The sequence below is a fragment of the Cotesia glomerata genome, linkage group LG7 (genome assembly GCF_020080835.1).
Source record: "Cotesia glomerata isolate CgM1 linkage group LG7, MPM_Cglom_v2.3, whole genome shotgun sequence".
Classification (NCBI taxonomy): domain Eukaryota; kingdom Metazoa; phylum Arthropoda; class Insecta; order Hymenoptera; family Braconidae; genus Cotesia; species Cotesia glomerata.
The window spans coordinates 26198110-26437632 of NC_058164.1; the positions used below are offsets into that span (position 1 = coordinate 26198110).

Below are 239523 nucleotides of genomic sequence, written 5' to 3' on the forward strand. Positions count from 1 at the left end.
AAATAATTATTCTGATAAATAAAAAATATTCTATCACTAAAAATAACTTTAATATTCATAATTACAGTTGCCTACCTTGAAAAATAATTCATTCTAATTATATATACGTTGAATAATTTTTTTCCTTACCCCACAAAACTTTAAACTATGTACTTAGTAAATTATTATAATTAGTATAATTATCTTGTCAAGAATTTCGTACATGATTAGGTAGCTGCTAGATAATTTACTAGTAAGTTGTAGAATATTGTATATAGAGCGTCGGCTTAGTTTTTTTTTCCGCATTATTTTCTCTGTTAGCTCATTATTGCAATAAATTATCATAGAGTTTAATTTTTTAATTTTTTTTTTATTAAAATTCTAAAATAGCTTTAGATATTATTTTTGCAAAATAGTATAACTTAAAATAAGTGTTTGTTAAAAAATTAAAAAAACTAAAAACACGCTTTTTATAGAAAACCAAACTAAAAAATATAAAATAAATTTAAATTAAGAATAGTGTTAAAAATTTCAATAAATATAAATTAATAATAGTGTAAATAAAAAAAATGTATTTTATTTTAAAAAAAGCGTGAGGTGCATGGTGTCAATAGTTATAAATATTTTATTGACAGATATGAGTAGAGTGATTATCATTTTGATAATATCTTAAAAAGCACCCCACGCTTTTTTTAAAATAAAATACATTTTTTTTATTTACACTATTATTAATTTATATTTATTGAAATTTTTAACACTATTCTTAATTTAAATTTATTTTCTATTTTTTAGTTTGGTTTTCTATAAAAAGCGTGTTTTTAGTTTTTTTAAACTATTATTTATTTTTTACTTTTTAGTTTGGTTTATTTATAAAAGCGTGATTTTTTAGTTTTTTTAAACTATTATTTGTTGATTATCAAAAATATTCAGGCGCGCAAATTACCCACGGAGAGTTACATACTGACATACTGACATACTGACATACAAGTGGAGGTAATAAAAAAAAAATAATTATTTATAAATCCACTCTTATAATTTAGATGAAAAATATGAAAATATACACAATAAGACAAACTATTCGTAACGTGATTGGTCAAATATATCATAAGTATGAAAATATAGATAATTCCATACTAAATTCACACGCGCGCTTGCGCGCGCAACGTATACTAGTCCCATAATAAAATTGAGTGATCCTAATATAAAATCCTAATATAAAATTGAGATGAAATGTATGTGGCATCAAACTATTCGTAACGTGATTGGTCGAATATATCATAAGCATGAAAATATATGCAAACGCTATAGTCAGGCGCGCGCTTGCGCGCGCAAATTCAAATTCTAGTCCCATAATAAAATTGAGATGAAATGTATGTGAAACCAATTTATTCGTGATGTGATTGGTTGAAAATATTTATTCTCATTCTGATTGGTTGAAAGTGAATATAATATACATAAACTACACATAAATATATCATGACCATAAATATGAGGCGCGCGCTTGCGCGCGCAAATTTGAATTCTAGTATTATAAATACGGGGAATCAGAGTTCGATTTCGGAGAGCGAGCCTGAGAAACGGCTACCAGAACCAAGGAAGGCCGCAGGCGCGCAGATTACCCACGGAGAGTTACATACTGACATACTGACAAACTGACAAACAAACTGACATACAAGTGAAGCTAATATAAAGCGTGTAAAAAATTAGGTTATTTTTTAGTTTTTTGTTCAATAAATTTTGAAATAAGTCCTGTAAAATAATTATTTTTAAAATGAGCAACAAAGTATTGTATTTTGCGTATGGAAGTAATTTGTTGACATCAAGGATTAGAATAAACAACCCTAGTGCTATGTTGTACGGTATTGGCCGATTAGAAGTAAGTTTTTTATTTTTTTTAAATAAAAATAACAGTTTTTACAATTAAATTATTTTTTAAAAAATGCAATTTTTTTAAATTTCTACCTCAATTTTTTTTTACTATAATTTATCTGTTAAAAAAATTTTTTATCAAAAATATATCAGTAAATTTTATTTAAAAATTATGATAATTAATTTGGGATATATTTAATAATTTTAAGAATTTTTTTAACAAATAAATTATGGCAAAGAAAAAGTAGAAAAAAAATTAAAAAATGCAATTTTTTTAATTTTTACATCAATTTTTTTTTGCTATAATTTATTTGTTAAAAAAATTTTTTATCAAAAATATATCAGTAAATTTTATTTAAAAATTATGATAATTAATTTGGAATATATTTAATAATTTTTTTAACAAATAAATTATGGCAAAAAAAAAGTAGAAAAAAAATTAAAAAATGCAATTTTTTAAAAATAATTTTGTTGGAAAATATTTGTTAAAAATAATTGAGTAATTGCTAAATTTAAGTTCATTAAAAAATTTGACAAAAAATAAAAAATTTTAATAAAAATTAGTCAATTTTTAAAAATTTTAATAATTAATTATGAAAATAAATTTAATAATTTTTTTAATAAATAAATTATGAAAAAAAAAATAATTGACATGTAGAAATTTAAAAAAATAAAAAATGGAATTTTTTAAAAATAATTTTGTTGGAAAATATTAAAAAATAATTGAGTGATTGCTAAATTTAATGTCAATAAAAAATTTGATAAAAAATAAAAAATTTAAATAAAAATAAATCTGTAAATTTTAAAAAATTTTCATAATTTAATTATGAAAAAATTTTATTTATAAAATTTCTAAGCTACAAATTACAAGTGCTAATTTTTAAAATAAAAAATTTCAATTAAAAAAATCATCTGATATTTTTTAATTGTAATACTAAAGTTAAAAAAATATTTTTAACAAATATAATACTAAAAGTAAAAAAATATTTTCTAAAAATAGCATTTACAGTTTTTTACAAATGAAATTTTTTTTTCTTAGTTTTTTGCAATAATTTTTTTAATAAAAAAAATTCTAAAAATTTTCAAATATCTTCTAACTTAATTTTCATTTTTTAATTACCAATTTTCAGGATTACCGGCTAGATTTTATCGGCTGGTCAAACCTTTGGAACGGAGCTCCAGCTACAATCGTAGAAACTCCCGGCTTCCACGTCTGGGGAGCTATTTGGGAGCTAGATGTTGCTGATATTAAGAACTTGGATCAGCAGGAGACTGGTTACAACGCCTTACAAGTTGACATCGTTACTCACAGCGGTGCCAAGTATAATTGTCGAGTTTATCAGCAGATCAAGGTGCCTGATGCTTATGTTAAGCTCAGGAAACTTCCTAATCCCAGGAGACCTTCTGAGATTTATTTGTGAGTTAATAATACTAAAGTTAGCCGACGTTTTTAATTATTCAATTTTTTTTTTTTAATAATTAAATTAAAAAAAAAAAATTTTTTTTTAATTTCACTTACAGTTTTTCTAGTTTTTTACTAGTGAAATTTTTTAAAAATTTTTTTGTAATAATTTTTTCAATAAAAAAAAAATTTGAAAATTTTTATTGTGAGTTAATATTTAGTATTTTATTGATTTTTTATAAAAATTAATTCATTAATAAATTTATTTATTTTTTTTTTTAGGAAAATTATTGTAAAGGGAGCATTAGATCGTGAAATTCCAATAGAATATATTAATATGCTCCGAAAAGTAAGACACAATGGATTTATGGATGCTTACAGCGATATTGGGTACATTATTATTTTTTTTTTTTAATATACTAAAATTAATAACAGACATTTATAAATTATTAATAAAAAAATTTTATATTTAAAATTAAAAAAAAAGTGCAATTTTTCTGAAAAAATTTTAATAAAAAAATTTCATATTTTGAAAATAAAAAAAAAATTTTTTTTTTTATAATTTGTAATAAAAATAATTGAAAAATATTAAATGTCTGCTGATTTAAATATTTTAATAAATTCTTAAGTATTATATTATATTAATTATTTCTTTTTTTGTAGCCAAGAAGTTTCTGGAACTAATCTGTCATACAAAGCTCCAAAGATCCAATAAATTTAAAAATAATTAATGTTAATATACATTAAAAAGGTGATAAAAATATATATCAATATTTTATTATCGCTTATCTTGAAATAATTTTAAGTATTTTAATATTAAGTATGGTTGATGATTATTAAATAAAATTTTATCTTTGTAATTAAGATTTTTAGCGTATTTTTATCAAGATAAAAAATCAGAATTTCAAAATAAACTTTGTTATGAAATTAAAAATAAATTAAACTTAATGCTGAAAAATTAGATTTTTTTATACATATTTACAAATGATACTTAAAAATAAAGAAATATCTGATAATTTTTTTTAGACACATAATTAAGACATGAGCTTGTATCTTGTGGACTATTGACATTTTTAAAGATATAAGCTCATCTTGATGTTACACTCATCAAGACCTTTCATTTGAGTACCCACATCAATTTTTTATATATTTATGTATATTATATATATTATATATATGTATATATCAAAAATGCATGTGGGTACTCAAATGAAAGCTCTTGATGAATGTAACATTAGGATAAGCTTATATCTTAAAAAATGTCAATAATTAAGAAATGACCTTGTATCTTGTGAACTATTGACATTTTTAAAGATATAAGCTCATTCTGATGTTACATTTATCAACACCTTTCATTTGAGTACCCACATCAATTTTTCATATATATATATTATATATATAAGTATATATGAAAAATATATCAAAAATGCATGTGGGTACTCAAATAAAAGCTCTTGATGAATGTAACATTAGGATAAGCTTATATCTTAAAAAATGTCAATAATTAAGAAATGACCTTGTATCTTGTGAACTATTGACATTTTTAAAGATATAAGCTCATTCTGATGTTACACTCATCAAGACCTTTCATTTAAGTACCCACATCAATTTTTCATATTTATATATATTATATATATATGTATATATGAAAAATATATCAAAAATGCATGTGGGTACTCAAATGAAAGCTCTTGATGAGTGTAACATCAGGATGAGCTTATATCTTAAAAAATTTCAACAATTAGAAAATGACCTTGTATCTTGTGAACTATTGACATTTTTAAAGATATAAGCTCATTTCAATGTTACACTCATCGAGACCTTTCATTTGAGTACCTACATCAATTTTTCATATATTTATATATATTATATATATAGATATATGTATATATGAAAAATATATAAAAATGAATGTGGGTACTCAAATGAAAGCTCTTGATGAGTGTAACATTAGGATAAGCTTATATCTTAAAAAATGTCAATAATTAAGAAATGACCTTGTATCTTGAGAACTATTGACATTTTTAAAGATATAAGCTCATTTTGATGTTACACTCGTCAATAGCTTTTATTTGAGTACCCACATCAATTTTTTATATATATTATATATATATGTATATATGAAAAATATATCAAAAATGCATGTGGGTACTCAAATGAAAGCTCTTGATGAGTGTAACATCAGGATGAGCTTATATCTTAAAAATTGTCAATATTTAAGAAAGTACATTGCAATTTAACAAATATCCTATGAACTATTGATATTTTTAAAGATATAAGCTCATTCCAATGTTACACTCATCAAGACCTTTCATTTGAGTACCCACATCAATTTTTCATATCTTTTATATATTTATATGTATATTACATATATGTATATATGAAAAATATATCAAAAATGCATGTGGGTATTCAAATGAAAGCTCTTAATTAATGTAACATCAGGATGAGCTTATACCTTTAAAATTGTCAATAGTTAAGAAAGTACAGTGCAATTTAACAAAAGTTATTTAATAAAGCAAAATTTTATTAATCCATAGTTCACAAGTTACGGCAGTCACGTAGTGACTGCTTTATTTTAATTAGATAATTAAGTTTATTAATTAAATAATTTAATTTCAAATTTAATTATATTTTTAAAAAATAATTTTATTTTTTAAATAAAAATTATCAAGAGTTTAATATTTACAAACTACTTTCAACTTTAACACTAGCGGGTTTAATAGCCACTTTAAATGAAACTTTTCCATCACAATTTTGCTCATAGTAATACTTAAACCCTAAAATTTCTCTCTTTTTAATGTGTCTCTGAGCTCCTGGTGATTTAAGAGCTAAATCTGCAGCAGCTTCTGCTGAGAGTTGGTCTAAAATAGATTTTTTGATCTTCAAGAGATCTACTTGCATTCCATTAACCTGAAATTAATTAATTTACATTATTAATTATTTATTAAATTAATTATTAAATTATTTAATAAATTTTTTATTAAATTAATTATCAAATAATTTAATAAATTAATTATTAAATAATTTAATAAATTAGTTATTAAATAATTTATTAAATTAATTATTAAATTATTTAATAAATTTTTTATTAAATTAATTATCAAATAATTTAATAAATTAATTATTAAATAATTTAATAAATTAGTTATTAAATAATTTAATAAATTAATTATTAAATAATTTATTAAATTAATTATTAAATAATTTAATAAATTAGTTATTAAATAATTTAATAAATTAATTATTAAATAATTTATTAAATTAATTATTAAATAATTTATTAAATTAATTATTAAATAATTTAATAAATTAGTTATTAAATTATTTAATTCATTTATTATTAAGTAATTTAATAAATTATTTAATGAATTTTTTATTAAATTAATTATTAAATAATCTAATAAATTAGTTATTAAATTATTTATTGAATTATTTAATAATAGTTTAAATAAAAACTTACAACAACATCAAGATCCAGCTCAAAGTCGCTATCAACAACCGGCCATTTTTGCTGAAGCACATCTTTGTCCTTCATAAAAAAATCTTCTGCTAAGAAATATTTAGCTGAGCAAAATCCGCTCCACAATTCTGAAGCAAACCTTGGAGCGATGGGCGCCAGCATTATTATTTGCGTACCCAGAGTTTTTTCGTACTCTGGACTGTGAGTCAGACAGTTGAGAGAGACTTTCCTTATGCTGTTGGTCAGTCCTTGCATCTTTGAAATAGCGACACTCAGTTGCTGGGATCCTATAATGTTAAACGTCACGCCTTTTACGTAATAGTTCCTGCTATTGCAGAGGTACGCGTCGTCTTTTAGAAATTCTTCTGTCGTTGGAGTATTTGCGACTTCTTCCAGCGATATATTCTCACGACGCTTTAAGAATTGTCGAATCGTTAGCCATAGTCTCTGCTGCCAGTTAAAAATTCCTTGGAACGCTGAGGAGAGATAAAATTAATTTTTAATAAAATTTTAAAATATTAATTTTAATAATAAATTTAATTAAGAAATAAAAAAAAAAATTATTTTAAATAAATAATTAATAAAAAAATTTATTTTTTTTCGACCCCAATAAATTCAATAAAAAATAAAATATAATAATATAAAATTTTGCTTTATTAAATAATGACTTTTGTTAAATTGCACTGTAATTTTTTAATTATTGACATTTTTTAAGATATAAGCTCATCCTGATGTTGCCCTCATCAAGACCTTTCATTAAAGTACCCACATGCATTTTTGATATATTTTTCATATATACATATATATGAAATATATAAATATATGAAATATATGAAAAATTGATGTGGGTACTCAAATGAAAGCTCTTGATAAGTGTAACCTTAGGATGAGCTTATATCTTAAAAAATTTCAATAGTTCACAAGATACAAGGTCATTTCTAAATTATTGACATTTTTAACGATATAAGCTCATCCCGATGTTATACTTATCAAGAGCTTTTATTTGAGTACCCACATGCATTTTTTATATATTTTTCATATATACATATATATAATATATATAAAATATATAAATATATGAAAAATTGATGTTGGTACTCAAATGAAAGGTCTCAATGAGTGTAACATCAAGATGAGCTTATATCTTTAAAAATTTCAATAGTTTACAAGATTCAAGGTTCTTCCTTAATTATTGATATATTTAAAAATGTAAGCTCATTTCGATGTTACACTCACCGAGACCTTTAATTTAAGTACCCACATGCGTTTTTCATATATTTTTCATATATAAATATATATAATATATATAAATATATAAAATATATGAAAAATTGATGTGGGTACTCAAATGAAAGCTTTTGATGAGTGTAACATCGGGATGAGCTTATATCATTAAAAATGTCAAAAGTTCACAAGATATTCGTTAAAATGTCCTGTACTTTCTTACCTATTAACGATTTTAATGATATAAGCTCATCTTGATGTTACACTCATCAAGACCTTTCATTTGAGTACCCACATCAATTTTTCATATATTTTATATATACATATGTATATTTATATATATATATATATATATATATATATCTATATGTATTTATGAAAAATATATGAAAAATTGATGTGGGTACTCAAATAAAAGGTCTCGATGAGAGTAACATCAGGACGAGCTTATATCTTTAAAAATATCAATATTTCACAAGATACAAGGTAATTTCATAATTATGTATCGAGAGAGAGCATTATTAAGCTGCGAAGCAATCTAATTTATAGATAAATAAAAATATTTACTTGCATCCGACCAATTTCTACTAGAAGTAGGAGCAACATCCGCGAGCATAATCAGCCTGGTAGTATCAGCGCCATACTCCCTAAACATCTCCATAGGATCAACCCCATTGTGTTTAGACTTGGACATCTTCTCCCAAGTAACCACAATAGGTAACTTTGTTTCTTTTTCAACAAAATTCTTGCCCACCTTCTCAACCTGATCGCTCTTGAGATACTTTCCGCTGCCTTTAACCCTGAAACTCTTCCCCATGACCATCCCCTGGACCAGCAGCTGCTTGAACGGCTCCCTCGTCGGCAACAGACCTTCTGAGTGCAAAAAATGATTAACGAATCTCGCGTAGTACAAATGCAGCGCTGCGTGTTCTTTTCCGCCGATGTATAAGTCCACTGGCAAAAACTTTTTAGCTTTTTCTTTTGAAAACATCTCGGAGGTATTTTTTACATCAATGTATCTCATAAAATACCAAGAACTATCAACAAAAGTGTCCATAGTATCGGCTTCTCTGAACGCTTCAGCTCCGCATTTTGGACAGGAAGTCTTCAGCCAGTCAACAGCTTGCCGCAAATTGGGGATCCCCTTGTCTGAGGTCAGTTTCTTTGGTAAAGTCACTGGAAGTTGATCTCGTGGAACTGGAACAGTTCCACAGGATTTGCAGTGGATTATTGGGATTGGCGTGCCCCAGTATCTTTGTCGCGAGATCAACCAGTCTCTTAATGTTGGACTGACCTCATAGCCTCCTATTTTCCATTCTCGAGCTTGTTTCATTGATTTTTGACGCTTTTGTTGGAACTCTTCGGGGGGTAGTTCTTCTAATTTAGTAAAATCGATGCCGTTGTCGACGCAAAATGCTGCATCTTCTTCGGAACAACCTGGAGAAATAATATAATTAAAATATTGGTACAAATTTCAGAATTTTTTTTTTAAGGTAAAATTTTATTAAATAATGACTTTTGTTAAATTGCACTGTCATTTCTTAACTATTGACGTTTTTAAAAATATAAGCTCATCTTGATGTTACACTCATCAAGAGCTTTAATTTGAGTACCCACATGCATTTTTGATATATTTTTCATATATACATATATATAATATATATTTGAAAGATATAAGCTCATCTCGATGCTACACTCATCAAGAGCTTTCATTTGAGTACCCACATCAATTTTTTATATATTTGTCATATATACATATATGTAATATATATAAATATATAAAATATATGAAAAATTGATGTGGGTACTCAAATGAAAGGTCTTGATGAGTGTAACATCGGGATGAGCTTACATCTTTAAAAATATCAATAGTTCACAAGATATTTATTAAATTGTACTGTACTTTCTTCAATATTGACAATTTTGAAGATATAATCTCATTCCGATGTTACACTTATCAAGAGCTTTCATTTGAGTACCCACATCAATTTTTCATATATTTGTCATATATACATATATATAATATATATAAATATATAAAATATATGAAAAATTGATGTGGGTACTCAAATGAAAGGTCTTGATGAGTGTAACATTAATATGAGCTTATATCTTAAAAAATTTCAATAGTTCACAAGATATTTATTAAAATGTACTATATCTTTTTAACTATTGACCTTTTTAAAAATATAAGCTCATCTTGACGTTACACTCATCAAGAGCTTTCATTTGACTACCCACATAAATTTTCCATATATTTTTCATATATACATATATATAATATATAAATATATAAAATATATGAAAAATTGATGTGGGTACTCGAATGAAAGCTCTCGATAAATGTAACATCAGGATGAGCTTAGATCCTTAAAAATGTCAATAGTTCTCAAGATACAAGCTAATTCCTTAATTATGTATCTAGAGACCATTTCCTAATACCTATCATGCAAACTTCGCTTACTCTCTCAATAATATAAATTAAAGTTTTTAAAGTATTATAATAAATTACCTGGAATTCCTAATCGATTATCCCTAAGCTGCGAAAATTCAAAATTCTTCGTAAAATAAACCGGAAGTTCCTGCTTATTAAACGGATTAACAACAGTAGCGTCTAAAAACACAGTTTCTAAATCTTGATCATCAAAATTTTTGATCTTAGCTTTCGCCAAAAAATTATCTTTAGACACTGCAACAAATTTAGCGTGCTCAATAAACTCCGGCCGGTCTGTCCAGACATTAAAACTCTCAGGCTTGCCGCCAGGTAGATCAGTGACCAGCTTAAAGTCCAAGGAAGTCCCAGTGCACTCTCCAATCCAGTGTTTTTGAATTTTGATAATATCCCGCCACTCCTTAAGCATCGGATCATCAAGCCCGCTCATCAAAGACTTGGCAAAGGCTGTGGTGCGAATGAACCACTGCTTTAGAAGCTTCTTCTGAACCTTAGCTCCGGATCTCCAGGAGTTTCCACTCTGGTCTACCTGCTCATCAGCGAGCACAGTCTCGTCAACAGGGTCCCAGTTTACAAAGGACTGCTTCTGGTAAGCCAAGCCCCGGTCGAATAGTTTGAGGAACAACTCCTGGGTCCAGCGGTAGTACTCCGGGTGGCAGGTCGCCAGCTCGCAGTCCCAGTCAAAGTCGCAGCCCAGAGTCTTCAGCTGGGCCTTCATGTTGGAGATGTTGCTCTCGGTCCACTCTTGCGGGTCAATCTTTCGCTCTAGAGCCGCGTTCTCTGCTGGGAGGCCAAACGCGTCCCAGCCCATCGGGTGGATCACGTCCCGGCCTTTTAAACGGTGGAATCTAGATACTGCGTCGGAGATCGCGTACACTCGCACGTGGCCCATGTGCAAGCAGCCAGACGGGTAGGGAAACATTGATAAGACATAATATTTTTCTCCAGTGCTGGGTTCTGATTTTTCGGATAAGATTTTGTCTTTCCAGTGGGCTTCTATTTTGTGACGGATTTCATTTGTCATGTTTGAATCCTGGAATTTTCCTTTTATTTATTAAAATTGTAAATTTTTTTTTAGTTAATTAATTATGACAAAAAAAATTAAAATTAAGTTAGCCGACATTTAAAAAAATTTTTTTTTATTGAAAAAATGATTACAAAAAAATAAAAAAAAATTCACTTGTAAAAACTTTAAAAATTGTAAGCGCAATTTTTTAATTTTTTTTGTCATGTTAGACTCCTGGAATTTTATGACATCTAAGTTAGCTGTCACTTGAAAATTTTTTAATTTTATTTAACAAAAAGATTTATTCCAAAAAATTATTTTTAAAAAATTGCATTTTTTTTTTATTTTCTAAATGTCAATTTTTTTTTGTCATAATTTATTTGTTATAAAATTTTTAAAATTATTAAATAAGTGCTACATTAATTTTCATGGAATTTTTATTTTATTTATTAAAATTATATTGACAATTGTAAATTTTTTTTAATTAATTATAATTAAAAAAAATGAAAATTAAGTTAGCTGACATTTAAAAATTTTTAGAATTTTTTTTATTGAGAAAATGATTTTAAAAAAATTAAAAAAAAATTTAATTTGGAAAAAACTTTAAAAACTGTAAGTGCAATTTTTAAAAAATGTTTTTTTGTTTTAATTTAATTATTAAAAAAAATCAAAAAATTAAAAACGTCGGCTTATTAGTGTTACAAATTTTTTTAATGTATATTATGGTAAAAGACCCAGTTATTGACACTTGCAATTTTATTTTAATTAAAAAAAATTAAATGCTCTTAAAAAACTAATTATTTTAAAATTTATAATTCAAAAATTATATTTGTTAATTTATTAGAGTTGATTTGTTTTTTTTTTTAATTAAAATAAAATTGCAAGTGTCAATAACTGGATCTTATATTTTAGAATAAAAAAATTTTTGTGAAATTTAATTTATCTATAATTTTTTAATTGTTTTTAACAAAAAAATATTTTTCCAAAAATTCATTTTTAAAAAATTGAATTTTTCATTTTTTAAAATTGTTTTTTGCTATAATTTATTTGTTAAATAAATTTTTAAAATGATTATATATTTGCTAAATTAGTTTTCATACAAAATTAACTTATGATTGTTAATATTAATTTTAATTATAAATTCTAAAGTTGTCATGTAACATGATGCAAGTGCAAAAAATTTATGACATTAAATAAATCTTAAATTACATTATTATATTTTAAAACATTTTACTCACCCAGAGACCAAGACTTGCTGACGCATGACGAACATTGTTAATAAAAGGTTGATTTAATTTTTTAGATAGTTTTAAATTTGTTAATCTGTACTTCATCTTTGTTTACTTTTAAGACATGCTCGCCATGTGTTTTTTAGATAAAAAATGTTTGTGGCGGTCCGGTCGGGGTGACGTCCTAAAAGCCTACACGCAAAGTAGACCTTATGAAAAATAGGTGTTACTGTAAATACCCCCTATTGCAATGATCCGAAATTTGAAAGCAACAACAGTGGAAACGACACACATTACATACAGGTTCTAGTAAAATGATACGACATGACAAATTGCCCCATTGAGATTGAGACGAAATTATAACTAGAGTAGCGTACCAACCCACAATTCTTCAGACATTAGCGTGCGTCGATAATGCAGAGATACAAAGATAATTCAAAAACTTTTGAAGACTGAAAATTCAACGCATACATCCGGTTTTAAATAATTTTATTAATTAATAAATATTATTTTTTAATTAATGTAATTACTTAAGTACTAATAAATAAATTTTCGAAGTAAAAAAAAAACTGTGTCAATTGATTCATGACTTTGAAATATTGTACTTAAATTCCCTGTCGTTTTTAATGATTAAACAGAGATTATTAATAAAAAAAAAAAATGTACACGACATAATATTATTCTGTATAAAAAAAAAATTTTTTACTGAAGTAATTCTTCGTCAGAAAAGAAAAAAAAATCGATTATAAATTAATTAGAGCCGCTAATTTAAGTTTATAGTTTGCTAGGAAGAAGAAGTAGGTCTAAATAAGTCATAAATTCGTATTTTATTTAATTTTTTAATTTTATTATCAATATTAATTGTTTCTGATGTTTTATAATTTTAGTTACACATGCAACTCTGTTACCTTTCTTTCATTTTATCGACCAGATAGCATTTTTTATATCAAAAATGAAAATTTAAAGCTTTCCAACGCCAGGAATGACACGATTGAAGGAGCTTGATGTATATCATGTCAATTATATGATAATATTTTAAATAATGCCTAGAAGTTACTAATGCCAAACTTTAACATAAAGCAGTAGAAGAGATGCAAAGTTTATCGAGTGTTCATTTCTCAAACGATAAGGACGTCATCAATTTCTAACTCCTCAAAAACCTGGTGTTGATCATATTGACGAAAAATGTTAAAACCGTCTGTGAAGAAAAAAATTAAAAATTAAAAAAAAAAATAAAAATTATTCTCGATTCGTCATTAATTAATTTGTGAAATTTTGTAGGCAAATTAGACAAAATATTTTTCAATTAAGTCATTCTTGTTACCTTGTCTGTATATTATTATTATGTAAATAAAATTTTGCGAATACAAATCATTAAATATGATTGAACTTTTTCGCGTTGAAAAATGGTACATTTTTTTAAATATTTAATATTTTATATAAGTCAAGTCTATCTGTATATATATATATACATTTATATATCATTTATATATATATATATATATATACATATATATTATCATATAATTGACATGATGATATACATCAAGCTCCTTCAATCGTGTCATTCCTGGCGTTGGAAAGCTTTAAATTTTCATTTTTGATATAAAAAATGCTATCTGGTCGATAAAATGAAAGAAAGGTAACAGAGTTGCATGTGTAACTAAAATTATAAAACATCAGAAACAATTAATATTGATAATAAAATTAAAAAATTAAATAAAATACGAATTTATGACTTATTTAGACCTACTTCTTCTTCCTAGCAAACTATAAACTTAAATTAGCGGCTCTAATTAATTTATAATCGATTTTTTTTCTTTTCTGACGAAGAATTACTTCAGTAAAAAATTTTTTTTTTATACAGAATAATATTATGTCGTGTACATTTTTTTTTTTTATTAATAATCTTTGTTTAATCATTAAAAACGACAGGGAATTTAAGTACAATATTTCAAAGTCATGAATCAATTGACACAGTTTTTTTTTTACTTCGAAAATTTATTTATTAGTACTTAAGTAATTATATTAATTAAAAAATAATATTTATTAATTAATAAAATTATTTAAAACCGGATGTATGCGTTGAATTTTCAGTCTTCAAACGTTTTTGAATTATCTTTGTATCTCTGCATTATCGACGCACGCTAATGTCTGAAGAATTGTGGGTTGGTACGCTACTCTAGTTATAATTTCGTCTCAATCTCAATGGGGCAATTTGTCATGTCGTATCATTTTACTAGAACCTGTATGTAATGTGTGTCGTTTCCACTGTTGTTGCTTTCAAATTTCGGATCATTGCAATAGGGGGTATTTACAGTAACACCTATTTTTCATAAGGTCTACTTTGCGTGTAGGCTTTTAGGACGTCACCCTCCGGTCGCCTCTCTCACGCCACAGCGGCCTTACACTGAACTAAATATACCTCAACACCACCAACGACGAGAGAGAAAACTACAGACCTTCCCGCCTACAAATTATTATTATTATTCTAATTACCAACCGACATTACGCGCTACAGCTGTAGCTCACTAAAAGTTTATTTATTTAAATTTAATTGTTTAAACTAAGTGTTCGTTTATAATAAAGTTTATTAGATCACGAATTTACTGATCACCTATTTATTAAACTAGAATTTAAGGGACGGCCTCTTTTACCCAGATTCCGATTACACAGATGGCGCTATTACCCAGATCCCTTTGACACATAAATCCCGATTACGCAGATTGTGATTAAACAGATTTTCTATTACACAGATTACTTATTACTCAGATAACCGATTACACAGAAAATCTTTAACGCAGATCCCGATGACGCAGATAATTTAAATTTTTAAATGATAAATGCCATAATAAAGCCAAGCACTAAAAGTGCCTGAAATTTTTAAATTGCCGCCATCAAAACATGCCGGATGAGCATGTAATCTAGCTATTGGTTGAATTTAAGGTTAAAGGTGTGCACGGAGCGCTTTATTGAAGTATCTACAGTATATCCCATAATAAAATTGAGATGAAATATATGTGAAACCAATTTATTCGTGTTGTGATTGATTGAAAATATTTATTCTCATTCTGATTGGTTGAAAGTGAATATAATATACATAAACTACACATAAATATATCATGACCATAAATATGAAGCGCGCGCTTGCGCGCGCAAATTTGAATTCTAGTCCCATAATAAAATTGAGAATGAAATGTATGTGAAACCACTCTATTCGTGATGTGATTGGTTGAAAATATTTATTCTCATTCTGATTGGTTGAAAGTGAATATAATATACATAAACTACACATAAATATATCATGACAATAAATATGAGGCGCGCGCTTGCGCGCGCAAATTAAATTCTAGTCCACTCTTATAATTTAGATGAAAAATATGAAAATATATCATGTAAGCAAACTATTCGTAACGTGATTGGTCAAATATGGTCAAATATATCATAATCATGAAAATATAGATAATATCATACTAACAATCACACGCGCGCTTGCGCGCGCAACGTATACTAGTCCCATAATAAAATTGAGATGAAATATATGTGAAACCAATTTATTCGTGATGTGATTGGTTGAAAATATTTATTCTCATTCTGATTGGTTAAAAGTGAATATAATATACATAAACGACACATAAATATATCATGACCAAAAATATGAGGCGCGCGCTTGCGCGCGCAAATTTGAATTCTAGTATGTGTAAAATCCCGCGTTGGTTGAATTTTTTATTAGATACTTGATATAATGAATCAACAAATGAATCAACAAAATTACAGGTTAAAGATTAGAGCTATATAGGTAAGTAAACATATTTATTATTTATATTAAAAGTTCGAGTTTGAAGTTTAAATATAATTAGTTCAATTACCCCCAAGCGGGGATGAATCGGGGATGAATTTGACGCGTTTGCATAAATTAATCATTTAAGAATCAATGTTGTTTATTGACTAATTTATGGATCGATCATTAGAGAAGACATAATAAATTACCATTGCAAGAAAAAAAAAATATTATTTAGTTTTAATTTGAATAATAAAAAATTGATGAAAATTTTTGGGTTCAATTGACCCCCTTCTCCCCTACTTTGAATTAAAAATTTTATAGATTATAATCTTTATATATTGAGAAATATATAAAATCAATAGTAATTGATAAATTTAAAAACTATTAAAAATAATACAAATATTTATTAAAAAAAAGTAAAGTTATACATATATTAATATATATTATATATTAAAAGATATATTGAAATATATAAAGAAAATGTACATAAGTGAACATATGTAAAAATTAAAATAGGACCAAATATAAGAACGAATCAGGGTAAATTTTTTCGATTTGAAAATCCCTCGTATAGTAATTGGATCGATTTATGTATTATTTTGAGCTCTCCGAGCTTGGAGAGATAGCTTTTCTATGCTTCTTCGAGCTCAAAAGTCTAAAAATTATACTATCTCATCAAAAACGATCCGAAAAGAAATGTTATGTGAACTTATACAAAATTATGTAAAGTTATGTGAAGTTATGTGGAAAAAACACTTGAACGAATTGATTGAAATTATGTGAAATTATGTGAAATTATGTGAAGTTATCTCTTGAATGAATCGACTGAAATTATGTGAAATTATGTGAAATTATGTGAAATTATGTGGTTATGTGCAGAATACACTTTTCGGTTTTCTTTCGTTCATGATATCTCTTAAACGAACTGGCTGAAATTATGTGAAATTATGTAAAATTATGTGCAGGAAACACTTTTCAGTTTTGTTTCGTTCATGATTTCTCTTGAACGAATCGACTGAAATTATGTGAAATTATGTGAAATTATGTGAAATTATGTGAAGTTATGTGCAGAAAACACTTTTCGGTTTTCTTTCGTTTATGATATCTCTTGAACGAATTGACTGCACTGATAGAAGGATTTATTTGTATTAAATAATATTTGTTAATAGCTAACAAATCATTTATTAGAGACCATTTTTTAATGTTAAATAAATATTTCTTAGTATTCAAAATGATTTGTTTGTATTCAATAAATCTGATATTCATTTATTAAGTATTAATAAATCTTTTTAAATACTAAGAAATATTTGTTAAGGCCTAACAAATGGCTTCTAATAAATGATTTGTTAAATATTAACAAATCTTTTTAACTATAAACAAATCTATTAGTGTAAAGTTATGTGAAATTAAATCCTATGTCAAAAGTATAGAAAGACTATCTCTTTGAGCTTGGAGAGCTCAAAATAAGACATAAGCTGTTTTTTTGAGCTCGAAGAGCAATTATTAGTGCAATTTTAAGCGCCTAGGTATGTAAGTGGCGGGAAGTTGCAGGGATGGCCTTCAGGGTCAACCGTTTGTCTAATTTTTTTTTTTCTTGGAATGGTAATTTATTATGTCTTCTCTAATTATCGATCCATAAATTAGTCAATAAACAACATTGATTCTTAAATGATTAATTTATGCAAACGCGTCAAATTCATCCCCGTTTCATCCCCGCTTGGGGGTAATTGAACTAATTATATTTAAACTTCAAACTCGAACTTTTAATATAAATAATAAATATGTTTACTTACCTATATAGCTCTAATCTTTAACCTGTAATTTTGTTGATTCATTTGTTGATTCATTATATCAAGTATCTAATAAAAAATTCAACCAACGCGGGATTTTACACATATACACTGTAGATACTTCAATAAAGCGCTCCGTGCACACCTTGAACCTTAAATTCAACCAATAGCTAGATTACATGCTCATCCGGCATGTTTTGATGGCGGCAATTTAAAAATTTCAGGCACTTTTAGTGCTTGGCTTTATTATGGCATTTATCATTTAAAAATTTAAATTATCTGCGTCATCGGGATCTGCGTTAAAGATTTTCTGTCTAATCGGTTATCTGAGTAATAAGTAATCTGTGTAATAGAAAATCTGTTTAATCACAATCTGCGTAATCGGGATCCGAACAAAAACAGTTTCACTGTAAAAAAGTCGCGCCAGGTCCACGTTCATAAGACTATTAGGAAAAAAAAAATTTTTTTTTTCTTTACAAAAACATACAAAATAAAAAAATTAAAAAATCCAAGTAACCGATATGATTGTTTATGATTTTCAGAAATTAAAAAAAATTTTATTGTAAATTTAAAAATTAAAAAAAAAATTTTAGAACGTATTTAGTGTGCGTGGTTGCAAAATATTTTACTTTTGATGAAATTCGTAAAATCTATTTACTAGGACTTTAAAAAAATTGAAATACACAATGACGCACACCAAGTACGTTCTAAAATTTTTTTTTTTATTTTTAAATTTACAATAAAATTTTTTAATTTCCGAAAATCATAAACAATCATATCGGTTACTTGGATTTTTAATTTTTTATTTTGTATGTTTTGTAAAGAAAAAAAATTTTTTTCCTAATAGTCTTATGAACGTGGACTTGGCGCGACTTTTTACAGTGAAACTGTTTTTGTTCGGATTTTAGTATTTTTGTAATTATAATGAAAATTTACAATTGATAACAACTTAAATCTCGTGTTGACTGCATTTTTTACTGCAATCTATCCCCTTGAAGCTACAGTTTATGTAGATGTAATTCCAGTGCACCCTGGCGGCCGTAAATGTAAGCTGTGAATTACTTTTTTTAACTGTAGTTGCTTATCTATAGGAGGATTACTACACATTTTTATTTTATCTAGTCTGTGGCACTGACCTTTCTCCATCAAAAAAAAGTCAGGATCGAAATTTGTGAGCGAGCTATAGTATGTGCTGATAAAATTTAATAATTTCAAGTAAATAAATTGTTATAAGTAAATATAATTAATTAATACGGTGAAATAAATTATGAATTACTGTTATGATAAACAAATTGGGTAAAAAAAGTACCGTAGAATTAAATAAAATTTCGCAGCCTCAAAAAACCGTTCTGCTTACAGTAAACATAGTCGGTAGTCTGGCGCTCCGTTTACAACGGATTTGAACGGAACTTGGCGCCAGATTCTACCGAATCTGTGAATATGTGTCAAAGGGATCTGGGTAATAGCGCCATCTGTGTAATCGGAATCTGGGTAAAAGAGGCCGTCCCTAGTGTAATGCCATCAGCTGAATCCGAAAGGTGACGCTACAATCAACGAAGCGCGAATTCAAAATAATTTAATAAAAAAAAATATATATATATATATATATAGAATAAAATATTTCCATTTTTAGTTTGAAATCTCACAAGAAGATTTTTGTAACTCGTAAATTTTAGTTGAACATTCTTCCGAACCAAATGATAATAAATAGACTCGGGTAAAACTTCTTAGAAACAATAAAAAAAAAACATATATACTTGAATAAGACCAACATGTGTTGTCTAACAATTAGACCTTTGTGAAAACACATAAAAGGAAAACACGTGTTGAAGTTTTCAAGGGTTCTCTTGGTTATTTAGACATCTTACTCGAATATTTTCTAGAAAGTCGTAAAATATAAACATAAAAGAAATAGAAAAACTGAAAATTGTAAAACTCAACCAACAGTCACATTGACTGTTACATAAATAGCTAACAAACCTTTATAATTTTAATAACTTTAATATTTTGATCTAAGAATTGTATTTTATATTAATTAATTAATGTATTTACAACAGTAGATTCACATTGTAATATATGTATCGACATGGGTTTTCTCTGTGGTTTCCCCGTGTCACTGTTCCAAGAGCCTAAGAAGGGTGAAGAACAGGGCAAATGCGATACAGAATGCACAAGACGGGACCACAGCCGCAACGTTTAGAAATTCATTAACCAATAGTACATTTTATTATCGTAATAACACTTTGAAACGTTAATAAATGATGTTCGAAAACAATAATGAAATAGCAATAGTATAGGAAATAATTAACTTACGAATGTCCAATAATGTCAACAATATTATAGTATTGAAATATTATATGTAATAATGATACTGTAATAATAAGAATAATATTAATTTTAAACTAAAATGTAAAATTAACAACAATAATTGAAATATAATGATAAGGATAGTGCTAGTAATTGTGATAATTACAGTGACAAAACAATTATAATGAAATACCAAGGACTTAGTAAATAATTAATTAATAAGATATGAAAACTAAAAATATAAGAACCTTAGAGTAATAAGAAAATCCTTAGTTAAAACTATATAAGTCTCAGTTTGGCATACTATATATATATTTATATGAATAAGTATTAGTGTACATCTTGGATAAGTATTATTGTATGTATAGGCGCAACGTTAAGGACAAGCACAACTGTATTAGTTTAAGTATGTAAGTGTGAAGTATGGAGGGAGACGTGAGGTCGGAGATTTTTGGACCGACATTTTGTAACTCACTTCTCCTCGGGAATTCGAAACGATAAAATGCTAGAGCTTAACTTTGTAAATTTTCAAAATATCTATATTAATATTTGATTTAGTATATTATTAAAATAAAAGAATCGAAATAATCTCTAATTGATCAACAAACAAACCCTCAGAAACGTTTTATGTCATTTAAATATATTTAAATTTCCTTTCCCGCACTAAAACCGAGTATTTTAATACTCCCGGGCAGAAAAGAACTACAGTAAGTAAAACCTTAAATAAAATAAAAATAATATCCACTAGATGGAAGCATAACACTAGATAGATTTTAGGAATTTCATAAAAAGTGAAATATTTCGTAACCACGCACACTAAATACGTTCCAAAATTGTTTCTTTTAATTTTTAAATTTACAAAAAAATTTTTTTTAATTTCCGAAAATCATATACAACCGTATCGGTTACTTGAATTTTTAAATTTTTCATTTATTTATATTTTTTTGTAAAGAAATAAAATTTTTTTTATGAACGTGGACTTGGCGCGATTTTTTTACAGTGAAACTGTTTTTTTTGTTCGGATACAATTTAACCGGTTGTTTGTTATTATTATTGTTTACTTTTTATTGCCATGTGACTCCGCCATCTTGAAATACCTACAGTACATTTATATTTATATATAGTTTACGTAAAACGCAATGTGAGTAAAAAGTTTTTTTATTAATTTTCCCAAGTTTAAAAACAAACGTAAGTAATAATATATTTAATTAAAAAGTCATCAAATAACAAATTATGTTTAAATTTATAAAAGTCTGAAAATTTTTATCAATAATCAAAAAAAAAATTCTTTATCTATAAATTTTGTAAAAAAAACTATGACATGGAATTTTTTCAAAACTAATTTATTTGCTAAATAAAATTATATTTAAAAAATAATTTCGTAGAAAAAAAATTTCTAAATCTGTAAATTTTTCACTATAAAAAAATCTATTAATTTATGGTAGTCAAATTAGCAGACATTAAACAATTTTTTATTAATTTAATGAAAGCTAAAAAATTGCATCTATTGTTTTTTAAATTTTCTACATGTGGAATTTTTAAAAAATTGTTTTTATTAAGAAAATTTTATGATACTGAAATTGAAAGACATCTGGTAATTTTATAATATATTTAACTAATAAATAATAGCAAGAAAAATTTAGTTAAAAAATTTCATTTTTAAAATTTATAAATGCAATTTTTTTTTAATATTTTTCTTGACCTAGTTTTTTTTTTTTTAACAAAAATCAAAAATAATTGTCAAGTGTCTTTAAATTTTTAATATTAAATATTTATTTTCCAGATCTGAATAATTTTTACCAAAAAATGTCTGTCAGAACCTGAAGCAAAAAATAAATATAAATTTTTAATTGTAAAAAAATAGAAATAAATTTCGTTAAAAATGTACAAAAGCGCAAAAATAATCCGGAAAGAATTCCTGGACTACTTCAGCACAGAACTAGAGCACAAAATAATTCCATCCAGCTCAGTGATCCCATGGTGCGACTCATCAGTAGCGTTTATAAACGCAGGAATGAACCAGTTCAAAGGAATCTTCCTTGAAAAGGAACAGGCTCCATTTCCAAGAGTAGCAAATTGTCAGAAGTGTATCAGAGTAGGAGGCAAGCACAACGACTTAAAAGACGTAGGACTGGACACTTACCACCACACGTTCTTCGAGATGCTGGGTAACTGGTCCTTCGGGTCCTACGGCAAGGAAGAAGCCTGCAAGTACGCGTGGAGAGCCTTAACCGAACTCTACGGGATCAACAAGAGCAATCTCTCCGTTACTTACTTCGCAGGTGACCAGGAACTGCAGATGGCGCCTGATTTAGAGACCAGAGACATCTGGCGGAACATCGGGGTTCCTGATGACAAAATCAGGGCTTGTGGTGCCAAGGACAATCTCTGGGAGATGAATTTAACCGGACCTTGTGGTCCTTGTACTGAAATTCACTTTGGTTCCACCGGTTCCGGGAACAATCTCACGGAACTGTGGAACATTGTGTTCATAGATCATCAAAGGCTGTCAGATGGCGCTGTTGTTCCTCTAGGGAGGCAGTTTGTGGACACTGGAATGGGATTAGAGCGCTTGGTTGCTCTTTTGCAGAACAAAAGCTCAAATTATGACACTGACCTGTTCCAGCCACTGTTCCAAGCTATTCACAAGAGTTCCGGAGCTCCGGAGTATTCTGGAACTTTTGGAGATCATAATGAAGCTAGCTTGGATACTTGCTACAGGATTCTGGCTGACCATGCTCGCATGGTCACTGTTGCGCTTGCAGATGGAATTATTCCTGATAAGAATCAGAAGCTTAGGAGAGTTCTTAGGAGAGCTACGACGCTTGCTATTGACGCTTTTAGGAATGAGGATTTGCTGACAGAGCTGACTAATCATGTTGCTGAGAGTCTAGGGGATGTTTATCCGGAAATTGGTGATAATTTAAAAAAGGTAATAGGATAATTTTGCACTGTAATTTTTTAAATATTGACGTTTTTAAAGATATAAGCTCATCCTGATGTTATGCTCATCAAGAGCTTTCATTTGAGTACCCACATGCATTTTTGATATATTTTTAATATATACATATATATAATATATATTTTTAAGATATAAGCTCATCTTGATGTTATACTTATTAAGAGCTTTCATTTGAGTACCCACATGCATTTTTGATATATTTTTCATATATACATATATATGATATATATAAATATATAAAATATATGAAAAATTGATGTGGGTACTCAAATGAAAGGTCTTGATGAGTGTAATGTCAGGATGAGCTTATATCTTAAAAAATGTCAATAGTTCAAAAGATATTTGTTAAAATGCTCTGTACTTTCTTAAATATTGACGTTTTCAAAGATATAAGCTCATCTTGATGTTATACTCATGAAGAGCTTTAATTTGAATATCCACATGGATTTTTGATATATTTTTCATATATACATATATATGATATATATAAATATATAAAATATATGAAAAATTGATGTGGGTACTCAAATGAAAGGTCTTGATGAGTGTAATGTCAGAGTGAGCTTATATCTTTAAAAATGTCAATAGTTCTCAAGATACAAGGTCATTTCTTAATTATGTATTTAGAGATAGAGAATTTTTGAATGTTGACACAAAATTTTTTATATTCTCTTAATAATATAGATTATTATTAATATTATATGATTTTTCTTTAATAAAAAATCATGAAAAAATTGTCAATTATAGAATATTTAATTTTAATAACTAAATTATTTTTATTTTTGTAATTAAAAATTTATAAAATTTTTACTTATGCTTTTTTTTATTTCAGATCCAAGTAATAACTAATTATGAAAAAGAGCTTCTAATATCACAGCGAAAATCTACAGGAGAAGCTTGGCAAACTCTTCTAAAAATTAACCCAAGACTAGCAACAATAAGCGATCCCTATTCTCCAGGAATAATTAAAGCATATACACTATTGATGAAATTAAAAAGTAGGACCGGTAATTTTGTAGCGCTGAGTGGAAAAGAAGCTTTCAAGATTTATGACTCTCATGGTCTGGATTTGGAAGCACTAAAAGAGCTCGCGGAGGTTGAGGGAATCGAGGTTGATGAAGAGGGATTTTTTGAGGAGATGGAGATGGTCAGGATAAAGTCTAGAGTTGGTAAAAAGACTAATAGAAGAGTTGTTGCTAAAAAAACTCTAGAACAATTAAAAGTTTTGCCTCAAACTGATGATTCGTTTAAATATCAGTATAATTTTGAGGATAAATATACGTTTAATCCTTTGGAGTGTTCAATTATTGGTGTTGTTATTGATGGTAAGTTTTTTAAAATTATTTATAATTATTAAAAGAATAAGCAAGATTTTGTAGCCAGTGTTTAATTAAGAAATGACCTTGTATCTCGTGAAATATTGACATTTTTAAAGATATAAGCTCATCCCGATGTTACACTCATCAAGACCTTTCATTTGAGTACCCACATCCATTTTTGATATATTTTTCATATATTTGTATATATATAATATATACAAATATATAAAATATATGAAAAATTGATGTGGGTACTCAAATGAAAGGTTTTAATGAGTGTAACATCGGGATGAGCTTATAACTTAAAAAATGTCAATAATTAAGAAATGGCCGTGTATCTTGTGAACTATTGACATTTTTTAAGATATAAGCTCATCTTGATGTTACACTCATCAAGACCTTTCATTTGAGTACCTACATCAATTTATCATATATTTTATATATTTATATATATTATATATATGTATATATGAAAAATATATAAAAAATGCATGTGGGTACTCAAATGAAAGCTCTTGATGAGTGTAACATCGAAATGAGCTTATATCTTTGAAAAGGTCAATAATTAAAAAGATACAGTGCGTTTTAACAAATATCTTGTGAAATATTGAAATTTTTAAAGATATAAGCTCATATTAATGTTACACTCATCAAGACCTTTCATTTGAGTACCCACATCAATTTTTAATATATTTTATATATTTATATATATTACATATATGTATATATGAAAAATATATAAAAATTGCATGTGGGTACTCAAATGAAAGCTCTTGATGAGTATAACATCGGAATGAGCTTATATCTTTAAAAATGTTAATAGTTCACAAGAACACAAGGTCATTTTAACAAATATCTTGTGAAATATTGACATTTTTAAAGATATAAGCTCATCCCGACATTATACTCATCAAGACCTTTCATTTGAGTACCCACATCAATTTTTCATATATTTTTCATATTTATATATATTATATATGTATATATGAAAAATATGTCAAAAATGCATGTGGGTACTCAAATGAAAGCTCTTTACGAGTGTAACATCGAGATACGCTTATATCTTTAAAAATGCTAATAATTAAAAAGATACAATACAATTTAACAAAATTCATTATTTAATAAAGCAAAATTTTATGATTCACGAAAATCATTTTCAGGTGAATTAGAGACTAAATCCATAAAATTGAATGAAAATCAATTAAATAATTCAGAAATTGCATTAATATTAGACCAAACTCCATTTTACGCTAGTGAAGGTGGTCAATTATCAGACCTAGGAACTATAAAATTAAAAAATGGTATTTTTAAAGTAGCAGTTGTTGAAAAGTCCGAAGGTTACGTGCTACACTACGGAACTTTTGATTCTGCTGTGGAAGTTGAGATTAATAATGAAAAAGTAACTGCTATGATTGACAGCGAGCGTCGTATTAATTTGATGATGCACCACACGGCTACGCACTTGTTGAACGCTGGGCTCAGGAAGATATTTCCTGCTGTGGCTCAGCGAATCAGCGTCGTGACTCCGCTAGACTTGATTTTCAGGTTCAGCACATTTGGAAAAAAATTCTCGCCTCAGCACTGCCAGGAGCTGGACTCGCTGGTGAATAAGTCTATTAATCAAAATATAGATGTCAAAACCGAGGAGATAAGTTCTTTGGAGTTGATGAATCAGAAAAATTTGACTTTAATTCCTGGAGAAGTTTATCCGGATACTGGATTAAGAGTTGTTGATATTGATAGTGAATTAAAGTCGAGGTAAATTTTAGTATTTTTTTGAATAATTATAAGTTATATTAGAATATTTTTGGATTAATTTTATAAAAAAAAATTTTTTTCAAGTATTTTTTATTAAGATTTCAAATTAAATTAAATTAATAATAATAAATTTTTGAAGGTAAATTAAGAAATGACCTTGTATCTCGTGAACTGTTGACATTTTTAAATATATAAGCTCATCCCGATGTTACACTCATCAAGACCTTTCATTTGAGTACCCACATGCATTTTTGATATATTTTATATATTTATATATATATAATATAAATGTATATATAAAAAATGCATGTAGGTACTCAAATGAAAGCTTTTGATGAGTATAACATCAAGATGAGCTTATATCTTTAAAAACGTCAATATTTAAGAAAGTACAGTGCAATTTAACAAATATCTCGTGAGCTATTGACATTTTTAAAGATATAAGCTCATCTCGATATTATACTCATCAAGACCTTTCATTTAAGTACCCACATCAATTTTTCATATATTTATATATATTATATATATGTATATATGAAAAATATATAAAAAATGCATGTGAGTACTCAAATGAAAGCTCTTGACGAGTATAACATCGAGATGAGCTTATATCTTAAAAAATGGCCATAGTTAAGAAACTACATAGGAATTTAACAGATATCTTGTGAACTATTCATATTTTTAAAGATATAAGCTCACTCTGACATTATACTCATCAAGACCTTTCATTTGAGTACCCACATCAATTTTTCATATATTTTTCATATTTATATATATATATATATATATATATATATGAAAAATATGTCAAAAATACATGTGGGTACTCAAATGAAAGCTCTTGTTGAATGTAACATCAGGATGAGCTTATATCTTTAAAAGCGTCATTATTTAAGAATGTACAGTGTAATTTAACAAATATCTTGTGAACTATTGACATTTTTAAAGATATAAGCTCATCCTGATGTTACACTCATTGAAACCTTTCATTTGCGTACCCACATCCATTTTTCATATATATATATATATATATATATATTAAAAATATGTCAAAAATACATGTGGGTACTCAAATGAAAGCTCTTGAAGAGCGTAACATCAGGATGAGCTTATATCTTTAAAAATATCATTATTTAAGAAAGTACAGTGTAATTTAACAAATATTTTGTGAACTATTGACATTTTTAAAGATATAAGCTCAGCCTGATGTTACACTCATTGAAACCTTTCATTTGAGTACCCACATCATTTTTTCATATTTATATATATTATATATATGTATATATGAAAAATATATCAAAAATACGTGTGGGTACTCAAATGAAAGCTCTTGAAGAGCGTAACATTAGGATGAGCTTATATCTTTAAAAATGTCAATATTTAAGAAAGTACAGTGCAATTTAACAGAAGTCATTATTTAATAAACCAAAAATTGCTAGGAATTATTTTAAAAATTTTTATAAAAATAATAATGATTTATTTTATAACAGAGAAGCTTGCTGCGGAACTCACGTCCACAATACAGGTGTCTTAAAAAATTTCTGCATCACCGAAGTCCATCCTAAATCATCCAGCGAGTACCTAATAAAAGCCGTAGCTGGTCCCAAAGCCAAAGACGCAAAAACCAAAACAAACTTAAACTACCTGGTCGACGTGAAAGGCAAAGACGATAAAAAAGAAATAGTCGTCGACTTTATGAAGTCTGAAGTCGAAAGAGCAGTAGAAAAAAGCGACTGCTTCATAGTTCACTGCATGAAGTCCAACGACATTGAACCCGAAAGTGTTCCTCTTCAATTGGCCTACAATTATTGTGACCACTTGCCGATGTTTTTGATTGTAATGTCTAAAAAGAAAATCCGAGCTCGCTGTTTTGTACCGAAGGTACTTAAAATTAATAAAATTAATTTAACTATTTTTTTTAATTTAATTTTAAAAAATTTTTTAGGAGTTCCAGTCGACTTATTTTAACGCTAAGCTTTGGATGGAGTCGATAAATAAAGTCCTGCCTGTAGAATTAGGCACTTTTGGAGACGAAGATCCACTTAGTACTTCTCACATTAAAATTGTAAGAACTTCTAAAGACAAAATAGAAAGTCTAGTCGAAGAAGCTGCCGCTGAAGCGGAAAAATTCGCAGCTGTGTATTTTAAAAAATTAAAAATCAAGAAGAATAATTAATAATTAATTTAAAATTAACTAAAGATTTATTTTAATTTTTTATTCTGCTGTGGAAAGTTTTCAGCGCGTTCCACTGGGCAGTGTGCAGGAGTATGTGGCTCCGTTTGCTTCTCATAAATTCCACGGCTTCACTTGGAGTCCATCCGTGTCTCTGGTAATTTTTTTTAGTAATTATTTATCACAATTTTTAATTATTTTAATTAGATAATTATTAAATAATTTTTTTTTTCAATAAAATTATTAAATAATTTTTTTTTCAATAAAATTATTAAATAATTTTTTTTTCAATAAAATTATTAAATAATTTTAATAATAAAATTATTAAATAATTTTTTTTTCAATAAAATTATTAAATAATTTTAATAATAAAATTATTAAATAATTTTAATAATAAAATTATTAAATAATTTTAATAATATAATTATTAAATAATTATTTTGATAATACAATTATTAATAAATTGTATTAAGTTAATTAATAATTTTAATAATAATAATATTAAATAATTTTTTTTAATAATAAAATTATTAAATAATTTTTTTAATAAAATTATTAAATAATTTTTTTAATAAAATTATTGAATAATTTTTTTCAAAAAATTATTAAATAATTTTAACAATAAAATTATAAAATTATTTTATTCATTAAATTGTTGAATAATTTAATTAAAATTACCTTCATTAAATAACACCCGACAAGTGTCGCGCTGCGTGTTCGTCCAGCTTTACAATGAACGTAGACTGTTCCAGGATTTTTTTCATCGACTCTAAATTTGTTTATAAAATTAACTCCTTTTTCTAATTTATCTTGACAAGGTGTTTCGAAAATATCTGTTGTTGATAGTTGGAGAAATTGAACTCCGTTTTTTGACCATTCCTGTTTTAAAAATTCAATTTTTTTTTAAAGAAAAAAAATGATTGAAAAATTTGTTTTATAAATAAAATTGCAATATTTTTTAATGATGATTAATTTATGCTTACCTCAGCGGAATTTGAAAAAAGTTTTAGTTCATAGTCTTCATTCATTGATACTACAGCCACGACCTTTTCTTCATCAACTAGCTGTAAAAATTATATTTTAATTTTTAATAACTATTTTTATTCTTTTTATTTTTTTGACCAGATTTTTGAAACAATTTATAGTTAATAATGTCAAATTTTAAATACTCATCATAATTAGAATTGTAAATCATAATTAAGAAATGACCTTGTATCTTGTAAAATATTGACATTTTTAAAGATATAAGCTCATCCTAATGTTATACTCGTCAAGACCTTTCATTTGAGTACCCAGATCAATTTTTCATATATTTACATATATTATATATATGTAAATATGAAAAATATATGAAAAATGCATGTGGGTACTCAAATGAAAGCTCTTGATGAGTGTAACATCGGAATGAGCTTATATATTTAAAAATCTCAATATTTAAGAAAGTACAGAGTATTTTAACAAATATCTTGTGAACTATTGATATTTTTTAAGATATAAGCTCATCCTGATGTTACATTCATCAAGAGCTTTCATTTGAGTACTCACATGCATTTTCATATATTTTTCATATATACATATATATAATATATATAAATATATGAAAAATGCATGTGGGTACTCAAATGAAAGCTCTTGTTGAGTGTAACATCAGGATGAGCTTATATCTTTATAAATGTTAATATTTAAAAAAGTACAGTGCAATTTAACAAATATCTTGTGAACTAATGATATTTTTTAAGATATAAGCTCACCCTGAGATTACACTCATCAAGAGCTTTCATTTGAGTACCCACATCAATTTTTCATATGTTTTATATATTTATATATATCATATATATAAATATATGAAAAATATATGAAAATGCATGTGGATACTCAAATGAAAGCTCTTGACAAGTGTAACATTAAGATGAGTTTATATCATTAAAAATGTCAATAGTTAAGAAGATACACTGGAATTTAACAAATATCTTGTGAACTATTGACATTTTTAAAGATATAAGCTCACCCTGACATTACACTCATTAAGACCTTTCATTTGAGTACCCACATCAATTTTTCATATATTTTATATATTTATATATATTAGATATATGTATATATGAAAAATATATCAAAAATTAATGTGGGTACTTATATGAAAGCTCTTGATGAGCATAACATCAGGATGAGCTTATATCTTTAAAAATTTCAATATTTAAGAAAGTACAAAAAATTAACCTGCTTAGTCATATGTCGAAAAGGCAAAGCCCCAAGAATGACAGTATCATCAATTCTATTCCACCACCTTCTAGAGCTAATTTTCTCCATGAACACATTATAGACTAACGTCGGATAAAAAGTGACCCTTGCGAACATGGCTGGAACTAAATTTAAAAAAATAAATTAAATAAATTATAACTGTCCACTAAGAACAGTAAACTCAAACTGGAGTCTCAAAGTAGGACTAAAAAGAAAGTCAGCGTATTAGGAACAGTAGAGGGGGTCGAGTTACCAAAAGGGAAAGGCACCAACTTGCTGAGTTAACATATATTCAAAATACAAACATAAAAATAATTATTAATTTAAATAATATCATCATCAAGACAAACAGGGCCTAGCTCCCCATTGCGGAACGTCTTGATAAAATGCTCCGCCGCGAAGATGTAGTCAGGCCTGACGATCCTCTGCCCATCAAAGTTCCTGATTTTGTGGTCAGCGTATAATTAAGAAGTGACCTTGTATCTTGTGAAATATTGACATTTTTAAAGATATAAGCTCATTCCGATGTTACACTCATCAAGAGCTTTCATTTGAGTACCGACATCAATGTTTCATATATTTTATATATTTATATATATTATATATATGTATATATGAAAAATATATCAAAAATGCCTGTGGGTACTCAAATGAAAGCTCTCGATGAGTGTAACGTCAAAATGAGCTTATATCTTTAAAAACGTCAATAGTTAAAAAAGTACAGTGCAATTTATCAAATATCTTGTGAACTTATGACATTTTTAAAGATATAAACTCACCCCGAGATTACACTCATCAAGACCTTTCATTTGAGTACCCACATCAATTTTTCATATATTTTATATATTTATATATATTATATATATGTATATATTTATATATATATATATGTATATATGAAAAATATATAAAAAATGCATGTGGGTACTCAAATGAAAGCTCTCGATGAGTGTAACATCAAAATGAGCTTATATCTTTGAAAAGGTCAATAATTAAAAAGATACAGTGCGTTTTAACAAATATCTTGTGAAATATTGAAATTTTTTAAGATATAAGCTCATATTAATGTTACACTCATCAAGACCTTTCATTTGAGTACCCACATCAATGTTTCATCTATTTTATATATTTATATATATTATATATATGTATATATGAAAAATATATCAAAAATGCATGTGGGTACTCAAATGAAAGCTCTCGATGAGTGTAACATCAAAATGAGCTTATATCTTTAAAAACGTCAATAGTTAAGAAAGTACAGTGCAATTTAACAAAAGTAATTATTTAATTAAACAAAACTTTAATTAGTTATATTTCACAAGTCACGGCAGTCACATAGTGACTGCAAAGTTGCTAGTATATATTTAAAATACAAACATAAGAAAATTATTATAAATCTAAATAATATCGTCGTCAAGACAAACATGGCCCAGTTCCCCATTGCGGAATGTCTTGATAAAATGCTCCGCCGCGAAGATGTAGTCAGGCCTGACGATCCTCTGGCCATCAAAGTTCCTGATCCTCTTGGTCCTGTTCAAGTTCATCGCAATCTCCGTTAAGACTTCGAGGATATTATCATTAGGCTGGGAGAGCTTCAGCTGATTAACATACTCGAATTTTTTCTGCTTGTTCAACCAGAAGAGGAGGAAGTCCGCGATTATTTCCTGGCCTACTAAGTGGTCCTGGAGACAGCCGACCAGAGCTAGTTTTAATCCCGATAAAACATCCCTGACATAAGGCGTGAGGATCCCCGGAGTGTCTAGAACAAACACCGGCGGCTTCTCGGAGATTTTAATCCTAGTTAACACCGACCTTGTGATTCCCGGGACCGCGCCAACTGCAGTAGCATTTTTTTTATGCAAATATTTGTTCCTCAGCCGGTTTATCAGCGAGGACTTGCCCACATTAGGGACTCCGATAATCATCGCGGAGAAATCCGGACTTACTGCTCTGTTATAGCGAGGAGAGTTTTCAATTAATTTAATAGCCAGAGGGAGGATCGACTGCATCCCCTGGCACTTCTGGTCCTTGAAGTTGGTGAAGATCACGTGCTCGAACCCCTCCGAAGCTAAATTTTTGCGGTACTCCTCCGCTCTGGTCAGGTCTGCCAGGTCCTTCTTGTTTAGGACTAAAATATGCGGCTTGAGCCCGCTCACTGTGGTTCTAAAGTCTCGGCAACGGCCGGAAATTGGTACTCGCGCGTCGTGGACTTCTATTATGCAGTCGACGTTCTTTAAGTTTTGCTGCATCTGACGCAGACCCTTCCTCATGTGCCCCGGGAACCAATGCACCGAGTCCTTGGTTACTATTCGAAATTTATCTCGTAAGTTTGATACTACTTTACCTCCTAAGCTCGCCATTTTTGGTCCTTCCTTTTGGTTTTTCTGCTGCTGGGTTATGATTACTCTAGAAAATAAATAATTCCTTTTATTTTTAATTATAATACCAAAGTTAGTCGACGTTGTTAATTTAATTGATTTTGTTTTAACAATTAAATTAGAAAAAAAACATTTTTTTTTAAATTGCACTAAGTTTTTAAATGATATTGAAGTTAGCAGTTATTAGAGAATTTTTTAATTTTTTTTAAAAAATAAATTGTTTTTATAAAATTGCATTTTTCATTTTTTTTTAATTTCTACATCAATTTTTTTATAATTTTTTTTACTATAATTTATTTGTTAAAAAATCGTTTTTCTGCTGATGAGTTATGGTTACTCTGAAAAATAATTTATATGAATAAATTCAGTAGATATTAAATAATTTTTAGAATTTTTTTAACAAATAAATTATGGCAAAAAATAATAGAAATAATAATTGACAAAAATTGAAAATTCAATTTTTTGAAACAAATTTTTTTGTTAAAAAAAATTAAAAAATTCTCTGACTGCTAATTTTAATATCGTTCTTTTTATTTTTATTTATGATATTTAATTATAATACTAAAGTTAGCCGACGTAAGTAATTTTTTGATTTTTTTTAATTAAATTAGAACAAAAAAATATTTTTTAAAAATTGCACTTAGTTTTTTACAAGTGAATTTTTTTTTGTAAATTTTTTCAATAAAATAAAATTCTAAAAATTTTTAAATGTCGGCTCACTTAATTTTCAGCATTTAATTTAGCTGTCACTTGACTATTTTATAATTTTATTTAACAATAAAATTATTTCTAAGAAATTTTATGGCACGCCGTTTTACTATTAAATAGAAGGAAAAAAATGATCTTAAAATTAACAACTAAAAGGAAAAATGCACATTTTATGTTAAAACATAATCAAATATAATAGATTAATTTTATGTTTATGCTTATATTTTTTAAGGAATAATTATTATGTCGAGACATAACAATATATCAAATAATTAAATTTCTGAGTTGAGCTGATGACAAAAAGAATATTTTTATTAAGTGTCATGATAATTAAAAATAAGAGTTTAATAATTATATGAGGACATAATTTTAACTAACAATTTTTTTTATGTAGTGACATAAATTAAATTGGCTCCTGTAGATTTATATTTTTGGAGTAATTATTTTTAACATTTTAATTTAAAATTTAATACAAATAAGACTTAAAATTATTTACATAATAGTAATTCAGAATTATAATTATGTACATAATAGTAATTCTGAATTACTATTATGTACATAATAAAAATGTTACAATTAAAATTATGTACATAATGGAAACGTTTGAATTAACATTATGTATTGAGATAATATCAATTGCTTAATATTATTATGTTACAAGATCATTTTTATTTATCATTATTATTTTATTTACTTTTAGGATGAAAAATTTAAATTAAATTTATGTTACTAGATAATTAAAATTCGTTATCGGTATAATTAATTATGGTGGGACATAATAAAAATTGTCTGAATTTTAGTTATGTTGTGTCATAAATTTTTTTGAAGTATTCATTATCATTTCACTTTTTACTAAATTCTATGAATTTTTATCATGATCAACCATAATAAAAATTTTGCAAAGATTTTTAAACTGTTTTAAATAAAATTAATCCATTTTTTTATGCAGATACATCATTTTAATATTTTTTATTATGTTATTTAAAATGAAAAAAATTTATTTTATCTTTAAACATAATTGAATTGTATTCATTATAATTATGTCACAAGATAATAAAAATGTTTTTATTATTTCAAAAGGATAATTCCTAAACATTATAATTATGTCATAACATAATTATATTTCGTGTATTTTTGTATCTCTCCCTATGCATAAGCATTTAATTTTATGTCGGTACATAAAATAATTATATTTTTATTATGTCAGTACATAAAAAAAATTCACTCAAAAAATTTTTTTTCAAATTAAAAATAAATTTCTTTTTTTATGTTCTACAAAAATATTACCTGATTAAATAGTAAAACGGCGTGCCATAAAATTTCATTTTTTATTTTTTTTAACATAATTTAATTGTTATAAAATTATTAAATAAATGTAAAAACAATTTTTAATACAAACTAAAAAGAAATCAACTAGAATTTTTATAAAATTGTTAAATATTCATTTTTTTTAAATTAAATTATAAATTGTCAAATGTCAGCTGATTTTAGTATCAGTGAAGATTTTATATTTCATAAATTTTTATTTAATTTAAAAACTATTTTTTATAAATTAGTAAATTAAAAAAAAATTATTTTTATTTTATTTAAATTGTTTTAAAATATATTTGATAATTTTCGTAACAAATAAATTATTATAAAAAAAGAGACATTGGAAATTTTATAAGATTAAAAATACAATTTTTTAAAAATAATTTTTTGGAGTAAAATTGAAAAATAATCAAGTTAATGTCATAAATATAATTATTCATTGTCTTTTTTTAACAATTTTAAATTATCAAATATCAGCTGATTTCAATATCAATAAATTATTTTTAACTAAACATACAAAAATAATAAAAATTATTCTACTATAAATCCAAAATTAACCTGTCACATTTATGACACTGAAGTTAGCAGACGTCTAAAAATTTTTATTTTTTTTATTAATTAAATTACAACTAAAAAGATATTTTTTAAAAATTGCACTTATAGTTTTTCAAGTTTTTTACATGTGAATTTTTTTTTTAATTGTTTAATTGAAATTTTTTCAATAAAAAATTCTTAAAATTTTGAAATGTCGGCTAACTTCATTTTTATTCACATTTTTATTAAAACATTTTTATAAATTAAATTAAAAAAAAATTTTTTTTTTTATTTAATTAAAAAAACTGATATTATTTAAATAAAACAAAAAAACACTTGTTATTTTGATTTTAAGCAATGTAATTATTAAATTATTATTATTAATTATTTACTTTATTTACCTTGATATATAAAAATTATGAAAATTTTTATTATTGTTGACAAATAACCTCAAATTTCACATCACATGTTTTTGCACACTGTTGATATTGCAGGGATTATCATGACATTAAAGTTAGCAGTCACTTGACAATTTTTAAATATTTTTTTAATAAATAAATTTGCTCCAAAAAATTGGATTTTTTATTTTTTTAATTTTCTGTCAATCTTAATTTAATTGTTAAAAAAATTCTTAAAATTATTAAATATGCTAAATTAATTTTCATGGGATTATCTGAAATATTTATGGTATTTGATAAAAAGTTCCTCAAATGATTTATTGTATTTATTGTCACTAAAATATAATTACTCACTTGCAAAATAATTTAACACTTCGAAATTTATGTAAAATAAAAAAAAACACTTTTTTTTTTACAGCAAAATCTCTTAAATAATTATTAAAATTGAAAATCTAAATCTTGCGAGCTACTGATATAAAAATGGCGGCGCTCAGCGCTCCAATCGGAATCGATCGGACATCTCCGTCTTTTCTGCAGCGACCGTCTTTAACAAAAGTGTGTAATAAAATTAATTTATAAATTTTTGCAATAAGAAAAAGATCTTTAGTAGAATAATTATTTAAATAATTAAAAAAAATAATATTTAAATAAATTAATAATCATAAATCATTTTTTCGAGTCATTTTGACAAGATAAACTGAAAAAATAATAATTAGTAACTTAGAGGTTATGTTTCACATGTGTTGACAAATATAAAAATAATTATTTCAAAATTTCAATAAAATTTTTTGAGATTTCTTTTTAATTAAAAAATTTTAATTTCCAGATTTAAAATGGGTAAGCGCAACAACATGGTGCCCAATGGGCATTTCCATAAAGCGTGGGAGCAGAATGTCAGAACCTGGTTCAACCAACCTGCCAGAAAATTGAGACGGAAAAATAACAGGATTAAAGAAGCCAGAGCTGTCGCTCCACGGTATTGATAATTTTTTTATTAAATTTAAATTAATTGACATTTAATCAATTTTTTTATTCAAAAAACTATTTTTAAAAAAATTAGACTTCAATTTTTTTTTTATTAAAAAAAAAAATTTTTTTACTTGTAATTATTATTGATTAAATAAAAATTGCTGATTTTAATTATTATTATTACGAAAAAAATTTTTTAAAAATCTCAATTTTTTTTTTCAAAAAAAAATTTTCTGTCAATTTTTTTTTAATCAATTTTTTTATTCAAAAAACTATTTTTAAAAAAATTAGACTTCAATTTTTTTTTTATTAAAAAACAAAACTTTTTTACTTGTAATTATTATTGATTAAATAAAAATTGCTAATTTTAATTATTATTATTATTAAAAAAATTTTTTAAAAATTTTCTGTCAATTTTTTTTTAATAAATTTTTTTTTTTTAAAAAAAATTTTTTTTTTAATTTTTTAAGTCAATTTTTTTTTAATAAATTTTTTTTTTTCAAAAAAAAATTTTTTAAAAATTTTCTAAGTCAATTTTTTTTTTCAAAACGAAATTTTCTGTCCATTTTTTTTTATTCAAAAAAAATTTTTTTTTAAATTTTCTAAGTCAATTTTTTTTTAATCAATTTTTTTATTCAAAAAACTATTTTTAAAAAAATTAGACTTCAATTTTTTTTTTATTAAAAAAAAAAATTTTTTTTACTTGTAATTATTATTGATTAAATAAAAATTGCTAATTTTAATTATTATTATTATTAAAAAAATTTTTTAAAAATCTCAATTTTTTTTTTCAAAAAAAAATTTTTAAGTTTTTAAGTCTTTTAAGTTTTTAAGTTTTTTAAGTCAAATTTTTTAATCAATTTTTTATTCAAAAACTATTTTTAAAAAATTAGACTTCAATTTTTTTTTTTATTAAAAAACAAAACTTTTTTACTTGTAATTATTATTGATTAAATAAAAATTGCTAATTTTTATTATTATTATTATTATTAAAAAAATTTTTTAAAAATTTTCTGTCAATTTTTTTTTAATAAATTTTTTTTTCAAAAAAAAATTTTTTAAAAATTTTCTAAGTCAATTTTTTTTTTCAAAACGAAATTTTCTGTCCATTTTTTTTTATTAAATTTTTTTATTCAAAAAAAATTTTTTTTTAAATTTTCTAAGTCAATTTTTTTTTAATCAATTTTTTTATTCAAAAAAATATTTTTAAAAAAATTAGAATTCAAGTTTTTTTTTATTTAAAAAAAATTTTTTACTTGTAATTATTATTGATTAAATAAAAATTGCTAATTTTAATTATTATTATTATTATTAAAAATTTTTTTAAAATTTTCTGTCAATTTTTTAATAAATTTTTTTTTTTCAAAAAAAAATTTTTTAAAAATTTTCCAAAAAATTATATAAGTACTAGAAAAATTTCCCTTAAAAATAAAAATGAATAATAAAAATTTTTTTTTCAGTCCTGTCAAGCACTTAAAACCAATTGTAAGATGCCCGACTGTCAGGTACCACACTAAAGTACGTCAAGGTCGAGGATTTACATTGGAGGAGCTGAAGGCTGCTGGTATAAACTGCCGAGAAGCACCAACGATTGGAATAGCTGTTGATTATCGCAGGCGTAATAAATCAATTGAATCTCTTCAAATTAATGTTGCTAGATTGAAGGAATATCGCTCCAAGTTGATTCTCTTCCCTAAGAATTCTAAGAAGGTAAATTAATTTTATTTTCTTTCATACAAAATATTAATTTAATATTTTTATAAATTTTTATTTGATATATAATTAATTAATTAAATATTTATTTATTTAAAAAATTATTAATGTGATATATATTTAAATAAATAAAAAATATTGTACTAATGTATGATTAATTAATTAACAACCGAAGAAGGGAGACTCAACTGAAGAAGAGTGCAAGGTAGCCACGCAGCTGCGTGGCGAAATAATGCCAATTCGTCAGAAGGCGTCTCTTAAATCCAAGGCCCGTGTAATCACCGAAGAAGAGAAAAAGATCTCGGCTTACGTGACGCTTCGTAAAGCTCGCGCTGATGCTAGGTTGGTCGGAATCAGGGCCAAGAGAGTTAAAGACGCCGCTGAGAACCCTGATGATGTCACCAAGGTTCCTGTTGGAGACAAGAAGACTAAGAAATGAACAACAGTTTCTTTGAATTTTGTAAATTAATATTTATTAATAAAATCAATCAAATACAAATTTATATTTGGATTTATTAGAAAAAAAATCTATATTATTAAGATAATTAAGAAAAATGTAAATAATTAAGAAATTACCTTTTATTTTGAGAACTATTGACATTTTTAAAGATATAAGCTCATCCCGATGTTACACTTATCAAGACCTTTCATTTGGGTACCCACATCGATTTTTCATATATTTTATATATTCATGTATATTATATATATATGTATATATGAAAAATATATCAAAAATGCATATGGGTACTCTAATGAAAGCTCTTGATGAGTGCAACATCAGGATGAGCTTATATCTTAAAAAATGTCAATATTTAAGAAATTACAAGGCATTTTAACAAATATTATGTGAACTATTGACATTTTTAAAGATATAAGCTCATCTTAACATTACACTCATCGAGACCTTTCATTTGAGTACCCACATCAATTTTTCATATATTTTATATATTTATGTATATTATATATATGTATATATAAAAAATATATAAAATATGCATGTGGGTACTCAAATGAAAGCTCTTGATGAGTGTAACATCAAGATGAGCGTATATCTTAAAAAATGTCAATATTTAAGAAAGTACAGGGCATTTTAACAAATATCTTGTCAACTATTGACATTTTGGAAGATATAAGCTCATCCCGACATTACACTCATCAAGAGCTTTCGTTTGAGTACCCACATCGATTTTTCATATATTTTATATATTTATGTATATTATATATATGTATATATAAAAAATATATAAAATATGCATGTGGGTACTCAAATGAAAGCTCTTGATGAGTGTAACATCAAGATGAGCGTATATCTTAAAAAATGTCAATATTTAAGAAAGTACAGGGCATTTTAACAAATATCTTGTGAACTATTGACATTTTTAAAGATATAAGCTCATCTCGACATTACACTCATCAAGAGCTTTCGTTTAAGTACCGACATCCATTTTTCATATATTTTATATATTTATAAATATTATATATGTTTATATGAAAAATATATCAAAAATGCATGTGGGTAATCAAATGAAAGCTCTTGATGGCTGTAGCATTGTGACGAGCTTATATCTTTAAAAATGTCAATATTTAACAAAGTACAGTGCAATTTAATAAAAGTCCTTATTTAATAAAGCAAAATTTTATTTATTTATAGTGTACAAGTCACTGCAGTCACGTAGTGACTGCAAGTTTGTTAATTATTTTTAAATTTTTACTAAAAATTATTTAAAGTAATATGAATAAAAAAAAAAATATTTTTTTCTACACATTTCTTCTTTGAATAAAAAATATTTATTTATTATATAGAAAAAAAAAATAAATTGATCGGATAATATAAAAGTCGAAGCTTCGATAAATAAATTTATTTATTGTTATTCATGGGCTTAGTAGGGGAACCGATTATCAGTATCCCGAAAAAATAACAAGAATATTATTCAGTATTTATATATTCAAGCGACTGGTGGTTTTATTTGAGTGAGCACTCAAATCAGCGTTAGGTATTTGCGAAGCGTTTTTAAGGATCCAAGGGCTCCGGAGAAAAGATTTAAGTAAATGTAAAACAGTGGGAAGGAGATATATATTTATATTCAAATTTTATTTATAAATTTATAAGCGGATATTTTAATTATCGGATTGAAAGTTTTTTTATCTTTTTCTATTTCCCCTTTGTTAATAAAAATTGAAGTATCAAATGGATAAATTCAACCGCAATTTAAGCGAAACAATTAAATTTGCAAATCCGCGTTGACTGCACAAATGAACAGGCGAGAAATCTCTTAATGAATCATGAATATAAAACGTATTGCAAGTTTAGAATAGAAGTAAAATGAAATACGGCAGCTCCTCGTCTGTGGTATAGAATGTCGATTCAATTGCAATCGTACTCGTTGTATTTCTTCACTCTTTAACTGCCAGCCGGAGTTGAGCGAGAGGTACTTTGTTAAGACTTTGTTCTGCCTATCTGACTTCCACAACTTTGTTCGCTTCTGGTAGAACACTCGGTGAGAGTGTAAAGGAATAAGAAATGAAAGTTGACTAAGTAGAGGACGAAAGGCGCCTATAAGGACAAGGAAGAAGAATATAAAAGACTCTAGTGTTGTCTGATCCAGCCACGTGCGAGCCAATATGTTGATTTCATCAAAATTAGCAATATTTGGCTCAAAATCACTTAATATACCCGATTATAATTTTTTGTATTAAAATTAGTTCTAAAAAATTTCGACAGGTGGCGTATTGTAGCTAAATTTTCTCAATACCAGAGTATTAATTTTTAAAATATAAATAATTCAAATTAAAATTGTTTTTTATTTATTAGAGGCCAAAAGGCCTCAATAAGAATGTAAAGGAAAATTATAAGAGTGCTAATATGTCGATTTCATCAAAATTAACAATATTGGGCTTAAAATTAATTAATATACCCAAAAATAATTTTTTAATTAAAATTAGTTCCAAAAAATCCCAACAGGTGGCGCATGGTCGCTAAATCTTCTCAATACCAGAGAGTTAATTTTTAAAGTATAAATAATATGAATTAAAACTGATTATTTTTTATTAGAGGCCGAAAGGCCTCAATAAGAACATGAAAGAAGGATATAAAAGAATCAATATGTTAATTGCTTCAAAATTAACAACATTGGATCCAAAACTATTCAATAGACCCAAATAAAATTTTATTAAAATCAGTTCAAAAAAATTCCGACAGGTGGCGCATGGTCGCCAAATCTTCTCAATACCAGAGAATTAATTTTTAAAATATCAATAGTTCAAATTAAAATTTTTTTTTTTTATTAGAGCCCGGAAGGCCTCAATAAGAACAATAAAGAAAAATATAATATAGTCAATATGTTTATTTCATTAAAATTAGCAATATTTCGCTCAAAGTCACTTAATGTACTCAAATATAATTTTTTTTAGTAAAATTAGTTCTGAAAAATTCCTACAGGTGGCGCATGGTCGCTAAACCCTCTCAATACTAGAGAGTTAATTTTTAAAATACTAATAATTTAAACTAAAATTGTTTTGCTATTTATTAGAGGCCAAAAGGCCTCAATAAAAATATGAAAGAAAAATAAAAAAGAATCAATATATTGATTTCATCAAAATTAATAACATTGGGCTTAAAATTACTTAATAAACCCAAAAATAATTTTTTTTATTAAAATTAATTCTAAAAAATTCCAACAGGTGGCGCATGGTCGCTAAATCTTCTTAATACCAGAGAGTTAATTTTTAAAATATAAATAATTCAAACTAAAATTTTTTTTTTCTTATTAAAGGACGAAAGGCTCCAAAAAGAACAAGAAAGAAGAATATAAGAGAGGTAATATGTTGATTTCATCAAAATTAACAACATAGAGCTTAAAATCACTTAAAATACCCAAATATAATTTTTTACTAAACTTAGTTATAAAAAATTCCAACAGGTGGCGCATGGTCGCTAAATTTTGTCAATACCAGAGAGTTAATTTTCAAACTATAAATAAATCAAACTAAAATAGTTTTTTTATTAGTTTAATGAGCTACTCAACAAATTTTTGTTCAATCTAACGAAGCCTGTAATAAAAATAAATTTTTTCTTACCTACTAAAGCACTTTGAAGATTGATATCGATCATAAATTACCTTGGATAATTTAATCGTAAAAATAGAAAAAAAGGAGTTTAACACTCTTGAAGTAGGGATAAGAAAATCCTCGAGTTGATCCAACTGATCCATTAGAATAGTCGATCCGATAATCCTCGAGGATTGATCCGCCATAAAAAGACGCACTGCATAAAAGCTGATTAATTTAAAAAAATTATCCTTGAATTGGAAGTAAATTAAACAAATAAACTGCGTCAATATTTGTTTATATAATTTCCTGTGTTAGTTTGTACGAGATTTAATTAATTGCCGATGCTCCGGGGGATTGTTATCCAATCACGACTCTTCTACTTAATAGACCAATAAATTATTGGCGTATTAAAATTAACAGTTGACGCCTTCGGGTGATTTAAATGAGCAATTCAATGTAATCAGAAATGAGCAATTGTTTTAATGTTAATTATCGGCAAATAGATAACGTGTTCAATAGAGGTTACGGTTCGCTCATTTGCGTCTGCCATAAACATGTAGATGTCTCTCTCCTTCGTTCTGATTGGTTTGCATTGAAGCGTCCATCTTAGTAAATATTATTGTTGAGGTTAATTTATAAGCTAAAAATATAATTAAAAATTATTTATTTAAAAAAAAAGAAATAGTTATTTGGAAAATTTACCGTCTTGCGTCTATGTATACAGCAGACGCTAAACGGGAATGCAATTACGGTTCAAATACTAACAATGGTATGACCATCGGAGTGTAAATCATAACAGAAGGGCCAGGTGTACTTAGAGAAATGGCGAATGTATACTTTAATTATAATATTACCGGAGAAGCGAGGACCTTTGGCCCTGTCTGTTGGGTTTCCATCCTGGAATTTAATTATTTCAGTTACGCCGTGAGTTGTTGTTGTTATCTCACTCACAACTAATATTTCGAGGGTGAGCCGAGCTAGCTTCCGCCAGCCACATCCACATCCAGAAGAGAGGAGATAATTTACTATCTAGTAAACAGGTTTTATCTAAATCATAACAGTATGTACTAGAGCAGACTTTAGTTTTATTTAATCAATTTGAATAAACAATCCAGGAGGTCTATATGGAATCGACGCGGGAGGTGTTACGTACACTGTTAAAAATTTTTATAAAATTACAAAACGAATGTAAAATTACCAATCAGTGTATAGCAATGCGAAATAAAATACAATTCATGTAATTTTCCAACACCTGTCAGGAAATCTACCAAGATGTATTGTAATTTTATAATCTTCTTGTATAAACCTAATACGCATTGTATTATTACAGAACCGTTAGTCAATTTTTAAGGGAAAGCTTTTTGACAGACAGACTCACGGATCTGATTCATCAGAATTCGCTGTAATTCACGGTAATTCAGAGGACACACGCAAAGATCTGATTCATCGGAATTCACCGTAATTCACGGCTATTCAGAGGACATATGCAAGATCTGATTCATCAGAATTCGCTGTAATTCACGGTAATTCAGAGGACACAGGAAAAGATCTGATTCATCAGAATTCGTTGTAATTCAGGGTAATTCAGAGGACACATGCGAAGATCTAATTCATACTAATTCGCCGTAATTCACGCTAATTCAGGCACACACGCTTGAAGATCTAATTCATACGAATTCGCCGTAATTCACGTTAATTCAGGCACACACGCTAAAAGATCTTATTCATACTAAGATCTGATTCATCAGAATTCATTGTAATTCACGATAATTCAGAGGACACACGCAAAGATCTAATTCATCAGAATTCGCCGTAATTCACGGTAATTCAGAGGATATACGCTAAAAGATCTAATTCATACCAATTCGCCGTAATTCACGCTAATTCAGGCACACATGCTTAAAGATCTAATTCACGGTAATTCAGAGGACACACGCAAAGATCTGATTCATCAGAATTCATTGTAATTCACGATAATTCAGAGGACACATGCAAAGATCTAATTCATCAGAATTCGCCGTAATTCACGGTAATTCAGAGGATATACGCTAAAAGATCTAATTCATACCAATTCGCCGTAATTCACGCTAATTCAGGCACACTTGCTTAAAGATCTAATTCATACTAATTTGCCGTTATTCACGTTAATTCAGGCACGCACACTACAAAATCTAATTCATACTAAATTGCCGTAATTCACGCTAATTCAGGCACACACGCTTAAAGATCTAATTCATACTAAGATCTGATTTATCAGAATTTACTGTAATTCACGGTGATTCAGAGGACACACGCAAAGATCTGATTCATCCGAATTTGCCGTAATTCACGGTAATTCAGAGGATACACGCAAAAATCTGATTCATCAGAATTCGCTGTAATTCACGGTAATTCAGAGGACACATGCAAAGATCTAATTCACGGTAATTCAGAGGACACACGCAAAGATCTGATTCATCAGAATTCGTTGTAATTCACGGTATTTCAGAGGACACACGGAAAGATCTTTTTTTATCAGAATTTGTTGTAATTCATGGTATTTCAGAGGACGCACGGAAAGATCTGATTCATCAGAATTTGTTGTTATTCATGGTAATTCAGAGGACACACGCAAAGATCTGATTCATCAGAATTTAAATAGTTCAAATAGTTTGAATTATAGTACTATTCGATTCGAACCTCGAATCGAATAGTACTATATGATTCGATTCTCTTCGAACAATATTTGCACACCCCTAGTTTGAATTCTAAGCTACTTACATTGCATTAATCGTTATTTATTTTAATAAAAATCAAAAGAAACTTTTTACTAAAAATATCTTGGAACCTTTGGCGGTCAGTTAGGATTAGGAGTAACCCGTGATTCAATAAAACCTCTCTGAGGATCAATAGGAATGGGTATAATTATCGAATTGGATATATAAAACCTCGAAGTGATGGAAGAGGTATGAAAGATAAATTAGTTCATGTGAGTGTTCTCGAACTATTATAGACGGAGTAGATGGTCGTTTTAATTAAATCCATGCTCGACTGCCGATGGCCGAGGCTTGAAGAGCTGTAGCACCCCCGGCGGAGTTTGTCATCTACCCTAAAACGGATTAACGCGACGTTGAGTAATCCCCTCACCCAGGAGTAAAGTAACTGTCCCACAGAAGGCGCGATCTAACGAAATTATCTATTCGTTACTTAACTTAACTACGGTGTAATGAAAAATAAAGGAAATTACTAAAAGCTCTTATGAATATAAAAAAAACTCTTTAATAGTAGCTCCACTTACTGTTTCTTTTTTCCTCTTCTGTACTCTTTCTTCTTTTTTTCCAATCCATCCCTTAAAGTTCTTGTTAAACTAATTAGTTACCGAGTTTTAATTGAATCTTTTTAATTGCGGACACCAGGGCGGGATGTTTAGATGAGACAAACTTTTGGTTCCACACGGTTCACCTATTTTCAAGTTGATTTATATAAATCCGAGAGATACCTTTTTCACTGGGAAATATTTTGCTCACCCTGTTAAGAATTTCTATTGTAATTTTACCAGATATGTATTGGAAGTTAATAGGCAACACATTTATTTTAAATTACAATCGGGTATAGTAATATTACAAAACATACATAGCGAGGTTACTTATTTTACAAGGTATTGTAATTTTACAAATATTTTTAGATTAGCTAAGTTTGTAAAATTACAATATCTTCCTTGAATTTTACTTTAATTGAAATAATAAAAAAGAAAAATTTGATTTAATATTTATTGTTATTTTATTTTTATGAAGCGCTGACTAGATTTTGCATCTCACCTAGACCTAATTTTTACAACTCTGATGATATAAAGTGAAAATAATATTTACCCTAACTAAGAATCGAACGCGAGCCGCGCGCTTGTCAGACCGATACCTAACGCCCTACGCCGTACGACCGACAGTTGATTCAACATCTTATTATTCTTATAAGCTAATCCTATGTGGTGATTGCGCTTTACGGCTTATTATTTATTCTTTACAATATTTGTGTTATTTTATGCTGTTTATTGATGGAAAATAACTAACTTTTACATTATTTATAATTCATTGAATATTATAAAAATTAAAGTCTAACATATACTCATTCAAATATATTGATTTCAAAATGATCGTTTGAGCGTGATATTAAAATTTATAAAAGATAAATGATGCCTCGAATTTATTATTACAAATAAACAACCATAGACTAAAAATTAGTAAAAATAAATATGAAGGACATTGTTGTTTTTTGATACGTCAGTTTCATTTTTGTAAAACTTAAAAGTATTGTTTTTAAAATTGGAAAACAGTGAAGTAGAATTACAATTCGTGTAATATAATTAAAATCGTCCGATAACATTACATTGTACTTTGTAATTTTACAATGAAAATTGTAAAGATAAAATAGTATATTACAACCCAAGGCCAGAAAGTTAGATTTCCTGGCGTATGGGATATGATGGCCGAGGCGTAGCCGAGGCCATCATACCACAAACGTCAGGGTATCCAACATTCTGGTCATGGGTTGTATACTATTTTTCTTGCTCTCCAGCCGAAAGTACGCAACCCCGTGGAAGGGGTTTTGCAAAACCGAGGCGAAGCCGAGGTTTTGCCGGGCGTGAGGGGGGCGCCGTGCGACTTTTGCAAAGCCGAGGCTTTGCTGGTCGGGGCGGGTATAAAAAAAAAAAAAATAAAAGTTAATAAATTAAAAAAAAATGTTATTTTAAACTTTACTAACAAATGCTCTGATTAAGAGTGATTTCATGCACAGAATTTGTCACAAATATTTAAATTCATTCTAATTACAGAATTTATTTATTTAAGTTGATTAAAAATTAGTTTTTAATTAGAATTCGACGGCTAAGAAAGATTGAAATTAAATTATTACAAGTTTGTAGAGTACATGGATCGTTTTATAAACATTGCTTCACTAATTATCAAAATATAAAAAAAAGCAAATAAAATTTACAAAACTATTATGTTTTATTTTTTAAACTTTTTAAATAAATCATTTGTGCAGTATTATTATTAAATAGTTCATTAACAATGATCTAGTTAAAAATTATTTTTATTTTTTTGACATTTTTTGGTTAGTTTATGCGCTGACATGTTACATACAGACGATTTTGTGACTGTTATATATACAGTTGAAACTCGCTGTATAGGCCGGTCGCGCCACGAAAATGTGAAAGAAAGCGAGGTTCTGTGCTGCCGAGCCAGAAAATATGCGTAGCACGCATGCGTTAGAGCAGGCCATAAAAGTTGCTCTTCTTGGAGTAAATTGCTGCCAGGAAGAGCGTACTTTCGGCTAGGAGAGCAAGAAAAATAAGTTTTCTGCCCTCCGGCCGGAAAGTGGCAACTTTCTGGCCGCTGCGCTAAACAAAGTTGCCACATTCCAGCTACGTCGAGCAAAAAAATAGTATACACTCCACGGGAAGTAAATAAGAAAGCCTCAGATCACATGTTTGTCAACCTCGGCTTCGCCTCGGCCGACAATTACATGTGATCTGAGACATTTCTTACTTTACTTCCCTAGGTGTGTAATATACTATTTCTGCCCTCCGGCCGGAAAGTGGCAACTTTCTGGCCGCTGCGCTAAACAAAGTTGCCACATTCCGGCTACGTCGAGCAGAAAAATAGTATACACACCTTGGCCAGTAAAAAGTAAAGCCTCAGATCACACACAGAAAGAATGATTCACTTGAACCAAGAAAATATTTTTCTTGCTAATTATTTTCTTGGGCGAAAAAAAATTTTTTGACACAAGAAATTTCACTTATCCCAACAAAATTAATTCTCTTGCTTAAAGAAATACGTATCTTGATCCAAGTCAAATTAGTCAAATCAAGAAAGTTTTCTTGTTTTGAGAAAATTTTTTCTTGCTCCAAAAATTAAATGTCTTGATAATAAATTTTCATTAATATTTTTATTGACGTACATGTCAAATGGGAAGATCAAATAATATTGAACCATTTTCTTTCATTCAATATGTATAATTGCGTGCTAAAATAATCTAAAGTGGGTATCAAATATTCAAGAGAAAAATTTTCTCAAGGTGAGAATATTTTTTTCTCAGCTGAAGTAGGAGGCGCTGCTTCCCTGAAGTATCTAAAAATCTGAATCGAATATAAAAATTTATTGTATCAAGTATAAATGATAATTTGAATTAAGAAAAATTACTTCCACCAAGAATAGAATTTCAAGAAAAATTTTTACTTCGGCCAAGACAACTTCGGTCTTCCTTTGGGCACCCGAAAATTTACTTGAGCCAAGAATTTTATTCTCCAGTCAAGAAATCTTTTTTTCTGTGTATGTTTGTTGACCTCGGCTTCGCCTCGGCCAACAATTACATGTGATCTGAGACATTTCTTATTTTACTTCCCTAGGTGTGTAATATACTATTTAAATTTTTCACGAGATTATTGTAATATAAATTACAATATTTTTTTATGATTTTACATACAATGCCGAATCAGATGACAAATAATGTTTGCAAAATTAAAAAACTTTTTCTTAAAAATTGACCAACGGTTCTGTAATATTACAATGCGTGTTAGGTTTATACATGAAGACTGTAAAATTACAATCTTAGTAGATTTCCTAAAAGGTGTTGAAAAATTGTATTTTATTTCGCATTGCTATACACTGATTTGAAATTTTACAAAAATTTATAACAGTGCACTTATCTCCAGCGTAAGAGATCTATCTCCGGCTCTAGAATTTCCGGGTTAAGTTGAAAGCTAATAGCACATTTTTACCCCGTCAAGCTTCAGTTAAGTTTTAGAGTTGTTAATTCCTTTCCAATCGCAGAAAAAAAAAAATCCCTTCTCTTCTCTTGCTGATGCGAGTTCATTTGCTGGCGCCCATTAAGGAGCTTTAAATGAGCCGCTCAACGGAGAACACGTCTCTTAAGCCATCTGTCTTTTGGGAAAGTGAAATCATTTATATCGGCATGAGTAACTGCAACATTTCGCAAAGTGTTTTAGATTTTAACCTCCAAAACTTAGCGAAGCTTCATTTTGGTTCCCTCCAGCAAGACATCAACCACATAGGCTCCTTGTAGCCTGCTTGTAGTTACGCTCGTTACGATGATAACGGTGCTCTAGGTAAAATCTATTTTATATATACCCTGAAAAGACGGAGACAAGAGGCTGGATAAGTCGGGAAGAGGTGATACCAGTTGTTCCGAAGGGTGAGGATAAGATAAAGCCTCCGACGAGTGAACTCCCAAACCCGGTTGAATATTCTGATGCACGTGGCCGATCAATAAATTGACGCAATTCCTAGAAAGCCGGTTCCAGTCCCACTGGAGATCCATTACGATTCTACTATTCAACACCCAACCCGAATGATTATCATGCCCATGCATATTCCTCTTTATTGTATATTTATCATCAGTATTCCGCTGGCTCATCCTAGACGACGTTATAACAACCGGCTAAGGGTATTTTCATTTTAACAGGAATTCACTTATTCCCATATTTCTTACTGGAGAAATCCGTCTTATATTTGGTAAAATTTTGCTTTGTTAAATAATGACTTGTAAAATTGCACTGTACTTTCTTAACTATTGACGTTTTTAACGATATAAGCTCATCCTGATATTATACTCATCAAGAGCTTTCATTTGAGTACCCACATTCATTTTTGATATATTTTTCATATATAAATATATATAATATATATTTTAAAGATATAAGCTCGTCTCGATGCTATACTCATCAAGAGCTTTCATTTGAATACCCATATGAATTTTTGATATATTTTTCATATATACATATATATAATATATATAAATATATAAAATGTATGAAAAATTGATGTGGGTACTCAAATAAAAGGTCTTGATGAGTATAACATCAAGATGAGCTTATATTTTTAAAAATGTCAATACTTCACAAGATATTTGTTAAATTGTACTGTACTTTTTTAACTATTAAGATTTTTAAAGATATAAGCTCATCCTGATGTTAGACCCATCAAGAGCTTTCATTTGAATACCCACATGCATTTTTAATATATATTTCATAAATACATATATATATAAATATATAAAATATCTGAAAAATTGATGTGGGTACTCAAATGAGAGATCTTGATGAGTTTAATGTCAGGGTGAGCTTATATCTTTAAAAATGTCAATAGTTCACAAGATATTTGTTAAAATGCTCTGTACTTCCTTAAATATTGACGTTTTCAAGGATATAAGCTTATTTCGACATTACACTCATCGAGAGCTTTCATTTGAGTACCCACATGCATTTTTGATATATTTTTCATATATACATATATATATAATATATATAAATATACAAAATGTATGAAAAATTGATGTGGGTATTCAAATAAAAGGTCTCGATGAGTATAATATTAAGATGAGCTTATATCTCCAAAAATGTCAATATTTTACAAGATATTTGTTAACATACTCTGTACTTTCTTGAATATTGACGTTTTCAAAGATATAAGCTCATCTTGAGCTTATAATCATCAAGAGCTTTCATTTGAGTACCCACATGCACTTTTGATATATTTTTCATAAATACATATAATATATATAAATATATAAAATATATAAAAAATTGATGTGGGTACTCAAATGAAAGGTCTCGATGAGTATAACATCAGGATGAGCTTATATCCTCAAAAATCTCAAAATTTTTCAAGATAAATTAAAACAAATTTTCAAAAATTCACCCACTTACAAATTTTAAAAACTTCTTCACTAATAACCTTGAAGCAAGCCTTGGCAAGGCAACACCATCTGAATTCCAGATAATTTATAATCTAGGTCCGTAACACCTCCCGCATCGCTCCGGTTGTTGGTTTAGTTGGCTCGTGCCAGAAAAAACCCAAGAAATCGCTTCCTTTGGAGATTCTAGACGGTGAGGATGTCCTCCTGGATTTAGGTACCTCTGGATAAGTCCAGTGTTAGATCTCCGGAAGGAAGGATCAAAGATGAATGCGAGGCGGCAAACCAGCTGTGGGCTACAAAGCTCAGACAGGGACGGAAAGAGAAGAAGTAGAGTGCCAAAGGACGAAGGTATATACATTTGTTGATGTTAGGTCCATGAAAGAGTGTACTCTTTGTGAGGACGCGTTACTGGTGCAATCTTAAATCGGTTCTAAGGCATTTCAACAGGAGCTTTGTTCCGATGACGCGTTTATATACCACTCAGTTTGTTGGTCTCCAAAAGTTGTTTATTTTCTTTGCAATCTCACTTCAGCTTCAGCCCCCAGAATAACTTGCTAAGAATTTCGTTTTAAAGTGACCAAGATACAGCTTCTTCTAACTTTTTCCACCAAACCAAAAGTGGATTTAAATTTCGGCAGGTGCTTTCAAATTTAAATTGATTTTACGTGGTCACTAACGATTACATTGGTTTATCATCCACCCAAACTCAATGTCCCAAGTGTCAAGAGTATTTTCCAACACTAAAAACAAACTTAACCACAATTCTAGTTAGAATCGATTCTAGTAAAACTTCCACGTACCTATATATACTCCAAACTGCCCACCTATGATTGGCGTTTTATTTATCAATCTCCTACTGAACAGTTTTTACTGCTAATCGATCCAAAAAGTGTATAAATTTCTAGGTTGATACTTTTCATTGTATAAAAGCAATGGAATAATGGGCCATTTCTTACCAGAGTAAGAATCTGGAGCTTTACAGTATCGTATAAGATAGAGGTCTATACACTGGTTAATTAAACCTGAGTACTTGCCGGCTGAATGCCTCGAATAAGAAGCTAGGTGATTTCATGGTAATATATCTCGAAAGGTTATGCCTGCCATTACGCCTTATAAGAGATCCGGTCTTGAATTTTATCCTTTTTCCCCCTTTTCACCCCCTCCTCAGACTGTATCGTTTCTCGCACTTACTATTCCCCATTACTGCCGTCTATTTCCGTTTACCAGCAGGTCTCACCTGAGGTTTGTCGACCATAAACCGAGTTTTAGTACCTTACCCGCGATTTCACCCCTTACTGTCTTTTTCGTCGAGCAACAAAGATAATAAAAGCTTCAAAACAAATCAATGACGGAAAAATTCCTAGTGGAGACATATATTATTTTTAATATGAATTTATTTGGTCTAACATGGCTCAATGTAGCTAATTTTGGTCGAAAAATATCGCAGAATGCGGAAAAAGTCATTTATAGTCGAATCTGTCCGAAGGTTACATGACGCCTCTGTTAGAGGCGCGCAGATGCTCTTCTGGAGAGTTTTGGCGCAATTTTTGAATGTATATGATTGCTATCGTGCATTTGGAATGGAAGAAATGATAGCGGGGCACCTTTAGAGAGAGTTTATAGCATAAATAGTATAAATAGGCTAAATCAGGTTTAATTTAGACAAAATATCTTAAATAATTAAATTACCAACACATAAGTATATTACCGTGTTTTGTCTCTTTATAGTGGATTTTTTGGTGTGTTAATTCGATAATAGATCAACATAAGCTTGTTACCGTATTCCTTAGTAACAATTTGGTAAATACCTTGTGCTAGCATGGATCAAGATACTTTAGAAAGATTTTAGATCAAGAATTGGTCCAGACTGTAGTCAGAATTTGACCAGAAATTTGGGGCCATCTATTGCTAAAGTTTGGAACTTTGAATCTTATAGAGTATCTCATTCTGTTAAAAAATATTTTACTATTTCTTGCGATAATTCAACTTTTTACATGTCGTAGCAAGCTAAATTAATTTTTTAAACTTGCTGACTAGACTGCAATGCTATACTTTTCACATTAAAGTCGAAAGGAGAGAAATAGGTGCGAGCTCGTCGTTTTTTGCGTTTCCCGCGCAAATCTATGTCAGGACTCTGGGCCAAGAATCTGGTCAAATTTTGGGCACAGACTGTCCCAAGTCTGCCGCCAGTCTAGATAAAGAATCTTGATCAAGTGTTTTGGTCGAGAATTGTCCAATTCTTTACGAAGTGCTTCTCCAAGTATTTTGTCCAATTCTATTGCTACTAGGGCTACAATTGTACCCCTTTATCATTGATTTTGTGTGTTATTTAGTCTCGGGGATAGTTTATTATTAATTACTATTCATTTATCTGGTAAGGATTTTTTACAAAATTTATCTCGATAATACAATGCAAAGAGATAATAAGTAGAAAAAGTAATAAATTTTTAGAGAAAGAAATACAAAATTATAAATAATTATCAGAAAAACTAATATCCAATCAAGTACTCGCATTTTCCATTACATTTTTTAAGCATATTAACCATTAAGGTTTCTTATCCAGTAACTTAACTTTTTTTAACAATTTTTTATTACAATCTATAGTTGTCATATCAGTAGGGAGTTTGATATAATATTCAATTGCTACATAATAAGCATTCTGTGTACTAATAGTTTTGTTAATTTTTGGAAGTACTAGCAACTTAGATCTTGTATTTGTAAGTTTTTCATTCAGACTTTTACATTCTTGATATGTATTTTGTCTGCATTTTATTTGGGGATATTTCTTTTTGGATATTTTGTCGAAGATATTTTGAAGGAGATATTTTGTCGGGAATAGGACATCAAAAATTGTGTACAAATCTATCAGATGTTATCAAACAAACGTGAAGATAACCCACACATACATACACAAGAATAAATTAAATTGAAGGATTTATTTTATCTAAAGTACAGAGAAACGTATTTCCGAGTACTTGGACTCCTAAATCGATATTCGACAAAGTAGAGAATTGTTTGGGTTTGAGTCAAAGTCGATTGAGTTTAAATCCGGGTGTACATGGTTCAGTGTATTGCTGGCAGCTGGTTCGCACGAGACACGCAAAGTCGATAATGTATGTCCTTTTGTAATCAAATGAAATAGTAAAACGTAAAACCCATCGCCCTCGAGTATTTTATACTTTTATACTCTCATTCTCTGGAGCTTGATTTGAGCAACGGATGATTTGATGGTGATCAACGGACAATCGATCCAGGTCTTGATCTCCAAGATGAAAGCAAGATTAAAAAGATAAACATTGAATCCCTCTGGCTCCTCTCTTCCATTTCGGTAAGTAAATTTCAGATGAATCTCATTGATGAGATCGACTTGAATTCATTCACTTAATAATCTTCTAATGTAATCTTTTTTTGCAGCGGCGGAAAAGGTTGCTGAATTTTAGTGGGCCCTGTCGAGTTTTGGTTGACAGTTGTCTGGCATATTCAGTACGTCTGGTTCAAATCCGGGAAACGAGTGTTGACAGGGTGTCTCGAAAGGGAAAAAGCAGATTACAAGAACTTGAACGAGTTTAACGACGGCAGCACCCGAGGATGATGACAACTATGCGGGTAATATGAGTACACAAAATGTATGCTTGTCACAACCTTTAGCTTTAGCTTTAGCTTTAACTTCTCTGGATGCTTGCTGCTTTATGTCTGTATTAACATCAAAAGCTTCCTCTTGTTTTCGAATAAACATCTATTGCTTTTAGTGGTGGAATGTCAGGAATTATAAAGCTATTGTTAAGATCCATGGGTTGTTTTTTGTCACAAAAAAATGTAAATAATCTAACATAATTTGGATTTTTCATTAATTATTTTTTATACGAATGCTGATACCGAAAGTTAGGTAAATAATTTTAAGGAAAGAAACTCATGTTAGTTAAAATGAGTTTACATTTTTATTTATTTCAACCAGAAACAAAATAAATCAAGTACAAAGTTTAGATTTTTAACTTTCCGCTAAGAAAATCGAAGATTTTCAAAAATCGGGAAGTTATTGTTTTCAGCCCGTTTTGCAAAAATCGAGTTTTCATCAGATCTCGACGTTTGAAGGTCACAGGAAGCTTACCTGACTATCCCCTCGAGGTTGTCACGGTGTGTGTGTGTGTGTGTGTGTGTGTGTGTGTGTGTGTGTGTGTGTGTGTGTGTGTGTGTGTGTGTGTGTGTGTGTGAAAGTATGTGAAGCGCTTATAACTTTTGAACGGCTTGACCGATTTCATCGCGGTTGGTGCCATTCAAAAAGGCTTGACCAAACTTAGATTTTGAAAACTATTTGGATCGATTTAGATCTATAGATTTTGAGAAATCTTCAAAAAACTGAAAAAAAACATTTTTTCAAATGTGGTTTTTTTGGAATAACTTTTAAACAGCTTGATGGTTCAATTCCAAAAACTAATCAGCTCTTGACCTCAAAAAACTACGTCGATCGCCACCAGTCCGGTCAAAATCGGTTGATTCGTTCGAGAGATATCGTGAACGAAAGAAAACCGAAAAAAGTGTTTTTTCGGAATAACTCCAAAATTCCTAGCGCGATCAATTAAAAATTTGAGATTCTTTGTGAGGCTTGAAAAACTGCGTTGAATCCTACCAACCGCGTGAAAATCGGTTTATTCATTCAAAAGTTATTGCGGTTTAAAAATTCAAAAAATAGTGTCTTATCAAATCTCTATCAGACTTTTGAATTCGAAGAGCTCAAAAGCATAGGAAAGCAATCTCTTTGAGCTCGGAGAGCTCAAAATAACCCATAAATTGTATTTTTGAGCTCAAAGAGCTCAAAAACGCCATTGGTGCAATTTTAAGCGCCTAAGTATGGAATTAGCGGGAAGTTGCAGGGATGGCCTTCAGGGTCAACCGTTTTCCTAATTTTTTTTATTTAATTTAATATTATTTTAAAAGAAAAAAAAATAATAAATTGTCTTTTGGTTATAACTTTTTGTTTATTTTAATAAATATCACTAAAATAAGTATTTTTATTTAAATAAAATAATCATGTGGAACATTTGAGGTTATATAAATAAATTATAATGTATTAATTACTATAAGCTACATCTTAGTGTGTGATTATATCTATTATTTTCAATTTTTGTTAATAGAAACAAACTTCTTAAACTTCATTAAAATAAACACTTTTTTTTAAACAATATTATTATAACAATACTTTGATATGATAAACAAACATGAGTAACTTCACTGCAACTACTAGTGTAGCGCTTTGCCAAGTAAACCGAACAAAGACAAGTCAATACACAAACTAAGTGTTGCTATTGACTATTTAACCTAAAATTAATCTTGATTTTTAAGTAACACACTAATAGTGTTACAAAAGACTAAATAACACATTTTTTATGTTAAAAAATGAGTAGCACAAAAAAAGTGTCAATTTAACACAAATAATTTTTAACACCCTGATTTCTGTTGCAGCTCGGCGATACCCCGAATCAGGAGCTACGAATCATAACCAGTGTCTTCAATAGCGTGCAGTATCGACGTAAGTACTATTTAATCTCATTACAATTAACAATTTTTATCGAATAAGCCCATTCATTATAACTTGAAGATTACCCAGTAAATAAACGCAAAGTTACAATAAATTTACTGGGGAGTAAATCTCGAGCGGTCTATACACAAACTAAGTGTTGTTATTGCCAATTTAACCTAAAATTAATCTTGATTTTTAAGTAACACACAAATAGTGTTACAAAAGACTAAATAATACATTTTTTCTGTTAAAAAATGAGTAACAGAAAAAAGCCTTGAAAATTAACCAAAGAAGAAAAGTTGTAGAGTAGGATTGGCGGCATTGAATAACAAAGAGTTGGGTAAAAACACTCGAAATAAGAAGAAAGCCGAGAGGTTAACAAGCGCACTCTTGGGGTATCGGGAAGCCAAAAGGTATAAAGGAAAAATGCTCAGACTTAGTCTATTTCCCAGGGAGAAAATGCTTTGTATTTTTAAATTAAGTTACAATAGCTGAGATCTCTCCGTTTCTGGTTACAAGGCACCTTTATTTTCTTTTTTTTTTCACCTCCATTAGACGCATGTGTGTCTGATGGAGTTTTTAACTTCTCGATAGAATTAATTTTAGAGTTTATAAATATCTAACTCAGCGTAAAAGCTCAAAATAATTCATACCCGAGAGAAAAGTAAGGGAGGAATTTGCGAAAAACAATCATCGGGTGTTTGTGTATTTTTTATGAGACGCGAAGAAACTATTCACGAAGTGAGAAATAAAGTACGTCTTTGCTCATTTCCAAGGGAGAAAATTCTTTGTATTTTTAAATTAAGTTAGCCACGGAAAGCCGGTGAACAAAACTTCCTCCAAACTCGTTGCTTCGTCTCGTGTCTTTCTTACTTTCTTTCTTGCTTCTATTCTTTCTCCTCATTCGAGCCATCATCCCTTCAGTAGCGCTTCAAGCTTTCTTTCCTATTCTACGTTTTCTGCACCTCGACAATTTTTTACTTTTATTTTCTTCCCTTTACTTTCTTCTCACACTTATAGACACACACAAACATAAATAAATATATTTTTTTTCAACACAGCGAAGAAAAAAATTCTCGGCGACAAAACTAGCGCAGCTACTCAATCATTTAGGGAAATGCCAGGGATTCCCATGAAAGCCGCAAGCAAGGGTCTCCCTGGAATTTATAGTTTACCTCCAAAAAAGTTATCGCAGAAAGCTATAGCGTCTATAGGCAAAAATTGATGATATTTGTTATTCAAATTCAAACTATCACTTTATCAACTAATTCCTTGCACTGTTAAAAATTTTTGTAAAATTATAATAATATTACAAGACAAATAATAAGTAAAATTACAAATCAGTGGATAGCAATAAGAAATAAAATACAATTCGTGTAATTTTCCAACACCTTTTAGGAAATCTACTAAGATTGTATTTTTACAATCTTCATGTATAAACTTAACACGCATTGTAATATTACAGAACCGTTGGTCAATTTTTAAGAAAAAGCTTTTTAATTTTGCAAACATTATTTGTCATCTGATTCTGCATTGAATGTAAAATCACAAAAAAATATTGTAATTCATATTACAATAATCTCGTGAAAAATTTAAAAAGCTTTTTTTTATTTTTACAATTTTCATTGTAAAATTACAGTGCAATGTAATGTTACCAGATAATTTTAATTATATTACACGAATTGTAATTCTACTTCACTGTTTTCCAATTTTAAAAACAATACTTTTCAGTTTTACAAAAATAAGACTGATGTATCAAAAAACAACAATGTCCTTCATATTTATTTTTACTAATTTTTAGTCTATGGTTGTTTATTTGTAATAATAAATTCGAGGCATCATTTATCTTTTATAAATTTTAATATTACGCTCAAACGATCATTTCGAAATCAATATATTTGAATGAGTATATGTTAGACTTTAATTTTTATAATATTCAATGAATTATAAATAATGTAAAAGTTAGTTATTTTCCATCAATAAACAGCATTAAATAACACAAATAATGTAAATAATAAATAATAAGCCGTAAAGCTCAATTACCGTATAGGATTACACTGTTGAAAATTTTAGTAAAATTACAATCATATTACAAGACCAATAATAAGTAAAATTACAAATCAGTGGATAGCAATAAGAAATAAAATACAATTCATGTAATTTTCCAACACCTTTTAGGAAATCTACTAAGATTGTATTTTTACAATCTTCATGTATAAACTTAACACGCATTGTAATATTACAGAACCGTTGGTCAATTTTTAAGAAAAAGCTTTTTAATTTTGCAAACATTATTTGTCATCTGATTCTGCATTGAATGTAAAATCACAAAAAAATATTGTAATTCATATTACAATAATCTCGTGAAAAATTTAAAAAGCTTTTTTTTATTTTTACAATTTTCATTGTAAAATTACAGTGCAATGTAATGTTACCAGATAATTTTAATTATATTACACGAATTGTAATTCTACTTCACTGTTTTCCAATTTTAAAAACAATACTTTTCAGTTTTACAAAAATGAGATTGATGTATTAAAAAACAACAATGTCCTTCATATTTATTTTTACTAATTTTTAGTCTATGGTTGTTTATTTGTAATAATAAATTCAAGGCATTATTTATCTTTTATAAATTTTAATATTACACTCAAACGATCAATTCGAAATCAATATCTTGAATGAGTATATGTTAGACTTTAATTTTTATAATATTCAATGAATTATAAATAATGTAAAAGTTAGTTATTTTCCATCAATAAACAGCATTAAATAACACAAATAATGTAAATAATAAATAATAAGCCGTAAAGCTCAATTACCGTATAGGATTACACTGTTGAAAATTTTAGTAAAATTACAATCATATTACAAGACCAATAATAAGTAAAATTACAAATCAGTGGATAGCAATAAGAAATAAAATACAATTCATGTAATTTTCCAACACCTTTTAGGAAATCTACTAAGATTGTAATTTTACAATCTTCGTGTATAAACCTAACACGCATTGTAATATTACAGAACCGTTGGTCAATTTTTAAGAAAAAGGTTTTTAATTTTGCAAACATTATTTGTGATCTGATTCGGCATTGCATGTAAAATCACAAAAAAATATTGTAATTTATATTACAATAATCTCGTAAAAAATTTAAAAAGCTTTTTTTTTATTTTTACAATTTTCATTGTAAAATTACAGTGCAATGTAATGTTACCAGACAATTTTAATTATATTACACGAATTGTAATTCTACTTCACTGTTTTCCAATTTTAAAAACAATACTTTTCAGTTTTACAAAAATGAGATTGATGTATAAAAAAACAACAATGTCCTTCATATTTATTTTTACTAATTTTTAGTCTATGGTTGTTTATTTGTGATAATAAATTCGAGGCATCATTTATCTTTTATAAATTTTAATATTACGCTCAAACGATCATTTCGAAATCAATATATTTGAATGAGTATATGTTAGACTTTAATTTTTATAATATTCAATGAATTATAAATAATGTAAAAGTTAGTTATTTTCCATCAATAAACAGCATTAAATAACACAAATAATGTAAATAATAAATAATTAGCCGTATAGCTCAATCACCACATAGGATTAGCTTATAAGAATAATAAGATATTAAATCACCTATCGGTCGTACGGCGTAGGGCGTTAGGTATCAGTCTGACAAGCGCGCGGCTCGCGTTCGATTCTTAGTTAGGGTAAATATTATTTTCACTTTATATCATCAGAGTTGTAAAAATTAGGTCTAGGTGAGATGCAAATTCTAGTCAGCGCTTTATAAAAATAAAATGACAATTATTAAATCAAATCTTTTTTATTATTTCAATTAAAGTAAAATTCAAGGAAAATATTGTAATTTTACAAACTTAGCTAATCTAAAAATATTTGTAACATTACAAAACCTTGTAAAATTAGTAACCTCACATCTATATATGTTTTGTAATATTGCTATACCCGATTGTAATTTTAAATAAATGTTTTGCCTATTAGCTTCCAATACATATCTTGTAAAATTACAATAGAAATTTTTAACAGTGTAGGTGAAAATTGATGATATTTGTTATTCAAATTGTCCTGAATTAATTCCTCGAATTGACAGTCTCTATTTAAAACAAATAATATTGTTCGAACAATAAGAACAGTAATTAACGCGTTAGCGCATCTGATCTTTAAAATCATTAAACGAGCTGCTCTCACGGAAGGTAACGTCCGCAACTACTTATCCGGCTCTTCCCAACACGAACCACACTGAGATGCTTATCAGTTCTCCCTCCAGACTACACATCCTACTCTACGCTAGTGTACTCTATACTCCTATGTAGGATATAATATATGTTTAAAGTCGATTCACCCGGAATTAATTAAGACCCTTCTCTCAGCCATCGATTACTATCGGCTTTTCACATTCCCGATAACCCAACAGTCATTACTTATCTCTATGATACCACAAAAACAATATTTGTAATAGAATAATCGTAATTTAATTGTCAAAATCATTATTTATTAATTATCCTGTAAAAAAGATACAATATATCCGCAGGAAAATTTTATATTACGTAAAATAATTTTTTTGGTAGCTCTTGATATTATTTTATGGTCAGAAGTGATCAGATCAGACCATATTTAACTAGGTCAAATCATATATGGCCATATGTGACCATATATGACTAGGTTAAATCATCTATGACCATATATGAAGCTTAATATATGTTCTAATATTGTATGATAGTCATATATGACCAGATCAGGCAATATATGGCCATACAAGACCATATATGACTAGGTTAAATGATATATGACTATATATGAAGCTTGATATATGTCCTGATATTACATGATAGTCATATATGACCAGATCAGGCCATATATAACCAGATAAGGCCATATTTGACTAGGTCAAATTATATATGGCCATATATGACTAGGTTGAATCATATATGACCATATATGAAGCTTGATATATTTCCTAATATTAAATGATATTCATATATAACCAAATCAGGCCATATATAACCGGATAAGGCCATATATGACCAGATCAGACCATATTTGACTAGGTCAGGTCATATATGGCTGACTATGACCATATATGACTAAGTTAAATTTTATATGACCATATATGAAGCTTGATATGTGTCATAATATTACATAATAGTCATATATGACCAGATCAGGCCATATATGATCAGATCAGGTCAAATATTTCCATATCAAGACATAAATAAGGCTTAATAAATATCTTAATGTCACTTCAAGGTCATATATGACTATATTAGATGACATGTGATCAAATCAGATCATATATGGCCTGATCTGGCTATATCTGGCCATATTTAAACTTGATATAAATCTTAATAATACATGATAGCCATATATGACCAGATCAGAGCACATATGACCAGATCAGGTCATATATGATCTGATCAGATCACATATGACCATAAAAGACCATATTAAATAATGCAAGAAGCTTTATATAAATTCTAATATTGTTTGTTGTTTATATATGACTAGATTAAATCATATATGATCAGATTAGACTATATATACTATGATCTTCATCATTTAGAAGTTGAAACTGGCTCTCGATGTAAAAGTGTCAATCGATATTCAATCACAAGATCTTTGAAATTACTCCGATAAAAATAGGTTCCACCAGCGGAAGAGAAAATGAAATAGAGCTACTAAAAAAGTATTGTCTCGTGTCCAAGGGCTGAGATTTGTGAGGTTCCAATACTACGTCTCCATTATTTTTCCGTTGGTCGTCCAATGCACAACGATGCCCTAGAGCTTCTTTGGCGTTAAATTAAAGACACTTATTCTTTAAGCCGATATATATTAAATTCGATACAAAGTTCTCGGCAATATACCAGCAATACCCATAGTTACACTCTTACTCGTACTCGTATATCACTATAGTTAAATCAATATAACCTCAGCTGATCCAACGGAAGAAGACATATCTTGTAATCATTGCTCGTAACATTCCAGAGCTGTAAATATTTATGCTCGATAAAATGGGGCCCATAACCTCAAGGACAATCAAATATTTAATAACTCTAGAGAACAATCTTGGGTAATCTAAATTCCGTATTTTGAATTGTTGGTTGTTTTCATTAAGCTTTACATTTCATATGTATTTCTTAAAGATAATAAGACATCTTAACTCAATAGACAGAGTTTCAGTAACTTGGGCTGCAAATTTATTCTATTGAATATTCATCGGTGCAGTTATCATAATCAATGCATTGTGTGAGTAACTAAATGGTGTAACGTGCTTTCAAAGTGATCAAACTTCTAAACCAGTTAAAAAAATTTTAATTTACTTGTGAAAAACGTTTGACGATAAATTCATCTGGTCATAAATTGCCTGATCTGGTCACATATGATTTAATCTAGTCAAATATAAACATTAAACAATATTAGAATTTATATAAAGCTTCATATATGATCATATCTGATCTGATATGGCCATATATGGTCAGATTTGGTCATATATGACCCAATCTAGCCATATATCACTATCCAGTAATAATCAAATAAATATAAATCTTCTTATATGGACATATCTGATCAGATATCGCCATATATGGTCAGATCTGATCACATATTGCCATATATGACCCAATCGGGTCATATATGACTATCCAGTAATATTAGGATAAATATAAAGCTTCTTATATGGTCATATCTGATCAAATCTGGTTACATATGTCAATATATGGTCAGATCTGATCTTATATGGCCATATATGGTCAGATTTGGTCACCTATGACCATATATCACCTACTCTGGTCATATATGACTATCCAGCAATATTAGGATGAATATAAAGCTTCTTATATGGTCAGATTTGGTCACATATGACAATATATGGTCACATATGGCCATATATGACCCAGATCTGGTCACATATGGCAATATATGGTCCGATGTGGTCACATATGACCCAATCAAGCCATATATGACTATCCAGTAGTAATAAAATAAATATAAAGCTTCTTCTATGGAAATATCTGATCATATATGGTAATATATGGTCTGATTTGGTCACATATGGCCATATATAACCCAATTGGGTCATATATGATTATCCAGTAATATTAGGATAAATATAAAGCTTCTTATATGGTCATATCTGATCAGGTCTTGTTACATATGGCCATATATGGTCAGATTTGGTCACCTACGACCATATATCACCCACTCTGGTCACCTATGACTATCCAATAATATTAGGATGAATATAAAGCTTCTTATATGGTCAGATCTGGTCACATATGACAATTTATGGTCACATATGGCCATATATGACCCAGATCTAGTTACATATGGCAATATATGATCATATCTGGTCACATATGACCCAATCGGGTCATATATGACTATCCAATAATATTGGGATGAATATAAAGATTCTTATATGGTCAGATCTGGTTACATATGGCCACATATGGTCACCATATATGACCCGATCTGGTCATTAAGACTATCCAGTTATATTAGGATACACATAAAGCTTTTTATATGGCCATATATGATCCGATCTGGTCATATATTGTCTGATCTGAGAATATATGACTATCATATACTATTAGGACATTTATCAGAAAATTATTTTATAATAAATTCCAAATGATAATGATGATGATGGTGATTGTAATGTAAGTTGAGAGTCTAAGACCAATTGAGGCATGAATAATGTTACTTCAGAAGTATTGTCCGAAGTGAGACGAATCTTGAAGCCCGACTGGATTCAGTTGCCTAATCGGTTTTCATTTCCGGTGTAGTTTGCTGTGCTTCCAATTGGTTGCTTTCAAAGACCTGTTAATTTGATCGGACACCCGAGATGGTGCCAGCACCCAGCCAGTTATGTATAAATATAAATATATATATATTTATGCTCGATATGTTTGTTGAAAAGCGGATAATTGAGATTTCGTGTCAGTTGATATCTTGCTCTAGTCGTTAATAATCGATAAATGTTTTCCAACCACTTAATAAGCTCACTACTTTTAACAATCTAATGGCCAGTAATTTGAGGACCCTCCACCACCACCACCACCACTACCAATCAATTCGATTTATTTTCTTGGGGTTCCATTAACTTATCGGCGTCGTTTATACTCACTTTCTCTCCATTAAACAACCGTTTTTTCGCTTCTTTCAAAGGGATCGAGCTTTTTGCCCCATTCCGATCAGCTCTTTATTCCTCCATTTGGCGCGAGATTCAAATCTCCTCGATTGACTGAAGAGCACTTTGGAGAAGCTGCCCGATGAGAGGAAAAAATGAATCCTCCATTTTTCATTCTTCTTCATTATACTTGAAAGGACAATCAAGACATCGAATGATCCTTTGTCAGATGGATTTTCAGGTAACGACTTGACTTTTTTTTTTTTCCAACAATTTCTTTATCTCAACGCACTAGATCTTCCAGGTTGATAAACTTTTAACTGAAAAGTTTACGGAGCAAGTTCCGGAAATGTTAAATAGAAAATCAACTTTTTTCGGCTCTTTAATAACAACCTGGTTTTTGATTTAAAATAGACTAGTTATCTTACCCGAGAGAAACCGAGTACCATAATATTGATCTTCACCGACGCTCTTTAAATCTTTGGCAAGTTAACATCCCTTGTTTTATCAGCTGCTTGCGTATGGAGATTCACAATTAACGATTAAAATGCATTTAACTTCTGACTAACATTACAGTGTTTTACATTGAAGGCTTTTTTGCTGATTTTCTTCATTTGTTAATATCGTTTCAAAATATTACTATTGTAATAAAAAATACGAAAGTTTTAACATAACTTCTATAAAAATAAATTAAGATTAATCTGATTTAAGTAGCTTTTTAATAAAAATACAACAACTAATAAAATAATTATTGTATTTTTTATTTAATAATGAATTTTGGTAAATTGCACTGTACTTTCTTAAATATTGACATTTTTAAAGATATAAGCTCATCCCGATGTTACACTCATCAAGACCTTTCATTTGAGTACCCACATCAATTTTTGATATATTTTTCATATATACATATATATAATATATATAAATATATGAAAAATTGATGTGGGTACTCAAATGAAAGGTCTTGATGAGTGTAACATCGGGATGAGCTTATATCTTTAAAAATGCCAATAGTTCACAGAATACAAGGTCATTACTTAATTATGTATCTTATTTATTATTAAATTGTACTGTATTTTCTGAAATATTGCCATTTTTAAACATATAATCTCATTTTAATGTTACACTTATTAGGAGCTTTCATTTGAGTACCCACATGTATTTTCATATATACATATATATAATATATATAAAATATATGAAAAATTGATGTGGGTACTTAAATGAAAGGTCTTGAAGAGTGTAACAATAGGATGAGTTTATATCTTTAAAAATGTCAATAGTTCACAAGATACAGGGTCATTTCTTAATTACGTTAAATTGCTCTGTACTTTTTTAGCTATTACCATTTTTTAAGATATAAGCTCACTCTGATGTTACACTCATCAAGAGCTTTTATTTGAATACCCACATCAATTTTTTATATATTTTTCATATATATAAATATATAAAATATATGAAAAATTGATGTGGGTACTTAAATGAAAGTTCTTGAAGAGTGTAACAACAGGATGAGTTTATATCTTTAAAAATGTCAATAGTTCACAAGATACAGGGTCATTTCTTAATTACGTTAAATTGCTCTGTACTTTTTTAGCTATCAACATTTTTAAAGATATAAGCTCATTTCAATGTTACACTTATCAAGAGCTTTTATTTAAGTACCCACATGTATTTTCATATATTTTTCATATATAAAAATATATAAAATATATATAAATATATATAAAATATATGAAAAATTGATGTGGGTACTCAAATGAAAGGTCTTGAAGAGTGTAACATCAGGATGAGTTTATATCTTTAAAAATGTCAATAGTTCACAAGATACAGGGTCATTTCTTAATTACGTTAAATTGCTCTGTACTTTTTTAGCTATCAACATTTTTAAAGATATAAGCTCATTTCAATGTTACACTTATCAAGAGCTTTTATTTGAATACCCACATGTATTTTCATATATTTTTCATATATATAAATATATAAAATATATATAAATATATAAAGTATATGAAAAATTGATGTGGGTACTCAAATGAAAGGTCTTGAAGAGTGTAACATCGGGATGAGTTTATATCTTTAAAAATGTCAATAGTTTACGAGATACAGGGTCATTTTTTCAAAACTTCTCCACTAATAACCTTGAAGCAAGCCTCGGCAAGGCAGCACAAACCTAAACCACCTGAATTCCAAATAATTTATAACCCAGGTTCGTAACACCTCCCGCGTCGATACCTTGTAGGTCCTCCCCACGCAAGAACGCAGGTTCTTATACAATATCATCAGAATTCCGAGCATAAGTCTCCGGAGAGTTATTCTAATCTTTGGTTTGAAATGTCGTCAAATAAAACGTATTCAGAATATAAAAACCGTTAATTATCTCAGTATAATTAGATGCAGACACGCTCACTTAAAATAATAACCAAGTTCGGTCGATATTAATGAGATAAAGAAAACGAGTGTCTCGGATGTCTACATTGGAAATAAGAAATGTCATTAAGCGACTGTGGCCCCATGTGTCGAATCTTTTTTTTCTTTTATTTCCCACCCAGTCCCCAGAGTCGGTTTTTCCTCCGGCGTATCTTTATTTCTCATTCCCTTGGCTTCTTTTCTTCTTGTCTGATTATTCCTGGTAGCTCGGCGTGTCATCTCGACACCTCTTTACTTTCCCGGTGGTAGTTATCTGCATTGGAAGTGTAAGGCCGGCGGAAAATAAAAGTTTTCTCTTAAAAAAAAAAAAAACGTAACTAAAGCATTGCTGATATTTTTCACCTTTTTACAGCTTTCCAGCTCGTCAACGGCTACTGCAATAATTGTAGCGCTACGATTGGTTATTCCAGTCTTGCCAATCTTTAAGAAGTATGCATAAAAAAACACACGGGGACTTAGCAAGTTAAAACATTGCATTTACCAACAGAAAATGTTCTCGATGTCGAATCAATGCCTTCTAAGATAATTCCTTTTTTTTTCGTTTACTTTTGTCTTATTTTGAATCTCAATAAAGATCGAGAGGAAAGAGATCGTTTTATCGGTAAGTCGGTTCTTCAGTGCTTATACTATCGTCCCTATGAATATAGGCAGGAGGGTTCCCTTAAACGAGGGTCGCAAACTGATGCCATCAATTGGTAGGGAAAAGGATAAACGTTCCAGATACTTTTAGTTTACTTTTTTTTTTTTTTTTTCTTTTTTCCGACCCATCTTACTCGCAAAACTTGTTCCACTCTAACTTGATAACGATAACGGAAAAGATGTCCAGTTTGTTGCGATATACGTTATTGTAATACGCTATGAATAGTAATGATTATTTCAGTCAAATAGCTTCCTAAATACCCCCATTGTTTCCAATGATACATCATATATTTTACTACGTTGTTTACAATAAATCTAAATGTCCAGATAATTTGGATTGTATCGAAGATTGTAAGCAGATTTGTGCTAAAAATAAGACAGTTTTTTTGTTATTTTACGAAAAATTTACTTCATTTTGTCCAAATGTGCAGATATTAATCATTTTTTAACAAATTTAAGCTAATTATATATAATTTGACCATAAAAGCCATATTAGGTCACATAAAGTCATAAAAGCTAAGTTAGGTCATATAAAGCCATAAAATTAATCATTTTTGAATAAATTTAAGCTATATTATACCTAATTTGACCATATTAAGTAATATAAAGTCATAAAAGCCATGTTAGGTCATATAAAGTCATAAAATTAATCATTTTTGAAGAAATTTAAGCTACATTAGACCTAATTTGACCATACAAAGCCATATTAGGTCATTTAAAGTCATAAAAGCTGTGTTAGGTCATATAAAGCCATAAAATTAATCATTTTTTAACAAATTTAAGCTACATTATACCTAATTTGACCATATTAAGTAATATAAAGTCATAAAAGCCATGTTAGGTCATATAAAGTCATAAAATTAATCATTTTGAAGAAATTTAAGCTACATTAGACCTAATTTGACCATACAAAGCCATATTAGGTCATTTAAAGTCATAAAAGCTGTGTTAGGTCATATAAAGCCATAAAATTAATCATTTTTTAACAAATTTAAGCTACATTATACCTAATTTGAGCATATTAAGTAATATGAAGTCATAAAAGCCATGATAGGTCATATAAAGCTATAAAATTAATCATTTTTGAAGAAATTTAAGCTACATTAGACCTAATTTGACCATACAAAGCCATATTAGGTCATTTAAGGTCATAAAAGCCAGGTTAGGTCATAAAAAGCCATTTAATGCATGTTTTAAGCATATAAAGTGATAATAAAACATATCAAGTCATATATGGCCATATCGAGCCTGATTTGATCATATAAAATTATATTATGCCATATAAAGCCAAATAGGTGTTTATATGCGCAAATTTAGCTTAATATAGCTAATTTTAAGTTCAAGCCATATGAAAACACATCAAAAATCAGATTTGGTCCATCAAAAATGGACATATCAGACTATACTAAGCTAGATATTGTCAGATAAAGCCAGATATTCATTGATAAGGTCTAATTAACCTACATTTTGCCTGATAATGACAATTTTTAATATCTAGCCGTATAAAAAATCATATATGAGACCATATTAGATCAGAAGTTAACATGCTAAGTCATATAAGGACATATAAAGCTGAATACGTAGTGATTTAAGCAGTTTTGATATTTGGCTAGATAATAAATTAGATATGGAGGTAGTAGACCATATTTGGTCAGATACTGTCATATAAAGTCATATAAGGTCATATAAAGCCGCAAAAAGCCAGATTATCATGAAAAAAGAAGCTTAATAATAATCAGCGCCTGAATTATTATTCATAATTTTGAATCTAACAGCATTTAGTCTTAACAAAAGCGTCAATTCCTTTGCATCTCCTTTGGACACTTTTTGGACAAAAAGCCGTATAAGTTTAGAATGTATATAACTCGCCACGCAAAAGGGAGTCTTAAAACGAAAGCTCGAAAGATATTCCGATAAAATATCCAATTTAAAGTTTCATCGTAATTTAACGATTCTTGAAAGTAAATTAATAACATTATCTACCGAGGCTTCCAGGCATCTTTCCAGCGAGTGGTCTTTTCAATGTTTAACAAATGAATTAGCCAAGAAAATAAATAACTCGTTCTTGTTACCCCAAATGAACGTTTGGATACTTATTGCCGGTTACTTATCGTATGATGTTGTGTATTTTCATGTAAATGCTGCTGGTCTACTAATGAGGCGTGAAAAGCGAGTACTTTGGCGGTATAGAGGAAGAAGAGCAGAAGAAGAAGAGAGCCACTGTGATGTTAAACGGGTGAAAAAAAAAAGAATAGGGTAGATGAAAAAGGTAACATTAAGAGACGCTGAGCTGGCGACACGGGAATCTCAGGACTATGAGGGAGAAAAAATCTGGCGACAGTTGCCGAGGGTAGAGGGTGGAAAAAAAACTCACGAGCTCACCTAAAAGGTCGTTAAGGTTAATGTGCCAGAGGGTGTACCTCACTTACCGGTTGTTTTCCATCTTATTCCCTCAATATTTATTTTAAAATCCGGCTCCTCGTCTCCAGTTCCCTCTTGAAGCTCCTGTCATTCTCGGTTTTCCGTTACGTCCGACGTACACCCCTTCTTCTTTACCTCTATCCGCCTTTATATTCCTTGAGAGACACTTTTCCAAGCTTGTCATCGTATTTGTCATATTATACCCGAGTCGTTTTACCAGTAAGTCAAGAGGATGAATCTTAAAGCGTGACCAAGATGATAGATTTTCCGTTGTCAATGTGCCTTTCAATTTTCCTAAATAAAACATCTTTGTTTCCTGTCAGTGTAATCAATAGCCAGCCCGTAAGCTTCAATTCACCCACCTACTATTAATTTATCCTCTTTACTTACCACCACCTAGATACTGGATGTTGTCGTTGAGTGAATCAGGTTTCAGGACTTGAATACCGGAGCTTGCTATAAATATAAATTAGTGAGAACCAGGCTTAATTTAGCCCAGCTTTGGAACCTATAACTACCGCAAGGCGGACTGTTGGGCGCCACTGGACAAACGAACCGAGGATACGAGGTGGGGGTGAGGCAAACCGAGCGAGAGACCGCGGCCGATTAATTTCACCCGGTGAGATACCCATCCGTGGTATCATAATTAAAATTTGTTGTCCAATCACTATTATTGTTATTATTGTTTACTTAACACTCTTAGTTTGGTGTTTACTTTTCTGAAATTTCGGGATACCCCAAGGGTGTTGAAAATTCAATAAAAGATTAGCTAGCCGTCACTAAAACTTTTTTTATGTCATTTTTACGTCCTTATATGACGATATCTGCCCTGATAAATCCTTATCTGATTTTTTATGTGGACAAATATTAAGAATTGGCCATATTGAGCCAGATATAGGCATGGCAGTAAAAATTTAAACTTTATATGATTTTGTATGACATTATCTGATTTGATATGTCCATATCTGATTTTTTATGCAACCAGATATTAAGAATTAGCCATATTAAACCAGATATAGGCTTGGCGGTAAATTTTACACTTTTACTGTCGTTATATGACAATATCTGATTTGATATGTTCATATCTGATTTTTTATATGGCCAAATATTAAGAATTAGCCATATTGAGCCAGATATAGGCATGGCAGTAAATTTTAAACTTGATATGATCTTATATGACAATATCTGATCTGATATGTCCATATCTGATTTTTTATGCGGTCAGATATTAAAATTGGTCATATTAAGCTAGATATGATGCATGAAAGTAAATTTTAGACATTATATGCTCTTATATGACAATATCTGACCTGATATGATCTGATATGCTCATAACAGATACTTTATACGGCCAGATATTAAGAATTAGCCATATTAAGCCAGATATAGGCATGACAGTAAATTTTAAACTTTATATGATCTTATATGACAATATCTGACCTGATATGTTCATATCTGATTTTTTATGCGGTAAGATATTAAAATTGGTCATATTAAGCTAGATATGATGCATGGCAGTAAATTTTACACTTTTTATGTCTTTATACGACAATATCTGACCTAATATGATTTGATATGTCCTTATCTGATTTTTTTATAGGGTCAGACATGGAAATTAGCCATAGTGAGTCAAATATAAGCATGGCAATAAATTTTAGATTTTATATGTCCTTATATGACAATATCTGACCTGATATGATCTGATATGTCCATATCTGATTTTTTAAATGGCCAGATATTAAAATTGGTCATATTTAACCAGATATAGCAAAATATGGCAGTAAATTTGAGACTTTATGAGACAATATGGTTTAATATGTTAATATCTGATCTGATATGGTCGCATATGCCCATAGATTTTTTATATGGCTTAATATACAAAATCAGACTTTATCAGAAATTATCTGGCTTTTTGTGACTTTATATGACAGTATCTGGTTTAATATGCTCTAATATTTTGCATTAAAATCAATCTATCAATATTTTGGTCTTTAAAATTGGATTTTTTATTTAAAGTGCCAATTAAATGGCACAATAATCCAGAAAAAAAAATAAAAATGAAATAATTGAGTCTCGGCAGAACGTCGAAAAAAAGTCCTCAACAAAACTAAAAAGATGAATTATTTCTCGGAATAAAATAACACTTAGTGTTTGACGTATGTGCCTGCTAGAAAATAGTATCAGCCGGAGTCTCTTTATCACTCGTAAGTGGTAGTGATAACAAGTAGAGAAGTCGCTTACAGACCAACTCCACCAGAAATATACGACTTGGATTTGTAATTTCTATCCTAGTCCTCTATTCTCGGGATTATTTTTCTGCAATACGCCGAAACTAAATAATAACTATAATAATAACCATAAAACAATAAAAAATACATACCTTAAAGCATAATATAAACCACGTAACGGTTAATTTATTCAATAGGTCTTATTATATCCCCATAAATATTCTTTAAGGTGGCTTCCTGTCCGGACGATAGAAAAGATAGAATCTCCTTACTCTGGGATCTCTTACCGGCTCACCGATTAGATTTTCCGCATGAACAAATAGAAGACATGATGGCAAACTGGAAGCTGGTTTGTCGCGTGGAATAAAAGAGTAAACCGTTTTAGAGCATATATACAATGACTGCTCGCTCGCGTGACTCAGGCCATCACAGATCGGATGCCACGATCTGAGCTATCGACCAGCTGACCGCTAAGTACACAAACCGCGAGTTATTCATCCCTGTCGTGTCGGACTTTGCCCCACTGGCGTCCTCTAACGGCCGAGTGACTTGTTACTTCTTTGATATAATATCTCCCATTATGTGTCTCAAGAAAGCAAAAGAGGGGATGGACTTCCTTCGTGGATTTAACTGTCAAACTCGCGTTATGAAATTAGCGCTTAGCTTGCGTGCTACTCAGTTCATTTATAAAAATAATATCTCCTTGCTAATTTATATTCCGTCACTAATGTGATACCTGCAATTAGAGCACATTAATGCACGTTATTTTTAATTTACAAATCCATTATTCATTTTACGCTAATCCGGAATCTTTTATCGGATTCACTGAATCGCTAATGATCACATTACTCTACTCATACTCAGGAGTCCTGAGTCAGGAGCCCTCAGATTTACCGACAGAAGATAAAATCCACGGTTCGTGTTTTGGTCAAAGGATTTCTTGTTAAGGGATTACTATTGACACTGTTATCGTTATGTTTTGCGATGTAAGCTGAGTTACCATGTAGTATTTAGACAGATGATATATCATGAGCTTCATTACCCATCTTTCGAGACATAATCTTCTCGTATGTTCAACTATAAAGGATATAAAGGTCCTTTTAGCACAATAACATCTCCAATCTTTATTTTGCCTTTCTACACTTTGTTTAATTACTCAGAGCGTTTTGATATTTTGTTTCAGAACTTGTCAAGAACTTTTTTGATGTGACCTAATAAGAATATATGAGGGCTCGAATATTTTATCCTGGCTTAAGGTATCCAAATCAAGTTAAATATGATTGAAATTTGGCTAATATGAACATTACAGCCTTTATGGCTTCGTCTGACCTAATCTGACCTAATATGGCTTAAAATGACCAAATATGGCTTGAATTGACTTTATATAGCTTATATCTGACCTAATATGGCATTATTTGGTTTGAAATGACCTAATTTAGCTTGATATGGCAAAAATCTGATCTTATATGCCTTAAATTAACCTGATATGGCATTATTTAGTTTGATTTGACTCGATATGACCTGATATGGCTTATATCTGACCTAATATGCCATGATCTGATTTTATTCGACTTGATATGACCTTATTTGACTTGATATGGCAAAAACCTAATTTTATATGGCTTAAATTGACCTAATATTGCTTCATCTGATTTGATATGGCTAATATCTGTCCTAATATAGCATGATCTGGTTTTATTTGGCTTCATATGGCTTGATATGACCCGATATGTCTTATATTTGACCTAATATGGCTTTATATGACTTGATTTGACTTAATATGGCAGAAACCTAATTTTATATAGCTTAAATTGACTTAATATGGCTACATCTGACTCTGTATGACCTGATATGGCTTATATCTGACCTAATATGGCATTATCTGGTTTGATTTAACTTTATATGACCTGATTTGATAGAAACCTAATTTGATATGGTTTAAATTGACCTAATATAACTTCATCTGACTTGATATGACCTGAAATGGCTTCATCTGACTCGATATGACCTAATATAGCTTATATTTGACCTAATATGGCTTAATCTGACTTTATATGACCTGATTTGACTTGATATGGCAGAAACCTAAATTGATATGGCTTAAATTGACCTAATATGGCTTCATCTGACTTGATATGGCTGATATCTGACCTAATATGGCATGATTTGGTTTTTTTTTACTTCATATGACTTGATATGACCTGATATGGCTTATATCTGACCTAATATGGCTTTATATGACCTGATTTGACTTAATATGGCAGAAACCTAATTTGATATGGCTAAATTGACCTAATATGTCTTTATTTGACTTGATATGGCTTATATATGACCTAATATGGCTTTATCTGACTTGATATGGCTAGATGAGGCTTATATATGACCTAATATGGCATTTTTTGGTCTAATATGACTTGATTCGACCTAAAATGGCCATATTAAGCTTAATATGGCTAATTTTGATATCGAGTCATATAATAAATTAATATAAGACTTATTAATAGATCAGATGATAAATTTTTTTATGATAAAACTTATTAAGCTGTCTTAAAAAATTTATCTAGGTGATAATTAGTTGAGAAAATAATTCATAGGATCGGAAAAAGGGGATTCCCAGTAGAAAAAGAAGATCTCAGCGGCGAAAAGTTTAGCAATCAAGTTAGATTAATTGTGTTCCTTGATTTACAGTTTGAAAAGGAATAAGAAAATGTATAAGAAAGTTATTATAAAGTTATCGAAGACTATTCTTTTTATAATTTTCTCATTTAAATAACTTTTGAGTAGGAATAAAAGAAATGGCGATAAATGTCTCTCAAAGGTTGCTCGGCTTTTGCTAGTTGAAAGCGTAAGATTCTCAATTGGCAAGGATGAGAGAGCACCGTAAAAACTCGCAGCTCCATTTTCGCTAGCTTCTCCGCTGGAGAGAAGATAAGGATGAAGAGGAGTACGCAAACAATAGCGCTCGTAGAAACCGTCAGTATATAAAATAAAGTATTTCGGAAGACAACCAGACGTACTCTTGTATTATATTTAAACTCGTGTGTTCCTTTTCTCATCCTACCTTTTGAAATTCAATATCAAGAAAACACACGTTCATTCATATATTATGATATTTTTATAAAATTGCAATATTCTTACGCGTTTGTGCTTAACATCCTCGATATTGGATAGAAAGATTCCACGATTCTAAGAAAGTACAGTTGTCACTTTAAATGACGACTTCTACGTCCTTTCATCTCATCTTGTTCTTCTCGTGCTCTGCTCAATATTTATTTTATTATTTTCAAAACTCTTCTAATCTTATAACTCAATATTTTATTGTATTGTTATATAATAATAATTATTTACAATGTAAAAAATTTCATTTTTGAGGTTAAAAATGAATATGAATGATCCTTTATTAAAAAGTTGATGTGACATTTTCATTGTTGTCGCTTTTCGTTGCTATGGTGACCACTTTGGCAATGGTTATTATAACAACGGTTACTATAGCAACGGTTACTATGACAATGATAACTATAGCAACGGTAACTATGGCAACGATTACCATAGCAACCGTTACTATGGCAATGATAACCATAGCAACAGTTACTATGGCAACGATTACCATAGCAACGGTTACTATGGCAATGATAAACATAGCAACGGTAACTATGGCAACGATTACCATAGCAACGTTTAGACCTAACGTTTAGCAAACAACGCCACCGTCCATCTTACGGTAAAGAGCCGTAAACATAGAGCTCATAGAGCTCAAAAGCATAGAAAAGGTATCTTTTTGAGCTTGGAGAGCTTAAAACAACACACAGATTGTACTTTTGAGCTCGAAGAGCTTAAAAAAGCGGCCAGGTATTAACGGAATTAGCGGGAAGTTGCAGGGATGGCCTTTAGGGTCAACCGTTTTCCTAATTTTTTTTTGTCATATGCGCACGCAATCTAAAAGAATCTAGCTTGATCAAGTGGCGCCACAGTTTTCACGTGACAAATAAGAAAAATTTGTTTGTCTTTGTACGATTGTATCGTAATGAATTTTAATAAAAATTCAATTTAAAAAAAAAAAATACGTAAACTAGGCTACTGATATGAAATACGGACCCAGTTCATCGCATTCTAAAACTAATAAAGAAAGTCCGGTCTTGAAATATCAATTTGTTCGGGAGTAATCGTTGGTACATCCAAAATGGGGTGACATCCGGACGTCCACGTAAAATTTTTTTCAAAACGTTTTTTTTTTCAAAATAGCTATATGAAATGATTTTAGAAAGTAAAAGATGGTTTAATTTAAGTGTTTTCTCGGTGTAAATCTACTTATATTATTGTATAAGTGTAATATGGTTGTGATAGAGACATTTAAAGATCACAAAATTGCTTGACCTTGACGAGTCGAGTATAAAGCACAACCTCACGTACTTCGCGCTATGAGGCGTGCAATTTTCTACAATTTGCGTCATGAGGACAAAGACAATAGTTAGATTTTTCTGAAACCTACTAAAAAGTATCTGCTACTAATAACCAGTAAAGTGGCTCCCAAGACACTAAAATAGCCCACTAATTTTTTTCATAAATTCAGAAGACCACCCTGCAAAATTATTAATAAAGACGCACTTTTGCAACAATGGCAGACTATTGCGTACTCGTGTATTAAAATAAACAAAACTCTCGAGGCATGTACTTGCTGCTATTAGCTTTGCGATGTACTTTACCAGCGGAAAATCCAGTATACGGTCTCTGTAACACATTTCAAGCGTAAGCTTCAAAAGCACTGCACTAAAATCAACGAACGAAAGGCGAAAGGGCTTTGCCCTTCTCTTTCACCAGAATTTTCGTTGCTGCTTTACATTATCACTCGATCAATGCACAGGCTCATTCGGAAGTCCTCCAACTTTGGTCCCGAGTATTCATTTGATAACTTTGCAATAGTTATCAAATAAAAATTAAAAAGCGAATAAATGGCGCCCAACCAGTGGGCTCCTCATCCCGGATTATCAGTGTCAGAAATATTGAATTGACCCGAAGCTAAGAAAGTGGTCTTGGGAGCAGAACCTCAACCTATTTATCATCCGATATCCCTATTCGTGAAGAAGGGTAGCGTTATATGGTAGAAATAAAAGTATTGGTTCGGCAAAAGCTGGATTGGATGGGCCTACGCTACCGAATACTTGCCTTAGGCTCTTCTGTCATCATTAGAATCTCCTCTGAAAATGGTCTTTGTGCCTCGTCAACAGAATATCCGTTCTTTCTTTCGGCAACTCCAATACTATCGACTTTTATCAATAAAACGGCGCCCATATATATAGATATATACCTTACAATTGGCTTTGTTAAAGATCCAACTAAATTATTCATTAAACTGTAAAAATTGTTTTCAATAAACTAAATAAAAATAATGATTATTATCGTTATTGTTGAGAGCGTCGTTATTGATACCTCCAAGCAATTTTAAATAATTTTATATATATATTAATTTTTTCCAGATGAATTACAATGAGAAAACTTTCAAATAATAATTGTTCCGCGTCTGAAATGTTTCCTTTGATACGTTGAAATCTATATTATGAAGAGAATAAGCAAAATTTTGCTATATTAAATTTAGTATCGTTGGAAAAGTTTTGACCTGGAGTTGTGCCTTTTCATGGCTTCATATAAATTTCACCAATAGTTAATTTATGATGATTATTTAAGCTGCATTCGAAAATTATCTCTAGATACATGATTAAGAAATGACCTAGTATCTTGTGAACTATTGACATTTTTAAAGATATAAGCTTATTTTGATGTTATACTCATCATGACCTTTCATATGAGTACCCACATCAATTTTTCATATATTTATATATATTATATATATGTATATATGAAAAATATATAAAAATGCATGTGGGTACTCAAATAAAAGCTCTTGATGAGTGTAACATCAGGATGAGCTTATATTGTTAAAAACGTCAATATTTAAGAAAGTACAGTGCAATTTAACAATATATACACTGTTGAAAATTTTTGTAAAATTACAATCATATTACAAAACAAATAATAAGTAAAATTACAAATCAGTGTATAACAATGCGAAATAAAATACAATTCATGTAATTTTTCAACACCTTTTAGGAAATCTACTAAAATTGTAATTTTACAATTTTCATGTATAAACCTAACACGCATTGTAATATTACAGAACCGTTGGTCAATTTTTAAGAAAAGGCTTCTTAATTTTGCAAATATTATTTGTCATCTGATTCGGCATTATTGTAAGTAAAATCACAAAAAAATATTGTAATTTATATTGCAATAATCTCGTAAAAAATTTAAAAAGCTTTTTTTTATTTTTACAATTTTTATTGTAAAATTACACAGTGCAATGTAATGTTACCAGACAATTTTAATTATATTACACAAATTGTAATTCTACTTCACTGTTTTCCAATTTTAAAAACAATACTTTTAAGTTTTACAAAAATGAGACTGATGTATCGAAAAACAACAATTTCCTTCATATTTATTTCTACTAATTTTTAGTCTATGGTTGTTTATTTGTAATAATAAATTCGAGGCATCATTTATCTTTTATAAATTTTAATATTACGCTGAAACGATCATTTCGAAATCAATATATTTGAATGAGTATATGTTAGACTTTAATTTTTATAATATTCAATGAATTATAAATAATGTAAAAGTTATTTTCCATCTATGAATAGCATTAAATAACACAAATAATGTAAATAATAAATAATAAGCCGTAAAGCTCAATCACCACATAGGATTAGCTTATAAGAATAATAAGATGTTAAATCACCTATCGGTCGTACGGCGTAGGGCGTTAGGTATCGGTCTGGCAAGCGCGCGGCTCGCGTTCGATTCTTAGTTAGGGTAAATATTATTTACACTTTATATCATCAGAGTTGTAAAAATTAGGTCTAGGTGAGATGCAAAATCTAGTCAGCGCTTCATAAAAATAAGATGACAATTAATAAATCAAATCTTTTTTATTATTTCGATTAAAGTAAAATTCAAGGAAAGTATTGTAATTTTACAAACTCAGCTAATCTAAAAATATTTATAAGATTACAAAACCTTGTAAAATTAGTAACCTCTAGCTATATATGTTTTGTAATATTACTATACCCGATTGTAATTTTAAATAAATGTTTTGCCTATTAGCTTCGAATACATATCTTGTAAAAGTACAATCGATATTTTCAAGAGTAAAAAACAACTATGTCCTTCATATTTATTTTTACTAATTTTTAGTCTATGGTTGTTTATTTGTAATAATAAATTCGAGGCATCATTTATCTTTTATAAATTTTAATATTACGCTCAAACGATCATTTCGAAATCAATATATTTGAATGAGTATATGTTAGACTTTAATTTTTATAATATTCAATGAATTATAAATAATGTAAAAGTTAGTTATTTTCCATCAATGAATAGCATTAAATAACACAAATAATGTAAATAATAAATAATAAGCCGTAAAGCTCAATCACCACATAGGATAAGCTTATAAGAATAATAAGATGTTAAATCACCTATCGGTCGTACGGCGTAGGGCGTTAGGTATCGGTCTGGCAAGCGCGCGGCTCGCGTTCGATTCTTAGTTAGGGTAAATATTATTTTCACTTTATATCATCAGAGTTGTAAAAATTAGGTCTAGGTGAGATGCAAAATCTAGTCAGCGTTTCATAAAAATAAAATGATAATTATTAAATCAAATCTTTTTTATTATTTCAATTAAAGTAACATTCAAGGAAAGTATTGTAATTTTACAAACTTAGCTAAAAATATTTGTAAAATTACAAAACCTTGTAAAATTAGTAACCTCGCTATATATGATTTGTAATATTACTATACCCGATTGTAATTTTAAATAAATGTTTTGCCGATTAGCTTTCAATACATTTCTCGTAAAATTACAATAGAAATTTTTAACAGTGTATTTTATATATATGAAAAATTGATGTGGGTACTCAAATGAAAGCTCTTGATAAGTGTAACATCAGGATCAGCTTATATCTTTAAAAACGTCAATATTTAAGAAAGTACATTGCAATTTATTTATTTTATTTATTATTTATTTATTTATTATTGGCCAGGATACAGTAGTATATACATACAGAGTATGCACCTATAGAAGTGATATAAGTAACACCTGTGCACAGGCCTGGAAATTTAACAAAAATCATTATTTAATAAAGCAAAATTGTATTTATTTACAGTTTCACAAATCACGGCAGTCACATAGTGACTGCAAGATTGCTAGTAATTATAATTGCGATAAATGAAATTGAATTGAGAGGAGCATTAAATTAAGTGTATTGTGTATAAAAGATGGCTGGAAAAACCCAGAGAGCTTTTATGGAAGTATTTGAGGGGTCAGTAAGCCCTCAATGTATTTGGCTGAGCCTGCAGAACTAGAGCAGCAAACCGAACAATCCGATTTTTCTTCAGCCTCTGAACCAGCGAACTAGTGGACGAACCGAAGCATAGAGGGGAAATCCTGGAAGCTGCATTGATACCAACTGCCCGAAACGGGGACAAAAATAAAATAGCACGCAGCCAACGCAATTTCTGACTCTCTCTCGGTTCGCTTTTCTGAAAAAGAGAAGATCCGGGCGTATAAATTGTAATCCCCCGACGATTGGATTCCCGGGCGCGTATGTGAACAGTAAAAAGCTATGATAAATAATCGCAAGTCAAGGGAAGGAGGAGAAAGAGGAGAAGGGGATTTATAAATAACCAGAAATTAAAGCGACCGGGATTTAGATTACTTTGTTAAAAATGACGGCATTCATTTTGGGGAAAGGTTAGACGGAGCTTTGAATAGAATTCAATGAAATCCTGATGAGAACGCATCTGTTCTGGGACAAGAAAGGAGCGTATGCTCTCATAAGAGACTTTGGGACAATCCCTTTCCCTGACGTTTAAACGCCTGGAGACCGAACAAGTGACGCGATGGAGAAAGAGACGCTTTGGTAATAGTTATAGTAATAGTTATCGCTAAGTTCGAGTCTGTTAGCGGGACTACTACTACTGCTACTGCTACTCCTGTTACTAGTCGAGCTAAGGTGGTAAAGAGAAAGAGGAAGGGGGGTACATATATATATAGATGCACGAAGACTCATTATGCAGGCAGACAACGCGACACTATCAAAGGCAAACCATACACTTGTCCTCATTTTGAAATGAAGACCTAGGTCACTTCGTTGGAAAGACCCTCGGAATTTCAAACTATTTAAGCTTGGAAAGGAAAGCTTTGTGACGGAACAATCCTATGGAATATTGAGTTCAGATGAGATGGAATAATATTTTTTGAAGGAATTAATAGAAAAATAAACGGGCTTTAGCCCGTTAAAGTCTTGGGCGCCACTTTACTGTTTATTAGTAGCAGATACTTCTTAAAGGTTATGTTGGTTCTACCGGAAAGTAAAATAAAATAAAATTCAATAAGGAATAGAATTATTATTGGACATATCAATGGAATATTTTTATGTTTTATATTTTTAAAAACTAGATTTTAGTTTATTCAATGATTAATTTGTTTTGATTTTGTTCATTGTTTTCGGTTATCTAACTTTAAAATATATATAGAATAATAGCTAATAGTAAAAAATAATTACGAATGTCAGAGTAAATTTTTATAAATAATATTTAACTAATTGGATAAAATGAAATTATAATGATAATTGTATAAAATTGTTAGAATAACCTGTAATTGAGCAACAACTGATCACCAAAATGTGTAATTTTTTATACAGCTGATCTTGAGCGATTGCAGCGCCGCCTCAAGGAAAGGTCAACAATACCGTTATATTAATATTACTATCAAATCCGGTTAATTTTCTAGTAGTACATTAAAAACATTTTGTTTGACTGTTATTTTTAACCTTATAAATAAGGTTGAAAATTTCTATTGTAATTTTCCAAGAAATGTATTGAAAGCTAATAGGCAAAAAATTTATTTAAAATTACAATCGGGTATAGTAATATTACAAATCATATATAGCGAGGTTACTAATTTTACAAGGTTTTGTAATTTTATAAATATTTTTAGATTAGCTAAGTTTGTAAAATTACAATACTTTCCTTGAATGTTACTTTAATTGAAATAATAAAAAAGATTTGATTTAATAATTGTCATCTTATTTTTATGAAGCGCTGACTAGATTTTGCATCTCACCTAGACCTAATTTTTACAACTCTGATGATATAAAGTGTAAATAATATTTACCCTAACTAAGAATCGAACGCGAGCCGCGCGCTTGCTAGACCGATACCTAACGCCCTACGCCGTACGACCGATAAGTGATTTAACATCTTATTATTCTTATAAGCTAATCCTATGTGGTGATTGAGCTTTACGGTTTATTATTTATTATTTACATTATTTGTGTTATTTAATGCTGTTTATTGATGGAAAATAACTAACTTTTACATTATTTATAATTAATTGAATATTATAAAAATTAAAGTCTTACATATACTCATTAAAATATATTGATTTCGAAATGATCGTTTGAGCGTAATATTAAAATTTATAAAAGATAAATAACGTCTCGAATTTATTATTACGAATAAACAAGCATAGACTAAAAATTAGTAAAAATAAATATGAAAGAAATTGTTGTTTTTTCACTGTTAAAAATTTCTATTGTAATTTTACAAGATATGTATTGGAAGCTAATAGGCAAAACATTTATTTAAAATTACAAAAGGGTATAGTAATATTACAAAACATATATAGCGAGGTTACTAATTTTACAAGGTTTTGCAATTTTACAAATATTTTTAGCTAAGTTTGTAAAATTACAATACTTTCCTTGAATTTTACTTTAATTGAAATAATAAAAAAGATTTGATTTAATAATTATCATTTTATTTTTATGAAGCGCTGACTAGATTTTGCATCTCACCTAGACTTAATTTTTACAACTCTGATGATATAAAGTGTAAATAATATTTACCCTAACTAAGAATCGAACGCGAGCCGCGCGCTTGCCAGACCGATACCTAACGCCCTACGCCGTACGACCGATAAGTGATTTAACATCTTATTATTCTTATAAGCTAATCCTATGTGGTGATTGAGCTTTACGGTTTATTATTTATTATTTACATTATTTGTGTTATTTAATGCTGTTTATTGATGGAAAATAACTAACTTTTACATTATTTATAATTCATTGAATATTATAAAAATTAAAGTCTTACATATACTCATTAAAATATATTGATTTCGAAATGGTCGTTTGAGCGTAATATTAAAATTTATAAAAGATAAATGATGCCTCGAATTTATTATTACAAATAAACAAGCATAGACTAAAAATTAGTAAAAATAAATATGAAGGACATTGTTGTTTTTTGATACATCAGTTTCATTTTTGTAAAACTTAAAAGTATTGTTTTTAAAATTGGAAAACAGTGAAGTAGAATTACAATTTGTGTAATATAATTAAAATTGTCTGGTAACATTACATTGCACTGTGTAATTTTACAATAAAAATTGTAAAAATAAAAAAAAGATTTTTAAATTTTTTACGAGATTATTGCAATATAAATTACAATATTTTTTTGTGATTTTACATAAAATGCCGAATCAGATGACAAATAATATTTGCAAAATTAAGAAGCTTTTTCTTAAAAATTGACCAACGGTTCTGTAATATTACAATGCGTGTTAGGTTTATACATGAAAATTGTAAAATTACAATCTTAGTAGATTTCCTAGAAGGTGTTGAAAAATGACATGAATTTTATTTTATTTCGCATTGCTATACACTGATTTGTAATTTTATTTATTATTTGTCTTGTAATATGATTGTAATTTTACAAAAATTTTTAACAGTGTACTTAATGGAATAAAATTCAATATTAGATAAAGCACTCCCACTCCAACCTCATTACGTCATCCCTAGAACGAGGACTTCTATGACCTTTATGACTCGTATAACTTGCAGAAATCCTTTAGTGATCGACATACTTAACTCCGGGATCCTTCCGGAATTGGATCAGGGGCTTAGGATCCAAAGTTCTGATCAATGGTATTAATTCTACCAGAGAGTTTAAATAACTTTATCGTAATCAGCCCGAGCGATTGTTATATTACGGGCTCTGTTACAGTTTTTGTCGTTTTCCGGGTACACAGTTATGACCGGGAGGCTGCCTGGCGCCCAGTCTCCAGACGGAAAGACGCCAGACGGCGGAATAGTGGCGCCAGGATTCTCCTCGAATCCTGAATTGACCCACGTGCCAGTGGTTGTCATCTTCTACATCACAGATATAATATTGCGGGGGTGTTCAATCAGCGGAAGATGGATTGAAAAGAAGGGACAAATGATCCGCTAGGCTAGAGCCTAGATTTGCATCCTGCAAATGGGAAACTTGGTAAGGGGAGCTGCGACAAATGAAAGCACATGCGAACAAATTGGTGGTGGAAAAAGCTGGTGTGAGATAAAAAACCAGCCCGTACATACACCGGGGATGTAGAGAAAAGATACCACGTGTAACTGTGGGGCTCATCCTGATTGTCTGCCTGCATTTATATGTTCTAACGGTATATATGCTGCTAAAATGCCCCGTGGATAAAGTCACCTCTATAGGAAACTCTCTCTATGCTAGCTAGTATCCACCTCCAACACATTTTCACTCATATACGTTTTTTTTTTTTTTTTTTTTTTTTTTTTTTTATCTCGATCTACAATTTATGTTTTCTCTGCTAGCTTAATACCAAGGACAAAAAATAAACGGTTAGAATAATATTAATGCGAATATTTATATAAATATAAAGCGGTATTTGGTTGTTAAACTCCACGAGGACTTAATAGCTATTTAGCAGAGAAACTTTTGAGGGTCTTTATACGCATTAGTCTGCTCTTACAGTTAGAAGTTACTATTTTTATTAAATATTCACTAATTTACGAGAATTTTATTTCCGGGATAATTTTACGCTCTACTAACTTTATTCTGCCAGGTGAATGAATTATTTTTTTGTAGTCGTTATTTATTTAAGAAGTGAAAAAGGATTTTTAATTAGCTAGTTTAAGATTTAAAATAGTCAATTTTTGTATTTTGCCGTATTAAAATACAGAAAAAGCATATATGATCATATAAGGCCATATAGCAAGCCATATATGACTATCTTAAGTCATATATATGATCATATATGACCATACCAAGTTTAAAATCGGCATGTAATGCCGATAATATAACCATTTTGATCCCATAATGCCATTATTGCCATATATGATCACATCAGGTCATATAACAAGCCATTTATCATTATATAAGCCATATATATGGTCATGTATGACCATACCAAATTTAAAATCGGCATATAATGCCGATAATATGATCATTTTGATCCTATAATGCCATTATTGCCATATATGATCATTTCAGGCCTTATAAAAAGCCATATATGATCACATCAGGCCATATAACAAGCCATATATGATTATATCAGTTATATATATGGCCATATATGACTATACCAAGTTTAAAATCGGCATGTAATGCCGATAATATAACCATTTTAATCCCATAATGCCATTATTGCCATATATGATCATATCAGGCCATATAACAAGCAATATATTATTATATAAGCCATATGTATGGTCATATATGGCCATACCAAGTTTAAAATCGGCATGTAATGCCGATAATATAACCATTTTTATCCCATAATTCCATTATTGCCATATATGATCACATCAGGCCATATAACAAGCCATTTATCATTATATAAGCTATATATATGGTCATGTATGACCATATCAAGTTTCAAATCGGCATATAATGCCGATAATATGATCATTTTGATCCTATAATGCCATTATTGCCATATATGATCATTTCAGGCCATATAAAAGCCATATATGATCACATTAGGCCATATAACAAGCCATATATGATTATATCAGCCATATACATGGCCATATATGACTATACCAAGTTTAAAATCGGCATGTAATGCCGATAATATAACCATTTTGATCCCATAATGCCATTATTGCCATATGTGATCACATCAGGCCATATAACAAGCCATTTATCATTATATAAGCCATATATATGGTCATGTATGACCATACCAAATTTAAAATCGGTATATAATGCCGATAATATGATCATTTTGATCCTATAATGCAATTATTGCCATATATGATTATTTCAGGCCATATATGATCACATCAGGCCATATAACAAGCCATATATTATTATATAAGCCATATGTATGGTCATATAAGACCATACCAAGTTTAAATCGGCATATAATGACAAATATATGGCCATTTTGATCCCATAATACCATTATTGACATATATGATCATATCAGGCCATATATGATAATTTAAAGCCATATATATGGTCATATGTGACTATACCAAGTTTAATATTGGCATATAATGTTGCATATATAGCCATTTTGATCACATAACGCCATTATTGCCATATATAATCATATACGGCTATATTAAAACCATATATGATCACATTGGGTCTAATATCGGAATATCAAGCTAAATATGTGAATATTTGGTTCAATATCGCAAATTTTCATGCCAATTAGGCCATATAAAAATTATATATTGGCATATATATGATAATAGATCGAATTAAAACTAAATATGGCAATATTTGATCACATATATTGCCATATTAAAGCCATATATGATCATATCAGGTTTAATATTGGAATATCAAATTAAATATAAACTGACATGACAATATCTGGTTCAATATGGCAAATTTGTATAGCATACCATATAAAAAATTATATATGGCCATATATAATAATGTTAGGGCCATATTAAAGCTAAATATTGTTTTATTTAATAACATAAGGCCATATATTGCCATATATAATCACATAAAGCCATATTTTGCCATATATGATCATATCAGAGCTTCTATCGAAATATCAAGCTAAATATGAATTGAAATACCGATTTCTGGTTCAATATGGCAAATTTAATGCCATATAAAAATCATATATGGCAAAATATTAAAAAATTTTTTTTAATAAAAGTTAAAATTTACAATAAAAATTGTGTCGCAGTTTGCTTTTTAATATTAAATATTCAACCCATTTAAAAACGTGTAAATGCAATTAGACTCTCTGGAAATCAAAGAAACTAACTATCGATTCGGAAACCCGAGTTAAATAATTCGACATGAAAATAGTGAATTGTTAATCGACTACGTAACTAAAATTTTCCATATTGGAATAGTTTATTATGCTTCCGGCGCTAAATTATTACTTGAAATCGAAATGAGTTTTGTATCGCTAGTTTATAATTTATCAATAAAATAAGCCCTAGACTTTTCTATTTTTACCATCGAAACTCGAAAATTTTAACAATAGAGAATCGATAATTGACGAAGGCATTAAAAATCCATTTTCACTCTAGCATATTGATAATATTATTTTTTATTTTACCTAATAGTCTCATTAAATAACAAAAATATTTAAGTAAAAAAAAAAAAAAAAAAAAAAAATAAAAAATCAAATCCGTTTTATAAAATAGCTCCGTCCACTCACAAAGCTATGCAAATAAATTTGTCCGCTCGAGGCTATACATCACTTTATGAGAATTTTCTAATAATAATGTCCGGCATGATTTAAATATTAAACAGAATGCCGGACAAATTATTTGATGGGATACGGAGGAAAAAAATAAAAATAATAAGAATTTTTCCGGAGATTTATCAATGAAATACTGATATTATATATTTATATATTTATTTATATATATAGGTATTTTAGATCCGATTAGATGCGCGCAAGCGGTTGAAGGTATTACTCGAAAAGCAACCTCAGTTCTGGAGTTTAGTATTTCAAGTTCCCGAGTTGAGTAGATCGGGCAAACCTTCCTAAGTGGATTCTACGGTTCTGTATTCTCCTAGTTGACGAGTTTGATTTTCCGATACCCCCTCCCCTCGAGGAATTTTTATCAATACAGCCTAGCTTTTAAATATAACCCGGAAAAATCTACTTACTTATAAAAGGCCTCATTAAATAATATTTTTATCCGTCTTACAACTTACAATTTTTTCTTTTTATCGTTACTTTTTTTCCGACGTAACTGCACGAATGTCGACAATAAGACGGCGTATGAGCTATATACTCACCCAATGCGTTGGTATAACCCAGCAGTTAAAATATTACGAGGTTCTCTAATCTTTAACGGATAACGCCCTCCATTATTCCGGCAACAGATCCGATATCTAGGGATTATATGTTTTTTACTTTATTTTTTATATTTTCAACTGTCGTCTTAATGGTCTGTCTTTAACCTCGGAGACTCTTTCACGTTAAGAAGTGATAAGATTTTTTAATGCTTTCATTAAAAAAACGCCGGACCATTTACTGCGAATCAATCTACCCTTGAATGGCTGTAAGATCATTTTACTTTAGACGTAAAGAATTATTCCCTATAAAATGTTATTGAAAAAAAAAAATTATTTTTTTTTTTTTAAATATATAAACTTCGTAAGAAGTTACTTCTAGCGAGAAGAAAAAACTACTACACGCCATCTATCGGGTAAACCAAAAACTAATTCTTAATAATAAGTTATTTTTGATAAAAAATATAATTTTTGTGAAGAAACATTCCCTATAAAACGTTATTAAAAAAAAAATTTTTTTTTTAAGAAATATATAAGCTTTGTATGAAGTTTCTGCTAGCGAGAAAAAAAATCAACTATACGCCATCTATCGGGTAAACCAAAAACTAATTTTTAATTATAAGTGACTTTTAATAAAATTATAACTTTTGTGAAGAAACAATCAATTTTATTATTAAACTAAACAATTATTAGAATCAAATATATAAATTTCGTAAGAAGTTTCTACTAGTGATAAGAAAAATTAATTATTCGCCATCTATCGGCTAAACCAAGAACTAATTTTTAATAATAAGTGACTTTTAATTAAATACATCAATTTTATAAAATTACACTTCATTTTTTATTATAATGAAAATTGTATGAGTTAAATATATAACTTTCGTTTTAATTTTCTACAGGCGAAAAGAAATAACAACTTTACGTCATCTAGCGGTGAAACGATAAATTATTATTAATGAAATTTATAAATTTTGTGATGAATTATTCAATTTTTTTTCAATTAAACAAAAGAATTTTCAGGATTAAATATATACAAATTATGAAAAGTTTCTGCAAGCGAGAAGAAAAATCTAAATTACGCCACCTACTGGTAAAACAAAGAATTATAGTTTAAAAGTAAAGGTATTTTTTTTCTAAAATATGAAAATTTTGTTATTAAATATATGAATTTGGTGTGAAGTTTCTAAAAGCGAGAAGAAAAACGACTATGCGCTACCTAGTGGCAAAACCAAAAACGAATTTTTATTAATAAGTGATTTTTAATTTAATATATTAATTTTATAAAATAACGCTTTATATTTGATTGTAATAACAATTGTGATGATAAAATATTAAACTTTAGTTCTAATTTTCTATAAGCGAGAAGAAATAACAACTCTACGCCATCTAGCGGAAAAACAAAGAATTATTTCTAATAAAATATATAAATTTTGTGATGATATATTCAATTTTTAACTTCCCGCTACGAAAATCGAAGATTTTCAAAAATCGAGTTTTCATCAGATCTCGACGTTTGAAGGTCACAGGAAGCTTTCCTGACTATCCCCGCGAGGTTGTCACGGCGTCTTTATGTGTGTGTGTGTGTGTGTGTGTGAAAGTATGTGAACCGCTTATAACTTTTGAACGGCTTGACCGATTTCATCGCGGTTGGTGCCATTCGAAAGGGCTTGACCGAACTTAGATTTTGAAAACTATTTGGACCGATTCAGATCAATAGATTTTGAGAAATCTTCAAAAAACTGAAAAAAAAATTTTTTTCAAATGTGGTTTTTCTGGAATAACTTTTAAACGGCTTAATAGTTCAATTTCAAAAACTAATCAGCTTTTAACCTTAAAAAACCACGTCGATCGCCACCAGTCCGGTCAAAATCGGTTGATTCGTTCGAGAGATATCGTGAACGAAAGAAAACCGAAAAAAGTGCTTTTTCGGAATAACCCCAAAATTCCTAGCGCGATCAATTCAAAATTTAAGATTCTTTGTGAGGCTTGAAAAACTGCGTCGAATGCTTCTAACCGCGTAAAAATCGGTTTATTCATTCAAAAGTTATTGTGGTTTAAAAATTCAAAAAATAGTGTCTTATCAAATCTCTATCAGACTTTTGAGCTCGAAGAGCTTTAAAGGATAGGAAAGCAATCTCTTTGAGCTCGAAGAGCTCAAAATAACCCATAAATTGTATTTTTGAGCTCGAAGAGCTCAAAAACGTCATTGGTGCAATTTTAAGCGCCTAAGTATGAAATTAGCGGGAAGTTGCAGGGATGGCCTTCAGGGTCAACTGTTTTCCTAATTTTTTTTAGATCGATTTATGTATTATCTTGAGCTCTCCGAGCTTGGAGAGATAGCTTTTCTATGTTTCTTCGAGCTCAAAAGTCTAAAAATTATACTATCTCATCAAAAACGATCCGAAAAGAAATGTTATGTGAACTTATGCAAAATTATGTAAAGTTATGTGAAGTTATGTGGGAAAAACACTTGAACGAATTGATTGAAATTATGTGAAATTATGTGAAATTATGTGAAGTTATCTCTTGAATGAATCGACTGAAATTATGTGAAATTATGTGAAATTATGTGGTTATGTGCAGAATACACTTTTCGGTTTTCTTTCGTTCATGATATCTCTTAAACGAACTGGCTGAAATTATGTGAAATTATGTGCAGGAAACACTTTTCGGTTTTCTTTCGTTCATGATTTCTCTTGAACGAATCGACTGCACTGATAGAAGGATTTATTTGTATTAAATAATATTTGTTAATAGCTAACAAATCATTTATTAGAGACCATTTTTTAATGTTAAATAAATATTTCTTAGTATTTAAAATGATTTGTTTGTATTCAATAAATCTGATATTCATTTATTAAGTATTAATAAATCTTTTTAAATACTAAGAAATATTTGTTGAGGCCTAACAAATGGCTTCTAATAAATGATTTGTTAAATATTAACAAATCTTTTTAACTATAAAAAAATCTATTAGTGTAAAGTTATGTGAAATTAAATTCTATGTCAAAAGTATAGAAAGACTATCTCTTTGAGCTTGGAGAGCTCAAAATAAGACATAAGTTGTTTTTTTGAGCTCGAAGAGCAATTATTAGTGCAATTTTAAGCGCCTAGGTATGTAAGTGGCGGGAAGTTGCAGGGATAGCCTTCAGGGTCAACCGTTTGTCTAATTTTTTTAATTAAATAAAATACTTATTAAAATCAAATTTATGAATTTCATAAATAGTTTCTACAAGCGAGAAGAAAAAACAAAACTTCGCCACCAAGCGTTAAAATTAAAAACTATTATTTGAAAGTAGATGTATTTTCTACTAAAATATAAAAACTTTATAATTAAATATAAATGAATTTGGTCCCAAATCTCTACAAGCAAGAAAAAAAAATGACTATTCACCACCTAGCGGCAAAACCAAGGACTAATATTAAATAATAAGTGATTTTTAATTAAATATATAAATTTTGTAATGAAATATTTAATGTTTTTTATTAGAAAAGAAAAAAAAAAAACAATAATCCAGATCAAATATATAAATTTCGTTCAAAGTTTCTACTAGTGAGAAAAAAATGACGATATTGCGCCACCTAGCGGTGAAACGAAGAATTATAGTCTAAAAATAGACGTTTTTTTTTACTAAAGTCTAAAAATTTTGTAATTAAATATAGAAATTTGGTATTAAGTCTCTACAAGCGAGAAAAAAACGACCATGCGCCACCTAGCGTTAAAACCAAGAACTAAAAATCAAATTTTTAACCAAATTAATGAATTCTTTAGCCTCAAGCCTCTCTGAAGTAACAAAGTAGCGTCGGCATGAAGTAAAATGGCGGAAGGGCTGTTGAACAAAATGGCATCGATAAAACTAGTTTAAAATCTAACCCTTAATCTACATGAATAAGTAGTACTACAAGAGTACAGAGGATGAGTAGGAACCTGTCACTTGAGTCAAGGAGACCGCAAAGTCCTCTCTTAGCTCTTCTGGTTCCCGTGGCTCACTCTTTGACCCTCTTCCTTCCTTTCTGACCCACAGGAGCCCCCGGAGCTCTCTCGTTCCTGTTATACCGTCGACGGCTCTTCTTCAACCCCTTTTAAGCGTTACCATCACCGCACCATGAGCTTTAAAGCTTCGTAAGCATATATTCGCCGGTGTAGAGAGAATCCCTCGCCCCTCTTACCCTTAGCCTCTTCTTCTTTGCTCCTTATTCTCTTTTGCCACTCAGCGTACTCGTGTCTTGCCTCACTCACCCTTATTTACTTACCTTGTAATCTCCGCTTTAACGCATATACCGCAAGGCTACATCCCCCACCCTAGCTTTCTCTTCTCTCCCGTTTTTATACTTTTTACTTTTCCGTATAATAAAAACCGCTGAAATATTTACGTTTCGCAGTAGTTGAATTATTTCAGGTCTTACCTTTGATACGAAAACGGAATTTAGATATTTTTATTTTAACTTATTTTTTATTTTTTTTTTTTTTTTTGGTTATTTTAACCGTAAAAATTAGTAGCAAAGAAGGTACTTCTGAAGATATGCATCGAGATTTGTATGCTCGTAATCCTGTAATTCGACGGAGAATTCGAGTAGGCTATCGTGCCATTTTCCCCTATAATTTCACCGAGGAATTATCCTTTAAGCTCCTGCCCCAACTGAACCAGACAAATTACATACTGTTGCTTGTTACAGAAGGGGAAATTAATCAACGTATTACTGACGAGTTTACCTGATTTTTATCTTTATATTTGTTTTGCCCGACTATTTACTCGTAATTTTATTATTTTAGATAAAAGGAGTTGTTACCGTAAAGTAGTTTATTTTATTCTCTAATAATTAACTGCATAATAAATTTCAAAATCAAAAAAAGACCTTGTATCTTGGAAAATATTGACATTTTTAAAGATATAAGCTCATCCTGATGTTACACTAACCAAGACCTTTCATTTGAGTACCCACATCAATTTTTCATATATTTTATATATTTATATATATTATATAGAGGTATATATGAGAAATATATCAAAAATACTTGTGGGTACTCAAATGAAAGCTCTTGATGAGTGTAACTTTGAAATGAGCTTATATCTTAAAAAATGACAATATTTAAGAAACCACAGGGTATTTTAACAAATATCTTGTGAACTATTGACATTTTTAAAGATATAAGCTCATCTTGATGTTATATTAGTCAAGACCTTTCATTTGAATACCCACATCAATTTTTCATATATTTTATATATTTATATATATTATATATTCTTATATATAAAAAATATATAAAAAATACATGTTGGTACTTAAATGAAAGCTCTTAACGAGTGTAACATCAAGATGAGCTTATATCTTTAAAAACGTCAATATTTAGGAAAGTTCAGAGCTTTTTAATAAATATCTTGTAAACCATTGACATTTTTAAAGATATAAGCTCATTACGAGATTACACTCATTAAAACCTTTCATTTAAGTACCCACATCAATGTTTCATATATTTCATATATTTATATATATTATATATATGTATATATGAAAAATATATGAAAAATGCATGTGGGTACTCAAATGAAAGCTCTTGATGAGTGTAACTTTGAAATGAGCTTATATCTTGAAAAATGGCAATATTTAAGAAAGTACAGTGCAATTTAACAAATATCTTGTGAACTATTGACATTTTTAAAGATATAAGCTCATCATGATGTTACACTAATTAAGACCTTTCATTTGAGTGCCCACATCAATTTTTCATATATTTCATATATTTATATATATGTATATATGAAAAATATACCAAAAATGCATATGGGTACTTAAATGAAAGCTCTTGATTAGTGTCACTTCATGATGAGTTTATATCTTTAAAAATATCAATACTTAAAAGAGTACAGGGCATTTTAATAAATATCTTGTGAACTATTGACATTTTTAAAGATATAAGCTCATTCCGAGATTACACTCATCAAGACGTTTCATTTAAGTACCCACATCAATTTTTCATATATTTTATATATTCATATATATCATATATATGTATATATGAAAAATATATCAAAAATGCAAGTTGGTACTCAAATGAAAGCTCTTGACGAGTATAACATCGGGATTAGCTTATATATTTAAAAAAGTCACTATTTAAGAAAGTACAGTGCAATTTAACAAAATCCTTATTTCCTAAAAAAGGTTAAGTAAATAAAAAAAAGAGCAATTACAATATAATATATTTATTGTTATCAATATTCGTTAACCACAATCATTACATTTTAAATGTGTTATTTTATTTAATAATATACAATTTGTTTTTTATTTGTTACTATACATTTCATCTAAATAAATATTTTAATTTTAATTCGCCTATCGGTAAATTATATACAAAAGCGTGGGATCTCTCCCTGCTAAACTACATTACCAATTAAATATTAATCATTTGGTTGGTCTAGTTTACATTTTTTTAAAAAACATTTGCCCGGCATTTTACCCAGCCCCCCAAAAACTTCAAAACTTCATTGTCTCAATAGATTGATTAAATTACACGGCTACAAAATAATTGACGGAACCTGTTAGTGTGTAAAATAACCATTTTGCATAAACATCCGTTGTTAGTAAAAAAAAAAAAAAAAAAAAAAAACGTCATTTTATTTTAACGGGGTTCGAAACACGTAAAGCTCTGTTGATTATTGATTTGTGTTATTTAGTTTTGATAATAATATTATTAGTTATTTAGCGATACGTTCGGGCGAACGCGCACTAAAGCATTGCAACATTGCTTTTAGAATTAGTTTTTTTTTTTTGATATCTTTTTTTATTTATTACAAAGAATTCCGGCTTATCGTTCCGTCGGTCCACGTGTTTGCTGCAAAGAAAAATTCATCTTTTCAAATTTAAATCGAATTTATTCCTTATGATTACAGTGACATCTAGGCTATTAAGATAAATTATTAAGGTTATGTTACCTCTGTAGTGCGTGGTTGGAACCATTGACGGACATTTAGCGTCCGGCGCCTAAAAAACGGAAAATTTGGTTAAATTTATATTATTAAATTTGGTATCAGCGGAAAAGTCTTGACTTAAATTTGTGCTTTTTCAAGGTTTCTTATCATTCTCCGTAATAGTCAATTTATTATGATGTTTAGGCTGCTTTCGAAATTTATCTCTAGATACATAATTAAGAAATGACCTTGTATCTTGTGAACCATTGACATTTTTAAAAATATAAGCTCATCCTGATGTTACACACATTAAGAGCTTTCATTTGAGTACTCACATGCATTTTTGATATATTTTTCATATATACATATATATTTTAAAGATATAAGCTCATCTTGATGTTATACTTATCAAGAGCTTTCATTTGAGTACCCACATGCATTTTTGATATATTTTTGATATATACATATATATAATATATATAAATATATAAAATATACGAAAAATTGATGTGGATACTCAAATGAAAGGTCTTGAAGAGTGTAATCTTAGAATGAGCTTATATCTTTAAAAATGTTAATGTACCTTCTTAAATATTGACGTTTTCAAAGCTATAAGCTCATTCCAATGTTACACTCATCTAAGAGCTTTCATTTGAGTACCCACATGCATTTGTGATATATTCTTCATATATACATATATAAAATATATGAAAAATTGATGTGGGTACTTAAATGAAAGATTTCGATTAGTGTAATGTCAGAGTGCGCTTATATCGTTAAAATTGTCAAAAGTTCATGAGATATTTGTTAAATTGAACAGTACTTTCTTAAATATAGATATTTTTCAAGATATAAGCTCATCCTGACATTACACTTATCAAGAGCTTTCATTTGAGTACCCACATGCATTTTTGATATATTTTTCATATATACATATATATAATATATATATAAATATATAAAATATATAAAAAATTGATGTTGGTACTTAAATGAAAGGTCTTGATGAGTGTAATGTCAGAGTGCGCTTATATCGTTAAAATTGTCAAAAGTTCATGAGATATTTGTTAAATTGAACAGTACTTTCTTAAATATTGACATTTTTAAAAATATAAGTTCATCCTGATGTTACACTCATCAAGAGCTTTCATTCAAGTACCCACATACATTTTTGATATATTTTTCATATATACATATATATAATATATATAAATATATGAAATATATGAAAAATTGATGTGGGTACTCAAATGAAAGCTCTTGATGAGCGTAACATCGGAACGAGCTTATATCTTAAAAATATATATTATATATACGTATATATGAAAAATATATAAAAATGCATGTGGGTACTCGAATGAAAACTCTTGACGAGTGTAACGTCGAGACGAGCTTATATCTTTAAAAACATCAATATTCAAGAAGTACAATGCAATTTAAAAGTCATTATTTAACAAAGCAAAATTTTGGATTCATTTTAAATTAAAACCGCTAGAATAAAAATTTTCTGCTATTTTCGACCATTTTAATAAAAACTGACTTCAAACTTCAGAATTGCATAAACTGTCGGTATTTTATTGACACTTTAACACGGAGTATTTATACCCAACCTATTTTCAAATTTGATCAATAAGATTTGTTTACTAATTCAATTAATATTCTTCAAACTTTGATTAAAAGTTTATTCTCAGCCGGTAAGAATGCACACGTGCACTCTAATTAACTTAAAATGGCCGCTGGCCTCCATTTCGTGTCAAATTTAATGAACGATATAATTATTTACATCTTGCTTAGTCATTTTTTACAAATACTTATTGAATATTTTATGAACACTCCGTTATTGTCGATAATTTATATTAAGAATGAAATTTAACAGAATGAAGAGATGTTTCCGTTCAAATATAACCTCAAATTTTCAATTTAACAATATGACTCTTCAATGTGACGAAATTATTTTACAATTACATGAACTAATTTTAAAATGTCACTTGAATAGATCCGTAGGAACTAATTTTAGAATTCAATAATCAGTCGTCATAAATACAATTGCTTATGAATTAATTATCGTGACAATCTAATGATAGCTGTTTATATTGTTAAATATATCACGGTGTAAATATTCCAGTTTGATATACAAAACAAAAATATCCGCGGGATAATATTTAACTGAGTTTTAATCAATAAAATTGTGGATTATTTTTATTTCTATAAAGAAGTTTCGAAAGATTTTTTACTTTTAAATAATTTGTGTTTCAATGAAAATTTAACCTAAAATATCCAAAGATATTTCTTTCAATATTCAAGATACGAGACTCATCAATTATTTTGTTCATAAATAAATATTCGATTTTCATGATTTAGTAAAACGCTCACGTTGATAAGTCGTGCCCATTTTAAGATGACTATAACAACTTGGTATCATCTTTGAGCATTATTCTTTCAAGAATATAGGTTACATTCATGCAGAATTGAAGATTTAATGGATGATACATTTAATCTATATTTGTAAAAAGTTAAAATTATTTTTAATGAGTTTTAATGAGTCATTGCAAAGGTCTTGACTTTAATATCATCCTCACCGATAGTTAATTTATTATGTTAAGTATTTAGAATACATTTGAAAATTCTCGATCTCTAGATACATAATTAAGAAATAACCTTGTATCTTGTGAAATACTGACATTTTTAAAGATATAAGCTCATCCTGATGTTACACTCATCGAGAGCTTTCATTTGAGTACCCACATGCATTTTTGATATATTTTTCATATGTACATATATATAATATCTATAAATATATGAAAAATTGATGTGGGTACTCAAATGAAAGCTCTTGATGAGTGTAACATCGGGATGAGCTTATATCTTTGGAAAATATATTATATATATGTATATATGAAAAATATATGAAAAATTAATGTGGGTACTCAAATGAAAGCTCTTAATGAGTGTATTATCGAGATGAGCTTATATCTATAAAAATGTCAATAATTAAGAAATAACATTATATCTTGTGGAATACTGAGATTTTTTAAGATATAAGCTCATTCTGACATTACACTCATTAAGACCTTTCATTTGAGTACCCACATCAATTTTTCATATATTTCATATATTTATATATATATATATATATATATATATATATATATATATATATATATATATATATATATATATATATATATATATATATGATATGTATGTATATATGAAAAATATATCAAAAATGCATGTAGGTACTCAAATAAAAGCTTTTGATGAGTGTAACATCAGGATGAGCTTATATCTTTAAAATCGTCAATATTTAAGAAAGTACAGGGCAATTCAATAAATATCTTGTAAACTTTTGACATTTTTAAAGATATAAGCTCATCGCGACATTACACTCATCAAGACCTTTCATTTGAGTACCCACATCAATTTTTCATATATTTTCTATATTATATATATGTATATATGAAAAATATATCAAAAATTCATGTAGGTACTCAAATGAAAGCTCTTGACGAGTGTAACAACGGAACGAGCTTATAACTTTAAAATATATGTTATATATATGTATATATGAAAAATATATGAAAAATTGATGTGGGTACTCAAATGAAAGCTCTTGATGAGTGTTACATCAGAATGAGCTTATATCGTTAAAAATATCAATATTTAAGAACATACAGTGCAATTCACCAAAATTCATTATTTAATAAAGGAAAATTTTATTTATGTATTTTACTGATTTTTTAAAATAGATCTAAAAAAAAAATCTCACCTTCCGAAAATCAATATTCGTCCTGATAGTCCTGTGATGAAGCAGCTGAATGGGCCTGCGGTTGTTTCCAAGAGGAGCTTTAGGGGTTTCTTTGGTGCCCTGCATTAGTCTTCTTAATGCGTAGAGCTGTAATAATAAAGGATAAGACAGGAATGAATTAACAAAGCAAGAATAACGCACGTGCAATAAGCGTTTACCGGTTTGAAAAATGCCCGGTAGTTGGTAAATTATGGGTTGAAATAGTAAAACAAAAAGCAAACAGCACTAGTGTTGGGAAACTGTTGAATAAAATATGAGCAATGGCTGTTGTTCAGCTCCTACCTCTTGAGCACTCATATATATGGGTTTGTTGACGATCACCCAGACCGTCGTCTCCCAGCAGCCTGGGTGCGTGGTGCTTCCCTCGTAGGTCATGTATCCGTCTGTGGCCGGCATCAGTTCTTTCAGGGAAAGATGACCCACGGGAGCTTTTTGGGCTGCAATCAGAAAAAACAACCATATTAGTGGAGAATCCAACAGTTTCGTTTGAAGATTTTTACCGCGGCAAACAATTAGTTAAAGGTACACACAAGATAAGAAAGTTTAACCGACATAATTCGAGTAGTAAACATCACGGTTGGGAATGTAAAGGGGCTGTAAAACGTAAGCGCGTACCTTATAACCAACGTAAACATTTGCAGGTAAGGGTTTTCAAGTTAAGGCACTAGACTACACTCCGGAATCTTGTGTTGCTCTTCTTGTATAGTATAGTATAGTATGCTCGACATTAAATATAGACTGAGATGTCTAACTAAAGCGGGTTCCCCCACTCTGCGGTCTAGTCTATAGTCTATAGTCTGTAGTCTATAGTTGGCTCGATCTAACCTAATATAACTAGTCAGGAAAGTTAACCACTTTTACGAGTAGAGCTATCCAAGATACATAACAAACTACTCATTTTTATCACACACCATTAATTATCACTTTCTTTTAGAATCACTCGTGATGATTTACGGGCAAAGTTTGGGTATTGATTGTCGAAGGTTCTAGAAAAGTTAGAATTCAAAATCAAGGGGCTTTTTTTGTAGGAAATTGGACTCTATATCAAAGGTATTGATCAATGTATCCAGAAAAAAAATTTGGTAAGATAACCTAAGATATGTTATCACAAATGAATTGGATAACAAATTATATGTTAACATTACAAAATTTAGGTTATAAGTTGTTGATCTTATTATATTGTGTTTATTGTATATGCTAAGGCAATTAGCGAAAAATTTTAAATAGTTTTTAACAAAAATATCTTGCAGAAACTAATTTAATAAATTTTAACATAATATTCACTTCCCATAAGCAGATATATGATACTATGAGATACATTACATGTTTTTGGTGTATTTATTTGACTACATAAACTTAAAATTTTAGAATAGTGACTTTCGCGGAAAAAAAATATCGTTAGAACAAGGATACGTATCGTTATTCTGACTATACGCCGTATAGTCATTTTTAACTTCCCGCTAAGAAAATCGAAGATTTTCAAAAATCGGGAAGTTATTGTTTTCACCCCGTTTTGCAAAAATCGAGTTTTCATCAGATCTCGACGTTTGAAGATCACAGGAAGCTTCCTTGACTATCCCCGCGAGGTTGTCACGGTGTCTGTATGTATATGTGTGTGTGTGTGTGAAAGTATGTGAACCGCTTATAACTTTTGAACGGCTTGACCGATTTCATCGCGGTTGGTGCCATTCGAAAGGGCTTAACCAAACTTAGATTTTGAAAACTATTTGGACCGATTTAGATCAATAGATTTTGAGAAATCTTCAAAAAACTGAAAAAAAAATTTTTTTCAAATGTGGTTTTTTTGGAATAACTTTTAAACGGCTTGATGGTTCAATTCAAAAAACTAATCAGCTCTTGACCTCAAAAAACTACGTCGATCGCCACCAGTCCGGTCAAAATCGGTTGATTCGTTCGAGAGATATCATGAACGAAAGAAAACCGAAAAAAGTGTTTTTTCGGAATAACTCCAAAATTCCTAGCGCGATCAATTCAAAATTTAAGATTCTTTGTGAGGCTTCAAAAACTGCGTCGAATGCTGCCAACCGCGTGAAAATCGGTTTATTCATTCAAAAGTTATTGCGGTTTAAAAATTCAAAAAATAGTGTCTTATCAAATCTCTATCAGACTTTTGAGCTCGAAGAGCTCAAAAGCATAGTAAAGCAATCTCTTTGAGCTCGGAGAGCTCAAAATAACCCATAAATTGTATTTTTAAGCTCGAAGAGCTCAAAAACGTCATTGGTGCAATTTTAAGCGCCTAAGTATGAAATTAGCGGGAAGTTGCAGGGATGGCCTTCAGGGTCAACCGTTTTTCTAATTTTTTTTAGAGATATACGCTGTATAGCTAATTCAGCTATACAGCAGATCATCAAAATGACGATCCATATCATTATTTTAGCGTTACATTTAGTTAATTCAACTATACAGATCCTCACGTTAACAAAACAATTTTCTGTTTTGACGAAACTACATATATTTACAAGAGCTATTCTCTGTATGCTTAAGTCAAACAAATGAATCCTTAAATCAGAAATCCGGATCGTTATTTTAAGGAAACGTCATTTGAAGATACGTTGGATAGTCATTTTAACAATATTTTTTTTTCCGTGTTGGATTTAAGACAATTGCACGGATTTATTAATTTGTTATATAAAATATCAATAATGGCTAACAATAAGCCTAATTTAAAACAAGAAAACTACTGAAAAGTATAACAAATTTTTCTTGTGCAAAATTATTCTATTAATATAACAAATAGAATTTTTTGGACTAACAAAGACAATTTGTTGAAGTGATAAAGAGAATTTGTTGGAATAACAAAATAAATTTGTTACAGTAAATTTTATAAGAATACATTTAAAAATATGCTATAGCTGACTTAGAAAATATTTTGGCAACAAATTAGTTTTGTTATTGCAACAAAATCATTTATTACAGTAACAAAATTATCTTGATTCAGAAAAAAGATTTGAAATGATTACCTTCATGTTAATTGTATATCTATATAGTATTCAAATCCGATGCATTTAAATTAAATCATTTTAAATTAGATTTCTTAATCAGGGCACTTTCTAACAGCAACAAAATCATTTTGTTACAACAAAATAATTTTGTTAGAGCAACAAATTGATTCTGTGATTCAACAAATTGGTTTGTTAGTACATCGAGAAACATTTTGTTAATGCAACTAATAAATTTATTACTATAACTAATTACACTAATTAGTTACCACACATATTTTTCATTTATCCCGTCTTTGTGTTATTTCAACAAAATGGTTTTTATGCTTGCCTGTATGCTACGAAACCTAAATTTAGGAAGCGTACATTCCCTATTTGCGTTATCAAAAATAGGGAGCAGGATTGCAACATTAAAGCGAGGCGGAAATGACAAATAATAACAGCGTCGACGAATATCAACTGACTGGTATGTGGTAGAGGGGATAGAGGTAAAGCGGGGGGAGGGGTGGGGGTTGTACTGAATACAGCCGGGAGATGGAGATGCTCGTATGATTAATGAGACGCATTAACTTTCTTCCACCCGAGGGCGCCAGAGAGCATGAATTACTGAGAGACACACAAATGCCGTCACTCACAAATTCTTTCCCCCATTACCCCGGACTGTAATTTACTTTTTTCATTTCTTTTAATAGAACTGGCATTTGTCGGCCTTTAAAGGAGCTCCACCACAGAGTATAGGAGCTCTTAGCGGAATTGACCGCCCCCAGTCTTCGTATCGCCCTAACACCAACCCTGAGTGATAATCATCCTGATAGACAGCCGACACTTCTTCCTTTCATCGCTGAATGTCAGACTAACCTTTACCGAAGAACATCACCATCATCATCATATTTTCCACAATCGCTTCTGGTGATGTTCCTTGACTCTAATTCAGAGTAGGAGTGTTTTGTGATTAAATTTTCACACTGTTAAAAATTTCTATTGTAATTTTACAAGAAAAGTATTGGAAGCTAATAGGCAAAACATTTATTTAAAATTACAATCGGGTATAGCAATATTACAAAACATATATAGCTAGAGGTTACTAATTTTACAAGGTTTTGTAATTTTATAAATATTTTTAGCTAAGTTTGTAAAATTACAATACTTTCCTTGAATTTTACTTTAATTGATATAATAAAAAAGATTTGATTTAATAATTGTCATTTTATTTTTATGAAGCGCTGACTAGATTTTGCATCTCACCTAGACCTAATTTTTACAACTCTGATGATATAAAGTGAAAATAATATTTACCCTAACTAAGAATCGAACGCGAGCCGCGCGCTTGCAAGACCGATACCTAACGCCCTACGCCGTACGACCGATAGGCGATTTAACATCTTATTATTCTTATAAGCTTATCCTATGTGGTGATTGAGCTTTATGGCTTATCATTTATTATTTACATTATTTGTGTTATTTAATGCTGTTTATTGATGGAAAATAACTAACTTTTACATTATTTATAATTCATTAAATATTATAAAAATTAAGGTCTTACACATACTCATTCAAATATATTGATTTCGAAATGATCGTTTGAGCGTAATATTAAAATTTATAAAAGATAAATGATGCCTCGAATTTATTATTACGAATAAACAAGCATAGACTAAAAATTAGTAAAAATAAATATGAAGGACATTGTTGTTTTTTTATACATCAGTCTCATTTTTGTAAACTTTAAAAGTATTGTTTTTAAAATTGGAAAATAGTGAAGTAGAATTACAATTCGTGTAATATAATTAAAATTGTCTGATAACATTACATTGCACTTTGTAATTTTACAATGAAAATTGTAAAGATAAAAAAAAGCTTTTCAAATTTTTTATGAGATTATTGTAATATAAATTATAATATTTTTTTGTGATTTTACTTACAATTATGCCGAATCAGATGACAAATAATGTTTGCAAAATTAAAAAGCTTTTTCTTAAAAATTGACCAACGGTTCTGTAATATTACAATGCGTGTTAGGTTTATACATGAAGATTGTAAAATTACAATCTTAGTAGATTTCCTAAAAGGTATTGGAAAATTACATGAATTGTATTTTATTTCTCATTGCTATACACTAATTTTCAATATTACTTATTATTCGTCTTGTAATATGATTGTAATTATACTAAAATTTTCAACAGTGTAGTTATACAGCAGAACATTATTTTGGTGTGTCGAAATATTTCATCTATTATCAGAACAGGGGGCTTGGGGTGGTGCATTAGAGGACCACGCATAGACCACGTATAAGTAAATTCTGGTGGCAGATCCATAGTTCACTTAGAGATGGGGTTTGGTGTCGATACTCGGGAAACGCCGGGCCGTTGGGTAAAGGGTAATAAATTCAAATTGTCCTAGGTGGGAACCTTTTCAATTTGGGCCCTCGGTGGACGTTGTTGTTATGTGTTCACACTATCCGTTGTGTATGCTTATGCAACAATGGAATACTTAGATTCGTGTCACACCCTCTTGCCACGACAGTTTTCATTGTCTTGTGATTTATGACGGTGTCAGGAGTCTCAACTCTCCGAGGCGTTTTTTTCCACGGGTAAGTAAAACACCGGAAGGTAGTATTGATTTAAATTCATGGTATGAGCTTAGAAAAAAACACCTCCCGGCAAGAAGTCACTGTAATTTAATTTAGAAAGGTATATCCCTGCTGGGGGAGGTGTAACGACAGATTTCAATAAAAAAAATTTACCCGACATTTTGTCAAACAGATTCGTTAACCAAGAAACTCACTTTTTCATATACACTGTTCAGAATACCTCCATACAAAATCAGCATTCATCGTATACAGGTAAGCGGGGGAGAATCCCAGTTCATCTTTTTACATTTTTTCAAACGTATTTTCCAGCGGTATTTTATTTATTATTCGCTGGCTGGAGCAACACGCGACATGTTATCTGGCCCGTGAACTTGGTATTCATCAGATGTGCCAACGCTCTTAGAGCCCGGAGATCCTCAGGCTTTTGGAAACCCGTTACTAATTGCGCTCAGAGTTATTATTTTTTTTACATTTACTCTTTTCAACGGTTACCAGGTTCTTTCATACCTTATATACTCTAGTTTTCATTTTCGGGGAAATTATACATGAATTAGTGTAGTGTTAGTGTCACTCCTCATCCTTCCCGGTGGCCTACTTTCACAACCGCTCGAGATTTACTCCCCAGTAAATTTATTGTCGTTTCTTTGTGTTTATTTACTGGGTAATCTTCAAGTTATAATGAATGGGCTTAGTCGATAAAAATTGTAAATTGTAATGAGATTAAATAGTACTTACATCGATACTGCACGCTATTGAAGACACTGGTTATGATTCGTAGCTCCTGGTTCGGGGTATCGCCGAGCTGCAACAGAAATCAGGGTGTTAAAAATTATTTGTGTTAAATTGACACTTTTTTTGTGCTACTCATTTTTTAACATAAAAAATGTGTTATTTAGTCTATTGTAACACTATTTGTGTGTTACTTAAAAATCAAGATTAATTCTAGGTTAAATTGTCAATAGCAACACATAGTTTGTGTATTGACTTGTCTTTGTTCGGTTTACTTGGCAAAGCGCGACACTATTAGTTGCAGTGAGGTTACTCATGTTTGTTTATCATATCAAAGTATTGTTATAATATTGTTTAAAAAAAGTGCTTATTTTAATGAAGTTTAAGAAGTTTGTTTCTATTAACAAAAATTTAAAATAATAGATATAAACACACACTAAGTTGTAGCTTATAGTAATTAATACATTATAATTTATTTATATAACCTCAAATGTTCCACATGATTATTTTATTCAAATAAAAATATTTATTTTAGTGATATTTATTAAAATAAACAAAAAGTTATAACCAAAAGACAATTTATTATTTTTTTTTCTTTTAAAATAATATTAAATTAAATAAAAAAAAATCTAAACTTTGTACTTGATTTATTATGTTTCTGGTTGAAATAAATAAAAATGTAAACTAATTTTAACTAACTTGAGTTTCTTTGCTTAAAATTATTTACCTAACTTTCGTTATCAGAAATCGTATCAAAAATAACTAGCAAGCTTGCAGTCACTATGTGACTGCAATGACTTGTGACCTATAAATAAATAAAATTTTGCTTTATTAAATAATGAATTTTGTTAAATTGCACTGTATTTTTTTAAATATTGACATTTTCAAAGATATAAGCTCATTTCGATGTTATACTCATCAAGAGCTTTCATTTAAGTACCCACATGCATTTTTGATATATTTTTCATATATATATATATATATATATATATATATATTTTACAGATATAAGCTCATCCCGATGTTACACTTTTCAAGAGCTTTCATTTGAGTACCCACATGCATTTTTGATATATTTTATATATACATATATATCATATATATAATATATATAAATATATGAAAAATTGATGTGGGTACTTAAATGAAAGGTCTTGATGAGTGTAACATCAGGATGAGCTTATATCTTTAAAAATGTCAATAATTCACGAGATACAGGGTCATTTCTTAATTATGTATCTAGAGATACATAAAAACCCATTTTATCATATAAATACACTGGCCACAAAATTTTGCTTATTTTTTTAATAAATAAAGACAGTGAAAAAATTCAAATTTTATTTATTTAAAATAATAACCTTGTAAAATTAATGTAATATATAAGATGCTCTTGACTTGTTAAGCACAGCTTAACGACTTAGTAACTGGGAAAGGCAATCAGAACAACTGCGGGGTCTTCGGGCATCAAAATGTCTGACCCGGTTTCAGTTTCCGAGTTTTAGCATTTGATCGATCTATCTTGTGTTAGCGGGAAAAGTTTCGTGAATGACAGGATCTCGGGAGCTTTCGCTCATTTAGTTTTGCCTGGGCCTTGGTTTGGTAGCTTTCCAACAAGAGTGAGAAAGTAAACGCAACTGTGGAATGGGGCCGAATCTCAAGAGTGTAATTCGTCTGAATTACAGTAGTCAGAGCAGCTTTGTAGAGCTCCTTTACGATTCATCCATTCATCGGAGATCGAGCACCTGTTAAGGACTCCCGGAGTGGAGAAGCCGCTGCTATGCTGCACCATAGAGAAAACCAGAAGGTGAGAAAAGACGCCGGGAAAAAAAGTAAGAAAAATAAAAGTTTAAGATGAGAAGTATAGTTAGAAAAGAAAAGTTTAACATTGCGAAAATTTATTAAAAGAAAAATAACTTTTTATTTTTCAATGGATTTATTACTTTTTGAATACACACCGCATCTACTATTTAAATAAACGAGCTAAATATTTCTTTTAAGTGGCGACGTCGTACTAAACTATTAAATCCAGCATCCAGTTAAAATTATACTCCCGTCTCATCATTAAAATCCCCGGGGGCTCTCTGCTTTAATTTATATTTACCGAGACGATCATCTACCAGAGTTTATTTATTAATTTTAAACCGAGAAATTAATTTCAAATAACTCTTGATTAAGGTGTCATTATCCAACCACCACTTTAGTTTCAATATCTCGTTATTTACCAATTTACAGCTCTTCATTTCACGGTGTCCTGCTACTCTAAGGACGATCTCACGTTTTGAGGATTTAAATTTAGGTCGTTACGGATCTTCAAGTAAGTCTTTTGACAGTTAATGATTAATGAGGGTATTAAGATATCATTTGTTATTCATTTTTGCATTTATTTTTACAAAAACACTGCCTAAGCCCTCTAGAAGCGCTATTTTCTGACAAGTAACTAAAGTTAGTTCAGGGCACTCCCGTCAGGTGGCGCTGAGCGCAAGTTCCCAAAATTGGGGATAATCCAGGTATACATCATTTGTTATTAATTTTTACATTTAATTTTACAGAAACACATCCTAAGGCCTTTAAAGGCGTCACTGTAACTACCTAGTAACTAAAGTTAATTCAGGACACTAACGGCAGGTGGCGCTGCGTGCAAATTCCTAAGAATGGGTATAATTTGGGTACTAAGGTATTATTTGTTATTAATTTTTGCATTAAATTATCCAGAAACACTACCTAAGCCTGCTATAGGCGCTATTTTCTGCCGAGTAACTAAAGTTAGTTTAGGACACGCTCAGAAGGTGGCGCTGAGCGTAACTTTCTAAGAGTGGAGATAATTTGGGCATTAAAATATCATTTATAATTAATTTTTGCATTAACTTTTACAGAAACACAGCCTAAGCCTTCCGAAGGTGCTATTTTAACTGCTTAGTAACTAAAGTTAGTTCAGGACGCTCCCGTTAAGTGGCGCTGCGCAAAAGTTCCCAACAGTGGATATAATTTGGGTATTAAGATATTATTTGTTATTAATTTTCGCATTAAATTTAACAGAAACCCAGCCTAAGCTCTCTAAAGGCGCTACTTTAACTGCCTAGTAACTAAAGTTAGTTCAGGACGCTCCCGGCATGTGGCGCTGTGCGCAAATTCTTGAGAATGGGGATAAGCTGGGTATTAGATATTAATTTTTGCATTAAATTTTCCAAAAACCCTCTAAAGGCGCTACTTTCTGCCGAGTAACTAAAGTTAGTTCAGGACGCTCGCGGCAGGTGGCGCCGAGCGCAAATTTCCAAGAGTGGCGTAGAACAAACTAGAAATGGTACGTGAAAATAAAACAATCCATCGAAAGTCGGTAGAATTTGCATAGTTAGAAAAGTTAAGCTTTAGTGTGTGGATGAGAGTCTTCTCCTCGGTTTAATCAAACCCTGGAAGCTCCTAAATTGACAATTACATCAGTAATTAAGGTGTACTGTATCCGTGCGTTGTCTAGGTAAATTCAGTAATCTTAATGCGATGATACGTCATATATAGGATCTTTTAGCGAGTATAACTCTACAAAAGTTATTCAAACTTTGTGGTAGCTGAAGCGGGTAATATTTGATAGTCTTATTTATTTTATTTACTTTATTTACTTTATTTAAAGCAATATTTTTCCCTCTCTAGAGTGTAAAGTTTCAAAGGATATATTAACGTGAGTATAATGACTCTAAGAACGACAATGCCGATGACTATCATCCGAAAGCAATTATTTATCAAGGGTAAAGATGATGAAAGCTCAATAGAGAAACATGCGGTGAAGCTGGAGCTAAAGCTAAAGCTGGGTTGCATCTCCGTAACCATTTCCATGGTGAAGAGCAAGGGGATAAGGATACAAGAGGAAAAGCACTGCGTGGTTTTGCTGGGAATAAATTCTCAAGTTTCCGAAGAGCTCCCTCGTGTTCGTTGGCTTTTCACCTCCCAACACCCAAATTCTCCCTATCCTCATCCTGAACCAAGCTCTTTCTCCTGCTCTCTTTATATCTTTATCACAATCTATGTCTATCTCTAAGCATCTTCCTCTTGAAAACTGGTTATAACTTTAGAGTCAGAAAGGCTGATGTGTGTATGAGTCTACAAGTCTACCAGTCTAAGTAAAAGTGTATGAGTAACAACACCAAGATACTGATCCTATAACGCTAGAAATAGAGCTCAAAAGTTGATAGAAAGTGTAAGAGGACACGTTAAACAGAGACAAGTGATATATGCTTACTTTTACTAACCATATTTCTCTATCTCTGTTACCCAACACACACACACACACACACACACCCAGTGCACTTTTGAATATTCTTCAAGCTGTTTAGAGTTTTAGTTTAAAGAAGCTGTCAAGCCAAAGAGGATGAAACTTACTCACTTGTGTCAACCAAATGCTACTCACTTCTTACAACTACCTAGCAATTGCTAATGATAGTGCTTTTTCTTAAAACCAACTGCTTAAAGTCGTTCTTTTGCTTTTGCTTTGTAAAAGGGGAAGAAAATAATAAACTTTTACAAACCTGGACCATCAGCGAAATGGCAACTAGTCCTTGGCTTTTGTGCTGCGCTTCACTCATATTGTGATACAACTCCGCATTGAATCCGAAGACCTGGATCTGCAAGCATACAACAATAGATAATTAAATTACTGTATGCTGAATAGAATTTTCAGAAGGATCAACCGAAAATACTGTGAATTACTGGCACTTTGAGGGTATCTTTAACAGAACCTAGAATTTGGTACTAAAGCAACGACATCTACTGAAGCCGGATGGATTGTAATTTTACCAGATATGTATTGGAAGCTAATAGGAAAAACATTTATTTAAAATTACAATCGGGTAGAGTAATATTACAAAACATATATAGCGAGGTTACTAATTTTACAAGGTTTTGTAATTTTATAAATATTTTTAGATTAGCTAAATTTGTAAAATTACAATACTTTCCTTGAATTTTACTTTAATTGAAATAATAAAAAAGATTTGATTTAATAATTGTCATTTTATTTTTATGAAGCGCTTACTAGATTTTGCATCTCACCTAGACCTAATTTTTACAACTCTGATGATATAAAGTGAAAATAATATTTACCCTAACTAAGAATCGAACGCGAGCCGCGCGCTTGCCACACCGATACCTAACGCCCTACGCCGTACGACCGATAGGTGATTTAACATCTTATTATTCTTATAAGCTAATCCTATGTGGTGATTGAGCTTTTCGGCTTATTATTTATTATTTACATTATTTGTGTTATTTTATGCTGTTTATTGATGGAAAATAACTAACTTTTACATTATTTATAATTCATTGAATATTATAAAAATTAAATTCTAACATATACTCATTCAAATATATTGATTTCGAAATGATCGTTTGAGCGTAATATTAAAATTTATAAAAGATAAATGATGCCTCGAATTTATTATTACAAATAAACAAGCATAGACTAAAAATTAGTAAAAATAAATATGAAGGACATTGTTGTTTTTTATACATCAGTCTCATTTTTGTAAAACTGAAAAGTATTGTTTTTAAAATTGGAAAATAGTGAAGTAGAATTACAATTCGTGTAATATAATTAAAATTGTCTAGTAAAAATTACATTGCACTTTGTAATTTTACAATGAAAATTGTAAAGATAAAAAAAAGCTTTCTAAATTTTTTATGAGATTATTGTAATATAAATTACAATATTTTTTTGTTATTTTACATAAAATGCCGAATCAGATGACAAATAATGTTTGCAAAATTAAAAAGTATTTTCTTAAAAATTGACCAACGGTTCTGTAATATTACAATGCATGTTAGGTTTATACATGAAGATTGTAAAATTACAATCTTAGTAGATTTCCTAAAAGGTGTTAAAAAATTAGATGAATTGTATTTTATTTCGCATTGCTATACACTGATTAGTTAGTTAGTTGTTGAAACACCAAATCTAGCTATTTCTGTGCAGTGATTGAAGTCTTGGTGATTAGGATTGATCCAACGAGGCGAGAATTTAATAACTACCAAAAATAGGGGTGATAAAGATAAATATTTGATTCTCTAGTTCTGAATTGTAGTTCTATCGGCCCAACGGAATATCTGATCAAAGGGATGCTATCCGCTTTTGTCAGTAGATGTGTAAGCAGAGCGGAGCCCAAGGGCGGCGTCACCCCTCAGATAACACAAAGATTCCCTTGGGCAGACGAAACGTCGATTGTAGTGACGCCTTTTCGCGTTTTCTCGCTGTCAGAATAAGGGATGAAAAAATTTATAAAGAAAATGAAGAACTAAAATCCCGAGAGGAATCTATTCTTTTACTAAAGAATTCCACTATTTGTTTAACGGGCCCAAGGAAATTATTATTGGAACATTTTCAAGCTCGTTTGGCATGTTAATAATCTATAATGACACTTTTAGGATACCTATTTTCTATTACAGGGTATTTTCATTAAATTCCAACGTTCTGATAACAATAACTATGTAATAAAGTTGCTAAATAATCTGTTGGAGGGCAGAAATTTTAAAAACCCAGGATTGAAAGCCTGATTCTGGCGAATTGTCCGGTACAGGAACGTGAGGAATATTCATCAGAATTTTATTCACCCATCTCACGTGCGATCACTGTTAAAAATTTTTGTAAGATTACAATCATATTACAAAACAAATAATAAGTAAAATTACAAATCAGTGTATAGCAATGCGAAATAAAATACAATTCATGTAATTTTCCAACACCTGTCAGGAAATCTACTAAGATTGTAATTTTACAATCTTTAGGTATAAACCTAATACGCATTGTAATATTACAGAACCGTTGGTCAATTTTTAAGAAAAAGCTTTTTAATTTTGCAAACATCCCGAGTCAGAATAATGAACCTACATAAGCCTACATGAACCTACATGAGCCTACAGGACAATTTTTAATTGTTTTGATCGATATTTTTATCTTTAATTGTTTTGATTGATCAATATAACCTCGCAAAATATACTTATAGCAATATTAAATAGTACAATACAAATAAATTTAAATAGTAACTAAAAATTTATTGATAAAAAAACTTAAAAATTCAATTTATAAATTGAATAATATCGATCAAAACAATTGAAAATTATTCTGTAGGCTCATATAGGTTCATTATTCTGACTCGGGATTATTTGTCATCTGATTCGATATAATTGTATGTAAAATCACAAAAAAATATTGTAATTTATACAATATATTTTCTGTAGACTAGTTTTTATAATACTATAAATCTGAATTTTTTATTGGATGTCCAGTCTATTGCACGAATTAACTATTAAATTTCTCAATCCTTTCCTACCAATATCCTGTTATGTGAATGTGAAACGCTTCACGTAATAATTACCGTAACTCCTATTCTTTCCCGCTTCACAGCATCATTTATATTTGTAAAAAATTATAGTATTATAAAAACCAGTCTACAGAAAATATATTGTATAAAAATATCGATGGCGTTAAAGATGTATTGACAGGAGTCAATTAAATAGAATTAAAGTTCGTAGTTCGTCATTAAGAGGTGACTGAATGGTAATTCTGGACAGTGTCTCGGATAGCTTAAGGGAAGAGCAGTTGGCGCGATACTAAAAGATCCAGGTTCGATTCCTGGTCTGGGCCGTCCGAATTATTTTTTCAGTCAAATTTACCTTTAATGACAAATTTATATACGAATTTTAAAATCGTTTATGCCTGTAGGGAATACAGGCGAACGATATTATAAATTATTAGATAAATAATTAGTTAAAAAAAATTCGTGCAATAGACTGGACAGCCGATAAAAAATTCATATTTATAGTATTGTAATTTATATTACAATAATCTCATAAAAAATTTAAAAAGCTTTTTTTTATCTTTACAATTTTCATTGTAAAATTACAAAGCGCAATGTAATGTTATCAGACAATTTTAATTATATCACACGAATTGTAATTCTACTTCACTATTTTCCAATTTTAAAAACAATACTTTTCAGTTTTACAAAAATGAGACTGATGTATTAAAAAACAACAATGTCCTTCATATTTATTTTTATTAATTTTTAGTCTATGGTTGTTTATTTGTAATAATAAATTCGAGGCATCATTTATCCTTTATAAATTTTAATATTACGCTCAAACGATCATTGCGAAATCAATATATTTGAATGAGTATATGTAAGACTTTAATTTTTATAATATTCAATGAATTATAAATAATGTAAAAGTTAGTTATTTTCCATCAATAAACAGCATAAAATAACACAAATAATGTAAATAATAAATAATAAGCCGTAAAGCTCAATCACCACATAGGATTAGCTTATAAGAATAATAAGATGTTAAATCACCTATCGGTCGTACGGCGTAGGGCGTTAGGTATCGGTCTGGCAAACGCGCGGCTCGCGTTCGATTCTTAGTTAGGGTAAATATTATTTTCACTTTATATCATCAGAGTTGTAAAAATTAGGTCTAGGTAAGATGCAAAATCTAGTCAGCGCTTTATAAAAATAAAATGACAATTATTAAATCAAATCTTTTTTATTATTTCAATTAAAGTAAAATTCAAGGAAAGTATTGTAATTTTACAAACTTAGCTAATCTAAAAATATTTATAAAATGACAAAACCTTGTAAAATTAGTAACCTCTAGCTATATATGTTTTGTAATATTACTCTACCCGATTGTAATTTTAAATAAATGTTTTGCCTATTAGCTTCCAACACATATCTTGTAAAATTACAATAGAAATTTTTAACAGTGTATTGTTCGCTATTGTGGTTGTCTTTTTCTTCAAATTAATCGGTGAGATGAATTAATGGCAAATGAAAATGACAATGATTACATTGTGGGGTGATATACTTGGAAAAGCCACTAACAAATCCTGAGAATAGTTTCGAAACATGAGCGCGTAACCAAGTTTAAACTATACTATTCTCCGCCGGCGGGGTAAGTTTTGGTTTAAAGTTTCACCTATATTTACATTATTCCGTATTTACAGATAGCTTTCACCAAGCAACTCAACACGCTCCGGAGTTTATACATTTCTGCTAAATAAATATATTATTTATAACAAATTATAACGTAACAATGATAAGTTTGTTTTAATGGCAGTTTCCGACAAAAAAAAAAAACAAAACATAATTCAGAAAATTAAGGTAATACCCCAGCATTAATCTTTGGGCAGTAAAATGTCATCTAATCTCTCGGATCGGTGTAATGCCACCCAGTATCATCGAGTCAAGAATAATTGGCACGTCAGAAGCTGCATCCGTGGCATATGGGCATGCCATCACGATTTCTGGCACAATACTCTATTCTCCCATGATAGATATACGAGCTTCATCAAGCCCCTTTCCATCCTAGCAGTCCTACCTTCGTTGGTAACTGCCAACTATATTAACCCACCCTAGCTAGCCAGTGGTTGGGGCTGAGTTCGAATCACCTACTCTCAAAAGGGGCGGCTGCGATTTCTCGAATATATTGTCCAGCCAGCCCAGACCACATCAATTGAAGGAGGAAATCATAGAGGAGCTTTGGCTTACAACTTATAACTAGCATTAGTAACCAAGCAACTAGCATTGATGTCTGATTTCTGATTTCTGAATAAAAAATTCAACTTTGGGTGTTTTGTCTCTAAAAGAGATGCAGAGAGCGAAGTGGGGTGAAGAGCCCTTGAGAACGACAGACAATCGCAGCGCTACGAGGGTCGTTCAACTATAAACGACCACTACAATTACCGGCTTGCAGGCACTACACACGCGCGCGCCTAACTGGAATAATTAAGTAAATTTGCGTTTAGCCGTTATTTTTTTAATTGATGTCCAGTTTGGAAGCGCCAATTCAAGATATCCTCTATTTCACAGGAATACAAGCGATTTTGATTGCTATTCCGGAGATTATTGATACCCAAAGTTGTCCGAGTGAATTCGAAGGATTGGATGAATCTGAACTATCTTGGAATTGTTTCCAACTGAACGGGGAATAAGTTTAAGTATTTAAACGCAATTATGCTGATGGATTAAGACGATCAAAGACGGAGCGGCACAAGGAGAATTGAAATGCTCCCTCGGGCAAATTGCTCCAATTACACCTGTCAATTTGTACATCTCTCGAACATACTACATCCTACATGCTAGATACTACATGTAGATCCTGGATGGTACGTCCTACATCCTCCACTCGTATCACGGGGCTGTTTGGCCATTAGTGCCCGACCACGACACACTACAGACAGCCTGATAGGAGGCAAATACCAACCCAAGGACACATTACTCTCAATAGTCCCGATAGCAACCAGCAACAAGCAACAGAGACACTTGCGGTCATCCTGGATCCCTTTTGCCGGCCATCAACTTTTGATGAGCAGCTCCCTATTGCGGTCCGATGATAATGAAGACTGGAAAATATCTTCGGGACAGTTCTAGTGGAAGATTAATCGGATAATCGAGCCCTTTTGGCTTAGTTCAATACTACTCTGGTGTATCGCTGAGATCCCAATCAGCCGGAGAGAGAAACCCCTAGGACTGCTCCTGCTCCTGCTCCTGCTACTCCTCCTACATTTAGTGGTACTCGATGCTCGGTCTCTGGCATCAAAGCAAACCGTCCTTCAAGTACATCGATAATGAATTAGATTCGCCTGAGTGTCTCTGAGCGTAGGTACACTCACATATACCTGATCCTCTTGTGTGATTCTCGTCATAAGCTCATCCTACCTTTTACAATACCATTTCGAATTCCAAATACTGATTTTGATTAACTTCCAAATCAATCTGCGATTAAATAACTATTTCGTTGCTCAGAACTATATCAATTGTTCGAGATATATTCGGTTTAATAAATTCACCCGTCAAAGTGCACTCGACATTATTGGGTGCTCTGTATCAGTAAAAATTAGTACTGTTCAAACATTTGGATTTCATTTTATATCTATTGTCAATTTGGGTAGAGTTTGTCCATCTAAACCCGTCTGATTTGTTATCGATTTCTTCTAGTCGTCGGCAATTTAATTCAACAATTCGTTTAACAAACTGCAGAAATTTAATGAAGCAAAAAATTTTTGGAAAATTACAATCATATTACAAAACAAATAATAAGTTAAATTATAAATCAGTGTATGGAAATGCGAAATAAAATACAATTCATGTAATTTTCCAACACCTTTTAGGAAATCTACTAAGATTGTAATTTTACAATCTTAATGTATAAACCTAACACGCATTGTAATATTACAGAACCGTTGGTCAATTTTTAAGAAAAATCTGTTTAATTTTGCAAACATTATTTGTCATCTGATTCGGCATAATTGTATGTAAAATCACAAAAAAATATTGTAATTTATATTACAATAATCTCGTGAAAAATTTAAAAAGCTTTTTTTTTTATTTTTACAATTTTCATTGTAAAATTACCCAGTGCAATGTAATGTTACCAGACAATTTTAATAATATTACACGAATTGTAATTCTACTTCACTGTTTTCCAATTTTAAAAACAATACTTTTAAGTTTTACGAAAATGAGACTGATGTATCAAAAAACAACAATGTCCTTCATATTTATTTTTACTAATTTTTAGTCTATGGTTGTTTATTTGTAATAATAAATTCGAGGCATTATTTATCTTTTATAAATTTTAATATTACGCTCAAACGATCATTTTGAAATCAATATATTTGTATGTGTATATGTTAGATTTTAATTTTTATAATATTCAATGAATTATAAATAATGTAAAAGTTAGTTATTTTCCATCAATAAACAGCCTAAAATAACACAAATAATATAAATAATAAATAATAAGCCATAAAGCTCAATCACCACATAGGATTAGCTTATAAGAATAATAAGATGTTAAATCACTTATCGGTCGTACGGCGTAGGGCGTTAGGTATCGGTCTGACAAGCGCGCGGCTCGCGTTCGATTCTTAGTTAGGGTAAATATTATTTTCACTTTAAATCATCAGAGTTGTAAAAATTAGGTCTAGGTAAGATGCAAAATCTAGTCAGCGCTTTATAAAAATAAAATGACAATTATTAAATGAAATCTTTCTTTTTTATTATTTCAATTCAAGGAAAGTATTGTAATTTTACAAACTTAGCTAAAAATGTTTGTAAAATTACAAAACCTTGTGAAATTAGTATCCTTGCTATATATGTTTTGTAATATTACTATACCCGATTGTTATTGTAAATAAATGTTTTGCCTATTAGCTTTCAATAAATTTCTTGTAAATTTACACTAGATATTTTTAAATGAATTGGACTTACCTCGGCTGGAAAAGCGTAGTTGTTAACCTGGTGCTCCGAGCCCTGGTCGTTGGTCATCCCGTAGTGGATGTAGATTTCTTCAAACTGGTAGTGATACGCCAGAGGTCCTCCGGTTATGTTCACCCTGGTTTTAGCGTCCTTGTCCGCTTTGAACACCAAGAATTGTCCGGTATTGTGGAGATGCCCCGCGACCTGAAACAAAAGTATCAAAAATGGTTAGACGAGGAAGCTTTGTAAGTGAAAAATGTGACAAGGTTTATCAAAATTCAAGTTAATCATTGAGTGGATGTTTTTTGTGGGTAAAGAGCAGAATAAAGTGGTTTTTCGCCTGACAAAAACGAAGCTCTCGGGACTGCTACGGTAATTGATTAGGGATTTAATTGGACAGAATGGCGTAGGTACTGGTGGTAGTGGTGGTAGTGCCGGGCTAGCGAGGCGATGAAAACGAGGCGACTGGTGAGAGAAGTCCATTTTCTTGTACGTCTCGCGAATGTGAATTATGACGTCATCAGTTAGAAATAATGAGGTAACCTCACTGGATTGGACTGGGAAGTAGACACGTCAGCGGATTTTCAACAAGAGCCAGCCTATTTTACCACAATTAGTTTTTGTTTTTCTCACTTATTTATTTTTAATCCTAGATCCTGAATTTATCTCTTCAAGTTTGGAGCACGCCCGTTCGAAGATCTAACCATTGTTCGGAGGAATAAAGACGAAGCGCCGAAGATAAATAAAACACGGGCCTTGTCAAAAAAGGTGGCGGGTCAGACGCGGAAAGACGTAGTCAGCGTAACTGGAGACTCTCTATTGTTTAATTTAAGTGCCAAAGTTTTAACAACTGCGAGAGAAAAGAGGGCCGACAAATTTGGCCCTCGCGATTACCCCCCCCCCCCCCCGATTACGTCAGCCGGGATGTGGTTGAACTTCTGCGGGCTGACGGGGCACTTCCGAATACCGTCTTCCTGTTTCTCCTCTTTTTCTGAAACACTCGTTTTTTCTTCAGCTGCGATTCTTTTTTTTTTACAGAAATGAATAGGACAATAGAGAAGCGCGAACGTTTAAGAATGGAAAACCCGGATGAGGATGGAAAAATTTAAAAGCTCAGGCATCAAGAGTTTCAAACAGTGCGTGGCGGTTGGTTGAGCATCTGCGAGAACAGAATGTGTTCTTTTGTTGGGGGCATTGTTACCCTGGTGTCTTTCACCGCTCCGGGACATCCGGGTGATTTTAAACGGGTCATGTGTCACACTTCCCCTCAAGCTTCCAGTATCATCCCGTAGTTCTGTGTTTTTAATCGAGACGTCTACATATGGCTACCAGAAGGGTGTTTGGTAAGATTTTATAATTCTTGATCCTCCGACAAAATATCTTAAATAATTAAATTTTTTAATAAAACAATAAATTTGAAACAAAATTTTGTGGCCAGTGTATTTATATGATAAAATGGGATTTTATGGTTAAATTTGGTAACGATGGAAATGTCTTGACATAGAGTTGTGCCTTTTCAAGGTTTCATATCATTCTCACCGATAGTCAATTTATGATAATTATTAAGGCTGCATTCGAAAATTATCGCTAGATACATAATAAAGAAACGACCTTGTATCTTGAGAAATATTGACATTTTTATGGATATAAGCTCATCCTAAGATTACACTCTTCAAGACCTTTCATTTGAGTACCCACATCAATTTTTCATATATTTATATATATTACATATATGTATATATGAAAAATATATCGAAAATGCATGTGGGCATTCCAATGAAAGCTCTTGATGAGTGTAACATTAGGATGAGCTTATATCTTCAAAAACGTCAATATTTAAGAAAGTACAGTGCAATTTAATAATAAATAAGATACATACTTAATTAATGAGCTTGTATTTTGTGAACTATTGACATTTTTAAAGATATAAGCTCATTCTAAGATTACACTCTTCAAGACCTTTCATTTGAGTATCCACATCAATTTTTCATATATTTCATATATTTATATATATTATATATATGTATATATGTTAAATATATAAAAAATGCATGTGGGTACTCAAATGAAAGCTCTTGATGAGTGTAACATCAAGATGAGCTTATATCTTAAAAATATATATTATATATATATGTATATTATCAGCAATTATTTAGGTATAAACTAGAGTTTTTGCCAGTTGCATTGCGGAGAGGAGATGTAAGAAATGATATTCTTAGATTACCTAGATCAAATTGTTGTATGTATGAGCGTTCATTTCTTATTCATGGCATACGTGTCTGGAATTCTTTGCCAGCAAATATTACTACGATAACCAATTTTTGAAGAATTTCGCAATGCGTGCTTTAATTACTATACTGAGATTAGAAATTAACAAAATAATAAAACTGATAATATTGTATTGATTATTGCAGCATTTAGCTCTATACATAATTAGCTCTGAATTTAATTAGTTATCTATCATTGGCTATTAACTATTAACTATTGTCTGAAAAATATATAATATGTTTGCTATTATATTTTTCCCCACTTTATGCACTGTATTTAATGTACACTAAATGTTAAAATTATGTAAAATTGATGGTCTTGAGGGAGTCTTGACTCCAAGATCAAATAAAACTTATTTATCTATCTATCTATCTATCTATATATGAAAAATATATAAAAATGCATGTGTGTACTCAAATGAAAGCTCTGGATGAGTGTAACATCAAGATGAGCTTATATCTTTAAAAATGTCAATATTAAAGAAAGTAAAGTGTAATTTAACAAAAGTCATTATTTAATAATGCAAAATTTTATTTATTTATAGTTCACAAGTCACGGCAGTCACATAGTGACTGCAAAGTTGCGATTGATTTAATTATCAAAAATATAACAAAATTTAGTTGAGAAATACCATGGAATACCACAAAATTAATTTTTAATAAAAAATTTATTATCAATGATACTAAAAATTATAATATTTTTGAATATTGCAATAGTCAAAATATAAAATAAAATTGGATTCAATCAATTAGGTAATTGATGTAATTTAACATAAGTAGTTAATTAAATATATATCTCAATTATTTAAAAAAAAAATTATTTTTGCAACATTTCTTAAGAAACTAATCTGGAAAAAAGGACATAAGCTTATAATTGTTTCTTAATAATATCTTGTCTTAAAATTAACTTAGAAATTAAAAGATAAAGAAAGAGATCATGATAAGTTTGTACATCAGATTTAACTTAATCTATTTTTTTTTTTTTTTATTTAAAGTCTAGATTTAATATGGTTTATTCGCTTATTCTATATACATTAAGCCACACCGTCCATCTTACGGCAAGCATTTTTACAAATATAAATAATGCTGTGAAGCGGGAAAGAATAGGAGTTACGGTAATTATTACGTGAAGCGTTTCACATTCACGTAACAGGATATTGGTAGGAAAGGATTGAGAAAGTAATGTGGAGAGGATCATCTTAATGTGAATTTATAGAATATGCGAGAAAAAATTATTAGATAGCTCGGACTGGGATTCGAACCCAGAACCTTCCGAAGGCATGTCGGCTACTCTACCATTTGAGCTATCCGGTCTATACTAAATTTTTCTTTCGCTTATTCTATATACATTAAGCCACACCGTCCATCTTACGGTAAGTATTTTTATAAATATAAATAATGCTGTGAAGCGGGAAAAAATAGAAGTTACGGTAATTATTACGTGAAGCGTTCCACATTCACGTAACAGGATATTGGTAGGAAAGGATTGAGAAAGTAATGTGGAGGGGATCATCTTAATGTGAGTTAATAGAATATGCGAGAAAAAAAATTATTAGATAGCTCGGACTGGGATTCGAACCCAGAACCTTCCGAAGGCATGTCGGCTACTCTACCATTAATAAGTAATCATAAATTTGATTTTTGAAAAATCAAATGTTGGATTTTGTGTGATATTTTGTCAGGGATATTTTGTCGGAGTATAAAAGACGACTGATACCGTTCAGTAATCACCGCTATTTAGTTGATTAATTTCAGTATCGATTGCAGTGCTCTTGACCTCCCGGAAAAATGACCACAACCCTCCAGCCGTTAATTTACCCGACTCGGTAATAGGCTTGTCGAATTAACATACCCTCGTGAAATAGCTGATGACGCTGCTGAATTTTTAACAAAATCATTGGAGTGCTAGTCAAACAACCCCGGCTGTACTACTACCACCACGCTGACAGGTTATTAAGCTTGCATACACTGTGAGACTTTAGTTCTGAAAAAGCGGAGGGGGTAAATGTAGAGGAACAGAAGTTAAAACGAAATAAAAGTTTGATATCTGGGACGTGATCTTCTCAACTTTCTTAGTAAGATGTTTCGAATTAAAAAGTTTGTCCTGGGTTTTTCTAAAAACAAGATCTCGGCTGACATGAGCTCCCCGAAGACCTCCCAGTTCAGGGAAATTGTTTCAGCTAGGGCTACGGCTAAGGAGGGATAAATCGAAAAAAAATATGGGAGTGATAAATTACTTTGTGTTTGTCGACCTGGACGGGTCTCAAGTGAGGATCGAAGAGCAACTTGTCTGGCTCTATGTTGATGGGACTCTGTCGTCGGCCCTTGCTGCACAGAGACCACTGCGGATTTATTAAACCCCAGAACGCTGGACCTGCAACAGAATTTAACTGATTATTTTTCAATCCAAAGTAAGTTTTTTTTTTTATTTTTTATTTTTTTTTAATAGAAAATATTTCATATGTATGCGAATGCTCACAATGAACTTTGTAAGAGACCCGAAAGAAAATAGTAAAATTTTTACAATTTCAACTTTTCCAATTGACTTGAAAGAATTTTTCGACAGCTCTCGGACACCAGGGAGTAAATATTTAAGTTATTTTTTTCGGTTAAAACTTTTCTTATTTTTTTTTTTTTTTTTCACACCCAGCAAACATTTCTTATGTTTTCTTATTTTTATCTCAAGTCCTCATCATTCGCATTTTCTGGACTCGTGCTTGATAAATTTAACTTTATCTCGTCGGGTGAAATTGATACGAACTCAAGGTCTTAATGAGTTTTCTTTTATAAATTCAAAAATTTTCTTTTTAACGTTATTACCATCGTTATTTTTCCTTTAATAACTTTATATAAAAAATAAACAAGTAACTAGATAATTAAAAGTATTAAATTTATTCTGACACTTAAATTTATTTTTTTATAGAAAAACTTTGATAATCAAGACTTTTTATATTTATTACAAACAAATCGATATAATAATTTATATTATTTTTTCATCAATATCCATAACTACAAACTTTTCTCTCGAGTAATCAATAGTTTTACTATCGATAAGTCACACTAAAAAGAATTGAAAAAAGTTCTTTTTATTTTTCCACTGATAAATATGCTTCATTTTCTACTGGAGATTAAAATAAAAAACACTATAAAAGCAACCGTTTGCTCACGAATATATCATGTCGTTCTGTCGAACGGTATAATTTATATCGCAAGCGTACTGCCTTTTTTACTTCTCTTTTATTCCCGCTTTACAATAAAATACACCTTTCTAATGAAAGTCATCAGTGACATTAAATATTTCAATTCTTTATTTTATTTTTCGCTAAAAAAAAAACACTAAATTCTCACCAATTCCCCAAAAAATCGCAAAAAACGCTTCGGGCCTGACGGCCGGACTGCGCAAGCGCGTGGAGTGGGGAGTAGAGAGTGGGGACTAGCGGCCGGTAGTGGGGGAAGCTCTGCAGTCACTCTGCAGCGAGCCGTCGCCGGGTTAACATCGCGTAAAATTGTTTCTAACTACTTTTTAACACTTTTGGGTCACTTTTATGATAATTGAACACTTTTAAAGCCTAAATAGTCAATCAAAAATTTAAATAAGCTTCAATAAAATAAATTAGAGTCATGAAAGCTAAATGTACACGTATTGCAAAATTGACAAGGTAAATTTGACAAGGATTTATAGTTGGCATACACGGAAGTGTAATTAAAAATTAGCAAGCGATGAACGTAGAGCTGAACTCTCTATTGGTTTCCCGGTACAATGGATCTATAATAATATATGAACGTTTAATTACGTCCATTCTCCGGTAATAGTATTTCGTACCTAAATCCATAATCTCATTCTCATTTAGAGTACGACCTTAAATGTTTTTCTCGAGTAATCATAATCAGCATATGAATTATCTAGTTATAAAATTCCTCGTATATAAAATCAATTACATTACAATACGGATAATTTAATAATATATCACTAATAGACTAATTACATTATCATTGGGATGACAGGTTAACATTTTACGTTCTATTTGCATATAAGCATACCAAGCGGCGTTATATTTAATTATTAAATCAAATAATGGAAAATTGTAATTATTATTGACTTGATATCACTGTTAAAAATTTTAGTGAAATTACAGTATTACAAAATAAATAATAATTAAAATTACAAATCAGTGTATAGCAATGCGAAATAAAATACAATTCATGTAATTTTTCAACACCTTTTAGGAAATCTACTAAGATTGTAATTTTTCAATCTTCATGTATAAACCTAACACGCATTGTAATATTACAGAACCGTTTGTCAATTTTTAAGAAGAAGCTTTTTAATTTTGCAAACATTATTTGTCATCTGATTCGGCATTGTATGTAAAATCACAAAAAAATATTGTAATTTATATTACGATAATCTCGTAAAAAATTTAAAAAGCTTTTTTTTATTTTTACAATTTTCATTGTAAAATTACAGTGCAATGTAATATTATCAGACAATTTTAATTATATAAAACGAATTGTAATTCTACTTCACTGCTTTCCAATTTTAAAAACAATACTTTTAAGTTTTACAAAAATGAGACTGATGTATAAAGAAACAACAATGTCCTTCATATTTATTTTTACTAATTTTTAGTCTATGGTTGTTTATTTGTAATAATAAATTCGAGGCATCATTTGTCATTTATAAATTTTAATATTACGCTCAAACGATCATTTCGAAATCAATATATTTGAATGAGTATATGTTAGACTTTAATTTTTATAATATTCAATGAATTGTAAATAATGTAAAAGTTAGTTATTTTCCATCAATAAACAGCATAAAATAACACAAATAATGTAAATAATAAATAATAAGCCGTAAAGCTCAATCACCACATAGGATTAGCTTATAAGAATAATAAGATGTTAAATCACCTATCGGTCGTACGGCGTAGGGCGTTAGGTATCGGTCTGACAAGCGCGCGGCTCGCGTTCGATTCTTAGTTAGGGTAAATATTATTTTCACTTTAAATCATCAGAGTTGTAAAAATTAGGTCTAGGTGAGATGCAAAATCTAGTCAGCGCTTCATAAAAATAAAATGATAATTATTAAATCAAATCTTTTTTATTATTTCAATTCAAGTAAAATTCAAGGAAAGTATTGTAATTTTACAAACTTATCTAAAAATATTTGTAAAATTGCAAAACCTTGTAAAATTAGTAACCTCGTTATATATGTTCTGTAATATTACTATACCTGATTGTAATTTTAAATAAATGTTTTGCCTATTACCTTCAATACATTTCTTATAAAATTACAATAGAAATTTTTAATATTTCTGATATCAAGCAATTTAAACCCAATTCTTGAGCATCAATCTTGGCAGTTTTCTTGGACAGCTGAGTTTAATTATCGAGATGATCAGACATTCGACAGAGATTGTAATTTATAACGATGATAATAGACGTCTGCCGTCTCGGCAATCGTTCTACGATCCTTAGACGGTTATTGATGACATTAGAATAAAGATTCTCCCAGAAATTCGTCGTGAAGAGGGAAAAGGGGACACTCCAAGTCTAATTAAGATGTTTTTCAGCTACGCTTTACTCGACAGACATCTCGCGCGTTTCACCCGGCCTATCCTCCTGAATTCATATGCATACATGAATACATTTCAGTGTTTCTCCAATCAAGCCCGGACCGGATGTTTCAGAGTGGAGCACAGGACAGGACCGTATTCCGAATAACTATTGTCCAGAGCTCTATCATATCACCGCTCCCTTTTCATTTTATTTATTTTACAAACAATATCAACACATTCATGAAATCCACTCGCTTTGTCCGCTTTTTCTTTTATCTTTATTTGTTTATGGCCTTTTTTTTTGGCGCTTCTTTTATTGATACTCTCCAGCCACAATTATTTAAGTCAAAATCGGTATTGAAATTCGACAATATTTTATATTCTTTATTCCTTATATTGGTATCGCAATAACCTGATCGTGGAAAATTAGTTTCATCACCTGACCTCTATCCAACCGATAAACTTTTGTCCCAGCAAATAAAAGAGAAGAGTGAAGAGATATATATTTGGTTCACGGGTTGTCATTAACGAGCGCAAAGCCCTTGAAAAACTTTTCATTTTTATTTATTTACCCTTGTTATTATTCAACTTTCTTTTTTTTTCCGACGTTAAAATGAGGAAATTATTTTATCTAAATTTTTCTGAAGAAAAATATTTGTTTTTCTTGATTGTACAAATATTTGTCTGGTTTAACATTCACTTTTTATTTCCACTTTATCAAGACCTATTGATTTATAACTTTCAAGCAAAAATCGTATCGGTAATCAGTGATAATTATAGACTTTATTTGCTTTATTAAATAATGACTATTATTAAATTGCACTGTATTTTGTTAAGTATTGACGTTTTTAAAGATATAAGCTCATCCCGATGTTACACTCATCTAGAGCTTTCATTTGAGTACCCACATCAATTTTTCATAGATTTTTCATATATTAATATATATATATATAACATATATTTTGAAGATATAAGCTCATCCTGATGTTCCACTTATCTAGAGCTTTCATTTGACTACCCACATGCATTTTTGATATATTTTTCATATAAACATATATGTAATATATATATAAATATATAAAATATATGAAAAATTTATGTAGGTATTCAAATGAAAGGTATTGATGAGTCTAACATCAGGATGAGCTTACATCCCAAAAACGTCAATATTTAAGAAAATTAGTATGAAGTTAGTTCTGAAAAATTCCGACAGGTGGCGCATGGTCGATAATTTAGCTCCTAATCAGAGAGTTTAAATTGAGGAATTAAGTAATAAAATAAAAAATCATGTTTTTGACATAAATGACCATAAATAAAATTTTTATTAAATTTAGTTCTGAAAAATTCCGACAGGTGGCGTATGGTCGCTAATTTAACTCCTAGTAAGGGAGTTTAAATTGACGAATTAAGTAATAAAATAAAAAATTATATTTTTGACTGTTTTGAGGAGCTTAACTATCCAAGTGACCATAAATTAATTTTTTATTAAAGTTAGTTCTAAAAATGTCAATAGTTCACAAGATACAAGGTAATTTCTTAATTATCTATCTAGAGATATCTATCTATCTAGAGTATTTTTGAATGCATCTCTAGATCAAGAGTTTTCCAACAATACCAAATTTAACCTTAAAAATTAATTTTATTATATAAATTTTGCCACAAAATTTGCTTATTTTTTTAATGATGTAGATAATCCGCGGCATTGCTTTCCATTGAATGTTTTCAACTGAATTGAAAAGATCTGGTTTAAAAACTGAGTTAAGGATCGAAAAAAGTTCTATTGTTATCTCGTCAATCTGGGATTTCAAAATAATTAATAGTAATTCGCTAATGACCGGTGAATTTTATTCAGGTTTTAAAATTTATCGCGAAAATGATTGTAAGCTCCGAATGGATTTTCCGGGAGTGAATTTGTCGATTGTTCGGGGAAAAATATAATGCAACTCGCGAGTGTCCAAATCGAATTTCGAAATGCAATTCGTGTTGCGCGTTGCGGATCACCTTGTTATCGGGGCACGATAACGATAACCCTATCTCTCTTTCACTTTATCACCCAGTACCTAGTGTATATCGTGTATAGTTAGATATGTTTAATGTCTCTGTCCGTGTGTGTCTCGTGCCGCGGATTTACACGTCGAATCGCGATATGTTCTCTGTAAATTTGTTAATTAACTAAGGTAATTGCTCCTGTAGTCCCAATTACAAGTTAAATCCGTTATATCCAAATGTATGCATGTCATTTCGGTGTTTCGGGGCTCTTTAATTGAATTTTTGATACTAATAAGCTTTTTTTGGGTAGTGCTAATGGAAAAATTTTTGGATATGGGGTTTAGTGATATGCTAGTCCACGGAAACACTATTTATAGTAGAACATAGTCAGAAACATCGAAAACAATGTCCGAAATTATAATAGATACTGTTGAAATATTAAAACAATAGGAAATTTTAATAAAATAGAATTGGTAAATAGCAAACATGGTGCACTAATTATTTTTGATACGATTTCTGATACCGAAAGTTAGCTAAATGATTTTAAGGAAAGAAACTCAAGTTAGTTAAAATGAGTTTACATTTTTATTTATTTTAACCAGAAACAAAATAAATCAAGTACAAAGTTTAGATTTTTTTTTATTCAATTTAATATTATTTTAAAAGAAAAAAAAATAATAAATTGTCTTTTGGTTATAACTTTTTGTTTATTTTAATAAATATCACTAAAATAAATATTTTTATTTAAATAAAATAATCATGTGGAACATTTGAGGTTATATAAATAAATTATAATGTATTAATTACTATAAGCTACATCTTAGTGTGTGTTTATATCTATTATTTTCAATTTTTGTTAATAGAAACAAACTTCTTAAACTTCATTAAAATAAACACTTTTTTTAAACAATATTATTATAACAATACTTTGATATGATAAACAAACATGAGTAACTTCACTGCAACTACTAGTGTAGCGCTTTGCCAAGTAAACCGAACAAAGACTAGTCAATACACAAACTAAGTGTTGCTATTGACAATTTAACCTAAAATTAATCTTGATTTTTAAATAACACACAAATAGTGTTACAAAAGACTAAATAACACATTTTTTATGTTAAAAAATGAGTAGCACAAAAAAAGTGTCAATTTAACACAAATAATTTTTAACACCCTGATTTCTGTTGCAGCTCGGCGATACCCCGAACCAGGAGCTACGAATCATAACCAGTGTCTTCAATAGCGTGCAGTATCGATGTAAGTACTATTTAATCTCATTACAATTGACAATTTTTATCGAATAAGCCCATTCATTATAACTTGATGATTATCCAGTAAATAAACGCTAAGTTACAATAAATTTACTGGGGAGTAAATCTCGAGCGGTCTATACACAAACTAAGTGTTGTTATTGACAATTTAACCTAAAATTAATCTTGGTTTTTAAGTAACACACAAATAGTGTTACAAAAGACTAAATAATACATTTTTTATGTTAAAAAATGAGTAACACAATTAATCTTTAACATGGATCATATTTAACACACGGAATAAAGTAAACTGTAATATTCACTCGGATTCCGGCTAATTTTTATAGTTTCAAACAGTAAAGCCGACATCGGGGTGGCAAAAATATAAATATTACAGAACTTAATGTAGAAAGTATAAAAGCCACAATTTATAATTTAATATCCAAAATAAGTGTTTAATAGCTGTCACTATAGTAAATAACGACTTTTTCATCTTAAAAAATTACAGTTTCAAACAGTAAAAATTGCCATTTTAATATATAGTCCATATTATGAGGAGAAGGGGAACTCAGATAAAAGAGAAGGGGGTCCCACTCTGGGAGAATTTAACATTTGAAACAGTAAAAATTATACTTTTAAAATATACATTTTACCAGTCCAAGCAAGTCAATAATTACAGTTTGATTTTTAGCGTTGCGGTTAAAATTTACCATTTTACTTTGTAAATATTGACGTTGCTTGTATTAGAAATTTACCAACTTTATTTTTTACTTTTTACATATTATAAGATCATTTTTTAGGCACGAAATGATAAATATCAAAGTCTGAATTGTTAATTATTATACTTAAACATTTTAGACATTTACATAGCGAATATACATTACTGTTTGAAATAGTATTTTCTTCCATGTAAACAGTAAATTGTAACGTTTAAATGGTAAATATTATAAAGTAAATAGTAAAATTACGATTTTACTGTTTGAAATGGTAATTTTTAGCGGTTGATCATTACTTTTTATAAATTGACTGTTATTTATTACAGTTTACTTTTTACCGTGCACTAATTTTTGACAAATATTGTGTGTAACCTTTAAAAGAAATCAGAAGAATTCAGGTGTGATATGCGAAAATTTCAAGGAAAAAAACACTGAAATGAGCAAACCTGACATGAAACTAAAAAATGTATGAATCCCCGGAGATATTCAGACGCAAAAGGAATAAAAGATGAAAAGTATGTAAGCAAGTAAATCTTCATCTCATCGCCGGTTAGCGCTGAAATGATTTAACAAATTATTTAACTGTTGGTAGGATTCGTATGGTCAACATGAATTAAGCTTGGTACCCTGGCTATGTACAATGTACAGTATTATATAATTTATGCGTACTCACGTTGGAAAATGAAGGTAAAAGCATATCCAACCGTCATACCGGTAGCTCTTCAGTACTTGCTTTTACGGAAACATATTCTATGCATACATGCATGCTTAACACCTAAGAGAGCGACAACGGCCGGCGAGATGACTGGAAACGACTGGGACCATCGTCCACCAGCCAGGATGTTAAATTACAGCATTTAAATAATTTAATTTAATCTCTGCGCTGGTAAGAACCCTCCCTCTCCGCAATCCCTCTGTCTTAATCATTCTACCTGCGCCTTCTCGTGCTTAGTTACGTGCTACCGGATAACCTGCCTGGACACCGACGCCAGCCTCACGGAAAATATATTTTCCGCTGACTGAATTCGTCCACGATAGCCTGTTGCTTAATCACATTATCACTTTTATAACATCACTCTATTTAATTACTTTTATTTATTATTTAAATTTAAATTCCAATTTCGCAACCTAAAATCAATAGTCCTGCCATTAACCGATTAAATTTTAAATCAGACTACGGTAATTCCGATTAATTTTGTTTATTTTCAGTGTTTACTCGTCGAAATACGGCTTAGACTCTATTATTTTATTCATTTTTATGTTAATAATACAATTGGTCATATCAAGCTTCATTTCGTTAGAATTGAATATATTTAGGTTAATGTGCTTTGATATATATGACCAAATTACCTCATACTACCCTTACATAGTCGAAAAAGCCCATATATCAATTTTTTATTAAATTTAGTTCGGAAAAAATCCAACAGGTAGCGCATGGTCGCTAATTTAGCTCCTAATAAGAAAGTTTGAATTGAGGAATTAAGTAACAAAATAAAAAATCATGTTTTTGATCATTTCAAAGAGTTTTAACTGTCCAAATGACCATAAATTACTTTTTATTAAATTTAGTTCGGAAAAAATCCAACAGGTAGCGCATGGTCGCTAATTTAGCTCCTAATAAGAAAGTTTGAATTGAGGAATTAAGTAACAAAATAAAAAATCATGTTTTTGACTGTTTTGAGAAGCTTAACTATCAAAATAACTATAAATTAATTTTTTATTAAAGTTAGTTCCGAAAATTTTCAACAGGTGGCGCATGGTCGCTAATTTAGCTCCTAATAAGAGACTTAAAATTGAGAAATTAAGTAATGAGATAAAAATTCATGTTTTTGACTAGTTTAAAGAGCTTCACTATCGAAATGACTATAAATTAATTTTTTTATTAAAGTTAGGTCTAAAAAAATCCAACAGGTGGCGCATGGTTGCTAATTTAGCTCCTAATAAGAGACTTCAAATTGCGGAATTAAGTAATGAGATAAAAAATCATGTTATTGAGTGGATTTAGAAGCTTAACTATCCAAATAACAGTATATCAATTTTTTATTAAAGTTAGGTCTAAAAAAATCCAACAGGTGGCGCATGGTTGCTAATTTAGCTCCTAATAAGAGACTTCAAATTGCGGAATTAATTAACAAACTTAACTATTTAAATGACTAAAATAGTTTTCTATAATTGTTACTTCAAAGTTTTATAAAATAATCATATAATATATTAAATTTTATAAAGAAAAAAAATTAAATTTTTATAACGCTATTTTGACGCTTATTATGAAACTTTTGTAACAGGTTCATTTAAATTCGCTTTGAATAAAATGAACTAATGAAAATAATGAATGAACGAAGAAAAGTTTGTAATTATAAATTTCAACTGACAATAGTGATTCAACGAATTATTCAGATAAAAATAATACATCAGACAATTATCTATTCGTTGAATAAAATTCGCTTGTGTTGTTTGTTTGAATATAACTTTGTAGAGAGAGAGAGAGAGTGAATTATTACTTTTTGGTGTTATTTTTCAAAAGTTTGCCATTTAAATAATAAATAACTAATTTGTTTGGTGATGAAACAGGTAATAACAGGGATAGTGAAGACAAAATATCGGGGTCTTTAATCTGGATGAAAATAATCCGGTGACAAGGTGAGAAGACGGTTACGGTTAAGTAATTTATTTATAACATAAGCACTGAAGAGGAGTTAGTGAGTGAGAGTCGGGAGTATTGGGCGCCACGAGAGAGAATTAAGCGAACAAAAGTTTAGAATCAGCAGGCTCCAAGCATTTTACTCTCCGAGGTTCGAGGTACGCTCTTTTTAAGAGTTGCTTTTCCTATCCCGGGAATTAAGAAAACGGAATAAACATGCAAATGCAACCTGGTCCAGCCACCAGCCACTTTCCTTCTTTATCACTCGGTGAATACAAGTGTGCCAACTTTAAACCCGCCGGTGGGAATAAAAGCTCGGAAAAAATATAATAATAGTAATGAATAACATCTTTGATCCTTTATTTTTCTCTTTATTTTACATTAGTAGCCATACAAATACTGAATAATAAAAATTTAATTACTTTCATTTCCATGCCGACTTTTTAATACCAAGATATATATCTTCTTGTATTTGTAATTTCATTTTACGACTTTTATTGCTTAAGGTATCTTTTAACTCATGAATTCTCCCAAATATTCCATAAAAACCGAAATAGAAATTTTTTTTAATTAGTTTTAGGTTTTACCGCTAGGTGGAGCATGGCCGATTTTTCTTCTCGCTTGCAGAAACTTTAAACCAAGTTTTTTAATAAATAAAAAATTCTTTAATAATAAAAAATTGATATATTTAAAAATATTTTTCAATATTAAAATAGTTTTTAATTTATGTATTCCTTGATTTTACCGCTAGGTGGCGCATGGTCGATTTTTCTTCTCGCTTGCAGAAATTTTAAACCAAGCTCATAATTATAATTCAAACAATTTCTTTTCTTTTTATATCAAAATTAATATAATTCCTCAAAAGTAACCTATTATTTAAAAATTAGTTCCACATTTCACCACTAGATGGCGCATGAACGTTTTTTTTTTCTCACAAGTTGAAACTTACTAAAAAATTAATATATTCAAAAATATTTTTTGATACTAAAATAGTATTCAATTCAAGTATTTCTTGGTTTCACCGCTAGGTGGCGCATGATCGAATTTTCTTCTCACTTGTAGAAATTTTTAACTAAGTTCTTAAATATAATTCAAACAATTACCTTTCTATTTATATAAAAATTGTTATAATTCATCCAAATTAACCTATTTTAAAAATAGTTTCAGGTTCCACCGCTAGATGGCGCATGAACTTTATTTTTTCTCACAATTGAAAACTTACTAAAAAATTTCATATATTTAAAAAATATATTTTTATATTATGATAGTAGTCAATTTAAGTATTTCTTGGTTTAACCGCTAGGTGTCGCATGGTGAATTTTTCTTCTCGCTTGCAGAAACTTATTATGAAGGTATATTTAATCGAAACTTTTTTTTATTTAATTTCAGTATGGATTTTGTGATAAAAATTTAATATTTCATTACAATGAGGTAAGTTGAGTAGTTACAAAATTAATAAACACCGATAAAATTTTCAATATATATCCCAATATCTTAAAACTACGAGGGATCTAAAAATAAATTTTTAAGGCTTATTGGTTGTAAAACAACAGTAGACCATCTAGCATCTGCCTGGAATATGAAACTCTGGCCCTAAAAAGGCAACCACCTGACTAAAGCCAGCTCAAAATCAGTAATAACTTTAGCCAAGGTGAGCTTGGGTTGTACCGGGTGTTGCTAACCCCCGCGATAAAAATTCATGCACTGAATTAACTTGCGAAGAATTTCATACCGAAAAAAACTAATTTATACCAACTTACTTTACTATTTAATTTAACCCAAATCGGAGTCACTCCCCCTCGGAGCGCCGCTACCGAGCGCGTCCCAGACTATTCTTATTATCAATAGTCTAATAATAGAGTAATCCCGTATTTAAATCTCTTATTAACGCAATTATATTGAATTATCGAGTGCTGGTATTATTAAGTCTATTAAATAACTGTGGACTTACCGGAAATACCATCGTAGGTCCACCATTCTTCCCAGCTGGCTTCGGACTCTGAAAATTAAACGATAAAAGTTAATTATCCTCTCTAATTTTAATCCACCTTTTTTATTTTATCACAACTATTATCATTATCGCTGTTATTTAATATTAATTTTAATTTGTCCTTTTTTTTTCCAGAATCCAGCGACTAAAATGCTAATATTTATTATGCAAGGCAGAATGTTTCTTATCGGTAATGGAATTGTGCCACGTGCGAAAAAGGACCAACTTTAACAAAACAAATAAATATAAATATGCGTAAAGATCCAGTGCTGCTTTTTTTAACGTGTGAGTATATTTATTAATGCAAACACTGCACTTTAATTTTATTTCTACCAAGGTCTATTCATAATTTCTTTGTTTGCGCTATCTAAACACCGCGAAAGAATTATTAACCCCGTAAGGTAAAATATTATTTTTATGGTTAATGTTAACAAGGTTGATGTTCCCAAGTACAATCCATTATTTACCGATAATTTGGCCTATGAATCCCGAGGAGGTATAGACAACCATGATTTAATAATGATTGAACAGTCGGGTTGTGACTTTTGACTGTGAGAGTTATTAATCGATACGGGAGGACGGGGTGAAGTACCGTAGGAATTCGTACGCTTGTAGTGTGTGGAAAGCCACTAAGAGCTACTTGGCATGTTAAACATACCGGAATAACGTCAACCAGATGCCACAGTGTCTTCGAGTTTCAATGCATTCATGGCAATTCATTATGAATTTTTATCATTGTATTGATTTTTGGAAGAATATCTACACTGTTTAGCAAGAATTAGTCACTAGAATGTCAATTTTTCGAGCATAGGTGCTCGAATTTTGGATTTTTGGTTTTTTGCCCTGGGCCCCATAACCTGTTGAATCATATTTAGGTTAATGTGCTTTGATATATGATCAAATTACCTCATACTAGCCCTTGCACAGTCGAAAAAGCCCATATTTCAATTTTTTCTAAGTTAATTCTGACAAATTCCGACAGGTGGCGAATGGTCGCTAATTTAGCTCCTACTAAAAGAGTTTAAATTAAGGAATTGAGTAACAAAATAAAAAATCATGTTTTTGACTGTTTTCAAGAGCTTAACTATCCAAATTACCATGAATTAATTTTTTATTAAAGTTAGTTCTGAAAAAATCCAACAGGGGGCGCATGGTCGCTAATTTAGCTCCTAAGAAGAGAGTTTAAATTGAGGAGTTAAGCAATAAAATAAAAACTCGTGTTTTTGACTGTTTTTAAGAGCTTAACTATCTTAATCACTATAAATCAATTTTTTATTAAAGTTAGTTTTGAAAAAATCCAACAGGTGGCGCATGGTCGCTAATTCAGCTCGTAATAAGAGAATTTAAATTGAGGAATTAAGTAATAAAATGAAAAATCATGTTTTTGACTGTTTTTAGGAGCTTAACTATTTAAATGATTAAAATAGTTTTCTATGATTGTTAATTTAAAATTTTATGGAATAATCATATAGAATATTAAATTTTATAAAGAAAAAAAGTGAATTTTTTTCTGGCCTGGGCTCATAACCTGTTAAGCCCCAATATTTTTGAGTTCTGATTGGATTTTTACGTTGCAATTGTAACAATGTGGAAGGTAAGCTGAAAAATTAATGAGAATTCTAATGAAATTGTCAAAAAAACTGATATGACAACGCGTGAATCTAAAAACCAAATAAATAACCGTGAAAAAAGGTTAAGGTTTCCGACTATAAATAAAAAAGACTAATATGATAAAAAAGGAGACAAATGTCGCGTGTTTTGAATCATTAAACTGCGTCTGGCCTTATGAGAGTTGACCCGACCCACATGTGACTATCTCGGTAGTTACGGCGCGCCCTCCACCATCGGCTAATTGCATCAAATTATAAAACTTTCAGATCTAAATAAGTAAGTGAATATAATGTAATCATAATCAGTTTGTGTTGGATCGATTTTTTCCCTCCTTGTCCAGAACCAACACTCATTTTATTTTATTCAACTCCAGGAGGTTGAAATTGAACCCAACCTAACCTATCATTCATGCGATCGCAATTACGATTAAGGATTGCAAAATCCGATGGTAATTCCCGGGGCATTATGGAAATAACTGCATAAAACAATACAGTCGTAATAATGAATGGAACAGACGAACGGCGGTCTATCGATCGCTAAGCGACAATTGTAACCTTATTATTTATTTCGATGTTTATTGTCAGGTTATGTCGAGAGTTCAATAGATTCTGATTTTCATTTTCATTTTCAGAATTTACATTTTTTTTTGGTCGATTTGGATGTAAGGATCGAGGATAAAGGATCGGCGGTTGAGTGATTTGTAAAACAAAATGTAATAAAAATAAGAGAGCAGCGGATAGAAACAAAACCTGAATAGACAGTCAGTTTGGAAACAACCGTGTGCCGAGGAACAAAAGCATACAATTACAGTTGAACGGATAGAGATTTAACAGTCGATTGGACTACGATCGTTTTAAACAAATCCATTCGAACGATGTTCTGATTTACAAATTAGTTGTACCGAACGATATTATCTCTTGTACTTATTATAACCAAAATTTTTCCAATAAATTACAGCCTACAAATTTTTCATCAAACTGGCGCCCAATTCGCACCAACCGAGGCTTTACCGAGCTTGGAATAATTTCGTCCATGCTAAAATAGTAACTCCTACTATAACTTATTCAACTTTCTACCCAAAAAATCTGGAAATTGAGTAATTGCGGAAAAATGCAATACGTCTACGTCTTGTTGAAGAATCCTTTGAACTTGGGAATCTTAGAATGATGACCAGAAAGACAAATGAGTTTTGAAAAACCCTTGACAAGAAATTATAAAAGGAGCATCATTATTTAACTGGTACAAAATGGCGATACTGGTACTTTTGAGTTGAAAAAAAAAAAAAAAAAAAGGTTAAATAAAATCTTTCAAAGTTCTAGGTTGGTTAGATTTTTCTCTAGGTTGTCCTGAAATTAACAGAAGGAAGTAGATAGATGGACCCGAGAGTGGTTGCTGGTAAACGAGTTCTCCAAGTGGGTTTCAAAGATAAAAAGTAAAAAAATTTTTGAAAGAAGAACCTGGAAGAAAAAAGATCTACTTGTGAAGAGAAAGTGAAAAGCGAGAAGGGTGGGTTAGTTGGTAAGGGGTGAACGAGTAGCCAAATGTAATTTAAAGAAGGAGCCAACTCTGAAACTGGTGTTGATGCTGGTAGTGGTGAGGTGGATGACAGAGACAGGATAAGAACAAGGTCTGTTGGAATTCCAACAATAAAGGACGGAAAACAGGTAGTACGTCCGGTTTACAATTCAGCCCGCATACAACAGACAAGTCAGTAGTACTGCTACTTCAAAGTACATCGTATTTGACTTTTCTGTTCAAGTATCTGGCATATTTTTTTCCTACCAGTTGTGGCTTAGAATTGTTGCAAGAGTCCTCTATAATACTTAACTTCCTAATTTGTTATATTGGAAATTTACATCTCCATCTGATCGATCGGGCTGTTGGCAAACACCGTCGCTCAAAACAATATTTTTAATAAAGTTGCTGGCAAACAGAATTTCCCCTTGGTAAGGAGAAGCTGAAAGAGGCTAAGAATACAAAGTGGAAGGCAGAAGCCACACTGAGAGGCTGCTTTCTATTTACCCCATTTGGACTTTTGTTTACTTGAAGGGCTCTCCAGCCGGATCCCTTGTCTTTGAGAGAACTGGGCGAGGGAATTAGGGGATGATTGAGTGCTCTGGAACACCCAAAACAAGAAACGATTAAGAAATTCGATTAACAGTGTCTCATTTTGGCTAATTGATTCCAAGCGAAAAATCAATAGGCGTAATTAGCTCACATGGATGTAAAGAGGGTTATTTTTAATCAAGGGCTAGTTGCAGCCGGAGAAGAGTTTCAATGGAAGAAGGGTTGGGGTTACATGGGCTGGACAAGTGGAAGCCAGAAAGCTTACGAAATATCCAGAACCAACTCTGCTAATTTAACTCTCTGGAAGTAGAGATGTTTTGGAATCTGCGGTTCTGACAGCAGAAATTGTGCCCCCTTTTTCTGCACGGAGAAAATTTTATAGTAGAGTTTATTATTTAGTTATGTTAAAATCTATTAACTGAATTCGATAGTAGTAAATATTATTTAAATAATTAAGTAAATCATCTGAATTGTAGTATTTACCATCCTGATGGTAAATACTACTATTATGATGGTAATCAGTAATAATAACTGTTATCATTTTAATTAGTTACTACTTAATTAGTAACACGCAAAATCGTGAAGCGTTCCATATTTTTACAAATATAAATAATGCTGTGAAGCAAGAAAGAATAGGAGTTACGGTAATTATTACGTGAAGCGTTCCACATTCACGTAACAAGATATTGGTAGGAAAGGATTGAGAAAGGATTGTGGAGAGGATCATCTTAATGTGAGTTTATAGAATATGCGAGAAAAAAAATTATTAGATAGCTCGGACTGGGATTCGAACCCAGAACCTTCCGAAGACATGTCGGCTACTCTACCATTTGAGCTATCCGGTCTATACTAAATTTCCTTTCGCTTATTCTATATACATTAAGCAGTAACTTAGTTACTACTATTATCAAAATCGTAATTCCTAATATAATCTGATGGTTGCAGTTACCATCAGTAATATTAATAACGACTATCTAAGCTAGTAAAAAATATTTAAATAATTGAGAATCTGCGTTACCGTGGATGCATTTCGGAATAAACTAAAAACAGCTGTAGTGCAGTGTAGTGCACAAAAAAAACGGGATTAAATTCGGATTGAAATTATATTTGTCTAAAATCACTGTTAAAAATTTCTATTGTAATTTTACAAGAAATGTATTGGAAGCTAATAGGCAAAACATTTATTTAAAATTACAATCGGGTATAGCAATATTACAAAACATATATAGCTAGAGGTTACTAATTTTACAAGGTTTTGTAATTTTACAAATATTTTTAGCTAAGTTTGTAAAATTACAATACTTTCCTTGAATTGAAATAATAAAAAAGAAAGATTTGATTTAATAATTGTCATTTTATTTTTATGAAGCGCTGACTAGATTTTGCATCTCACCTAGACCTAATTTTTACAACTCTGATGATATAAAGTGAAAATAATATTTACCCTAACTAAGAATCGAACGCGAGCCGCGTGCTTGCCAGACTGATACCTAACGCCCTACGCCGTACGACCGATAGGTGATTCAACATCTTATTATTCTTATAAGCTAATCCTATGTGGTGATTGAGCTTTACGGCTTATTATTTATTATTTACATTATTTGTGTTATTTAATGCTGTTTATTGATGGAAAATAACTAAATTTTACATTATTTAATTCATTGAATATTATAAAAATTAAAGTCTAACATATACTCATTCAAATATATTGATTTCGAAATGATCGTTTGAGCGTAATATTAAAATTTATAAAAGATAAATGATGCCTCGAATTTATTATTACAAATAAACAACCATAGACTAAAAATTAGTAAAAATAAATATGAAGGACATTGTTGTTTTTTGATACATCAGTCTCATTTTCGTAAAACTTAAAAGTATTGTTTTTAAAATTGGAAAACAGTGAAGTAGAATTACAATTCGTGTAATATTATTAAAATTGTCTGGTAACATTACATTGCACTGGGTAATTTTACAATGAAAATTGTAAAAATAAAAAAAAGCTTTTTAAATTTTTTACGAGATTATTGTAATATAAATTACAATATTTTTTTGTAATTTTACATACAATGCCGAATCAGATGACAAATAATGTTTGCAAAATTAAAAAGCTTTTTCTTAAAAATTGACCAACGGTTCTGTAATATTACAATGCGTGTTAGGTTTATACCTAAAGATTGTAAAATTACAATCTTAGTAGATTTCCTAAAAGGTGTTGAAAAAATTACATGAATTGTATTTTATTTCGCATTGCTATACACTGATTTGTAATTTTACTTATTATTTGTCTTTTACAAAAATTTTTAACAGTGTAGTAAGTATATCTCTTACAGAGTGTCAATTATGCATTTTATCTTATTAAATTAAACAAAATGAAAGCGCAAGTTGTCAGGTTGAATTAAAGTTGTTCCAACGTGTTCCGTCTCGTCTCGTCTGACAAAACTGGCACAACAAGTTACAAGCTAAGATATCGCATGTGTAACTATTATATCACATAACGTAGAACAGCATACGTATTATTGTCGAGTGTCGCGTACCAAATACGAGAACGAGTCAACTCATTCGTACACAGATACCAAAAGTCTCTAGGTTTTAACCATAAACTTTCTGACTCGCTGTCACATAGTTATTAAAGTTAACCCGACACCCAATGCCATTCCTAATTCTGCGATAGATGTGATACGTCACCAGGGAGGAACTCCTCCCCTTCCTCCTTTATAAACACGTAAACTCATTCTCATAAAATTACCTCATCTTCATTTAATTCAAGTCTGTCCCAAGGAAATTTCTCCATATCATTATTTCCACATTAGTGTCATCAATAACCTCTTGGTAAACACATACCCTAATTAAGATTTCATCCACAAAATGTCCCCGTCACGCAAATGTTAACCAGTATCACGCACACCGGAATTTTTTCGACTCTCTAACTCCATCTCTATCTCCATTTGTTAAATTAATTCCGTTTCGTTAATAATGGTACTTATTTTTCAAGCACAATAATGCAGGTCAGAACGACAACCTCGTCACAAAGCAATCTAGTGCTCTTAGCTTAACTCTATTTTTTGAGGTACCTGCATATCTCTTCCTCTTGGTTAATGCACCACTTTAACCTCTCAACTTGATATCCGGCATGGAATGGTAAAAAGCTTTTACGCATTATTAAATTTTTCAAGGTCAAATTTAACTCTGTTATAATCTCGCTTCGGACATGATACACTTCAGTAATTACAGAAAAATTCTGATTACTTTATTTTGACCTCTTTTTTGTAAATTAAAGATTTAAAAACTCTTAATGTAAAAAATTTTTATGTAGAGGTTAAACACTTATCTTTCAATCAATTAGAATCAGTAATATTAATCCGATAATGGACATTAATTATGATTAAACTAATTTTAAGATTAATTTAATCCATTAGATATCATAAATTATTCCAAGATTTGATTAACTTTATTCATTTTTAATTGGAAAAGGTTACACTGAATATTTTAAAGGTTGAAATCTTTAATAGCAATAATTATGAGCTAAAAAAAAATAGATGGCATCATATGTTCTTAAACTATAGGGAAAATTCAAATTTATGGGCAAATTTTTATAACTTCCTGAAAATTTGTAAATTTGATCTACGTAGCCTAATAATTAATAAAATTAAAAAAACAGGTTCCCGGGATTTAATTAAATAATTAGGTTTGAAAATTGTAATTTTTACATTTACAAATTCCCGCCAATATTCAAGATTTTTGAAAATCCCGCGGATTGATATCTTCAATGGCGGCTTCAGATCTAACAGCTGATTGCTCTCTCTTCAGTTTTAAGAATTTTTCGTTGATTATAATTAACTGGTACGGATTTAAACGATTACATTTTGCAGTTTTATAGATTTAAGCAGTATTAAGGAGATCCACGAGAAGTAGTCAAATTTTTAAAACTTTCTGAAAATTTGTAAATTCAATCTACGTAGCCTAATAATTAAAAAAATTGAAAAACAGGTTTCCGGGATTTAATCAAATAATTAGGTTTGAAAATTGTAATTTTTACATGAATGGAGATTCCACCAGCCGGTATTTGGTTAAGAATTAAATGCAATTAACGATTTAAAAAAAATTTTATCTTCATTGAATTTGATTGAAAAAATAATAAGCTAAAGATTAAAACAATAAAAAAGTAGCTTTCCGAACGTATTACGGAGATATTTTAGATTTTTTATGAAAAATCACTCGGAACTTGCGTTCTTTAAAGTCTTGTATTTGACTTGGCAACACCGCTTGCTTAGTTACTCAAAGCATAAGTACTCGCGGTTTTTTAAATGCTAGATCTTAGTAATTTTAGTTAGACAGTAAACATAAATAAATTTGAAGGTTAGGCACACTCTTTTTGTGTTGTCAAGTGTATACCGGTAATTTAAAGTGCTATATTGTTTTATTAGTCAATGAAATGTTAATAATGATTTAATGAATAAATTTATCGGAAATTCCTCAAAAATGTTATTAATTAATTTTAAGCCACAACAGTATCATTCTTTTAGACATTCTTTACACTAGGGTACTTGGATCTTAAATAGATTTAAACAACCTCATAAGAATGATCCATAGTTTACACCCTAGTTGAAAAGACGGATTACCAAATAGGTTGATCAAAAATACGTGAGGAGACTAAACAAGATTGATTATAGCAAATGGCGGGTAAGTTAGTGAGGTTACCTGGATGATTAAATTAACGTCCGTTCTCTGGGAACATACAACTTAGAGTAAGTGTAGTGCCCGGAGCTCACCAGGGATGGCAATATGTAATCCACTTTGGCGGCACTCTGCGGGCAGGATGCGCACGCGAAACCATCAGACAACCAGACGGTAGTATGGTACTATGTGCCAATTAGAATCACCGAGGGTACGGACGCGGTCGAACCTCTATTGATGTCCAGTAATAGCTCGGTCACCAGGTTCCCGATCTGCTTTGTCACCAGAGCGCCGGCCTCCAACAGCAGGGGCTCCACCACACCCGATCGTCACGCCAATAAGGACCGCTGATGATAGCCCTGTGTTTAGCCTGACAATGATCCAGTAACGAGTTGTCCTTTATCCATATCGCCGGTTCTGCTTCAAGCTTCTGGCTTCTAGCTTCAAGCTTTTACCTCCTGATTGGATCCATACCAGCGCAATCAAAAGACTGTTTATCATGAGTCATGACGTCAAATAGTCGAGCGGAGGTTCTGTTCTGGGCAATAACGGAGTGCGGATCATTTGACGACTTGCATTTTGGACTAAGAAGAAGCTCCAGAACGAGTAGAGCAACTCGTTGGCCTACAGAGCACGTACATTTCTGGGGCGTGACTCCACTGACTAACAACGTGGTAACACGGTTGAGTAATCCGTTTCTACTATTGCATCTCGGTTTAAGTCCTCTTGTCTCTCTGGCTAGGGTCTCTCGAGCTTGGCTTGTCTGGGGTGGACCGGCTCGTGGCTTATTACACGCCCTTCTGACCAGCCACCTGCCCAAATTCGATTTCGCTGCAAGGCTAACGTCCTAATTAGTTTCACTCGTACTCGTTTTCCCTTTAATTCAGAGAGGGGACTTTAGAGTTGCCAAGGACTGGTTGGTCTATTGGACTAGAAAAAATTCTAATTTGAATTAGCTATTCAGCAGCCGTCTGCTGTTCATTCAATTTATCCACTCCCTCGTCTGTCCTTTCTTTGTGTGCACAGGTAAATCTTATTTTGTTTGGCTCTTTTGTTGGCGATAAAAGTTCACCAACAGCTATTCGTTCTACGACGACAACCTGCTCCTCTACTTGTTGTTCGCTACTCGCTTTCTAGACTAGACGGATCTCGGTTTAACAACCTGGATATCTTATGAGGATATATACGTGAGCTCCGGGATTTCTACGGGATGTTACAGAGCGACAGGTAATCCGACGGGCAACTGGGTCGAGCGATAAGGGTTAATCTAAGGGTTCCCCCAAAACATAACAGTTAATTTCTCCCTTCGTTGTTGGTTCCTGCTGTCCCATTGCTGAAACGAATCATTGTTTCGAATGACCGCTGCTTAAATTCACAGTGAAAAATTTTGTGTTTAAAATAATGTGTTATTTAGTCTTTTGTGACACTATTTTTGTGTTAATTAAAAATCAAGATTAATTTTAGGTTAAATTGTCAATAACAATACTTAGCTTGTGTATAGACCGCTCAAGATTTACTCCCCAGTAAATTTATTGTAACTTTGCGTTTATTTACTGGGTAATCTTCAAGTTATAATGAATGGACTTTAGGGTGGCGCAAAAAAACCGACTATTTTTTTTTTGAGTCTCGAGTGAAAAAATGTTAGTTTTTGATGTTTTAAGAGCTCTCTCCAAAGGACAGCTTAAAAAAAAATTTTTAAGATGTCGCTCCAAATTTTTTTTAAATTCAAAAATCGTCAAAAAACGAATTTTTTTTTTTTTTAATTTTTTTTCTCGTTACGGTATAATTTTATAGACTAAAAAAAAATAAGTTTCTGAAAATTTCAGTTCAAAATTTGAATTTTGAAAGGTCGCTCATAATTTTTTTTAATTTATTAATGCATTAGTTTAGATTTTTTCGAGCGACCTTTTACTATTCAAATTAAAATTCCATGCATTTTTTTTTTTATTTAGTACAATAATCGATAAAAACACATCACGAGATGAACTAAAAATCAAGCACAACATAGAAAATATAATTTTTTTTTAATTTAATAATTTTATTTAATCAACTGCCAGGCGTGGGTTCGAATCCCAAGCTGGTCTTAGAAACTAGCTTGGTTGAGATTTAACCTTGCCGCGTAGGTTAAGATTTTTTCAAATCAAAAAGACCCCAACGTACCACTCCCAACACTTAAAGTCGGCGATATGACTAATTAAAGAAAAAAATAAAATTATGAGCGACCTTTCAAAATTTAAATTTTGAACTGAAACTTTCAGAAACTTATTTTTTTTTGGTCTATAAAATTATACCGTAACGAGAAAAAAAATTAAAAAAAAAAAATTCGATTTTTGACGATTTTTGAAATTTTAAAAAATTTGGAGTGACCTCTTAAAAATTTTTTTTTAAGCTGTCCTTTGGTGAAGGCTCTTAAAACATCAAAGACTAACATTTTTTCACTCGAGACTCAAAAAAAAAAATAGTCGGTTTTTTTGCGCCACCCTAATGGACTTATTCGATAAAAATTGTTAATTGTAATGAGTTTAAATAGTTCTTACATCGATACTGCACGCTATTGAAGACACTGGTTATGATTCGTAGCTCCTGGTTCGGGGTATCGCCGAGTTACAACAGAAATCAGGGTGTTAAAAATTATTTTTGTTAAATTGACACTTTTTTGTGCTACTCATTTTTTAACATAAAAAATGTGTTATTTAGTCTTTTGTAACACTATTTGTGTGTTATTTAAAAATCAAGATTAATTTTAGGTTAAATTGTCAATAGCAACACATAGTTTGTGTATTGACTTGTCCTTGTTCGGTTTACTTGGCAAAGCGCGACACTAGTAGTTGCAGTGAGGTTACTCATGTTTGTTTATCATATCAAAGTATTGTTATAATAATATTATTTAAAAAAAGTGTTTATTTTAATGAAGTTTAAGAAGTTTGTTTCTATTAACAAAAATTTAAAATAATAGATATAAACACACACTAAGTTGTAGCTTATAGTAATTAATACATTATAATTTATTTATATAACCTCAAATGTTCCACATGATTATTTTATTTAAATAAAAATATTTATTTTAGTGATATTTATTAAAATAAACAAAAAGTTATAACCAAAAGACAATTTATTATTTTTTTTTCTTTTAAAATAATATTAAATTGAATAAAAAAAAATCTAAACTTTGTACTTGATTTATTTTGTTTCTGGTTGAAATAAATTAAAATGTAAACTCATTTTAACTAACATGAGTTTCGTTCCTTAAAATTATTTACCTAACTTTTATTATCATAAATCGTATCAAAAATAACTAGCAACCTTGCAGTCATTATGTGACTGCAATAACTTGTGAACTAAAAATAAATAAAATTTTGCTTTATTAAATAATGAATTTTATTAAATTGCATTGTACTTTCTTAAATATTGACATTTTTAAATATATAAGCTCATCCCGATGTTACATTCATCAAGAGCTTTCATTCGAGTACCCACATGCATTTTTCATATTTATCCATATATATATATATATATATATATATATATATAATATATATTTCAAAAATATAAGCTCATATCGACGCTACATTCATTAAGAGCTTTCATTTGAGTACCCACAGGCATTTTTGACATATTTTTCATATATACATATATATAATATATATAAATATATAAAATATATGAAAAATTGATGTGGGTACTCAAATGAAAGCTCTAGATGAGTGTAAAATCAGGATGAGCTTATATCTTTAAAAATGTCAATAGTTCACAAGATATTTGTTAAATTGCACTGTACTATCTTAATTATTGACGGTTTTAAAGATATAAGCTCATCCTGATGTTACACTCATCAAGAGCTTTCATTTGAGTACCCACATGCATTTCTATATATTTTTCATATATCCATATACATAATATATATAAATATATAAAATATATGAAAAATTGATGTGGGTACTTAAATGAAAGGTCTTGATGAGTGTAACATCGGGATGAGCTTATATCTTTAAAAATGTCAATAGTTCACAAGATATTTGTTAAATTGCACTGTACTATCTTAATTATTGACGGTTTTAAAGATATAAGCTCATCCTGATGTTACACTCATCAAGAGCTTTCATTTGAGTACCCACAGGCATTTTTTATATATTTTTCATATATACATATATATAATATATATAAATATATAAAATATATGAAAAATTGATGTGGGTACTTAAATGAAAGGTCTTGATGAGTGTAACATCGGGATGAGCTTATATCTTTAAAAATGGCAATAGTTCACAAGATATTTGTTAAATTGCACTGTACTATGTTAATTATTGACGGTTTTAAAGATATAAGCTCATCCTGATGTTACACTCATCAAGAGCTTTCATTTTAGTACCTACAGGCATTTTTTATATATTTTTCATATATACATATATATAATATATATAAATATATAAAATATATAAATAATTGATGTGGGTACTCAAATGAAAGGTCTTGATGAGTGTTACATCGGGATGAGCTTATATCTTTAAAAATGTCAATAGTTCACGTGATACAGGCTCAAAAACCCAATTTATCATATAAATACACTGGCCACAAAATTTTCTTATTTTCTTAATAATATAAATTAGTAAAAAGATCTAAATTTTAACAGAATTTAATTCTTTTTTTGACACAAAATTTGTGTTAAAAATTGAACATATTTTCTATGTGGTATAATTTAGACGGTAACTAAAAATATTTTAACATTTGGACGTAGGTTCGATTGATCGGTGAACACTAGAGCCGGTTGTGTTGAACAACCCGTTAGCAGTTTGACAAATTAATCTCAGTTTAAAGAAATCAAACGGTTGTAATAAAAATAATAATAATAAAGCTTGTCGAAGTAGAGAGTATAGAAATGAAAAAGTCGATTCACAAATACCGGGGAATGAGTGAGGGAGTTTTTACTGGCTTCTTATAGAATTTCCTCAGTTCGACGTCGGGAGAAATATTATTTCAACTCTGTTCTCCTCTTTGGGCACTTCTGCGTTGGCTTCATTCCTTTTTCCATTCTCTTTCTCTCTCAATCTTTCACAAGTTCCAGTGATCGGGTGTTCGAACTTTAGATTACGCCTGGCCCAAGGTCTTTTGTCGTCCCACCAAATGAAAGAGACGCTCGTGATGAAAGTTCAAAATAAGAAAAGCTCAAAATAAAAATATTTAAGTGTAAGAGAAAGAAGAAAGAGTTTTAAGATTGAGGTGAGGGTTAACAGAGACTAGAGAGCCTCCAAAAACCTTCTTTAACTTCCAATTCTGATTCCAACTTTAATTCCTCGAATAAAAATAATATGTCAGTTGAGTAAATAACTTTTTAATAATATTTCCAATATTTTTATCTTCATAAGTTTTATATTCAGAAATATAGATCTTAATTCCGACCAAGCGTTTGATTTCCTGCTAGAAGACGAGGATTGAAAGACGCGTAAAGAAAATCCAAGATAACTAACGGGAAGAAGCTCAGGATCTTCTTTAGAGCCAAGTAAATAAATATCGAGTATGATTATCTGGATTTTAATTACGGCGATATTTTGCGGGTAAAAGAATGTTTTATAAAGAGATTCAAGTACCCTAGTGTAAAGAATGTCTAAAAAAATAATACTTTTGTGGCTTAAAATTAATTAATAACATTTTTGAGGAAATTTCCGATAAATTTACTCATTAAATAATTATTAACATTTCATTGACTAATAAAACAATATAGCGCTCTGAATTACCAGTATACACTTGACAACACAAAAAGAGTGTCCATAACCTTCAAATTTATTTATGTTTACTGTCTAACTAAAATTACTAAGATCTAGCATTTAAAAAACCGCGAGTACTTATGCTTTGAGTAACTAAGCAAGCGGTGTTGCCAAGTCAAATACAAGACTTTAAAGGACGCAAGTTCCGAGTGATTTTTCATAAAAAATATAAAATATCTCCGTAAGCCGTTCGGAAAGCTACTTTTTTATTGTTTTAATCTTTAGCTTATTATTTTTTCAATCAAATTCAATGAAGATAAAATTTTTTTTAAATCGTTAATTGTATTAAATTCTTAACCAAATACACGGCTGGTGGAATCTCCATTCACGTAAAAATTATAATTTTAAAACCTAATTATTTGATTAAATCCCGGAAACCTGTTTTTTAATTTTTTTAATTATTAGGCTCCGTAGATTGAATTTACAAATTTTCAGGAAGTTTTAAAAATTTGACTACTTCTCGTGGATCTTCTTAATACTACTTAAATCTATAAAACTGCAAAATGTAAGCGTTTAAATCCATACCAGTTAATTATAATCAACGAAAAGTTTTAAAACTGAAGAGAGAGCAATCAGCTGTTAGATCTGGAGCCGCCATTGAAGATATTAACCCGCGGGATTTTCAAAAATCTTGAATATTGGTGGGAATTTTTACATGTAAAATTATAATTTTAAAACCTAATTATTTGATTAAATCCCGGAAACCTGTTTTTTAATTTTTTTAATTATTAGGCTCCGTAGATTGAATTTACAAATTTTCAGGAAGTTTTAAAAATTTGACTACTTCTCGTGGATCTTCTTAATACTACTTAAATCTATAAAACTGCAAAATGTAAGCGTTTAAATCCATACCAGTTAATTATAATCAACGAAAAAGTCTTAAAACTGAAGAGAGAGCAATCAGCTGTTAGATCTGGAGCCGCCATTGAAGATATCAACCCGCGGGATTTTCAAAAATCTTGAATATTGGCGGGAATTTTTACATGTAAAAATTACAATTTTCAAACCTAATTATTTGATTAAATCCCAGAAATCTGGTTTTTAATTATTAGGCTACGTAGATTGAATTTAAAAATTTATAAGAAGTTTTAAAAATTTGACTACTTCTCGTGGATCTACTTAATACTGCTTAGATCTATAAAACTGCAAAATGTAAGCGTTTAAATCCATACCAGTTAATTATAATCAACCGAAAAGTCTTAAAACTGAAGAGAGAGCAATCAGCTGTTAGATCTGAAGCCGCCATTGAAGATATCAACCCGCGGGATTTTCAAAAATCTTGAATATTGGCGGGAATTTTTACATGTAAAAATTACAATTTTCAAACCTAATTATTAAATTAAATATCTCGGTAATCTGTTTTTTAATTTTTCTGATTAATTATTAGGCAACGTATATTGAATTTACAAATTTTCAGGAAGTTGTTAAAAATTTTACTACTTCGCGTGGATCTCCTTAAAAATTGCTAAACACTGCATGAGTAAGTTAATTCTAAATAGTTAACAAACTCGGGAAATTCTTGAATAATCACGACGCTTGAGAAAACGGTAAGGAATTTAAGGGGAATGTTTAAAGGAGGAGAAATCGAGGAGAAATTAGATTAAGGGTTCATTAAAATATTCGTACGATAATTGGAATATTAAATCGGAATACAATTCCTGGATATATATATTTGTGCGCAAGCTTAATGTTACGAGATTGTAGGTTGTAGCTTTTGGAAATTTATTAGCAGTCTGGATAATTAATTGATTGTAGTCAAACAATCTATATTTATTTACAAATCAATATTAAATGTTGAGGTTGTAATTTAAATTCACTGCTGGGTTTGTATGGTAATTTTTCAACAGGCTACTGCGGTGGCCTTTTGACAAGATATACATAATTATGTCATTTTTAATGGCTCAATTATTTTTATTGGTAATTGTTAGCTCGATGACAGATGAGTAATGCGGTTAGTGGTTCAAAGGTTTGTTATTGATATATTTGATCAAGTATTTTTTATAGAATATCAATAGAAGTCTTTTAATAATTATTTTTAATTTAATATTAAAAATTACTGGAAAATAAAATGTTTTTACTGAACTACTAAAAAATTAACCGGACTTAGTTAAAATGAATCTAACGGTATTGTTGACCTTTCCTTGAGGCGGCGCTGCAATCTCTCAAGATCAGCTGTATAAAAAATTACACATTTTGGTGATGAGTTGTCGCTCAATTACAGTTTATTCTAACAACACTTTTATACAATGATTATAATTTCATTTTTTCCAATTAGTTAAATATTATTTATAAAAATTAACTCTGACATTCGTTATTTTTTTTACTATTAGCTATTATTCTATCTATATTTTAAAGTTAAATAACCGAATGAAATAAATAAAATCAAAACAAATGAAACATTGAATGAACTAAAATCTAGTTTTTAATAGTATATTACACACCTAGGGAAGTAAAGTAAGAAATGTCTTAGATCACATGTAATTGTTGGCCGAGGCGAAGCCGAGGTCAACAAACATGTGATCTGAGGCTTTCTTATTTACTTCCCTAGGTGTGTAATATACTATTTTTGCTCGACGAAGGCAGAAAGGGGCAACTTCGTTTAGCGCAGCGGGCCGAAAGTTGACGCTTTCTGCCCGTCGAGCAAAAAAAATATAAAACACATAAGAATATTCCATTGATATGTCCAATAATAATTCTATTCGTAAGCTTTATTGAATTTTATTTTATTTACTTTCCGGTAGAACTGACATAACCTTTAAAAAGTATCGCTGGTACTAATAAACAGTAAAGTGGCGCCCAAGATTATCATTATTAGAATATCAGTAGAAGTCTTTTAATAATTTAGAAAAGTTCCATTAATTTCTAAGGTTAAAAATAATACGTTATTCTTATTACAGATAATTTAATATATTTAAAGATAATTTAGGGTGTCAATATTTAGACCCCCGTCAATAATTGGGGCTTTTACCTTATTCTATAAAGTTTTACGTCTATTTAAATTATAAGCTGTAAAACTATTTCAAGAAACATTTTCTAACGAGTCAATACTTATAACTGTCTCTATAATCCCGAACGTGGCAACTATGCATCATTTTCTGGTAGAATAGTGGGGCAGTTAACGGCGACGTTCAGTAATAATTCGAGCATCTCAATTACCGCTCCTGTTAAGAATATATTAACCGTAAAACTTAATTAAAAAAATTTCAATTTCAATTATAAAGCAATTAATAATCATGTTAAAGATTAAAACTGTCATTTTATTTAGAAATATCCATCTTAATTACAAATTAATATAAAATCTTAAAAATAAGTGTCAGCTTAAATAATTAATAAATTCAAACGAAATTTAAAAAAAAAACCTCGAGCTTAAATAATTGATAAGTTTATAAAGAAAGCTCTAACGATGCTGTAAATTAATTATTCACCTTAAAAAAAAGAAGAAATAATTGTCGATTATAAAATTTCTTCCTTTCTACTTTATCGAAATTGTCTCTTAGTCTCTAAAATAATTAACGGTATTTTTTTGCCATTTAAACTTCGAGACAGTCGCTGACAATTTAATAGAATTATTGTTTTTTGTTTCTAACTGCCTGCTGCCGGATCCTTTGAACTTAAAACCTCAAAGGCTCATTAATTATTTTATCAAATAATTCTCCTTAATAATTATTACGTACTTTTGTATTTATTTATTTTATTTCTATAAATCCAATTACAAGGAACCCAAAAAAAATATGAATAGCAAACAAAATCCAAAAATATGACGTTTATTTTATCAATACGGCCATTGATGTTAAACAATTTGAAGCTGTTATTGAAGGTAATGGAAAATAAATCTGGATTTATAAAAAACTAAATATTTACAAATCAAACTGTTGAAACGCGCCTATAGATTCGATTAATTTCGACGCAACATTTAGCTGTAGTTTCTTTAACATTAAATTTTATGAAACGAGTATTGAATTATAAATTCTATTATATTGTGACATGATACAGCCTAAAATAATATAAGCTTTCAATTACATTCACTGTTCACTGTTCACTGATATACTCTCCAGCTATGCTGTGAATTACGGGATTTTGTTTTAATATAAAATCAATGGTTCCATATGTTTCGCATATTATATTTAATAACATGATCAAACATATTTATGTCAACTTCAATAGCTACCCAGGCGATCGGTTACAAATTCCACCCTTTTTTAATGACTTTTTGTAATAATTATACGGCTTAATTGTTAATTAAATTTTTATCAAACATTTCTGGAAGTTAAATCCTTTTTTCTGAGCAATAAATCATTAATTTATTATTATCATAAATTATTAAAAATAACAAAACCTACCGGTTTTGTTAAATTCTTTTGCTGACGATAAGTATATTTATTTACATTTTCACCTCTACCAATTGCATGAAGCAATTAGACGGATCACTGTTGATGCTCAAGCAGTTGCAGATTGGGCTAGAGATAATGGTCTTGAGATAAATTTACAAAAAACTAAATCCATGATTTTGGGGACAGGCAGTAGACTGAAAATGCTTCAACCTGAAGAAATACCTCATGTTGTGGTTGACGGTACCATTCTCCCCTATACAGATTCGACAAAGTGTCTTGGACTTCATATTTCTAGTAATTTATCTTGGAACTCTCATATTTCAAAAACTGTAAGCAAAATCAATTCAGCACTAAGGTAAAAGCCCCAATTATTGACGCTATAAGAGACAAAGTTATGATTTAATTTTTTTTAAGCAATCAAATATAAATATCGATGAATTTTGTTTGTGGTAATGTCTTCAGTAATGTTTTAACTAATCAATTTTTTTTTTTTAAATGATAATCAATGATATTTACTAATTAATTTTAAATAATTAAATATATGATCTGGATACACCAATTATTGACGGGTTAAAAAACTGATTGATCTAATTATTGACGCCCCTACTGCACATGCGTCGAATCATTTGGTTATATTGTTATTTATCAAAAACGAGATATAAAGTAATCAATATTATTAAAGTTAATTAATAATAATTTCTATGAATGAATAATTATTATGAAAAATATAACAATTTATTTAAAAACTTATTTAACACTAAAACACGCCGAGTTATTTGACAGTTAAAAGCCTTGAATATAATCGCGTATATAACGTATTTTATACTTAAAAAAATTAGGAAAACGGTTGACCCTAAAGGCCATCCCTGCAACTTCTCGCTAATTCCATACTTAGGCGCTTAAAATTGCACCAATGATGTTTTTGAGCTCTTCGAGCTTAAAAATACAATTTATGGGTTATTTTGAGCTCTCCGAGCTCAAAGAGATTGCTTTTCTATGCTTTTGAGCTCTTCGAGCTCAAAAGTCTAATAGAGATTTGATAAGACACTATTTTCTGAATTTTTAAACCGCAATAACTTTTGAATGAATAAACCGATTTTCACGCGGTTGGCAGCATTCGACGCAGTTTTTAAAGCCTCACAAAGAATATCAAATTTTGAATTGATCGCGTAAGGAATTTCGGAGTTATTCCGAAAAAACACTTTTTTCGGTTTTCTTTCGTTCACGATATCTCTCGAACGGATCAACCGATTTTGACTGAACTGGTGGCGATCGACGTGGTTTTTTGAGGTTAAGAGCTGATTAGTTTTTGGAATTTAACCATAAAGCCGTTTAAAAGTTATTCCAAAAAAAACACATTTCAAAAAAATTTTTTTTGTAGTTTTTTTGAGATTTCTCAAAATCTATTGATCTAAATCGGCCCAAATAATATTCAAAATCTAAGTTTGGTCAAGCCCTTTCGAATAGCACCAACCGCGATAAAATTGTTCAAGCCGTTCAAAAGGTATAAGCGGTTCACATACTTTCAGATACACACACACACACACACACACACACACACACACACACATACACACACACATAATCCAAATTTCAATCGAGTATAATTTAATTTACACGAAATAATTTTTCAGATTATATCTCGTGAAGTTTTACGCGATATAACCAGAAAAATTAATCGATTAAATCGGAGACTTCACTGAGTACTGTCCAAAAATAATTTAGTATACTTTGAACGATATTGACTATAGTCTGAAATTTTTTTTTACTACAAATACCACGGGGTATACTATACGAGGATGTACAGTGGGTTATTGTTCTTTCCGCGAAGATTATTTATTTTTTTCGGTTATATAACTTTAAAATATATATAGAATAATAGCTAACAGTAAAAAAACGAATGTCATTAAATTTTTATAAATAATATTTAACTAATTAGATAAAATGAAATTATAATGATAATTGTATAAAAGTGTTGTTAGAATAAACTGTAATTGAGCGAGAACTGATCACCAAAATGTGTAATTTTTTATACAGCTGATCTCGAGCGATTGCAGCGCCGCCTCAAGGAAAGTTCAACAATACCGTTAGATTCATTTTAACTAAGTCCGGTTAATTTTTTAGTAGTTCAGTAAAAACATTTTATTTTACTGTAATTTTTAATATTAAATTAAAAATAATTATTCTTATTCATTTTTCACGCTATTATTTTTAACCTTAAAAATTGTTGGAACTTTTCTAAATTATTGAAAGACTTTATTCTAATAATTATAATCTTGGGCGCCATTTTGTCACTTATTAATAACAGCACTACTTTTTAAAGGTTATTTTAGTCAAAACTATCTTTAAATTAATTTTTATTCAATATTATAATCTAATTCAATTGTTTTTGCATTATTAAGTTTTTAAGTCCAAAAAATTAATTTGTTTATAATTTTTGGATTTTTAAAAATATCTACTAATTGTTAAACAACAATTCAATTATTTTTGAATTTTCTACAAGGTTTCAAACCAAAAAAATTAGTAAAACGGTTCACCCTAAAGGCCATCCCTGCAACCTCCCGCTAATTCCATACCTGGGCGCTTAAAATTGTACTTATAACGTTTTTGAGATTTTTGAGCTCAAAATATAATTTATGTGATATTTTGAGCTCGCTGAGCTCAAAGAGATAGTATTTCTATGCATTTGAGCTCTTCGAGCTCAAAAGTCTGATAGAAGTTTCATAGAACACTACTTTTGGAATTTTCAAACCGCAATAATTTTTGAATGGATTAACCGATTTTCACGCGGTTGGTGGCATTCGGCGTAGTTTTATCAGCCTCAAAAAAAATATTTAGGTTTTAATTAATCGAACCAAAAATTTCAGAGTAACTTCAAAAAACACTTTTTTCGGTTTTCTTTCGTTCACGATATCTCTCGAACGAATTAACCGATTTCGACCAGCTTGATGGCGATCGACGTGGTTTTTTATTGTCTAGAGCTGATTAGTTTTCGCAATCGATCAGTAGAGCCGTTTAAAAGTTATCCAAAAAAAACCACACTTGAAAAAATTTTTTTTCTTAGTTTTTTTAAGATTTCTCAAAATCTACTGATCCGAATCGGTCCAAATTATACTCAAAATCTAAGTTTGGCCAAGCCCTTTCAAATGGCACCAACCGCGATAAAATCGGAAGAGCTGTTCAAAAGTTATAACCCTAGTAGAAATAATCGAGTTTTCACTGGATATAAACCAGTAACTGGCCAGTGATATCGAGTAAAAACTTAAAATCGCGCCACCTACAACTAAGTCATAAACATTAGTTACACCGACAGTGTATCTTTACTAGTGTGTGTATGTTTGTTTATTTTTTTTGTTAACCTGTACGCATCATTATTGTAATTATTATTATTAAAAAACAGTATAAATCAATCAAAATTAGTGTTTATTAACGTGTAAATAATTTCCAGTATATATTTCAAAATGGATACAGTGAAAAAAAATGACACAATATATAAATTGCGACTGTGGGCATTAAAAACAAATCTCCAATTCAAAATAATTATTTTCTTATTTTATTGTTAGATTTATTATTAGTCTATCAGACTAATGATGTTATCTATTTTATAATGTACACATAAATGAAACTTTTTTATATCATATCGTTTATTAAACATTATTTTGAATTTATTTGACAATTTTAATAACGCCTAATAACCTCAGAATTCGAAACTGACAGTTTCACTAAAGCCGCCATAATGTTTTGTTAGATCTCTAGTAAAACTGGCCAGTTACTAGACAGAAACTGGATATTACACTGGCCAGTTACTGGTTTAAGTCTAGTAAAACTGGCCAGTTACTGGCTAAAAACTTGATTTCATTTCTACTAGGGAAGCGGTCCACATACTTTCACACACACATACATACAGACACTGTGACAACCTCACGGGAGTAGTCAGGGAAACTTCATATGACCTTCAAACGTCGAGATCTGATGAAAACTCGATCTTTGCAAAACGGGGTGAAAACAATAACTTCCCGATTTTTGAAAATCTTCGATTTTCTTAGCGGGAAGTTAAAAATTGATTTTTTATTTTTTTTTCTTTAGAAATTAAAAACTGCTGAATTTACACGGCAGTGATTAATTCAATGCACTTGCAGTCGAAAATGCAAACTTAAACGAATTGAACCTTTGAAAAGTTTAAAAGAAAAGCTACGGTCCATTAACTTTCCCGTTAATTTGCTAAGCCAACAATAAGTTATAATAAAATAAAGTTTATAAAATGAATTGAAAATAAGATTAAACGAAAATAGTAAATTAAACAAAAAGAAAAATCATCAGTATAAATTCTTCTCGCGATTGTTTGTTCACCTCGAGGTGCTCCTCTACCCAGGATCAAGGATAGAGAGGATTACTCGCCTCAGGCTGCTCTTATCCCCCAGGTATTTACCGAACTTTCACACTCTCGTTTGACCGTCAGACGAAAACTCCGATTCAATCGATCGTCATCTTAATTATCATTATTATTAATAAATTAATTGTAATTAATAATGTTAATTCTTAATAATGCTCACCTCAGGGTAAAAATCGCAAGGCAGCGTCTTAGAATTTTTGGAGCGAGATATCGAAGACGCTTCGACCCGTAAAATTGAACGGAACGATTTTATACCGATAAATGTGTCAACGTTAACCACCGACTACATTTTATCACTTTTTATGTAGCTTGTGTGTATGTTATTATTATTTGTCGCTCTTCGAGCTCAAATTAGCCGAAAGATTTCTGATTGAAATGAAAATTGATTCCTCCAAATTGTTCATACGAAATGTCATTAGCAAAAAGCCGTCTAATTACGGGGTTAATTATTCAGCGGGACACATTTTTTCAATTGACCCAAATCGTTGATGAGTTTTTAATTTTTGATACTTAATGCAACGTAATGGAGTAATTTCATCACAACTTTGCTGAAGAATTAAATATTAACAAGGTAAGCACATCAAAAAGATAGTTTTTGGGTTTAATGGCGCCCAATCATAAATTATTATCTATATTAAGAGAATAAGCAAAATTTTGTGGCCAGTGTATTTGTATAATAAAATGGGTTTTTATGGTTAAATTTGGTATCGTTAGGAAAAGTCGAGACCTGAAGTAGTGCTTTTTCATGGTTTCATATTATTCTTACCAATAATCAATTTTTAATGATAAGTGTTTAGAATGCATTCGAAAATGCTGAATCTTTAAATACATAATTAAGAAGTGAGCTTGTATTTCATGAACTATTGACATTTTTAAAGATATAAGCTCATCCCGATGTTGTACTCCTCAAGACCTTTCATTTGAGTACCCACATCAATGTTTTATATATTTATATATATATTATATATATGTATATATGAAAAATATATAAAAATGCATGTGGCTACTCAAATGAAAGCTCTTGATGAGTATAACATCAGAATGAGCTTATATCTTTAAAAAAGTCATTATTTAAGAAAGTGCAGTGCAATTTAATAATAAATAAGATACATAATTAAGTAATGACCTTGTATTTCGTGAACTATTGACATTTTTGAAGATATAAGCTCATCCCGAAGTTGTACTCCTCAAGACCTTTCATTTGAGTACCCACATCAATGTTTCATATATTTATATATATTATATATATGTACACATGAAAAATATATAAAAATGCATGTGGCTACTCAAATAAAAGCTCTTGATGAGTATAACATCAGAATGAGCTTATATCTTTAAAAAATTCATTATTTAAGAAAGTGCAGTGCAATTTAATAATGAATAAGATACATAATTAAGTAATGACCTTGTATTTCGTGAACTATTGACATTTTTAAAGATATAAGCTCATCCCGATGTTATACTCCTCAAGACCTTTCATTTGAGTACCCACATCAATGTTTTATATATTTATATATATCATATATATGTATATATAAGAAATATATGAAAATGCATGTGGGTACTCAAATGAAAGCTCTTCATGAGTGTAACATCAGGATGAGTTTATATCTTTAAAAACGTCAATAATTAAAAAAGTACAGTGCAATTTGACTTAAGTCATTATTTATTTAATTGGCCATAAAGAAAATTCTTGCAGCCATCCAAAATTGATACAAAAAATCTTAACAAAATATATAAATTAGTATGTTAAACACTCAATCTCTCAATCATCACTAAATACTATAAATTGATGGATATGTTTTTGTTTACCGCAGTTGGTTGGTAGATACGATTTATGTAGGAATTCATTAACATCCTTGTGATTGAGGAAAATATTAAAATGAAAATATGAACGGTTAAATATTTAGCATGTAAACAAAGTAACATTTGTGTTATATATTCAAATATTTAGGAGATGCATACTTTAACGTTACGGACGTTCGGCATCTCGAGAATTTACAAATTCAGTTGACTCTTGATTATTCAAGGGCCAAAGCCATTCCGTTCTCTTTGCCAGAGCGTTTACCCGGCAACGAGAATTTCACGGGACGGCCAAATTTATATTCAAATAGGTGACTAAATTAACCAGTCTCAGCCCTACTACACTTACAAATATTCTCCTCATTTGCACTTCTTTTAATCCGACTCCCTTTTTCTCAAAAATATCTCGTCTATTTATCACTTAATCAATTCCCTTGTCCTGAATCTTTCCCTTCCTTCATAACTATTTTCGAGAAAACTTAGTTCCAAAAATCACCGCTATGTGGCGCATGGTAGCTAAATCATCTCACTACCAGAGAGTTGAATTTGAAAATATAATTCTAATTCTGACACTTTAATCCATATTATTAAATCATGACATTTTTATTAATCACTTTTATTACCCTGGACCTTTTTGATAAAAGTTAGTTCTTAAAATCACCGCTATGTGGCGTATTGTCGCTAAATCGTCTCACTACCAGAGAATTGAATGAAAAAATATAACCATTATTCTGACACTTTAATCCGACATTATTAAAACATGACATTTTTATTAATCACTTTTATTTTTCTGGACCTTTTTGATAAAAGTTAGTTCCAAAAGTCACCTCTAGGTGGCGCATGGTCGCTAAATAGTCCCACTGCCAGAGAGTTGAATTAAAAAATATAACCCTTATTCTGAGACTTTAACCCACATTATTAAAACATGACATTTTTATAACGGCATCAAAGGAATAATTTAAATTCAAATCGACACCTGTATCCAAATTCCATGTAAAAAATATCATATATGTGTGGTAAGAAATACATATGACTCATGGGACGTTTTTTTCTCGAAAGAAAATGTAATGCAGGTAGTCTAAATATAAATATAAAGAAATTTTCAATATGTACTGTGTAGATGTTTTGCATTGGCTGTTTCTCAGTTCACCCATTGGGAGGAGGCGTAGGGGCAACCCAGGAGGAAGTTGCCGTGTTCCCGACGGAATCGACGTGTCTCATCGTAGTTTTCCGACATACGAAAACGTCTCATCGGAGCATTGACTTATCCAAACTCGGCTGCACGTATCGACTTCCTGGATTCCCTATACGCTTCGTATTCAGCTCTCATCTTGTAAGCCAAGCATCAAGCTCTTTTTTCTTCCATCTCCTAGGTTGGCTTTTAGCTTCGCCTCCATGACCCGGAAGTAACGTGACGGACCTGCTTCCTGACGTTTTCAATCATTGCTTTCACTATTTTCCATATATTTATATCCATTTAGGATCTGTTAGATTGAATTCAATTGAAGGTCATTAGCCGCCTAATCACCAGAAGCGATCCTACGGAAATAATCTTCTTATTAGGTAGCCGCCTCGGGACCTTCCACGGTTGAGAACAGGTGCGAACGTTCCAATTGTTTTCCGATACAGACTTGCTACCCTCCGGCGTCTGCGACCCGCTCAAGAGTCACAAATTCAACAGAATCGATCCCTCCATTTCACAAACAACTTCGAGCGCCAAAATTCATGCAGCCCACCTCTTGCTCTCCGCTCAGGATTATATTGCCCCATCGAACACTTTGCCGACCCCGTTCAACCACTAGGGCTAGCAACACACATTCTGATAAGGAAAACTTACTGGTTAGCACTAAAAATTTATTCTAACTTTGTAAAACTTGCCGGGAATATTGGACGTTGTATTTCAGCTGGTCCAATTCGGTCCATCAGCCTGAACTTGATGTAAGAAGCACTTTCTGGATAGGATAGTGTCATCAGCAAGACCCTATTGATGGGTTGTTAGACCCCAGATGATGGGATAGAAATTTATCTGATGGAAAGTTTCCTCCTAGTTTACAAAGAAGCTTGAGATCTAACTGGAACCATTGGGTTCGCTGCTAATGAGACTACACTTGATTAGCGGCGAAAACGGATCCATTAGCGTACAAATAGTTACTGGGGAAGTAGTTGGGGTGAATATAAAGGAGCTAAGGAGGTGGGATTGGGTGTGTTTGGTGTGTCGTAGCGTGTTGCCACTAGAAACTAGTTCGTTGTAACTCTGGGACGTTTTGGTGAGTGTGGATGTCCGTAACAGGGTGCACTGTGTCACCTTTATCACCTCTATCACCTGCTCGAAATTGCACCCATTTGAATGGTAAGCCAGGGCTGCTCCGTTTCACCTACTGACTATTTGTAGAATCCCGCACTTGGATAAATGTTAGAGAGGATGAGTGCAATAACTGAAAGAGAATGAGAATCTGGTGAATCCGGTCCCAAGTACCGGTTGTATGCCTCCGTGCATACAGGAAACGCCGCAGACGGATTATCCAACAGTTTAAAAGGGAATTCACACTTTTGTACGTCGCTATTATACACAAACACACACTGCAGTTTATCCGTTTAGATTTCGCTGCTTTAAAGATCGGGTTCCAATCAGATACGGATTTCCACGGGAGTAGACACATGATACTCAATAAAAGTGACCCTTTGATCATCACACTTACGCTCTTTATTACTCCAAGTCAAGGATCAAAGTCCTTCTGGTAGTTTTTCTCCTTGGAGTCATCAGTTCCTTAAAAAATTACAAACACAGTGATTGAACTCGTTGAATGGGCTGGAGTCAAAGGAAGATTAATGGGAAAAGAGACACACTCAATAGTGGTTGGGGCAAGTATGAGTATATTTCATAAATATATACGCTGCGCTTTAGAAAGTATCTAGAGAAAAGTGATAAGTTGTGAGCTTGCGGATGTTGCCGCCATTTGCCGTGAGATACGGCTCGATACGTGTATAGACATCCGGTAGAGCGGCTGATGAACGATCCAACCGGTTCCAAAGAGCCAGACATTTTTATCTCCCGCGATATTTCTAAATCGAAATGGGTAATACAAAGAATTTAAGGATCCCTATCTTCACATCGCTTCATCAATGCATACATTAATGGCGATAGAGCTTTTAACTTTAAACTATCTGGAGAATTTCTCAACGTTCATGATATGATGACCGGTAGATTATTTTATGCGGCATGTTGTCAGCATGACCCATCGCGTGCTTTCCAGGAATAAATGTAGTGAGTTTCAATTTTCCCAGGCTCTTTTGGCTTAACAGAGCCCCGGGAGCAGAACAGAATATTTTTACCAAATTCCGGTCTCATTTTTACCGACTTCCACGCGATCTATTTTAAAACTGACAATTTTTTTTATTTAAACTCTCTATTCCATCCCTCAGCCATTCGTTTATTTTAATTTGTCGCATTTCCGGTCGAACCAACAGTTTTTTAACGGTTCCCGCTCGACTGGCAATGGCGGTTGGTTTTCCCGCGTGGCGTATATTGCCAGTGATACATTTTAAAAGTCTCTGACCGACCTACTACCACTGGGGGCATCATCGAAGGTAGAAGGGGAGGTGTCACACACCCTCACTTAAATTCACTCCGGCCACAACCACTCGGGAAACCGGTATGCCACGTTCATCCGAGGCCAAGCTCACCCCGCATTTTTACCCACGGTCAGACTAGACTAGTCTATTTTTTTTTTTATCCTTTTTCATTCATTTTAAACTCCGGACGGAAATTCTTCTATGACTAAAACTAAACTGAATTTATATATATTTTTAAATTCTTTTTTTCTTACACGATTTTTTTCCTACCTAGCGCGGTTTTAACCCAGTCAGTCTTCTTCTCCTTCTGTCGCATGCCACCAAAGGAAAAACTACCATTTTCCGGTTTTTTTCCGGGTCCCTATTTCCACACACTGTTCCGTAACCCACTACTTACTCTACTCCATTTTGCCCCAGAACCGCAGCAGGCGCCTCTTAGCGCAACAGTGAATCATATACTGCATTCAAAAAGCTTACGGAATATTTTCATATTTTTACGCCCACGTACTCTGAGAATCAAACATTTCTCATCTTGAATTATTTTTTACCGACATAATAAAATTGATAAAATATAAATATCACGTCTACCTTTTATGAGATGAAAAACTTTTTTACGATGAATACCAGCAAGGGTAGATAGTAATTTTTTTTTTTAATTTAACCCTCGGTACACTTGATTCCATCTCGTTTACTTTACACAAAACGCATCCATAGTATCTCAATTCGCTAAGCTTAAAAGCAACAAAACCCAGAGGGAGCGCATCCGTGCATTATATCCAAGGGTAAAACAACCTTTTCCCTTCTGTGTAATACTTTGTACTAGTTTTCAATTTTTATTCACTCAAATATCAAATTAACTCCTCAATAATTCACTACAACCTTTTAATTCACTTTTTTTAACGATTTTAGAAGCCCTAAATTAGATTTCCTGATTTTTTAAAAAATTAGTTTTTAATTTCACCGCTAGGTGACGCATGGTAGTTTTTTATTCTCGCTTGCAAAAACTTTTAACCAAGACCTAAATTAGATTTCCCGATTTTTGTAGTTAGTTCTTGGTTTTACCACTAGGTGGCGCATGGTAGTTTTTTTTATTCTCGCTTGCAGAAACTTCTAACCAAGTTTATATATTTGATGGAAAAATTTATTAGATTTAAAGTTTTTTTGTGTTGATATTTTTAGAATTAGGATAAATAAAGTAACTAGATGGAATATGGAAAGTATAACAGAGAATACGAACTAAAACACTGAAATAATTAATTCAGGGTATTAACTTGCATAAACAAAAATCAGTGAACAATATGTTGAACATAAAAACCGTATAATCTGGTTCTATTAGCCACGGGATATTTATTTTAACGCTAAATATCTGAACAACACAAACTTTTAGATTAGCGAGCTAACGGCCCGAGGCATTGGCGCACAAAAGAATTAATTATGGCATCGAGTAATCAAATATTTATAGAAAATACCCGCTAATTAAAACAAAAATATATACATTGTTTGAACTAACTAATGAGATTTTTATTAATGTCTGTGTTTAGTTAGAAAAAAAAAAATAATAAAATACTGACTAAAAGAAAAATGACAATATGATTACACACGTGATAAAATTTTTTAGTGACGCCTATTAAAGTGCAAAATGCACCGAAGTGAATAAGCCACACCGGAGAATAACTGTAAGTTTAGAAATTTTTTCTATTACAGCACATTTACTCGGAAAAATAATGCCCATGCACATTTCATCCGGTGTTATCTACTCTCTGGGTTAACGTTTTTCCGTCTTTGTCTATTTGTTTTCTTCCGTAGTGCCGGTCCTCGAAACAGAGAACTAGAAACGGGGATAGAAACGAGGGATATAGAGATCCCAGAACTCGGGCAGTGAAGACTTTCACGAATTTTTTTTTTTTGCATCCTGTCCTGCTGACGGTACTATCTGTATCGAAATGAAGCTACAAAACTCTCTGGTACATGTGAAAATATCAAACATCCACTTTATCTCGCATTCTTTCGACATAACACATGAGCGGGAGAAAATTTATCCGATAAAAGTATAAACCCAATATTACACAATCTTCAAATTCTTTTTCTCTATTCATGTACTTCTGCATAACCTCCGTTTCCGGCAAATTCTTCTGTTATACCCCAGTTAACTATTTATCGATTGAGTTTCACTGTATTTAATATGCAACGCCATCTGTTGGTCAAATGTCGAAATAAATCTTCGTACCATGTGGTTTTAAGGAAGTTTTGACTATTTCGATAATTTTAACCCCTTCTACAACTATTTTTCACTAAATTTACAGTCCCTAAGCCTTACAGAGTATACAGCGCTATCTGTTAGTCAAAAATCGAACTAAATCTTTGTCCCACGTGTTTTTAATGAATTTTTGACTATTTTGATAACTTTAACCACTTCTATACCTGTTTTTTACTAGATTTTCAATTCTAAAGCCATAAAAAGGCATGCAGCGCCATCTGTTGGTCAAATATTGAACTAAATCTTCATACCACGAGGTTTTAATGAATTTTGAACTGTTTTGGTAACTTTAATTTCTTCTACGGCTGTTTTTTCACTAAATTTACAATTCTAAAGCCATAAAGAGCCTTTTAAGTGCGTTTGAAGTTCTATTAGTAATTAGCAGCGCCTCTGGTGGCTTAGAATCAAACTATAAAAGCTTCCCACAAAAAATTCCCCCGTTTCTCCATAAAAAGAACACTTTTTACCGAAAATAAAGATTGTTGATGTGTGAAAAAATCCAACAAAATAGTTTCCACAGTGAATATCATAGCGCGATACCATTTTACAGCGGATATCGAATTTTCATCGTAAAGTACCCCGGTTTGGGTTCAATGTCGTGGTAGCATGGATACCCTAGTAGCGAGTACATCCAGAGGTAGTACAAGTTACTGGTGGTGGTCGTAGGGCAAATCTAATGTGCTCTCGGGGCCGAGCTAGATAAGGAGCCTACTATATATGGATATGGATACACATAGAAAAGAGAAGAGAGATAGTAGGATGGTAGGCAAAGCTAGTTCGGATGCTGGTGACTCCAGCGGTTGGGATAGTGCCCTTTCCCAGGGTAACTTGGTATTATTGGCCAGTGCCAACTGCCCAGATAAATGTGGTTTGAACCCACTTCCGTACCCTTTCACAGTGACTCCTCTGGACTCATTTTCACGTGTGTGACAATGTTTAACTCCTCGAAAACAATTGTTACCAACAACTATAACTATAACTATAACTGTAGCTGGAACTGTAACTACAACAAACTGTAACTATAGGGTAGTTTACTTAGTTCTCGGGTCTATGGGTGAGGGTGTATAGTTGGTCATTTCTCCGCTTATTACCCAATTGTGTATTTAGCATTGAAATTTAGTTTACCCCAGTATGGCGGTTTTATAAGTTATCACTCTGCATTTACGCTGTTTACCTTTTTACACTCGTTTAAATTTTAATCTGGCTTTTTGCTGAGAGAAAGAGAGGGTTCACCAGCATCTCCTAGGATTCGTACCCTAGAGAACGGATAGAATGGGTAAAATTAAAGAGAACATAGTTCGAGGACATAGTTGCGCTCTAGGTTAGGTCGGAGGGAAAAAGTGCTAAATGTGCAAGTACATTTAACCAGTGACAACGTCAGCATCGGTTGATTTTTCTATGAAAAAAAGTCTAGAAGCAAACACCAGATATAAAAAGGTAAATAAGATTGAATTTACTGTAAATTATCGATTCGTAAATTTAATATTGCATTTCCTTGATTTAACCATCCAGATTTTGAATTTACGATTTACTATTACGGAAAAGTTGATAGAAAAAACCTGAAAAAAAGTAAAACCCGTTGGAGCGAACACGCTACGCAAATTGAAACAAATGGAAACTTATATGCATCGTAGGGTTCGCTGAGTTTTACTGCCAACTCATTTCGTAGCAAACTGTTTTATCGCCCACCGTCCCCATCATCGTCACTGTTGTTGTCACCATACCTCTTAAACTTTTCTCGTGACTTTAAAACCTCTTTTATAAAACTCTCCTTCCCCTGCGGCATACTATGCTACTCATCATCAAATGACCGGTTCTGTTTCAACCACACAACTTTGCCAAAAAGTTTCAGCACAATAACCCTGGGAGTCTTTTCTGGCAATCAGCTCGAACTCCGATAGCGAAACCTTGGATGAACTCAGCCCTGTTCTTAACTCTCACCACAACCACTAGAGTTGATTTTGAAATCAAACCGCTGTTGGCTGGAATGTAACAATTCTGTTGGTTGAATTCTTCAAGCTCTAAATTTAGAAAACACCTTCAGCATGTTATCAGTTATCATCCTGGATCTTTATCGATTAGCTGAAGGTCAAAAATGGTTGGAAGTTAAAGCAGCGTTTGTTACATAACAATCGACAATCCCACTGCATTTGTTCCTGGGGTAAGAGTTGCAAGTAAGCCGGGAAGTTTGTCAAAGTAATTCTAGCTTTCATTACACCCGATTCCAGTCACGTCTTTCCTTAGCTCTTGTCCTTACTCTTATTATCCCATATCCCGGATGAGCCCCCGGCACCTCTTGAATTGGACAAAGGAGCTTTCTAATACCTATCCGACGAATGAGGGTAATAATAATTATTCCATTAACCATTGTCAAGCTAATCTTTCATTTCTTACCCCCGGTAATTACATCATTACCCAGTTTAAGAGGTTGTACCGGAAAAACAACACAACATTTTTTCCAGGAAATAAAGCTATTTAATGCTAAAGAAAAGCTTCCTCGAATGACTCACGTGCGTGCTCCGATGCAGTTTCTGTTTAATTCACGTAATAGTACTTATAAAATTCACCCAGGTATGTAGTAAGCTGGGATTAATTCTCCAGAAAGTTTCCTCGGTATCTCGCCTGAGATTCTACCAACTCGTTTAATTGCTTGGCTCAAACAATGCCGTTATGATTCAAGAAATAGAGACTTATTTTCTAATTATAATCCTAACCCACTAAAGTGGTCCTTGATTTTTCCAGCCGTTGATGACGATGGTCATTGGTGATGATTATGGTGATGGTGATGATAATGAATAATAGATAATGAATAATGAATAACGACAATAAAGGAATAACGTCGCCTGTCATTTAAAGTAAATTGTTATTCACCACATTTGGAGCCCTCAATCAAATTGATTGACGCAGCCCCAGCCCCTTTATCTCTGGGAGGTGTGAGCGTGTGCCTCATTCACCCGTAGCTTCGATTCATCGACGCACGTACACGGGCCATTAAAGACAAGCTTAACCGTGCTTTACACCCTTGTAAATATCTAGGAGGTACTTTAAATAGATTCAAATCAAAACATTATGTTATTTTGTTGTCAGCTTTTCTAGAAATTATTCATCGGAATGTCCTGGACTGGCAGATGGAATATAACAGCGCAAGGATAAGACCGAGTTTCTTTTAAGAAAAACAAGAAAAACAAGTCCAACGGCACTCTCGGCCCGGAGTTTCAGTGATAAAAAATTCAAAGCCTCGCCAAGACACCGTCTGCCGTTCGCCGTCTTCCGAGGCTCTCACCCTCCATTTCTCCTCTTAGTTTACTTTCAGACTCACGAAACAAACAAATGGATTATTCTCACGGTGAGAATGAGGGGGTCAGTTCTAATGGGATTGCATATACCCAATCTCGTGAACATGCATGCCAAAACTTGGAAACTCTCATAACCCGCAAGATTATTCGCGAATTCAAAACCCTGGCACGGGTAGTTGTTGATGATAGTGATAGTTATAAGTTATAATTAAAGAAATGGATTAAATGTGTAACTTACCCCTCAGCAAGACAACGAGTCCCAGGAAACAAAGGAGCCTTTGGAGTGGCATCCTCACCGTGGATACTTCTTGGATCCTCATCCTTGGATGATCGGGGGATCTTGAACGGATTTCATGGATGATGTGTAAGCGGCTCGGCTTCAGGCCAATACCCGTCGCCGAAGTAAATACCTCTCACGGATTTAATTGGTAAGCCCTCAGTTAATTGACAGAGTGAATTGTTAATTTCGGAAATTGATTGCCGGATAAATCAATTAATAATTAACGTTCATTAATTATCGGTTAATGGCATTAGGAGAATAAGAACCACTAAGGAGTTAGAGGAAATCCTTAGCGTTTATCCACTTTTCGGCTAAGCCGAGGGATCCAACTTTCCACTTATTCAACTTGTTTTCTCTTTTCCTTCGTTCGTCTCCTGGGAACATCCACAATCCGCCTCCCAAGCAAAATTCACCAATACTCTGATTTTTATCCTCTAAAAAACTCACTGCACTTTTTTATTTTCTTCTACAACCTTAATTACAAAGTATCGGAACAATTTAAAAACCAAAAATCACTAAATTCAACCGGCACTAAACAAAAATAAGTCATTTGAAAAAAATCACTTATCACTTATCGAGTTAATAAATCGGAACTTAGTCGCCTTGAAGAGGAGCACCGGCGGTATTCTTACTGGTTGGAGGTTGCGGGTTGCACTGAGCAGACGATAATCGCGCGCGAACACGTTTTTACTCCCCCCAAGGACGTCCTTTGGTTGCGCGGGCGCAAGTCGCCTGTAGACATTGCGTACTAGGATATGGAGAGCTGAATAGAATAGAATAGAATAGAATAGAGTCGAGGCTCTACTCTGAGGAGCTGAGTGAGTTGAGGTTGGAGGTGAGGGACAGAGCTGACAGAATACTCGGTAACTGAGAGAGTTAACAGAGTGAGGATCCCGTGGAGCTTGCGGGAAAAGTTATGACCTCAAAGGAGTCGTTAGCAAGCGGTCGCGAAATTAGTATAACGCGTAGTAACACCACAATTCCTGGTCTAATATGCTCCAAAAGAGGCTCCAACCCAGCCTCATCACTGACCGAATGTCTGAGCCAACTTCTCTTCTTCGTCTTCAAGATTTCCCCAACCAGCTCTGCGTTAATTTAATTTAATTACATAATTATAATGTTCAGTGATGAATGTAGCGACAATAGAGCCACTGACAATGGTTGGAATTAATTTCAGGTGAAGACAACAAGTGGAAATGATTTAGATTTTAAATTCAATATCGTCCCACTTTTGGTAAAGGTTATCGAGATAACAATACCCGGTGCCTTGCATTGTAACAACTTGCGGGACAATTTGGGTGTTTATGAAAAATTCATATCATTCTTCTTGAAATAAAGAGACTAATTAGTCCGTAAATTAATCCGTTTCTTCATAACGCTTAAGCATCATTTTTTGATGATGTGTTGGAAAGCGGCGGCTGAATCAGACCAGGAAAGCGGATTATCCTCGGAGCAAACAGGGAAACGGATAATTTGTCGTTGACTGGATTCAGGGTGTTTATTTCCACATATGGAGATTTCACGTATTTAGAATAACAGATCCTATTGTTTATGGGTATCCAATATGGAAAGGGGAATCCGCAATATTCGAGAAAAGAAAATGATATAAATATATTTAAACAGGAAGCTCGCAGGTCATTGCCGGATAAAGTAATTACGAGGCCTAGCTAGTTGGACGGAATATGTGTTGTACCTGTTAATACATTTGGCGTGTATATATATATGGATAGATATGCTGATAGTGTTGCTGTTGGCTAGTGGTGATAGGGTTGGGAGACCACACTCGGCAACATTGCCCACAAATAGACCTGGTAGGTACTTGTAGCGGCTTATCCAGCCGCAGTGTATACTCGCCCGTGGACGATTATTGTGACGATTGCATTTCGCATTATCCCACTTGGTCGATGACTACGTCCCCTCTTTTGGTCTCTATGTTCGGCGTGGCTTGGCTTTCCAGCTCGCTCCCTTTCTCCCATTCGATTCCCCCAAGGGGATATGTTTCCCGTATAAAACATCTGGTTTAATCGAAATTGCAAATGTCCACGAGCCAACACCACTATAAACGAATTAGTTTCCGCCAGAATTATGTGTGACCTCTTCTCTATAAACTCAAAGTATTTTTATTCGTTACACCCAAAGTATGCTTTCAATAAAACTGCCTTTAGTGGATACCATTGGTTCCATTTTAGCTTCCGGGGTCTAAAGGCCAATTCATTATCTAGGGAATTATTCATTCCAAACAATCAAATCGATAATCAAATTCAGCCTTGTCAATCTTGTCAATACAATCCCTATTATTTTAAGCATCTTCCATGTAATGTCTTACAAACCTCCATTTCTTGGTTACGCCACCAAGCTTCCTTTCCAAGCTCCAGCATTAGGCTCTTTAAATCGTCGACGGTCTAATTCTGCACTAGCTATCGATTTAGTCCAGCGTGTCCAAATTTACAAACTTAACACTCGAAACTTTGATGGGCAATAATAAGAACTGACATTGTCAATATTTTATTTGTTAGATCGACTAGATACAATCTGTTCCTGATATTCGCTTTTCCGAATTTCGTCACTCAGAAAGAAACTTTCAAACTTTAACACTAAATCACTTAGAACTGAGACTTATCAAGCACAACCACAAATTAGCACTAATCACAATTCACCTGCATGAAAAAGTTGTGTAGTTGACAATTATACTCAGAATTATAACCTTGAATATACCTTTTATAAAACGGCAAAATGTCTCATAAATAGGGTATAAAATACACTATAAAAAAATTAGGAAAACGGTTGACCCTGAAAGGCTATCCCTGCAACTTCCCGCCAATTCCATACTTAAGCGCTTAAAATTGCACCAATGACGTAATTTTGAGCTCTTCGAGCTCAAAAATACAATTTATGAGTTATTTTAAGCTCTCTGAGCTCAAAGATATTGTTTTCCTATGCTTTTGAGCTCTTCGAGCTTAAAAGTCTGATAGAGATTTGGTAAGACACTATTTTTCGAATTTTTAAACCGCGATAACTTTTGAATAAATAAACCGATTTTCACACGGTTGGCAGCATTCGACGCAGTTTTTTAAGCCTCACAAAGAATCTTGAATTTTGGATTGATTGCGCTAGGAATTTCGGAGTTATTCCGAAAAAACACTTTTTTCGGCTTTCTTTCGTTCACGATATCTCTCGAACGAATCAACCGATTTTGGCCAGACTGGTGGCGATCGACGTGGTTTCTTGAGGTTAAGAGCTGATTAGTTTTTTGAGTTGAACTATCAAGCCGTTAAAAAGTTATTCCAGAAAAACCACATTTGAAAAAAATTTTTTTTTCAGTTTTTTGAAGATTTCTCAAAATCTATTGATCTGAATCGGTCCAAATAGTTTTCAAAATCTAAGTTTGGTCAAGCCTTTTCGAATGGCACCAACCGTGATGAAATCGGTAAAGCCGTTCAAAAGTTATAAGCGGTTCACATACTTTCACACACACACACACACACACACATACATACAGACACCGTGACAACCTCGCGGGGATAGTCAGGAAAGCTTCCTGTGACCTTCAAACGTCGAGATCTGATGAAAACTCGATTTTTGCAAAACGGGTTGAAAACAATAACTTCCCGATTTTTGAAAATCTTCGATTTTTTTAGCGGGAAGTTAAAAATCTTATACATAATTGCATAATATTTAATATATACAAAACTATATCCGATAGTATACGTCTTAACATATTCTAATTTTATACACAGAAAACAAAATTAACTTGAATCAAGTAAATAATTTTGAAGAACTTCATCTTCTTGATGAAAAAATGAGTAGAAAAATTTTTAAACTAAGAAATTTTTCTTGGTTTAAGTAAATTTTACTTGATTCAAGAATTTTTCACTTGATTCAAGTTAATTTTTTTTTCTGTGTATATTACATGATAAGTAATAGATAATATTCATGACAGAAGTCGAAAATATATTTTCAGGTATACATAAAGAATATAATAAAAAGTAGACCAATCGCTATAAATTATTTTATACTTAAAAAATAGTGAGTATAGAATAATATTTTTTTGATATACTTGAAGTATACTGATGATATAAAATTTTAATTATAAAACGCATATATACTTTTAGTCTATATAAAATGTTTATAACTCAAAATATAGCAAATTATAAATATCTTACTTATACTGTCAACATATAATACATTATATTAGAACGGCAAAAAATCGTAGTATAAATTTCTACCTCAAATTATGTCTTAAAGTACATTTTTGGATAACACAATTATACTTTTCACCTATACACTTTTTTTATGCAGAATTCGATTCATAGGTTATCAATCCGGAAATACCAAAACCATCTGGAGTTTAAAAAGTCGAGAGGGTAGCCTGAATAACGTTGATATTTATTCATCGCTCAAGTACCGGTTGAGTATCAGCATAGTCCAGCAGAAACAGAAGCAGAATGGTTGACTTGCATCCAGAGTCCAGAGATTAGGCAGCACTCTTCACCAATTCGACTGTGAATGTTGCGGTTTATTCACCGATACACAAATTTCTTCTTGCAGTTTCCAACGAATGAAATAGAGTGTATTGAACCGCTTGCAGTCCTCTGTTGATATGCGTCCGGGATTTATCTCAAGTCAATTAATACCTTCTCTTGGAAACTTTTCACTTAAACTTGCAGGGTTAGGCTGTATTGAGGAATGTCCTTGATGAGTATTCTGTTTGCGTAGGTAATTTCGGCCAAGCAATTATTCGTATTTGCGCATTGTGTCGTCTAGGTTGGATTTATATTAAAATAGGTGGATTTTTAAACGGGTATATCATTTGGTCGCCGGACGTTTCATATCCTTTATCCATATGCATATTATTCTACTCTGGTCCCCGTTTAACCTCAACCCCACACTACCGGCACAAATTCAATTCCACGAGCGTGCGATTCCCTGTCCGCGGGGCTTGAAAACTAATGTATTCGCGGACGTCGATATGCGGAACTAGATGTGTCTCGTCGAGTTGGAGTTAACCTCGCTCCTATCCCAGTGTGTTAACTCGCCAAGCACATAAATACCTTCATACGATAAAATAAAATGATAACTGTTTTTTTTTTTTTTTTTTTTTTTTTTATGTATGGAAATATCTATAAAAACTCCGCAGTTTAGTTTCATAAATAAACCACTCATCTATAAATTTCATTGCTGACAGATGTGAATTCTTGATCTTTAAATAAACAAACCGCCACCAAGAGACATCGATTTGTGGATTTCTATAAATAGCTGTTTGTACAATCGATTATCTAAGGGCAAATAACATTACTAGTCAGTTGGTCAGTGATTGCTAATCACTTTTCAAAAAAGCTTTCAAAAATCTCTAACAGGTGGCGTTTGATCGCTAATTCTTCTCCGTTGCAGAATTCCAAGTTTTACTTATATAGTTATGAAACAAAAATGAGTGTTTTATGCAGATTTTTATAAAACTTTCCAAGAAATTCAATGCCAATATCAATATTCTTGAAGAATCTTCAAAAATATCCAACAGGTGGCGTTTGATCGCTAATTCTTCTCATTAACAGAATGTCAAGTTTTACTTAAATAGTTATGAAACTAAAATGAGTGTTTTAAGTGAATTTTTATAAAACTTTCCAAGAAATTCAATGCCAATATCAATATTCTTGAAGAATCTTCAAAAATATCCAACAGGTGGCGTTTGATTGCTAATTCTTCTCATTAGCAGAATGTCAAGTTTTACTTAAATAGTTATGAAACTAAAATGAGTGTTTTAAGTGAATTTTTATAAAACTTTCCAAGAAATTCAATGCCAATATCAATATTCTTGAAGAATCTCCAAAAATCTCCAACAGGTGGCGTTTGATCGCTAATTCTTCTCATTAGCAGAATGTCAAGTTTTACTTAAATAGTTATGAAACTAAAATGAGTGTTTTAAGTGAATTTTTATAAAACTTTCCAAGAAATTCAATGCCAATATCAATATTCTTGAAGAATCTCCAAAAATCTCCAACAGGTGGCGTTTGATCGCTAATTCTTCTCATTAGCAGAATGTCAAGTTTTACTTAAATAGTTATGAAACTAAAATGAGTGTTTTAAGCGAATTTTTATAAAAATTTCCAAGGAATTCAATGCCAATATCAGTATTCTTGAAGAATCTCCAAAATTGAATAGATTCCTCAAGGCAATAAAGGCTAGATGGTCATCAGAACTACGCATTGGTTAACCTCACGTCCAAGATGATCTCAATAGTTTGTTCTGTTTGACAATCGACGTAGTTCGCGCGATTTCTCATCCAATGAATTCGTCTGGCTGGCTCCAGTCCAAAAGCTCTTCCGAGAAAGTTTGTTCGTATTCAGGAGCGACAGGAGACAGTGGCAATTCGAGATAGCTCGGACAAATCATCCACCTTATATCTTTAGCATCAGAAAACCACCAAGCCAGTGACCTGGATCTGTCCTCATTTTGGTACCATTATCATCACTATCATAAGTACACTTAACTAATTAACGAATTAGATAAATAATAATCCCAGTCTTTGGATCCTTGGGTTTTAGCAGAACAAAAGCTGAGTTTTAGATATGGAATAATTAATGAGGATAAGGGATGTGTTAGCCATCAGGAGCTGCTACAACTATTTCCCAGAATGTGTTACGTCTCGTATAGAGAGCAGCATCGTCGGTTGTTCCGGCCATAACTCAAAATCCCTCAGGTGTGCTAACCAAGCGTATGCCGGTGGTCAAGGTGGAATGTTACCCAACGAGCGTTCCCACCATCACCATCCCCACGTCCACCGTTATTAAGCTTTCCCCGAATTCATCCAGGTCACACGTGGTGGAATACCACGGGTCATGTGAATATATGGGAATTTATTGGACAACGCTGCGTTTCAACGGCGAATCTCGGGCGCAGTTTGGATTAGTTAAACTTTTCTAAGCCACTTTTTCTAGGTCTATTATTATTTAAAGGCCGAGAGATTATTTAACGTACTCCCAGGCCGTAATCTCTAGTCTTGATGTTACGATCTGGTAGCGGTAAAATAAGATGGTCAAACTAGTCACGGGTCGGCCCCTTATGCCAGATACGTGACTGGAAAAGTTTAGCGACGCTCGAGAAGGTTATTGATTATGAGCTATCGCAACTACTGACAATGTCAAAGCAAAACCAGTGGTTCAATGCCTGATTGCTTGCAATAAAACTCCAAGGGTTATTGTCCAGACAGGTAACCTTGATTTTTGCTACCATTTATACCACAATCTTATCCGAGGATAAAATAAACAAATTTTATGTGTTTTAGCTAATAAAAAGGTATTATAGAGTTGTAGAAATTTATCGTTATTAAGCTCTCTATGGTTTTTACGTAACTTTTACAAGTAACCGATCAAATCCGTAAAAATATTAGAGAGTTAAGAGCGCCGAAATAAAATTTATTTTAAACTTTTTTGGATCGACAATAAAAAAAAAAGAATAAGCGGAATGTAGTTTTGTAAGAAAGCTTTTAAAACAAATTGCTATAAATATATAAGCTCATTTTGATGTTACACTCATCAAGAGCTTTCATTTGAGTACCCACATCAATTTTTCATATATATAATTATATATATGTATATAATATATATATTTTGAAGATATAAGCTCATCTTGATGTTATACTCATCAAGAGCTTTCATTTGAGTACCCACATGCATTTTTGATATATTTTTCATATATACATATATATAATATATATAAATATATGAAAAATTGATGTAGGTACTCAAATGAAAGCTCTCGATGAATGTAAGATCAGGATGAGCTTACATCTTTAAAAATGTCAATAGTTCACAAAATACGAGGTCATTACTTAATTATGTATCTTTTTTATTATTAAATTGCACTGTATTTTCTCAAATATTGACGTTTTTAAAGATATAAGCTCATCTTGATGTTACACTTATCAAGAGCTTTTATTTGAGTACCCACACGCATTTTTCATATATTTTTCATATATACATATATATATATAATATATAAAATATATGAAAAATTAATGTGGGTACTCAAATGAAAGGTCTTGATGAGCATAATATCAGGATGAGCTTATATCTTTAAAAATGTCAATATTTCACAAAATACAAGGTCATTTCTTAATTATGGTTCTTTTTTAATATTAAATTGCACTGTATTTTCTCAAATAATGACGTTTTTAAAGATATAAGCTCATCTTGATGTTACACTCATCAAGAGCTTTCATTTGAGTACCTACACGCATTTTTCATATATTTTTCATATATACATATATATAATATATAAAATATATAAAAAATTGATGTGGGTACTCAAATGAAAGGTCTCGATGAGTGTAACATCGAAATGAGCTTATATATTCAAAAATGTCAATAGTTCCCAAGATACAAGGTCATTTCTTAATTATGTAGATAAAAGTTTCTTAATAATATAGATAGTAAAAATATCTAAAATAATTATTAAAAAATCTTAAAATAAAAATATAAATCATTGAACTTCAATTTTTATTTCCAAACGTAACTTTTAAAAATAACCGATCAAATCCATAAAAATATCAGAGAGTTAAGTTTTAACTTTTTTTCCGGAAAACTTTTTTGGATCGACGATAAAAAACGAAAAGCTATTCCGTAAAAAAAAAAGTTTTTAAAACAAATTGCTATAAAATAGCCAAATTTATTTTTCCCCGATATTTGAAAAAAATAATTATTCTACGTTCGATTTTTTACCTTTAAAAAAATTCTAATTACGTCCCACGACTTATCAAAGTTTAATGACGTCATACAAGGTGTATATTGACATATTGTGACATTTATGAGCTACTTATGACTACAAGACTTATGAAGAGTAATAAAAGTCTTATAACTTATAATAATAATAATAATAATAATAATATAAAAAGTGAGGTTCTTCTCGAGATATCAAGTTAAATTAATAATGAAGTTAATTAAGTTGGTGTTATCCGATGAATCCAACTGATTATTGCCAATGAAAAGAAAAAGTTATGAAATATTCCCCGTTAAAAAACGAACGGATAATAAAATATTAAAGAAAAAAGAATAATGACTTGCCAGAAACTGGAGACTCGAAGAAGAAGAAGAAGAAGAAGAAGAAGAAGAGGAAGAAGGCGGAGTCGTCTTCAGAATGAAAAAATTTTCACCAAAGTTTAAAAGTTTACGTTTTCATCTTTTCACTCACGGGCTTTTCATTCAGCGGCTTTCATCAATTCGAATCATTTCTTGTGTTGGTTTTTTTTTTTCTGAGGAAATAAAAAAAGAGGCAAGTTACGGCGATCGGTAAAAGTACGTTTGATTCCCAATAAACTAGGATGAGGAAAATTCGTAGTTGAGTTAGTAGACGACTTGACGCTAGCCCGAAATGTCTTCAAGGGACTGGGACGGAATAGCTTTGGGTGGAATGAGGGAGCCTCTGTAGCGGGTTAGTCGAGCGAGTTAAAAAAAAATATAATAAAATAGAATGGGGTTACATAGAAAAGCCAGAAGGGGAACTGATGCGAATTGAATCATGGGGGCGTTTTACCGTCGACGTGAGCTGCATTTTAAATTCGTGACAACCTTACCTTATACCTGGTTCTGCTTCTGGTTCTGCTTCTGGTTGTAGTCTTCCTGGATTCCCAGCCAAGTACTGCACAAGTTGGCTCGACTTCTGCTGGTAAATTCACATAACGCTGCTCTACCTGAGACCCAACTTCTTTCTTGTACTCTTTCATCCAACAGCAGATTGCCGTAGGCATCGATTTTTAACCTTGTTCCGCAGACCCTTTCACAATTTACCCGATTGAAAATTTATCAGATGTACTGAAGGTCTCTCTCTTTTTCTACACGTGCTATTTTTCTGCTACAATTTTATACGACGGTTATTTCCATCTTTTATCGGATATCAATTCGACAGAATGAATTTACACGGAGTTTTTTATTCAACTCTTTGAATCAACAGATTATTTTCGGTACTTAAATTAACCTGGGTGAATTGATTCTGTCCATTCTGATGGAGTATGTAAATCTGCAGTCAAATCCGATGATGTGCCGCCGGTGCCAGCTGCCAGAAACTCTATTATGGAATCGACCTAAAATTGTTGAGGTTAGATTGATTAAATAATTATTTGGAATAATATTATTGATACTTAAAAAGAAACTTTTAAATAAAATTATATTGTTGATTTTTAATTATAAAAAATCATTTTTAATTTAGTTTATATCTTCTATTTATAAATATAAATAATGCTGTGAAGCAGGAAAGAATAGGAGTTACGGTAATTATTACGTGAAGCGTTCCACATTCACGTAACAGGATATTGGTAGGAAAGGATTGAGAAATGAATGTGGAGAGGATCATCTTAATGTGAGTTTATAGAAAAAAATTATTAGATAGCTCGGACTGGGATTCGAACCCAGAACCTTCCGAAGACATGTCGGCTACTCTACCATTTGAGCTAGTAACTTACAGTCAGTTAAGTTTACTGGACAGTAAAATAAAAGTCATTAATTCATTAATTATTATCATAAATTATTAAAAAATAACAAAAATTACTAGTTTTTTTAAATAACACATAAAATAAAATGTTTTTACTGAACTACTAAAAAATTAACCGGACTTAGTTAGAATGAATCGTTGAGCTTTCCTTGAGGCGGCGCTGCAATCTCTCAAGATCAGCTGTATAAAAAATTACACATTTTGGTGATCAGTTGTCGCTCAATTACAGTTTATTCTAACGACACTTTTATACAATTATCATTATAATTTCATTTTAATTAGTTAAATATTATTTATAAAAATTAACTCTGACATTCGTTATTTTTTTTAATATTAGCTATTATTCTATATATATATTAAAGTTGAATAACTGAAAAAAATAAATAAAATCAAAACAAATGAAATATAGAATATTAAACTAAAATCTAGTTTTTAAAAATATAAAACATAAAAATATTCTATTGATATGTCCAATAATAATTCTATTCGTAAGCTTTATTGAATTTTATTTTGTTTTACTTTCCGGTAGAACTGACATAACCTTTAAAAGTATCGCTGGTACTAATAAACAGTAAAGTGGCGCCCAAGACTATAGCCCGGTAATTTTTCTTATTAATTTGGCGGTAAATTTAAAAAAAAAAAAAAAAAAAAAAAACATTTTATTTTACTATAATTTTTAATATTAAATTAAAAATAATTTTTCACGCTTATTATTTTTAACCTTCAAAATAAATAGAAAGTTTCTAAATTTTTCATTAAAAAACTTGTAATTATATAAATAAGTTACGTAAAAAATTGCAACTGAAGCCCACCAAACCGGGCAATTGACAGCTATTAATACAAAATGATACTCACAATTGAAACTTGAAAGCTTCGACCTTTTAACAAACTAAGAGCCTGAATCTAATAATTTCTCCGGACTCTGGAAAATGTAAATGAATAAAGGAAAATGTACAACTGTTGAAGTCACATGGTAATTAATATACAAAGCTTGTTCTTAATTCATACCTCCGTACGTCTCTTTATCATGAATTTAATTTGACTTATTAAACTCAGCAGCTGGTCTTACAATATAGATTCTTACTCCGGAAAATGGAGTACAGGAGATAAAACGTCGGAGATTTGGGAGCGTATCTTGGCCAGGGTTTAGGTTCCGCCAAAGTAAAGGCAGTTAGCTTCGTCAGTCGTAAAAAGGGGTTTCCTGATCCCCGGGCAAGAAAGGACTTTGGTCAGCTCTAGGAACTTTTACCGTCAGATGTGCTTCTCAAAGTAAATTCATATGATTTAAGACCCCAAACGCAAACGATAAAAATAATATTAATAAAGAAGAAGCAAAAAAATAAAAAGGAACGGGGCTTACATAACCTGCTCAAGCTCAAGAGCTCGCTTTAAGAAGATCCACGCAAAGTAGTCAAATTTTTATAACTACCTAAAGGTTTGTAAATTCAATCTACGTAGCCTAATAATTAAAAAAAATTAAAAAACAGATTACCGGGATATTTAATTAAATAATTAGGTTTGAAAATTGTAATTTTTACATTTACAAATTCCCGCCAATATTCAAGATTTTTGAAAATCCCGCGGGTTGATATCCTCAATGGCGGCTTCAGATCTAACAGCTGATTGCTCTCTCTTCAGTTTTAAGACTTTTTCGTTGATTATAATTAACTGGTACGGATTTAAACGATTACATTTTGCAGTTTTATAGATTTAAGCAGTATTAAATAGATCCACGAGAAGTAGTCAAATTTTTAAAACTTCCTATAAATTTTTAAATTCAATCTACGTAGCCTAATAATTAAAAAAATTAACAACCAGATTTCTGGGATTTAATCAAATAATTAGGTTTGAAAATTGTAATTTTTACATGAAATGGAGGTTTCACCAGCCGGTATTTGGTTAAGAATTTAATGCAATTAACGATTTTAAAAAAAATTTTATTTCCATTGAATTTGATTGAAAAAATAATAAGCTAAAGATTAAAACAATAAAAAAGTAGCTTTCCGAACGGCTTACGGAGATATTTTATATTTTTTATGAAAAATCACTCGGAACTTGCGTTCTTTAAAGCCTTGTATTTGACTTGGCAACACCGCTTGCTTAGTTACCCAAATCATAAGTCTCCGCGGTTTTTTAAATACTAGATCTTAGTAATTTTAGTTAGACAGTAAACATAAATAAATTTGAAGGTTAGGGACACTCTTTTTGTGTTGTCAAGTGTATACCGGTAATTCAGAGCGCTATATTGTTTTATTAGTCAATTAAATGTTAATAATTATTTAAAGAGTAAATTTATCGAAAATGTTATCAATTAATTTTAAGATAACAAAAGTATTATTTTTTCAGAAATTCTTTACACTAGAAGAGTACTTGGATCTCCTTAATAAAGAAGCAAAAAAATAAAAAGGAACGGGGCTTACATAACCTGTTCAAGCTCAAGAGCTCTCTTTAATCTGGTAATTACACATAAGCAAATATATATTATATTATTATAAAATAATTATTTAGATTAGGTAAATGTCGAGAGCTCTTGAGGCGTTTAATAGCGATTGCACAGTGATAAATACAAGTTTCTTACTTACCCTCCTTTTGTGTACAAACAGACTCGTCGCTGTTAACGCCATTGTTCTCACGGTTCTCCCAACTGCTAAGATCATTTCTCCATCCTCTCATCCTCTCTCTTTCTTTTGCTCTTGTTCCTTCGCCTCCATCTTGAGTGGATGTTACGAGAGCCGGAGAATAGATGCGTGTTGAAATAATACCATGTAAAGTAGATGAGAAAGTAACTCACTAAATTGAAAACGAAGAATGAGCGAATTGAGGAGTAAGGCATTACATTATATTATACTCCGGCAATTTAATCAGCGGAAATTTATCTGTTTCTTATTTTATGCATGTCCAAAGTTATCCGCTTATAGCTTAGACTTCTAGCTCCTAGCTCCCTCTTTGAACTTTCTACGGTACAAACTAAAGGACCTTTACTTATCCAGTTCGTCAGAGATTATCCCAATCCGAGGATTGTCTTGAGCTCTTCTTCTTGATTATTCATTTGTTGCTTCTTTGCTTTCGACAATAGATTGTTACTTCTTAGAGTCTAACAACGGATAATTAATAACTTGTCTTATATTAATAATTAATATTTGAAGAGCTAATTAATATAGGCCAATTGACAAGTTAGGGATCATATTAATGAGTTGCCATGTTGAACTTCAATACCACGTCTATATTAGGACATTGTAATGTCGGATATGACATCTAGGGATCACTGAATATTTTATTATGTCGAATGAGGTTATTCATTAATATCGTGAGAGTGTTATAGTCTTCTGTAACCTCTAATTATTGTTTTATGGCAGTTATTGACGTGCAAAAGCAGCCAATTGATAATTTAAGACAGCTTATAATCTTCTTTGAAGTTTAATTAATCTTAAATGACCTTCAAAAATTTTTTTAAGAAGACTATTGATGTTTTTTAATACTAAATTATTTTTAAAAAATGTTTTATAGTCTTCTTTGAGGTTAAATTAGTGTTTTATCACGTTAAAAAAATGTTTAAGAAGACTATTGATGTTTTTTAATGCAAAATTATTATTAAAAGATCTTCCGTAGTCTTCTTTGAAGTTAAAATAGTGTTTTATGACCTTGAAAATTTTTTTTAAGAAGAATGTTGATGATATAGTCTTCTTTGAAGTTAAATTAATCTTAAATGACCTTTAAAAATTTTTTTAAGAAGACTATTAATGCTTTTTAGGACTAAATAATTATTTAAAAGCGTTTTATAGTCTTCTTTGAAGTTGAATTGGTATTTTATGACCTTGAAAATTTTTTTAAGAAGAATATTGATGACATAATCTTCTTTGAAGTTTAATTTGTTTTAAATTACCTTCAAAAAAATTTTTAAAAAGACTATTGAGGTTTTTTAATACTAAATTATTTTTAAAAAATGTTTTATAGTCTTCTTTGAAGATAAATCAGTGTTTTATGATGTTAAAAAATTTTCTTAAGAAGAATATTGATGATATAGTCTTCTTTGAAGTTAAATTAAACTTTAATGACCTTTAAAAATTTTTTTAAGAAGACTATTAATGTTTTTTAGGACTAAATAATTATTTAAAAAAGGTCTTATAGTCTTCTTTGAAATTAAATTAGTATTTTTTGACCTTAAAAAAATCTTTTAAGAAGACTATTGATGATATAGTCTTCTTTGAAGTTAAATTAGTCTTAAATGACCTCCAAAAAAATTTTTAAGAATACTATTGACGTTTTTTAACACTAAATTATTATTTAAAAATGTCTAATAGTCTTCTTTGAAGTTTAATTAGTGTTTTAAGGTCTTAAAAATTTTTTTTAGAAGACAATTAATAACATAATCTTCTTTGAAGTTAAATTAGTCTTAAATGACCTTCAAAAAAATTTTTTAAGAAGACTATTAATATTTTTAATACTAAATTATTACTAAAAAACGTCTTATAGTCTTCTTTTGAATCAAAATAGTATTTTATGACGTTAAAAAATTTTTTTAAAAAGAATATTGACGACATAGTCTTCTTTAAAGTTAAATTAGTCTTAAATGACCTTCAAAAAAATTTTCAGAAGACTATAAACGTTTTTAAATACTAAATTATTATTATAAAATTTCTTATATTCTTCTTTGAAATTAAATTAGTGTCGTATGACGTTAAAAAAATCTTTTAAGAAGACTATTGATGTTTTTTAATACTAAATGACTATTAAAAAATTTTTTATAGTCTTCTTTGAAGTTAAATTAGTTTTAAAAAACCTTAAAAAATTTTTTTAAGAAGACAATTAATAACATAATCTTCTTTAAAGTTAAATTAGTCTTAAATTACCTTAAAAAAATTTTTTAAAAAGATTATTAATATTTTTTAATACTAAATTATCATCTTAAAGGTCTTATAGTCTTCTTTGAAGTTAAATTAGTGTTTTATTACGTTAAAAAAATTTTTTTTAAGTAAACTAATGATGACATAGTCTCTTTTTAAGTCAAATTAGTCTTAAATGACCTTAAAAAAATTATTTAAAAAGACTATTGATGTTTTTTAATACTAAATTATTTTTAAAAATTTTTTATAGTCTTCTTTAAAATTAAATTAGGATTTTATGACGTTAAAAAATCTTTTTAAGAAGACTATTGATGAATTTATAGCAAATTGTCTTCACAAAATATTTTATAGTCTTCATTAAATATAAATTACTGTCTGAAAAAATCAATTAATATTTTAAAATATTAAATTAAAAATTAAAAACTTCTATTGATCTTTTGAAGTTAAAATTTAATACCTTAAGTCGCCCATTACCATTAAATAAGATCTTCTGAAGATTAAATGATATTTAAAGTCGTCAAACAAATAATAAACGACCTTTTAAAAACGTCCGATTAATAAATTACGCGTTGTAGCGTAAAAGAATGTATTTTAACGATAAATTGGATGCTTTTTGCTACTGTGATGCATGTCAAAGGTTATAAGGAGGGTGAAAGCTCCATCTGGTTTCTTCCCAGGAGACTTTTTACCGTATAGTAGCTAGTGAGTTTTTGTCCAGCTCGTCAGCTTGGATTATCCTCGGATTGTCCGGAGCTCTTACTCTTATTCATTCACTGTTGATTATTCATTCGTAACCTTTTCCAGGTTATTTATATAAATTTAATAAAGGTTGTTCTTCTTCTTTGATGTTCAAAGCTACCGGAGCTGAGAATCCGCGGGTATTAGAATGGATATAGCAAAAAAAAAGGTAAAAAAGGGTAAAAAAGTTAAATAAAATAAAGTTAAAAGTAAGTTGATCACTTCTTTCACAAGAATGCACGTGCTCGACATGAATTTTCTTTTGTTGTTCCCGAGGGAGAATGAGGCACTGTGAATTATCTCGTCAGGAATTCAATGCTCGTTCGCGACTATTTTCTCAAATTCGATCTACCTTTGTTCGGGTACACTTTTATCCGCACCCGGGACAATAAAAACAAATTTTCAGTTAAATAAAATCTTGTTTTAAATAAATAAATAACTAAATAAATAAATAATTAGTTCAATATTAAGCAGCTTAATAATTAAAACAAGCATTAATTTTTTATATTAATGCGCTTACCATTATAATTCTGGAATAATACGGTACTTTTGTTAAATTGCACTGTAATTTCTTAACTATTGACATTTTTAAAAATATAAGCTCATCCTGATGTTACTCTCATCAAGACCTTTCATTTAAGTACCCACATCAATTTTTGATATATTTTTCATATATACATATATATAATATATATATTTTTAAAATATAAGCTCATCTTGATGTTACACTCATCAAGAGCTTTCATTTGAGTACCCACATAAATTTTTTATATATTTTATATATTTATATATATTACATATATGTATATATGAAAAATATATCAAAAATGCATGTGGGTACTCAAATGAAAGGTCTTGAAGAGTATAATATCGGGATAAGCTTATATCTTCAAAAATGTCAATAGATCACGAGATATTTGGTAAATTGCACTGTACTTTCTTAACAATTGACATTTTTAAAGATGTAAGCTCATTCTAATCTTACACTCATCAAGAGCTTTCATTTGAGTACCCACATGAGTTTTTCATATATACATATATATAATATATATAAATATATAAGATATATGAAAAATTTATGTGGATACTTAAATGAAAGATATTGATGAGTATGACATCGGGATGAGCTTATATCTTTAAAAATGTCAATAGTTCACAAGATATTTGTTGTTGCCCTGTACTTTCTTAACAATTGACATTTTTAAAGATATAAACTCATCCTGATGTTACACTCATCAAGAGCTTTCATTTGGGTACTTACATCAATTTTTCATATATTTTATATATTTATATATATGTATATATGAAAAATATATGAAAAATTGATGTAGGTACTCAAGTGAAAGGTCTTGAAAAGTGTAGCATCAGGATGAGCTTATATCTTTAAAAAAGTCAATAGTTCATAAAATACAATGTTATTTATAAATTATGTGTCTTATATATAGTTAAATTGCACTGTAATTTCTTAAATATTGACATTTTTTAAGATATAAGCTCATCCCGATGTTACACTCATTAAGACCTTTCATTTGAGTACCCACATCAATTTTTCATATATTTTATATATTTATATATATATGTATATATGAAAAATATATGAAAAATTGATGTAGGTACTCAAATGAAAGGTCTTGAAAAGTGTAGCATCAGAATGAGCTTATATCTTTAAAAATGTCAATAGTTTATAAGATACAAAGTTACTTTTGAATTATGTGTCTTATATATTGTTAAATTGCACTGTTTTTTCTTAAATATTGACATATTTAAAGATATAAGCTCATCCCGATGATTTACTCATCAAGACCTTTTATTTGAGTACCCACATTAATTTTTCATATATTAATATATATTATATATATGTATATATGAAAAATAGATAAAAATGCATGTGGGTACTCAAATGAAAGGTCTTGAAGAGTGCAACATCGAGATGAGCTTGTATCTTTAAAAATATCAATAGTTCACAAGATACAAGGTCATTTCTTAATTATGTATCTAGAGATAATCTTCGAATGCAGCCTAATTACTTATTACAATAAATTGACACAAAATTTTTCTTATTCTCTTAATAATGTAGATTTTTTTTTCCAAATTGAAAGATTTTTTAAAGCTGCCATGTTTTAATAGATCTCTTGTGAAACTAGTCCCCGTTGTATTGCCGTAAATATTCTGAATTTATTTTGTAATTTTCTTATAAGAAGAAAAAAATAAAGCTTTTATTTTTTTTTTTCTAGTCCTAACACTTGGTCTCGGAAAGTTTTAACCGAGAAATAAAAATAATCAACTAGAGAAAAATGCCGAGGGTTGCATTCCTCGGTGAAGAAATAAGAGTTGATAGTTTGTTTAAAATTTTTATTTTGGGTTATCTTTATTTTATAAAAGTCGAGGCACGATATGAGTAAACTACTCAGTAATCTAAATGTTAAATTATTATATTTATTGAAGGAACAATATTAAAACTTACGGGGTTTTTATAATTCATAATATACACTTTTTTTAAATATTTAATGGATAATTCGTGTGCTTAAAAGGGAGTAAAATAAAGGTGGAGAAATATATTAAGAATAAAATAAAATAAAAGTAAGGGATAGCTGAAAGCAATTACTATAGCCGGCGATCAATTGAGGTCTGGTAGACTATCGAGGGTAAATACTTTGTTTGTTTGGCTGTTAGGACTCTCAACGTTCCGTGCTTCGAAATTGAGATACTCGGAATCGCAGAAAGAAGCACTGGCCTGTACGTGAAAATACAAAATACGGATTGTAATATTACATTTTTTGGGTTATTATTAAGCGCTTTATTTTTTTAAAAATGCCTGCTAAGTTTTTTTTTAAGGCGCCATTTTTACGCTTAAATATTTAAACTTTATTTTAATATTTAAATAAAAATTTTATATATTAATTTAATTTATGTAAAATAATATTTTTTTAATTTAATTATTAAGAAAATATTAAATAAATTTTTTTTTAATAAATATCAATAATTATAAATTTAAACCTCCATTTTGAAAAATTATATAAATTGAGAAAAAAAATTTATTTAAAAAAAAAAATGTTATTTTTAAGACAAAAAATAAAATTTTTATCCAAAATTTTTTTTAACAAAAAAATGTAATTTTTTTGCGTAATAATTATGCGTTTTAATTTTTTTTAAAATGGCTGCTAAGTTTATTTTTTTAAGGCGCCATTTTTACGCTAAAATATTTAAACTTTATTTTAATATTTTATTATTTAAATAAAAATATTGAGAAAAAAAATGGTTATTTTAGAGACAAAAAATTTTTATCCAAAATTTTTTTTTCTAAATCTAGAAAGTTTTTTTTTAACAAAAAAATGTAATTCATTGGCAAAATGATTGATTAAATATATAACAAGCATGAAACTTTATATAATTCTATATTAAAGCGCTCCGCCATTTTTTTTATTAATAAAAACTAACCACCATTTTGTTTAACTATAAAAGCGGTAAAAATTATTGAGAAAATAAGGTTAATATATAAAAATCATGAAACTATATGCAATTCTATACTAAAGCGCTCCAACATTTTGTTTAACAATAAATACTAGCCGCCATTTTGTTTAAAAATAAAAACTAACAGCCATTTTCTTTAAAAATTAATACTAGCTGCAATTTGAAGTGAAAAGCGGTAAAAATTATGGAGATAATAAGGTTAATTTATTATAAGCATGAAACTATATGTAATTCTATACTAAAGCGCTCCGCCATTTTGTTTAACAATAGAAACTAGCCGCCATTTTGTTTAAAAATAAAAACTAGCCGGCATTTTGAGTACCATAAAAGCGGTAAAAAAAATATGGAGAAAATAAGATTAATTACTTGTAAAAAGTTGTCCGGGCTACTTTTCTCCCCGGTTTGGCTTTCAGGATCGGGATTGATGGAGGAACTCGTGGAAGGGTTCGGGTTCTTAAGGAAGGATGGGACCTTAAAAAGAATAACAATAAAATAAGTCTCAAAAAATTTAAAGGTTATATATTTAATCTACGCTTGTAGATAAAGAGTAGATAAAGAGATCAATGAATAAAATCAATAAAACAAAACAGTAAATAAATTTGTCTAGCATAATTAAAAATAAAAAAGATTAAAACTTAATAATCATAAGCAGTCATAGAATAAAAATGATTAGCCCAGTAATCGTTGATGTCGACGTCATACTCGTCCCACATCGAACTGATGGGAACCATTTCGTTCTCTACCTTGACAAAGATCTCCTCTTGCAGGTCTATATTGTCCAGTAGCTTGTTGTCGATCTTCCTGCTATAGGTGTCGTGTATTCGCAAGTCTTCTGACGTCATAGGAACACTTGGAACATAAGGAACCGAGATAGGTGGCGCTGCGTAAGCGTCCATGCAGTAACCGTTGAAATTTTTGGGGTAAGGATCATAACCGCCGAAGATTTTGATGTCTTGCATCTGGCTAGCGGCTTCGAACTCTTGGTACTTTGGTCCGAGGACTTTCATGTCCGCGAAGCTAGGCAATGTCACTTTGGGTCGGGGGGTCACTACTTTTATGTCCTGGGCCATCGAGAGCAGACTTGCGTCACTCAGGTCCTCGTAAGTGTCCATCGAATCCATGCAAGAAGTGTCCACGTTTAAGATCCCGTAATCGTCCCCAATCCGGTTGGACTTTAAGTAGTTCAAAGTTTCAAAGAGCGAGTCGCTTTTGCTCATAAGTGGGAAAGTCGAATGGGAATTAATCGTTGGCTCTAAAAGGTTTGATAGTTCCTGAGAATTTACTGAAAAATTTTCAAGTTTTTAAAATAATTATTCTTTAAAATATAATCACTATTTTAAAGAAAAAATATATTTTATTATTATTATTGCCAAACAAATGGGATTTTTTTAATTAATAAAAGATTTTATATTTATGATATTGCTCATATTTGTAAAATATATAAAAAATTCGTGTGGGTATTCAAATGAAAAATCGAGATAAGTGTAACGCCAAGATGAACTTATAACGTTAAAAATATCATCATTGGACAAAATACAACGTGATTTCTTAATTATTGACATTTTTGAAGATATAAGCTCATTTTGATGTTAAGCTCATCGAGAGCTTTCATTTAAGTACCCACATCAATTTTTTTATATAATTTATATATATATATATATATATAGTATTTAGAAAATATATAAATATATAAAATATATGAAAAATTGATGTGGGTACTCAAATGAAAGGTCTTAATGAGCGTAACTTCGGGGTGAGCTTATATCATTCGAAATATCATTAGTAGACAAAAATACAACGTCATTTCTTAATTATTGACATTTTTTAAGATATAAGCTCATCTTAATGTTACGCTCATCGAGAGCTTTCATTTGAGTACCCACATGCATTTTTATATATTTTTCATATATTTATATATATATAAATATATATAAAATATATGAAAAATTGATGTGGGTACTCAAATGAAAGGTCTTAATGAGTGTAACTTCGGGATGAGCTTATATCATTCAAAATATCATTAGTAGACAAAATACAATATCATTTCTTAATTATTGAAATTTTTTTAGATATAAGCTTATCTTGATGTTACCTTCATCAAGAGCTTTCATTTGAGTATCCACATGGATTTTTGATATATTTTTCATATATACATAGATATATATAATATATATATAAATATATAAAATATATTAAAAATTGATGTGGGTACTCAAATGAAAGGTCTTAATGAGTGTAATGTCGGAGTGAGCTTATATCTTTAAAAATATCAATAGTTTACAAGATACAAGGTTATTTCTTAATTATTGACATTTTTAAAGATACAAGCTCATCCTGATGTTAAGCTCATCGAGAGCTTTAATTTGAATACCCACACGATTTTTTTCATATATTTTATATATATGATATTTCTGATATTTGTGAAATATATAAATATATAAAAAAATTGATGTGGGTACTCAAATGAAAGGTCTCGATGAGTGTAACTCCAAGATGAGCTTATATCGTTAAAAATATCATTAGTAGATAGAATGCATCGAAATTCCTTAATTATTGGCATTTTTTATAACAGTGTCTTAGGGGACACTATTTTATAAAAATTTTTTAAAAATCTATCTCTAATTTTTACTTAAAAATTTGAATTTAAAGTTCAAAAAGGAACTTGAAGAATTTGTCCCTAGGTTTCAAAAGTTTACAATGTTAATTTTAGCTAAAATATTAAAAATAAAAAAAAAAATTATAAATTTAAGTTTCTATCAAAAAGATCTTTAACTTTCGCTCAATCTCTTGTTATATTTTCAAAATTTGAATTTCAAACTCAAAAATAAAGTTATAAAACTTATTTTTAGTTTTCAAAACTTTTAAATACTATTTTTGGCTAAAATTTTGGAAAATTTCAATAAATGATAAGATATTTTTTGTAGGAAATTTTATTGTCTACAAAAAAGATTTTTGTTAATTCTCCTGTATCTCTTATCATAAAAGTAATTAATCTTCAAAGTATGATTATGAATTTTTTAAAGAAGAAATATAATTTATTATTATTATAAATCAATTGGAATTTTTTAATTGATTTTTTGCAGGGACCTAGGGGATGCTATTTTATAATAAATTTTTAAAAAAGTAAAAAAATCGGGCAGGTAGTTTAGGAGTTATAGTCATCAGAAAATTCAGGGTACAACTCAAAGCGCGGCAAAAAAAAAATTTAATTAAGATTTATGAGCTAAGGATTGAAAATACGAAAAATAGATTTAAAGACTTACCATCGTCGTCGGCGTTGATCATAGAAATTCCAGAGTCGAATCCCATTGGCTTGTTACCGAGGATAAAGTCATTTAATTTGTTACCTCCAAAGAAGGCTATCTCGGGAGCGAAGCGCTCATCGAAGCTCTTGGAGTCGAGGATCCTGATGTCCTTGTCGTCGTGAATTTCAATGTCGTCGACGAGCATCGGCTTCTGGGGCGCTCCGGCGTCCAGCACCATTATCTGGTTATCGATAGCGTCGTCGGCAATCTGACCCTGGGACGGGTTCCTGGCGTTGAATATGTTAATAGCCTCGGCCTCGGCGCCATCCAGTATCGTTACGTCGTGCGAATTCTGCTCCATTAGGTCGCGTGCTTCGCTGTTACTCATAACTTCGTACCGGCCGTCCTCGGTCGCTCGGACAAATTGAATTCCCCCTTGAGCTGCAAGTTCAAGCAATTCATTGCAATCATTCATCGAGCTGCTGCGGCTCGCTTGTGAGGACTCTATCAATTCATTCGCTTCCAATTGCAAATTATCCCCGGAAGAAAGTTCATCTGCATGCAATTAGGAGGTAGGAAAGGATTAAGGTTGAGGATTATGGAGTTAAGATTTTTTGAGGCTTACCTGGCTCTTGCTCCGAGTCTGAAGGAGGCTCTACTTTGTAGGTTGAATTTCCTGAGTCGTCGATTATTTGGGTTACCGTTGCTACCACCGGGACTTTTACTTGGACTGACTTGTTTTCCAAGTCTAAGTTTACGGAAGGACTCATCTTGCCGCTTATTCGTAAGTCTTCGGCACTTGCTGGGATCAACATCTGTTAATAAAAATGCATTTTTATATATTTTTCATATACATAATATATATTTTAAGAATATAAGCTCATCCCGATGTTAGTCTTATCAAGAGCTTTCATTTGAGTACCCACATGCATTTTTGATATATTTGTCATATATACATATATATAATATATATAAATATATGAAATATAAAAAAAATCGATGTTGGTACTGAAATTAAAGGTCTTGATGAGTGTAATGTCAAGGTGAGCTTATATCTTTGAAAATGTTAATAGTTCACAAGATATTTGTTAAAATGCCCTGTACTTTCTTAAATATTGACGTTTTTCAAGATATAAGCTCATCCTGATGTGACACTCATCAAGAGCTATCATTTGAGTACCCACATGCATTTTTGATATATTTGTCATATATACATATATATAATATATATAAATATATGAAAAATTGATGTGGGTACTCAAATGAAAGGTCTTGATGAATGTAATGTCAGGATGAGCTTATATCTTTAAAAATGTTAATAATTCACAAGATACTAGTTAAAATGCCCTGTAGTTTCTAAAATATTGACATTTTTAAAGATATAAGCTCATCCCGATGTTACACTCATCAAGATCTTTCATTTGAGTGCCCACATCAATTTTTCATATATTTATATATATTATATATATGTATATATGAAAAATATATCAAAAATGCATGTGAGTACTCAAATAAAAGGTCTCGATAAGTATAATATCAAAATGAGCTTTTATCTTTAAAAATGTCAATATTTCTCAAGATACTAGCTGAAATGCCCTAGACTTTCTTAAATATTGAAGTTTTTAAAGATATATATATATATATATATATAAAATTGATGTGGGTACTCAAATGAAAGGTCTTGATGAATGTAATGTCAAGATGAGCTTATATCTTTAAAAATGTCAATAGTTCACAAGATATTTGTTAAAATGCCCTGTACTTTCTTAAACATTGACATTTTTAAGAATATAAGCTCATCCCGGTGTTACGCTCATCAAGAGCTTTCATTTGGGTACCCACATGCATTTTTGATATATTTTTCATAAATACATATATATGATATATATAAATATATAAAATATATGAAAAATTGATGTGGGTACTCAAATGAAAGGTCTTGATGAGTATAACATCAGGATGAGCTTATATCTTCAAAAATGTCAATATTTCACAAGATACAAGGTAATTTCTTAATAATAGAGATAATTTTTTCCATTTTAAATTCTTACTTAAAAAATTTTTTTATATTTTTTAATAAAAAAAAACTAAACTAACATGATGACTAAGCCCAGCCGGAATGATTTTAACCAACACAGGAATCCCCTTGACAGGTTTGTACAAAGCAAACGGCATCTGTCCCATCAGAATAGTGTTCTCCATGGCCTTGGTCTCTATTTTATCGAGTAAAATATTGTCAATGCCCTCAGTGAGCTTCTTGCCCTTATCATTTTCCGTCAGACTGTCCCCGGTCTCAAGAAAATCGTTGTTATTATCATTATCATTATCATTATCATTAGGAAGTTCAACGATCCGTATGTTCTTCTTGGATTGGGTTACGCGAGATTGGGAAGCCGATGGATTGCGATATTTTATTCCGTGCTTAGCTTCTTCATGTGAGCGCAAAGCGAACCGTTTGGGGAACTCCTTCCCGCAGATCCCGCACGAGTATTGCATTTTTTCGACGTGGGCGTGCGATTTAACTTTATGACAGACTAGATTGGACATCTGGTTGAAGCCCTTGTTACACAGCTCACATTTGTAAGGCCGTTCGTTCGTGTGCGTAAATACGTGATTTCTCAGGTTACCTATTGTAGAAAAAAAAAAATAATACAATAGTAAATAAAATGCAATGAGTAGAGGAATTTTTAAAAAAACACTTGGGATGAAGACTTTTAAATAAATACCTTTTTGATGAAATCCCTTGCCGCAAACATTACACTTGTGCGGTTTATTCTCAGAATGAGTTTTTCTGTGGGATATCAACGTGGAAACCCTGAAATGGTTTTACTTTTATTCGTCAATCCTTAAAAAGTTATTCCTACATTCTACCGAAGGTTAACTTGATTCAAGAATATTATCTTTTTTAAAATTTCTTTTTTTTATATTATTAAGGAAAAAATTTATTTTATTACTTTTTAATATTCTTTTTTTTATTGTAAAAAAAATATTAATATAAATAATTTAAAAAAATAAAATTTTAATGAATTTTGTTAAATTGCACTGTACTATCTTAAATATTGACATTTTTAAAGATATAAGCTCATCTTGATGTTACACTCATCAAGAGCTTTCATTTGAGTACCCACATCAATTTTTCATATATAGATATATATAATATACATTTTAAAGATATAAGCTCATCACGATGTTACACTCATCAAGAGCTTTCATTTGAATACCCACATGCATTTTTTATATATTTTTCATGTATACATATATATCATATATATATGAATATATATAAAATATATGAAAAATTGATGTGGGTACTCAAATGAAAGATCTCGATGAGTATAATGTCAGGGTGAGCTTATATCTTTAAAAATGTCAATAGTTTACAAGATACAAGGACATTTTTAATGATATAAGCTCATCCTGATGTTACACTTATCAAGACCTTTCATTTGAGTACCCACATGCATTTTTGATATATTTTTCATATATATATATATATATATATATATATATATATATATATATATATATACAGTCAACGCTCTTTGTATTTGACTCGTCCTTGTCCATAAGAGCTGTGTAAAATCATCAAATACAGAGGAAGAATATGGTCAAATACAGAGAGCGGTCAAATACAGAGAGGTCCAATACAGAGAGCGTCGACTGTGTATATATATATATATATATATATATATATATATATATATATATATATATATATATATATATATATATATATATATATAAGAAATATATGAAAAATTAATTTGGGTACTCAAATGAAAGGTCTTGATAAGAGTAACATCAGAATGAGCTTATATCTTTAAAAATATCAATAGTTCACAAGATATTTGTTAAACTGCTCTATTTTTTTAATTATTGACATTTTTAATGATATAAGCTCATCCTGATGTTACACTCATCAATACCTTTCATTTGAGTACCTGCATGCATTTTTGATATATTTTTCATAAATACATATATATAATATATATAAAATATATGAAAAATTGATGTGGGTACTCAAATGAAAGGTCTTGATGAGTATAACATCATGATGAGCTTATATCTTTAAATATGTCAATAGTTCACAAGATACAAGGTCATTTCTTAGTTATGTATTCAGAGGTAGAGCATTTTATTTTTATCATTATTAAAAAATCTTGAAATATTATATCAATAAAAAAAAGATAAATACTTATAAAATAAAAAATAATAATTAAATAAAAAACAAACCTGTTGAAAGTTTTCTTACAAAAATCACATACATAAGGTCTAGCGTCGCTGTGAATAGCCTTGTGTTGGCTGAGAGTGGAAAGTTGACGAAAAGCTTTTCCACAAGCCTCGCACTTGAAGTTACGCTCGTCAGTATGAGTCGGCAAGTGTCTCATCAGTGTGTACTGGTGCCGAAATTCTTTGGTGCCTGAAAAAAAGGTTGAGGATGAGAGGAAAGAAATAAAAGAGCTGGAGGCGAAGGAGCCAAATCGAGGAAATGGGAAAACATAAATTACTTACAGATACCGCACTCCCATATTTTAAGAGTCTTGCCCTCCCGTTTCAGATACTTTACAAAATGAAGCCGCGATCGTGGATCATCCTTATCAATCAGACGCGATGTCGAAGAGTCGTTTGCCGAAATTTGCGGTACAGCAACAGACTCTACTATATTTTCTTCAGATTGGATCTAAATAATAAATATTTGGCTTTTTAACTCCTCAAAGCTTTATTTAAAAGTTTAGATTTAATACAAGGGGATTTTTGAAAGTTTTGCTTCTACTTTATAACTTTAAACTTGTCAATAACTTTTTAAATTAATAATTACCTTGTTCTTAGACGGCTGCGGATCTAGTTTCTTCCCGAATATTTTTATAACATTTTTATCGCCGGTGTCTAATTCCTTTAAATTATTTTATTTCATTAACTTTTATTTAAATTACTCCTTTTTTTTGTATTTAAATTTGTTTAATTATTTTTTTAACGTTATGGCAAAAAAAAAATTAATATTTAGAAATTATAAAAAAAAAGTGCTATTTTTAAAAAATAATTTTTTTGCCATTTGTTAAAAAAATTATCAAATAATCAGCTGATTTTTATTAAACTTTTGAAACTTTTAAAAAGTAAAAAAAAAAATTAGAAAATTAATTAATATTTAGAAATTATACAAAAAAATGTTGTTTTTTTTAAATAATTTTTTTTTGCCATAATTTGCTAAAAAAATTATAAAATAAATTTTATTTATTATTTTAAAATAGCCAGCTAATTTTTATTAAATTTTTGAAATTTTTAAAAAGTCAAAAAATATTAGAGAATTAATTAATATTTAGAAATTATAAAAAAAAAAAGATGCTTTTTTAAAAAAATAATTTTTTTTTGCCATAATTTTTTAAAATAATTATAAAATAAATTTTAAAATAATCAGCTAATTTTTAATAAACTTTTGAAACTTAAAAAGTCAACAATGTTCAATTATAACCTTAAAATTATTAACCTTTCAAAAACATAACCTTTAAATGAAAATTAATTTTGGAGTGTTTTAAAATTATAATTTTTTTAACAAATTAATTATTGAAAAAAATAGACAGAAATTTAAAAAAAATTCAAAATTTTTTTAAAGAAATTAAAAAATTATCAAATGACAGCTAAATTTAATGACCTCTTGAATAAAATTTTTGATTAAAAAAATTCTTACACTTAAATTATTAAATAAATTTTATTTATTATTTTAAAATAATCAGCTGATTTTTATTAAACTTTTGAAACTTTTAAAAAGTCAGAAAGAATTAGAAAAATAATTAATATTTAGAAACTATAAAAAAAAATGCTTTTAAAAATTTTTTGTGCCAAATTTCAAAAAAAAATTATAAAATAAATTTTAAAATAATCAGCTGATTTTTATTAAACTTTTGAAATCACATTAAAGTTAGCAGTCACTTGACAATTTTTTAATCTTTTTTAATAAACATTTTTTCCAAAAAATAGCATTTTTAATTTTTCAAAATTTCTACATGTCAATTTTTTCTTCTAATATTTTTTGCTATAATTTCTTTGTTAAAAAAATTTTTTAAATTAATAAATGTCTGCTAAATTAATTTCCGTACTTTTGAAAATTTTAAAAAGTGAACAAAGTTCAATTATAACCTAAAAATTATTGACCTGTCAAAAACATAACCTTCAAATAAAAATTAATTAAAAATTTTTTTAACTAATAAATTATGACAAAAAAAATTTTAAATTATTAAAAATGAAATTTTTTAATAATTTTTTTGTTAAAAAAATTACCAAGTAAGCTAAATTTAATGAACTTTTAAATAAATTTTAAAAAAGTTTTTACACTAAAATTATTAAAAATTTTAATAAAAAATTCTTATAATTTTTTTTCTAATTTTTAAAGCTTGAATTTTTTTTCCAAATATTTTTTTAAATAATTAAATAACTAAAAAAAATTATCCGTTATGTTTATAAATATTAATAAGTAATTAATTAAAAAAAAAAAAATGAATTAAAATTAAACGGAGAATTTACCTGAACTAACGATTGATCACTTCCACTCGACACGCCAGACATACTCGAGATATTACTCCTTTCATCTTGCGGACTGTCGCCTTTCACATACACCTCGTACACGCTATCAATTTAATTACATTGAAATAATCTCATTGTAATTAAATCACTACCAACAATAATAATAAATAAAAAAAGTCACCTCAAAACTTCATCAGGAATGTTCCTCAGCTCATCAAACTCGGTCTCCCCTGAAAAAGTGCCAACCAACAATAAAGAAAAAATGTCCAGCCATTTAAAAATTTTAAATGTAAATAAAACGCAACCGCCATTGTCAGTGCCGCTATGATTGACAACGTCAGTAATCACCAAATATTTTTTAGTTTATTTTTATTGACAATATTGCATTTTGATAATTAAGGTAAGGAATGAGGAATTTTTATAGTTTTAAACTTACAATCGTTGCTTTGGAATGAATTAGCTTGGGACATTTCTTAATAAGTGTCTTGGGTCTCGCTTTTTCCCTCAGATCTTTTTAGCGTTGTACTTCATAGAGATGACAGTGACATGCAATACACCGGGCTATATATTTGACATATTTTTTAGTTCCACATTCGCGACAGTAGCGACAGTTTATTAAAAACCGCTGATTCCGGTTAAAATACGTAAGTCAATATTTTTTTGCATTATTTATCTTTCTTGGGACAATTTTGAGGTTGGAATAAAATTTTTTTTAAAATTACAATTGTTAAAAATAATCAGCGATGAATTTTTTACAAAAATTTATTTAAATAATTTATTAAAACATTTTTTTTACAAAAATTTATTTAAATAATTTATTATAACCCTTTTTTTTTACAAAAATTTATTTAAATAATTTATTAAAACATTTTTTTTTTACAAAAATTTATAAAAAAACTTGATAAAAATTTTTTTTCAAACATTAATTAATATAATTTTTTTAAAAAATTAATTAAGAAAAATTTTTTACAAAAGTATATTTAAAAAATTTATTAAAATATTTTTTTTCTTACAAAAATTTATTTCCAAACATTAATTAATATAATCTTATAAAAAAATTAATTAAAAAAATCTTTTAAAACATTTACTTATAAAAAATCTCTTTAAGAAATTTTTAAGAAGAATTTTTTATAAAAATTAATTAAAAAAATTTATTAAAACATTTTTTTTACAAAAATTAATTAAAAAAATTTATTAAAAATGATTTTTTTAAGAAATTAATTAAGAAGAATTTTTTACAAAAATTAATTTAAAAAATCGTTTAAAAAAATTCATTAAAAAGAATTTTTTATATAAATTAATTAATAAAATTAAAAAAAAAAATTTTTTTATAAAAATTAATGAAAGAAATCTTTTTAAAAAATTAATTAAAAAGAATTTAAAAAAAAATAAATTAAGGAGGATTTTTTACAAAAATTTATTTAAAAAATTAATTGAAACATTTTTATAAAAATTTATCAAAAAACTTAATAAAAAATTTTTTTCCAAACATTAATTAATTTAATCTTTTAGAAAAATTAATTAAAATAATTTATTAAAACATTTTTTTTACAAAAATTAATTAAAAAAATTTATTAAAAATGATTTTTTTAAGATATTAATTAAAAAGAATTTTTTACAAAAATTAATTAAAAAAATCTTTTAAACAAATTAATTAAAAAGAATTTTATAGAAAATTAATTAAGACGAACTTTTTACAAAAATTTATTAAAACATTATTTTTACAAAAATTTATCAAAAAACTTAATAAAAAATTGTTTTCCAAATATTAATTAATATAATCTTTTAAAAAAATTAATTGAAAAAAATTTTTAACAAAAATTAATTCAGAAGAATTTTTTATAAAAATTAATTCAGAAGAATTTTTTATAAAAATTAATTAAAAAGAATTTCTTATAAAAATTAATTAAAAAGAATTTTTTACATAAATTACTTAAAAAGAATTTTTTACATAAATTAATTAATAAAACATTTAAAAAAATTTAATTAAGAATTTTTTATAAAAATTAATTAAAAAAATTGTCTATAAAAATAAATTAAAAAACTTCTAAACAATTATTTGTTTTATAAAATATAAACAAGTAATTTAAACCCGACATTTTTTTGTTTCATATTTAAATAAGTGTCCATATTAGACATTTAAATATTAAAACCTTCAAAAAATAATTTTTTACGTTGTCTGTTAGACTTCCTGCCCGGAGATAGCGTTTATTTCACCCCGGAAATTATATATGAGTCTTAACTCGGCTGTGAAACGTAAAGACGCTTTAATGTAAGTACAAATTTATGTTTATATTATTTACAAGTATTATAAAAAAAAACCCCGAGCAAGAATACGCTATTAAATAATCTAACTTTAATTTTCCAGGCGTCTAGTCGTGTTAATTATTTTAACTGGAAGGTTTTAATTATAACTGACCCGATAATTACAAGAGACATCACAGACGGGTAATTAACATTGATACGCTTAATCCTGACAATTGCCGATCGGTAAGTCAGCCATTTTTAATTATATTACCCCAAATTTGCACGCCTCATAAAGCCTCAAACTTTCAATCAATATTTTTAAACAGAGAATTAATTAAAAAAATCTTAAAAAAAAAACAATTAATCTTATTGAGCTTGCTTCTTGATTCTTGCGGTACTTTATTTAACTTTTTCCTAGAGAGGCAATTCCGGAGCACTCTGGATGCTGATATTCTCGAAAAGTTAGTGCTCTGTACCAGTTCACTGGTTTAGAATTCAAGGAACGATTCACGTGTACCTGACGCCGGCTTATAAAACCTAAAACTAACCTGGACCTTTATCCAACATAATATTTAAAATTAACTTTTACTATCGGTCAATTACTGCTCATTTTCCCAATACAGAAACATTTGATAATAAATTCCCCCTGGCAGAAGTTAACTCTAAAAGTTTATTACAGCAAACGTGAAAGAAAAGCAAAAATCATGTTATTAAATTTACCTTAAATTTTATTATCTCATCAATACTTTTAGTGTAAGTTGTCACAAACTTTTTGATAGGATGAATTTTTAAAATATCTAGTTTGCTTAAAAGTTTTAAAACTTGGCAGTTTGATGCAAACATTTTTCTCTATGCTAAAAAGTATCTGTTGTTAATTATTAAGACCCCGAGGTGAATTATTCAAGAGTATCTTCTTTTTAAATAAAATTTATTATTCACTTGATCGATCTTTACTCCAAGTAAGTGCTTATTTTTTTTTTCTTCTTTCTCTTTCTTCTTCTCGGCTGAACTTTTAACCAAAAAAAAATTTTATTTTTATTTATTTAATTTGAATGGCAAAAATACAAAAATAAAAGAGTATAAACAGATCTAGATAAATATTTTAACAATATTTAGATTTCGCTAATAAAACAATCAAAAATTTGAGAAATATTTCTCTCCTTAAGGAATTCCCCTTACTTAATACTTAATACAAGTAGAAAATGTACTTGTCATTTTTATAAATTTCCAACAGCAAGTTGGAAAATAAATCAAAGGAAAAAATAAAAATAAAAATGATAAATTTAATCAATAAACAAGTTTTCCCAGCTTTATTATTGAATTTTAATATGTAAATTTTTGTTAACAAACATAATCTATTTTTTTGTACTCAAAAACAATCAGCACTTTTAATTTGTAAAATTTTGAAACAATGAAAGATTTTGATAATTTCGTTTAATCAAAATTTACTTATAAAAAAAAATAATTAAATGTTTATTCAAGTTTTATTATAATTTTATTTTTTAATGTGTGCTAAGCCATATTAAAGTAAATTTTAAGGGAGTTGGGAAAGAACGGATAGGGGAAAGGGGGGGACCTACTCGGTGGGAATTTTTCCGTAATTGAAAAAAATAATCAGACAGCCCAGACTGGGAATCGAACCCAGATCTCTCGGTTACGCGCCAAGGGCTCTATGCTACTTTTTCGGTATTAACTATACTTTCATTTTATTTTTTAGTGCACAAGAACACTTTACGGTAACAAATATTTATTATAAATACTCCCTTTAATTAATAAAGCATTCATTTTATTTATCATTTAATATTATTATTACTAACAGCCATTCAATACATAATAATATATTACAATAGCCCCCTGTAGTTCAAACGTACCATGGCGCTGAAGTCGCGCACAGAGCGAATAGTCTAGTCAACAAGTTTAAAAAATTAATTTATATTAGCTTGCTACGACATGTAAAAAGTTGAATTATCGCAAGAAATAGTTGAATATTTTTTAATAGAATGAGATACTCTATAGAATAGTCCCAAATTTTAGCAATAGATGGCCCCAGATTTCAAATTCTGACTACAGTCTGGCTCAAGTCTTGACCAATAATCTTGGTCAAGAATCTGGACCAATTCTTGATCTAAAATCTTTCTAAAGTATCTTGATCCATGTTGGCACAAGGCTTTTACCAAATTGCTACTAGAGTAGTTGAAAAATTGTGAATTTTAAATGTGATATTGTTCAGAGTGGCTCCTTTTATCTTCTTTTATATATTTTTAAACAAAGAGATAAATCAATAACATGGTAATCGAGTTGTGATTAGATTGTATAAAGAAAAGTATAATTAGATAAAGACACCCGTCACAAAGTTGATTCCGGGACATAAGACATCGGAGAATTACCAACTGAAGTTATCAGTAGACTCCGGTATCTATTCCAGACTTGCCACAAGTTTGTCTAGAACTGTCCAACTGTCCAGAAGTCCACTCTGAGACTTAGTCATCTCCTCGGTTTCAGTTTCCTATCGAATAATATAATTTATTAATACCAAGTTAAACTTGTGAAAACAAATAGATGGAATCACCTCATTAATAATTAAGTATACAATACTTTATAACTTTTTTTTATTTCTTCCCTCGTCTTCCTTCACTTCTCTTCTCCGTATTTTAAAATTTACGATATTTTTTATCATTGCTAAACGATCTGACCTGCATGGAATGGTTAACCGGGCTGGCTCCCAGGTTGAAGGCTCAAGAAAATGTAAGGCATTTCAAGGTTCCACAGGCGCTGCCGCCCCATTAAGAAAATGAAATTTGCAATTCTAATTTCCAGAAGCGTTTTTCCGCATTTCGATCGTCGTTTACCTTCACATAAATGTTACTTTCTTTTCAATAACGATTACTAATAAAAAATTCTATATAATAAAAATAACATAACCTTACTTTTGTGCTCATATGCCTGGCTTATATATTCATAAGACAAGATGGCGGAGTTATCATAAGTGTGTCATATTATTTAACTTGTAATTCTTTTTATATTTTCTTTTTATTTTCCGAGCTAATTTTAAGGAGATCCACGCGAAGGAGTCAAATTTTTAAGACTTCCTGAAAATTTGTAAATTCAATCTACGTAGCCTAATAATTAATAAAAAAAATTAAAAACCAGATTTCCGGGATTTAATTAAATAATTAGGTTTGAAAATTGTAATTTTTACATTTAAAAATTCCCGTCAATATTCAAGATTTTTGAAAATCCCGCGGGTTGATATCTTCAATGGCGGCTTCAGATCTAACAGCTGATTGCTCTCTCTTCAGTTTTAAGAATTTTTCGTTGATTATAATTAACTGGTACGGATTTAAACGATTACATTTTGCAGTTTTATAGATTTAAGCAGTATTAAGGAGATCCACGAGAAGTAGTCAAATTTTTAAAACTTCCTGAAAATTTGTAAATTCAATCTACGTAGCCTAATAATTAAAAAAATTAAAAAACAGGTTTCCGGGATTTAATCAAATAATTAGGTTTGAAAATTGTAATTTTTACATTTAAAAATTCCCGTCAATATTCAAGATTTTTGAAAATCCCGCGGGTTGATATCTTCAATGGCGGCTTCAGATCTAACAGCTGATTGCTCTCTCTTCAGTTTTAAGAATTTTTCGTTGATTATAATTAACTGGTACGGATTTAAACGATTACATTTTGCAGTTTTATAGATTTAAGCAGTATTAAGGAGATCCACGAGAAGTAGTCAAATTTTTAAAACTTCCTGAAAATTTGTAAATTCAATCTACGTAGCCTAATAATTAAAAAAATTAAAAAACAGGTTTCCGGGATTTAATCAAATAATTAGGTTTGAAAATTGTAATTTTTACATGAATGGAGATTCCACCAGCCGGTGTTTGGTTAAGAATTTGATGCAATTAACGATTTAAAAAAAATTTTATTTTCATTGAATTTGATTGAAAAAATAATAAGCTTTCGATTAAAACAATAAAAAAGTAGCTTTCCAAACGTATTACGGAGATATTTTAGATTTTTTATGAAAAATCACTCGGAACTTGCGTTGTTTAAAGTCTTGTATTTGACTGGGCAACACCGCTTGCTTAGTTACCCAAAGCATAAGTAACCGCGGTTTTTTAAATGCTAGATCTTAGTAATTTTAGTTAGACAGTAAACATAAATAAATTTGAAGGTTAGGGACACTCTTTTTGTGTTGTCAAGTGTATACCGGTAATTCAGAGTGCTATATTGTTTTATTAGTCAATTAAATGTTAATAATTATTCAGTGAGTAAATTTATCGGAAATTTCCTCAAAAATATTAATTAATTTTAAGAAAAAAGTATATCTGCGTATTATTTTTTTATATCCATTATTTACACTAAGAGAGTAGTTGGATCTCCTTAAGATCCTTTGGTAAGAATTGCATCATTAATTAATCTCTCGGACGGAGATGGAAAGCCGGGTTGTAACTTGGAGGTTATCTGAATCTTAAAAGCAGAAACATTTTATGAAGATCGGTTACAACTTAGCTTTTTCTTCTTCTTCTTGTTCTTCTTCTTCTTCTTCAGAAGAGAACTCCCGTCTCCCATCAGGATAACCGGAGATAATATCTCGAGTTAAGGTCCTCGGCGTAAACCTCACGGCGGGTTATCAAATTAAATAAATACCAGCGAGTCTTAATCCGGCTTGACTCGAGACCTGAAATTTCTAGGTTAGGTGAGTTGGTGAGTGAACAAAGAGAGTAAAGGGAAGGAATAAATGTGTCTAAGACATAAAAAAGGTTTAAAAGGCTACTTATTGTATTGTAGGATAGGAGTAGAAGCCAATTTGGTGTTTCGAGGCTCTGTTCCTCGTGTGTTGGATTGTCGTTTCCTCGGATGGGCTCTCGGTATACTGCCAGAGTATAAAAACGGTGTATAGAGAAGCGTAAATTGTTAAGGCGGTACCCGGGTAGTTATAAATTAGAAAAGAGGCAATCTTGCTAGCTCCGCTGTTTTCTCACTTTCTTCCCTCTTTTTCCATTCCCGCACACACTCGTTACCAGATGTAACCTCTGAGTTCCTCGATCTGTCGAATCTGTCGAGAGCTAGATATAAAACATAGATCTTATCATTTTTATCAATTTAATTATTGATTAAATTAAATTAAATGGATTATTCTTACCGATTGAATTTAAACGGGTGAAGAAATATCAGAGGTGGAAACGTCACGGGTACTGCCTTTTTAATATCTATAATATTTCCAGTCAATATTCTTCATTTATCTGCGATCCATCACGTGCCCGCGACATGAAACCGGATGCCCTGCCATTCTTCAAGCCTAGCTCTCGACGCACCCACCTCGACCCGTCAATCTGCAGCTCAATCTGTTTAAATTTATTAAATAACTTAAATAAAACTCTACTATATTGTGTGATTTAATATTTATTCTTTCAGGATCATCAACAATAAGGGTATCTTTTCATTTTTTATTTATCGAGACAAAAAAACTGGTTTTCTTCAATTATAAATAATTTTATTGAACTTTTTTGATTTTGCTGTAAAATGTTATCGATTATGAAGCTACAATTTGATTTTTATTTAGAAATCTTCGTAATTAATATTTAAAAGTTCAAAAAACTACTCTTTTAATATTAAAAGATACCCTTTTGAAAATCAACTTCTTAATTGATGCAATACAATTTTAAAGATTCATATATTAATATTAGGGCCTGGAAATTGGAGCAAAACAATTAAAAATAAAAAGAGAGCGAAATTCACACAACAATGCCTAGCAATAAAACAATTGCGAGGAAATTTACGCACTTGAATTAATGTCATAGCCTAGAAATTGAATGTCAAAACAAAAATAAGTTTGGCAGCAAAAACACGTGTGTTTATATTGGAGAACTTTGAAGTTAGCTGTGAAATGAAATATAGAAAATTTTATTACTTAGTGCATTTGTAAATGCTCTATCTCTAGATACATAATTAAGAAATTACCTTGTATCTCGTGAACTACTGACATTTTTAAAGATATAAGCTCATCCTGATGTTATACTCATCAAGACCTTTCATTTGAGTACCCACATCAATTTTTCATATATTTTATATATTTATATATATTATATATATGTATATATGAGAAATATATCAAAAATGCATGTGGGTACTCAAATGAAAGGTCTTGATGAGTGTAACATCACGATGAGCTTATATCTTTAAAATCGTCATTATTTAAGAAAGTACAGTGCAATTCAACAAATTTCTTGTGAACTATTGACATTTTTAAAGATATAAGCTCATTCTGATGTTATACTCATCAAGACCTTTCATTTGAGTACCCACATCAATTTTTCATATATTTTTCATATATACATATATATAATATATATAAAATATATCAAAAATGCATGTGGGTACTCAAATGAAAGGTCTTGATGAGTGTAACATCACGATGAGCTTATATCTTTAAAAATGTCAATAGTTCACAAGATACAAGGTCATTTCTTAATTATGTATCTAGAGATATTTTCGAATGCGGCCTAAATACTTATAATAATTTGACTATCGGTGAGAATGATATAAAACTTTGAAAAGGCACTTATTCAAATCAAGACCTTTTTAATGACATTAAATTTCACTAAAAAAACCGATTTTAACGTACGACTATCCTGGACGAAAAATTTTTCTTATTCTCTTAATAATATATATTTCCTGGCCATATTGGCTGTAGCTTATACCAGAAATAAGGTTAGAATCTTTGAAAGTTGCATAAATTTATTGACGCCAAATTGAAAGCGAGAATGAATAGCCATCTGTCGGAGCTGAGAGCTATTAAATTTAGTCAAACAGACTCAACTGGGAGCCAGTTAAATTAACTTAACACTTGTGATGTCAGATAACGGAATACCAAAATTTAACGCAATTCTTTTCCAAGTTTGAGGCAGTTTACTGTCGCAATACATAACAGCTGACGCCATCTACTCAAGTAGCTGCTCTATTATTCTCCGTCCTCTTTCCTCCGTCTAAACCACGCACTCACACGGAGAACGACTTCCAGAAAGTTGTCTGCGTCAACACTTGAATACACAAGTCCAGCACTTGGATCCACCTGTCCACTTGTTAAGAGTCCTTTCCTTTTTATTCTCGAAATTTAAATATCACCCACTTTGTCACTTTTATTATTATGTACACTCAGCTAACAATATACAAATAATTTTTCCTCTGTATTAAGCCCCCAGCGGCCGACAAATCAACTAAAATTTTGTCCCTTGTTTAAACCAATTACTCTACAAAAGGTTATTAACTTAATAGCCTTTTTACGTAGTCAACAAAGTGGTTAAACTGTTAAATTAAAAGAGAAAAAAAGTTAAATTTGCTTGGCATATAAAATTCAGTCTGCTTCATAAAAGGTGTCATTTATTAAATGCCTTCAGATTCAACCCCAAAGGTATATTATACTTTAACTATTTTATTATGTCAGCAGTTACTTTTTAACTGTATATAACACAAATGAACGTAATTAAATTACATTTTTATTTATTAAGGTTAAGGAGATCCACGCAAAGTACTCAAATTTTTAAAACTTCCTAAAAATTTGTAAATTCAATCTACGTAGCCTAATAATTAATAAAATAATTAAAAAACAGGTTTCCGGGATATTTAATGGAATAATTAGGTTTAAAAACTTGTAATTTTTACATGTAAAAATTCCCGCCAATATTCAAGATTTTTGAAAATCCCGCGGGTTGATATCTTCAATGGCGGCTTCAGATCTAACAGCTGATTGCTCTCTCTTCAGTTTTAAGAATTTTTCGTTGATTATAATTGACTGGTATGGATTTAAACGATTACATTTTGCAGTTTTATAGATTTAAGCAGTATTAAGTAGATCCACGAGAAGTAGTCAAATTTTTAAAACTTCCTGAAAATTTGTAAATTTAATCTACGTAGCCTAATAATTAAAAAAATTAAAAAACAGGTTTCCGGGATTTAATCAAGTAATTAGGTTTGAAAATTGTAATTTTTACATGTAAAAATTCCCGCCAATATTCAAGATTTTTGAAAATCCCGCGGGTTGATATCTTCAATGGCGGCTTCAGATCTAACAGCTGATTGCTCTCTCTTCAGTTTTAAGAATTTTTCGTTGATTATAATTAACTGGTACGGATTTAAACGATTACATTTTGCAGTTTTATAGATTTAAGCAGTATTAAGTAGATCCACGAGAAGTAGTCAAATTTTTAAAACTTCCTGAAAATTTGTAAATTTAATCTACGTAGCCTAATAATTAAAAAAATTAAAAAACAGGTTTCCGGGATTTAATTAAATAATTAGGTTTGAAAATTGTAATTTTTACATGAAATGGAGATTCCACCAGCCGTGTATTCGGTTAAGAATTAAATGCAATTAACGATTTAAAAAAAAATTTATTTTCATTGAATTTGATTGAAAAAATAATAAGCTTTCGATTAAAACAATAAAAAAGTTGCTTTCCGAACGTATTACGGCGATATTTTAGATTTTTTATGAAAAATCACTCGGAACTTGCGTTGTTTAAAGTCTTGTATTTGACTGGGCAACACCGCTTGCTTAGTTACCCAAAGCATAAGTACCCGCGGTTTTTTAAATGCTAGATCTTGGTAATTTTAGTTAGACAGTAAACATAAATAAATTTGAAGGTTAGGGACACTCTTTTTGTGTTGTCAAGTGTATACCGGTAATTCAGAGTGCTATATTGTTTTATTAGTCAATTAAATGTTAATAATTATTTAATGAGTAAATTTATCGGAAATTTCCTCAAAAATATTAATTAATTCAAAAATTAATCTCAAGAAAAAAGTATTTCTACGTATTATTTTTTTATAGACATTCTTTACACTAGGAGGGTACTTGGATCTCCTTAAGTTAACCGTTCAAAGTTCGGCAAATTGAGGTTTAATTATTCACCTCTTTAAAAATTAACCTATTATAGTTCTTTTTCTTATTCTTCCAATAAGAACCTCGGAAGCATATCTGTACCCGTGTTCTCGGAGCAATTGGGACTTGATTGAACCTGCTTTGGGGATGTAACCGCAAAAACCACCTTGATTACTCCGGTATCTACGTATCTACATACATTTACTTAGCCAGGATATTCCAGAGGAATATCCTGGAATATCTTCCAAGGAATATTCAGCAAAAAAATTGCGCTTTAAGTATATGCAATCGATAACTCATTAATCAAAATCAGTTATCGCTTAAAAGTAAACGAGTAGTGTAGCAGAGTAATTTTGTTTGGGTGTTGATCTAGTATCTACTGTATGTTGGTTAAGCAAAAAAGAAGAATAATGCTTTTTTCTAATTACATCTAAGTAGTTTCCACCAGGACTTTTCAATCTCAGCACTCACTCGTAAAGCTTCACTATCTTAACCATTTTGTTTCATCCGTTCTTTTTGTTTTATTCTTTTTCTCTTTTTCTCATCTGGTCCTTTAGAAAATCCTGGTAGTACGAGGGACTCTCTACTCTCTCCAGTCTACTCTGCAGAGTCTTAGCGTCGCCTGCTGTAATTGGAGTTTCGGAAGTTTCCAGTCATTAGCACCCAAGGTCTTATCTAACATCTAATTCGCCGGTACTTTAATGTACGTCATTTCATTTCTCTTTCCAGTTCTTTAACTACTAAAACCCAAATATTATTTATTAATTAATAATTAATAACTTCACTCTTTATTGCCAATCTTGATTTTGATAAATCTAATATTTTATTAGACTATCAATCGCTCTGACTTTGACGGGAAATAAATCACCCGAAGATGACTTTTTAAAATTATAAATTCATCTGAAAACATATTCTTACAAAAATCCTTTTTTAATTAAATCCACTGGACTTATTTTCTCAGTTACCAGCTTAAAATCAGAAAAGGGTCGATCTTTCTTTCTCAACTGGATTAAATCGGTCGTTACCTTTTTTCCACTGCAAACAACTTGAAATCACATGAGCCACCAAGTTGATCAGCCATCTGGAAGCTCCTCGCCATTGACGAGATTTAGGCGTGACCATACTGACCATCTAAATGTCTATTGAATCGGCTATTTTCAGCTGAACTATGCTTTCAAATCTTTATCTTCTTCTACTTGTTCATGTTGACAAACCAGAGTCATCCAATCTACTAGCAATCATTTACTTTGTAATGTGTTCCAACATCTTCTCTCGACCATTCCACAACCGGATTAATCGATCCAACAATATTTCCAATGTGACTCATTTTTATTCTATTTTTTCTTCTTTACTTTCAAACTTATTTCATCTAAATAACTAGCTTAATATTAAAACTAGCAACCTTGTAGTCACTATGTGACTGCCGTGACTTGTGAACTATAAATAAATAAAATTTTGCTTTCTTAAATAATGACTCTTTCTGAATTGCACTGTACTTTCTTAAATATTGACGTTTTTAAAAATATAAGCTCATCCTGATGTTACACTCTTTAAGAGCTTTCATTTGAGTACCCACATGCATTTTTATATATTTTTCATATATATAAATATATATAACATATATTTTGAAGATATAAGCTCATTTTGATGTTACACTCATCAAGTGCTTTCATTTGAGTACCCACATGCATTTTTCATATATTTTTCATATATACATATATATAATATATATAAATATATGAAATATATAAAAAATTGATGTGGGTACTCAAATGAAAGGTCTTGATGAGTGTAAAATCAAGATGAGTTTATATCTTTAAAAATGTCAATAATTAAGAAAATACAGTTCAATTTAACAAATATCTTGTGAACTATTGACATTTTTCAAGATATAAGCTCATCCAGATGATACACTCATCAAGAGCTTTTATTTGAGTACCCACATCAATTTTTCATATATTTATATATATTGTATATATGTATATATGAAAAATATATCAAAAATGTATGTGGGGATTCAAATGAAAGCTTTTGATAAGTGTAACATCAGGATGAGCTTATATCTTTAAAAATGTCAATAATTAAGAAAATACAGTGCAATTTAACAAATATCTTGTGAACTATTAACATTTTTAAAGATATAAGCTCATCCCGATGATACACTCATCAAGAGCTTTCATTTGAGTACCCACATCAATTTTTAATATATTTATATATATAATATATATGTATATATGAAAAATATATAAAAAATGCATGTGGGTACTCAAATGAAAGCTCTTGATGAGTGTAACATCGGGATGAGCTTATATCTTTAAAAACATCAATATTTAAGAAAGTACAGTGCAATTTAACAATATATAAGACACGTAATTCAGACTGAGGTATTTTTCTGTTCTTTAGAAACTATAGTTTCAAAAAAAAAATAAAATATGTTTAACATAAAATGTCTTTGACACAATAATTATAGTTTTTCTTGGCCAGTATGAATATTTATAAATACCTAATAATTAATTAATAATAAATATAATAGATAAAATTGCTTATTCACGCGTTAAATCGTTTGTGGAAACAATTGAACCGTTTCGTAAATTGATAATTCGTTTATGGTGGACAGAACATTGGAAGGTATTTTGGCAATGCCTATTTATAATTCTCTCTTTTATGCATTTGCACCATTCGTTTTTTGGATTTTTTGTTCCTCTCATCGATTCGGGTTCCCATTGCGATATATCCGAATTAACAAGCCTTGTGGGACCGTTCGCTCAGCACTCGCTGATGGATATTTTTTTTATTTTTTTATCAATCATGAATTGCCCGATAATCGCATCTCACTCAGCACTTGCTTCATTTTAGTCGGTCATAGTCTGTAACAGCAATCGTATATGCTACACCATCATGCTTTTTCATCCGTTAATTTTATATTAATTAATTTAATTGATAATTAAGAATTATCCAAAATTGGACTCGAGAGTAATTATTGTCCCTCGTTAACATAAATAATTATCAGAATAATTACGTCGATTTTTTTTTCGTCTAATTTTGGACACCGGATCGCAATTTTCGACACAATCATCCATTATTTTATTTTATTTTGTTTATTAAATTGTCATTTATTTAGTGTCTGACTCTCGGATAGAATATAGACTCACTCACTGTTTTATTGATTCGTTTTTCCACTTCCAACTTCCCACGGGGTTTAGAACTCACCACTTCAATCTTCTTTTTACTTTTATATTTTGAGTCAACGGCATTTTACACCAACCGCAGACTATCCCGAGTGTCCGAAATTGTCGACATTGATCGACTGTCCCTGTAACGTTAAAATCTAGTTGAATACAAGTAGTGTGAGGAGCCGACAGTGCGTCCACGCATCTCTGCCAGTTTAGTTAAATTTAACTGTTACACGTGCCAGAGCTATTGAAACATAAATTCCTTTTTTTTCTCTTTTAACATATTTTTAAACTCCACCAAAACTCCATCCAATAATTCAACAATGATACGCAACAGGAAAATAAAATAACAATGCGTTCATTCTTGCTTTTCAATTAAAAAGTAATAAATCAACGGAGCGTACATTTTTTTCATACTATTGCTGCGACAATTACCAAAAAACGGACAAATAATTAAATAACATTTCCAATCCATCCGATAAAAATAACCTTTCATGTTATATTTTCATCATTCCGCTTGGATTTTATAAAATATCTACATTTTAACATGTAACGCTGCATTGCAAAAATTTTGAAAAAAGTTTATTAGATTAGAATCTTGGCTTTAGGTTAGAATTTTTTTTTTATTTTAAAATAAATTATATACTTCATTTCTGTGGATATAGCAACCTTGCAGTCACTACGTGACTGCCGTGACTTGTGAACTATAAAATAATAGAATTTTGCTATATTAAATAATGAATTTTGTTAAATTGTACTGTACTTTCTTAAATATTGACGTTTTTAAAGATGTAAGCTCATCATGATGTTACACTCATCGAGAGCTTTCATTTGAGTACCCACATGCATTTTTGATATATTTTTCATATATACATATATATAATATATAAAAATATATGGAATATATGAAAAATTAATGTGGGTACTTAAATGAAAGGTCTTGATGAGTGTAACATCAAAATGAGCTTACATCTTTAAAAATCGCAGTAGTTCACAGGACATCAGGTCATTTCTTTATTATTGAGATTTTTAAAGATATAAGCTCATTCCGATGTTACACTCATCAAGACCTTTCATTTGAGTACTTACATGAATTTTTGATATATTTTTCATATATACATATATATAATACATGAAAAATTGATGTGGGTACTCAAATGAAAGGTCTCGATAAGTGTAATATCAAGATGAGCTTATATTTAAAAAAATCTCAATTGTTGACAAGATACAAGGTAATTTCTTAATTATTGATATTTTTTAAGATATAAGCTCATCCCCATGTTGCACTCATCAAGACCTTCCATTTGAGTACCCACATGCATTTTTGATATATTTTTCATATATACATATATATATATGTATATATATTTAATATATAAAAATATATAGAATATATGAAAAATTGATGTGGGTATTTAAATGAAAGGTCTTGATGAGTGTAACATCATGATGAGCTTATATCTTTAAAAATCGCAGTAGTTCACAAGACACCAGGTAATTTCTTTATTATTGACATTTTTAAAGATATAAGCTCATTCCGGTGTTACACTCATCAAGACCTTTCATTTAAGTACCCACATGCATTTTTGATATATTTTTCATATATATATATATATATATATATATATATATATATATATATATATATATATATATATATATATATAATATACATAAATATATAAATATATGAAAAATTGATGTGGGTACTCGAATGAAAGCTCTTGATGAGTGTAACATCATGATGAGCTTATATCTTTAAAAACGTCAATATTTAAGAATGTACAGTGCAATTTAACAATAGTTATTATTGAAAAATTTCATTAAAACACATAGAAATTTTCAATTAATTTTGCCATGGTAAATAATATTTTTTGTCATACATATAGCTTCACTCTAACTAAAATTACAAAAGGCCATTGTAAAATCTAGCTTATCTAAAGCAAAAATTAATAGAAAATTTTTCAAGTGTAATTTATATAAATTATTGAAAGAATTTCTATATAATTTCCTCTCGGAGTAACTAGAAAATAAAAATAATGTCAGTATATAATTTAAAAGACTATTTCAGTGAAATCACATTTTCCTTGGATTTTGAACAAAGAAATTTACCTTGAAGAAATTCTTGTGTGGATGGAATGAGGAAAAAATTACTGGAAGCATAATAGACAATGCAAGTCACGTGTTAATCGGTGCGTACTTTAATCCAGTTTTAGTCCAGAGAAATAAAACAATTTAATCCCGTATTTCTTCTTTGTGAAAATAAATAACCCAAAAGTTGACTTGATTACTGATGATGGATTTATTAAACATTTAACCATTGATTAACTGGGTTTATTACCCTCCCGTCAGTCTAAAGGATCAAAAACACAACACCTAGGTTGGGTATAAAAGCCGTGCATTCTATTGTGGAGGTTGGGTAGTACGATCCTGGGAAAAACGAACCCAGCTCGTTTATTTTACCGGAAACAATGAAACAATTGTACGGAAGGCAGCAATCAGAAATGAGATCTCAGTCTCTGGGCTTCGGTTTGTTTACGATATCCGTATTTTCTTTTACTGTTATTTTGTCTTTTACTTTTTGCAGAACAGTACCGAGCTCTGCTCAACATCTTTGCTTTATAGTTTTATAAATTTCACCCTCAAAAATTCTCTGTTACATTCAATGCTTTGACAATAGCTCGCTACAACTCTTTTCGATAAATCGAAAAGTAAATAATTTACTAAGTGATTATCCTTTCATAGAGTCTTTAGATTTTTTATTTTGAATTCAAAAGGACTTCTGTTAGAATTATAATTATAATTAATGTCTTTTACAAAATAAAATTATTTAATTGATGCACGGCAGAGTTCATAAGATGGTCCACCTTTTCAAGTATAAAATATTATCCATTCATGCTTGTAAATTTACGACTGAGGTATTTTTCTGTTCTTTAGAAACTATAGTTTTAGAAAAAAAGAAAATTTCATATAAAATGTTTTTCACAAAATAATTATAATTAACTAGCAACCTTGCAGTAACTATGTGACTGCTGAGACGTGAATTATAAATAAATAAAAATTTGCTTTATTAAATAATAACTTTTATTAAATTGCACTGTACTTTCTTAGCTATTGAAATTTTCATAGATATAAGCTCATACTGATGTTACACGCGTCAAGAGCTTTTATTTGAGTACCCACATGCATTTTTTATACATTTTTCATGTGTACAAATATATATATATATATATAAATATATGAAAAAATGATGTGGGTACTCAAATGAAAGGCCTTGATAAGTGTAAGATCAGGATGAGCTTATATCTATAAAAATGTAAATAATTAAGAAATGACATTGTATCTTGTCAACAACTGATATTTTTAAAGATATAAGCTCATCTCTATGTTACACTCATCAAGAGCTTTCATTTGAATACCCACATGCATTTTTGATATATTTTTCATATATACATATATATATAATATATATAAATATATAAAAAATTAATATGGGTACTCAAATGAAAAGTCTCGATGAGTATAATATCGAGGCGAGCTTATATCTTTAAAAATGTCAATATTTTACAAGATACAAGGTCATTTCATTACTGACATTTTAAAGATATAAACTCATCTTGATGTTACACTTATCAAGACCTTTCATTTGAGTACCTACATGCATTTTATATATATTTTTCATATATACATATATACATACATATACATATATACATATGTATATGTATGTATATATGTATATATACATATATATATAATATATATAAATATATGAAAAATTGATGTGGGTACTCAAATAAAAGGTCTTGATGAGTGTAACATCAGGATGAGCTTATATCTTCAAAAATGTCAATAGTTCACAAAATACAAAGTTTCTTGATCATGTTAAATTAGACTGTACTCTCTTAAATATTGACGTTTTTGAAGATATAAGCTCATCTCTATGTTACACTCATCAAGAGCTTCCATTTGAATACCCACATGCATTTTTGATATATTTTTCATATGTACATTTATATAATATATATAAATATATGAAATATATGAAAAATTGAGTTGGGTACTCAAATGAAAGGTCTTGATGAGTATAATGTAGAGGCGACCTTTATCTTTAAAAATGTCAATATTTTACAAGATACAAGGTCATTTCTTAATTACTGACATTTTTAAAGATATAAACTCATCTTGATGTTACACTTATCAAGACCTTTCATTTGAGTACCCACATCAATTTTTCATATATATATGAAAAATTGAGTTGGGTACTCAAATGAAAGGTCTTGATGAGTGTAACATCAGGATGAGCTTATATCTTTAAAAATGTCAATAGTTCACAAAATACAAGGTAATTTCTCAATTATATATCTAGAGATATTTTCGAATGCAGCCTAAATACTCATTATCATAAATTTTCCAACGATACCAAATTTAACCATAAAAACTCATTTTATCATATAAATACACTGGTCACAAAATTTACCTTATTTTCTTAATAATATAGATAATTAGCCATTTTTTATCATTTAATAAAATTATCCTGGCATATTTATTAAATATAACTTGAAAATTTTAAAATAAATAGCAAAGATACACCAGCAATAATTTCCACAATACATTAAAAGCTTCCTGTTAATTTCTTGTGAACGTTGATAAACAAAAATGAATTAACGACTGGCCTCTCGCTAATGGTTAATAATTTATAAGAAAAGATTAACCTTGTAAATTTGTTAAATGGAGATTACCACCGAGATTAGTACAAGAGTATTTACCATGAAAAAAATATCAGGCTGCACATACATAAATATACAGGTGTGGTTGTGGTGAGGAGCTAATTGAGAAAACCCGGTTGAGTTTCCGGGAGAGCGTTGATCGCTCGAAAAACACTGTGGAGCCTGGAAGATAGAGACAGCAAGAGAAGAGACTATAGTATGGCTCAGCTGGAACAACGGAAGATTAATTGCTTTAATTTCCGAGACATGATTAATCATAATTAACAGGCTGTCGGGCACCGTTTAAGATCGGGCAAAAATGAAGCCCTCGATCGGGAGATCTAAAAATTTGTTTAGTTATTTTTGGGGTTATTTTGATAATTGCCGAGTAAACGTTCCCCTACGTAATACCGGCGATTAATCATTCAGATATTAAAAGCAGCGCTGATTTAACTAAATAGCTTGCGGGGAGAATAAATCCTGAAATAATTCCCACATAAAACAATGTTTTTTCGTGGAAATTAAGAGATTGCGATAATAGTCTGGGCGTTAGTAGTCATAACCGAGGCAAAGAGTTTAAAAGGGTACGGAATAAAAAATCTAAAAAAAAAGTTTAACGAGAAAGAGAACAAGGAGTCGGCTCTGAAATTACTTTACCACTTTCCGGCGTTATTTATCGCGCCTCTTATTACATCTCAACTTTGCCCCGACCTACAGCATCCATTTAACTGTGTCCTGTCTGCTTTTAACCTTTAGCTGCTGTTTATTTATTTAAATCCCCAACATCAGCCCCAAATGGAGATTTTAAGCCTGGGCCCCATAACCTGTAGTTACTTTTTATTTATTTATTTTTTTTATCCTTAAAATCAGCCCTAAAAGTGAATTTTAAGCCTGGGCCCATAACCTGTAGCTACTTTTTATTTTTTTATATCCTTAAAAGCCCTAAAATTTGATTTTAAGCCTGGGTCCATAACCTGTAGGCAGATAGAAAGATTTGTTTATATTTAATAAGCTTATTTAATAATATTTAATAATATTAACTGTTAATCAATTATTTTTTAACATCATAGGACAATAAATATTTATTAACCGTTCATAAATTATTTAAGCCTGGGCCCATAACCTGTAGCTGATAGAAGAATTTGTTAATATTTAATAAGCTTTATTAATTGTTAATAAATATTTGTTAACTTGAAAAATATTTTATTGACAGTTAATAAGTTATTAAGTACAATTTAATAATTGTTAATCAATATCTTTTAATTATTAATAAATACTTATTAATTATTAATAAATTTACTTTCTTTCCAAATAAATATTTATTGAATGTTAAAAAATATTTATTAATATTTAATAAATTTAATAATTGTCTTTAAATAAGTTAAATTATTAATAGTTAATAAATCCTTTTATCAGTGTAGCTGCTATTTATTTACTTATTTATTTATGTCCTTATAATTAGCCCCAAAAGTAGATTTTAAGCCTGGGCCCATAACCTGTAGACTGATATAAGGATTTGTTTATATTTAATAAGCTTTATTAACTGTTAATAAATGATTTTTTAAAATCACAGGATTTAATAAATATTTATTAACAGTTCATAAATTATTTAAGCCTGGGCCCATAACCTGTAGACTGATAGAAGGATTTGTTTATATTTAATAAATACGATTTATTAAATATTAATAAATTTTTGTTAACTTAACAAATATTTATTAACAGTTAATAAATATTTGTTAACTATTAATAAATACTTATTAGCTATTAATGAATGTACATTTCTCCCAAATAAATATTTATTGAATATTAAAAAATATTTATTAAAATTGAATAATTGTCTTCAAATAAGTTAAATTATTAATAATTAATAAATCCGTCTATCAGTGTAGCTGCTTTTTATTTATTTATTCATATCCTTAAAATCAGCCCTAAAAGTGGATTTAATATAATAATAATAGTTTCTTTATTTAGTTTTAAGCTACAACATACAATAGCATATAAAAAATTATAAAAAAGATCTTAGATCTTTTATCAAAGATCTTAAACTCGATTTCTGTCTATAAATTTCAAAGTTTTCCTTCTCTTAATAATTTTTTAAATATTACTATATATTACTTGTATTTTTTGTCTCTATTTATTGTTTTTTGAGCACTCACAGTTCTTGTTCTTTGTATCAATAGTCTATTTTTGTATCTTGTTTTGTAATCATGTTAATTATCTACAACAATTCTATTCAAATATTCTGGTAATAAATTATTTTTCATCTTATATACAAACAGACAGAAAACATAGTGCATCTAACATACATTTGATTGGTGTATACTTATTAACTCTTAATATTATCCTTATCGCTCTGCTTCGACACTTTTGTAACATATTTAAACAATCCTTATTTATATTAATATTATAATATTAAGCCTGGGCCCATAACCTGTAGCTGCTCGTTATTTATTTATTTAATTATTTATATCCTTAAAATCAGCTTCAAAATTGAATTTTAAGCATGGACCCCCATAACCTGTAGGACAAGCATTATTCCGGTGAGCCGTTTCGGTTTGGGTTATTGCTTTTCGAGATGAATAAGAACGACAAGAATGAGAGGGTAAAGTTATCGAGATTCGTGTAATAATCCACCGAAATCTCGACTCGGAGGGAATCCGAGCTAACATTATATCAGGAATAAGACGAAAAAATAAATAAAAAAAAGAGCAACCAGAAAAAGAAGTAGAAGTTGGTGTAAGCTCTATCTAGTTCTCAGGAGCCCTGATCGAAAAGTATTTCTCATTTGGCCTTTCAGAGCGTCTTAGGATTACGGTAGGTGCTAAGAAAGAAACCAATACTTGCTTTTATTTTATTTTATTTACTTCTCCGGTTCCTATCTGGGAAAATATCCTCAGACTTTTGTCGGGGGATTTATTTTAAGATTTAATCCATTTTGTAGATGACGAACTCGGAAAATAACACCTGAGAAATAAAATGGCTTCTTAGGGCTAAGATTATTGTAATATATTCAATCATAATCATCAAACGCGGCTTTATCGACCGTAAAAGAAAACTTCTTGACCCTCAGCGCCTCTCTTACGCCTCGCCGATAATTCAAACTCTCAAGGATAAACAGAATATGTCGAAATATAGTGACATCAGATGATAAAAATATCACTTTTAAGGAATTTTTCATCGGATAATACTACAATATTTATTCTATCCTTATCTAAAGTCATCTTTGTCATAAAAATTTATATTTTTATTATGTTAATCAATCAACGTGACAATTATCGTAACTTATCATAAAGAATTGTTTTTTTAATTATCGTGTTTAGAATTTTTTATTTTAAAGAGTTTGACCTCCTGAACATTGACCAACTTAAATTCTTTTATTTTTTATAAATTAAAATTGTTGAAATTTAACGAATGATTTGTAAAAAATCGTTCTATTGATAACGAAAAAAATTAATTTAATTGAAAGAATATTAATATTGATATCCCGTTTTTTTTTCCAATCGAGCAAAAATTCCCGCGAGTGTTTTCATTATTTTAAATCAAAACTAAATAAATCACTTGTCGACATACTTGCATAACAAAAAACAGCAAACTTTCCGGAAACATCATATCAATGTCATCGCTTATTATCGCATGATAATAACATCCAATTGCAATAGTATCATTGCTGATAATGCAATTTTACACGCCTTTTTTGCTCCGCCTAAGTATCCATGTGACTGTGTGTGAGTAAGAGAATCTTTGAACTTGATTTTCGGAGCTCAGAAACCTCCGGTTTAATTAAAACTTTGCTCACTTATCAAGGACTGATAATATAATTATTCAATTAGGTTTTTCCATTGTTCTTATCAGGATTTCCAGTTTTTTTTGGATCTACTGAAGGAAAAAATGCTTAAATCAATTGTTTTAGTATAAAATAATTTTTAATGAGTTTGAAATTGTGATTAAGAGAAAAATTTATTATCGTAAAAAAGCGCGGGAGTGTTGAATTTAAATTGTAAATATTTTATTGACTAATTTTTGTTAAAATTGAGGAATTAAAATATTTTAAAAAATATCCGACGATTTTTTAAAGTAAAATAATTTTTTTTAAATAATAATAATGATAATAATTTATAGATATTTTCTGACCTAAGTCATTAAATTTTCATTTTATTGAAAATATCTGTAAAGTATTATAAACCAGTGTTTAGGAAAAATAAAATATTAAAAATAATAATAATAATAATTAAAAAAAATTTTTTTACTCCTATAACACAGAAAATTTTGATTTACAATTTTTTAAAAAGAAATTGAAAAATTATTATTATTATTACTATATATTTTATAATAAATTGTTATTTATCACAAATAATTTTTAAAGTTGTAACAAAATAATAATAATTTTTCAATATTTTTATTTCTAAAGACTAGTCTGTATTATTATATATATTTTTCACAATTGTAAATTGACTATATTTACAATTGTTATTGGCTACCTAGTCTATTGCACAATTTTTCTCTAATTATTTATAATTTTTGTTAGCCTGTATTCCCTCCAGGCATAAACAATTTTTCATTCTTATTTTAAATTTGTCATTAGACAATTTTTTCAGTTGAATTTATCTCTAATGACAAATTTAAAATAAGAATGAAAAATTGTTTATGCCTAGAGGGAATATAGGCTAACAAAAATTATAAATAATTAGAGAAAAATTGTGCAATAGATTAGATAGCCAATAAAAATTGTAAATATAGTCAATTTACAATTGTAAAAAATATATATGATAATAATAATAATTTAAAAAATTTGTTTTACTCCGTATATTAAAAAAAATATTTTAATTTACAATTTATGAAAAAGAAATTGAAAAATTATTATTATTATTATTATTATCATTATTATTATTGAGTGTTTTTTCATGCCGTCTAGGTCAAATAACTAGTAGATGTTGTTCAAGTCAAGAGATGGATACTTCCATCTTCCCTTATTGGTTGAGAGATATCCTCTCTGTACATAAGTTCGATGGAAATCCATCAAACTTGAATACTAGTAAAGCTGTAAGCTTGTAGTATCCATTCGAGTACTAAAGATGTTAATTAATTGAAAGAAATGAAAGAAATTATTTTGAATGAGAGTAAAGACAGACTTTCGAAAAAATAAATGGGGTTGGTTGCCAAGCCAGGAATCGAACCTGGATCTCCCTGATAACATGTCAGGAGCTCTACCAGTTAAGCTACCGGGCCCCTTCCACCATCCACCTTTCTCAGTCCATTCTTATACTCTCAATACTTACTTTACTATCCCTTCCCTTTTACTCGAGTTACGTACTATGATGGTAATAGTACTTTTATTTAGGCAATATTATTAAATTACTAAAGGTGTTTTCATGACCGAATTGTATATATATATATAATGAGTGTTTTTTCATGCTGTCTAGGTCAAATAACTAGTAGATGTTGTAAGGGGATGGTGGAAGGGGCCCGGTAGCTTAACTGGTAGAGCTCCTGACATGTTATCAGGGAGATCCAGGTTCGATTCCTGGCTTGGCAACCAACCCCATTTATTTTTTCGAAAGTCTGTCTTTACTCTCATTCAAAATAATTTCTTTCATTTCTTTCAATTAATTAACATCTTTAGTACTCGAATGGATACTACAAGCTTACAGCTTTACTAGTATTCAAGTTTGATGGATTTCCATCGAACTTATGTACAGAGAGGATATCTCTCAACCAATAAGGGAAGATGGAAGTATCCATCTCTTGACTTGAACAACATCTACTAGTTATTTGACCTAGACGGCATGAAAAAACACTCATTATATATATACAATTCGGTCATGAAAACACCTTTAGTAATTATTATTATTATTATTATTATTTTGATATATTTAGTACTAAATTGTTATTTATCACAAATAATTTTTTAAGTTGTAACAAAATAATAATAACAATAACAATAATAGTAATAATAATAATAATAATAATAATTATTATTATTATTTGCTATTTTTTCCGAAGATCGGTGTTTTTACTAATTAAAGAGTTCTATATTTCAAAGCCATTATCCCCGATCCAAATTGATGTTAGACTAATTTTAAATTTACATTAAATTTTTATTTATTAAATTTATTTTCACCACTTTTATTGTTGGTATTAGCACTCAATACCATCTTCGGGTGAATATATCTAATAATTAAAAATTTTTTTTATTTTTAATTAAGATTAAGCAAAGAATTTAATTTTTTACTCAGTGAAACTTTTTTCGGTCATCGAAAAAATAACTCGGAAAATGCTCAGACCAGGAATCGAACCTGGATCTTTTGGTGTCGCGCCAACTGCTCTACCCCTTTTTTTTTTTCTTTTTTTTTTTTATTCAAGCGTTTATTTATTTAAATCATTGATACATAGATATAAACATAATACACAGGTATCAACGTAAGACCTGTTACTTAAAATAAATTGTCTACCTGGCCCATACGGGCTCTCATAGAGGTTAACATAAATGATATTTCTTAATACCTGATAAGCCTCAGGGGTTGTACATAGTGAAGTAAATAATATAGTTTTTCTTATTCTTATTGTGTTAAATACATAAAGAGTTAATACATGATTTATACTAGTTAGCCTAAAAAAGAAACTTGATTTTCATAAAAAAGGCTTACGTTATTAGAATAGTACATGAGAGACATTAAATCAACAACAATTAAAATTAAAAAATATAACATAATAATAGAATAGAACAAGAAGACAAAAAGAAAGAGGAAGCTATCAAAAGAGAACAACAAAACAATTAAAGAAAAAGAACTTGTGATTAGGTGAGCCACCAATACTCTTTGCGGAAATGACGTTTATTTGTTGTATCTTTGAGGGGTATTGAGGTGCAGTATTTCAGGTCTAAGAATGATAATGCTTTTGGGTCATAAGTACTAGCTTTTGTGTTGGGACCTCTTTTGACGTGGTATATTAGGGGTATACTGTTTGAGTCTTGTATGTAGCCCAGACTGTCCAAGTAAGTGAATATTTCGGGAGGAGTGAATCCCGACTTGATTGCTTTTTGAAAATATGCTGGTTGTGGGTAAAATGGACCAGATATTAAGCTGTTTATTGTGGAGGAGGAGGCACTAGCAAAGTGATTGCGGCATATACGTATGATATGGTTGTCGCTACGCTCTATTTTAGCTAAGTTTAAGAGTGTGAGGTTACTATATAGTATTTGGTGTAATTTGAGTCAGGTGTCTTGTACATGTTCAGACAAGCTCTCAGACATTGTCTTTCAAATTTTCTCAGCTTTTCCATTTCAATAGGTGGGATGTTAAACCATATAGGACAACCATATGTGATGATTGGTCTAATCAAGAGTTGGTAACACAAAATTTTTACTCTTTTATTCAGAAATTTAGAATAGAATAATCTAGACAGGCTTTTAAATTGTTTCTTTGCTTTGGTAATTTGTGTGTCTATGTGTGAGTAGAAGTTTGGTTTATTGTCTAGGTAATAAATAAACACCCAGGTATCTTACTACGTCTTTATGAAGGACTAGTTTGTTTGAGTTTTTGTTTTCTTGAATTTGGAAATTTTTCCAATTTTTTCTGACATCACAATGTGCGTTTTTTAATGACGGTCGGAATAGGATTGATTCACATCTAGAGGTGTTCATTTTAAGTTTCCATGTTTGGAAGTAGCTATTGATATTTTCGAAGAGCATCTGGAGTGAGGTATTTATAACTTTTGATTTATTGCCGGTGACATAAACTAGGAGATCGTCGGCAAACGCTATGGCTTTCTTGTCTTCGTCTACGTTTAGTCCGTATAGAGATAATAGTCTAATGGTATAGAGTTTAAATAAAAGAGGTTAATTTACTGTACCTTGTTGTAGGCCGTTTGAAATATTGTAAGAAAGCGATGATAGTTCAGAGCCGTTTGATACCCGAAACGATCTTCCATGAACCATATTCCAGATCGTTTTGATAAGGTGATGGGGGAAATGATAAGAAAGAAGTTTGAAAAATAGACCGTCAAGCCATACAGTGTCGAAAGCTTTTTCTAGGTCGATAAAACAAGCGCCAACGCATTTTCCCGCATTTAGTTCTCTACAGATATCAGATATATATTTGTTAATGGCATGCAGTGTTGAGTGTTTGTGACGAAAACCAAATTGCTGGTCAGGTAAAATGTTATTTGCTTTACAGATTTTGAGGATTGCCTGGTTTATTATCACCTCGAAAATTTTACTTATATTAGGTAGCAGGCTTATGGGTCTATAACTTGAGGGATTATATTAGAGCTGTCTTTGTCTTTCTTTTTTAGAGCTACAACTTTAGCACTTTTCCATTGAGAGGGAAAATACGAGATATTGAGTGCATTGTTAAATAGTATTGTGACTGCTCTACCCTTAAGCTATCCGAGACACTGTCCGTAACTATCATTCAGTTACCTATTAAGACCCACTGAGTAATTCTTGTATATTGACAATTTTTAATGATGTATTTTAGATGTTTGAATACGTAGACTCTAATCTCCTACTTGATTGTATGAAGATTGTAGTCCGTCTGGCCAGGATTTTTCGATGACCGAAAAAAGTTTCACTGAGTAAAAAATTAACTTCTTTGCTTAATCTTAATTAAAAATAAAAAAAAATTTTTAATTATTAGATATATTCACCCGAAGATGGTATTGAGTGCTCATACCAACAAAAAAAGTGGTGAAAATAAATTTAATAAATAAAAATTTAATGTAAAATTTAAAATTAGTCGAACATTAATTTGGATCGGGGATAATGGCTTTGAAATATAGAACTCTTTAATTATTATTATTATTATTTATTAAATCAAAGATGGTTAATATTATAAGTCAGACTATCCGATCCCAATTGTTGGAGAATGACTAATTTTTCATTATTATTTCTTCACCATAATATTTTATCGGTATGAAGTCTCAATACCATCAGAGAAAATTTAGGTGAAAATAACAATTAAAATTTGTTTTGACAATTATTATTAGAGAAAGATGTAATTTTTTACTCGGTGTAACTTTTTTCAGTGACTGAAAAAATAATTCGGACAGCCCAGACCAGGACTCGAACCTGAATCTTTTGGTTACGCGCCAAATGCTCTACCAGTTAAGCTATCCGAGACCTATCCGTAATTACTATCCGTAATTACTATCCGTAATTACTATTCAGACTGAGTAATTCTCATTTGGCCAGGAATTTTTAATGTATATTTAATATATGAAGATCGGTGTTTTAAATTTAATTATTTAATTTAAATTTAGTTATTGAATTATTTTTTCAGTCACTGAAAAAAGTTACATTGAGTAAAAAATTACATCTTTCTCTAATAATAATTGTCTAAACAAATTTTAATTGTTATTGTCACCTAAATTTTCTCTGATGGTATTGAGACTTTATACCGATAAAATATTATGGTGAACAATTAATAATGAAAAATTAGTCATTCTCCAACAATTTGGATCGGGTAGCTGGCTTATAATATTAACTATCTTTGATTTATTAAATTTAAAACACCGATCTTCATATATTAAATATACAATAATAATAATAATAATAATAATAATAATAATAATAATAATAATAATAATTTTTAAAAAATTGTTTTACACCGTATATTAAAAAAAATTTTGATTTACAATTTTTTAAAAAGAAATTGAAAAATTACTATTATTATTATTATTATTATTATTATTATTATTATTATTATTTTGTTATATTTAATAATAAATTTTTATTTGTCACAAATAATTTTTAAAGTTATAACAAAATAATAATAACACTATTAATAATAATAATAATAATAATAATAATAATAATAATAATAATAATAATTTTTAAAAAATTGTTTTACACCGTATATTAAAAAAAATTTTGATTTACAATTTATTAAAAAGAAATTGAAAAATTACTATTATTATTATTATTATTATTATTATTATTATTTTGTTATATTTAATAATAAATTGTTATTTGTCACAAATAATTTTTAAAGTTATAACAAAATAATAATAACACTAATAACAATAATAATAATTAAAAAAAAAATTTATTCTACTTCTTATTTTAAAATAAAATAAATTTGTTACGTTAATCCTAATTTTAAATTATTTTTTTTTTTAGTTTTTTGCCATATTTTTTTGCTATACGCTACAAAAATAATCTAATAGATCACCTCGCAAAAACGAAAAGCTACTTTCACTGGATTTCCTTGAAACGTTTCCACTACTATACCTGCATTCCGTTGAGAAATCTGGAGCGTTAAAATCCCGACATTAACTATATCAACCGATAACCTTTTCATCTCTTCATTTTTAATTGATAGAGTTTCAAGTCCAAGGAATAGGCGATAAATAATATAAATAAAACAATAATTTTTCTAGTTCTCCGTGAAATTGACGGAAGTTTAGCAAGGCTGGAATTATTATCATTAATCTGGAATAATTAAAACAAACAAGTTGACCGTGGATCCAAAGGTCGGACCCATTGAGACTGAAGGATACTCCATGAAGATCACTGACTCTTGATCGGATTTTAACCCTATTCCTCTTTCAAGGTGATTGCAGCTTATAAAGAGGTGAAGGAACTGGAAAGACACAACAATTAATGATTAATGTACCAGTTTAGGATAACACGTGTAAGCCTACTCGCTTATTTGCAGTGCAATCTTGGAATGTAATGAGAGGGAAAGCAAGACCTCTGCACTATGCTCGTACTCATACTCGGACTTGGCTTATGTTATGTTACTACTTACTACTTACGAGTAATTACTGTTGCATGTGATAGTTACACGGCTCGGTGGACTGCATTTGTCCAAATGACCAGCTATTCTTCAAATCAGTCGCTCTTCGGCATTCAATCGATACTTTTGTTCGCTATTTTCTCTAATTTTATAACTTGCAGGTAATTTAATTGATCTATTGATATGACTTTATTATTATATTACTTACTTTTTTTTTTTTATTAGGTAATCGTAATAATCGTGACATATATTCTTATCGCAAAATGATAAGCGTGAATTATGGTAATTTAATGATACGCAAGAACTGGGTTATTGATGATAGTTTTTAAAAATAATGATTGACTTTTTGATCGGGTTTGAATTTATTGGGGTTTAATATTAGTTTTTTAATTAAAAAATTTTTGGATGAATTAATTTTTTTGTGTTAATAAGTACGTATAAAAATTTTATTATAATATTAAAATATTTATTTTTAATATTAAAAAATTGTAAAGTTTTTTTAAAATATGGAGTGGCATAAATTTATTATTATTATTATCTTATTATATTTTATAATGAATTTTTATTAATCACAAATGATTTTTAAAACTATAATAATATATTTTTCATATATATGATATATATAAATATATGAAATATATAAAAAATTGATATGGGTACTCAAATGAAAGCCCGTAATGAGTGTATCATCAGAATGAGCTTATATCTTTAAAAATGTCAATAGTTCACAAGATATTTTTTAAATTGCACTGTACTTTCTTAAATATTGACATTTTTAAAAATATAAGCTCATTCTAAAGTTACACTCATTAAGAGCTTTCATTTGAGTACCCATATGCATTTTTCATATATTTTTCATATATACATATATACAATTCATATAAATATATAAAATATATGAAAAATTGATGTGGGTACTCAAATGAAAGGTTTTGATGAGTGTAACATCGGGATGAGCTTATATCTTTAAAAATATTAATAGTTCACCAGATACAAGGTTATTTCTGAATTATGTGTCTTATATATTGTTAAATTGCACTGCACTTTCTTAAATATTGATGGTTTTAAAGATATAAGCTCATCTTGATGATACACTCATCAAGAACTTTTATTTGAATACCCACTTGCATTTTTGATATATTTTTGATATATTCATATATATATATATATATATATATATATAATACATATAAATATATGAAAAATTGCTGTGGGTACTCAAATGAAAGGTCTTGATTAGTGTAACATCAAGATGAGCTTATATCTTCAAAAATTTCAATAGTTTACAAGATATTTATTAAAATTCCCTTTACTTTTTTAAATATTGACATTTATAAAGATATAAACTCATCTCGATGATACACTCATCAAGAGCTTTCATTTGAGTACCCACATCAATTTTTAATATATTTTTCATATATACATATATATATAATATATATAAATATATGAAATATATAAAAAATTGATGTGGGTACTTAAATGAAAGGTGTTGATGAGTGAATCATCGGGATGAGCTTATATTTTAAAAAATGTCAATAGTTCACAAGATATTTGTTAAAATGCCCTGTACTTTCTTAACTATTAACGTTTTTGACAATATAAGCTCATCTCGATGATACACTCATCAAGAGCTTTCATTTGAGTACCCACATCAATTTTTAATATATTTTTCATACATACATATATATATGATATACATAAATATATAAAATATATGAAAAATTGATGTGGGTACTCAAATGAAAGCTCGTAATGAGTGTATCATCAGAATGATCTTATATCTTTAAAAATGTCAAGAGTCCACAAGATAAAAGGTCATTTCTGAATTATGTAGAGATAAATTTTCAAATGCAGCCTAAATATTCTCTCTATAGTATAATAAAATATTAATAATAATACTAAAAATGATACATTATTTATAGTATAATAAATAAAACTATAAAAATTTATATTATAATTTATTTTACAGTTAAGTAATTTAATAAATGCGTGTAAAATTCGGCCTTCTAAAATTCTTCGCGAATGCAAATAACAAAAAAAACGATTCCCTGAATAAGAGTAAAAAAAAAAACTTCTATTTGGACGTAATAATTACAACTTCCTCATTAAAATATATAAATATATATAAAAATTCAAAAAAGGCCAATATACATATTTAAATATATGATAATAAATTCATAAATGACATGTTTATGACATATTAATTTCAATCTTAACAAAAAAACAGTGATAAATTATCAGGGGTTAATTGATATTGTAATAGATAACATAATAGTATATAGCATTGCAATAAATCGGTAGTATTGGGTGTAATAACTCTATAATTAAAGAATAATTATCTATTTAAAAACTTTGAATTTTTTTGCCGTCTTCTGACACGCGTTAATTTATCACGCAGAATCTTAAATGCGCCGTTCTTCTTCTTCTTCTTCTTCTTCTATTTAAATACCGATGAAGAAACATTGCGAACAATGAATTCACTTTAAAGAAGAATTACTTTTAATAATTGCGGCGTTAATTAGTGTGAAATTTAACAAAATTGCGTTATTAAATATTTTTCAGATGTCAGTTCACCATAAAACGAACGAGTGCTGCAATTAAAGTCATAAACCGGCGATCGTAATCGCTTCTTACATAATTTAAGTATCAAGACGCGAGTTGTCATTTGAAATAAAATTTTAATCCCAGAAGATTCTAGGTTCGATTTTAAGACGCAGGACGAGACTAAAAGAAGAAACATAAAACGAATAAGGACAAAAACAAGAAGAAGAAGAAGTATAAAAAAGTGGTGGTAGATATGAGAATGCGATCGGTACTTGGCTGTTAGATGCTCACGCGAAGGTGACCGAGACCGGTTATTGTTGCTGCTATATAGTCAGTAAGATGTCATTTGGATAGTGAATTTTCCACTCAAAGGACTCAAGTGATTTCCTCTCAAATAAGCTTGTGCTTTTTAAAGTTCGTGGTTTAAAGATTTTTTTTTTTGATTTATGTGCAAACTTTTGGGATTTTTCTTCGCTGCTGAATTTTCTGGAAATTTTGTAAGTTTCTTTTTTTTTTTTTATAAAAAATTTTATATTTTTTTATTATAAATTTTTTTTTTGGTTAATAAACAAAAATTCTTTTTTTATATGAAATTTTTATTCAAAATTTGATTAATTCCAATTTTTAACACGTGAATTATTTCAAAAAATTCTATAAATTTATTTAATGTCAAAAAAAGTCTGTAATTTTTTTTTTTAGTTTAAAATCTAATTTATTTGTATAAATTTTAGATCCAAAAAATTTGGTTCAAAATTTTATTAAGTAACCATTTAAAAATAAAAAATTCTATAAATTTTGTTAAGTTTTTTATTTTATATGGAATTTTTATTCAAAATTTGATTAATTCCAATTTTTAACACTTGAATTATTTCAAAAAATTCTATAAATTTATTTAATGTCAAAAAAAAGTCTATAAATTTTTTTTTTAATTCAAAATCTAATTTATTTGTATAAATTTTAGATCCAAAAAATTTGGTTCAAAATTTTATTAAGCAACCATTTAAAAATAAAAAATTCTATAAATTTTGTTAAGTTTTTTATTTTATATGGAATTTTTAGTAAAAATTTGATTAATTCCAATTTTTAACACTTGAATTATTTCAAAAAATTCTATAAATTTATTTAATGTCAAAAAAAAGTCTATAAATTTTTTTTTTAATTCAAAATTTAATTTATTTGCATAAATTTTAGATCCAAAAAATTTGGTTCAAAATTTTATTAAGTAACCATTTAAAAATAAAAAATTCTATAAATTTTGTTAAGTTTTTAATTTTATATGGAATTTTTATTAAAAATTTCATTATTTCCAATTTTTTACATTTGAACTTTTTCAAAAAAGTATATAAATTTATTTAACGTTAAAAATTTTACAAGTTCAAAATTCTATAAATTTTTTTAAAAAATTCTAAATTTTTAATCTACTTGTAAAATTTTGGATCCAAAAAATTTTGTTCAAAATTTTATTGACCGTTTAAAATTTTCTAAGTTCCTTTTTTTTATAAAAAATTTAATATTTGTCAATTATAAATTTTTTTTCTTGGTTAAAAATCAAAAATTCTATTTTAATATGAATTTTTTTTTCAAAATTTCATCAATTCCAATTTTTTACATTTGAACCATTTAAAAAAATTGAATTTATTTATTTATTGTAAATTTTGCAAGTTCAAAATTCTACAAATTTTAAATCTAATTTAGTTGTAAAATTTTATATCGAAAAAATTTGATTTAAAATTTAATTTATTAACCATTTAAAAATCTGTAAGGTTTTAAAAATTTTTAATTTTATATGAAATTTTTATTAAAAATTTGATTAATTCCAGTTTTAACATTTGAATTATTTCAAAAAATTATATAAATTGATTAAATGTCAAAAAAAAGTCTATAAATTTTTATTTTTCAATTTAAAATCTAATTTATTTGTATAAATTTTGGATCCAAAAATTTTGTTCAAAATTTTATTAATTAGACCATTTAAAAATCAAAAATTCTATAAGTTTTTTAAAGTTTTAAATTTTATATGAAGTTTTTATTAAAAATTTGATTAATTTCAATTTTTTGCATTTGAACTATTTCAAAAAAATAAATAAATTTAATGTAAAAAAGTTTGCAAGTCCCAAATTCTATAAATTTTAAATCTAATTTATTTGTTAAATTTTGGATCCATAAAACTTGGTTAAAAATTTTACTAATTAGACAATTTAAAAATCAAAAATTCTATAAATTTTTTAAATTTTAATTTTTATATGAATATTTTATTAAAAATTTGATCAATTCCAATTTTTAACATTTGAACCATTTCAAAAAATTATATAAATTAATAAAATGTAAAAAAAAAGTCTAAATTTTTATTTTTCAATTTAAAATCTAATTTATTTGTATAAATTTTGGATCCAAAAATTTTGTTCAAAATTTTATCAATTAGACCATTTAAAAATCAAAAATTCTACTTTTTTTTCTAATTTTAAATTTCATATGAATTTTTTATTAAAAATTATATTAATTCTAATTTTTTACATTTGAACCGTTTAAAAAAATTATATAAATTTATTTAACGTAAGTTTTTCAAGTTCAAAATTTTATAAATTTTTTTTTTTTTAATTTTAAATTTAATTTATTTGTAAAATTTTGAATTAAAAGAAATTTTGTTCAGAATTTTATTTAGACTATTTAAAAATAAAAAATTCTATAAGTTTTTTAAATTTCAAATTTTTTATTCAAAATTTCATCATTTTCAATTTTTTACATTAAATCTAATTTATTTGTAAAATTTTGGATCCAAAAAATTTGGTTCAAAATGAAATGAATTAATCATTAAAAAAAAATTGAAAATGAATTTAGCATGTAATTTAAAAACAACTAAATAATGTCAAAAAAAAATTTTTAAAATAAAAATTCAAAAAATTTGCAGCAAACCTAAAACTCCCCAAGATGTATCAACGCTCAGTGCTAATAAACCTTCCAAAAGCGCAAACAATAGACATAGAATTCACAAACATCTCTTACCAAGTGCGAACCGGTTTCCGCAGCCCCAAGAAACCAATCCTAAAAGGCGTAAGCGGCTGTTTCAAATCCGGCGAGCTAACCGCAATAATGGGCCCCTCCGGAGCTGGCAAATCGACCTTATTAAACGTCCTTACCGGTTTCCAAGGCTACGACATCTCCGGGAGCATAGAGTATACAAGCGAGGACAACCAGCACGGCTGGAGCATGTACCGCAAAGCGGCGTGCTACATCCAGCAAGACGACCAATTGCACTCCCTATTTACCACCATCGAATCAATGACCATAGCCGCTAACCTGAAGATCGGCAGCAGTTTAAATGACAAAGCCAAACAGATGCTAATCGACGACATCCTGGAAACCCTAGACCTAACCAAGACCAAGGAGACCAGATGCGACCGTTTGAGCGGCGGGCAGCGAAAGAGACTCAGCATCGCCCTGGAATTGATCGACAATCCCCCAATTCTGTTCCTGGATGAACCCACGACTGGATTAGACTCTTCCTCAACCCTCCAGTGCATTGCAATGTTAAAGAACCTAGCTAGTGATGGACGGACTATTGTTTGCACAATTCACCAACCCAGTGCTGCTATTTACGAAATGTTCGACCATGTTTACCTCCTAGCAGACGGGCATTGCATGTACCAAGGCGCTCCTTCCAACACCATATCATATTTTGCAAACTCTGGGCTTCATTGTCCGCAATATCACAATCCTGCGGATTATATAATTGAAGTTGTAAGCAAAGAGTACGGAAACTTCAATGAACAATTGTCCTTAACCGCAAAAGGAACCCGCTGCTGGAGGACACCATTGTTCGTCAAAACGCCAATTTACGTTAATGGACTCCCCAATAATTCTTCAGTAGACTGCAAAAAAGCAACAGTCTTCATAAATCCTCCTTCTGAGCTAGCAAGGTTCTGGGTTTTGCTAAACCGCTGCATCATCCAGCTCTACCGCGACTGGACAGTCACCCATTTGAAGATAGTCCTCCATTTCCTCGTTGCAGTAATCCTAGGATTAGTTTTCGTTGATGCTGGGTCAGATGGATCCAAGACTATCAACAATATCGGCTTTCTGCTAATCACCTGCATCTACCTCTGCTACACCAGCATGCTTCCAGCAGTTCTGCGATTCCCTACAGAACTGCCAATTTTGAAGAAGGAAAAGTTCAACAATTGGTACCAGCTAAGAACCTTCTACGCAGCGTTCTTAGCAGCGAATATCCCCGTTCAGATGATCTTCGCGGTTGTCTATACTACGGTGAGTTACTTTCTGAGCAGGCAGCCGCTGGATCTTAACCGGTTCCTCATGTTCCTGATTGTCACCATGATGACCACTGTTGTCGCAGAAAGCATTGGGTTGTTGATTGGGACTACGACTAATCCGATTAATGGAACCTTCATTGGCGCCATCTTAACCGCGGTTCTCCTACTGTTCGCTGGGTTCCTTGTGTTCCTGAGACACATGCCTAGGTTTATGTATTACTTTACTTACCTTAGTTATTTGAGGTACGCGTTACAGGGGCTAGTTCAGGCGATTTATGGGAATAATAGGGAAAAACTGCCGTGTCCTTCTAGTGTGGATTATTGCCACTATAGGTCCCCTTCGAGTATTCTTACGGAACTTGCTATGGCTGATGCGATTTTTTGGGTGGATATGATGATTTTGGTTGGGTATTTTGTCGCTTTTAGGGTTATTGGGTACTGCACGCTAAAGAAAAAATTGTCTGGTGCGATTTAGGTTAGGTTGGTTTATATTTTTAGTTTTTAGATAATTATGCAGCTTAGATTATTATTTTAAGATGTAAAGATAATTTAAAACTAATTTAGGGATAAAGTTTGAAGATTGAAGATTAATTTTTATAAAAATTCAAATTACGCGCGGTTTTACTTGTTAGTAAGATGTTGAGAAGCCATTTTGTCGGCACGCTCTAGAAAAAATTGCCGGGCGCGATTTAAGTTAGGTTGGTTTGTTATTTTAATTTTTTTAGGTAAAATATGGAGCCTAGATTATTATTTTAATTGTTTTTTGAGATTTAATGGTAATTTAAAACTAATTTAGGGATAAAGTTTGAAGATTGAAGATTAAGTTTAATAAAAATTCAAATTGCGCGCTCTTTTATATGGTAGTAAGGCGTCAAGAAGCCATTTTGTCGAGCGTGATTTAGATTAGGTTGTTTTTTAACTTTTCAGATAAAATATTGAACCTACTTTATGATTTTTATTGTTTTTTAAAACATAAACATGATTTAAAAACTAATTTATAGATAAAATTTAAAAATTAAATGTAATAAAAATTTTAATTGCGTGCCCTTTTAATAGTTAGTAAAGCGTCGAGAAGCCATTTTGTCTGGCGTGATTTAGGTTAGGTTGTTTTTTAACTTTTCAGATAAAATATTGAACTTATATTATGGTTTTAATTGTTTTTTAAAATATAAAGATAATTTAAAACTAGTTTATAGAAGAAATTTAAAGATTGAGGGTAAAATGTACTGAAAATTCAAATTTCGCGCGCTTTTACTTGTTAATAATGTGTCAAAAGGCCATTTTGTCAGCAAGTTTTGAAACTTAGCTAACTTTAAGTCAATTATTAATTTTATAAGTGAAATTAATTGTTTTTGAAGGTTAATTGGGAAGAAATTAATTATAATTCAGCTAACTTCAGGTCAATAATTAATTTTGTAACTAAAATTAATTGTTTTTGAAGGTCTATTGGAAAAAAATTAATTAAAAAGAAGAAATTAATTGTAATTTAGCTAATTTCAGGTCAATAATTAATTTTATAACTAAAATTAATTGTTTTGGAAGTTTAATTGGGATAAAATTAATTAAAAAAAAAAAAAGAAATTGTAATTTAGCTAACTTCAGGTCAATCATTAATTTTATAATTTAAATTAAATGTTTTAGAGGTTTAATTGGGAAGAAATGAATTGTAATTTAACTAACTTCAGGTCAATAATTAATTTTACAATTAAAATTAATTGTTTTTGAAGGTTAATTGGGAAGAAATTAATTATAATTCAGCTAACTTCAGGTCAATAATTAATTTTGTAACTAAAATTAATTGTTTTTGAAGGTCTATTGGAAAAAAATTAATTAAAAAGAAGAAATTAATTGTCATTTAACTAATTTCAGGTCAATAATTAATTCTATAACTAAAATTAATTGTTTTTGAAGTTTAATTGGGATAAAATTAATTAAAAAAAAAAAAAAGAAATTGTAATTTAGCTAACTTCAGGTCAATAATTAATTTTATAATTTAAATTAATTGTTTTTGAGGTTTTATCGGGAAGAAATTAATTAAAAAGAAGAAATTAATTGTAATTTAGCTAACTTCAGGTCAATAATTAATTTTATAATTGAAATTAATTGTTTTTGAGGTTTTATCGGGAAGAAATTAATTAAAAAGAAGAAATTAATTGTAATTTAGCTAACTTCAGATCAATAATTAATTTTATAATTGAAATTAAATGTTTTTGAAGGTTAATTGGGAAGAAATGAATTGTAATTTAACTAACTTCAGGTCAATAATTAATTTTATAACTAAAATTAATTGTTTTTGAGGTTTAATTGGAAAAAAACTAATTAAAAAGAAGAAATTAATTATAATGCAGGTTCAATGTTCTTTCTGAAGTTATTAACTTAAGAATTCTTGGCAATATTAATTAATTTTTTTCATTAATTTCAATTGAAGGTTATGAAGCTTCCAATAATTATAAATTAATAGTAAAAAGTAATTTTTATATAATAATTTAATGTAAGTTTTAAATTTAAGCGTAAAAAATAATCTTTTAATATTAGTTTATTAAATTTAAGCGTAAAAAATAATTATTTAATAATAATGATATGGTAAAAAAAAGATGAAAGCATTTATTATCGAAGAAACTTGTTACACAACTCTGACGAGTATGCGTGACACGTTTACGATTAATATTTCTATTGTTTGATAGAACATAAGACATGTACAGTAATATATAATGTGTAAAAAAAACACGTAATAGATCAAAGGTCTATCAATTTTTATGTTTATGTAAATAAAAATTTAAGCGTTAAATTTGTAAGATTAGGAAGTAATAAAATTTTTTATTGTCTCTTTTTTATTCAATTTTAATCCCCGAAATTTAAATTAATTTTTTTAGTGTCAAAATAAAATAAAAAAAATTCTATTTATAAAATTTGACATTCAAAATTAATGAAAATATATTCTTGACTGTTTTATTAAATTAATCGCTTCCGGGTCTGATTATAAAGGTCAATTTAAATATTTATTAATTTTTTTTTTTAAATCTAGTTTTTAATAAAATTTATTTAAAAATCTAAATAAATATAATTACATGGCAATTATTTAAAAAAAAAAAAATTAATTGTCCCTGGTTATTTACTTCATCACGAATCAATTTATTTTATTAATAAAAATAAGTAATAACTAATGATAATATTAATGACAATAATAATAATAATAATCAAATGTAATAATAATAATAATAATAATAATAATAATAATAATAATAATAATTGATAACTGATAATAACGAATATAATAATAAAAAAAAACATATTATAATAATATAGATAATGATAATTATAATTATTTAGGCATGCGAGACTGCTTTGTTTTAAATATTATTTATTTACAATTACGTGAGATATGTGTTGTAATTATTGGATGATATTATTACTATTACCTCAGTATTGTTTACACGGTAAGAACAAGATGACACTGGATTTCATCTCAGATTATACTCAGTGATATCTGTAAATTTTTTTGAAAAAAAAAATTTCAGATAGTAGCTAGTATAATCTGGATTGTACTGAGTGATATCTGGATTATACTCATTGTAATCTGGAATTACACTCAGTATAATCTGGAATTTTACTCAGTATAATCTGGAGTTATACTCAGTACAATCTGAAATTATACTCAGTATAATCTGGAATTCTACTCAGTGTAATCTGAAATTATACTCAGCATAATCTGAAATTATACTCAGTATAATCTGAAATTATACTCAGCATAATCTGGAATTATACTCAGTATAATCTGGAATTATACTCAGTGTAATCTGGGACTATACTCAGTGTAATCTGGAATTATACTCAGTATAATCTGATTATAATTATAATCTGGATTATATTCATTATAATCTGGATTATATTGAGTGATATCTAGATTATACTGAGTGATATTTGGATTATACTGAGTGATATCTGGATTACACTAGCTACTATCTTAAATTATTTTTTACTCATTATAATCTGGAATGATATCCAGTATCATCTTGTTCTTTCTGTCTATACAAATGAAAAAAAAAAAAATATAACTGTTAGTTATATAAATAAATGAAATATCTCACATAAAATTGCTTAGCAGTTTTCGCTACCGCCCATTATAAATTTCAGAGATCACGGCAATTTTTTTTCTTAGACCCTAGTCTTCTCAAGTAAACACAAGGCTCCGGATAATAATTGATTACATAACATAAGTACTGTGCAAGAGGAATCACGGTAGAAATTAATTATTTATTATTTATTGTGAGTAAAATTCTTGAACGCGATTTACTATTATTTACAAACGCACCCAAGTTTTTTTAGAAATTATTAAGGAGCCTCGATGTCATGTCAGAACAATTAACAATTACCATTTCATTTTTATCATTTGTTTTTTTATATATATAATATATACAATTATTCTTTTACAATCTCACAAATTTTTTTTGCATCGATTTCGCAGATTTTTTTCTTTATGTTTTCGTTGCCAGGAAGTCAATTTTTAGTTTTTTTGGTTAGAAAATAGATTTCATGGTTAAGTTCGGCCATTTTGATTTGTGGATTTTTTTAAAAATGAACACAAGGTTTTTTTATAACCAAAAAAATATGGATATTTTTGCATGGGTAAGTTGATTTTTATTTTTATTAAAAAAAAAATTGAAGCTAATTTTTAAAGAAATTAATTTAATTATAAACCAAATTTTGGCGGTAAAAAAA

General features: G+C 29.7%; 7 protein-coding genes and 4 long non-coding RNA genes across 19 annotated transcripts; 5 read left to right on the forward strand and 6 right to left on the reverse strand.

The window, feature by feature from the left end:
* The first annotated feature begins 377 nt into the window (after window positions 1-377).
* LOC123269339 (gamma-glutamylcyclotransferase-like) lies at window positions 378-3968 on the forward strand. Of its 2 annotated transcripts, none has more exons than XM_044734949.1 (5): window positions 378-394; window positions 1699-1855; window positions 2979-3265; window positions 3533-3640; window positions 3914-3968. In XM_044734949.1, exons 2-5 carry the CDS (start codon window positions 1751-1753, stop codon window positions 3963-3965), a joined length of 552 nt encoding a protein of 183 aa, XP_044590884.1. In that variant the 5' UTR covers window positions 378-394; window positions 1699-1750; the 3' UTR covers window positions 3966-3968. The 2 variants fall into 2 exon arrangements, with proteins under 2 accessions (XP_044590884.1, XP_044590885.1); XM_044734950.1 differs by lacking the exon at window positions 378-394 and adding an exon at window positions 1072-1087.
* Window positions 3969-5878: 1910 nt separating this feature from the next.
* On the reverse strand, window positions 5879-12792 carry LOC123269043 (probable leucine--tRNA ligase, mitochondrial). The gene is made up of 5 exons (XM_044734542.1): window positions 12634-12792; window positions 10450-11422; window positions 8505-9374; window positions 6714-7189; window positions 5879-6163 (listed from the first exon to the last, which is right to left on the reverse strand). The coding sequence occupies exons 1-5, from the start codon at window positions 12727-12729 to the stop codon at window positions 5936-5938; spliced, it is 2643 nt and encodes an 880-aa protein (XP_044590477.1). The 5' UTR covers window positions 12730-12792; the 3' UTR covers window positions 5879-5935.
* Window positions 12793-22288: 9496 nt separating this feature from the next.
* On the forward strand, window positions 22289-28721 carry LOC123268617 (alanine--tRNA ligase, mitochondrial). Its single transcript, XM_044733846.1, has 5 exons — window positions 22289-23437; window positions 24300-24792; window positions 25947-26544; window positions 28035-28425; window positions 28490-28721. Exons 1-5 carry the CDS (start codon window positions 22388-22390, stop codon window positions 28718-28720), a joined length of 2763 nt encoding a protein of 920 aa, XP_044589781.1. The 5' UTR covers window positions 22289-22387; the 3' UTR covers window position 28721.
* A 2-nt stretch (window positions 28722-28723) lies between these two features.
* Window positions 28724-36454, reverse strand: LOC123268618 (phosphatidylglycerophosphatase and protein-tyrosine phosphatase 1-like). 3 transcript variants are annotated; one of them, XM_044733849.1, is made up of 6 exons: window positions 36294-36407; window positions 33306-33367; window positions 30938-31083; window positions 29701-29781; window positions 29396-29596; window positions 28724-28871 (listed from the first exon to the last, which is right to left on the reverse strand). In XM_044733849.1, the coding sequence occupies exons 2-6, from the start codon at window positions 33319-33321 to the stop codon at window positions 28752-28754; spliced, it is 564 nt and encodes a 187-aa protein (XP_044589784.1). In that variant the 5' UTR covers window positions 33322-33367; window positions 36294-36407; the 3' UTR covers window positions 28724-28751. The 3 variants fall into 3 exon arrangements, with proteins under 3 accessions (XP_044589784.1, XP_044589783.1, XP_044589782.1); XM_044733848.1 differs by lacking the exons at window positions 28724-28871; window positions 29396-29596; window positions 29701-29781 and having other exon boundaries at window positions 31023-31372; window positions 32450-33367; window positions 36294-36454; XM_044733847.1 differs by lacking the exons at window positions 28724-28871; window positions 29396-29596; window positions 29701-29781; window positions 30938-31083; window positions 36294-36407 and adding an exon at window positions 35899-35960 and having other exon boundaries at window positions 32306-33367.
* A 283-nt stretch (window positions 36455-36737) lies between these two features.
* On the forward strand, window positions 36738-39473 carry LOC123268620 (60S ribosomal protein L13-like). Its single transcript, XM_044733850.1, has 4 exons — window positions 36738-36845; window positions 37117-37266; window positions 38720-38969; window positions 39142-39473. The coding sequence occupies exons 2-4, from the start codon at window positions 37124-37126 to the stop codon at window positions 39409-39411; spliced, it is 663 nt and encodes a 220-aa protein (XP_044589785.1). The 5' UTR covers window positions 36738-36845; window positions 37117-37123; the 3' UTR covers window positions 39412-39473.
* A 56533-nt stretch (window positions 39474-96006) lies between these two features.
* Window positions 96007-198789, reverse strand: LOC123268462 (carbonic anhydrase-related protein 10). 3 transcript variants are annotated; one of them, XM_044733530.1, is made up of 19 exons: window positions 198678-198789; window positions 198423-198471; window positions 198242-198344; window positions 196542-196616; window positions 196235-196403; window positions 195956-196142; window positions 194449-194537; window positions 193820-194349; window positions 192348-192537; window positions 191741-192163; window positions 134854-134901; window positions 122983-123119; window positions 118491-118682; window positions 110754-110849; window positions 106243-106309; window positions 100240-100394; window positions 99919-100044; window positions 96174-96222; window positions 96007-96073 (listed from the first exon to the last, which is right to left on the reverse strand). In XM_044733530.1, the coding sequence occupies exons 1-19, from the start codon at window positions 198709-198711 to the stop codon at window positions 96030-96032; spliced, it is 2763 nt and encodes a 920-aa protein (XP_044589465.1). In that variant the 5' UTR covers window positions 198712-198789; the 3' UTR covers window positions 96007-96029. The 3 variants fall into 3 exon arrangements, with proteins under 3 accessions (XP_044589465.1, XP_044589464.1, XP_044589466.1); XM_044733529.1 differs by having other exon boundaries at window positions 96007-96091; XM_044733531.1 differs by lacking the exons at window positions 191741-192163; window positions 192348-192537; window positions 193820-194349; ... (5 more) ...; window positions 198423-198471; window positions 198678-198789 and adding an exon at window positions 168901-169887 and having other exon boundaries at window positions 96007-96091.
* Window positions 178511-180784, reverse strand: LOC123268463. Its single transcript, XR_006510240.1, has 3 exons — window positions 180433-180784; window positions 180280-180327; window positions 178511-179017 (listed from the first exon to the last, which is right to left on the reverse strand). It is a non-coding gene; the product is annotated as an uncharacterized LOC123268463 (long non-coding RNA).
* On the forward strand, window positions 198430-200725 carry LOC123268464. Its single transcript, XR_006510241.1, has 3 exons — window positions 198430-198885; window positions 200428-200513; window positions 200610-200725. It is a non-coding gene; the product is annotated as an uncharacterized LOC123268464 (long non-coding RNA).
* A 1999-nt stretch (window positions 200726-202724) lies between these two features.
* Window positions 202725-203925, reverse strand: LOC123268881. The gene is made up of 4 exons (XR_006510326.1): window positions 203688-203925; window positions 203416-203577; window positions 203058-203337; window positions 202725-202994 (listed from the first exon to the last, which is right to left on the reverse strand). It is a non-coding gene; the product is annotated as an uncharacterized LOC123268881 (long non-coding RNA).
* An 858-nt stretch (window positions 203926-204783) lies between these two features.
* LOC123268749 lies at window positions 204784-227964 on the reverse strand. Of its 4 annotated transcripts, none has more exons than XR_006510289.1 (6): window positions 227895-227964; window positions 227423-227833; window positions 220827-221132; window positions 212531-212687; window positions 205638-205839; window positions 204784-205560 (listed from the first exon to the last, which is right to left on the reverse strand). It is a non-coding gene; the product is annotated as an uncharacterized LOC123268749 (long non-coding RNA). The 4 variants fall into 4 exon arrangements; XR_006510288.1 differs by having other exon boundaries at window positions 212527-212687; XR_006510290.1 differs by lacking the exon at window positions 212531-212687 and having other exon boundaries at window positions 204785-205560; window positions 220827-221129.
* Window positions 227965-228019: 55 nt separating this feature from the next.
* LOC123268748 (ATP-binding cassette sub-family G member 4-like) lies at window positions 228020-236185 on the forward strand. The gene is made up of 3 exons (XM_044734100.1): window positions 228020-228150; window positions 230555-231033; window positions 233445-236185. The coding sequence occupies exon 3, from the start codon at window positions 233465-233467 to the stop codon at window positions 235277-235279; it is 1815 nt and encodes a 604-aa protein (XP_044590035.1). The 5' UTR covers window positions 228020-228150; window positions 230555-231033; window positions 233445-233464; the 3' UTR covers window positions 235280-236185.
* Window positions 236186-239523: the final 3338 nt, after the last annotated feature.

Coding starts and splice junctions, on each gene's coding strand:
- LOC123269339 (XM_044734949.1), top strand. CDS start 1,751: ATGAGCAACAAAGTATTGTATTTTGCGTATGGAAGTAATTTGTTGACA. Junction 1,856..2,978: donor ACGGTATTGGCCGATTAGAA/GTAAGTTTTTTA, acceptor ACCAATTTTCAG/GATTACCGGCTAGATTTTAT. Junction 3,266..3,532: donor AGACCTTCTGAGATTTATTT/GTGAGTTAATAA, acceptor TTTTTTTTTTAG/GAAAATTATTGTAAAGGGAG.
- LOC123269043 (XM_044734542.1), bottom strand. CDS start 12,729: ATGAAGTACAGATTAACAAATTTAAAACTATCTAAAAAATTAAATCAA. Junction 7,190..8,504: donor TAGAAATTGGTCGGATGCAA/GTAAATATTTTT, acceptor ATCTCTCCTCAG/CGTTCCAAGGAATTTTTAAC. Junction 6,164..6,713: donor AGCTGGATCTTGATGTTGTT/GTAAGTTTTTAT, acceptor AATTAATTTCAG/GTTAATGGAATGCAAGTAGA.
- LOC123268617 (XM_044733846.1), top strand. CDS start 22,388: ATGTACAAAAGCGCAAAAATAATCCGGAAAGAATTCCTGGACTACTTC. Junction 23,438..24,299: donor TTGGTGATAATTTAAAAAAG/GTAATAGGATAA, acceptor TTTTTATTTCAG/ATCCAAGTAATAACTAATTA. Junction 24,793..25,946: donor TATTGGTGTTGTTATTGATG/GTAAGTTTTTTA, acceptor AATCATTTTCAG/GTGAATTAGAGACTAAATCC.
- LOC123268618 (XM_044733848.1), bottom strand. CDS start 33,321: ATGGCGAGCTTAGGAGGTAAAGTAGTATCAAACTTACGAGATAAATTT. Junction 31,373..32,449: donor GATGGCCAGAGGATCGTCAG/GCCTGACTACAT, acceptor GAGGATCGTCAG/GCCTGACTACATCTTCGCGG.
- LOC123268620 (XM_044733850.1), top strand. CDS start 37,124: ATGGGTAAGCGCAACAACATGGTGCCCAATGGGCATTTCCATAAAGCG. Junction 37,267..38,719: donor GCCAGAGCTGTCGCTCCACG/GTATTGATAATT, acceptor TTTTTTTTTCAG/TCCTGTCAAGCACTTAAAAC. Junction 38,970..39,141: donor TCCCTAAGAATTCTAAGAAG/GTAAATTAATTT, acceptor ATTAATTAACAA/CCGAAGAAGGGAGACTCAAC.
- LOC123268462 (XM_044733529.1), bottom strand. CDS start 198,711: ATGTCCCAAGCTAATTCATTCCAAAGCAACGATT. Junction 118,683..122,982: donor TCCAGGTCGACAAACACAAA/GTAATTTATCAC, acceptor CTTTTGTTTCAG/GTCGCGGGGCATCTCCACAA. Junction 100,045..100,239: donor TATATATGAGTGCTCAAGAG/GTAGGAGCTGAA, acceptor TTATTATTACAG/CTCTACGCATTAAGAAGACT.
- LOC123268748 (XM_044734100.1), top strand. CDS start 233,465: ATGTATCAACGCTCAGTGCTAATAAACCTTCCAAAAGCGCAAACAATA.